Source organism: Pelobates fuscus, chromosome 1 (genome assembly GCF_036172605.1).
Source record: "Pelobates fuscus isolate aPelFus1 chromosome 1, aPelFus1.pri, whole genome shotgun sequence".
NCBI classification, from domain to species: Eukaryota; Metazoa; Chordata; class Amphibia; order Anura; family Pelobatidae; genus Pelobates; species Pelobates fuscus.
In genome coordinates this window covers 113033305-113321662 of record NC_086317.1, presented here as the reverse complement: position 1 = coordinate 113321662, position 288358 = coordinate 113033305, and the positions used below count along the sequence as shown (strand labels likewise).

The window sequence follows — 288358 nt, the reverse complement described above, 5'->3', positions numbered from 1 at the left end:
CCAGGACTTCCCTTAATGTTTCAGGTGAAGTATCCCGATAACTCCCCGAAGACTTCCTCTTGTCTTCAATAGATATATGCACATAGATAGGGGAAAATCTGCTAAATATAAATACAATAAAGAAACATAGCGTTTAACTGTGTGGGGACTGGCACTGATTTATAGTTACAATTGGTCACTCACAGATTTGCAGAATTAAAAAAGCCTTGAGTGGTATCTTTCAGTGTCCAGTATGTTGTCCCTCCTCACAGGTTCCTCACAGAGCAGAATGTATGTATCTCAAAAGAAAAATATATATACACAAATGTAGTACACTTCCAGAGTTGGATAAAAAAGTATTTAATGACTTACATATCAGTATAAAACAAACGGCTTGTCACCATGCACGTCCTACGCGTTTCTTCCTGAATATGGACTTCCTCAGGGACTTGGTGCAGTAAAGTGCAAAAACGAAATAGCAGCATAAAACATATCCCCCCTCCCAGTCCTTATATACATCCCCATTTAGTCCGAAATGTTCGTCAGCTGGTTTTCAATTTTCGCGGCATGGAACCTGGTGACGTCATCGCGTGTGCCGCGGTGTTTTTCCTAGTGACGTCATCACGTTCGGCGTGTGCGTTCCATCTTGCGTTTCACAGACCCGGAAGTGGGTCGCGGCCATTACAAATCTCTTGTTCTATCGTATTGACTCAGAACGTTTATATGTAAATAAAGGAGACCGGGGTGGGGAAAGAAAAGAACAGTTAAGAGAACTCTGGATGGTACTACTCTAAATAAAAAAAGCAAAGATATATATTCCTGCTGTAGTTAATATTCGTCATACAAACTGTAATTACAAAGTTTGTGAATACATCCCGCTATATAAAATAGAATATAATAAAAAATATAATAAAAGAAAATAAAGATTCATGTACAAACATGAATTGACTGTTCTGCATGTGTATATATACAATTCTTAGGTTTCCATACTATTTGAAAGTCTTATATAATACAAATATTACTATTCTTTAATGTACATTGGTTATACAGTACAATACATTGGTCATACAGTGTTTATTACCTATACATATTGTTGTAATTAGTGAGACCCATTTATATCACACTTCTGTCTACCTATACATATTGTTGTAATTAGTGAGTCCTATACATATTGTTGTAATTAGTGAGACCTATACATATTGTTGTAATTAGTGAGACCTATACATATTGTTGTAATTAGTGAGACCTATACATATTGTTGTAATTAGTGAGACCTATACATATTGTTGTAATTAGTGAGACCTATACATATTGTTGTAATTAGTGAGTCCTATACATATTGTTGTAATTAGTGAGACCTATACATATTGTTGTAATTAGTGAGTCCTATACATATTGTTGTAATTAGTGAGACCTATACATATTGTTGTAATTAGTGAGACCTATACATATTGTTGTAATTAGTGAGACCTATACATATTGTTGTAATTAGTGAGACCTATACATATTGTTGTAATTAGTGAGTCCTATACATATTGTTGTAATTAGTGAGACCTATACATATTGTTGTAATTAGTGAGACCTATACATATTGTTGTAATTAGTGAGACCTATACATATTGTTGTAATTAGTGAGGCCTATACATATTGTTGTAATTAGTGAGTCCTATACATATTGTTGTAATTAGTGAGACCTATACATATTGTTGTAATTAGTGAGGCCTATACATATTGTTGTAATTAGTGAGACCTATACATATTGTTGTAATTAGTGAGACCTATACATATTGTTGTAATTAGTGAGACCTATACATATTGTTGTAATTAGTGAGACCTATACATATTGTTGTAATTAGTAATTTATATTTATACCATATATATTTCATATATATATTTTTCATTTTTATTTTATTTTATTTTACTTTATTTTATTTTACTTTATTTTATTTTATTCTATTTTTATATTCATTTTTATTTTTATTTTTATATTTATTTTTATTTTTATTTTCATTTTCATTTTTATTTTTATTTATTTTTATTTTATTTTTATTTTATTTTCATGTTCATATTCATTTTTTATTTTTATTTATTTGTATTTTTATTTGTATTTTTATTTTAATTTTAATTTTAATTTTAATTTTTATTTATTTTTTCACATTTATTTACATTATTTACATCTTTTATATCCATCAACATGTTCATATTCATTAGTATGTTTGATTACGTACCAAAATTTTTTTTCCCATATAGATATATCTTTGGGGTTCATTTTTTCATATCCAGGATTTCATTTAATTTAAAGACAAAATGAACTCCATTCACCTTTAAGTAGAAGGAGACAGAAGTGTGATATAAATGGGTCTCACTAATTACAACAATATGTATAGGTAATAAACACTGTATGACCAATGTATTGTACTGTATAACCAATGTACATTAAAGAATAGTAATATTTGTATTATATAAGACTTTCAAATAGTATGGAAACCTAAGAATTGTATATATACACATGCAGAACAGTCAATTCATGTTTGTACATGAATCTTTATTTTATTTTATTATATTTTTTATTATATTCTATTTTATATAGCGAGATGTATTCACAAACTTTGTAATTACAGTTTGTATGACGAATATTAACTACAGCAGGAATATATATATTTGCTTTTTTTATTTAGAGTAGTACCATCCAGAGTTCTCTTAACTGTTCTTTTCTTTCCCCACCCCGGTCTCCTTTATTTACATATAAACGTTCTGAGTCAATACGATAGAACAAGAGATTTGTAATTGCCGCGACCCACTTCCGGGTCTGTGAAACGCAAGATGGAACGCACACGCCGAACGTGATGACGTCACTAGGAAAAACACCACGGCACACGCGATGACGTCACCAGGTTCCATGCCGCGAAAATTGAAAACCAGCTGACGAACATTTCGGACTAAATGGGGATGTATATAAGGACTGGGAGGGGGGATATGTTTTATGCTGCTATTTCGTTTTTGCACTTTACTGCACCAAGTCCCTGAGGAAGTCCATATTCAGGACGAAACGCGTAGGACGTGCATGGTGACAAGCCGTTTGTTTTATACTGATATGTAAGTCATTAAATACTTTTTTATCCAACTCTGGAAGTGTACTACATTTGTGTATATATCTTTTTCTTTTGAAATACATACATTCTGCTCTGTGAGGAACCTGTGAGGAGGGACAACATACTGGACACTGAAAGATACCACTCAAGGCTTTTTTAATTCTGCAAATCTGTGAGTGACCAATTGTAACTATAAATCAGTGCCAGTCCCCACACAGTTAAACGCTATGTTTCTTTATTGTATTTATATTTAGCAGATTTTCCCCTATCTATGTGCATGTTTAGAGTGTAGCTTGCACGTTATCAACTGTGTATTTATATCAGCAGCTCCACCACTAGTTATAAATCAAGTGTGAGTCGCCCCATGAGATGAGACTAGTGAATAACATAATACATGAACGGTTAAGGTAAAGGCATGTAAGGAACTACGACAATAAACTCTTTAGGAGGTGAAATAATGACATGTTTAAACGCTTGCTACTTTACAATTAGTTAATGTGCAGAGAGCAGTTCATGTGATCAAAGGCATGGTGTGGAGGATCGGCTATAGTGGGACATGCTTGGCAGGCTGCCGTTTACTGCTTGTGCTCATCCGATCCCTTCTGGGCACCAGGTGCAGACCCTGGGAGTCCCTGATACCTGGAACAACAAAGGCAAGTCTCTGGCTGAGTGCCGGGTTCGCGGCTTGAGGTGGTGGAAGCTTGTTTTGTCGGGTGGTCGGATCTGTCCCAGTGGTGCTTCACGTCCGGTGCGGGATTGTGGTGGCTTAAGGTGGAGGCAAGTGCTTGACGTGGGGCAGGCTCAGCATTTCTGTTTGTGCCTCCTGTCCCGTCTTTGACACCTTTTGCGTTGGTGGATTTTAATGGGGACTGCTTCGCTTAGCTGTGGTGGAGCTTGTTGGGGCTGTGGTGGAGCTTGTTGGGGCTTCCTGCTTGTTATTTGCTTCCAAAATTGATTAAAGAGTCTGTCCAGCTTAGACTCAATATCCTGCCATGCTTTGCTGGTACCAGGAGGACACGTGGCTGCCGCCATATTGGGAGAGTCGCAGATGAGTATGTCAGCCTGGGTGGCTGTGCTCTGTGCGTCCATTAGCTCCAGACAGCCTCTCAGGGGTGGACCGGGATAACCCCCACCGGTCCGAGGGGGGGTAACGGAGCTCCTGCCAGGAAGTAGCTGCTCCTGGGCATCCCAGGATCGGGAGATCGGCCGCATCTCCCGCCCGGTGAGCACCGGGCCACACTTGCCACGTGGAGGTAAGTAAGACTCTGTCGAGTTGCTGGCCGCTATTAAGCATGTCGGGTCGGTCAGGTAGGAGCAACATTGCTGGGTCATCCCCTTCTGGGGTGAAATTCGCTTGTTGATAGCAGCTTAAAGTGAGATATTGAGGGAGCTCACGCGAAGTGTGTCTTTCCTCCATGACAGCTAGGCCCCGTCCCCCGGAAGCTGCATTTTTAGTGAGAGGAGGGACAGTGTAGCTGCTGCAGATTTAGTAGGGAAATCGATAACTAGGCTAGTGTATTCAGTGTCAACTACAGTCCTGAAGGACTCATCTGATCTCTGCTGTAAGGACAGCACCCCAAAAAGCCCTTTTTAGGGCTAGAACATCAGTCTGCTTTTTTTTTTTTTCCTGTGTAATCTAATTGCAGTTGCCTGCCTGCCAGTGTGTGTGTCAGGCTCACAGCGTATACTGTGCCCACTTGCCCAGTGCCACCACTCATATCTGGTGTCACAATAGCTTGCATTTAAAAAAAACAAAACTTTTTTGACTGTAATATAATAGCAGTCCGTTTCCTTCACACGTGTGCGTTTCAGGGCCTGCCAGGGCACAGTGTCACACCAGTGCAACTCATATCTGGTGTAACAGTAGTGTACATTAAAAAAAACCTAGAAATTTAACTGTGAAATAATAGCAGTCAGTTTCCTTCACACGTGTGCGTTTCAGGGCCTGCCAGGGCACAGTGTCACACCAGTGCAACTCATATCTGGTGTAACAGTAATGTACATTTAAAAAAACAAATACAGGGGGCTTGTTGTCACCTTTCGGGGACCCTTGGTGTTGTACGTGGCCAGGTGGAGGAAGAGACCTTCAATGACATCAGTGAGGACAAGGAACGGGACATGGCTAGCTTGGTATCCAACCTTGTGCAAATGGGGAGTTTGCGGTTGTGCAAATGGACTGTTTGCGGTTGTTTGCGGTGCGTTAAACGGGCAGTTTGGTCTGTCACTGTGAAGCGGGCGTAACCCTTACACTACCTGATCGATACAGCATCATACCTGATGTTTTAAAGCACGTTATTCCAAACAATTTAGGAATGTCAGGTGATTTATGCCCTTTATGGATTAAAACCAGACTCTGCATCAACTATGTAATTTTCCATTGGAGTTTTGCCATGGATCCCCCTCCGGCATGCCACAGTCCAGGTGTTAGTCCCCTTGAAACAACTTTTCCATTACTATTGTGGCCAGAAAGAGTCCCTGTGGGTTTTAAAATTTGAACACGGACGTCATTTGAGGGGCGGACCTGGAAGTGATCACGTGACCGGACTGCGATCAGGAAGTGTTTTACAGTGTACAATATCTGTTCGTGCTTTTATGTGGGTGACTCTGTGAGTCTATACCCACCACATCCCAAGTAAGGGTTTTAATATTTTCTATATAATAAAACTGATCTGTGATATTATTTAATTGGAGGTCCTGCCCTTCTTTTTATACACAGCATAACAGAATCATCAGTGGACATATCTTCTGGAATATCTCTCAGTGTGGGGATATCCCCTCTCCAAAGGAGCCTTGCAAACCCAGAGCCAGGGGTGATAGGGCTCTGGTAAATGTGATTTTTTTTCCCTCAGATTTTTCTTAATTCTATATTATTATATACTGAGATTGTCTGCACTATTTTTTGTTTTTTATATATTTACAGATTAATTTAGTACGCTTTTTTTGGTAACTATTGTCTTTAAAATTTGCCTGCCTATTGAAGTCTATGGTGGTTCGCCCGGTTCGCCCGTTCGCGAACATTTGCGGAAGTTCGCGTTCGCCATTCGCGAACGGAAAATTTTATGTTTGCGACATCACTATTCATGTACAGTATATAATGGAACTCCAAGCACCATATTCACCACTATGACATATTGTGGTGGTTACAATGCTAAGAAAACTGTTCCAGAAAACATGGGGGTGGGGCCTGACAGCCAACTTGACTAGTTGCATATGGCTGGAGCTCCATCAAGAAGAACCTTTTGTTGGGCTAAATAATCATCTCACAAAGTGTAATCTTGGCACCTGGTGTAATGGTAGCACTATACCTAAGCCCCGTTCTCCCCCATCTGGACCGGTGGGGAATATCCCGGTCCCCACTGGCATGCTCTGTAGACCTATTTCGCAAAAAACTGAAGTAATAACCAACTCTGAGGTTTGAGGCCTTCCTACCAAGATGGCAACTGTGCTTCAGCCTGCAGCTTCTGATGCCTTCTTGCAGCATTTATTCCTTGGGGACCTGATTCTGTGGGAGCTTGACTGCCCGTGTGCCTGGCTTTTGGAGCTGTTGTGCAGGCGCACATTCCCTCAAGTCTCCAATGACTGGGCCAAAGCTTCAAAGACCCCGAATGCTAATTGATTCCTTAGGCCAAGAACTCCCCAGGGCATTCTTTGCATGGTATTACGGCAAAGGAGACACAAATGGAAACAGCTACCAAGGCTGGGGCCTCAAGAGCCTAACCCCCTTGATGGCTTTCACTTACTAGGATGGCGAGATGAATGGGGAAAACCCCCTAATACAACATCCAGGGGGCCATCGATACCAGTAACAGGAGAGCTGCAAGTTGCAGCACTGGTAGCCAGTCACATTCAGTCCTCAGAGAGCATGTTACCAAAATGTGTAGTGGCTGAGGTCTGATAGGGCATCCCGATCATCATGTGTAGACTCAAGTTCTATAGGGGCTATACCCGCCCCCCCCCCCCCCCCCCCCCCGAAGGAATCGACTAATTTGGCCCCAGATCATTTATATAGCATTGCTTATTTTATTATTTGATTGTGCTTATGTTTTTAGTTAACCTATTACACTCCTCATATATCTTATGTGCTGTAATCTATTATCATATCCAAATGGATTGCCTGCAATACTAAAACCTGGCCACCCAGTGGTACTTATCTCTTGCAAATATCTACAGTTCTATCTTTCTATATCTCATATTCTTTCTCTGTTTAGTCTGAGGGAATTTATGTCTATCATTTACTACTAAAAATATGCAGTCTCTAGGAATGCCGGGCAACTGTTTTTGCAATCAGCTCATTAATGTATATGTTACCGCTGTTGTGGGTGTTTATTGCTTAATTGTTATTTTTATGCACAGCAAAAAAAAAGAGAAAAACTGTCCCAGAAAACTTAGATGTTAGTTCTCATGCGATTTGGTTATTTTGTAATATATTTATATATACATATTTTATAAATTAAATATTTTAATATTTAAAAAATTATCATTTAACAAGCTTGTCCAAAAATATTACATCATTTGAAAAGCTTATCCACAAATATGAAATCAGGGCCCAAGTTGGATAATACTAGTACAATGGTATAATGTAAAATGTTATTAACCTATTAGTTGTAGTATATCTTTTAAGTAAATATGCTTTTTGAAAGTATTTGTTCATGTTTACAAGTCTAAACTGCTTAGTAATAATTACAACAATGTTCTCTACCACACGGCTATTCACCTACTGTCATTGAAAAGTAAATATATGAATTTATTTTTATTGCTTATGACACTGATGGGAATCATGTAATTCAAAAAAGGATCATGTAACTTCCCGGAGGGCACAAAGGTTATACCCTGTAATTATGCCGCTTGGATTTTATGGAATGTAGTTAAAAACATTTTGTGCTGACATGATATGTTTGTTTCTGGAAGCCCAAAAAATATTGAATGTAATGTAGGCGAATCCAAAACAGACACGCATACTTTTGCCAATTTCCTGCTTCATGACAATCTGAAATGTGTGGAGATAAAAAAATCAATCATGAATAATTTTTTAGGCAAGCATATTTGTTGATTCATTTAACAAGAACAAAAAATGTTCTGCATAGAACTCCTTTTGTTTAAGTGTTAAACGGATCGATTCATTTCTAAATAAATATAATAATTTATTAGATTTAGTAGATTTTAATAGAGTATCTAAATAAATATAATAAAAATTAATTGAAAGGGGTTCTATGCTGGACGAAATCAGACAAGTGAATCAACAAATACACATGCCTAATGTTTTTAATATCCACTGATGTGGATGGATGTGTTGTAATGGGACTTTTCTCACCAGTCCAGACAAATAAAAACAATCCCCATAAAGTACATTCTTGTATTCAATCATCAAAGTGATGGACTTGACAAGTCTTCAACCCACTTGGGGCCTGACAAAGCAATCCAGGTCCATCATTTTCACAGTTCCATACACAATACTTAAAACCAAGGAAAATGTCAACACATTTCGCTTAGTAAAACATTTTCTAAATAAATAAACAATATATTCAGAGCCATTTTTAAATCTTAGGTCAGAATATCCAGATTTATAAAACTCCCCAATTCAGTAATCATTTCTGTTCAGCAACTTTGGCAGTTCCTGGCCAAATCCTAGTGTAAAATATAGCCCTGATTGACTCACATATTTTAGTTTTTTTTGTCTATATCTGTGAAGTGTATACACACATATGAAGTGGTTGACATAGAAAATGTATTCCAAAATTGTTTATGCTAGCTGGCATATGTCTATCAGTTACATAAAAAATATCAATAGCATAATTCCTCATGGGAGCATAGAAACTGTGATGCCAGTTTGAATTTACTAGACAAGGGGTAGGCAACCTTTAAGTAGTATTGTGTTAAATCAAGATTTTAAAGTTCCTTGGTCTGCCAGTACTATATTTTGTAAAGTGAGATGTTGCCGTATTCTGCTTGTGTTATTTATGGGTGATGCAGTTGTTTTGTAGCATTGTATTTGTGCCCATGTAGGCTGTTATAATGTATATGTTAAAGGATCACTATAGTGTCAGGAAAACAATGCAGTCACTAGACAGCCACTAGAGGCTGGATTAATCCCAAATGTAAACATAGCAGTTTCTCTGAAACTGCTATGTTTACATCTGAAGGGTTAAAACCTGAGGGACCTGGCACCAAGACCACTTCATTGAGCTGAAGTGGTCTGGGTGACTATAGTGTCGCTTTAATTAGTAATTTGTGGTTATGTGTATGATACTTGTGAATATGGGCTGTGTATTGGGCATTGTGTGGATGATACATTCTGTGTTTGGTGGTTTGTGTATGTGAAGGGATGCTTGTTGGGTTGTGTGCATGTATGTGGATTGTCAGGGGTGTTTTGTTTGTGGGAACTGTGTTTGGGGCTGTTAGTATTATTTGTAAATCAAGCAATGTGGGTTGCTTCCCTGGTGTCTAGTAGGGACTGGGATGGCCAGGTATAGGTCAAGGTCAGGAACTGTGTTAGCTGCTGCAGGCTTCTCTACTAAGTGTGGATTGCTTTTCACAAGTGCTGGGTGGAAACTATCTGAGATCACTTCCTCTATGTGCTGCAATTTGTATGATTGTCCCTCACCACCTGCAATCACCGCTTGGTTTGCACTAGCAGATATCTGAAGTTCCACTGAGACTCCTGATAATCCAGTGCTCTGGCAGCATTGAGTGCTATACATATGCTCCTTGAGTGCCATGCATGACACATATGCCATTGGTTGCTGACCCCTGTACTTGACATACTGAGGGTCATACATAATAAATACCTATTTGTTTATACCTTATACCTCCTTAGACCAGATGTAGAGCATGCAAAATCACAGAATTACCAGAAGTTAAGATATTTTCTAGGCCATACATTTCTAAATATAAAGACATGCAACAAAATATTTAATCCAGTCTATAAAAGAAGAGATAAATGCAAATGTGCACAATTGTATGCCTAGCAAAAATCCCCCATAACAATACAGGAATGTGCATGTCCTGATCTGTACATCCAGGGCCACCAACAGAGCATGAAAACTGTAACGGTTGGGCCGTCCATACTCTGGCAGTCCAAACCCCACATTTATATTTATATATTTATATATCGATTCTCGGTCTATATACAGTTGCAAGAAAAAGTATGTGAACCCTTTGGAATGATATGGATTTCTGCACAAATTGGTCATAAAATGTGATCTGATCATCATCTAAGTCACAGTCTGCTTAAACTATTAACACACAAATAATGAAATGTTGCCATGTTTTTATTGAACACACCATGTAAACATTCACAGTGCAGGTGAAAAAAGTATGTGAACCCCTAGACTAATGACATCTCCAAGAGCTAATTGGAGAGACATGTCAGCCAACTGGAGTCCAATCAATGAGATGAGATTGGAGGTGTTGGTTACAGCTGCCCTGCCCTATAAAAAACACACACCAGTTCTGGGTTTGCTTTTCACAAGAAGCATTGCCTGATGTGAATGATGCCTCGCACAAAAGAGCTCTCAGAAGACCTACGATTAAGTCAATTGTTGACTTGCATAAAGCTGGAAAGGGTTATAAAAGTATCTCTAAAAGCCTTGCTGTTCATTAGTCCACGGTAAGACCAATTGTCTATAAATGGAGAAAGTTCAGCACTGCTGCTACTCTCCCTAGGAGTGGCCATCCTGTAAAGATGACTGCAAGAGTACAGCGCAGACTGCTCAATGAGGTGAAGAAGAATCCTAGAGTGTCAGCTAAAGACTTACAAAAGTCACTGGCAAATGCTAACATCCCTGTCAGCGAATCTACAATACGTAAAACACTAAACAAGAATGGATTCCATGGGAGGATACCACAGAGGAAGCCACTGCTGTCCAAACAAAACATTGCTGCACATTTACAGTTTGCACAAGAGCACCTGGATGTTCCACAGCAGTACTGGCAAAATATTATGTGGACAGATGAAACCAAAGTTGAGTTGTTTGGAAGAAACACACAACACTATGTGTGGCGAAAAAGAGGCACAGCACACCAACATCAAAACCTCATCCCAACTGTGAAGTATGGTGGTGGGGGCATCATGGTTTGGGGCTGCTTTGCTGCGTCAGGGCCTGGACGGATTGCTATCATTGAAGGAAAAATGAATTCCCAAGTTTATCAAGACATTTTGCAGGAGAACTTAAGGCCATCTGTCTACCAGCTGAAGCCCAACAGAAGATGGGTGTTGCAACAGGACAATGATCCAAAGCATAGAAGTAAATCAACAACAGAATGGCTTAAACAGAAGAAAATATGGCTTCTGAAGTGGCCCAGTCAGAGTCCTGACCTCAACCCGATTGAGATGCTGTGGCATGACCTCAAGAAAGCGATTCACACCAGACATCCCAAGAATATTGCTGAACTGAAACAGTTCCGTAAAGAGGAATGGTCAAGAATTACTCCTGACCGTTGTGCACGTCTGATCTGAAAATCCAAGGGTTCACATACTTTTTCCACCTGCACTGTGAATGTTTACATGGTGTGTTCAATAAAAACATGGCAACATTTAATTCTTTGTGTGTTATTAGTTTAAGCAGACTGTGATTGTCTATTGTTGTGACTTAGATGATGATCAGATCACATTTTATGACCAATTTGTGCAGAAATCCATATCATTCCAAAGGGTTCACATACTTTTTCTTGCAACTGTATGTGCACTGCCGGCCCCCTGCTACCTGTACATTGGGGTGGGGGGGGGAGCTCTCTGTAGATGCTCTCTGTCTAACTTTCCTGAGCCCTGCAGCTGTTAGAGCGTTGCCACGGGTTACCATGGCAATGCTCCGCACAGCACACAGGCTGGTCTCGCAAGAGTTAGTCAGAGAGGAGCTGGAAAAGGAAGACAGAGTGCTACTGGGCCCCCCTTCTGCAATCAACATCGGCTGGCTCCCCCACAATGCGATCTCCCTCCTCCCTGGCAAGGTAAGAAGCAGGGAGGGGGGCATAAAATTAAAATATACACAAATAAATGTAAAAAAAAATGCTTCCCCCCCTATTTTATACACACACTGCATCCTTACAAGCACACACACTATATTCACTAAACACACTTTGCACTCACTACAAACATACTGCATTCACTATCCACACTTTGCACTCACTACAAACACACTATACACACTTGACATTCACTACAATTACACTACATTTACTATACACACTCTGCATTCACTACAATCACACTATATTCACTATACACACTTTGCTTTCACCACAAACACCCTACGTTCACTATACACACTTTGCACTCACTACACACACTACATTCACTATACACACTCTGCATTCACTACAAACACACTACATTCACTAAACACACTCTGCATTCACTACACACACACTACACTATAGACACTCAGCATTCACTACAAACACACTACATTCACTATACACACTCTGAATTCATTACAAACACACTATGTTCACTATACACACTCTGCACTTACTACACACACACACACACAAACACACACACACACACACACTACATTCCCTATGCACACTGTGCATGCACTACAAACACACTACATTCACTATACCCACTCTGCAGTCACTATATACACACTACATCCACTACAAAAACACACACTCTGCAGTCATTATACAAACACACACTTTGCATTAACTATGCACACACACAACATCCACTACCCAAAAACTCACTCTGCATTCACCTACATTCACCACACGCACACTCTGCATCTAATACATACAAACATTACATACATTACACAAAACATACAATCTGTATCCATGAAACACATACTGCATCCACTACGCCCATTCTACATCCACTATACACACCACATTCAGTACACACACACACTTCATCCTTGTGGGCGGATTTGGGGCAGGCCCTGTGGGTGGACTCGGGGTCAGGCACCCAAGGGTCTAGACCTTGAGGTGAGTCAGTGGTCCCAAAATATCTGATGGCAGACCTGTGTACATCATCATAGGAAACAACAATCAAAACCCCCCATCACCGACACCCTTAAAACACCACCATGACAAACATCATTTAATAGTCTACCATGCTTCCTTTTGATATTATTTGATGTCATGAGAAGACAATCTCATATATTCTGGATGCAAACAGTGCTTCTGCAAGGAAGGCAGCTGTCAGTGCTGCTGTTTTGTTAACCATCATCAGGGCTTGGGGACTCTCAAATTTGCTTGGAGTTCTTAGCAACTTTGTTTATTAGAATCCAGGGATAATGTATTAACCAGTAGATCAATTGTTCCATTTTATATCAAATAATGTATTAGAGTGATTTTGGACAGTTACATAAATCCACATCTGATATAACGCAGATAACATATCAATCTAGAACAGGAGTCAGTAACCTATGGCACGTGTGCCATGCATGGCATTTAAACATACAACTTTTACAGCCTGTAAAAAACAACTAAAATAACCTTGTCCATTTCACACAGATCACAATTTTAGTAAGATTTTATTTTAGAGAGGAAATGGTGATGACAGGAAAAGGTAGAACTAAAATAAAGCCCAATCTAATTGGGGTAACATAAGAAACTCTGTTGTTATTATAGGTTAACATGCATTTTTGCAAAATGCATTCAGAATGTTCATATTACCTATACATGTCAACACATGGCAGTTACAAATTCTTCCATATACATCCAGTCATGTATGACAGTCAAATAAAGCCAAAAAAACAGACAGGACTACTATATATGTAAAGCACATGTTCCTCATCAACTGTCAACTTTTACATTCTTGTTTTTGTATGAAATACAAAAAAATGTATAGGCGTGTAATTTTTAACAACACGCAACCAAACATTAAAATGCATGAAATGTCAGCAATGTATAATGTGGATAAATTATGTTACATGTTTTTTTGGAAGTTTCTAATTTGCAATGGATTGAACAGCAGCTGTGATAAAGCAATCATCTGCAAACTGAGTTATCTAAAATAATAGTTAAAACTTGATATCAAACAAAACCATATCTAGACAATCACATATTTTTATCAGCATGACAGAAACATTGTTTTATTTTATGGTGTCTAAAAATTGATATTTTTTAGCATGGATGTTTTTTTTAGAAGCATATGTTTTTAATAAATCTAAAGTAGTATGGGCACCCTTGACATAGAGTGTATATTTGTTTTATTTCGTAAAAAATAGTTTACATGCAGAGCTCTACCAGGGCTATATCTAAAGCATGGATAGTCAGAAACTGACCAAGAAATCCAAGATTTTAGGCCAAAATAGCATAGTTGGAAAATGTACAAATCTCGGATCAATTTTCTTAAAATTCATGGTAAAATGAATAACCCTGAATACATTAGATGGAGTTACCCAGTTTGATACTAATCACATGTGATAGTGGTGAAGCTGGGGATACAAACCCTCCATTGGGATATCACAAAACTATTTTTATTCAGAGACCACTGGTTGAGAACCTGGGGACTTGAATATATTGAAATTGAAGCACAGTAGATAATAATTTCTATAGCATCAAAGAGAGATAGTTTTACTATTTGTGTCCAAGTAAAATTATTATTTTTTTAAATAAATTTGGTGTTTTGATTTCTGAGAGATATATTTTACATCTCTAAAATGTTTCATCTTATGTGAAAAATATAATCATGTACCAATAGTTTCTGCTGGATACCTTAACAGATATTTACAGAATAATGATGTAATCAGTTGTGAATGTGTGATTGACAGCCGAGCTCGATGAAGCTGATACTTTTCACAGCCTCTTTGATTTTGCTAGCGGGGAAGCTAATCTGCAAGCTTCAGTGAGCCGAAGAGTTTGTGGCTGTGAGGGGATTAATTGTCTGTAATTTATGACTCAAGAAAAGATAACTCTGAGATTATTGCGTCTGCAACCACTGATTATTGGAATTAATGTGTATTATTTCATAACTCTGAACAAATGTTGGTCTGTGTTTAAGGACTATTATAGAAATGTTTCATAGAACGTCACTTTGGTGAATCACTGTGATTATAGGAACATTACAAAAGCTCAGCTTAGAAAGTTACCGAAGCAGTTCTGAGTTGTGGTGGATTGAAAACTGACTTGGAAAATTACATGATTTTGCTATTTCATGACGAAAAGTCATGATTTTATGAAAGACACAGAGGCGAGTATTGCTTAATCATTTCTTTACTGTCCACCAATAGCAGCAAAGAATACAAACAGTAAGAAAAAATGGTAACCATCATGATAGGCCACTCCCATACCAAGTCCCAGTATAATAGTCAGCACCTCCTCACATATTTCCTCTTTCTTTGGAGATGTGACACATTAACAACCAAACAGGAACCGATGAATCGGTCCAAGCACAGCAGAACAATCGTCCCGAAATCCAGCCAGACTCCGTTCAGGAACCCTAAACGAATCGGGACCAATCCATCAATGAATAGAAACGCCAACAGTGAGGAGCCCATCAGAAAACAAGCCGCCTTGTGGGAAGTAGCGAAGACCCCCAAAAGGCACAGAATCAACCTGTGAAAACATAAAAGACAGGAGACGAACTGTTAAATCGGTACTTGAATCAAAGTGCGCATGCCAAGACATAACGTATTGATAAACTGAAGCAACAAAGTGCCCATATCGTAAGATAAACCCACCAGATGAAACATACAACATAATCAGGTCATATGAGCATAAAATGTAATATACACACAAGTGCATCACAAATACCTACCTCCCCTGGAAACATATATGAGAGAGAAAATCAACAGGGAGGGATTAACAAGTGAAAGAAACGTAGAAGGGTGGGACAATACTCGCTTCCATGTCTTTCATAAAATCATGACTTTTTGCATGAAATATTAAAATCATGTAATTTTTTGTCAAGACACGGAGGTTCATATTGCAAGTTTAAAGCTGATCAATAATAGAAGAAAAAGTGTGAGGAGTAGGTCTGAAGTAAAATTCGTGAAAATAATTACTTGCGGTTGTTACATCACTGCAGATTTTGTGATTTCTGTGGGAAAAGCAAGTCTTATGGCTTGACTGGTGTGCAGATCTTTATTTAACATTGTATTAACTATCCACAGACTTCAGGTGGAAGGGGTTTTCAATCACAATTTTACCCCACATAACCTATTTGGATTTTATAAATATATATCAAAAATATTGAGTTTATCTCTCATGCATTTTTTTTTGATAACTTTATTAAATGTTAAGTTTTAGATATTTTTTTTATTTTTTGGTGGATTTACATCCTATATGTTCAAATGTAGGTTAATTCAGGGCATATCTCCTTTTTTCCTTTTTATGTTTTTGTCTTCGTTGCATGTCCCCATATATTTTCATTTACAACTAATAAGTGCTCCAGTGTATTTCGTATTGGTTTATTTCACTTCATTTGACCCTTTTTTTTTACACAATTTTTCTTTGTGTGGTTAAAGGACCACTAGCTTAATGAAATGGTCTGGGTGCCAAGTCCATCTAGGATTAACCCTTTCTGCTGTAAACATAGCAGTTTCAGAGAAACTGCTATGTTTACCTATGGGTTAATCCAGCCTCTAGTGGCTCATTGACAGCCGCTAGAGGCGCTTCCGCGCTTCTCACTGTGATTTTCACAGTGAGAAGATGCCAGCGTCCATAGGAAAGCATTGAGAATGCTTTCCTATGGACTGGCTGAATGCGCGGGCAGGCTCTTGCCACGCATGCGCATTCAGTCGATGACAGCGAAAAGGAGGAGGAGAGTTCCCCACGCCGAGGGAGCCTGGCGGGGGAAAACAGGTAAGATTAACCCCTTTCACCCCCTAGAGCCTGGCGGGAGGGGGACCCTAAGGGTGGGGGGGACCTAGAGACCCTATAGGGCCAGGAAAACGAGTATGTTTTCCTGGCACTATAGTGGTCCTTTAACCCCTTAAGGACCAAACTTCTGGAATAAAATGGAATCATGACATGTCACACACGTCATGTGTCCTTAAGGGGTTAAAGATGATTTGGAGATTTTCTTTCCAAATCAACATGTTTTGACTACATCCTGCCAACAGATTTAATTTGCTGAAAATCAGAGTTTAGTAAATAACCATGTGCTTGTTTTGTGAAAGTATATTGTGAGATGCACGTGCAAATAATAAGATATGACCTAAGAATAAGAACTTCCTCACATGTCCTGATGATCTTTTAAAAGTATAAACAGGTATTTTTCTTGTGATTTGGTTGGAGAATAATGTACCTTAAATGTTGCTATTAAACCTGATAACATTTAGACATTAGACTCTTCTATTTACCTCCACCATTACTGAGCGTACCTTCTGATAGGATAGGATATAAAGAAGTTCCCTATTCACTGCATACTCTTGTGAATGTATGTTTCTCAAAACAGGCCGCGTTATCTGGTTCTCCCAAAAAATTACTGTCCCCATCTAGAAACACGGAGAGGAATGGATGACGTTTAGTACCTCTGTGATAAACTGCATTTGATGGCCATGTGGATCTTATATGATTACCATAACATTTCACAATTAGGAAGCTTCCTTCTATGTCAGCTTTTTCCCCCACAAAGGAGAACACTACTTACCTGCTTATTAAAATGGAAACCCCATTTTCTTCTTACCGCAGCATACATGTTGGTCAATAGGAAACCTTGGAGAGTTACTTTTGGGACTGTGACCCCTCTGAAATGAGTCTCCTAGAAGAATGCAATATGAGCTTGTACTTTGTCTGCCTCTTTGAGGGTTATGCTCCTTTTATGCTGTAAATTTAGGCTTGTGACATTGAGTGAGAGGACTGTCAAAACCATTGTGATTGAGGTAAAATTAGTGCTGCAGTTTGCAGATCAAGAAACAGGTTATATCCTGATTCTAAACAGCTCTATAAACTGGCACTTTCTTTCTCCCTCAAGATACTTTAGCCCTGTATAGACTACGCAGTAGTTTTAGAATAAACCTAGATGGTATGATGAAATTGATCATTGAAACCCTGCCAGAGTTCCTGCTGGTTATGGGATTCTCCATGGTGAAAAATAAAAATAGAAAATAAAATAAAAGGGACAACATTACCAAAAAAAAGGGAAAAACTGAAACCGATAGCACATTTGGGTCAGGAAGAAACAATTTACAGTGGATCTAGAGGACATGGACATGACATTTAGAGGGCAGGAATATGGACATAGGCGTGCGCAGCCTATTGCATTAGGGTGTGCACCCTAAAGCACAAACACACGCCACATGTATATGTATATATATATATATATATCTATATATATATATATATATACACACACACATATATACATACACTGCTGTGTGTGTGTGTGTGTGTGTGTGTGTGTGTGTGTGTGTGCGAGGGTGGTGTGTGTAAGGGTGCTGATGTGTGTGTGTATGTGTGAGGGTGCTGGTAGTGTGCTATGTGTGTGAGGGTGTTTGTGCGTGTGTGTGTGTGAGGGTGCTGTTTGTGTGTGAGGGTGTTTGTGTGTGTGTGTTAGGGTCCTGTTAGTGTGCTGTGTGAGGGTGCTGTGTGTGTGAGGGTGCTGTTTGTGTGATGTGTGTGTGATGGTGCTGTGTGTGTGAGGGTGCTGTTTGTGTGATGTGTGTGGGTGTCGTGTATTTCTGAGGGTGCTGTTTGTGTGTGTGTGTTTGCGAGGGTGTTGTTAGTGTGCTGTGTGTGAGGGTGTTGTGTGTTTGTAAAGGTGCTGTGTGTGTTTGTGAGGGTGCGGTTAGTGTACTGTGTGTGTGAGGGTGCTGTATGTGTACTGTATGTGTGTGGGTGCTGTTTGGGTGCTGTGTGTGTGAGGGTGCTGTGTGTGTGCTGTTTGTGTAAGAGTGCTGTATGTCTGTAGGTGCTTTTTGTGTGTGGGTGCTGTATGTGTGTGTGTGTGTGCTGTATGTTTGGACAGATTGTGGAGGTGGTGGCAGATTAGTAAATATCCCCCCTCCCTTCTTACCTTATGTAGGGAGGGGGAATCCTTGCTGCCATGTGCCATCCCTGGTGGTCCAGTGGAGAGTGAACTCTAGCCTGCGGGGCTAGAGTTAACTCTCGTGTGATCTGAGCGTTGCCGCGGCAACGCTCAGATCTCGCCAGAGGAACCTGGCGGAGCTGCTGTCTAGAGCTCCCCGGGTCCTCTCCTGCCTCCCTTCATGCTGCTGTGGGCCAGTGAGGTAGATCTTTGATCTCCCCGCCGGCCCATGGAGGCTTAGAGCAGAGCCGACACTCAGCGCCGGTTCTGCGTGAGCCGACAGGGGAGAATAAAGTGCTGGGGAATAAAGTGTGGGAACCAAGATTCCCACCCCCCAAAAAAAAGAATATACACTCCAGTGTGTGTATGTATATGTGTGTGTGTGTATATATATATATATATATATATATATATATATATATATATATATATACACACACACTGACACGCATACTCAAACACACACACATACACTCACAGACACACACACACTCATACATTCATAGACACACATTCACAGACACACTCATACATTCACAGACACACATATTCACATACACTGACACACATACACATTCACAGACACACATTCACAGATACACATACACACATTCACAGACACACACACACACATTCACAGACACATACATATTCACATACACACACACATTCACACACACATTCACAGACACACACACACACATTCACACACACACACACACATTCACATACACACACAGACACACACACATACACAGTCAAAGACACACACACACACACAAACAGACACACACACACACACACAAACAGACACACACACAGACACACACACACAAACACAGTCACAGACACACACACACAGTCACAGACACACACACACACACACATTCACACACACACAAATGATTATTTTTTTAATTAAATAATGTCCACCCAGCCTCCCTACCTGGAGTGCTGGCGTGGACTTGTCCCTGGGGTCCAGTGGGTCGGGCGGCTCTCTCAATATCAGCCGCGGCGAGGGAGCTGTGAGCTCTCTGCTCCCTCTCGCCGCGTGGGCTGTCTGCTGTAGCTGGGAGCCGGAATATGACGTCATATTCCGGCTCCCAGCATCAGCAAGCAGCGCGCGGCGAGAGGGAGCAGAAAGCTCACAGCTCCCTCGCCGCGGCTGATATTGAGAGAGCCGACCGGGACGGGGGGGTCCTCCCATCCATGACAGGGGGGACATGGGGGGAGGAAGGGGGCGCTGAGTGCCTGCAGGAACGGTGTTCCTGCACAAAAAAAGTGCAGGAACTCTGTTCCTGCAGGACTCAATCCATAGGCGTGCCGCAGGGGATTAGGGTGTGCCCAGGCACACCCGGCACACCCGTGCGCACGCCTATGAATATGGACCTGTTAATCCATGTGACAACCGGTGTGGTTGTCTCAGGCTTTAGTGCCAACATAAATTATAACCTGATAACTTTTCCCTAGAACTAGTGTATACTGCCAGTTTGAACCGTAGAACAATTAAGGAACAGTATGTGTCAAAAGAAAATTAGGTGATAGGAAACCCGCTATATGTAGATGGTGAACCAGCAATTCAAAAGGGGCAGTTGTAATGAACAATGGAAGTATCCATGGTGATGGTGGTTTGTTTGTTTTTTTGTTGTTGTTGCTTACAGCCTTCCCTTATTATCTTTTCTCTACTCCTCTTGTGAAAAGAAAGAAAAAGATGATAAAAAGGACTCTATTTAAATCTGGCCTGTTTTGTGAGAGGTACTATACAACCAGTTGAGATTATTTTCCAACAGGACAAGAAATGACTTGGTTATCTTGTTACAGCCTGATGAGTATTAGATGAGAAAAAAAAAACATCATGGCACAGCTCCTCAACAAGTCTAATAGCTCAAAGCCAGCTTGTCCCAGCCACTGTGTGCATTTTTCAAGCCAGTGATCAGACCCAGGCACTGGATAAGTGCACTGCAAATAGACTTATGCACAGAGAAGAAATGTGGTTTGCTTAAAGGACCACTATAGAGCCAGGAAAACAAACTTGTTTTCCTGGCACTATAGTGTTAATAGCCCTCCCCCCCCCCCCCCCCCCCCCCACACCACCCTCATGGCCCCCTCCCGCCGAGCTCTAGGGGTAGGAATGGGTTAAATACTTACCTTTCTCCAGCGCCGGGCTCCCTCAGCGTTGGGGACACTCCTCCTCTTTCCGACATCATCGACTGAATGCGCACGCCTATAGTGGTCCTTTAAATAATTTGCTCTAAATCTTCCTTCAGTTTTTGGTTTATTAAGAATCCATTAAGGGCCTGTTTGATTTGTCCAAATTTTGGTATGCTTACTTCTGACATTGATTAACTCTACAAATGTTCTCTTCTCATATTCTGTCATGACCTTAGTGGTAACATCTGTGTGTATAAACACTTTACCAACTGCACCCATCCGATAGGCCATAGAGAACAATAGTGGGTATTCCAAAGATCCCCCTGTGTCCTTCACCTATGAATCAGAGGTCAAATGTCAGGTGTGCAGCCTAATTTGGTTTGGGGTAAATGGAGTGGTAACAAAAAGGTTTATCTCAGGCTAAAAGATTGTCTGATTTTTGCCAAGTCAATAGAATATATTTTACATTAAATTCAATTACTACAACTCTAGCAAGTTGAATTAAATGTCTATAATACACAGCCTTTAAATAGCTAAATAGCTAAGCACGGGTAATATGAAAGCATAAACTGGTAACTAACTACACTCTATCATATCTAGGTGCTGTGCTAATAAATCAAATAAACTTTTACATACGTAAGTCTCATGTCTAACAAACAAACTGCAGACTCTTATTATTTTAACGGTAAAACCGGGGAATAGAGAGTTTGGTAAAAGTCTAAACTAATATTATATTCTTTTAAGCTGTAGTGAATTGTAAATTTTCTAAATATATCTGCTGCCATCTAGTGTCTTCCACAGTGCAAACCACAAGACATTATACTTTAGACATATGTCTGGATAGCTATATACCAACAGTTGAGAACAAAAAGCTCACAAGGAGCATCGCTTGGAAAAGAGCTGCCTTTCTATGTGCCCAATATAAAGCATCAGATACTAGACTTATTGGACACTATTTATAGTACTAGTATTTGCAAATATTATTACGTTTTACAAACAAAATCAGCAAGCACTGAAAAAGGTAGTGCCTTAATTCTACAGAAATGTCTGGCTAGGAAGAAGATTCCATTCGGTCTTCTGTACAAAGTAGCTGATGGTTGTTGAAACAGTATTTCCTCTGTTATTCAGTAGGAATGCATCTATTTGAGCTGTTGTTGAAATCATTTTTCACAGAGGAGGTCTGTGCAAATTCAGAAATGGCCATGGTGACGAGAGTGCCAATGTACCAGTATACCAATGTTTTGATGTGTATAGATACGTTTTGGAAAGCACTGCTGTCACAGATGCGCCACTACAATATGCTGTGCATTGACCAGAGACTGTCAAAACATTTACCACTTTCAGTTAATTTAGTGTCTATCAAAGGTAAGAGGCACGGTGTTGCAAGGGAAATGATGAATTCCATAGTTTTCCTGTGTTTCACAATAATGATAACAACGTATTTCACATCTAAGTTATCTGTGCCTCTCATACATTGCACTCTAATCTGTCTCAAAATGTGTGTTGGAAGGAGGTGGCCATTTTGCTGCCCTCACTCGGGTGCACTGACCCTCCAGTGCAAATTCCTGTGGCAGGTTCTAGATATGAAGAGGAGGCTCACTGCACTCGTTTCCTCTGATTAAACGTGCACTAGTGTTGTCAGATACATGTGCTGCTTGGTTTATTGCCCAAATGAAATGATAACTTTTTTTTTTTAATTCTTTATTTTTGCAGTGCACGTTCATATAACAGTCACATATGAAGGTACCCCAACGGCATTCCTTCAATGCATTTCAGTCGATTGTAACATGTAGGTACGTGATGACCCATGCACAGTTTTATATTTATGTATACTGGAACAGATTATTTCTCCAAAAAAAGAGAGAGAGTGTCCTATCTTTAAAATATTACTTTTAATAGTTGAGTTTAAAAATTGTTAAATCAACGAGGATAAAATATCCGATTCTCACATATGTGTAAATAAGTATCTGATGAGTTGTGGGCGAAACGCGCGTCAGGGGCACTCAGGGACAGAAATTTACAGAACATTTATCATTTAAAAATTCTAGAACTATACCTAGCTTGTTATATTTTTAAAACCGTTATTGCCATTAAAACGATGAGGGCTTCATTCTCTTTTGATATATCTAGTTATTTTGCTAGCCTCGTTTACTTATCAAAATAGGAAGCATTTTTTCGTTCCCACAGCAATAACGCTTTTTCTCTCCTAGGTGGCATTATTGGAAATTTCTGTGCTTGGAAATTGCTTTTGATATAGCCCTATTTGTAACAGCACATAGGAATGTCATTTTTCACTCAGTAATTTCAGAATGGATACATTGTATCAGCTTTGCCAACGGGCAATGTATTAACGTTGTTAACCATTCTTGCAGGATACATTTAGCTATCATACTCATTCTGACCACCTTGGATTGCAAAACTTTTGTTTTGCATATGTATTAGGGGAAAGGTTCTGAAAACTTTAGAACAGAACCTCCCTGTATATTTTATCTTCTCAGTTTTTTGGATTGGATGTAAATATATTCACTGTCCAAACTGCTTTGGTAAAGGATTCTGAATAATCCGTTGAATTAACCTACAAAACAGTAAATTTTTGTACATTAGTGCACATATTTGGTAATATATAAATTGTACCGGTCAAAGGGATTAGAAAAGGTTTTTTGAATATTAGGATTTGAATTTTTTCAATTTCAGCATTAATATCTTTAGGATTCCGTATATATATAGAATCTGACAATAGAGATATCCTAGTTGCATATTCATTTACCTTTCGTTAAAACTGATTCAAAAGGATTTAGAACAGAATTCTGGGACTCATTTGTTAAATATCTTATCCCAACATACGATTTGAGGTTATTTAAAGGGAAACTCCAGTGCCAGGAAAACAATCCATTTTCCTGGCACTGGAGGGTCCCTCTCCCTCCCACCCCCCAATCCCCGGTTACTGAAGGGGTGAAAACCCCTTCAGTGACTTACCTGAGGCAGCGGCGATGTCCCTCGTCGCTGTCTCTGCCTCCGCTCCGCTCCTCCTCTTCATTGCGTCGGCCAGTGGGCGAGACTGATCTGCATGCCGCGCATGCGCATTACGTATCCCCATAGGAATGCATTGAAAAATCATTTCAATGCTTTCCTATGGGGTTTTGAGCGACGCTGGGGGTCCTCACACAGCGTGAGGACGTCCAGCGACGCTCTAGCACAGGAAAACTGTGCTAGAAACTAGGAAGTGACCTCTAGTGGTTGTCTAATAGACAGCCACTAGAGGTGGAGTTAACCCTGTAAGGTAATTATTGCAGTTTATAAAAAACTGCAGGGGGGGCGGGGCCTGACAGCCAAGATGGCCGGACGTGTTCCCTAAGAGCTGGTGCATCAGTGGGCATAAAAACGAGAACCCTACAGAAACTACCCATGCCAATAACCCATGGTGCCCAAAAACGGATACTAGACCACATCAGGACCAAAACGGTACCAAAAGTGTACCGACAAGCCACACGAGCGTTCGAATCGGCCACGCGGCCTAAACTGAAGTGGGACCTGCAGCCTGGGGGAGGTGGCCGATCGCCCGGCACAGGACCCGCTTGCACGCGAGAAATTAACTCAGCCCTGCAACCCCCCCCTCTGGACCGGCGGGGGATATCCCGGTCCTCGTGGGGGACGAACACCCCCAAAGCGTGATAAGGCCAAACGAAAACACTAACCAGACACCGAGGCAGTAGGGGCCCAAGCAAGATGGCGCCACAAGCACGACCCACGACTAAAAGCCTACCTGTTAGACCACCCGACTGCACGCTGGAATTCTACGAGCGGCTGTGCACCGGTCTGTGGACCAAATTCTGCACCAGGAGATGGCTCTACAGGCAGGCGACAAAAGCAATGGCGGCGTGGATTCGCCCTGCCACCCGGCGCCAAATGAGCAGTGACCCGCCCCGAGCCCCCAGAGGGGCCCGCAGACGAAGGCTAGGTGCGAGATCGGGGAAGCAGGTACTTACATACATGGCGGACGCCAACACCAGCCCTCGTACATGCCAACACGGGACTCTAAAGTACGCCCGACCCGCTAACCGCTCGGCGGCACCCAAAGCCCTCAACCAGCGAAGCACATCACAGCCTCCACAGACTCCCGAAGACAGCACGGTCAATCGGCACATCGAGCGGGTCTGTACAGAGGACAGGACCATGTGGAGACCCTCCCTGGGAGACAGACGCCAATCCAACCACGCACCCTACCACCGTCCCGAGCCCACATGCCAAATTCCCCAAGTCGGCATCGGCTGACTGAAGAGGACCGACCCAGACAGAGACTGTGCCCCTGCAGGACCAAAGGCAGAGACACTGCAAAATTCCTTCGCACAGTCTGTGTCACAGTGCGGCTGTTCGCAGAACCGGGGACTGCAGCTATAGAGACTCTCTGTACCGCAACTAAGCTCGGTTCCTACATAATGGATACCGGTACTTAAGTTTTGCATGCCCTGATTTGTTGTTCCACGGAGCCCTGGTATGCCTAACCACTGTCCCATTGCAGCAGTCTTATGCAGGCGCTGCCAGGCCATTAGAGAGGGGAATACACTTTAGCAATACTACTCTTGCATCAATCTAGCTGGTATATGGCATACACAGGGTCACCCAAATCTATTATATAGTAGAAGTTACTAACCCTGGTTTATGGCATTTTCTTTTTTTTGTTATATAAAGAGGTGTGCAATTGTAAATTCAGTTAATTGCCTATGATGCAGCCTACCCTAGCGTAGATAGACCACCATGCTCAGATAGGCGCAGCGACCACACTTCGTATCTGCAACAGGGTCCAACGTGGCAATTAACATGGGGTTTAGCATGTGTGGAGAGCTAACGTGAAAATCTGCCTCAAACTGTCTAGCGTATCATGCAGTAGTTTCCTGTTACCCATATAGATGACACTAACTTAGCACTGTTAAACGATGTTAAACGATGTCTAGCTTACTTTACTCTAGAACTCTCACTATTTAGCCACGCTAATTACAATCATATCTTATTACTATAATCTAAAGTTTCCTCGACCTAACATGTATATGCTCAGCAAGTAACGTCATGATTGTCGATCTCTGTAGCGTGTACCTTGCCTGCCATTTAGGGACCTCACCTAAAAATGTTAGTTAACTGCTCAGTCTAACCCATAATGCCTTTCTGTTTAAATGCTATGCTTACATGCCTGCATTCTTCGTGTTATAAAAAAAAAAAATGTGCTGCCTACACTGTAAAATGATATCAAGAGTGTGCAGAAGCTGTCGTGGCTCTGCATGCCGGTTGTAAACCTGTGCACATACAAAAATAAAGAATTTAAAAAAAAAAAAAAAAACTGCAATAATTACACTTGCAGGGTTAAGAGTAGTGGGAGTTGGCACCCAGACCACTCCAATGAGCAGAAGTGGTTTGGGTGCCTAGAGTGTCCCTTTAACCCTTATATTCAGAATCTCTTTTTCTTTTTTTTCTTTTTTTCCTTTTTTTTCCTTTTCCTTTTCAAGTACAGCAAAAGGCACTTCCAGGATCTCATACACCATATCTAACTATAGAGTGACCCTGGGTGCATATTCATTTATTTTATTTTATATTTTTTGAGCTGATTTGAAAAGGATTTAGAATAATTTTTGGGACTTCTCTACTAAACAGTTAACTTCAGTACATTGGTATTTAATACTTATTTACACATATGTGAGAATCGGATATGTTATCCTCGTTGATTTAACAATTTTTAAACTCAACTATTAAAAGTTATATTTTAAAGATAGGACACTCTCTCTCTTTTTTTCGTTTGTTCTATGGGTTAACCCCTTTATCGAGTGTTCCATTAGCTTCCTCATTTTCTTCCCCTTTTTTCAGTTCAGATTATTTCTCAAGAACCGCTGAATAACAACTAGGTATATTGATAACAGATTAAAGCTATTACGGTTATTGCTGTGGAAGGTGTATAGGTTTGAGCTAAAAGTTTAATTAGAATACGTTTAGGACAGGCATACCCTTATGTGTTAAAGAAGCTGGGGTTCAAGATGGCTATGCGTGTTCTAACACATTGAGCCTACAGGTTGTGTGGTCAGTATTGGCTATTTCTGTGTAAGCTTCAATATTATACTTGCTTGTGAGTCGCGTGTATATATATAAATATTTACTAGGCTGGCGTGCGTAGCCCCGTTGGGTGAGTAAGTGATTCTGGTTTGATAATCCGATTAATAAATCCTGCAACAGGCTTGGCACAACAAGTTAAACAGTGTGATAATGCACAGTTCTGCACAGTTGATGCAGTACAGTTTATACATGTTAAGAGTTAACCAGGCTTATACGAGTCGCCATACTTTTTATTTATTAAGGTAACAATGCAGGTTAAACTACTAGTCATCCATAATGCGTTAGCCAGTTGTAGGGGGTTTACAGGCCATTTATGCAACACTCTAACTGTGTCTAAACTATGTGCTATGATTCTCTAAGTAAAGTAACGAGAGGATTCCACAGTTTTATAATGAGTAAACACATCACACAGGCTGAACTTAATCGTAGAGTGCTATATTGAGATATTACTCGGACTGCTCTTGTCCTAAAGCTAGTATGAGGAAAAACCAAGTGATAGGTGAAGTGTGTAGTGAGTTAGGGCGGTTGGACCCTCTGTCAGGCTGCATAAGTGTTCAGTAGGTAATGTCCTGGAGCAGGTAGTTAGTCACTTATAATCTGTCTCATCTCTTCACTATCTATCCCTTCTATTATCAACAAGATAAACAAACTTCACTAGCTACATACTGATGTAGGTAAAGGTCCAAATAAAGTTTTATTTTTTTTCCCGCCTGCTGCATAGTTGCTGAGGGATGAGTATAACATTGGCAATTTCAAATGTTGTTAGTTTTTTCGGCACCAGGCAAGTACGGTCCCTTCCCTGTTGGCTGTGTGTAGATGATGGCCGTCACAGGAAAAACGTAAGGTAAGTGTCCATATGATGGTACCGGTACCTCCTCCCCGTACTCGGGCGCTGTTACACTTCCCATGCCCCGGGTCTGCTCTGAAGCCTGCAATGTGTTGCCTCTAACACTGCCTCTACTTGGGTCTAGGTTTAGATTGCAGGGGTCTCTGCCGTGCTTTTTGTTGGTGTGGACCCTTCTGCGTGTGTGGTCGGCGCTTGTGGGGGTTACCCCTGATGGCCCCAGTCCCAGGAAGGCGTTTAGTGGTATGGCATGCAGGTCGTGCGGTCGGGTTGCCTTTGGGGAGTTTTTCAGGTTTTGCCTTGTCGGGTTTCCGCTTTCTCACCTACGGTTCTGTTGTCTGGGGCGCCTGCTTCATGCGTTCTCTCAGGTTAGTCCAGAAGGTGTTAAAGGCTGCCTCCAGACGCGCCTCAAAGTTTTTGAGCGGGTCGGGCATATCGCCTCTGCGCTGCACTGTGTCTTGTGTTGTATGCTCGTCCGCCATCTTGCGTGCCTTTGCTTTATGCTCCGTGCATCGTGAGGGTAGCTCACAGCCTGCCGCGGGGCTCCCGCCGTGTGACCCAGCGGGGACCGGGATAACCCCCACCGGCCCAGAGGGGGGGAAAGCAAGACCCACGCTGTCTGCTGTTCGAGTAATGGACGGAAGATCGGCCGCATCTCCCGCCTGGTAACAGTTTGCAGGCCTCAGGGCTCCCTTGTCTCCATGAGTATGGTTTGCCATCGGATTTTCGCTTCAAGAGGTTGCCTACGTGTCTCCAGCTTGAAGTATGCCCGTTTTAGGCAGAATTATGAGGCAAAATGTCTCTTTTTGGGCAAAAAATTATGTTTAGATTGAGGAGCTCCCTCTCCCTGCATCCTGCTCAGTCAGTTGCCAGGCCCCGCCCCCCAAATGAAATTATTTAAACTGCAAAACGTTATTCCTACAAGGTCACCTGTTAAGTACATCTGATAAGTGTGCAGCTCAAAGATGCATGACACGATCAAAGCACCTCATTCTAGAGCAGGAGTATGCAATCTTTGGTACTCTAGATGTTGTGGACTACATCTCCCATAATGTTTTTACAGCCACAATGCAGGCAAAGCATTACTAGTTTACACAGCAAAAAACTAAACTTTCCAGATTTGTCTCAAGTTATACCTTTATGTACCAATTCTATATATTTATGTTGTCAGTATTATCATTACATCAAATTATGGTATAAAACATTTGCGTTTTGACACAACTTTGCCCATCTCCACATAACCGTCACCATGCTGCAGTAGAAATATATAGGTCCTCGTGTTTGAACATTTTTGGCCTGGTTTCAGCTTTTTCTTCATCTGGTAATGAACATAGTAAACTAGCCATTTCTGCTATACAGGCCAGTTTTCCATTCTCTGTTGTGTGGGATCAGACGCATTGAGGGCTTATAAACTCATTCCCTCACACTACAGCCCTTTCCCTCACATTTTTAATGAGAAAGTGTATTGAGAATGCAGTGGGAAAATTTGACAAAAAGTTTTGAACAAACTATATCGGGTGTTTTTAAAGGGTGATATATTCTTCATATTAAGGCATACATTTGAGGCATGTATCAGGCTCAAGCCTTTAAAGCATTGAGTCCCAGGACAGGCACTGGTTAAAGGACCACTCTAGGCACCCAGACCACTTCAGCTTAATGAAGTGGTCTGGGTGCCAGGTCCCTCTAGGATTAACCCTTTTATTTTATAAACATAGCAGTTTAAACATAGCAGTTTCAGAGAAACTGCTATGTTTATACTGAGGGTTAATCCAGCCTCCAAAAACTCTAGTGGCTGTCTCATTGACAGCCGCTAGAGGCGCTTGCGTGCTTCTCACTGTGAAAATCACAGTGAGAGCACGCAAGCGTCCATAGGAAAGCATTGTAAATGCTTTCCTATGCGACCGGCTGAATGCGAGCGCGGCTCCTGCCGCGCATGCGCATTCAGTCGATGACGTCGCAAGGAAGAAGGAGAGGAGGAGTAGAGCTCCCCGCCCGGCACTGGAGAAAGAGGTAAGTTTAACCCCTTCCTCCCCCCAGAGCCCGGCGGGAGTGGGTCCCTGAGGGTGGGGGCACCCTCAGGGCACTCTAGTGCCAGGAAAACGAGTATGTTTTCCTGGCACTAGAGTGGTCCTTTAAGGCTTCAGACTAGTGATCAGACATTACTAGGTAGTATTTGAGAACATATTTCTTGGTGATTATTGATTGTGTTTATGCTTTTCATTAATATTCCTAAAGTCTGAGCTATCTCTGCATGGTGGACTTAATACTGTTTGATTGATATGGCTCCAGGGCCGGACTGGCCCACCGGGATACCGGGAAATTTCCCGGTGGGCCGTCGGCACCTGGGGCCGGGCAGACACCTGGGTCTGATGGCGGTCGCTGGGGGACTTGCACTGGCGGCCGCTGGGGGACTTGCACTGGCTCTGCTCTCCCAGCGTGCAGCTGAATGATACCGGTGCCGGAATATGACGTCATATTCCGGCACCGGTCTCATTCAGCAGCGCGCGAGGGCGGGAGAGCAGAGCCAGAGCAGCTTCCCCAGCGGCCGCCAGTGCAAGTCCCCCAGTTGTCGCCAACAGACCTGCCCCAGCGGCCGCCAGCAGACCTGCCCCAACGGCCGTTAGCAGACCTGCCCCAGCAGCCTCCTGCACTGCACGACCCCCTGGCAGGTAGGAGTAATGTGTGTGTGTGTCTGTCTGTGTTATGGTGTCTGTCTGTGTCATGGTGTCTGTCTGTATGGTGTGTGTGTGTGTGTGTGTGTCTGTCTGTCTGTGTTATGGTGTCTGTCTGTGTCATGGTGTCTGTCTGTATGGTGTGTGTGTGTGTGTGTCTGTGTCATGGTGTGTGTGTCTGTATGGTGTGTGTGTGTGTGTCTGTGTCATGGTGTGTGTGTGTCTGTATGGTGTGTGTCTGTGTCATGGTGTGTGTGTGTCTGTGTCATGGTGTGTGTGTGTCTGTCTGTGTTATGGTGTCTGTCTGTGTCATGGTGTGTGTGTGTGTGTGTGTCTGTCCGTCATGGTGTGTGTGTCTGTCCGTCATGGGGTGTGTGTCTGTCTGTGTCATGGTGTCTGTCTGTATGGTGTGTGTCTGTCTGTCATGGTGTGTGTGTCTGTCTGTATGGTGTGTGTCTGTATGGTGTGTGTCTGTGTCATGGTGTGTGTCTGTATGGTGTGTGTGTGTCTGTCTGTGTTATGGTGTCTGTCTGTATGGTGTGTGTGTGTATGTCTGTGTGTGTCTGTCCATCATGGGGTGTGTGTCATGGTATATGTGTGTGTGTCTGTCTGTGTCATGGTGTCTGTCTGTATGGTGTGTGTGTGTGTCTGTCTGTCATGGTGTGTGTGTATGTCTGTGTCATGGTGAGTCTGTCCGTCATGGTGTGTGTGTTTGTCTGTGTCATGGTGTGTCTGTCCATCATGGTGTGTGTGTCCGTCATGGTGTGTGTGTCTGTGTCATGGTATGTGTGTCTGTCTGTGTCATGGTGTCTGTCTGTATGGTGTGTGTGTGTGTCTCTGTCATGGGGTGTGTGTCTGTCTGTGTCATGGTATATGTGTGTTTCTGTGTCTGTCATGGTGTATATGTGTGTTTAAAAATAGTGTTTTTGCTCACCTTTTTTTTTTCCTACGCAGCGAGCTGGTCTCCCCTCGACTGGCCCTGCCTCTATGACTGAGATCATCAAGCTTGATGATCTCAGCCAATCCAATGCTTTGCCATTGGATTGGCTGCAAAACGTTACACCAATCAGCCTCTCCTCATAGAGATGCATTGAATCAATGTATCTCTATGGGGAACGTTCAGCCCCTACAGAGTGTGGAGGCCCTGAATGTACATGCACTGACACAGGAAGCACCTCTAGTGACCGTCTGAGTGACTGTCACTAGCGGTGTCACTTTGAAGCAATGTAAACACTGCCTTTTCTCTGAAAAGTCAGTGTTTACGTTGAAAAGCCTGTAGCGACATGCATATATATATATTACTCCATCATCTGTCATGGCAAGACATAGCCTTACATGTTACACACGACAATATATGGCGCAGTGACTTATGGGGCTGGCATACATTTTTTATCCAGGGCTGCTTTGTATCCCCAGTCCGGCCCTGTATGGCTCTGCTTGATATTACTGAGAGAATCACATATCCCCAATGGTGATAAATGAAAAACAGTTCATACATCACTAGTGTTATCACTTTTAATGTAAACATTTCAGATCATGAACCATGCTACTTTAACATAACTTTGCCAAGTGTCATCACACTAATGGATCACTTTTAACAGTCTGGACAGTCTCCATTGGGGCACTTACATCTCCCAATGAAAATGATTCTATAAATTCCAGGAAGATTTATCAACATAAAATTCAGACAAATGTAGTAAAATATGGTCCTTTATGCGAATCTTCATCTCTGTGTTCCCCTGTTTGTTAACTAACAAAATGTTTCTCTCCATTCTGAAAATGTTGGCCATTGTATTGTATTGTATGGCCAATTTCCCTATACTAAAATTTGAGCACTGGCCCAGTAAAACTATTACATACACATCTCAGATACATAGGTGTATTTTGGGACAATCCCCCACCAAATAAAGAAATATAAATAATATATAGATATATTGTCAGAAGGCGGTTTCAACTGTTAACATTTATTTATTTATGATAAGGTTTCATTTGTACAATTCCATTAAGGGGCTCAGTCACCGCAAACCTGCTTTTTTCCTATTCTATTCCTCTTTCAGAATCTGTTCTTCTTTTCTTCATTTCTGATATATTTCTTTTTAAAACAGTGGACAAAGTATGGACTACTTTGTCTAATGTATTTTTACTATGCCTCGGCTGCACAAGAAAGTAGACTATGTTAGCTAAGACTGCATGCCTTAGATATTATGGGATACTTTAAAATAATTGAATTTGTGCAGTGATTTAAAAATCCACTGAAGAGCAGACAGCATGTAACATGTTATGCGTCTTTGCCAGACAGTGAAATAGTAATGTATCACTAATTATTCAAAATGTCAATACTTACATTTAATAAAGTGGTTGTCAATAAGTCATTAAGTATCTCTAACCTTACCTATTAAATGTAATCAAGGAATGAGCTTTAATGATCAAACTGTTGACGATAAAAAATATTTGGGACATAATCCTTAAATAGAGTTTTTTTTGTTATTCGCATCTAATTCGTTTCAGGGGTAGACAATGCACCACTGCTCAATTTGAGACTAGAAGCACATTTTTTCTGTTTTGTATTATTTTTTTTTGTCATTTTTATTTTAGATTGTACAAACTTCTACTCATATTGGACTCATTTCTTCTAGGTTCTTGCAGATTTGTTTAGTTTCTAGGAAAACTCTCTCATCCGTCTCTAGTTACTAACCTGTAAATCTAAATTACTTCCTTTCTGTTAAATCTCCTCTTGAAATGTAAGTTACAATGATAGGTATGAAATGCTCTAGCTAAACAGGAAACATATTTATCACCAGAGTGGCAATGTGCTCGTACAATGACTGTGGTCATTCCAACCTCAGAGGGCATGGAGTGTTAGCAGAGGGGTTTGAAAGTGTCAGATCTTTGGGAATAAACATAGGAGTTGCTGCACATAACTGCCTGCTATTCTCAAGCTGAAATTATTAAGAACGTGTTCATGAAGTCTGCATGTATACCATTTTTTTTCATGGATGTCAAAATGGCTAGAGAACATTAACAACATCCAGATGTTTTCCCTTTTCATAACAGATATACGTGTGTATTATTTCCCTAACTTCCCTGTTACACAACATTATCTTATGGTCTGCTTGACCTCCTGTTAAAGCACCCAGAGGACTCTATACTTCCCTCCACAACTGCTCCCGTAGGTACCCATATTATGGATATCCTCCCTTTCTAAGCACCAGCTGGGTGGTTGGTCCATTACACATCACTAATTAGCTGTCACTTTTTGGTTCTATCTTGTGTCAATAACGGTGTCATGCTGTACTCTGAAACAATAAGAGTTTATGTATCAGTTACCAACTGTTCTTCTGAATTAAAATAATGATTATAATGGCTGTTTTTGCCTTCTGTATATACATTTCAGTTTATCATATTCTGCAGTTTGCCTCTATCTAGTACAACATGGCAGACTATTATATAAAATATACAAAAATTTTCATTACACTTCATTACAGAATTGTTTAAAAGAAATATGGAAACATTTATTTGAAACCTGGGCTGTATAGCTAGTTCATTGATAAATAAAAAAAAATTAATATATATATATATATATATATATATATATATATATATATATATAAAAGACAAAAATAATCTTGCACTCCTCCTATTGGAGACCTATGTGCCTGGTGCTTGTCAGCCAAAAATATAGAAAAAATATTCAAGATAGCACTCCAAGGGCTTAGTAAAAATTAACTTTTATTTACCTTTAATCTAAAACAGCGAAAATCTGTATATATACACACACACACAAAGATAAAGCACCGCACTTACAGGAGCAGTAGCTTAGTATCCAACAGCTCAAAATACAAAGTAAAAACAATGAGAACGTTACCTTCGCTCTGGCCTAAATCCCTATGTACATATATATATATATATATATATATATATATATATATAAACAAATAAGTACAGTTAACTGGAGAAATCAATAAGCAAAAAGAATCCTGATCTGAATGGATATTAACCCCTTAAGGATGGCGGGCATTCTATGTTGTCCTTTTTTAGGCAGTCCTAAACACCGGCGGGCGGCATAGAACATCCTCGACGTCCTTTGTACTTACTGGGTTCCCGCCATTGCCCCGACGGCGGTAGTGATCCTGGGGTCTGCCTGGGAGTTTAGGCAGACCCCTCTGCCCGATCTGGCCCCCCACCCCCGGCCATGTGATCGCGGGGTCCTCGTGATCACATGGCCGGAATAACCGGCTTGTGCTGTGTTTGCAGGGGGCCTGTCTGAGCCTTCAGGCTGTCCCCTTAATGCCTGCAAAAAAGTTTATAAAAGTTATTAAACAGTTTTTAAATTAAATAAAAAGTGCTTAGATCATATATATGGTCTAAGTACTTTTATATACACAAACATACATCATTAATAAAAGTGTATTTGAATATTAATATTATAAATATATATTAGTATTAAAATACAGTTAGAATGACATTATTTTATATATATATATATATATATAATTATATATATTAAATAAAAATAATCAATAAATACATTTTAAAAAATAAAATAAATAATTAAAATAAAACTATGTTATACCAGTTTTACTTTGTTCTAACTGTATTTTGATATTAATATACATATATATTAAATTCAAAATACATTTAGAATGGCATTATAAATACATTTATGTATTTATATATACATATATATATAATATAGCTATATATAAATAATAATAATAATAATAAAACAAATATATATATACATATATATATATATATATAGAGAGAGAGATATTTATATATATATATCTATATATATATATATATATATAGATACATATCACATATATATAGATATATATATATATATATATATATATATATATATATATATACATATTACATATATATACACATATACACACACACACACACACATATATATTTAAATTCTACAAATATATTTATATAATATTTTTATATAATGAAGTCATTTTATTAATTACAATCTGAGGGACCTGCCCGACAACCCAGGCAGAAAATCCAGAGACTTTGTCTTGCAAGCCCTATATTTAATCCTGTAACGTTCCAGGACACCATAAAACCTGTACATGGGGGGTACTGTTTTACTTAGGAAACTTTGCTGAAATATATACAAATATTAGGGTGTAAAAACAGTAAAAAAACATATCACTACGATATTGTCAGTAAAAATGCAAACGGTACACAAACGGTACTTTCACTGACGATACATTTTACTTTTTTTTTTTTTTTTTTTAATTCTTTATTTTTGTCGTGCAGGTGAGTACATTACAAGATTAAACGCCACAACAGCGTACACGTTTTATACAAGTCAAACAGTGGTAAGGGTAAATGCACGTTTTTATATTAGGATACATAAAACAAGATTAACTGAACAGTTTTTAGAGTAGATGAGTTTCCAGAGTAGAGTTAGAGTGTTCGATGTTCGTGTGGGGGGAGTGTGGTGTAGGTGAGTTGTGTCGTAGTGCAGGCTATGTGCAAGGTGAGGGTAAGTGTCCTGTTTAGCCGTCTTCCTGGCTTAGGCAAGTGTAGGTTATGTGGACCCCATGTTGGATGCACATATTATCAGGCTGAGCTAGGCATCAATTCAGACTAAGGCAGGATGAGTGCAATTTAGGGTGCTGAAACAAGCTTTTACAGCTGTCTTAGAGCACGTAGTGAGTTTGCCTAGGAGGCACAATAGTCATGACTGGGTATCAGAGTAGGCTGCTTGACCATTAGTTTATCACAGTGTTTACCAAGGTTTTCTAGCGTCTGTAGTGAGAGCGAACATATGACTAAAATGCACACAACATAGCATTAAACCGGCTAACCGTAAGCATTTCTCATGCATTATACATATACTCCTAGGGGGGAGGGTTTTCATGCACTCTCCAAGTATGGCTATTGCTGACTAAGGCATTACAGCACGTATTAGGGATTAGACTAGTGGTAATTCTGGCGCGTGTGTTACATTATGGGTCAGTACGTTTTACTATTTTGAAACACTAATATTTGTGTTTGGTGAAGTCTCCTGGGTATAGATCCCCCCATGTACAGATTTTATGGTGTTTTCAAAAGTTACTGAGTCAAATATAAGGCTTGAATTTCCTTTTTTTCACATTGAAATTTGCCTGACTGGTTAGGTTGCCTTTGAGACCGTATGGTAGCCCAGGAATGAGAATTACCCCCATGTTTGCATACCATTTGCAAAAGTAGACGACCCAAGGTATTGCAAATGGGGTATGTCCAGTCTTTTTTAGTAGCTACTTAGTCACAAACACTGGCCAAAATTAGCATTCAATTTAGTTTTTTGCATTTTTCACACACAAACAAATATGAACGCTAACTTTGGCCAGTGTTTGTGACTAAGTGGCTACTATAAAAGACTGGACATACCTCATTTGTAATACCTTGGGTTGTCTACTTTTGAAAATAGTATGCCATCATGTGGGTAATTTTAATTCCTGGGCTACCATACGGTCTAAAAGGCAACATAACCAGTCTGGCAAATTTCAATGTGTATAAACTGAAAAATGTAATGTGCTATATTTGACCCTGTAACTTTCCAAAACAACATACAACCTGTACATTGGGGGTACTGTTTTACTTGTGAGACATCGCTAAATACAAATATGTGTACTTTATTGCAGTAACAGCTAACAGTGTTGTGACATTCACAGTTAAAATGCCACGCAGACCAAAAAAAAACAACATTTCTTAATTTCTAATTTTTTAAAAAATTTGATTCATATTAAATTATGTTTAATATACAAATATTTGATGTGCCATGAAAGCACTGAACAAAATTATACATGATAAGTGTGGGTGCATGTACGGTAATATGAAAGAGGTGAATTACGCCTGAACAGATATATAGCGCAAATTCAAGGTTTTGTTTTGTTTTGATTACAACTTGTACAATTGGCTCAGTCGTTAACCCCTTAAGGACGAGTGACGGACGAGGTCCGTCACTCAGGGGAAACCCTTAACGACGAGTGACGGACTTAAATTAATTAATAAAATAAATTTAACCCCTGAGGGTTAAAAAAAGAAAAAAGCATTAGCCCTCAGGGGTTACATTTATTTTATTAATTAATTTAAGTATTTTAAAATTATATATTTAGCTAGCTGGGGAGGGTGGAAGTTAGTGGGGAATTGGGGCATTTGGTGTTATGCTAACTGGGGGTTAACGTTAAAAAAAAGTTTTAAAATAAGCTTTACAAAGTTAAAAATTAAGTTAAAAAAAGTTTTAATAACGTTTAAGTAAAAAAAAAAAAAAACACCCCCATTTACCCAGTCCAAATAAAAATTAACCCCTTCCCTGACAGTCGATCACTGCCTACAGTGATCAAAATACAGATCACAGTATTATACTGTGATCTAATTTTTTTAACCCCTTAAATAGTTACATAGTTACATAGCTGAAAAGAGACTTGCGTCCATCAAGTTCAGCCTTCCTCACATATGCTTTTGCTGTTGATCCAAAAGAATGCAAAAAAAACCCAGTCTGAAGCGCTTCCAATTTTGCAACAAACTAGGAAAAGAATCCTTCTTGACCCTAAAATAGCAGTCAGATGTCTCCTTGGATCAAGCAGCTATTACCCCACTAATTAGAAATTATATCCCTGTATGTTATGTTTTTGCAAGTATTTATCCAATTGCAGTTTAAACATCTGTATAGACTCTGACAAAACCACCTCTTCAGGCAAAGAATTCCATATCCTTATTGCTCTTACTGTAAAAAAACATTTTCTTTGCCTTAGATTAAATCTCCTTTCTTCAAGCCTAAATGTGTGACCTAGTGTCCTATGTATAGCCCTGTTTATGAATAGATTTCCAGATAATGGTTTGTACTGGCCCCGAATATATTTGTATAATGTTATCATATCCCCTCTCAGGCGCCGTTTTTCCAAACTAAAGAGATTTAAATTTTTTAACCTTTCTTCATAACTAAAATGCTCCATTCCTTTTATCAATTTTGTAGCTCGTCTCTGCACTTTTTCTAGTGCCATGATATCCTTCTTTAGAACAGGTGCCCAAAATTGCACAGCATATTCAGGGTGTGGTCTTACCAGCGATTTATAAAGAGGCAAAATTATATTTTCATCTCGAGAATTTATGCCCCTATTTATACATGACAAAACCTTACTGGCCTTAGCAACGGCAGATTGACATTGCATATTGCTACCTAATTTATTGTCTATAACAATTCCCAAATCTTTCTCATGTGTGGTTATCCCTAGTTCACTACCATTTAGGGTGTAAATTGCTTGTGCATTCTTAACCCCGAAGTGCATAACTTTGCATTTTTCTACGTTAAATTTCATCTGCCATTTTAGTGCCCAGCCCCCAATGTATCCAAATCCCTCGGCAGCAAGGCAATATCCTGCTCACATTTTATTACTTTACAAAGTTTTGTGTCATCTTCAAACACTGATACGTGGCTTTCAATGCCCATTTCAAGATCATTTATAAATATGTTAAATAGAAGCGGTCCCAAAAGAGAACCCTGAGGGACACCACTTACCACTTTTGTCCAGCTTGAAAATTTACCATTTATGACAATCCTTTACTCTATCCTTAAGCCAATGTTCTACCCAAGAACAAGAATATTCATCTAGACCAATTTCTTTTAGTTTGAAGACTAACCTATTGTGAGGAACCGTATCAAATGCCTTGGCAAAATCCAAGTAGATCACATCCACTGCAACACCCTGATCTATATTTTTACTTACGTCTTCGTAGAAGGCAATTAGGTTAGTTTGACATGACCTATGTTTCATAAAACCATGCTGATTATTGCTAATAACACAGTTCTTCCCAATGAATTCCTGAATATTTTTCCTTAATAGCCGTTCAAATAATTTCCCAGTCACAGAAGTTAAGCTCACAGGTCTATAATTTCAAGGCAAGGATTTTGAACCCTTTTTAAATATAGGAACAACATCTGCCTTCCTCCAATCCTCCAGTACAATACCTGAAACAAAAGGATCTTGAAAAATTAAATACAGGGGTTCACTTATTTCCCCACTTAGCTCCTTAAGTACTCGTGGGTGGATACCATTAGGCCCCGGAGCTTTATTTACATTAATTTTCTTTAATAGCTGTAGCACCTTGTCTTGAGTTATCCAATCACAAGTTATCTGCAAGTTTGTTGCAGCAATCATTTGCATATCTCTTGCCATAGGTTCCTCATTAATAAATACTGAAGAAAAAAAGTTATTTAAAATTTCTGCCTTTTCCTGGTCTTCATTGACTAACAGACCCATCTCTGTTTTCAGTGTACCATTTTTTGTTTTTTTAGAATTAATGTACTTGAAAACATTTTTGGGGTTGGTTTTGCATTCTTTGGCTATCAATTTCTCATTTTCTAGTTTAGCCACTTTAATTGCCTTTCTGCAAGTATTATTGGCTTCCTTATATCTTATATAGGATGTCTCTGATTTGTCCGATTTAAATGCTTTAAAAGCCCTTTTCTTATTTTTAATCTCTTGTTTTACTTCTCTACTAAGCCACATTGGTTTTAATTTGTTTCTTTTATATTTATTACCCAATGGTACATACTGTGAAATGTACCTTTCTAATATTTGTTTGAATAGTTTCCATTTATCCTAAGTGTTTTTATCACTAAGGAGAGTATGCCAGTCAATATGTTGTAGAGCTGCTCTAATCTTATTAAAATTGGCTTTTTTTAATTATACATTTTAATATACCCCAGGTGCTTTTGCTTTTTTGAGTTTATTTCAAAAGTGACCATATTGTGATCACTATTTCCCAAATGCTCCCCTACTTGAATGTTGGTTAAAAGATTAACATTGTTTGTTATAACGAGATCCAGACAAGCATCCTTTCTGGTTGGTGCTTGTACCAGTTGTGACATAAAGGTGTCATTTAACACATTCAAAAACCAGATTCCCTTTGCTGAAGTACTAGTCCCTCTATCCCAATTTATGTCCGGGTAATTAAAATCTCCAATAATTAACGTGTTACCCCGATTTGCAGCTTTACCAATTTGCTCTAAAAGCAGTTCTTCCTCATTAATATTTACATTTGGTGGTTTATAACATATCCCAACCAATAACGTATTTCCCTTTGTAGTGATGTACCGACCTGTCCGCCGGCGAACAGTTCCCGGCGAACTTAGCGTGTTCGCGTTCGCCGCGGCGGGCGGACACATGCGCAGTTCGATCCGCCCCCTATTCGTCATCATTGGGCAAACTTTGACCCTGTGCCTCTCGGCAGCAGACACACTCCAGCCAATCAGCAGCACTCTCTCCCTTCCAAACCCTCCAACCTCCCTCCCAGCATCCATTTTCGATTCATTCTGAAGCTGCATGCTTAGTGAGAGGAGGGAAAGTTTAGCTGCTGCTGATTAGATAGGGAAATTGATAGCTAGGCTAGGGTATTCAGTGTCCACTACAATCCTGAAGGACTCATCTGATCTCTGCTGTAAGGAAAGCACCCCAAAAAGCCCTTTTTAGGGCTAGAACATCAGGCTGCTTTTTTTTTTTTCTGTGTAATGTAATTGCAGGTGCCTGCCTGCCAGCTTCTGTGTGAGGTTCACATTGGATACTGTGCCCACTTGCCCAGTGCCACCACTCATATCTGTGTTTACAATAGCTTAAGCTTTAGATTAAACAAAATATTTTTTTTTCACTGTAATAGAAGAGCAGTTGCCTGCCTGCCAGCTTCTGTGTGAGATTCACATTGGATACTGTGCCCACTTGCCCAGTACCACCACTCATATCTGTTTTTACAATAGCTTAAGCTTTAGATTAAAAAAAATATATTTTTTTCACTGTAATAGAAGAGCAGTTGCCTGCCTGCCAGCTTTTGTGTGAGGTTCACATTGGAAACTGTGCCCACTTGCCCAGTGCCACCACTCATATCTGTTTTTACAATAGCTTAAGCTTTAGATTAAAAAAAATTTTTTTTCACTGTAATAGAAGAGCAGTTGCCTGCCTGCCAGCTTCTGTGTGAGGTTCACATTGGATACTGTGCCCACTTGCCCAGTGCCACCACTCATATCTGTTTTTACAATAGCTTAAGCTTTAGATTAAAAAAAAAATTTTTTTTCACTGTAATAGAAGAGCAGTTGCCTGCCTGCCAGCTTCTGTGTGAGGTTCACAGTGGATACTGTGCCCTCTTGCCCAGTGCCACCACTCATATCTGTTTTTACAATAGCTTAACCCCTTAAGGACACATGACGTGTGTGACATGTCATGATTCCCTTTTATTCCAGAAGTTTGGTCCTTAAGGGGTTAAAGGACCACTCTAGTGCCAGGAAAGCATACTCGTTTTCCTGGCACTAGAGTGCCCTGAGGGTGCCCCCACCCTCAGGGACCCCCTCCCGCCCGGATCTGGAAAGGGGAAAGGGGTTAAATCTTACCTTTTTCCAGCGCTGGGCGGAGAGCTCTCCTCCTGCTCTCCTCCTCCGATCCGCCTCTTCTCCTCCCCGTCGGCTGAATGCGCACGCGCGGCAAGAGCTGCGCGCGCATTCAGCCGGTCACATAGGAAAGCATTCATAATGCTTTCCTATGGACGCTTGCGTGCTCTCACTGTGATTTTCACAGTGAGAATCACGCAAGCGCCTCTAGTGGCTGTCAGTGAGACAGCCACTAGAGGAAAAAGGGGAAGGCTTAACTAATTGATAAACATAGCAGTTTCTCTGAAACTGCTATGTTTATAAAACAATTAGTTAACCCTAGCTGGACCTGGCACCCAGACCACTTCATTAAGCTGAAGTGGTCTGGGTGCCTAGAGTGGTCCTTTAAGCTTTAGATTTAAAATAAATATTTTTTTTTCACTGTAATAGAAGAGCAGTTAGTTGTCTGCAAGCGTCTGGGTGTCAGGCCTCCTTCAGCGTGTGCTCTGCAGAACTGTTCAAGTGCACCTTGCCAATCATATCTGGTGTCTCTATAGTGTGCTTTTAAAACCAAAATTTTGTTTCCACTGTAATAGAAGAGCAGTTGCCTGCCTGCCAGCTTCTGTGTGAGGTTCACAGTGGATACTGTGCCCTCTTGCCCAGTGCCACCACTCATATCTGTTTTTACAATAGCTTAAGCTTTAGATTTAAAATAAATAATTTTTTTTCACTGTAATAGAAGAGCAGTTAGTTGTCTGCAAGCGTCTGGGTGTCAGGCCTCCTTCAGCGTGTGCTCTGCAGACCTGTGCCAGCGTGCTTTGACAGTTGCCAATCATATCTGGTGTCTCTTTAGCGTGCTTTTACAAAGAAAAAAGGTTTCCAGTGTAAGCTAATAGCAGCCAGTCAGTGTCCTTCAAGCGGCTCTGTCAGGCCTACAGTGTGTGCTCTCCAGAACTGTTCAAGTGCACATTGCCAATCATATCTGGTGTCTCTATAGCGTGCTTTTAAAACCAAAATTTTGTTTCCACTGTAATAGAAGAGCAGTTGCCTGCCTGCCAGCTTCTGTGTGAGGTTCACAGTGGATACTGTGCCCTCTTGCCTAGTGCCACCACTCATATCTGTTTTTACAATAGCTTAAGCTTTAGATTTAAAATAAATAAAAAAATTTCACTGTAATAGAAGAGCAGTTAGTTGTCTGCAAGCGTCTGTGTGTCAGGCCTCCTTCAGCGTGTGCTCTGCAGACCTGTGCCAGCGTGCTTTGACAGTTGCCAATCATATCTGGTGTCTCTTTAGCGTGCTTTTACAAAGAAAAAAGGTTTCCAGTGTAAGCTAATAGCAGCCAGTCAGTGTCCTTCAAGCGGCTCTGTCAGGCCTACAGTGTGTGCTCTCCAGAACTGTTCAAGTGCACATTGCCAATCATATCTGGTGTCTCTATAGCGTGCTTTTAAAACCAAAATTAGTTTTTCACTGTTATAGATTGAATAGCAGTTACTTGTCTTCAAGCGGGTGTGTCAGGCCTACAGTGTGTGCTCTGCAGAACTGTTACAGTTCACATTGCCAATCATATCTGGTCTCACAGTAGCTTGCACGCATAGTACCACTAATCCAAAAAAAATGACAGGCAGAGGCAGGCCACCCCACAGGGGCCGTCGAGGTCGTGGTGCTGTGATTCCCTTAATGCCCAGTTTTCAGAAGCCACATACCCTGAACTTGAAAAGTTCTGAGGACATAGTTGACTGGCTAACACAGGACACCCAATCTTGTACAGCCTCCGCTCGGAACCTTGACGCACCATCTTAGCTTCAGGCACCTCTCAAGATACCACTCACCTGCCTGCCGCCACCACCAAAACTAGCACCACAGCCGCTTTACTTGGTATGTCAGAGGAGTTATTCACACACCCGTTTGAAGAAGTGAGTGATGCGCAACCATTATTGCTAGAGGATGTAGATAACAGGGATATGTCTCAGGCAGGCAGCATTAAACACATGGAGGTACGGTGTGATGATGATGATGTTGTACCCGCTGCTGCTTCCTTTTCTGAGTTGTCAGATACAAGCGAAGCGGTTGATGCGTCCATGGATGTCACATGGGTGCCCGCTCGTCAAGAAGAAGAACAGGGCGAAAGTTCAGATGGGGAGACAGAGAGGAGGAGGAGGAGACGAGTTGGAAGCAGGGGGGGGGGTCATCGCAAGGAGCTAGTGGCACAGTCAGACAGCATGCATCGGCACCAGGGGTCAGCCCGACAGCACGCCAATCAACGCATGCTGTGTCCACCACCAGAATGCCGTCATTGCAGAGCTCAGCAGTGTGGCATTTTTTTGTGTGTCTGCCTCTGACAACAGCGATGCCATTTGCAACCTGTGCCAAAGGAAACTGAGTCGTGGGAGGTCCAACACCCACCTAGGTACAACTGCTTTGCGTAGGCACATGATCTCACATCACAAACGCCTATGGGATCAACACATGATTACAAGCAGCACGCCTACTCTAAGCCGCCATCCTCCTCCTGGTCCAGCATCTTCAGCCACGTCAACCACTGCTGTCCTCCTTGCCCCCTCTCAACCATCCGCCACTCCGTCTCCCGCCTTGAGCAGTTCCCGCTCATCTGCCCACAGTCATGTGTCTGTCAAGGACATGTTTGAGCGTAAGAAGCCAATGTCACCAAGTCACCCCCTTGCCCAGCGTCTGACAGCTGGCTTGTCCGAATTATTAGCCCGCCAGCTTTTACCATACAATCTGGTTGAGTCTGAGGCGTTCAAAAAATTTGTAGCTATTGGGACACCGCAGTGGAAGGTACCCGGCCGGAATTTCTTTTCACAAAAGGCAATCCCCAACCTGTACTCGATTGTGCAAAAGGAAGTCATGGCATGTCTGGCACACAGTGTTGGGGCAAGGGTCCATCTGACCACTGATACCTGGTCTGCAAAGCATGGTCAGGGCAGGTATATCATCTACACTGCGCATTGGGTAAACCTGCTGATGGCTGACAAGCAAGGAATGCGTGGCATTGCAGAGGAGTTGGTGACACCGCCACGACTTGCAGGCAGTCCTGCTGCCACCTCCTCTACTCCTCCTACTCCATCCTCTTCCATAACCTCCTCGGCTGAGTCCTCTTGTGCTGCTGCGTCTTGCTCCACATCAACGGCACCGCCCCAGCTCCCCAGGTACTATTCCACATCCCGGATACGGCAGTGTCACGCCGTCTTGGGTTTGACTTGCTTGAAAGCAGAGAGTCACACCGGACAAGCACTCCTGTCCGCCCTGAACGCACAGGTGGAAAAGTGGCTGACTCCGCAGCAACTGGATATCGGCAAAGTGGTGTGTGACAACGGAAAAAATTTGATAGCGGCATTGAAGTTGGGCAAGTTGACACATGTGCCGTGCATGGCACATGTGTGTAATCTGATCGTACAACGCTTTGTGCATAAGTACACAGGCTTACAGGACGTCCTGAAGCAGGCCAGGAAGGTGTGTGGCCATTTCAGGCGTTCCTACATGGCCATGGCTCACTTTGCCGATATCCAGCGGCGAAACAACATGCTAGTGAGGCGCTTGATTTGCGACAACCCTACACGTTAGAATTCAACACTCCTAATGTTCGACCGCCTGCTCCAACAAGAAAAAGCTGTTAATGAATATTTGTATGACCGGGGTGCTAGGACAGCCTCTGGGGAGCTGGGAATTTTTTTGCCACGTTACTGGACGCTCATGCACAATGCCTGTAGGCTCATGCGTCCTTTTGAGGAGGTGACAAACCTAGTCAGTCGCAACGAAAGCACCATCAGCGACATCATACCATTTGTTTTCTTCCTGGAGCGTGCCCTGCGAAGAGTGCTGGATCAGGCCGTAGATGAGCGTGAAGAGGAAGAGGAAGAGTTGTGGTCACCATCACCACCAGAAACAGCCTTATCAGCAACGCTGGAAGAGGATTGTGAGGAAGAGGAGTCAGAGGAGGAATGTAGCTTTGAGGAGGAGGAGGAGGAGCAAGACCAAACACAACAGGCATCCCAGGGTGCTCGTTGTCACCTATCTGGTACCCGTGGTGTTGTACGTGGCTGGGGGGAAGAACATACCTTCAATGACATCAGTGAGGAGGAGGAACGGGAAATGAGTAGCTCGGCATCCAACCTTGTGCAAATGGGGTCTTTCATGCTGTCCTGCCTGTTGAGGGACCCTCGTATAAAAAGGCTGAAGGAGAACGACCTGTACTGGGTGTCCACGCTACTAGACCCCCGGTATAAGCAGAAAGTGGCGGAAATGTTACCGAATTACAACAAGTCGGAAAGGATGCAGCATTTGCAAAATAAATTAAAAAGTATGCTTTACACAGCGTATAAGGGTGATGTCACAGCACAACGGGAGTCTAACAGGGGGAGAGGTGGAAGTCATCCTCCTCCTCCCACGACCACGCCGGCAAGGACAGGACGCTTTAAAGACGTGTTGTTGATGGAGGACATGCGGACCTTTTTAAGTCCTACGCATCGCCACAGCCCTTCGGGATCCACCCTCAGAGAGCGACTCGACCGACAGGTAGCAGACTACCTCGCCTTAACTGCAGATATCGACACTCTGAGGAGCGATGAACCCCTTGACTACTGGGTGTGCAGGCTTGACCTGTGGCCTGAGCTATCCCAATTTGCGATAGAACTTCTGGCCTGCCCCGCTTCAAGTGTCCTGTCAGAAAGGACCTTCAGTGCAGCAGGAGGTATTGTCACTGACAGGGCCGCCATCAGGGCATGACAACCATAACAGTTGTCATGGGCCCGGCCCACACACTTAAGGCCACCCGATGAGCCCCCTCCTTCAGGGGCCCGGTCAGCGCTGTGGCCGTTGTATAGCGCGACCGAGCCCCTTTAAAAAAAAAAAAAAAAAAAAAAAAAAGCAGACGCAAGTGCTGCTGGGAGGAAGTGCTCACTTCCTCCCAGCTCACTCCGCGCGGGAGGAGCGCGCCTGCCCGCCCAGCCGTAAAGAGGGAGAGCCCGGCAATGAAGAGGGAGCAGCGATGACTCTCATCATCCCCAGCCACCCTCCTGCAAAGAAAAGGTAAGAGACAGGAGGGTGGCTGGAAAATGAGCTGTGTGTGTGCATGTATGTATGTCTGTCTGTGTCTGTCTGTGTCTGTCTGTATGCATGTATGTGTATGTCTGTATGTCTGTGTGTCTGTATGCATGTATGTGTATGTCTGTGTTTCTGTATGCATGTCTATGTATGTATGTCTGTATGCATGTATGTGTATGTATGTATGTGTGTGTGTCTGTCTGTATGTATGTCTGTATGCATGTATGTGTATGTGTGTCTGTCTGTATGTATGTCTGTGTCTGTATGCGTGTATGTCTGTCTGTATGTATGTATGTGTGTGTGTCTGTATGCATATGTATGTATGTCTGTCTGTATGTATGTATGCATGTATGTCTGTCTGTCTGTATGTGTATGTCTGTATGCATGTATGTCTATGTATGTCTGTCTGTCTGGATGCATGCATGTCTGTCTGTATGCGTGTATGTCTGTGTGTCTGGATGCATGTATGTGTATGTATGTCTGTCTGTGTATGTATGTCTGTCTGTGTATGTATGTCTGTCTGCATGCATGTATGACTGTCCGTATGTCTATGTGTGTATGTCTGTGTGTATGTCTATGTATGTATGTCTGTATGTGTGTATATGTCTGTTTGTATGTATGTATGTATGTCTGTGTGTATGTCTATGTCTGTCTGACTGCATGCATGTATGTCTACGTATGTATGTCTGTCTATGTATGTTTGTGTATGTCTGTATGCATACATGTATGTCTGTATGCATGTATGTCTGTATGTATGTCTATGTATGTATATATGTATGTCAGTATGAATGTATGTCTGCATATTATTATGAACGTAGGTCTGTGTGTATGGATGTCTGTATGCATGTATGTCTGTCAGTATGTCTGTATATATGCATGTATGTCAGTCTGTATGTCTGTATGCCATTATGAATGTATATGTGTATGGATGTCCGTGTCTGTATGTATGTATGAATGTGTGTGTGTGTGTATGTATGTATGTATGTCAGTGTCTGTATGTATGTGTGTCTGTATGTATGTTATTATGTGTCTGTCTGTCACTATGTATGCCTGTGTGTATGTCTCAGTATGTGTGTGTTAGTATGTATGCCTGTATGCGTGTATGTCTGTTTCAGTATGTGTGTCTGTTAGTATGTATCTGTGTCCTTTTGTATCAGTGTGTGCGTTTGTGTCTGTGTGTGGACCCAGTGGGCGGTATTTGGAGGCGGGCCCGAGGGGGCCCAGACCCTGAGCTGAGTTAGGGGCCCCAAAATTTCTGGTGGCGGCCCTGGTCACTGAGAAGAGAAGTCGCCTAGGTCAAAAAAGTCTAGATTACCTCACCTTTATTAAGATGAATGAGGGATGGATCCCGAAGGGACTGACACTGGGCGATACATTCGATTAAAAAAGGCCTGATGAGATGAGCTGCCTTGGGCTAAAAATGGTCCACACGCTGCTGTATTTTTTTTTTTTTTTTAATTCTTTATTTTTGCGGTGCTTTGCATGACAGTAAAACAGTACATTGCAAGTCAGAATTTCCAGTATATAGCATCAACATATTTATCTTGCATCTTGTGAGACTGCACCAATTATATAATTTTATAAAATACAAGCAATAACTTGGATCCGGGTCATTAACCGCTTAACCTGTGTTATTTGTGTGTTTGAGTCGTATATTCGGTGCTGGTATCCGCGTTCCGTGTGTGAAGTAGTTATGGAGTATGTGGTGCCTCCATGGTTATGACACTTAGGTGTGCCTGTATGTGTCGGTATGGTGTCCCGTGGGCATATTGATGGGTGTGTACTAGTGAGTGACTTCTGAAGCGTGTGGGCTGTCCAGTGCTGCCTCCTGCCGTGAGTGTGGTCTCTGCCTCACGTGATCGAAACTCCTAACCTAGGGAGTCGCGGGGGGGTCGGGGGGGTGGGGGTGGTCGTGGTAAGAGTGTAGCAGTCACTCCATTAAGCGTTTGTGGTATGTCCCCGTCTTAGGTGTACCAGTCGTGCGAGAGTGGGTCCCGTTGAGCCTGTGGTGTCATTTAAGTACGGTCCATGTCAGGGTTAGGCCTGTCGATTGTTGTACGTGTGTCAGTCTTCTAGTAGGGATCGCAACAACATAAACAATAAACCGTTTAAACGTCCTTTTGTAACTCAGGTATGGTGTGAAGTTAGATAGGTTTCTCCTGACCTATGCTTTTGTATGCAATTCTTGACTCGTTTTAGACTTCACAAACCCTCGAGCTTAAAGCTCTACACCCACTAAGAGTGCAGGACAAACCCTAATCTTTGCAGAATAATGTACGTTGACATATGGACACTTTGACGGTAGGTAATGGGTCGTATACAACCTGTACCTTTACTATGCTGCCCTCTTAAAGGCCGGCTACTGTTCAGTATTCTAGATTAGTCATCTATATAAGGTCAGCATTTAATGGGCTTTAGCAATATATACATTTTGTCAGACCATTTAATCTTGTTTTTGTAGCTTGAAAGTAGTGAGGTGTGTTTATTAAATTGTAGTGCCCCTATTCAGCCTTAGGAGGGTAATGTCCCCTAGTCATGGGACACTGAGCTTGGCTTTAACCTCTATCAGATGTTTGGAGACCTTACAAACTGACAGCCACCGGCTCAAAAACAGGGTTCAGGAGAAAGAACAAGGTAATAAACAATTGTGATTTTCGCATTGAGTGTACGAACTGTAGGAATTATGGTAACGTTTCCAAAACGGCACTTGGTTACCAAAATTTGGCTCACAAAAAAAAAATATATATAAATATATTGTTGCCCCCAAGAACAATGGGGTACTATAAGAAATGTTAAACGTTCAATGAAAATAACTTTGCAGTCTTTAGACCTGAGGTAAAGGTGAGCGCTGGGAAGGTGTCCCTACTGTGCCTCATTGTCAGCCAGTCCCTTGAGGCTGTCTTGGGTCCGAGGACCGAGGGCTTCTGTTCCGCAGTACAAACGTTGCGGTGCACTCTGGGTCCCAATTGGTAGTAGAGGGTCTTGAGGGTGAGTTGGCGGTCGGTGGGTCCAGTCCCAAGGCCTGTATTATTGTGGGTGTCTCTTCCATGGAGGCAAGTGTGAGTTGGGATCCGTTCTGTGGTATCACCAGGGATCCGTGTGCCCCCCATCGATAGGTGATGTCTGCTGCCCTCAGTCTGTTGGTGAGGGAGCTGAAGGTTTTGCGCCACATGAGGGTAGACTTTGTAAGATCCTGGAAAAAGGTTAGGTAGTGTGAGGGGTTTTGAGGACAGGTGTCAATCCTTATCTGCCAAGTGACCCTATGTAGGGGGAACAGTCCCTATTCTGCTCTGTGTGAGGAGGAGGAACGGGAAATTAGTAGCTCGGCATCCAACCTTGTGCAAATGGGGTCTTTCATGCTGTCGTGCCTGTTGAGGGACCCTCGTATAAAAAGGCTGAAGGAGAACGACCTGTGCTGGGTGTCCACGCTACTAGACCCCCGGTCTCTATTCTGCTCTGTGTTAGTGTGTATCAGGGGTTTTGAGGACAGGTGTCAATCCATACCTGCCAAGTAACCCTATGTAGGGGGAACAGTCTCTATTCTGCTCTGTGTCAGTGTGTATCATGGGCTTTGAGGACAGGTGTCAATCCATACCTGCCAAGTGACCCTATGTAGGGGGAACAGTCTCTATTCTGCTCTGTGTCAGTGTGTATCATGGTCTCTGTGGACGGGGAACAGTCTCTATTCTGCGCTGTGTCAGTGTGTATCATGGTCTCTGTGGACAGGGAACAGTCTCTATTCTGCTCTGTGTGAGTGTGCATCAGGGGTTTTGAGGACAGGTGTCAATCCATATCTGCCAAGTGACCCTATGTAGGGGGAACAGTCCCTATTCTGCTCTGTGTGAGGAGGAGGAACGGGAAATGAGTAGCTCGGCATCCAACCTTGTGCAAATGGGGTCTTTCATGCTGTCGTGCCTGTTGAGGGACCCTCGTATAAAAAGGCTGAAGGAGAACGACCTGTGCTGGGTGTCCACGCTACTAGACCCCCGGTCTCTATTCTGCTCTGTGTCAGTGTGTATCAGGGGTTTTGAGGACAGGTGTCAATCCATACCTGCCAAGTAACCCTATGTAGAGGGAACAGTCTCTATTCTGCTCTGTGTCAGTGTGTATCATAGGCTTTGAGGACAGGTGTCAATCCATACCTGCCAAGTGACCCTATGTAGGGGGAACAGTCTCTATTCTGCTCTGTGTCAGTGTGTATCATGGTCTCTGTGGACGGGGAACAGTCTCTATTCTGCGCTGTGTCAGTGTGTATCATGGTCTCTGTGGACAGGGAACAGTCTCTATTCTGCTCTGTGTGAGTTTGTATCAGGGGTTTTGAGGACAGGTGTCAATCCATATCTGCCAAGTGACCCTATGTAGGGGGAACAGTCCCTATTCTGCTCTGTGTGAGGAGGAGGAACGGGAAATGAGTAGCTCGGCATCCAACCTTGTGCAAATGGGGTCTTTCATGCTGTCGTGCCTGTTGAGGGACCCTCGTATAAAAAGGCTGAAGGAGAACGACCTGTGCTGGGTGTCCACGCTACTAGACCCCCGGTCTCTATTCTGCTCTGTGTCAGTGTGTATCAGGGGTTTTGAGGACAGAAGTCAATCCATACCTGCCAAGTGACCCTATGTAGGGGGAACAGTCTCTATTCTGCTCTGTGTCAGTGTGTATCATGGTCTCTGTGGACGGGGAACAGTCTCTATTCTGCTCTGTGTCAGTGTGTATCATGGTCTCTGTGGACAGGTAACAGTCTCTATTCTGCTCTGTGTCAGTGTGTATCAGGGGCTTTGAGGACAGGTGTCAATCCATACCTGCCAAGTGACCCTATGTAGGGGGAACAGTCTCTATTCTGCTCTGTGTCAGTGTGTATCATGGTCTCTGTGGACGGGGAACAGTCTCTATTCTGCTCTGTGTCAGTGTGTATCATGGTCTCTGTGGACAGGGAACAGTCTCTATTCTGCTCTGTGTCAGTGTGTATCAGGGGCTTTGAGGACAGGTGTCAATCCATACCTGCCAAGTGACCCTATGTAGGGGGAACAGTCTCTATTCTGCTCTGTGTCAGTGTGTATCATGGTCTCTGTGGACGGGGAACAGTCTCTATTCTGCTCTGTGTCAGTGTGTATCATGGTCTCTGTGGACAGGGAATAGTCTCTATTCTGCTCTGTGTCATTGTGTATCAGGGGCTTTTTTTTAAGCCAGGTGTCAATGTTAGGTGATTTCTGCCTTTTATGGATTAAAAGCAGACTCTGCATCAACTGTGTAATTTTCCATGGGAGTTTTGCCATGGATCCCCCTCCGGCATGCCACAGTCCAGGTGTTAGTCCCCTTGAAACAACTTTTCCATCACTTTTGTGGCCAGAAAGAGTCCCTGTTGGTTTTAAAATTCGCCTGCCCATTGAAGTCATTTCGGGTTCGCGACAACACTATCCCTTTGTTAGCCCCAAGCAGATATCTACCCATAAAGCTTCCACATTTTCCTCGTCACACTCCACATGCCTAAGATTTGACTTTAACTCATGGTTGACATACAAACCCCACCAATCTTCTTGTTTTTCCTATCCTTCCTAAATAACGTGTACGTGTAGTTAACTGCTCTGTCATGTGTCTCATCCCACCATGTTTCTGTTATGACTTTTATATCGTATTGTTTAGTGTATGCTATTGCCTCTAGTTCCCCCATTTTGTTATATAGGCTCCTTGCATTAGTAAGCATACATTTAATATTACCATGAGTCATTTGTACTTTTTGTGAATTATCAATATTACATACCTCCTCTGTTCTGAGCTTCCCCCATCTCCACCCAATGTTCAATTTATTTAATTAACTAATTTAAATATTGTATAATTAAATATTTTTTTCTACCTGGGGTGGGTGGGAGTTATAGGAAAATGGGGAATTTACTGTTAGTGCTGCTTACTGCTAGTTAAGGGTTAACGGTAAAAAAAAGCTTAGAAAAATGTTAAATCTGTATAAAAAGTTTTAAGAAAGTTTAGGAAAGTTTAAAAAAATTAATAAGCAAAACAAAAGTTTAAAAAATAGTTTTAAAAAGTAAAAAAATGTTAAAAAAAGTAAAAAAAAATACATTTAAAAACACTCATTACCACTACACCTAGAACAAACTAGAGAAAAAATGATCCCACGCTAAGGTTCTAAATATGCCTTTTGAATTACCCCAGGGTGTTTTCTTTAATAAAAGGTATGTGTTTGTGGGGAAGTTTCAATAACCAACTTTCTAAACTACTCCAAATGGGAACATGGACACAGCATAAAACTTCAAAGTTAGAAAACAAACTGAATGGCTGCGTCTCAAATGTGCCCCTTCAACATCCACATATACCTGGCAAAGGTACATACGGGGGTATTGCTGTACTCAGACCACATAGCTGAGCAACATATGAAGTATTATACAGTCATAGCACACATAAGGTTTGCAAAATATACTGTGCAAACTCACTTTGTGTGTCAAAAAGGCAGAAAAAACACTTATTACCACTACACCTGGTACAAGCTAGCGGAAAAATTATCCAACGCTAAGGTTCAAAATATGCCTTTTGAAATACCCTCGGATGTCTTCTTTAAGAAATGGTATGGCTTTATGGGGTATTTGGATTATATAGCCTGGTAAAATACTCTAAAATGGGACATGGGCACAGTGTAAAAATTTAGTTTGAAAAAAACTGGAATGGCTGTCCCCCAAATGTGCCCCTCCGATGTCCACATATACCTGGCAAAGGTACATACGGGGGTATTTATGTACTCAGCCGACATAGCTGAGCAACATATGAAGTATTATAGAGTGGTGGTACACATAAGGTTTGCAAAATATACTGTGCAAACTCACTTTGTGTGTCAAAAAGGCAGAAAAAAACGCTTATTACCACTACACTTGGTACAAGCTAGCGGAAAAATTATCCCACGCTAAGGTTCAAAATATGCCTTTTGAAATACCCTGGGGTGTCTTCTTTAATAAATGGTAGGCCTTTGTGGGGTAGTTTGAATTTAAAACCTGCAAAGATGCTTGGAAATTGCACATAGACATACAATGGGGGTGTCCTTTTACTCAGAAGACTTAGCTGAGCATAATTTGGGGGGTTTGAACTTAGTGGCACATATGAAATATACAAAATGCCCAGCAAAAATGCAATCCTTATGTAAAAAATGCACAAAATTATTTTTTACCACATACTTTGGCATATATTGGTGAAAAAATGGGGGCATGTTAAGGCACAATATGCACCTTATGAGATACCCTGGAGTGTCTTATTTTACAAATGGTAGGCCATTGTGTTTGGTTTTTTTTGAACTGTCAAACTACTATAATACCCCAAATGGAAGCATAGGCTCATCAAATCCGTCTCTCAAAATTCTACTGTGAATACTGAAAAGGACAGGTCTCCTATATGGCACTGTAGCTTCACGAAATAGTGCCAAAGACATACAATGGGGGTGCCATTTTACTCAGAAGACTAAGCTGAGCATAATTTGGGGGGTTTGAACTTAGTGGCACATATGAAATATACAAAATGCCCAGCAAAAATGCAATCCGTATGTAAAAAATGCACAAAATTATTTTTTACCACATACTTTGGCATATATTCGTGTAAAAATAGGGGAATGTTAAGGCACAATATGCACCTTATGAGATACCCTGGAGTGTCTACTTTTACAAATGGTAGGCGTTTGTGTTTTTTTTTTTTTTGAACAGTCAAACTACTATAATACCCCAAATGGAAGCAGAGGCTCATTAAATCAATCTCTCAAAATTCTACAGTTAAACAGAGATGGCCATAATAATCGTATAACAAAGTCAAGGAACAGAGAGGGGGGTAACCCGATGTAGAAATATACTAAAAAAGAAAGGAGGGAGAATACAAGAGAGGGGAGAAGGGTCTGTTCCTAAATTGGAATTAACAATTTGTTAAAAGTCCTTTATTGAATAGCAGATGGGACATCAAAACAAAAGCTATCCCAGAAATGACTTGCTGACAAAAGAAGAAAGTCAGTATAGGTAGTCAAGACCGAGAATCAAATATAACAACTAAAGAAAAACCGGAAGACACCCGACCGCCATCTTGGAATTCCGGATGAAAGAACATGCCCAAAAACTCGAGGAGATTTGGGGGTCTTCCGAGTAAATTTACATTAATGACATGAATGTCCATGCAGTATATGATGTATAACTAGGTATATAACGGTATATTAGAGTTTTTCAAAATTTGACCTTCCCAATATGGCGGAGGCAAGTCGGAAGGACCATATATGGTCCTACAATTAACATGTGTTTACAATTGTTTAATTAATTTTATGTATAAATTAGAATCAAATGTAGTTTATGGATTACGCACCTGAGGAAGACCTGCTACGGTCGAAACGCGTTGTGCTTTTGTTTTTTATTACTTTTTATTAAGTAAAACTTTTCTACTTTAATTTATTCCGCTGTGGTTTTTGATGGTGTGAAAAAGTGCCTTATTACCAGGAACCGGTGGAGATAGCTTGAATAAGCTTATTATTCACATGCTTTTACAGCTAGAGCCTGCTTCCCAAGGCTCTGCAGATCGTGAGTGACCCATTACCTCCGATTTTACTTTGCTTTCAAGTGTTACAGTATTATGCTATGCATTTCTTTTTAATCTTAGGTTGAAATCAAGATTCACCTAATATAAGTATAAATTTGCTTATTATCTATCTTTTATTGCACCTCCCTAAATCTACTTTGTTGTTCCTAAAGAAAAATAATAATAATCAAAAAATAGGGATTATGCAAACATAAAAAACAACAGCATTTGACCGGGTAGGTAAAGCGTCATAATAGCGATATGACTAAACGATCGTAATACCGGGGAGTAAACAAATAGGTAATACTCCCAGGAGGCTAGTCTAAAGAAGTGAAATTCTAAAGCCAAAATCGACAAATATAGAGTTAATGTCGAATAACCGTGTATGTACACATATGATTAGAACACAATGTTCCCCTAAGTGAAGGAATCACCAACTCTACAAAAATATACCATGCGTTGCTAACAGTATGCTGTAGTACGATACAGTGTTAAGTATTCAGATGAAATTATCGTGTAGAGTGACTGAACACCCAGAGGAGGAAAGATGGTGCCAAAAAATACAATAGCGATATGCCTAGACACTCGTAATCCCTGGGAAAGTAAACACGTAGGTAATACTCCCAGGAGGCTTGTCTAAAGGAGTGAAATTTTAAAGCCAAAATCGGCAAATATGGAGTTAATGTCGATTAACCGTGTATGTACACAGATGATTAGAACACAGTGTTCCCCTAAGTGAAGGAATCACCAACTCTACAGGAATATACCATGCATTGCTAACAGTATGCTGTAGTGCGATACAGTGTTAAATATTCAGATTAAATTATCATGTAGAGTGACTGAACCCCCAGAAGAGGCAAAATGTTGCCCAAAAAATTATACAACGTAGCTTAGACACCACAGAGTCTGTAAAAATGTACCAGAAACTGTAGTAGAATAAACAGGTATCAAATAGTTGCAATAAAGCTGGTTACCTAAGGAAATCCTGTAGACAAAGTCAAGTTTCCTGTACACATAAACGAAAGAGTAAGAAAGATGCCTTCAAGGGCATCTGGTACAGGAAAGGGGAATAAGAATGGTAAAGATACAAAAAGACAAGTCCTCCTGATAAAGAGGATATGATAATAAACCAACCCTATAGTCTGGTGATTATCTAGTGGAACCCTATCGAACCCTGATCGGTATAGAGATATATATAGGAGTGTGCCCCTGTTAGCCCTCAAAATCCCAGAACTGACTGTATACCCTGATCGTGGTATATATTGGTCAGTATGTTTATAGTAGTGAGGGGATCAGTAAGGCAAAATCTAAAGTGCTAGCGGTTGCGATTGCCAATGAGTTGGGGTGGTACTCGCCAAGGCGGCTAACTGCCGTCTAAGGATGAAGATAAAATGTTAGTATGGCAAACGCTAGCAGATTCTAATCAGGAGCACAGAGGAGAATGTTGCGCCCCTTCTGATCAGGAGCACAGAGGAAATTGTCGCGCCCCTTTCTCAAAATTCTGTGAATACTGAAAAGGAAAGGTCTCCTATATGGCACTGTAGCTTCACGAAATAGTGCCAAAGACATAAAATGGGGGTGTCTGTTATGTTTACTCCCAGGCTACCTGGAAGCTGGACCGCTTGGAAGGTCTGGATCCCAGTGTAGAGAGAGAGAGAAGCCGCTTTGTCTTGATATCCATAAGGATCCTGTAAATGTAGAACAATCCCACTAGCTATTTTACAGCTAGGATACTCTTTCCCCACAAAACGAGTCGAGGCTGCGATTTGAAGGTCAAACAAGAACTGATTTTAGTGGCACACAGGGATCGGTATTTATGCAAACTCTCAGGTCCAGGGACAGCTCCCTCTGGACCTGATGGGATAAAGGGATAACACAAGGCATCAACCAATGAGAATACAATGTATCATTTGAATTTGATACCGCCCAGCTTGGAGATAATGAATCTAACGGTTACAGTAATACAATTATCTCAAAGCGCCCAAAAACCCACGTTTATTTTCCACACAGAGAACACATTAAAAATACATAACTCTAACAGTTTCATAGATATTTTGGCACTTTCACCACTAATTTTATAGCTCTGGTCCGAAGTCGAAGTCTGGCACGAAGTCTGTTCGTGTATTTGGGTTGCAGGCTGAAAATGGTGGCCATGTTTTTAGGTGCAACAATAGGCAGCGGGACCTCGGCATCAACTTGTGGAACTAATACCGGCCAGAGTTGTGCCCGAATCCCCGCTCTCTGCCTGGATGTGATCGCTGTTCGGTATCCGAAATTAGCCCTCCGTGAAGGGCCACTTAGCCTGCGGTTAACCGCAACGTTCTATGTTCTAATTGCTGCCACACGCCAGATTGAAGGTGGTCCCCGTTCGTGCCTCTTTCGGTAGTTTAACCATTGGTAGATAAGGCACAAACGGATGTATACTGGGGCTGTCAATTAGCCTGCGGTTAACCGCAAACCGCAACTCCCTGGGTGATAAATTGATGGCACACGCTCTCAGCCGGGTGGTCGACCGTTAGGTAGTTGGAGAGGTGACCGGGGTTAAGTGGCGGCACACGCCAGGAGCTAGGTGGTCGGTTGTTCGTTTGACGAACCGGGGTATTTGTAGTCCATTCAGGAAAAAGATGCAGCATTCACGTACCGAAGCCAAAGTATTATAAAATAGTCAATATAATCCAGGTTAAATAACAGTTTTGTAACAGTGTAATTTTACTCATAAGACTTAGCTGAGCATAATTTGGGGAGTTTGAACTTGGTGGCACATATGAAATGTACAAAATGCCCAGCAGAAATGCAATCCGTATGTAAAAAAATGCACAAAATTATTGTTTACCACTTACTTTGGCATATATTGGTGAAAAATGGGGGCATGTTAAGGCACAATATGCACCTTATGAGATACACTGGAGTGTCTACTTTTACAAATGGTAGGCCTTTGTGTTTTTTGTTTTTTTTTGAACATTCAAACTACTATAATACCCCAAATGGAAGCATAGGCTCATTAAATCCGTCTCTCAAAATTCGACTGTGAATACTGAAAAGGACAGGTCTCCTATATGGCACTGTAGCTTCACAAAATAATGCCAAGGACATACAATGGGGGTGTCATTTTACTCAGCAGATGTAACTGAACATGAAATAAAACTGTGTACAGGAATAGCACACACCAACTTTACAAAATACACATGAGAAGTTCTTTGTTATAAGTTTGTGTGCCAAAACCCCCTAAAAACACAATTTTACTCCAATATTTAGCAGAGGTTGACGGTGAAATGGCGGTGAAATTATATATTCTGCAAATCAGAACAACTAAATGAATTTATTTTTAATTACTTTGCTTAACCTCCACTAATTGTGCACACATTATTATTGCAAAAACTGTAAAATAAACACATTTTTAAATTTTTTTTGCATTTTTCTGTATTTTTTTATAATAAATAAGCATGTGTATATATATATATATATATATATATATATATATATGTGTGTGTTACATCAAATTAAAGCCCTTTCTGTCCTTTAAAAAAAATGGTATATAATATGCGTCGGTGCAATAAATTAGTAAAATGCAAATTGCAGTTGAACGCAAACAGCAAAAAATGCAAAAAATGCTGTTGTCGTTAAGTGAAATACAAGCTTCTGAAGCTCTGTCCTTAAGGGGTTAAGGGATTAATATCCAGTTGTTCAATGCAGTTAGCATTAAAGTACTGTTAAGTAATGGTAGTCTGCCTGCCAATCTGCTAGAATGCAGCCAATATATTTTAATGTATAAAGACTCATGGGCAGTGAAGAAAGTGGAAGTCATATTTCTAGTTCATTTGCAAAATGTCCCAGTGGAAGCATTTGTTTAATAGGAGAGCTGATGGAAGCTCCTAAGCTGTAGAGAGGAGGCAGGGAGAAGTGCCCAAGCAGACCCCAGGTAATGGTCAAACCATTCTAAAACAGCTTGACTACATACAATGGGCTCCTTGACTGTACCCACTACAGCATACTGTAATGATTATGGTGCTCAGAGTGTTCTTTTAAGTATTTTATCACAGAAGAAAAGCATTGGTAATCAATTTTCAGTTGAGTTATAATGCAAATTATGTGTACAAGGAATCATGGGAAACTTAATTAACATTTGTTTACAATCAACATATGCCTTAGCAGGACAATGTTTACATATAACTATCTACAAATATAACTTAATTGGAAAATAATTAAAATAACTAATAATTTTTTATTTATTTTTTTTAATTCTTTATTTGTAGTGTGCAGAAATGTACATACACATATGGTTGGCCACGATAGCCGAGAAAACATTTAACAGGTGTATAGAGGATACAGCATCACAGCATGTAAAACAAGAGTATACAAAATTCTGCACAGTTTTCAATGAAAATAAACATGTTGAACTAGTCATTCGTCAATTTTAAGTTAAGAGCACGCTGGTGTTAGGTGTGGTAACCATACAGATGAAATACGTTCTATATAAGTATATAATTATACCCGCACGCATATAACTGGTAGGGGCTGTCTAAGTCCTGAAAGCCTACTTATAGACATGAGAAAATATACACTCTACGTATATAACAATCTAAACTTATCCTGAAACGGTCTATGACCGTAAATAAAACAGAAACTAAACATGGGCCCTCAAACTTAGTGTCGGGCATCTCATTCGTCATCTTAAAAAATATGAGTAGGTGTGGAGGTGGAATCATCAGTGGTCTGCATCTCGCCCTGCCTTGCATCATATGTACCCTAGTTGAGAAAGTGTAAGATAATATGCCTGTTACAAGCTGACTCTGGTTGTCTGTGTGACTTAGACCCTCCGGCCCAAGGTCGGTCAGGTCGTTGGTCGTCTATAGTACGTTAGTATAGGTGCAACCATAGGCCTCAGTGGTCTGCGTCTTATCACATCATGCAGCGTGTGCGCTCTATTACAGGGGACAAGCATACCTAACATAAACAATCTATGACTGCCGTTACAATCTAGGCGTTCATTCCTAGGGTCAAGCCAGACATTAACTGTCTAAACACTCAAGTAGAAAGGAGAAAGCTGAATTATACGTAATTTGGGCAGTTTACGGCTGTCGGTAAAATTGAGGCACTCAGACTCAGGGCTACACATTGCACTTGCTGCCCAGAATATACAGGTAAAGGTTAGTATACATACGCTCCATTGGGTTACTTCTTATCCTGTCACATATTGCCTGCACGTTATTCCAGAGAGTTAGAGGTACTTAGCGTGAGCAGTCTATGGCTGTGGGTAAGGCTTAGGTATTGAGACTTAAGGTCCGATATTGCGCTTGCAATAGTATAGTATATAGTTTAGTATATTACGAGTATATGCATTCTATTCAAGAGAGTTATATGTACTTATTTTAAGCAGTCTACTGTTGTTGGTAGACCTGAGGCCTTCAGACTTAAGGTCAGACCGTTCGCTTGCCGTCCAATACAGGTGTAGGTGACAATACATTCCACAGTTGTTCGCATCCTATCTTGTCATATATTATGTGCACTCTAAGAGGGTTAGATGTGCGTATCTTACGCAGTCTATGGTTGTTAGTAAAAATCAAGGGATGTGGACATAGGGTCAGATATATTGTTTGTTGTCTAGACTATACAGGTACACATGGAAATACCTTCTACAGTGGATTGCCTCTCATTTTGTTATATGGCATGTGCATGTTATTTAAGGGGGTTAGATATGTCTGATGTAAGCAGTTTACGGTTAGTAAAAAAGAGAAAACTTAGGCAATTGGATTTAAGGTCAACACTTCGCTTGCTATCTAGAACATATAGGTATAGGCGAATATACAGTCCACCTTGGTGTGCATTTTGTCCAGTCCTGTATCACATACAAACAGTTGAAGGGAGCAGGATTCACTTATCGGGGGTGGACTGTTGCTGTAAATATATCACGGGTCTGCAGTCCCAGGGTCTGTCCGCCCACCTGCAACTCTGTGCCTCTGTTGACTCAGGTTCCGTCAGATTCTGAGGTGTGGGGATCTGGGTCCACCGTTCGGCGGTGAGTACGCAGGCTACAGTCCTTGACCCTTTCAGGATCCTGAGGGATTCTGCGGGTGCCGTGTTCCCTTTTGTGCACTGTCCCTGTACTATCTTCTCTGGTCTTAGTGTCTCGCAAGCCTTCCGTGGGAGCCTGTTGTTGTAGCTGTAGGGCCTGAAGGAATCTCGCCGGGTCCTCATCCGCAGACAGTGTCAAGATGGAGTCTGTTAGTGGGACCACCAGAGTACCCGCCACTCCCCATCGGGCCGGATACCTCCGTCCCTCAATTGCCTGGTGATCGGCATGAGTTTCCTCTGTTCCATTAGGGTTAAAAATGGGAGGTCGGCAAACACTTTCACAGGATGGTTGTCCACTGTGATGATGGGAGTCTTCCTGGAGCAACTCATTAGTGTAGCCTTAACTGCAGCATCTCGAGTGATGGCTATTATGTCCCTTGGTGCATCTGCAGGTGCGGTCGGGGCTTTTCGGATTCGGAATGCTGCCGTTATCGGCAGGATGTCACCATGTTTTTTCGCCCCCATTATTGTTGCCAAATTGTTCACATAAGGCAGCAGGGCCTCCAAGCCTATTTCTTCAGGGGCTCCGCGGATGCGGATATTTCGTTTGCGGTGGCGTGTCTCCAGCGCCGTTACTGACTGGGTGAGTCTCTGAAGTTGAAGCGTTAATGTGTCTATGCGTGTTTTGGCTTCAGTCATTAAGGCATCTCTTTCACCCCCTCGTGTTTCCACGATGTCCAACCGCTCCTTTACGCTGGTTACCTCTGTTCGTACTCCAGCCAGGTCTGATTTCCACATCGCCCTTAGGTCCATGAGAAGCTTCTTAATGTCGCCTTTTGTGGAGGGCAAATCATCAGGGTCCGAGGTTTCAGACCCGGATATTTCTGCGTCTGGAGTTACGACCTGGGGAATCTCCCTTTCCACGGATGATTCAGAGTCACTGGCACTTTGGGGCCTACCCGGCGCCATTTTAGGCTGTGGAGGCAGTTGCGGTCTTTCGAAGGATCGCCTGATATCAGGCTGATATGGGCTCTCCATGCGGGCGTTTTTTTTATTTTTCCGTCCCATCTTGCTGTTGGGGGGTTCAGTGACGGTTGTAGGTTAGTTTCCAGGTAATTGCACCTCTCTTTGTGGCTATTAAAGTCTATTTTTTATCGGTGAAGCAGGAGCTCCGGGTAAACACGTCTGCTGTGCAGCTCGGCTAGCCACGCCCCCCAAAATAACTAATAATTTTAATGATTTACACACAAGAAAACTATGCTCAAATGTCAAATCATGTCACAATTACCTTACAATATACATAAAAGTACAATCACATTGAATTATTGAACTTGTTACAATGTTTACTATATATACTATTTAAACTCTTCAGGACATCTAAGCAATTCAGTAAGACCAACTATGTTCCTAACTTTGGCCATGTCCTCTGTGTTAAATATTGAAGCTTTTTTGGCTCATAGATGTAATCTTTTATATTTGCAGAAAATATAGAATATAATGATTTATATGTTTTTTCTCGGTGTCAGCCATTGTAGAGCTCCTGTTTTGGTAAAATGAGTAATAGTGGTTCCTTGACATAACCAAAGCAATTTCTCAGGGGATTCTCAAATATGTGTAATTACTTTATTAAATAAATGTACTATGATCCAGGCAAGTAATATATAGCTGGTGAACTGACAAACCCAGATAAAAGGCTGCACGAAGGTGCATCACAGTAAGCACCGAAACGCGCGTCGGGCTCCTTTTTCCTTTCTATATTCTTTTCACTAGGGCTATCTATCACTATGTGCAGGTAACCAACATCCTAAGTATGGTTCTGCACATAGAATCACTTTAATTTCTCACTATTTATTCACCTCTTTACTGGTTACTACATTGATGTGAAAGTTTGTAATTTCAGACTGGGAGAAAGTAGCTCTGCTACAGAAATTATTGAATCCATTATAGTGTGACAGTTAGCTGCACTAAACTGAAGGGAATATCATTTATCCCTATCAGGTGCCTGTACTGTTCACTTTATAACGAGACAGGAACGATATTCATCATTAGTCTGCTATACACAGAATAGTTGAATATTGTGTTTTGATGATGCCTATACTTATGCTTATAGTTTTATAAACTTCACTTATAGCCACTCAACACTATATCAACTCTTCAGGTTCAGTCTAGTGACCAGATTCATAGTTACTTATTTATATGAGTGCTCTATACTATTTCTTTATTCTCAGAAAGTCTAGACTTGACTCTACTTATTAACAATAAAAAAGTCTTTAGTCTGTCGCTATTCAAGCGTTATACTAGTGAGCATTCATATACTAGGATATTTAGAGGTGTGCCATCTCTGGCTTGATTGCACCCTATTTGGGTTTTCTACTTTGACCACCACCACTTCATAGCTGAGCTATATCACTATTTCCCTACTTATCATTAAGTTTATTTTCAATATTTAGTTAATATTCCAGTTTATACTCTTTACGTCTGGATGGTATCCAGACAATTCGAGTATTTAGCTTTCTTCTTCAAATAGGGGTTATGCCCCAGGACACCTCTGGAGTGTCCAGTTAGGTGTATTTCCACCAGTGTGTAAGATCCAATCTTTTGGACCCATTCACACAGGTGGACTTTTCTATAAAGCCTGGGCTATGGCTGTGTCACTTAAAGGGATACTGTTGGCACTAAAACAACTTTAGCTTAATTAAGTTTTTGTGTATAGATCAGGCCTCTGCAGTCTCACTGCTCAATTCTCTGCCTTTAGGGAGTTAAATCACTTTTGTTCTTCTTTATGCCACCCTACCCATTTCTCCTTTATCTCATAAATGCCAGAGAATTAAGCAGTGAGACTGCAGGTGCACAATCTATACACTAAAACCACTCCATTAAGCTAAAGTTGTTTTGGCACTTATACTGTTCCTTTTCGGGCATTCATAGAATGTTCCCTAAGCCACTCTAAAAGTTCCTAAGCTGTGTGCTTATTATAATTTTCCTTTAAGAAGATGAACCTTTTGCCCAGTCTGAGGTCCTGAGTATTCTGGACCAAATTTTCATTAAGAATATCTCTATATTTTGTGGCATTTTCCTCAAACCTAACTAGTCTCCCAGTCCCTGCCACTGAAAAACACAAATGCATTATGTGACAACCACCATGTTTCACTGTTGGAATGAGTGGTGGTTGGTTTCCTCCAGATGGGATAGTTTGAATTGAGGTCAAACAGTTCAATATTCACATAATCACACCAGAGAATATTGTTTCTCACAGAGCCCTTTATGTGTGTTTTATTTGCAAATTCCAAGCATGCTTTTATATGTCTTGAAGTGAAGAGTGAGTTCCTTTTGCCCAGTATGCCATAAAATCCAGATTGATGGAGTGTTGTAGTGATGGTTGTCCTTCTGCAATCTTACTGCCCCCCCACCCTCTCATCTCCAAACATAATATCTGGAAGAAGAGTGACAATCTGGTTCTTGGTCACCTCTCTCACCTCTCTCATCAAGGTCATTCACCCCCTGATTGCTCACTTGGCCAGATGACCACCTCTTGGAAGACATCTGGTTGGTCCAAACTTATTCCATTTAAGAGTTATTGAGGGCACTGTGCTCCTTCGTACCTTAAATGTAGCCAAACTGTTTTGTAGCCTACCCCAGATCTGTGACTTAACACAGTTCTGTTTCTGAGCTCTGCATGCCGTTCCGTTGACCTCATGACTTGGTTTATGCTCTAATATGCATTTATAGCTGTGAGACCTTATATAGACAGGTGTATGCCTATCCAAATAATGTCCAATTATTTGCATTTGTGACAGGTGGACTCCAATCAAAATGTATAAACATTTCAAAGATAATCCAGAGAACTAAGATGCATCTGGGCTACATTTCAAGTGTTATAGCAAAAGGTCTAAATACTTATGTCAATGAGACATTGCAGTTTATTTGCCTTTTTAATAAATGTGCAAAGTTTCAAAAAAAATAAGGCAGAGAAATGAGTTCCTGCAAAGACAAATGCAGTAACGAAGGGAATCAGAAGCAATAGGAATACTCCTAACTGACTCCAGCCCCCATACCAACTTCATCCCATTGTAGTCTTTATGGTGGCTGGAGTCACTATGCACCATCTTACCTTTGAGGGTTTAATCATTTTTTAATAATTTAACTCCAAAGTTGTTTCCCTGGGCGCCAGTCATCTCTGCGTAAGCCTGTTCCCAGCATCCAAGACAAAACCTACCTGACTATAGTGACTTGAAGAGGATTGAGGGGGCAGTGCCGATGGGCACTGGGTGCAACTTTTGGCTTAAACTGTTCAAAAAGGTTAATCCCTGAAAGTAAGATGGCACCCAAGAACTGCTGCATCCATACTGACTTCAGAAAACAAGTTGTTTGGGGTAAGAGTATTCTTTATAGTTTACACTGGAATACTGCAAAGAACAAAACCCAACCTAAATATACACATATTAGTTGAGAAGGGGTTAATGTTAAAAAATATATATATATATTTTTTTATATTATAGTATATATATATATATATATATATATATATATATATATATATATATATACATACATACATATATACACACACACACACACACACACACAACAATTGATATTTGAACTGGTCAGCCTAAAAAAGCAAAAACATGCAACAACCATCTCTAAATGATTGTGACGTTATTAAGGGTTTTTTCAGGGTTATGTTTTTTTAATACGCTACAGACTGCATTGTAATAATTTGATTATTGCATCATAACAGGAAACTCTGAATTATTCTCTCATGAATTTATATTTTTAAAATAATATAAAAAAGTACCTGAAATTATAAACACGTGTGAGACGTTCAGGAAATTAAAAAAGACAGCTCCATTTGTTGATAGATTTTATTGTTTTAACTATTTCATTGAAATGTTAGCTGATATTTTTTTTAGTGTTGCACAAAAGAAAGACTTACATGTTTGTTTATATTTCATAATGCACTGAAATATGTGAAACAAACTATAAAACAGGCCTTATCAAAAGAACAATACAAATATATTGTATTTATAATATTTGTAATATTAACTTCTTTATTGATTTAAAAGTTTAAAAACTATGTAAGATATGAGTAATTTGTGTTATCTGATAAAGTATAGTTTAAAAAAAATATATCTATTATTTAAAATGGATAAGATGCATTCTGTAATGGTTATCGTCAGTGGCGGAATCAGGGCCGGACTGGGGATACAAAGCAGCCCTGGATAAAAAATTTATGCCAGCCCCATAAGTCACTGCGCCATATATTGTCGCGTGTAACATGTAAGGCTATGTCTTGCCATGACAGATGATTGAGTAATATATATATGCATGTCCCTACAGGCTTTTCAACGTAAACACTGACTTTTCAGAGAAAAGGCAGTGTTTACATTGCTTCAAAGTGACACCGCTAGTGACAGTCACTCAGACGGTCACTAGAGGTGCTTCCTGTGTCAGTGCACGTACATTCAGGGCCTCCACACTCTGCAGGTGCTGAACATTCCCCATAGAGATACATTGATTCAATGAATCTCTATGAGGAGAGGCTGATTGGTGTAACGTTTTGCAGCCAATCCAATGGCAAAGCATTGGATTGGCTGAGATCATCAAGCTTGATGATCTCAGCCATAGAGGCAGGGCCAGTCGAGGTGAGACCAGCTCGCTGCGTGGGAAAAAAAAGGTGAGCAAAAACACTATTTTTAAACACACATATACACCATGACAGACACAGAAACACACATATACCATGACACACACCATGACACAGACACCATGGCACAGACAGACACACACACACACCATACAGACAGACACCATGACACAGACAGACACACATACCATGACACAGACAGACACACACACCATACAGCCAGACACACACACACCATGACACAGACAGAGACACATATACCATGACACACACACCATGACACAGCCAGACACACACACCATACAGCCAGACACACACACACCATGACACAGACAGACACACACACATATACCATGACACACACACCATGACACAGACAGACACACACACCATGACGGACAGACACACACACACACCATGACACAGACAGACACACACACACACACACACCATACAGACAGACACCATAACACAGACAGACAGCAAAAGCATATGTGAGGAAGGCTGAACTTGATGGACGCTTTTCAGCTATGTAACTATACAGACACACACCATGACACAGACAGACACACACACACCATACAGACACACACCATGACACAGACACACACACACACCATACAGACAGACACACACACACCATACAGACACACACCATACAGACACACACCATACAGACAGACACCATGACACAGACACACACACACACCATACAGACACCATGACACAGACAGACACACACCCCATGACACAGACACACACACCATACAGACAGACACCATAACACAGACAGACAGACACACACACACACTACAGACACACACCATACAGACATACACCATGACACAGACAGACACACACACACCATACAGACAGACACCATAACACAGACAGACACACACACACCATACAGACAGACACCATGACACAGACACACACACCATACAGACACACACCATGACACAGACAGACACACACACACACACACCATACAGACAGACAACATGACACAGACACACACACCATACAGACACACACCATGACACAGACAGACACACACACACACACACACCATACGGACAGACAACATGACACAGACACACACACCATACAGACAGACACCATAACACAGACAGACACACACACACCATACAGACAGACACCATGACACAGACACACACACCATACAGACACACACCATGACACAGACAGACACACACACACACACACACACACCATACAGACAGACACCATAACACAGACAGACAGAAACACACACACACACATTACTCCTACCTGCCAGGGGGTCGTGCAGTGCAGGAGGCCGCTGGGACAGGTCTGCTGGCGGCCGCTGGGGCAGGTCTGCTGGCGGCCGCTGGGGGACTTGTACTGGCGGCCGCTGGGGCAGGTCTGCTGGGGGAGGTCTGCTGCTGGCAGCCGCTGGGGGACTTGTACTGGCGGCCGCTGGGGGAGCTGCTCTGGCTCTGCTCTCCTGCCCTCGCGCGCTGCTGAATGAGACCGGTGCCGGAATATGACGTCATATTCCGGCACCGGTCTCATTCAGCTGCACGCTGGGAGAGCAGAGCCAGCGCAGGCGCGCAGCTCCCCCAGCGGCCGCCAGTAAAAGTCCCCCAGCAGCAGACCTCCCCCAGCAGACCTGCCCCAGCGGCCGCCAGCAGACCTGCCCCAGCGGCCGCCAGCAGACCCAGGTGTCTGCCCGGCCCCAGGTGCCGACGGCCCACCGAGAAATTTCCCGGTATCCCGGTGGGCCAGTCCGGCCCTGGGCGGAACTACCAATCCAGGGGGCCCGGCCGCCCTGCTGACCCCTGCAACTGTGAACCGCTGAAGGTGGGGGCACCAAGAGGAGCCCTCTCAGAGGGGTCCTGGGAGGTGGCCACATGGCCACCTGGCCACCTTAGGACACCCCCAAATTTGCTCCTATGCAGTGAGGCAGAGTAAGCACCTGCTTACCTGGATGGCAGGCCCCTGCTCTGCTGATATATACTGCAATGGAGGGGGGGAGCAGGGCTGGCACGTCCATAAGGTGGCACAGGCGGCCGCCTAAGGGCACACCGGCCTGGGGGTTGATAGATTAGAGTGACCGGCAGGAAGGAAGAGCACAGCACTACCTCCAGCCAGTCACTCAGTGTAGCATGGCCAAGCAGAGTGGACCGCAGTACAGGAGCTTCTGATTCCTGTACCCGGCCGGACTGACAGGAAGTGCTCACTGAGAGAGCACTTACTGTCAGTCCGGCTGGGTACAGGAATCAGAAGCTCCTGTACCGCGGTCCGCTCCACTCTGCTCGGCCATGCTACAAGAGAGGTATTGAGGCATACCAGGGAGGGAAGGGAGCAGACCACTAAAGGGGGAGAGAGAGGAAAACTATGGGACACGGGAGGGAAGAGAGTAGGAGCACTAAGGGACAACGGACCACTAAATGAGAGGGAAGGAAGGGGAGAGGAACACTAAAGGGGGGTTGGGAGGGCACTTAGACAGGTAAGGGGGGGAGAACACTAAGGGACAGGGGAGGGAAGGGAAAAGAAACACTAAGGGACAGATGGAGGGGAGGGGAACTAAAACTTAAACTTTTCTTACTTTTTGAAACTTTTAAAATGTTTATAATTTTTTTTTCCGTTAACCCCTAACTAGCAGTAAGCAGCACTAACAGTAAATTCCCCAATTTCCCATAACTCCCACCCACCTCAACTAGCAAAATATATAGTTTTAAAATATTTAAATTAATTAATGAAATAAATTGAACTCTTGAGGGTTAAAAAAATAAATAAAAGTTAATCCTCAGGGGTTAAAAAAAATCAGATCACAGTAGAATACTGTGATCTGTATTTGATCACTGTAGGCAGTGATCAACTGGCAGGGAAGAGGGTTAATTTTTATTAGGACTGGGTAAAGGGTAACATTTTACCTTTTTTTAAAATGTTATTAAAACATTTTTAAAAACTTTTTTTAATGTTAACCCCTAGCTAGCCTAACATCAAATTTCCCAATTCCCCACTAACGTCCCCCACTCCAGCTAGCTAAATATATAATTTAACATTTTTTAAATTAATTAATTAATAAAATAAATTTAACCCTCAGGGGTTAAAAAACTAAATCAGGTGACCATAAATGTAGTCCCTGCCAAATGATCACTGTCAGTCAGTGATCAATTGGCATGGAAGGGGTTAATTTTATTAAAGCAGGGGAAAGAGGGGGATTTAACTTTAAACTTAATTTTTTGTTGTTGCAGGGAGAAGATCACTGCTGACCCGTCTCCCTGCACTTCACAGTGACTCCAAAAGCACAGGAAAACTGATCAGAACAGGGTGATCGGGTGCTCTCGGTCTGCCTCGAATACCAAGGCAGACCGGAGGAGAGTTAACCCCGCGATCGTTACGATTGCGGCGATCTGGGGTTAACTTTACGAAATGGCGGACATTTTCAGCTAAGGGTCCTTAACTCAAGGACAAGCTTGACGGAAAATTTCCATCTTTGATTGGGAAGGGGTTAAACTGAGGCACTGACAGTTCCATTGTGGAAGCATGCAAATAGCCATTGTCCACAATTAGCTTGAAATGGGTGGATGTAATTATCTCACTAGAAGTGCTTTCAACATGTAAACCTCAGAAATTACCTGTAGAGTAGGACTTGTGTAAAATGCAGTAGCCTCACAGTAACCCATCTGTTGGTTTGCTTATGTGGGCATCAGGGCCGCCATCAGGGGGTGACAACCATGATGATTGTCACGGGCCCGGCGGTCCTGGGGGCCCGGACTCCTCTGGCAGTCCCGGGCCCCACTTTCTTTCTCTGCACACATAGATAGCTAATATCGCTATCTATGTGTGCAGCCATGGGCCCCCCGGCTCCCTGTTACCGCAGAGGGGGCCCAGGCAGCACACTGCTTCTCCTCTCTTCTCTCTTCTAATAACTCTTGCGAGACCCGGTTACCATGACAACGCTCCGCGGGTCTCGCGAGAGTTATTAGAAGAGAGGAGAAGCTGTGTGCTGCCTGGGCCCCCTCTGTGGTAACAGGGAGCCGGGGGCCCCCATGCCACTGGACCACCAGGGACTGGAATCTCCCCCTCCCTGGACACAGGTAAGCAGGGAGGGGGGAGAAACATTTAATTTAATATAACATTTATGGGAAAATGCCCCTTCCTCCCCCCCCTGATTACACATTTACACACACACTCTGCATACACTAACACAACACACACACTGCATACACTAACACAACACACATTAACACAACACAGTCACACTACATACAGTAACAGTTATTAGAAGAGAGGAGAAGCTGTGTGCTGCCTGGGCCCCCTCTGTGGTAACAGGGAGCCGGGGGCCCCCATGCCACTGGACCACCAGGGACTGGAATCTCCCCCCTCCCTGGACACAGGTAAGCAGGGAGGGGGGAGAAACATTTAATTTAATATAAAATTAATGGGAAAATGCCCCTTCCTCCCCCCCCAGATTGCACATTTACACACACACTCTGCATACACTAACACAACACACACACTGCATACACTAACACAACACACACACTGCATACACTAACACAACACACACTGCATACACTAACACAACACACATTAACACAACAGTCACACTACATACAGTAACACAACACACACTCTGCATACACTAACACAACACACACTGCATACACTAACACAACACGCACTCTGCATACACTAACACAACACACACACTGCATACACTAACACAACACACACTGCATACACTAACACACACACTGCATACACTAACACAACACAGACACACTACATACACTAACACAACACACTACATATACTAACACAACACACACTCTGCATACACTAACACAACACACACTGCATACACTAACACAACACACACTGCATACACTAAAACACACACTGCATACACTAAAACACACACTGCATACACTAAAACACACACTGCATACACTAACACAACACACACTCTGCATCCACTACACATTACACTAACACACACTCTGCATCCGCTACACATGTACACACACTCTGCATTCACTGCACTAACACACACACACTGCATACACTAACACAACACACACTAACACAACACAGTCACACTACATACAGTAACAAAACACACACTCTGCATACACTAACACAACACAGACACTCTGCATACACTAACACACACTGCATACACTAACACAACACACACCAACACAACACAGACACACTACATACACTAACACAACACACACTCTGCATACACTAACACAACACACACTACATACACTAACACAACACACACACACTGCATACACTAATACAACACACACACACTGCATACACTAAAACACACACACTGCATACACTAAAACACACACACTGCATACACTAACACACACACTGCATACACTAACACACACACTGCATACACTAACACAACACACACTCTGCATCCACTACACATTACACTAACAAACACTCTGCATTCACTACACATTTACACACACTCTGCATTCACTGCACTAACACACACTACATTAATTACACTGACACACTAACACACACTCTGCATTAACTGTACACACAGCATTCACTACACAAACATCCTGTATTCACAGTACACACTACATCCACCACACATTGAAACACTCTGCATTCACTATACAGACACTGCGTCTAATACACACACTGCATCCACTAAACACATTTCATCTAGTATATACACACACTACATCCACTACACAAACACACACTACATTCACTACTCAAACACACTCTGCATTCACTATACACACTGCATCCGCTACACAAACACACACTCTGCATTCACTGCACAAACGGTATCTAATACACACAAACACTACATCCATTACACACATTCTAATTCACTTCCACTATACACACCACATTCAGTCCTGCATCATTGTCAGCGGACCAGGTAGGGCGTGGGCGGGAGGCCCAGACCTTGTGCTTTGTCAGGGGCCCCAAAATTTCTGATGGCGGCCCTGGTGGGCATACAATTCCCGCTATTGCTGAGCCTTCAATTTCTAGGGAAAAGGTGATTTAGAAACTTTACATTTTCATTGTTTAAGGTAAAAAGTAATAATAATAATGGAAATTCCTTTTGATGGTTGGATATTATTATGATTATTTTATTATTTAAAGTGTTGTACAATGGGTGGACTAACAGACACATAATTGTAACCAGAAAAATGGACGCACAGGAACAGAGGGGTTGAGGGCCATAAGCTACCTTGCATAAGGCACTGGTCCAGCTGTACTTGTTCTGAGAACTGTTCTGGTTTCCAACAGGGAACTTTTTAACTCAGACTTGCATAAGGCCCTTATCCAGCTGTACTTGATCTATGTACATATTAATGGGGCCTGACGGCAGTGGACAGTAAGAATAAGAACCAGCACCTCCCAGGATGTTGGCCTCACAGACAAACATATTCAGTCTATACCCAAAGTCCTTCTCATACGGTAAAATAGCAATAACTAATGTTTCAAAGGTCAGTTGAAAAGGAGGATATTGGCCTGGTGATTAAAGAGTTTAAACCTCTGTGGGGATTATAGAATCAAAAATACTTGTTAAATATTTAGAAGAATTGAGTTAAACAGCTATAAGAGACAGAATCCAGTGTATACTTCTAAACCACTGAATTTCACAGAAAATTTCACAGAGATCCCTTGAGATCACTCGAATCAAACGGGAAAAAAAACAGCTGACTGGGATTCATTCAGTGTATTAGTGTCGTTGTAAAGAATGAATGAAATACGTTTAACCATTTGAATGTGATGCAGTGGGGAAAAAAAATCAAGAACTCAAAGTGTTAAAAGAAGACTTGAACGACAGAAAGCACTCAAATCGCTCTTTTTTCCCCTTCATTTTTAAAAAAAGTGCAGTTTTGAAAAGAAATAAACACATTTATAAATCAACCTTTTTACAGTTCAGTGACTGTCAATCAGTTCCCTCATGGTAGTGTAGGTATGTGGAACTAAACTCAAGAGGCAGGCAACTGCACAGAGCACCTACCCTGCAAAGACTTCTCAATAAACTGTAATACAAAGCTCATTGAGAAGCATGTGACTTAAAAGCCACAGAAAAACTCTACTTTGGAAGAAGGGGAGGGCTTGTAGCAGCTGCAGATACTATAACTGTAGTATTTGCTAGCTAATGTTTTATACAACCCCAAGGAGACCATGCAAAACAAATCACATGCTTATTTTCTTTGAGGGCATACATACATACTATGGAATCTGTTGGCGCTATATAAATGGCAATAATAATAATAATGTCTGAACTTGTTCTTCTTTTCTTAAATTGAGTATTCCTGTCTTTTTTTTTTTTTTTTAAAGTATGTATACATTTACACTTTAAATAAAATCGGCAAACAAAAGTTAAAATTGACAATATCCAGTAACATATGGCATGTTGCAATTTTCGTATTTTTGTTTTCCATACATTACGTCTGTATTGAATGAACAATCTCCAGGTTTAATAGGTACCTTTTACACACACATGTACAACATATCATCATGGGAAAAGCATTCAAGGAAATTGGGCTATTTCTGTGCCATCAACACAATTTTTTTTTTTCAGGATATGAATACATTGAAGAAAATTTGAGATGGCTTGTTTCAAAGGAAGCTATTAACTTGTCAAAAGTGTCTATTCTAATGAGACGTTATTGTCATTAAAGCAGACAGTAGAGTATCATGAGAAAAGAAAAACAATGATTTGAAGACAATTCCTAAATCAAGAGTTAAGTATCAGACAAATGGCAACATGCTGTGAAAAACATTTACCGAAAAAAAACGCATATGTATGCAGATCATAACAAAAAAACATGCAGAAGTATTTATTACAAACATTCTACTTTGATACATGCATCATCTAACCATTTCCACCAAATCTAGGACCCTTGGCTCAAAGACACATACCTCAATATAACATTGTTGGAATAGCTTTTCAAATACTTTAATATTTTTGGATAAACTTTTAAAATGTTTTATTTCAAAAATAAAATATCAAAAACTACATAATATATATAATTTCAAAAACATCAAACTACCGTATATACTCGAGTATAAGCCGACCCGAATATAAGCCGAGGCCCCTAATTTTACCCCAAAAAACTGGGAAATCTTATTGACTCGAGTATAAGACTAGGGTGGGAAATGCAGCAGCTACTGGTAAATTTCTAAATAAAATTAGATCCTAAAAAAATATATTAATTGAATATTTATTTACAGTGTGTGTATAATGAATGCAGTGTGTGTGTATAATGAATGCAGTGTGTGTATGAATGCAGTGTGTGCGTATGAGTGCAGCGTGTGCGTATGAGTGCAGTGTGTGTAGTAGTGCAGTGTGTGTGTGTATGAATGCAGTGTGTGTGTATGAGTGCAGCGTGTGCGTATGAGTGCAGTGTGTGTAGTAGTGCAGTGTGTGTAGTAGTGCAGTGTGTGTAGTAGTGCAGTGTGTATGTGTGTGTAGTAGTGCAGTGTGTATGAGTGCAGTGTGTATGAATGCAGTGTGTGTGTGTGTATGAATGCACTGTGTGTATGAATGCACTGTGTGTATGAATGCAGCGTGTGTAGTAGTGCAGTGTGTGTATGAATGCAGTGTGTATGAGTGCAGTGTGTATGAGTGCAGTGTGTATGAGTGCAGTGTGTATGAGTGCAGTGTGTGTGTGTGTGTGTGTGTTGAAGAGCCTTGGTGGGGGGTGGGCAATTTTATTATTTTTTTAAAAAAAAATATTTTCATTTTTTTTATTTATTATTTCTTATTATTTAATTTAACTTTTTTATTTTATTATTATTATTTATTATTCTTTTTTTTTTTTTCGTCCCCCCTCCCTGCTTGATTCATGGCAGGGAGGGGGCTCCTTCCCTGGTGGTCCAGCATTGGCAGTTCAGTGGGGGGAGAAGGGGGCTGTCAGAGCTGTACTTACCTTTCCTGCAGCTCCTGTCAGCTCTCTTCTCCTCCTCTGCGCCGTCCGTGCAGCTCTTCTGTCAGCTCCCAGTGTAAATCTCGCGAGAGCCGCGGCTCTCGCGAGATTTACACTGGGAGCTGACCGAGGTGCTGAACGGACGGCGCAGAGGAGAAGGGAGCTGACAGGAGCTGCAGGAAAGGTAAGTACAGCTCTGACAGCCCCAGTCTGTATTGTGGCAATGCAAATTGCCATAATACAGACTATTGACTCGAGTATAAGCAGAGTTGGGGTTTTTCAGCACAAAAAATACTCGAGTATATACGGTATTACAAAAGCAAACAATTTTTTAATAGATATTAAATCATTTTAAAAGATTATCAAAAATTATAAGAAAAGCTTATCCAAGAATATTAAAGGGAATCTCCAGTGCCTGGAAAACAATCCGTTTTCCTGGCACTGGAGGGTCCCTCTCCCTCCCACCCACCAATCCCCGGTTACTGAAGGGGTGAAAACCCCTTCAGTCACTTACCTGAGGCAGCGGCGATGTCCCTTGTTGCTGTCTCCTCCTCCGTGCCGCTACTCCTCTGCATTGCGTCGGCCGGTGGGCGAGGCTGATCCCGCCCACCGGCCGAGGAGACCTAATGCGCATGCACGGCAATGCCGCGCATGCGCATTAGCGCTCCCCATAGGAAAGCATTGAAAAATAATTTCAATGCTTTCCTATGGGGAAATGAGCGACGCTGGAGGTCCTCACACAGCGTGAGGACATCCAGCGACGCTCTAGCACAGGTTTCCTGTGCAATGAAGGAGAAAGTGACCTCTAGTGGCTGTCTAGTAGACAGCCACTAGAGGTGGAGTTAACCCTGCAAGTGTAATTATTGCAGTTTATAAAAAAAACTGCAATAATTACACTTGCAGGGTTAGAAGTAGTGGAAGTTGGCACCCAGACCACTCCAATGGGCAGAAGTGGTCTGAGTGCCTGGAGTGTCCCTTTAAATTGCAGCCACAGTTTTTTTGTTTAACAATCACATTCAAAAGGGACACTGTAGTCACCAGAACAACTTCATATGCCCTGCAAGCTCTTGAAAGCATGGATTCCTAGCATCTTTATCATAAGATACAGCACAGCTTTTTGCAGAGTATGCACAATAGCCCCCCAATGCCTTCCTATGGATTTAAATTTGCTTGAGATTATCAAAATTATTGATGTCAGCCAAAGACGCGGAGCGTGGGCATGGCCAGCTGGGAGGAGACCCTTGCAGAGCTTGAAAAGGGTAAGTAAAACACCTTTTTTACGGTGGCCACTCTCCTTACCTAGACAGTAACTTCCATCCCTAGGCCTTTTTGTAAATAAATTATATGTTCCTTTAATTTTTTTTTGTAAATCTTTTTATTTAGTGTTTTTACTTCTTATTTAAAACCTCTATGATATTAGATCATTTTGAGATAAAAGATAGATTCGCCCCATCGAATACTTTGAGTATACCCTACCTAACTTTTCCTCTTTGGTTTACAAAATAATACTTAACTAAAGATTGTAAAAAAGAAGCGCTTGGGAGTTTCTCCATTCAGTGGTTTTATTAGCGTCAATTGCCGGGCGTATTGGGTGGTGAGGCGCGTCGGGCGTATATCTTAGCATTGTACAAGATACAAGATGTGGAGTAATGTACCAATTTGACTGCAGTCTCTCCAGCATTTATTTTCGCTAAGGTGCATATTAAAACATTTGGAAGGGGTTAGGTACCATCTATAAATTAATCTGTAATGTGATTCCAAATGGTTTGCACATTGAGTGATACCTTTTAACGATAATAAAAATTAATTCCACTCCTCTGTGTATATCCCACCCAGCTCACTCTCCCACCTCAACATGTAATTTGTTTTATCACACGTCACCTGCAGAAATATTGTAACACAAGGAGATGCTTTGTTTCTGACTAGGATCGAATAAATAGATTTTTTCTAATTTTGTCATATTCAATTTTAACACTATCGGATCCTGATCAGAAAAAGCAAAATGTTCTCTAATTGTTGTCACAAGTCTCATGTGTTGGGGCATCAAGTAAAGTTAAATCAAATTTATCTTTCATGTAGTAGAAACCAGAAGAAAGGCAGAAAAGCCAAAGGCAGTTCACCTATATGAGTGGAGCATGCAGTGATATTATTGGACACCTACCTTATAAAAAGGGTCGTCTAGTCCTGGTATTGTAATGGTATCACTTTAAATTCAGCATATACATATATGAGGATTAAAAACACATGAAAGAGGGTGATAGTGTAAATCTGTATAGTAGTTTGTCATTGTACAGTAGTCAAGCAAAATGCCAACTCACATGGTAGAGAGCCTCGGGTGGAATAGGCTCAAATCACTTGCGCTTTAGTACAGTCTGATGGTACTTGTCCCCTTTAAGAATGTTGGTGGATTCCCTCAGAGAAAGGAGATATAAGGATGGTACAATGGAAAATAATATAGTGTAGTACTTATAAAATGAGGGTGAGTGTACTATGACTTTAAATAAGTGGTCACCTTATTCAGAGCCCAGGTACCCGGCTCTGAGTTTGTTAGCGTGGGTGTCAATAAAGGGGACACCTTCCCTCCTTGGAGCAGGTTGATGAGGACCAAAATGGACTTATGTAAAAATAAAATTTATTTTGCCAACAGGCAATCAAAATACAAACAAATAGTATAAAAGTAACAAATAAAGTAAAAAATGTCCCGCAGATGTCCTTCAGTTCCGAGACACGTTTCACCCTACTGGAGGGCTTTCTTAATCGGTATTCACTGCTCCTCTGTTCTGTCTGTTCAAATATGGCAGTCTGGTTCCCCATTGGTGGATTCTGTTGATTGTTAGCCAATCCAATACTCCGTTTAGGGGGAGTGTGTTGTGGCTTGTTAGGTTCCGTTTCTCTCATTATGTCCGTGACCGGAAGTGACGTCAGGCACGTTGCCGCGTCACTTCTGGTAATGCAATCGCCATTTTCCTTATGGGCAACGGATAGGGAGAATGGCAAAGCACCATATGTTCGTGCCTGTCACTCCCATTGTGCCAGTCAGTGTATATTAATTGGGCGATTTCGTTTTGGCTAATATACATAATACAAACACATATCTTATATCTTGGTGGAAGTGATCCTCGTGATCCTCGTTTGCATAGAATAGGCAGGAGAAATGTGGGGGATAAAAAAAAACGGGAATACATGTCAATGCACAATAAAAAGTACGTAATTTTAGCCAAAGTAAACAAATAACATTTATAGCATATATACAAATCCATTGTTCTAGTTTATATTTTATTATCTAGGAGAAACTCAAATCATTCCAAGAGAGTGGCTATATACATAAGGTGAATTATAAGGTGGTATATAATCTTTACCTAATCCTAATTGTTTTTAAATCCTGGTTCTGTTTAGGAGTCACCTGTAGTTAAAGTATCACCTTAATGTCTATGAGATTGACATTGCTGTAGATAGGTGTAATAAACACATTATGGGGAAAAAAGAAAATTTCGAATGAATGATAAAATGGAAAGTTGATGCATGCTTATTAAAAAAGTGTCTAATTATTATAGAAAATGGCGCATTTCAAAGTCGTAATTGAGGACGGTGGGGATCATGGTGTTGAGATTAAATATCCATCTCGTGCTGTCCCATGTTCCTTATTGGGTCTTCACCCCTCCAGTTCATATTTACAATTTGAATGCCCATAAATGACAGTTGTGTTGGATCGCAGTTGTGACTATGTTTATCGAATCCCTTCCTAATATTGTGGATATGCTCCTGTACTCTTATATGGAGGGCTCTATTTATCTTTCAATTGACTGAAAGGCAGAAGGCCATTGGAAGAAAATAGATCATTAATATGGACAATCGAATAGTAGGCCGAGTAATCTACATCCAATTCATGTAAAACATAACATACTGCTGATAATAGTGTAGCTCTGGACCATGTGGCAGAAGGTTGATTTTTTTTGAATAGCCTCCACATTTTAAGGGTTCATTTAGTAGACCATAATAAATATTTAATAGAACAATTTAAAATCTTATTTGCCTCCACCCAAAGCCATTAGGGACTGGCGTTATCTAAATTAAATTTAAGTGCCATTGCTGCATTAGTAGCATAGTAGTAATGAATACAATCTGGCAAACTTCCCCCATTTCTGGGTTTTGTAAAATTGATAATTTAATCCAACTAGGTTTTTTGTTCCAAATAAATGAAACAAGGGAAAAGTGGACTTTTCTAAAAAAAAAAAAAAAGGATAAAGATATAGAGAGAGGAATTGTTCTAAGTACGGTATATATACAATTTTTGGAAGGAGAGTTATTTTGATTGAATTAATCCTGCCTAACCAAGAGATTTCAAGACCATACCATCTCTCAATGTCTTCCCTAAGTTTGGACCAGGCCTTTTCTAAATTACATCTATGCATCTTGGACAAATTCTTGCACAGATTAATGCCCAGATAATAAATATAAGAGTCCCTCCAATCGAAATCATAAATTCTCTTCATGGAATCCAAATCGACCCATGGAATAAAAAACTGAAGAGCTTGAGTTTTTGTCATATTTAATTTGTGATAGGAGATATTGCCAAATTCTTGCAGAATAGTCATCAACGGAGATAATGAAGTCAACTGTTTTTTTTAAAGAAAGTATGTCATCTGCAAATAAACCAATTTTATGTTCTTTATCCCCGACAGAAATTCACTTAATGTTAACGGATTGGCGTATCATTTCTGCCAGAGGTTCCATTGCCAACACAAATAAAAGTGGCGACAATGGACATCCTTGTCTCATGCCATTAGACCATTCAAATGCTTCAGACATGAATCCAGCCACCGTAACTCTAGCCATAGGCCTACAATATAATGCAAACACAGCCCTGATGAAAGGATCAGGCATATTGAAACGTGAAAGTACCTCCCTAAGGTATTCCCAATTAATTCTAATGCATTGAAAGAAAGAAGCAGAGAAGGCGTGCGAACCACTCGGATTTGGTGTATCAAATGTATGAATCAGCATGTGCTGTCCAGTGTCTGACTGTTCATAATAAATCCCACTTGATCTTTGCTAACCAATGACGGCAAAATTTCAGATAATCTATTTGCTAAAATATTTGAGAATATTTTTGTGTCATTGTTTATCAATGATATGGGATGAAAGTTTGAGCATGTAATGGATGCTTTACCATTCTTAGGTAATGTAATTATTTGAGCATTCAAATTCTCTTCTGGCATTTCACCCATCTTCCAATAGAGGTTAAATAATTTAGTTAAATATGGAATTAAAACATCAGAAAAAGATCTATAATAAGACATGGTATATCCGTCAGGACCCGGGACCTTGCCTATAGGAATCATACTAAGAACATCTATGATTTCCCATGGGGATATAGGAGAATTTAATGATTCTAATTTATCTTTAGAAATTTGTCACAGAGGAACCTAAATGTACATTTTTTTTTCAAATGTGGGTTGTATAATATTGGGATCAGAAACCAAATTATAGAGATTTTATAATATTTGCAAACAGGTTACTAATTGTTCTAGGATGAATAATTTTTAAATCCTCATCATTTACATCCCACAATTTTAATGACTACATCACGGAATTCTACACATATGGCTTTGCACAGCAACCTAGGATTGTACAACATGCGGTATGTGAGAGAAAGTCTTTAACCCCTTAAGGACACATGACATGTGAGACATGTCATGATTCCCTTTTATTCCCGAAGTTTGGTCCTTAAGGGGTTAATGGGGGAAAAAAATGGCATTGATGAAGTAACTATCTTAAAATAAATTAAAATTGAATATTTAAAATGTTTTTTTTTTCCTTTATGAAAATTACAAGTAAAATTTAGGTTATTAGAAGTTTACATTTCATAGTGCTAACAATACACAAAATGATAAATGCTTGTAAAGTAAAGCTTACAGCCTAAGTTGGATTTGTCTTTAAGACCCGCTTAATGATCTCAAAGTGTTTGACAGGCTTTAATAAGCCAAGAGTCTTTTAATAAAAAAACAAAATAACATAACACTCCCGATAACTTGGTTGTTTGGTTAATCTTTTATACACAATAAATAAATTCCAGTAAAAAAAAAAAAAAAAAATCCTTGTAATGTAATTAAAACATTTCAGAAGCATATAATAAAAATACGATTTTGTTTTTGCACATTGAGAGCAGATTTAGAATTTCATTATTTAGCTAAATGATCAAGAGAGATCAGGATAAAAGTACACACGTCAATGATAACTGAATACCCTGAATCTATGTTAAGACACGTACAGGTCTGTGAGCAGACGTTCAGTGGCAATGGTACCTGATTTTAAATGTCACAGGACTATAGTGAAATTACATGCACTCTCCAAATTTCACACAGTTATTTTTCAGTGTGTTGTGGCTATAACAGTTGGTTGGCAAGCATGGGTTATATTTCTGTGGATCTGCACCTGCTACACACTGACACACACCACTCTCGGACACAGCAGAACTGGAAATATACAGCAACAGCTTGAGACAGACACGATGGCAATTGCTGATGCGGTGACTATTCTTTATTTAGCTAGCAAAGCCCTAAATGCAATCTAGGGTGCTAACGAGGCACAACAATTGTCATCTAATTTTACATATGGAGGAAATAATATATTTCAACAAGAAAAAATAAAAAATAAACACATTATTATCCCTCTGTCCCATCCCTAACAAAGTCTTAAAGAACAACATTATTTCAAAAATAAAACTCAGACTTTGTAAAGTACAAACATTTATATCTTTGCATGTGCTTAGGATTGAATAGTTTCTTTTATATACATATGAAATAAGCGGTCTCCTAAAACAGAACGTAAAAAGGTACTGTGTTTAAACTAAAATTGTACATTAAAAAATAAGTTCCTGGACGTGAAAAACATATGCACTGTTAAGCCCCAACCTCAGGACTGTTATTACAGCAATCCAAAACTATGTTTAAATAAAAACAAAAAACAAATACAAAAATAATATTAAAAAAAAAAAAAAACCACAGAGGCAGCACTAAGTTTGTAGAGCTCTCTGTTTGTCGAATGCCCAATGTGCATTGGTATAATTTGGAACAGACTGACAAATATATAATGAAAAATAAAAAAAAAACAAGAAAAGTTGAGGAAAGGTGTTCTCCATAAAATTGAGATAAAAGAAAAACTAAAACAAACCTCAAATAAGTTAAGAAGGTATGTGCAGCTGGCTCTGAACCATGATGTCCAGATTTAACAAATATATCGCAAGATCTTTCCCATTGGGACTCTGGTTGTTGACGAGAAATATCTAATTTCATTCTCAACCAGCATGGATTGTTTATGCTGCATTCTGCACCTAAACTGCTACTGTATATATTTTCTATGGTTACGCTTCACTTGGAACATATACACCTTCTTTCACTGTGAAGCATGATCAAGAGTAGGCACAGATTCCTTTACATTGTGCTGTTTCAGATATATTAAAATGAACATGGAAACTGAGCTAAATTAGATGTAGGTCCGAGGCAGACTTTTACAAATAGATGCATTCACAAATACATTCTCTCTTTGTACACCGCAAGCATAGATAGAGCATTGTAAAAACCAGTCACTAAGAATAAAAAAAAAATTAGAATTGTTGCCATTATGCTCGTTTTCCGGAACAAGTCTATGGTCCAAGAGGGTCATACGTTGTGCATTTTTTTTTCTCCAGTGAAACCTCACCGTTTGTTTAGGTCTAAGTTAGGAAAGATGAAATGATACCATGAATACTCGGCTGCTTAAATCGTGTGGATACTACAGTACTATGGACCCTGTTGTACTGGAATGCCCTGGATTAGAAATCAAGTACAAGTGCATATTCAAAATGGAGTACATCCTCCAATGTTATGTAATGTCCATGGCTCTTCTTTGTTTTGATCATAAATGCATTTTTTAACGGATGAATCTTCCCTTTGCATCTTGTGACCTTCAATCTTCAGTCTTGAGCATTTTTACTTCTATTTTCAAACAGTCTATAAAAGCACGTTTCCATTTTCTAGGAGGACAAAGAAAGACATTTGATGGACTAATGCTTTTCAGGTTATTTCAGTCTTTTCATTACTTTTCTTTGGACAATATTGATCTTTTGCAGATTACCAGTGAAAAAAAAATGTATATTATTTAGCTGTTTGGAAGACGGTTTCTTTAATTAAATAAAATATTATAATGAATAAATTCTACACGGAAAGCAGTTCTAATATAACCTAATGAATAATAAATTAAAAACACACTAAGCAATAGATGCATTTTAAACATTAGATCTCTACAGGAAATATATAGGGAGGCTTTGGAAGTCACAGGCAGGGAGGTGTGTCTAGGGCTGCATAAACAAATCGATTTGACTTCTAAATTGGAGATAATTGAACAGTGGGACTGCAGGGGCATGATCTATGCACCAAAACCACTTCATTCAGCTTAAGTGCCCCTTTATGCATGTGGGGAGAGACAATAAGATGTTGAAACCTCTCTTACCAATTTTAGAAATTTTTAAACATTTCCAAATCCTTTGGAGATACCGGCTGTGCTTTATTCCAGTCATCTTCAGGATAGGCTTCAAAATTGGATGTATCCCCTTCATGAGCAACTTTTGGTATAATTGGAGGCTAAATCGGAATAAGAGATAAACATATTTACAGTAAATGGACGACTATTTAAAAAAAATAAAAATAGAAAATGTTTGAGCTACAGAAAACGTTTATTTTCAATGGATTGATAAATAACCTTAGCATGTGCTTTCCATTTCAAAGCCATAGGAGTTGATTATAATGGCAGTTTTTAACAATATTTAATCACGAAGCCATGCAAAATCATTACAATTGTTTTATGTGTGTGGTCTAGAGAATTCATTACATTTAATAGAAAGAATACAAAATGTTACAAAATTCTCCTAAACAAGCTTTTGTGCAAATAGATGAATATGTTAAATGTAAAATATGACAACAGCTGTAGCTAGTTTGATGCCCATCGTGTATAGCAAAATAATGAATAGGATTATCCCATGTAAATAATTATTTTATACTTCATCAACTTTGTCATTAAGAAGAGAAAGAAAGGAAAAACAATATGCTTTCAATTTAAAGGCTTGCAATCAATATCTATATTTCAGCTTTTACTTTCAAACATACTCTTTACCTCCAGGGATAACATTCTTTTAGTGAAATGAAAAACAAAACAATTTTGTAGTGATGGTTAACATTTGGCATGGCAGCTCATGCATATCCAGGGGGAGATTAATCATGCGAAATGTAGTGCCAACCAGGAGTGACCCATTACCATTATATAGAAAAGTGACATTTACTGTCCATGTAATAATGCTGACATCTATTAGAGAAAGTAAGCCTTTATACGCAGATAATTGGGGCATTCCGGCAAATTAATTTTCAAGAGTTGGTAGCCTGCGACTAACACTCATTGTCAATAAACAAAGTGCTATGTTACAGTTTTAATTAACTCTGTAAATGGACTTTTATATCCTCACATTGCTACAGGTATACAAAAATTACTTTGGAATGCTCTGTTCACTTATATATTATAACATATATTGGGGATGTAACTGAAAAGCATTACATATCAAGAGGATGTAATATTGCTCTCAGAGTACTGTATCCTGACAGCTTTAGGACTTTACTAATGCATGAATAATTACTATTACATAGCTACCTGCTAATCATGGCAATGTTAAGGTGTGGCTGAAAGGATACCACAATGACTTTAGCTTAATAAAAGGGTTTTGGTGTATAGATCAAGCCCCTGCAGTCTCATTGCTCAGGTTTTCTGCTGTTTAGGAGTTTTTACAGCACAATGTGCTTACTTTAGAAGATCTTATCTTCTGCTCTATTAACTGAATTTTCATCACACACATTGGAAGCTGTTGCAATCACACCAAGTAGGAGATAATGATTTGTTTAAAAATGTAAGCTTTTTTCCAGGAAGTGTGTAGGGAGTGTAGCGGACTGGACCCTGCACCAGAGTCTGCCCCAGTTTCCTGGAGGGGACTGCTTGCTCGCCTCCTGCCCAGTGATTATGGTCCCGGGAAGATGGGACCCTTTAAATAACTGCATTTGGACATATTGTACTTTCATGTACTGTGCTGGCCTTTTAACAAAAGTGAAGTGTCGTCTCATTCTTGGGGGAGGATTTATTGCATGCTGTTTCAGTTTGACTGCTAGGAGTGCAAACCTATTCGTATGGTTCCTATTCAACTGTCTACAGCATTCAGAGGCTTGAGAGGATTTATATGCTTCTCAGATTCGGTGATTGTGGTGTCTGCCAGAGTGCTTGGAGTCCTCAGGAAACGCTAGGAGCATCCTTTAACGGAGGTACCCATTCGGGGTGCCAGGCGATCCATTACATGGGAGGCTGAGTCTTAACTAGGGTATGTGACCCAGGGCATGGGCGGCTAAGGCTTCATTCATAAAAAAATAAACTGAGGGAATGCAGGGGCATTTAGCAGCACCAGTAGCCCATGCACTTAGGGATGACCAATGAGTATTAATGAACAGGGGCCATTTTCTATAATATCGGCGATGCTGGGAATAAAGGACAGCTTATCACTTTCTCTCAGCACTGCACAGCAGGCAGAGAGGCACAGACTTTGGAAGGCTTTGGAAGGCCTAGGGCAGCACAAAACCAGGATACACCACTGTGTATGTATCTATGTGTGCATCTTGTGTCAAGATTGCATCTGTGTGTCAAGATGTGCTGATGTGTCAGTGTGTGCATCTGTGGGCCAAGGTGTGTATTTGTGAGTGTGGATCTGTGTCTGTCAGAGTGTGTATGTGTCAATGTACATATGTGTGTCAAGGCGTGTGTATGTGTCAGGGTGTGTATCTGTATGTCAATGTTTGTATGTGTCAGGGTGTGTATCTGTATGTCAATGTTTGTATGTGTCAGGGTGTGTATCCGTATGTCAAGGTGTGTATGTCAAAAGAAAAGAGAAGAGAGGTTAAATATTGCTTTAAGTTCTAATAAAAGTCTGCTCACGTTACCCATTCTGAGTGCACGCAATTTTTCTTTTGAAACAGCCCAGCTGGACTTAAACTGGTTTATACTTTTATGTGTGCATACCCCTTTTTGGATTAGACACAGGGTGTGTGAATGTGTGTATTTATTTGTGTAAGTATGTGACACAACATGAAAACACACCCTGCAATCAAACTCCAAAATGATATACAAACACAACCCTTCAAAACACCAGTACTACACACAAATGTACAACCACATTTAAAAGTCAACACTACATACAAGCACACGATTGCAAACCCAATCATTCCATACAAACACACCCCTGTATCAAAACACCAAAATGACATACAAACATCCATTTATTTACACACAAAAGCACCCTTGCATTCAAATGCAAACACTCCACACAAATTCAACACTGCATTCGAACAGTGGCAACAGTACAAAAAAAAACAAAAAAATGTACTTACCGTAAATTTCTTTTTGCAGAAGATTAGAGGCAGTGCTTTACGACTGGGTATATCACCTGGAGGGAAAATACAGGTAGGCAATCTCCAAAACTTTTCAAGAACCTCCCCCAATTAACCTTTGGCCTTATAAATTGCTTCCTACCCAAGACATCCCCAGAAAGTACAAAAGCTGAATAACCGTACCACTCAGACTTTGAACAAATTAGGGGGGGGAGGAGGGGGGGGGGGGGAAGTAAGCACTGCCTCTAATGTTCAGGAAAAATAAATTTACAGTAAGTAAAGATTTTTGTTTTTCCCTTCAGATTAGAGGCAGTGCTTTACAACTGGGATTTCCAAAAGCAATCCCTTAGGGCGGGACTCAAGTCTCACTGCAACAAATCTGCAACCAAAGTTGTATCTGCCGATATCAACAGACCAAAGTGAGAGAAGAGATCACCTCGTGGCTGTTATGAAATCGAGAGAATGTATAGCAGAAGCCCTCAGGCAACCGATCTGAACATAACTGATCGAAGGAGCTTCAATGGAGATAGGTGTTAGGTGAGAAAAACTCTAACGAATGCAGACCTTTAAGGTAACGTAGACGAGAACTAAACGCCCAGGCAGTGGAATTAGAATTCCAAGACCCTAGTACTCTGTTGGGAAAAGTTAGAAAAATAATGTTAGATGGAAGATTGAGAAGAATTAAAGAATCCAACTTAACTCCACTTTCTCCAGTTGAAAACAGAAACTTGAAGTCCTTTCCAAAAATATTTTGGGCGACTACCCCCAAAGACCTAGACTGAAGACTCAGATCAACAGAGTAAAAAAATAAAAAAAAACAAAAAAAAAAACCCAAAAGAAGATCCCCTGCGGAAAAGATTCCCTGAAGATAGGAACTAACCACGAAAGAGACTAGCAGATACTGGTGATTTGGAGACAAACCTCTGAAAATCAACTGACAACCGAAATTTGACCTTGAGGATCTCTGGCTTTAAACCATCCACAAAGCCCATCCGAAGAAAAAAAAAAAAAGAAGAGGTTAAAACTTTGAAGCAGATGCCTGTTTTTATAAGAACCAATATCTTAAAAAACACCTTCCATACTTGGAATAAATCTTGGAACAAGATCCATTTATAGTAAAAGAAATTGTCAATAATTTCCTGAGACAAAACATTATCCTTCAGTATCTGGTATACATAAACCAGGTCGTCAACTTGAATTAATGACAAATTAGAGAACCGGTACCCTTGAGAATTCCAGGATGCCTATTTACAGTTAAGGTCTCCAAAAGATTCCTCCGGAAATTTTTTGATGAACGGTGAAACAGCTACTTGCCACCAAGGGAGGAAGACTATCAATCTCACCTTTCCCATCCTATAGGATCTTGGGGAATAGGGAACAAGGAGGAATCTATAGGTTAGACTGGAATTCCCAAGAAAGAAAAGTAAACCAAAGCTTATGGCTCTGTCCAAGTTTGTCCAATGAAACACTTCATGCTGTTTGATCTAGAAGTCCCAGTTCCATAACTGGAAAAATCAAACTCTTACTATCGTTTGGTTGAAGATAAAGGAGTATGAACCAATCTGCTTTGTATTAAATGTTGACTACTCAATGCTACAGCTAAACAGAGGAATATTAAGTTCTATGCATAAGAGAAAAGACCTAAGAAAAACTAACCCAAGCAAATCCTGGAACAAGATTTTTTAAACAAGACCTTGTTTGTACATAATTGCTACCGATGTAGAACTATCTGACCAGATCTGGATAAGATAAAACTTTATCTGAAAGGCAAAGAGCTATCCAGATAGCCTTCGGTCCTATGTAGTTGGATAAGTTTTTTCAAAATATCTCAGCTAATTTCCCTTCATCCCTATGAGAACCTAGCTGAGACCTGAAGCATCAGTCGTAAAATTCTGAATGATCGATTTGAGAACTAGAACAAAAAGTAAGAACCGTCTGGCATCCTTTATTTCTGCCTGGTTCAGAAAGGAATGACCGAAGTATAGGATTTTACTGCAAAATCTTATTAGCAACAGTATCTGGCCACTGAAGGACCTGTAAACAGTGCTATACTTAAAGAAGCTGAAGAGACCAAGCAGGTTATTACAAGACGGAAACCAATATTATTTTCAAAGTATCTTGTCTACTGAAGTAGAAGAGAGATTTCAGGTGATAATGACAGAGAATCACAAATTTTTCTTCAGGGAATTACCATTCTCTGAGAGTCAAAAACCCTTGTCAAAATATTTACACCTAAACTGTTCCTTGACAAACACCAGAACTGCACACTCCCTGTAAAGGGAATTCTTTACCAGAAGATTGATTAGCATCCACCTGTATGCTGTAGAAACACCCTAACCTTTAGGGGCTGGTGTACAAAATATAATTATAGAGATTCAACAAATTTATGGATGGCAATATTTTGCAAAGTGAGAGAATCTCAAGCGGCAATTGCCATAAGCATTTTCTTAAAAGAAAACTGCAGACAAACCTAGGCAGTAAACCATCCCAGACATATCGTATCTATTCGCAGGGAACAAACTGAACCTGGTGGAACTACACCATGATCAATAGGCTTGCAGCTGTACTAGAATTTGCTTCAAGCCCGGTAACATGAGGAAGAAATTATTTTCCATGAAGACTAGTTCATACAGGTTAACATCTTTATTGGCAGAAGCGAGACTGAATACATAGATATACAGTCAGCATAAGACAATACCCATGATCCAGGCCTTCCTTAGCCGTAATAGGGAAGCAGAGGCTAGAGCAGAAAGAATATCTGCAAACTGCATTTCAAAAACCTGTTTGATGCAGACTCTGCAGGAATCAATAGCAGAAGTAATTCTTAAAATTGCAATTCCAACTAACAGCCTTACCTGATAGAGGCTTTCCTTAGCCGTATTTGGGAAACAGAGGCTAGAGCAGACAGAATAGCTGCAACTGCATTTAAAACCTGTTTGATGCAAACTCTGCAGGATCCAAATTTAGGAAGCATTATCTTGAATTATCCATTCCAACAGTCAGTTAGCTCAAACCTGACAACATAGGACTTGGAATTTAAGATAAAACATAAAATGTGCAACCATGGAGTGAAGCACAGGAAAAGTTCTGCCCCAGCTGAAAAACAGAGTGCCTTTTTAGAAACTGATATCAGGTGAAACTAGTTGAGGTGGCGAGAATGCTAATTGCAACAGAGCTGTGTCTACAGCAATTGCTAAAAGCCTACTGCATGTTTAATAAAATAAACACTGCAGCTAGGATCCTGGCATTTAAATAATCTGCTACAACAGTATATTAACTTAACCAAAACCAGATTTTAAATATCAGCGTCATAAGCATAACATACCGAGGATAATCCTCCAATAGTCATACGGGTCATACTCTTGTGAATATATTCCACCAAACACTTCACTTTAATTGCTGACCCTGTTGCAGCAATTAGTGATTATTGAAACCCATATTAACTAATCACCGAGTAGCAGCTAATTTGAGCCAGAAGGGAAACTTTAAGTTTCCCAATAGAATTATGTAAAAGTATATGCTAATACCCTTATTGGCTTTACTCAAAGAATAATCTATTTTGGACCCGATCTACTAAGTGCTTACCCCTTCAAAGCACTATATGTTTTAAGACTTTAGTAATAATCCTTAACCCCTTAAGGACACATGACATGTATGACATGTCATGATTCCCTTTTATTCCAGAAGTTTGGTCCTTAAGTAAAGAGAAGTTAAAAACTCTCCTACTTAGAAACATTTGTTATCTACCTTTAACATATTCAGGCTAGAGTCATTTAAGATAAATCAAAAAGGCTTACCTTAAATGTGTTGGAGGTTGGTGAGAACACACTTGCAACAGATTCTGAGTGCACCTGACAGATAGTTAGTTGCTGCTGGGTGAAAAGCCTCTCTAAGTCCTGCAAACCAATATCTTGACCCCGGAGAGAAAAAACAAAGATATTGGCGCCTGAATTTAAAATCACATTACGCATGTCCTGCATTTCGCGATTTCACGATGGAAATAAACATAACCTGTACAAGTGTTCCACCGCCAGGACTTCCCAGCTAGTGCCCAAATGCGCACTATTGTCTGCCCGGAACCTGGCTCGTATAGACGGTATTAATACAACCCGGGGAGATACAGCCGTCTGGAGTGTTAACCCTGGCTGATCTCTGAAAAAAGATTTTAAAAGAAGTAGAGCCTCCAGAGCCTCAGCCCTCTCACCATACATCTAGGGAGAAAACCTGACCTGACACCCTCCTCTGCCGGAGGCAGGCAAAGAACTGGGGGTGTCTTGGGTAGGAAGCAATTTATAAGGCCAAAGGTTAATTGGGGGAGGTTCTTGAAAAGTTTTGGAGATTGCCTGCCTGTATTTTCCCTCCAGGTGATATCCCCAGTCGTAAAGCACTGCCTCTAATCTGAAGGGAAAAATACACCTTTAAATGCACACATATAAGCTATACATAAACATGATTTCTTTTGAGTGCACAAACACTGCTCACAAATACAACCCTGTAAGGATGGGAAAATAGTATATCCCCAGGTAGCATTGCATCTTGGGTGCTGTAAGGCAGATGGGGATCTACCTTTTGGCCACCCTTGCGCTTGAGGGGGTCCAAATGAAATTTCTTGCACCAAAGCTCTGCCGCTGTAGATATAAAACCACTTCATTAAGCCAAAGTTGTTTTAATGCTTAGAGCAGGGGTTCTCAACCCAGTCCTCAGGACCCCCTACCAGTCCAGGATTTGGGGATTACCTGGGTGTGTCTAAGGTGTTTAGAAAAAGGGGGGGAAAAAACACCTTAGACTCTAAGGTGTTTTTTTTTTTTTCTTCTAAACACCTTAGACACACCCAGGTAATCCCTAAACCCTGGACTGGTAGGGGGTCCTTGAGGACAAGGTTGAGAACCCCTGGCTTAGAGTGTCCCTTTCACCATGATGATTTCTTCAGTGTGTCAGGAAAGGTGTATCTCAATACATCCAAGCCAGTATCCAATCGTCAATCTATATCCATTGGGAGGGCCGGATAGAAAGATGAGAAAGGCTATTGTTGACGTTAGTGGTTATACAACATTCAGGACAGAAGGAGCTTAGAAAATAATGCCTGGTTTGGGAGAGGGGAGACAGCCAAAATATGAAATGTGCTAAAAGTGTAAGCAAGTTAATGTAGTTCATATCATTACTGTTCTATTTAATTAGTGATCTCATGCTAACAGTGTCAATGTGGGCTTACTAAATCACACTACTGGTGTGTAAGGAACCCCCTAAATAAAAACTAAAGTGGTAGGAACACAAACCTGTCAGTGCAGCGGAAGCACCTCTAGTGCTGTCAGTATGACAGCCACTTGATGAATGTTTAACCCTTTCAGCTAGACATTGCCATTTCTGTAAAACAGCAATACTTTACCTGAAAGGGTTAAACATACAGGACCACTGCACCCAGACTACTTCATAGAGATGTAATGGTCCGGGTGACGTTCGTGTCCTTTTAAGAATTGCTGAATACCAAAACTTAGGACATCTAGGAAGAAAAGTCCCTTGTCACATTGCCCTTGAGATGATGCGTCAGGAGTCTACGATGATGATCTGCTACACCACAACAGTGTACTCCACTAATTTTCTATTTTGTATATTTTCTATTTTGTATATTGCAGTAAACAGTTACCAGCTCAGGGCAGTGGATGCCCCTTAGCTACATGATGTACACAGAAACGGTTAGAAATCCTCTCTTATCATATTAATAATGATTTTTTTTTTTATTTCTTCAGACCTTAACATGTGTACATTTTTCAAGGTTCTTTCCAATGTTTCTCTCTTTTTATTTTCTCTCTTTAAGCGATTTATAATGATTACCTTTAGTTTCCTTTGAGGCACTGCTTCCCAGTCTATTGACCTGAACCATCTATGCCGTTTAACATCTTCAGACCCATTCTAGACACAAAATAAAACAAACCACAATTTGGTTAGTGTTTAAGTAGAATAGGTGCTCATCTATGCACAATTTAAAAGAGACACCATATAAACCTAATATTTAACCTACCTTCATGTTTCCTAACCTCCTGGTTCGGTCAACAACAAGAAGCTTTTTAATGAGGTCTCTGAAATAGAAGAAATAAAACACCATAAGTAAAAAATAGTAAGCCAGTTAAGTTACCCAAAAATAGTAGCAGCATGTGAAGATGTGGAACACAACCACAAAGAACCATAGATTCAGCTAGCAATGATCAGCACAGCTCCTCAGCTGTTTTCACTCCAACGATGCATGATATTACAACTTGGCATTCTGTATCCCTACATCAATAGCCGTTTAGTTGAGAACGTATAAAAAAAAGATAAGTAAAAGGTGACCTTGAAGGGATGACCGTGAATTCGGTGTTAGAGGTGGAATAGAGACATGGGAAGGCTAGTGAGTTTGCAAGTGCCACAGGAAATATCAAGAGGAATAAATGCAAATAATAAAAACAAGAAAAACAAACATAATTCACATTAGCCATTAGACAGGACAGTGTTTTTGTTAAAGGATTCTGTTTGAAAGACGAATTGTCCATTAAAATTTAGATTTTATTATCATAAAAATTATATTAAATGAATGGGCAAGTCTTTTAACCATAATCTACCAAATTACTCATTCATACCTTGGTTATTTTTCTCACCATGTACCTCGACAAATCATGTAAAACCTTCCATTATGTTAACCCTCAATTTGCATTATTGTATGGGATGTTTGCTTACACAGCTTTAACCCCTTAAAGACACATGACGATTCCCTTTTATTCCAGAAGTGGTGTCCTTAAGGGGTTAAAAACATTATACACACATATACATGTGTATGTACGTATATGCATATAAATACACACACACACACACACACACACACACACTCTGTTAAAAGGATCACTCTGAGCAACATAAGCACTATAGCCCACTGTAGTTATTGTGCTAGGAGTGCCTTGGTGCCCTCCAAGGGTAAATAGTCAAACCATTTAAAAGTCTTTTGACTACTTACCATCAAGAAACATCTGTCCGCTTCATATAAGCTCAACGCACTCAGCCAATGAGCTATAATCTCAGTGCAGAGAGCTTCCAGGCTTTAGAGAAGGAAGTAACCGGTGAACCCCAGGTAAGTTTTGAAACCATACTTAAATGGTTTGACTACTTAAACTGGGAGAGTGCCAGGGGACTACTGGCACCATAGCCACTACAGTGGGCTGTAAATGTCATAGTATTTGGAGTGTTCCTTTGAGGAAATGACTTCTCCTAAAGATGTATTAAACCAAAGTAATGTGTGGGGTGAGAACTGAAACCAAATTTTAGGGTACAAAGGAAAAAATAAATTGTTGCAGTGCTGGGTCTTTCAGAATTTGATATTACCATTCTGTAATTAAACTAGTTTATAATATCTGTATTAATTGATGGAATATTGTGCAATAAAATGTAGTCACGACTATTTAGTAGAGACCTCTGTTGCACCAACTTTTGACAGCGATGTCAGATCAAGCAAACTTAATGGAGTGAAGGATGACAGGGAGGACATTTAGCAGTTCCAGTAAGCTAGATTGTGGTATGCACAAGTGGCACAGTAAAGCACCAAAGCCACTACAGTTTAATGTAGTATTGTTGGTGCCTAGACCCTCCAACAAATGTTACATTGCCATTTGTTCAAAACGGCAATGATCACATTTGCCAATCTCAATATTTCAAAGTCTTTACCTTCAGTACTTCGCTATGAGGAGCATTGAATGGACTTGATATCATCCATTGTTTATCTCAAAAGAGAGAGTGGCTGTAGTGGTTAGTTCGGGACAGAGAGGGATAAAAGGCAAATTTATCAAATTTTTTTCCATCTTTAACCCCTTAAGGACCAAGCTTCTGGAATAAAAGGGAATCATGACATGTCACACATGTCATGTGTCCTTAAGGGGTTAACGGTAAGCATAATTATCATTAATACCACACACATATTAAAAAAACTAATTCCAAAACACCAGGTTTGATGTGTCTCTCAAAATATTTAAGAAAACCTGCACTGAATGTAAGTGTATTTAGAATAGGTAACTTCGTTTTAGACTGTGTAACTTACTTTACATACAAGTCCAAATGCCTTGGAAAGTCTATCTTTCCAGCTAGGATTTTCTGGTAAATTCCAAAAGGATTGTCATCAAAGAATGGGGGGAACCTGAAAATGAAGAGAAGGAACAATCAATGTTGATGTAAAATAGTACCAGCATTAGACAGCTATTATTAACAGCAATAAAAACAACCCAAACAGGAAGAATTGTGTTATCAACAGCAGAGGTGTTTGCAACAGTGAGGGGACAAAATAGAGCATAACTGGGCCATATGAATAATGGAGTTGCAGCCAACTCCTGAATTCCAGGACACATAACAGATTCCCAGTGATTACATCTGCTCACGAAGACTAGTAGAAGAAGAAGATGATATTTTGTACTAGAATAGATCTATTTTTATAGTTACTTAAGGAGCCCCCTCAGCACCATTAGTAACCCCAGTGACTGAGGATCTTTGGAAACATTATCATGGGGTGTCCTGCATGTAAACAAAAACAAAAAAGTTATCTCTGATCATACTTTAAATTAAAAGCCACATAAACTAGATCATGGATATGCAACCTTCAGGACTACAGATGATGTGGTCTACATCTCTTACAATCATAATGCAGTCAAAGCAGCAGGGTAGATGTAAACCACGACACCTGGACACCACACAAAACTAGATCCTTGATCTTAAGACACCATATATAGAATTTACAAAAGGCAAAACAATTCAGTGCTGAAAATGCAATGTTTTGTGCTTTTAGCCAGACCTATAACCCTTGATACAAAGCAGGGGCAGAGTCTGGTTGTCAAAAAGAGCCAACAACCACTCACACAAGGGGTTTTAAGCATCAGTTGTCACGAAGGAAGAAAAAGGCTTGAGGTGGCAAGAAGTACTAGAAAAGATGACATACTAAAGAATATCATATATTAATTCCGTAAATCATATTTCATGAATAATTATTAAATATACAGTTATCACTGGAAGACTTGAAAAATATAAGCAGACATGCATCCATGAAAACAATGGCTAAGGGTGTTTCCTGAGGTCCAAAAGAAATGAAGGAAAAATAGAGAATGGTAGCAGACCATCTGATCTGCCCTATGCCCTAACCAGATTTTGTTTGGCAATTCTGACACCTACTTGTCACCTCATCTGTTCCAATATAATACAGAAAAATTAAGAGAGAAGAGGCACACAATGCGTGCTCGAAGACGGTGCTCATAGGGAATGTCAATTAGAACTAGCAAAAAGCCAGTTTTTAAACCCTCCAGGTCAGATGTGGATTGGCTAGTTATGGTCTTGTGACCAGATGTGTGCATGTAGGCTTGTACAATAGAAAATTGTATACTCAATGACGTTGGTCGTTCATTAAGCCCCGTATACAGGTTATAACAATCGTTCACAACTACACTCAAAGGTCGAACAAACAATGCTATGTAGAGAACATGAGTGTGGTACAGAAAGGATATTGTCCAATAATGTTCCGGGAGGACAGCTTTCATATCCTCTCTGTTTAACCTTTGGGGCAATGTGGAGTCATGCAACCACTGTGCACTTCCAAGAAAGTAAAAAAAAAAAAAAAAAAAAATAATTAAAATGAACATCAATCACAATGACTGCCTGTTTGGTGGGAGTGAGTAAGAAAGTGTGGAACTTAAGTATCCAAAGCTACTTTCAGTAATGTTGTGATCTTTCTAAGATTAGGATCCTCAGTCTGCACAGAGGTGATCTATGTCAGAGGTGGGCAATCTTTTGCAAGCGCTGTGCCAAAGTAAAACCTTGAAGTCTCTTGGAGTACTGGCCCTATATTTTAGGTCAATGTTTAGATATGCTGGAGAATTCTGTGTTAAGCTGCATTGAGTGGTCTTATCTGTGTACATTATGACTGTATATATTGTAGGTGTATGTTATTTATGTGTTCAGGAGGTCTGTAGTGTTATGCGAGTGTATAAAGTCGTACTGTGTTTGTGGAGGGATTTGCGGCATTGCATGCATGTGTAGGATGCTTGTGGTATTGCGTGTGTAGTTATGGGCTGCCTGTTATGCATGTGTGTGCACTGCCTGTGGTATGTATGTAGCTTGGTGGTGTTATGTTTACGTTGTGTGTTAGAGCAGTATTGATCAGCATGCATATGTGGGTTGATAGCACCGATTGTGTGTATGTGGTGGAGGCTGTCTGGTGTGTGCATGATAACTGTTTTAGCGTTGTTTGAGCTAATGTGTGGTGCCTGTTGTGTTATGTATGTGGGCTGCTTATGAAGCTAAAAGTGTGCAAGTAGTGGTTTATTGATCTTGTGTGGTGTGGACTGTCTGTAGTGTTGTTTGGAGGGCTGTTTGTAAGGTTGTGTATGTGTGGTTGTATTTAGTGGTGAGAGATGCGTGCAAGAGAGTTTTAATGTGTTCATGCAATAAATATTAACACTCTGGGCAGTTTCATCGGAATTAAGTTGTTGAGGTACCAGGAGAACCTTAGAGTTAGCTTGCTTTCAGAGATTAAACCCACAACGGACGGTTTCACCCTCAAGTCTTCATTCTGGTGTTGGTCAGCTCTGCCCTTGAACTTCCACTGCATCAAAGGCTTCAATCAGGAAGCCTCTGACAGTGGTGCCGCTGATAAGCTAATAGCATCCCCATTCACAAATTGCAGTTAGAAACATACACATTCTCCCCCACTCTATTTGTAAATGAGAAGCTTACTGATTGAAGCTTTGGGATGTAATGTATGTTCAAAACTTTGGAAGTTAAAAAGTCTTAACAGTTTAACCCCAATTTAACCCCTAAAAGAAAGCTGGTGCCAGAGACTTCCTGGCACCATAACAACTTAATTGCAATGAACTTGTTATGGTGCCTGAAATGTCCCAATAATGAAAGATATAATTTCATGAAAATGTAAAAAAAAAAAAATCATGCCCCCTTCCCTCTTGTTTTTGCCTGAAAGAGGGTCATGAATCTTCATTAATCCCCGGTGGTACGGTCATTGCAACTTCTTGTCTGTACCTTCTGAGGGTTCTGAACACTCGTCCCTCTTATTTTTCGGATAGACAGTGTTGCCATAGTAATGTGCAGCAATGTTTTGAATTACTGAGAAGCACCAAATAGCAAGGCTGAGCTCCTTGTGGTTTCTGCACCCACTGGATGTGAAGACCACAGGATCGGGCTTGTTCCAGTCACTGGAGCACTCTAGGCTGTTTGGGGAGACCAATTTGGGTCCGGCAACCTTGCATACCATAAGTTACCAACCTCTGACCTAGGTGGTAAATCATTTTACTGCGTATTATGGTAAAATGTCATTGACAGGTTCTGGAGATATCATAATCTTTGAGATCATTAGTTTATTTAAAGAGGTTAGTCAATATCAGAGATACTGATGCTGCTTAGACGTATCATGTGTGTCCTGGCACTGTTCAAAATTAGGACTTCCCAAACTACAATAAGATCGATGCATTATTACCAGTTCACTACAATTAAAGGGACACTATAGTCACCTGAGCAACTACAGCTTATTGAATTTGTTCTGGTGAGTAGAATAATTACCTTCGGGCTTTTTGCTGTAAACACTGTCTTTTCACAGAAAAAGCAGTGTTTACATTACAGCCTTGTGATAACTTCACTGGCCACTCCTTAGATGGCTGTTAGAGATCCTTCCTGGGTCATGGCTGCCTAAAATGCATCCAAACATTCAGTATCTCCTCCATCTGCATGCAGACACTGCACTTTCCTCATAGAGATTCATTCATTCAATTCATCCCTATGAGGAGATGCTGATTGGCCAGGGCTGTGTTTGAATTATGCTGGTTCTGCCCCTGATCTGCCTCTTTGACAGTCTCAGCCAACCCTATGGGGAAGCATTGTGATTGGATCAGGCCACCACTTCTGATGATGTCAGCAGACAGCTTGTTTTTCTGAGGCAAACAGCATGCAGATCTACCGCTTCAGGCTTGAATACAATAAGATTTTGCTATATTTAGGGATGCATGAGGGGCCCAGTGGGGCTAGATGGTGGTTTTAACCCTATAGGGTCAGGAATACATGTTTGTGTTCCTGACCCTATAGTGATCCTTTAATGACCTCTCGGTCTGTGTCTCCCTTTTAAAATCAATCTCTCTCTATAAATCAAAATTTGTACTAGCCATCAACGAGTGTAAATTTAGCAACGTTGAGTATAATGGTGTGTGTGTGTGTGTGTGTGTGTGTGTTAATTTTACATAAATATCTGTGCATATATAATATATATCAAAATAAGATAATGCCATTGCTAGGAAGCCCTGAATTCAATTTTCTGAATATTGTGATTGCAGAAAAAAACCTTCACAATGACTACTGGTCTGAAGCTTGCTGACATTTTGGAGCCCCAAGGGGAGTTTTGACATCAAATAAGTAGTTATTAGTATTTTGTTTGCAGAAAGTGTATGAAGAGCAGAGGAGATAGAGCTTTTATGTAACAATTTTTTTCTTCTTAATTTTTATTTATTTATTTCAATATAAACACTGAGTAACCTGGAGATAAGGAAGCGTTTGTCAAGACTGTAAATGGATACTAGGTAAACAATTGCTTTAATTAACAAATAGATGAATCCATGATATCCAAGGGTATAATCATCACTTTTTACCACTTGTTCTGCAATATAATATAAGATGTTATTCTGAAGTGCACTGTGACTTCAAATCAAAATCTCACCTTGAAACCTGGATTTGTCATAAACTGTTATTATTGGGGCTGGTAAATTGTCACAATTTAAAGCGGGTCTGTCACTTTTCAGAATTTTATAACGATTTATTATTCAACTTTTGTCCAATCCTAGCAGCTGTAACAAATGACAGCTGTGGGATGCACACTCTGTCTGTGGAGGATCCTGCATAGGCCTCAGTTTTGCACTTTTGCATATGCACAAGAGCACAGCACTGATGTGGCTTCTGACTATTGTGTATATTCATTTTATTTATTGTTTTTGCTAAAGCTGCTCTTGTATTATGTTTTTGCAGTGAACATGTTGGATATTATACCTTTGGACAAATCTCTTGCGCTTTTTATTTTTGATTACTTCCCTACTCAGTAGCTCATCATGCAACCTATAAAATGGAGGGGTGTAGTAAACAATGAGGTGAATAAAAGAATGCATGTAGATACATAAAAGAACCTAAATATGAAATAGAACATGTATAGCACAGTGTTTCGCTTTCAGTGTATACATAAAATATAAATGCACATTTTATATACATGCACAACACTCTGCTGCCACCTAGTGACAACATTTAAGATAAAAGAGTATACCAACTGAAAACCACAAGGAACTATAAATACAGTTGCATCCTGGACCTTTTGAATAAAAGTTAATATCTCACTCTTCATTTGCTTTAAAAATAAACATTAGATGAATATTATACAAGTGCTTTATCCTCCTCAAATTAAAACTACAAAAGCTAACAATTCATTTAGATTACATACTGCACAGTGCCCTTATTCCAGTACTTAGAGGAACACTCTAGTGTCAGGAACACAAACATGTATTTCTGATTTAACAGTGCTAAAATAACTACTTAGGTCCTCTCTCTTTACAGAAAAAAAAATAAAAAAAAAAATAAAAAGGTGTTTTTACTCCCCTTTTCTCCCATGTTGCACCGGCCTTGCTCCGCCTCCATGGCTACAGGGAAGTGCTTTAGACACTAGAACAAGTACATTTAGCTGCATAAGGATACTCACATCTCACAATTCACACAGTTCAAACCAGAATGCTATTCTCGTTATTCTTGTTCAAACATTCCATCCTTGGACTGGCCTGAGAGAATTATGGGTTACTGTAGTGCATACACCTAGATCAAAGCTGTTTAACAGGTGGCCCTCTATTTGCCTATTTGACACCCACAATCAAAATATACATGTTTCAACTTATTCATGAACGTTCCTTTTTATTTCTTTTATCAGTGCCGCCTGAGTGTCTGTTTAGATTAAGCAACACTTAGGAACAATGGGAGCCTTTAGTATTTTTACTGCTGAGATCTGCACTCTTAAACTTCACTTCCTGCATTTCTCAATGCTCTTTTATTATGTTTTTGCAGTGATCATGTTGTATATTATAACTTTGGACAAATCTCTTGCGCTTTTTATTTTTGATTACTTCCCTACTCAGTAGCTCATCATGCAACCTATAAAATGGAGGTGTGTAGTAAACAATGAGGCATTTCTCAATGCTTTCCACTAGACGCTCTGCGCGATGAAGACAAAATGTGCCTCCAGCGTCGCAGATGCGCCTCTAGTGGCTGTCCAGAAGACCTCCACTAGAGGCTGGATTAACCCCAAATGTAAACATAGCAGTTTCTCTGATACTGCTATGTTTGCATCTGAAGGGTTAAAACCTGAGGGACCTGGCACCCAGGCAACTTCACTGAGCTGAAGTGGTCTGGGTGACTATAGTGTCTCTTTAACCAAGCCTACTCAAAACTAATCACCACTGTCTAGGTTAGACACAACTCACACTGACAATGCTAAAGAATTCACTATGCATCCCATACTTCAAATGGGAGGGGTGGGGGGGGGGGGGGAGGGAGAAGAGGGTGGTACCCGGGCACTACTAAGTTGTTTGGCATTAAACTGATAGAAGACGGACAACTATGCAACATAAGCTCTAGGCATGGGTAGGCAACCTTCAGCACTCCAGATATTGTATACTATATCCCCCCCTGATGCTTTTCCAGCATTATGGCTGTAAGAACATTATGTGAGATTTAGTGCACCAGATATGAAGTGCCAAAGGTTGGCAATCCCTACACTAGAGCAAGCTGCAGTTCTGTTACTTTAAAGGACCACTATAGTGCCAGGAAAACAAACTCGTTTTCCTGGCACTATAGTGTTAATAGGTCCCCCCCACCCTCATGGCCCCCCCTCAAGCTGGGCTCTAGGGGGAGGAAGGGGTTAAAGGCGCTGGGGACTCTCCTCCTTCTTCCAACGTCATCGGCTGAATGCGCATGCGTGGCAAGAGCTGTGCGCGCAGTCAGTCTATAGGAAAGCATTCTCAATGCTTTCCTATAGACGCTGGCGTCTTCTCACTGTGAAAATCACAGTGAGAAGCGCGGAAGCTCCTCTAGCGGCTGTCAATGAGACAGCCGCTAGAGGCTGTATTAACCCATATGTAAACATAGCTGCTTTTCTGAAACTGCTATGTTTACAGCAGGCAGGGTTAACCCTAGATGGACCTGGCACCCAGACCACTTCATTAAGCTGAAGTGGTCTGGGTGCCTATAGTGGTCCTTTAACCCCTTAAGGACCAAACTTCTGGAATAAAAGGGAATCATCATGTCATATGCCCTTAAGGGGTAAGGATAATTTCAGTTGCCTTGGTGACTCTAAGTCAACCAGACAATTAACTATTTGCACTCATAGACTGGTTACGGCTTCTTCCTTCCTACATGTACTGAAAAATGGCCAGTATAAGAGTGGCTAGGCATAAGACTATACCGGACAGAAAGAACAAGAGTGGCGATTGAACGAAATGGAGAGATGATAGCAGTATGGAGATCCAATATGTTATATCAGGTACAGTGTAAAGAGGGAAACAATAATGAACGTTGGCTGGAGTGGTGTTTAAATGAAAACAATTTACTATGCTGTAGCTGACACATTAAGGAAGAGGCTGAACAAATCCAGTCTGGTGGCGGTCTCCCAAACATAAAAATCAGAGTAGCATCGAGATAGTGTTAGTGTGACATAACACGCATGCACCCTCAATTCCTGACAGTTTTAAAACCATAGCCTTACAGTATGCTGGACCAGCAAAAGGAGTCTTTACTGAAGAATTAGGAAAAAAAAAAAAAAAAAACTAACTTTGATCAAAGAGAATATTCAATAAAACAGCAACGCTATGCTTGCTGTTAAAGAGGTAAACTTCCACGATGAAATATTTGCAATACAGATGTCTTTTAAATAGACTCCACAACCAACATTTTAGCCTCTTCACAAGTGGACAAATTCACATCATGGTCACAAAGATCCTGCTTTGTTTATAGGAGGATATTTTGACCCTCTGTGGCTGTGTTAACCACTAATTCACCAGGACTGAATTTACACTCATCATGGCTAAATTTTCACTCGCCAATGGCTGGTGGAAATTTTGAGTCTTGCTCTGAAGACTTAATGGAGAGAAAATTAAAGCATGCCTGACAAGACCAATGTGGCTTGATATCGCTGTATGGAAAATAAAATGTGCTACCCAAATTGGAAGCAAATATAAAAATACAACTTTTGTCACTATATTTTTGACATACAATTGTAGAGGTTAATAGGAGCTACATGCTCTTTCTTGTACATTCAAGTGGCACAATCGCATTGTACAACTATTAGCAAGTAACTGCATGTTAGGAATTGGGAGATACATGTAAAAATTTTAGCATTGGGCCAACTGGTCCATCCTTTTCTAGACAACATGATGGGTGAAATAAGTGATCATCTGCCAACACACAGTATATTTAAGATCTATACCTACCTGAAAGTGAACTTGTCTTTCAAACTATTTGTGGTTGACAGATTCACTTAATGCAAAATTAAAAAGGAGAGACTGACTGTTTTCACATTTTTTCTTCCAATCAGGATTGACAACCAGGATGGACAAGTTCTACTCACTTCAATTAATACTTCCAAAATAACCTCTACTACTACATTGAATCACTTCATCAGTCAAAATTAGACCTATTCAAAAACAAATAGATCATATCAATGATAATGAAGACATACCCAGATAGCATTTCAAATATTAGAATCCCTAGAGCCCACCAATCCACTGCTCTTCCGTGACCTTTGCTCTGTATGACTTCTGGTGCGAGGTACTCTGGTGTTCCACAAAGTGTCCATGTTCTAAAATGACAAAATAAACCAATAAACAATGTAACATAACAATGACCAGTTTTTAATGCAGAAAAACTATGCATGCCACGTTTAATTTAACCCGTTTAATTTAAAAAGCAGATTAATTACAAGTTTACAGGAACTGTACCACCAGAATGATGATATTTAAATGGCCAATTCACAAAGCACCCACTCTTAAATCTGATAAATGTTGGAAGAACACACAAAACCTTCGATATATGTTGTTCATGGAGATTCTTCCTCAAATTTAGTTTCTACTGATTGCTATGGGCCTTTTCCTCAAGAACTGAGAATTCCTAACACTATGGTGCCTTGTGGTCAACCCCTACCTCGCGGCCACCTCTCTGGTAGACAAAGGGTTAAAAAATATATATATATTTTTTCACTTACCTGATTCCAGTGCCGATTTCTCAACACTGGGTTGGTGCGCTCTCCATCCTCTGACGTCATCAGATGGGGGACTTAATTTGCACGCATAGCTACTCAATGCTCTCCTGTGGGGATTTACCGAATGCTGGATGTCCTCATGCAGAGCGTAAGGACATCCAGTATCGTTTAGAAGACAGAGTTCAGTAAGATCCCAGAAGCACCTGTAGTGGCTGTCTGGTAGGCAGCCACTAGAGGCTGTATTAGTCCTGCAATGTAAATGTAAATGCAATGTTTACATTGCAGTACTAAGTGTGACAGGGACACTGCACCCAGACCACTTCAATGAGCTCAAGTGGTCTGGGTGCCTGTAGAGGTCTATTAAAATACTGAAAATCTTGTAAGATTTAACTTGCTAAAAACAGATATGTGTATAATAAATTCACTACCAGCACCATCACTTAAAACGTAACTCTTCCTTTATTTGCTTCTTGGGACATTCAAAAAAGTGCCATCGGGGCATCAACTGTGTATCTGCAAACAATAATCAATATAAGCAGAAAACAAAAAAACATTTACATGCTTTGTAAATCTCACAAGACACCGCCTGTACTACTGACAACATAACCCAGAATTGAGAGACCAGGGAGGAGGACAATGCATATAGGGCACATGTAAAATATGGTGCACAATTTTTTTTATAATGTATTAACTTATTCATACAGGTGAATTCTAGCCTTACTTAAAATCAAAAGATAAACACACATATATAGTTACCATATATACTCGAGTATAAGCCGACCCGAATATAAGCCGAGGCCCCTCATTTTACCCCAAAAAACTGGGAAAACTTATTGACTAGAGTATAAGACTAGGGTGGGAAATACAGCAGCTACTGGTAAATTTCTAAATAAAATTAGATCCTAAAAAAAAATATATTAATTGAATATTTATTTGCAGCGTGTGCGTATGAGTGCAGCGTGTGTAGGAGTGCAGTGTGTGTGTGTGTGTGTGTGTGTGTTGCAGAGCTATGGTGGGTATAATTATTTTTTTATTATTTTAATATTAATTTTTTATTATTATTTCTTATTATTATTTTTTATTTAATTTAATTATTTTTTTATTTTATTATTATTATATATTTTTTTTCGCCCCCCCCCCCCCCCCTCCCTGCTTGATATATGGCTCTCCTTCCCTGGTGGTCCAGTGGCATTGGCAGTTCAGTGGGGGGGGGGGGGGTCTGTCAGCTCTCTCCTCCTCTGCGCCGTCCATTCAGCTCTTCTGTCAGCTCACACTGTAACTGGGAGCTGACCGAGGTGCTGAACGGACGGCGCGGAGGAGGAGAGAGCTGACAGGAGCTGCAGGAAAGGTAAGTAAATGCTCTCTGCAGCCCCCACAGCCCCCTGTCTGAATTATGGCAATGTAAATTGCCATAATACAGACTATTGACTCGAGTATAAGCCGAGTTGGGTTTTTTCAGCACAAAAAATGTGCTGAAAAACTCTGCTTATACTCGAGTATATACGGTATACATATATTACATGTAGTAAATTGAATATCCCCTTCAATACTGTACCCCACATGGTTTAAGGAAACCTATAGTCATTTTTCTGGATGACTATTACAGTGACCCCTGTTCACTCCCCTTTTTCTAAAAAAATAAAAAAATAAAAAAATAAATTACAAATGCAACATGTTTTTACTTACCTTGTTTCCAACGCCAAGGCAGAGTCATTGCATTTGCCCAATCCGCCTCCTGCAACATCGCTCCAACTACTCTCCCTCTTCTCGTCCAATCCAGTGCTTCCCATAGAGGCACATGAAATTAAAATTGCATGCACAATCAAGTCTAATTAAATGCTTCTAATAAGAAAGCATTGAATTCAATGCTTCTCTGTGATCATTTGACACTGAAACATAACCAAGTTGATATTGGTCCTTGCGGTATTAGCACCCTCTAGTGGTTAGAAGTGTGTTTAAAATGCAATGAAAACACTGAAGTAAATCTAAAAACAACACTTTATATTAAAGGACTAAAGTGCAGAGTTACTGCACCCAGACCACCTTATCGATGATGTGGTCTGGGTGACTGTAGTGGTCCTTAAAGACTCAAAAAATGAAAGTGGATATGTGCCAAATTAGACTTAAGTGCCCTGGGGTTGGGAGGGCGTCAGAGCCTAGAGAGCCTTGTTCTGGATGCTGAACACTGCTTACAGTTTTGTCAAGAACAGATCCAAATGGTCGGTGTAGAATACAAGCTTATATGGAAGCCATCCACAAATAAAAAGTGAACAGGGCACTCTGGGGTACAATTTTAAGAACATATTTAATTTGAATTTAAGTATGGCAAGGATTTTTCCTCATATTGCGACCTACCTGTTTTATGACGGCTTGCACTTACCACCCCGCGAGAGAGCTGGTCGTAAGTGCGAGCTGTTGTGGGAATTAGAGGGATTCCCTGCTCTGGTGCGTTCGTCTATGTTCGGGGAAATTTCCCGAACATATACAAACGTACCAGAGCAGGGAATCCCGTAGCTCTTCACTTACCGACCAATTCGTCCTATGACCGGGTAGTAGGAACAAAACTCTTTCGGTAAGTACCTGTATGCATCAATGTATTATATTATATTTTTTTGCACACTGCATTTTACATGTGATTTGTTTGATTTATTTTTTGAGCTTATCACTTGTATGTTAACCACATATGGTAGCTGCGCGCTCTCTCTCTCATATATCTAATAAAAAAATAAAAAAAAAGGAATACATATTTATTCTGTAATGAATACATTAAGCTTCTAGCTAATTTTAGAACAACTCCTGGCATGTCCTTGCTCCATGGGAGCAGTCATATTTAGCCCGCTTTGATCAGAAGCACCACTTATTAGACCATGCCCAATTTTAATCTCTCAAAGCATCCCAGAGTGCATTTCTGAGTGCTTGCACATAGCAACAATACGTGTTAATGTATATTAGCTCTTGATTACCTTGAGCAGTTTTAGATAGGATAAGTGATGCTTCTGACCAAAGAGGACTTAAAGATGTCCATCCCCATAGAACAAGGGTTATTTACTTGTTTATATCCATTACAGTATAGCAAACACAAAGGCTATAATACAAACAAACATTCTCTTTTTTTTTTTTAAACAATTTATTTTAAAGTTGTGTGGATGACAGTCCACATTCGGATAGATTATATTCAAACTACACAATGTATTTGCATAATTACCTGAAGATATTTATCTAAACCTGTGGATGTTTTTCACAAAAGTATTCAACTGATCACACAAATTATTTGCATCGAGACAGTTTGTCAGTGTGTGCAAAGAAAATAGGTACATTAAAGTGGTTTTCTCTTATCACAATATAGCAAACCAAAGTAGAAGTGAAGAGAGAGAAAAAAGAAAAGATCATATGCTCTATCTGCCACTAGGTGGCAACAAAAGCAAACATAGCTAATGTAGCAATGCTCTGGCTATTTTATTTTCCAAAACACTGGTTTATTTTATCTTTAAAACGGCACTGTCATGCCGAACTTACCTTTCCTCAATCTCTTCCTCTTCTCCCCCTCTCTCAGGATCTGTTATTCTTTTCTTCCTGTCTTCTTTAGTTTTCTTTAAAATCATAAGACAAAGTAGGGACTCTTTGCCTTATGGAGGATTCCTCCGCTTGACCAGCTCTGACCAGCGGAGGAGCAAAGTAAGCTTAATTTCCGCTGGTCAGAGCAATTTTCCCATAATCCTTACCTTTCCTCTGTGTTCCCACGATGCTTCCTGTCATTTTAGACGAAACTGCCGAATTGCGTTCTAACTGAATGAGAACAGTATGTTCGTTTCTTTTAGAACGCAATTCGGGACTTTGTTCGGATCGCAATTTCATTCGAATGCATCTTGCAGCCGCTTAGTAGATAGCTTCCTGATACCGTGGGAATTAGGGAGTTATCTACTAAAAGGCTGAAAGACCTAAATTGGTCTTTCAGCCAAATTTACTAATACTAAGTAAAGATTACTTAGTATTAGTAAATAATATGCCCCTACTCGCTATACCATGAGTAGGGGCATGTCTAGTAAGCAGTGTTTAAAAAAATAAACCTAAAATCTTCATTTTTCAGCCCCAAAAAGGCCAAATAAAAAGCCATCATACCCGAACTTAAAATAAAATAAAAAACCCGAGCGCAAAAAAAAAACAAAAAACGACGAAAGAAAAAACCAGAGCGCAAAAAAATAATCCATCTTCACCCATGGAGGGCTCCGCGCAGACTGAGCTACGCAGTGCGGGGGAAGGCTTATAAAGCCTTGCCCCACCCTGCAATTAGGCTAAGAACACTCTGATTGTTTTTTTTTGCGCTCTGGTCTTTTTATTTTAGTTAAGTTCCATGAGCTTTATGGATTTTACTTTGGCCTTTTTTTTGGGGGGGGGGGGGGTAGGGATTATTTTATATTTTGGGTGGGGTGTGACTAAGGGGTTGGGGACCCCTAGTCACCTGGGCAGGGGGGGTATTTTTTCATTTAGCCCCCACCATGGGCCAGTGATCTTTTAGAGGCCCCACCCGCCGCTCATGGGTGGAGGCCAAGAGGGACCCTGTGTCCCGTATTTAGTTGAATAGCCCGCACTCGCGGGGTAGGGGCGTCACTATGTCACCCCTGCTAGTTAAGGAGGGGGGGGGGCTTTTAAAAAAAAAAGAGCAGCCACAGGAGGTAGTGGCATTTGGGAAATCTCAATCTCCCATATGTAAATAAGGGGGTCATATTGACCCCCATAAAGTCAGGGAGGACATGGGGGGGGCTTAGGAAATTGCACGGAGCACTGCTTCCTGCCGCTTCTATTTTTACATATTGCAAGGAGGTAGCTCCCTCCTTGTAATAAATTGAACGAACACTAATATTCGGTGTTTGTTTGTCCGAAATTTCTATTCATTCATTCGTCTTTCTGACGAATGAATAGACGAAAATCCTGTCCAAATTTCGGACAATAGCGAATGCCCAAGTGTTTAACTGGGCATGCGCACAAGTTTTTTTAGCACTATCTAGTGTGGGCAGATGACGTATCCCACAGGGACTTCATCTGACCACACAAAGATAGCAGTGTCCAGAACCTAGGTCAGGGCATAAAAACAGTCATTTTACTTAACGTAAATTCCTTCGTATAATGGCAGTAATGTACAAGTGGGATGTAACTCCTGCTGTGGACAATAAGCTCCCTCACAAATTTGAATATTTAAGAGAGAGATCCCGCCTGCTGTCCATATAAACCCATTACTGCAAAGGCAACAAAAGTTATAAAAAGAACCAAACTGAGACCGTAGACTGCATAATTAATTTAATCCATACAAAAAGAGGAGGGAACGGCAGTACTGCCGCTATACTAAGGAAAAAGTAATTTATGGTAAGTAAAATTACTGTTTTTCCACTCGTATAGTGGCAGTACTGTACAAGTGGGATATAACAAGATCTCTGCAACAAAAAAGGTGAGAAATTAGAAGGCCACTGCCTGGAGCACCTTCCGCCCAAAAGCAGCTTCAGAGGATGAAAATATGTCCAGCCTATAATGATTTATAAAGGTGTGGAATGAAGACCAAGTAGCCGCCTTACAGATATCTTCTGGAGAAGCTGCAGATCTTTCTGACCAGGAAGTTACCATCGCTCTCGTGGAATGGGCCTTCAATGGAAATCTGATGGGAACACCTCGGGTTTCATAAGCCAGTTTAATGGCTTCCGTTAGCCACCTGGCGATAGTAGGTCTGGACGCTCCTCTACCTCTACAAGAGCCTTGAAAAGTGACAAAGAGATGATCTAAGATCCTAAAGCCAACGTGCTTCTAACATCTAGGAGATGCCACTTTCTTTCAAGCTCCAAAGATTATTTCTTTGAAATAACCTTAGGTAAAAAAGGAAGGTCTGGGATGGAAGACCACTTTGTCTTGGTGGAAGAAGGTAAACTCAGAAGCTGAAGAAAGAGCCTGTAGTTTTCCAATCCTCCTTGCGGAGGTGATTGCCACCAAGAAGATAGTCTTGATTGTAAGCAGCTTTAGGGAAACATCCTGCAAAGGTTCAAATGGAGGTTCACATAGAGCTTGAAGGACTAAAGACAAATCCCAGGTAGGAAAAGGCGAAAGCTTAGGAGGTTGTTTTAATAAGATTGACTTTAAATATCTGCGGATAAGAATGTAAGAAGCTATATCAAACACAAGGAAGAGACATAATGCTGAAATTTGGATCTTGAGTGTTGAAACACCTAGACCAACTAGAAACCCATCATGCAAAAAAGACAAAATATCAGGGATAGATGGATTATCTGGATTGCAGCCTTTCCGAGCACACAGTTCCGGAACTTTATCCAAATCCTGAGATATATCTTAGAAGTAGATGAACGGACCGATGGCAGAATAATGTCACTCAAACTGCCTGAAAGCCCTTGCTCACGGAGGATCATCCTTGCAGCAGCCATGCAGTCAGGTGGAACATTTCCAGGGTCTCTACTGGAAGATTCACATGCTCTATGAAGTTGCCTGAAATTGAGAGAACCCAGCATGAAATCGTCATAAGTTCTATTTCAGAAAACCAGCTCCTGTTTGGCCAGAAGGGCACAATGGCTAAATCCCTTGCTTTGTCCTATCTGATTTTTTGAATAATCCTTGGTATCAAGGATATTAGAGGGAAAACATTTCCCATGTTGAAGTTCCAGGTGAGGGACAGGCCGTTTTTCTTGTGGCCATAAGATCGATGTCTGGTAAGCCGAATCAGATTAGTAATTCTGAGAACATCTGGGGTTTTAGAGACCAATCTGTTTGAGACTAATGTTGTCTGCTGAGGTCGTCTGCAATGACGTTCAGAGAGTGAGTTTACTTTTGACTGTGCCCAAGACATGATATGGTAGCACAGATCCTGTAGAGATTTTACTTTTGTGCCTCCTTGACGGTTTAAGTAAGCCCCTGTGGTGGTGTTGTCCGACTGAATTCTTACAACTTGATCGGAGATAACAGGACTGAAAGCTTTCAGAGCATTCATTCCTGCCTTCATCTCTCTGAAGTTGGAGTATTCTTTTGCTTCTTTCAAAGTCGATTTCACCTGAATGAATCGTGAACCTAGATGGGCACCCCAACCAGTTTGGGGGGCATCTGTTATGGTAATTCATCTTTTCTGTTCAAATGAAAGTCCTCTGGAAAGAGGGTTTTTGTTTTTCCACCAATTTAGGTGTTTTCTTACTTTGATAGGCGAAATACAGAATCCAAATCTTCCTTTTTTCTTGACCATTGCACAAGATTGTAAGGGTCTTATTTCTGCTTTTGCCCAACAAACAGTTGGGATTGCGGAGGTGAGAAGCCCCAGGACATTTATGGCCTGTCTGATGGAGCAAACATTCTTTTGTAATTTTGAAAAGGCCCTGCAGATTCTTATTTGTTTTGACATAGGAAGAGAAAGGGAGAGAGACCTTGAATCCACCAGTAGATCTAGGAATTCCACCCTTCTGGTGATCTTGATGTTTAACCTTGGAAGATGTTCTGATTCTGCTTTTAAGAACCAATCACCCAGGTAAGGAGCTCTTGTTACACCTCTTAATCGTAAGGTTGCTACAATAGGAGCCAGGATCTTTGTAAAGATACGAGGGGCTGATGATAGACCGAACGGAAGGGCTTTGAACTGAAAATGAAGAATCTTTCTTTTCCCTGCTAGCATTGCAAACCTTAGAAACTTCTGAGAAAATACAGACATTGGAACATGGAGGTAGGCATCCTTAAAATCTAACTTTGCCATGAATGATCCCTTTTGCAGGATTCTCCATACGGAACCTCTGATAAGGGATAAGTGCGTTGACATCCTTGAGGTCTAGGATAGGACGGAAGGATTTGTCTGGTTTCAGAACTAAAAACAGGCGAGAGTAAACCTGGTGTTTGGGTACTTTCTCTATCAAGTCCTTGCATTAACCCCTTAAGGACCAAACTTTTGGAATAAAAGGGAATCATGACATGTCACACATGCCATGTGTCCTTAAGGGGTTAAAGGAGTAGGGTTTCTACAAGGAGGGCCTCTGATTTATTTCATGATGGGTTCTTAGAAAGAAGAAAAGATGGCTTTGGCATCGTAGTAAAGTGGATTCTGTATCCCTCTGAAATGGTCTTTAGAATCCAGTAGTTTAATGTAGTCTCTTTCCATATTTGAGAAAAGAACCAAAGACGACCTCCCACTCTTTTGGTGTCAATACCTTTTCTTTTTGTCATGTTCATTGAGATCTCTGAATCTGGCTGCTTTGATTTGCTCGTGGCCTTTTTAGGGATATGAACTGACATCTTATCTTTTTCAGCTTTATCCGGTGAATTAGGACTTGACATGTTCTGTTCAAGGGAGATTTAAATTAAATTCTCAAATCAAAAACCTCACCACCGTGTAGGAGGGCTGGTGACACAGCGAACCTCTACTGGCACCCACTCTTGGGGTCAGACAAGTCCTGCACAGCATTTATAGTTAAAAACATTTTGAATTTAGCGCCAAATTAAGAAACTTCTGTTTCACGCATGTGCAGTAGCGTGATCGAAAGTTCAGTGGAACGCAACACCTCCCGGCCGTGCGTTCCACGGCTGTGCGCATGCATAAGTGCTGTAAGGTGCATGGTCCGCACAGGACCTCTCAGGATGGGGCCACATAAACTGGCTTTTAGTCGCGTTCCGGAACGCACTGGAACGGAAGTCTCTGACGCTCAGCTCCCACCTGGAGAGCAATTGGGCACTCACCTCCCCGGTCAGCAGCCTGTGCTGACCGCACCGATCTCTGCCTCGTATTATAGAGCTTGGAGGAGCCCTGTCCATCCCGTTGCTGGGACAAGAAGAACTGGCGTTTCCTTGGAGGTACAGGATTTATATGGGCAACAGGCGGGGGTCTCAAAATATTCAAATTTGAGGGGGAGCTTCTTGTCCACAGCAGGAGTTACATCCTACTTGTACAGTAGTGCCACTATACGAGAGGAAAATAAAGCTGAATAAATAGGTAATATTGGGGGGGGGGGGGGGACTAGGAGCATTTGGTGGTAATTAGACGGGCAATTAGATGTAGTGGAGTCGGGGGGGGGGTTAAATAAAACCCCCCCCCAAAAAACTGATGCGGCCATGACAGTGCCGCTTTAAGCTGTAGAGGCAAACAAGGGAGTTTCATAAGTTGCTGCTTAATTGTTGGCTTATTTTCATTGCTTTATTCCTACAATGCATTAAATATATGGAAGCAAAATCCATTCTGCTGCATCCTTTTAGTAATCTAGTGTTACCAAAACCACAGCTGGAAAATAATGCAATAAATAAATACTATTTACATACACAAATGTGACAGCTCTCAATGTATGCCCAGTGTAATTTAATATTCCAAGATATAAACAAGACAAACTATTTAAAGGGGGGTGATAATAGGTAATCTGCAGCGCCATTGTAAAGTACACGTGACTGTCCAGTACAAAGCAAGATTCTACCTTGTTAGATCAGAAAATTAGATTTGTATCACCTGTGTGCATCAACTTACTAAGCAACAAATGTAACGCTACTGTGAGGAAGCAGGGAGAGCTATAAATATGAGAGCATGGATGTGAAGTCTCAGGAAAATGCACAGAGAAGTGAAACCTAAGACTACCATAGTAACTAGATCAAGAGATTAAGAGTCTACTGCAGAGAAACTAATTCTACTTTAAATAACCCATCAAGTTCACAAGCAAATGAGCAGAGAATATTTTAACTAGTATTTAAAAAAAAAAAAATAAATAAAGCTCATTGACTTCTGCTGCTCTAATTAAGCTTATGCCAGTCACTGCTAGCACCAGACAACACTTTAGTTAATGCAATGCTCAACCATGCACAGTGTCACTGTTGAAGCTATACTTCTAGGGATTATTATACTATCACCAGTGATCTGCAGCCTTGGACAGTAGTTTCGTGAGGTGTCATAGAGATAAGGTGAGAGGAGGTGTGAAACTGTTAAAAGTTCACATTTCCACCTGAAATATTAAGCCATCAGAAACCAGGATCCATTTCAGGGAAATTTAAGGAGTCCTAGGAAAGAGGTTCTATATAGGGCTCACAGCACCCCTACTGTCGGAAGAGTGTGGCTGACAGTGCTCCTATTATTGGGGAATGTTCACAGTGTCCCTTAATGCTTTGAGGCCCACATGTGACTTGGCATTCAAACCACGTACTCAAAGGCGTAACTAGAAACCACGGGGCCCTGGTGTGAAAATTACCCAGCGGGTCCCCTAGAGTGATGGGCCCGGTCACAGCTTCGACCATGGTAGTTCCATGCACGTACTAAATATGTTCTAAACTAATCTTTGTCGCTCTTGAAAGTACTATAAATCTACACAGTGTTATTCACTACAGTGATAATTGCAAGGAATTAAAAGGGATTTTCAAAATCTAAGCCAAAATACCCAAATTACAAAAATCCTCCAAGTCATTTCTGTTTTCAGTTTGGCTATTTTGACCCTAAATTTGAAATTCCCTGCAATTCTTACTTTAGTGTATTACCGTGAAAGATTCCAAGTGCACCGCTAGTGACACACTAAGTCCAATTAGACATGCACCGCCCTCAGCCATCACCTGCTGCAACACACTCACAGTGCTTTCAACAAAATTGAAAAAAGAAAGTCACAGTCATTCATGCATTTCAAAATTGTTACTATAGTCTAATAGAGAAATAGAAAAAAAAATCCTTGGAGATTCAAATCAATTTGTTTATTTTTATTAAGAACAGCATTAGGGGTGGGCTTCTCATCCCCTCATTAAAGAACATTAAGAACGTTTTGCCATGGTGAGGTGGTTTGGGTTACTGCATCAATTTGCACCAAGTATGAGGAAATGTGTGTACAAATAAGTATTAAACATGTGCAGGCATTAAAATGTATACAATACATTTAAATTAATTTTCCTCTGTGTCTATGTTTGGTTACAATTCCAACAATGCAGTCTTGCAAAGATGCTATCTAGCAGCCACTGTTGTGGTGCTGAATGTTCTGAATGATGATTGGTATGAGTTGGTATACATTGTTTGAGTGGTACATGACATCTTACAATGTGCATATTAGAAGGGTCGTATGTTTCTTTTCTACTCCCTTCAAGACAGCAAATCCATGAATAATAATAAAATAATAATAATAGCAATTCATGTATGATAAAGGGATTAAAGAGATACTTCCAACATAGAAAAAGATAACCTTTAACTTCTGGGCTCTGATTCGCTTCCACTGGTGATAATGTCATCCGAGAAGCAGCAGATATATCTTAGCTAATCCTGGTCCTTTCATAGGATTGTGCCCAGTTTGTAATTTGTCATTTAGGCAAATTAAAGTTAAAACATTGAGCTATACAAGCAAGTGAAAGGAAAACTGTTTCCATTCCTATGAAATGTATAAATATGCTCTGTTACACGTTAGTGTGTCGTACACATATGGATGATAATATAAAATTATTTAAAATGACGGCGTAAACTAGGTAGTTGCATTATTATTATTTTAACATGAACCCATGCAAGTGGCTCAATTAGATAGGTTGCATTTGCATGACACGTTAAGAGAAGCATTCTTGCCGCTTTGGTGCCTGGAACATCCACTTAATTTTAATGTTCTGCAGCTACAATATGTTTACTGCATTGTCTAGGACTGCTTCACCTTCAGGCATATGTGTTAGCACAAAACTAGAAGAAAACAGTTGCTCCATCCAGAGCCCTGTGGCTATACAGCTATTTAAAATGAGAAAACAAAAAAAGAGCTAATCAAGAGAAGTAGTTACAAAGAGTGGATCTTTAACATTCTCTTCTGTATTAGACGCAAAGGTTAAATAATAATGTGCACTTGAGTAAATTGTCATGTATTTGTTTAGATAAAACCTATATTATCAAGTGCAGATAAATGGGCATGTACTTTTAAGACAATCTATATCATCAAGCAGGGCCGGACTGGGAACTAAAAGCAGCCCTGAAAAAAAAATTCTTTACCAGCCCAATAATGCGTCCCGCCAGCATAGTGTGCTGATACAGAGTTAGAACAGATAACTTAAAATTAAAAATTATTACTGCAACGTGAAAAAAGCACTCATAGTCTTCAAAATAAACAAAAGTGCAGATTTATTTTAAGAAGACGTGCCTTTGCATGTAATCAATGTTTCAGTCCAACTACCTTGACATAATAAAGGACCACTACAGGCACCCAGACCACTTCAGCTCAATTAAATAGTCTGGGTGCCAGGTCCCTTTAGTGTTAACCCTGCAGTTGAAAACATAGCAGTATCAGAGAAACTGCAATATTCCACTGAGGGTTAATCCAGCCTCTAGTGGCTGTCTCACTGACAGCCGCTAGAGGTGCTTCTCACTGTGAAAATCACAGTGAGAACACGCTGGATGTCCATAGAATTTCCTATGGGTGGATTGAATGCATGCACGGCTCTTGCCGCGCATGCGGCGCTGACATCGGCAGAGGGAGGAGAGTTCCCCAGCACCGAGGGAGCCCGGCGCAGGAGAAAGGCAAGTGGCTGAAGGGGTTTTAACCCCTTCAGCCCAGCAGGAGTGGGACCTAAAGACCATATAGTGCCAGGAAAACAAGTTTGTTTTCCTGGCACTTTAGTGGTCCTTTAAGGAAAGTTTGGTAGTGGGACTGAAATGGCGAATGTATGTAGTGTACAACTGTAGAAAATGACGTTATCTTGTTTATTATGAAGTCCTATGGGTGCGCTCTTCACTTTAAATATGTTATTGTGCTGGAGTATGCACCTTGCAATAAGACTGGGCCAATATCTGCTCATTACATATGTTACATATTAATGACATTTGTCTGTATTTTATGCATACATAAATGTACATTAATAGATGTGTAAATATTATAGGCATAATCATATAACTAATACACACATTAATATACAAGTCATTATATATATATATATATATATATAATGACTTGTATATTAATGTGTGTATTAGTTTATTTATATAATATATATATATATATATATACACACATATACACACACACACACGTTATACGGCCACATCATACTGTGCTGGGAATTATGGGAACCGCGCGAGGGAGCATGAAAGAGACATGCTCTCTCCTTCAGTCCTGAGTGTGCAGCCGGACCGGCTAGGCGGCCACCCGTTGGCACCTACATGCACAGCCCTCATGTGCTGCGGCCCACTGGGAAATTTCCCGGTATCCCGGTGGGCCAGTCCGGCCTTGCCATTAAGTGCAGTAACTTTTATGTATGATACACACAGACTTCTCATGTGCAAGTGACTACAGACTGTGTCCCACAGTAAGAGACCATAACATGTTGTGATAGACACTGTGCAATGTGGGGGGCCCAATTCAAAGGGCAGAACCAATACATACTGTTTACGTATGCTATTTGAAATTAACTACTATTTGATGTTAAATAATCAATCACTTCAGTTCCTGGCACTCTGTGTTTGTAGTCAAATCATTTAAGAATGGTTAAACTTGCTAACAGGGGTCTGCCGAGCGCTATTCCCCACCAGCACTACATCTGCTAAAGATCAAGAAGCTCCTCCTTTGATGCTTTTGTCAGCTCTCCCGAGCTAAGCCATGTAGTGTTAGATCATTGGCACAGAATGTCAGCTGATCAGTCACAGACAATGAGCAAAGCATGCTGTAGTAGTTAAGGTGTTCAAACTGTCTCTTTAAGCAACAGTCCAAGTTGCCAATTTAAATATTTTAATATCAAAGACAGATAATGCCAAAGGAAAAGGGAAAAATAATGCCATGCAAAGTCTGTAGTGTCCTACCTGTCAGAAAGCTTCTTGGCAAATCCAAAATCTGTAAGCTTGATGTGTCCTTCCTTGTCTAATAAAATATTTTCAGGTTTCAAGTCTCTGTAAACTATTTCTTTGGAGTGCAAGTATTCTATTGCACAAATGATTTCAGTTGAGTAAAAGAGTCCTGTGCTGTTATTAAAACGTCCCATATTCCGTAAATAACTAAAAAGTTCTCCTCCAGGTACATACTCCATCAGCATATACAGAAATCGATCATCGTGTGAGGTCCAAAACCTAGAAGAGTCCAGAAGTCATGTGTTACGAACATTAAAATAACACTTTTAAGCATATCACTCACATTAAATATTTTAAGAGGGGAGTAAATAGCAAAGACAAAAAAATGTCATTTAATACACATACAGCTGCACCATTTCAGTAAAAAGGTACTTTGATTTCATAAGTCAAAAACTAAAACTTGAAATATCTCATCTATTTATAAAGAAAGCCTCATACACTAGTCTACCGAGTCCGATCATTAGCCATTTTCTGCTGGCATCTCAGTACACCAGGGATATTTGCACATTTTTATATTCATTGGTTTAATTTTCACATGACGCAACGATTCCCCTTTTAAACTTCGCAAGTAGTGAATACATTTATGAATTTTTGAGTGGTGTGTAAATAGGACAATATTTCATATGAAGAAAAAACAGATATGTTTATACAACTTTAAGACATTACTGCAAAAATTATATTTAAGGGTTTACATATTTATTAGAGAGAGTTTTTTTTGGTCCCCAGTCTGTCTGAAAGCGTAAAGCAAGACTGTTACAATGTTATTCATTTAAATAAAATATTGCATGTAGAAATTCCCTTTTTTCAGAGCATCTCTTGGCATACCCAGTGTCTATGGAGGCATACATCTTTAACATCGAAGGACCAAGATTCTTTTGAGATGTGACACGTTTATGACTAAGGCCATTTTTGTCACTTTCGCCACGTGTTCAATCTACCACAATTTCAACTTTTTTTATTTATATTGATTTAACATGTATGAGTGAACTTAAAGGAGATATATCGCTTTCTTTTGATACAATATTAATACTGGAAGAAAAAACCAAACCAAACAAAACATTTTTTTCTCCTTTCTACATTTCATAATGTCTACACACCAAGTGCAACTAAGGAAAACTAACTCAAAATAAATTAGTTATTCTTTGTTAAAATGAACAATATGTTTAGGATTTCAATACAAAACATAAAAGTTCTAAAACAAATAATATGATAAAGGAGTGAATTACACTTTGACTTTTTCGTTTACCCATTTTATCACAAACCTAGGTACAAATATTTTATCTTTTGTGTTTTATTTTTGGGATATTCTCAGACCACGTATCCCACTACTGTATAAATTATTTTTTTCCGATTACAATGACACCTTACATGTATACCTTTTCTCCAGTGCCAGGAAAACAATCCGCTTTCCTGGCACTGCAGGTCCCCTCTCCCTCCCACCACCCATCCCCAGTTGCTGAAGGGGTGAAAACCCCTTCAGTGACTTACCTGAGACCCCCGCCGATGTCCCTCGGTCGGGGTTTCGGGTAGCCGCTGCTCCTCCCCTTCATCACGTCACGCCGGTGGGGAAGACTGATCCTGCCCACCGGCTGAGGAGACCTAATGCGCATGCGCGGCATAGGAAATGCTTTTCAATGCTTTCCTATGGGGAATTGAGCGACGCTGGAGGTCCTCACACAGCGTGAGGACGCCCAGCGACGCTCTAGCACAAACCTGTGCTATGAAGCAGGAAGTGCCCTCTAGTGGCTATCTAGAGGTGGAGTAAACCCTGCAAGGTAATTATTGCAGTTTATGAAAACTGCAATATTTACAGTTGCAGGATTAAGGGTAGTGGGAGTTGGCACCCAGACCACTCCAATGGGCAGAAGTGGTCTGGGTCCCTGGAGTGTCCCTTTAAGAGCTTGGAAAGCTAGAAATGAATGGCAAAAGTATATTACGCAATATTTTAAAGACCGATGATTAATTTAAAATTTGTAAAGTACTGCAAATATAGTAATGAGAAGTTGCTTGTTTTACAGCAGTGCTTTTCAACCAGTGCGCTGTGACATAATGGTTTAACTCAAGCCACCTCAAAATGTGCAACAAACACACTGACCTCATGACTTGAATGGGTTTTTGAAAAATGTATCGGCATTAAGACATGAACAAGTTAATGTGACATGAATAACCTGCTGATCAATAATGTAAAAAAATAAATAAAAAGTGTGTCTTGGAAATGTTTCCCAATAAGTGTGCCATGGTCCAAAAAAAAAAAAAAAACAGGTGAGGAGCACAGGAGACAGGTAGCTCTGATACCGAGGCACAGCCTTGGACAGTGTGTGATACAGCTTCACTCTGGCACTGGGTGGTGTGAGCATGTTATAGATTTCTGCATTAACAAAGTGTGTGTGTCTATATATAGTATATCATGAGAGACTGAAAAGACTTTACATATGTCTAAGGGATTTGCATCAAAACAAGTAAGCTACAACCAAAGGCAATAATCTGAAGTTGGATGGAAAGGTTGTTTCTTTTGTCTTTTTTGGAACTTAGCTAGGCAAGGTTTATTGTTTGAGTGTACTAGCTTAAGATCTTTTAAAGAATAAATACATTGATTCCATAAGAAATGTACCACTTTCTTTTTATCTGGCATCAAACCTATGTTTCTCTGTGGTGCTGTGGTTAATAAATATAATATTTAATGAGAGACTATAGTCACCAGAACAACTACAACATATTGTATTGGTTCTGTTGAGTAGAATTATTCCCATCAGATGGCTACTAGAGGTGCTTCACATAGATTTAATTCATCTCTACGAGGAGATGCTGATTGGCCAGGGCCGTGTTTGGCTCTGCCCCTAATCTGCCTCCTTGACATTCTCAGCCAATCCTATGTGAAAGCATTGCGACTGGCTCAGAGAATCAGGGGCAGAGCCAGCAGCTGCAGACTTGAACAAAAATAAGATTTTACTATATTTACATGGGTAAGGGTGGCTATATGGTGGTTTCAACACTATGGGGTACATGTTTGTGTTCCTGACCCTATAGTGTTCCTTTAAGTATCCTGGAGTAAAACTCTTATGAATAAGTCAAGGGCTTCCCTTCGCTCTAGTCCACCCAATTTAGACTCAATCTCATTTTATTTGATGGGTTAAAGGGCACTGTCATGCTGAACTTGCCTTTCTCCTATGGTTTCCTCCTCCTCTCTCAGAATCTGTTTTTCTTTTCTTTATTTCTGATATACCGTAATTTTTTTTTTTAAAAAGACAAAAGAGGGACTATTCAAAATGACCATTGTCATGTTTTTACCCAGCATAGCCAGCTTCCATTTACAAGCTTCTAATAGAGAAGATTATGACAGGACCGATTTTCAAACATAGAACACAAAGGAGAGGGGGGAGTGGGAAATGAGCAGGAAGGTGGAAGGATAATTTCCGATTCCGTTAAACGAGTGAAGCGGGAGGGAGGGGAGAGCAAGCTACCCCTTGTGCACTGCTGGTACATGTAAAATATGCACAGAATTTAGTTGGGTAGTCTGGGACAGAATTCTGGCAACTAGCCCCAGCACACAATTAAAAATAACTCAGTATATGCAGTGTTTCAAATGGAAACACTGCACATACAGACTCCTACCTCCATAACCACTTCAAATCACTGACATGGTTGGAGTAAGTCTTTAATGATGTTTATGAGGGTGCACTACTGATCTCCCTCATTTCCCTTCTTTGTGAGCTGCCACATTCCACCTGCTCAGTGCGAAGATGTCTCCCAGTGTAAATTAGCAAGAAAATAGAGTACCCTGGTACTTACAGCTTGACTAGGAAAGGGTGGTTAACCTCTTTCAGGACAGATTTTTCATTGTGCACGTGCTGCTCTTGTTTTAGACGGATGACATCAGGAATGCTCATAACTTTTAGGGCAAAGTAATGCTTCGCTGTCTTCTCCTTCACCAGATGAACCCTCCCAAAAGTACCAGTTCCTACAAGTAAAGAGAAACCCATTAACTGGCAGCTATAGGCAAGTGAACTTTAAAAAGCACAGATTTCTTTTAGCATGTTTGAAGATAAAGGATTCATAGCAATCAGTATTACAATTGCAAAACTGGCTGTGATTCAGTTATGTTGAGTTGAGTTTTATTTTCCATTTCACAGTCTTCCTTGAAAGGGACAGCTAGGTCAGACTAACCTGAAGCACTCCCTACAGGGAAACACATTTTATGTGACACTGGAGTATAAATAGAAAAAAATATTTATATTTACACATGCTGTCACAAAGCCTTAGTCAAAAGTAAACACAAAATGTCACCGTTTCTTCAAGCAGTTTTTTTTTTTTTAACTCATTCAGAACCAATGCATGGCCTATGCTGTCATCACAAACACAATACTAAAAGATTATACATAAGGCAGTGGAGATTCTGCTTATTTAGGTTATCCAAAAAATGTGTGAATGCCTAGGTTTCCGACACCATTTGGGATCTGAAAAGTATTGACAAGAGAATTAAAAAGGTTATACCACAATATCCATGCTGGTTAAAGGGACACTACAGTCACCAGAACAACTACAGCTGAATGTAGTTGTTCTGGTGAGTATAGTCAGTCCCTGCAGGCTTTCTGTTGTAAACATTTTGTTTCAGAGAAAAGGCAGTGTTTACATTACACTCTAGGGATACCTTCAGTGGCCACTACTCAGTCAGAGGGGCTTGTTCCGCACCCCCCCCATAAAAGTTAATAAAACTCACATTATTTCCAGTACCGTGCGGGTCCACCAGCGCTGGCCCCGCCCATTGGTGACCATCAGAATTGGCAATTTTTAGCCAATCCAATGCTTTCCCATGGGGAAAGCATTGCATTGGCTAAAATGGCAAGGCGGCGTGGCCAAACGCCATTTTGGCCAATCAGCACCTCCCCATAGAGATGCATTGAATCAATGCATCTCTATGAGGGAAAATTCAGCATACCCATGCTTAACGGCACTGCTGCCTACTGTGCAGCACTGAGCCAGGAAGCACTTCTAGTGGCCATCTCAGGAGTGGCTACTTGGAGGTGTCCCTTGGGGCATTGTAAACACTGTCTTTTCTCTGAAAAAGCAGTGTTTGCATAAAAAAGGCCTGCATATAATGATTATATTCACCAGAACAACTACATTAAGCTGTAGTTGTTCTGGTGACTATAGTGTCCCTTTAACAAATAGCAAGTTTGCATATATTACTCTTACACATATAGAAAATCCTCTGTGACATCCTACACTGCAGAATATTGGGAAGAAATGTGGTAGCCATGTCAGTAGTTATTTTTTGCCCCAGCAAAAAAAAAAAAAAATTAAATTACAACTAAACCTATACATTTGCTGGTTTTATGACCAAAAACATCCACAATTATATCCCTAGTCACTATCCTTAATGATTACATATAAGATTTTTCACTGAAACACATGGCATTCTGGTAAAGGGCTCATAAAAAGAGAAGTACAAAAAGGCTTTAACAGGTTTCATAAATTAAACCTTTATTTAGTTTCTACACAAAACACCGACCCAAAATAGATAAATTACAGTTCTATAAATATTTGACCTTTTTTTTTTCCATGGTTAGGATAAATGATGTATGGTATTAAGAGGGACTCCATGCAACACTAAAACAAAAACAAACAAACCGAAACCGAAACTTCACCTTAACCCATTGTCACGGGTAGTAAATCATAACTGCAGCACTTTGCAAACATACTTCCCTTAGAGGCCCTGAACCACCCTCATGTCCATGATACCGGAGAAACTGACGGAAGCCAAGCACAGAGAGATGGACACAGGTTTCTTCAGGAAGGAAGAGATTCTTTATTGGATCACCGATCGGGACTCAGAGGGACTAATGTCACCAAAATACAGCAAGTTCTGAGCCCCGGACAATAGTGCAGGCTCCTTATATAGGCACATAACTCCTCCCATATTAAGCTCCACCCACACATTCTCTTGACCAATCAATACAAATAAGAATTAACTTCCTGCTTGACCGCATGGCCTGTCCAGCACAATGGAGGAGGGGAATACTATATCCTGTATTCTTGCACATGCTCCGTACACTACTGATCGTATCTTGCCTCGTGCAACCAACTGATCGATACGTCAGCATATGCACGTACACATGCCACGTGGTAATCTCGGCCTACTAAAATTATTTTTACCGAGATTCTACCACAGCTGTTATTCAGCCAAATGAATGATCTGGCAATATTTCAACCTAGAAAGATCTTCATGCCTCTGGTAAGAAAAAAACAAACCCAGAGCTGTGGAATCAGAATACAAAACTTCAAAATGCTCATTCTTCTAAGTCTCCACCTCCGACTTCTTCATAAAAGCTCAATATGTATCAATAATGGTAAACTTATGGATATTGTAAATGGTGCCATAAAACTTTTCTTTGCCACTGTCTGAATAATGAGACTACTTCTTATATTCATAACCATTAAGGACCACATCCATACAATAACAACCAGAGAGCACAAATTCCTAGTTCTCATATTTCCATGTGATAGTCTAACACTCTCGGATAGCTTAATTAATAATTTAGCAGGTTAAATTATCAAAAAGCTGTAATTGTGCTTAAATGTGCTCAGCTAATTGAGTGGTTCCCAATCCAGTCCTCGAGGCATGCCATGAGTACCATATATAAACTTTTACAAACACTGTCCATTTTTGAATACAGACAAAACGTGCCTCGAGGACTGGGTTGAGAACCACTGTGCTCTGAGTACCAAGTTTACATTATTGTAAAGGTTATGGTGCATACAGTAACCTGTTCCCATCTCTCCTTCAAGACTGGCTTATAACTGCAGCTGTGAGAAGGAAATCAAGGTCACAATGCTATTCACAGAAGAGCCATAACGATAAAGAGTATTTGTTGTAATCTTGCAACTTCATCCTGACATACATTCACCTTCACTCCTCCTAAATCCATTTTCCAGACAGACCAGTTTAATTAGAAAATTCACTAGTGAAACCTTACTCTCAGGGCTGCCACCAGAAATTTTGGGGCCCCTGACAAAGCACAAGGTCTGGGCACCCCCCCCCCCCCCCCCCCCCCCCCCCCCCCACCCCCCCCCGTATGGTAGCCCAGGAATGAGCGTATGGTAGCCCAGGAATGAGAATTACCCACATGATGGCATACCATTTGCAAAAGAAGACAACCCAAGGTATTGCAAATGGGGTATGTCCAGTCTTTTTTAGTAACCACTTAGTCACAAACACTGGCCAAAATTAGCGTTCAATTTAGTTTTTAACTTTTTTCACACACAAACAAATATGAACGCTAACTTTGGCCAGTGTTCGCGACTAAGTGGCTACTAAAAAAGTCTGGACATACCCCATATTGAATACCCTGGGTTGTCTACTTTAAAAAAAATATGTACATGTGGGGTGTTATTCAGCGATTTATGACAGATAATAGTGTTACAATGTCACTATTGATACATTTTAAAAATGTATGTTTTGAAACCGCAATATCCTACTTGTACTTATAGCCCTATAACATGCAAAAAAGTAGCAAAAAGCATGTAAACACTGGGTATTTTTAAACTCAGGACAGAATTTTTGAATCTATTTAGCAGTTTTTTTCATTCGCTTTTGTAGATGAGTAAAAGATTTTTCACATAAAAGTCAAAAAACATGTATTTTTTTCAATTTTTCATCATATTTTCTCATTTTTTTTTAAAATTAAATTACATGAGATTATATAAATAATGGTATGTAAAGAAAGCCCCTTTTGTCCTGAAAAAAACAATATATACCGTATTTTTCGCTCCATAAGACGCACTTTTTTTCCCCTCAAAAGTGAGGGGAAATGTCTGTGCGTCTTATGGAGCGAATATGAAGGTTTACTTACCTGTCTTGCAGCGTTGGCCGGCAGCACAGGGCGCACCGCGGTAGTGGAACTTGAATTTCATGTTCCGGTTTCCGGCGGGACTGAAAGGAAGTGTGCACACTTCCTTTCAGTCCCGCCGGAAACCGGAACATGAAATTCAAGTTCCACTACTGCGGTGCGCCCTGTGCTGCCGGCCAACGCTACAAGACAGGTAAGTAATTATGGGACAAGGGGAGGGGGACAGTATGGGAGAGAAGAATATGGGGAGGGGGATAAAGTCTATGGGGGGGGATGAAGTCTATGGGGAGGGGGGGAGATGAAGTCTGTGGGGAGGGGGGGGGAGATGAAGTCTGTGGGGAGGGGGGGGGAGATGAAGTCTGTGGGGAGGGGGGGGGGAGATGAAGTCTGTGGGGAGGGGGGGGGAGATGAAGTCTGTGGGGAGGGGGGGGGGAGATGAAGTCTGTGGGGAGGGGGGGACACTATGGGACAGGGGAGAAAAAAAATATTCTGTACAAACTGTCCCATAGTAAGAAACACTATGGGACAGTTTGTTCAGAATATTTTTTTTTCCTGGGTTTCTTCCTCTAAAAACTAGGTGCGTCTTATGGTGAGGTGCGTCTTATGGAGCGAAAAATACGGTAATTTGTATGGGAACAGTAAATGAGAGAGCGGAAAATTACAGCTAAACATAAACACCACAAAAGTGTAAAAAGATGCCTGGTCGCAAATGTACAACATCGCAAAAACAGTCCGGTCCTTAAGGGGTTAAAGGGACACTATAGTCACAGAGAATTAAGCGGTGAGACTGCAGGGGCATGGTTTGTACACCAAAATTGCTTCATTAAAAGGGATACTATAGTGTCAGAAATACAAGCTTTATTTATGGCACTATAGCTCCCTCTGCGCCTCCCACCTGTTTTTTTTTTTTTTTTTTTTTTATTGAAATGCCTATATCTCAGTAACATTACTCACCTATATGAAAAGCTTTTGACTGAAGATTTCTTCATCTCTTGCAATGCATTTAAAGGACCACTACAGTGCCAGGAAAACATACTCGTTTTCCTGGCACTATAGTGCCCTGAGGGTGCCCCCACCCTCAACCTCAACGGCATAAGGAGCCGTGTCAAGCACCTACAGCTGAAGCACTCTATACATTGTACTAGAGCGAATACGGAACAACATAACTAAATCAGGACAGGACCCTGAAAGCGGGACAGGACCATGAAAAAGTAAAAAGGGGGTTATATGTAGTAAATATGTCTTATTTTATAAGACCAAAAGCTCTCCACTGCTCTCTCGTTCTCTCTCTCTCTCATATCCCAATCCAAGAATCCTCTCTCCTCAGAACTCTTACTCACTTCTCTCCGTCCATTCTTACTATTCGGCAGAATTCTGATATACATTTTGGTACAGAATAGGTTTTCCCACCTAAATCGATGGGTTATTCTATTGTTATGTGCCTAGAGCATTAGCTCCATTAGTCCCTATTTAATCCAGCCCTCTTTATCCTACAGGCTTTGCTCCCCATTTTGCATTGATCAACCATGATTTCTTTCTAATTGCACACGGAGCTTTATTTAGAAATAATTACCATTTATATTTTACTGTTTCTTCCACCCAGTAATCGCTTTGCTGTACTGGCCCTGTTACAAAGGTTTATGCTCAACCAGAAGGTTTCTTAGATTTAAGTGTGTAAGTGTCTGGCAACATTAATGAAAGCTGACAGTAAGCTTCATGATACCCTGTAATAGTTATCCCTTGGCTCAGATTATCCTTCAAGATAGAATAGATCCTCACACCTACTTTTGTTAGAATCATGCTGTATAAGTCATTTAACTAAGATTAGGCAGGAGTCCAACAAGTCGGGTCACAGTGAAGGTATAGTCTATTTGAGCATTACACAAAGTGTATTACAGTTTATCAATCCAATATCTAAAAAAAGCTAAACTAGAATAAAAATAAACTCACACACAACTTAATCTATTGGAATATAAAAACACTTGCTAAACTGCATTTACTAATTAAAGGATCACTATAGTGTCAGGAAAACAAAGTGGTTTTCCTGACACTATAGTGCCCTGAGGGTGCCCCCACCCTCAGGGTCCCCCTCCCGCGGCGCTGAAGTGGTTAAAACCCCTTCAGCAGCTTACCTTATTCCAGCGCCGAGCTTTCTTGGCACTGGTGACCTCTCTTCCCCCGCCGACGTCAGCAGAGCCGAATGCGCATGTGCAGCAAGTGCCACGCGTGCATTCAAGCTGTCAATAGGAAAGCATTTCTCAATGCTTTCCTATGGACGCTCTGCGTGATGGAGGCATAATATGCCTCCAGCGTCGCAGATGCGCTTCTAGTGGCTGTCCGGAAGACAGCCACTAGAGGCTTGCTTACCCTTACAGTTTCTCTGAAACTTCTATGTGTGCATCTGCAGGGTTAAAACCTGAGGGACCTGGCACCCAGACCACTTCATTGAGCTGAAGTTGTCTGGGTAACTATAGTGTCCCTTTAAGTTCTTTAAATGCGCAGAAACAACAGAAACTAAGAGGGTACATTATGTAAATGCTGCAAAGCTCTATGGTAAGATTTACTTCTGCTGTACTATCATAATACCAATAACGTATAGTGAATTGTATTGCTGTGGGAACTTTTATTTGTGGATTGTCAGTTATGTGAGCTTGTGGTACATTCATACTGTCAGAATAATAAAGGAGGTTTCGGATTTCTAACTTTGGTAATCCTGTAGTAGCTGACATCAAAAATCAAGAATAAAGAATAAATCAAGAATATAAAAAAAAAAATTTCCTGCTAGATGTCATTCTTCTGAGAAGAACAATCCTTTAGCCACAAGATCCACCTCCTCTTAAAGTGGATCTGTCATATTTCGCAAAGACCTCTGAAACTGACAAATCTGATTCGGGTTCCATGGCTGCAGGGTGTAGCGGAGGCAAGTTTTACTTACCTCAAGTCTGCCTTCGCGGCGGCCGCCATCTTTGTCTTGCTGTTCTTCGTGGTTACTGGTGCTTCAAATGCCAGGAGCCATGTGAGATCTATGGAGAATTTCACAGCTGTCTTGAACCTCACAGCTGCAGAGATTTGACAAAAGGTGATGGCAGAGCTCCACCTTTTCTCAACCTCAGACTTTACCAAAAGAAAAAGTAATCCCTACTTTGTTTTACGATATCTTTGGATTGTATTAGAATTACAAGGTGGAACTGTCACTTCCTATGATTTTTAATATTATGCTTACTTATCCCAATCATTAACAAATGTGAATATTAGTGAGGTGTGTAAAATAAAGATAATGTACAAATCCACACCTATGTATTCTGTAAATGGGAGCCTACATATTAACTCCCTGTCAATCATTGTTACAGCTTTGTCCTTCGCACCTGGCAGTCAGCATAGCGAAAGCATATAGAGAGGAGGAGAAATTAAACCATGTTTTGATTTCTCCTCCTCATTTGCAATGCTTGCCTTGGCTTTGCTTGTCTAAACTGGACTATGATGTCATTTACTAAACCTGTAATATAAATTTAAGACAAAGCATTTTGTGGAATCTTAACATGCATTACAGGGTGATTTTCAATGTTATATCTAATGTTGTAAATGAAAGAAAAGTCACGGTTCCCCTAAAAGGAAAACTATATAGGCATATACACATGTATTCGTGACATGCAAAGCATGGAGAGACACTGAACTTCAGTGCTGCACATTGTGACCCAGGAAGCACCTCTGAGTGACAGCCAGCAATGTAAGCACTGTTTTTTCTCTGAAAAGGCAGAGTTTACATTACAATGCCTGCAGTACGGGGGCAGAGCTTGAACATCAACCTGAACAAACGCCATTCTTGCATGTTTCTCTGCAAAACCTACTATCCAAGGAATATCTAACTACCCCAAGCCAATCCAGCTCCATAAAGCTGCCAGCAAGACTCCTTAACTCCTCGTAAGGCAATAGATCCCATTCTTCGCAGGTTCCACTCAGCTGAAGTGGAAAATTGGGGCCTACCCCACGCTAACATTTCCAGGCCAAGAGGCAATAATTAGCGGTAACACAGCGAGAAAAACATGGGAAGGTGCCTTCCCAACGAGGTCAGATCAGCCTGCCCATATGCCCCTCACTGCGACCACAACCTGTGGCAGACAGCAGAGATATCGAGCCATGCTCCAACGGCCTACACAGCCTAAAACCGCTCCTGTGGAAACCAAGCGCCCCGTAAGCCACACTCCCCATACAGAGCAAACTGAGCTTGAGACCTAGCTGGACACTCAATTAGAGAGAGTCATTCACAGCCTGAAACTCCAACCACCAGGCCTGACCTGAAAATATTGCTGTCAGACTTCCACAAAATCTTGGCAGCGGTATTGCTCCCATCAAGAAGGATGTGAAAGCCATCGCAGACAGAGTGCAAGCATCCGAATAAAACCATCACGGACCTGCAGTCTCGCCTAGCTGAGCTCCAAGGCTGAGTGCAGGAAATCTGGGCACAACAACTGACAGTCATGGAAGAATGTCAATGACGTACAAACATAAAAACAAGGGGCATCCCGGCAGAAATCACACCAGACGAACTGCCGCACTACACCAGATGCCTACTGGCCACAATCTTACCTCACACTACAGCAAAGAAACTGGCCACCAAAAAGATATACCGCCTACCCACATAAGCAAAGGCGCCTTTAAACGTGATCCGAGACGTGATACTCAGGTGCCTAACGGTCCATGATAAGATACAGATCATGTCAGCTCTAAAAAGGTAAAACACCTCTGGCCTTTGAGGGCCACCTGACGAAGGCCACCCTCATGTGGCATAAAACTTTCAACTCTCTCATCAGCGGCCTAAGATCCTCAGGCATCACTTACAGATGGGGACAAACGGATTCCTGGTGGTACACCGTAACGGAACCGAACACACGTTCGCCTCGATGGAGGAGGCACCCACATTCTTAGAGACACTAGGACTGGAGATCCTAACTGCTAATTCTCCCCCAAAACCCACTAGTCTTAATTGGGACCCGGAACACGTTGCACTATTTTTCCCGCGGGCCAGGAGCTCCCAGGCCACGGAACCAAGACAGCCTCAGGGGACTGGCTAACCGCAAGGCACAAGAACCCACGGAAGGAAGCCTATCCCAGATCCAGGCATGCCCTTAGCAAGTCTAAAGACTGCAACTGTTTTAGCTCAACTTTTCTGCCGATTCGGCTTATATGATGTTTTTTTGCTCTGATTTTCCTTATTTGAATTTATTATTAGTATTATTTTTTTTAAATCTACGACACTATGTGCCCATCCATTAAAGTCACAGCATGGCAATAGCCACACAGATGTACAAACTAACCCTGGACCAGGTAGCCCACCAAACGAAAAGGACAACATGCACACGCTTCCTACATCATCGGCTCCCCCCCACCCTGCAACTCTCTTGGTTAGGAAATCTCTCACTCAAGGCATAACCACCAGCACAACCACCAGCTTGCGTAGCCACACTAAGGAGAAGCTACACCCAATCACCCTCAGCACCTCTAATAAGGCACTACTGTGTCCTCTCACCTCTATGCACGCATAGCACCCTCACTAAAAATCCCTCTAAGCACCCATATGCCGCACGCACAGACATAAGACGTGTCCTACCCCCTACAGAAGGACCTAGGCCCACGTTCACAGCATGTATAAAATTAAAAAACTTGTACAGTTACTCAATGTTTTCTACCCATACTACGTTATGCATTGGAACCTCTACACCGCAAAGTACTGTTCAATGTATGGTTTATGCAATGCACTGCAAAAATGAATATTTTTTTTTTTTTTAAATGCCTGCATGGACAGGCTATAGACACCATAATTACATTAAGCTGCAGTTGCTCTGGTAACTATAATGTCACTTTAAAGAATGGTGTTATACCCCACAACATTTTTCTGAAAACAAAAAGGTGCCTTACTCATTATTAGGTCAACTAAAGTAACATATTTAGGGAATTCCATATACACTCCCAGGGCTAGAAACTTACACACAAAAAGGCCATAAAAGTAAGAGAATCTAGCGGAAAAGGTTAACTTTCTGGTGCAACAAGGAAATGATGAACTGTGGATTAGTAAAAGTTACATTTTTGACTAGTAAAAGTTTCAGGATGATAAAACCCTGTATTATTCTAGCCTGACAGTATACAAAGTACAAAGAAATTTGGCTTTTGGCCATGCTTTATTTACCAAGCCAGATTAAACTACATTATAATAAACACATCATGCATTTGTGTTAAATTTATAATCTCAGCAAAATTATAGTATGTTATGAACTTTGCAAGCCAAGTTAGTTGCATGCATGTGGAGTACCTTTGTGAATGGATTTTCCCAAGAGATAACAGTAAGCCTGCTCCTCTTGAGACACAAGAGGTAGAACAGTGGGCCTGTTAATGTATAGCTTAACACACACTCATGCAGGATATGTTGGCCAACATGCACACACTTGTGCACCTGGTAGAAATCAGATAAGATTATATACAGATTTTTCATGCAGTCCCCTTTAAACTGAATTCTAAAAAAACTATAGCTGGAAGACATCCTACTATACCTGGATACACATTTAAGAAACTGTATGGTGCTTTATGTTTGAAAAGACATATAAATGTTAAGAGGTGTACGATTAGAAACATCTGCACCAAAATATCTATATAAAATGTATGGACAATTTTAACAACAACTTTCTGTAGTATTGGGGGGGGGGGGGGGGGAAGGATAATTGCAATCAAAGCACTTCTCTGCTTGGCTTCTTTGATATTGTATTTAAAAGTAGTTCGATCCCAGGAGAAATTAGACATGTGACAAACTCCCCAAGCACAGAAGCCTAACATGACTAAACCTGTAAACAACATTGTTTTTGCTGTACTTCAAAACTGAACGTTGCACTGCTACCCATTAAACTTTTATTAACTCACCACTCTATTATGTATCTTTTTTATAAATATGTAATTCTGATGTGCATGCTCATCTTAGTTTATTATTGACAAACGTAATGTCTATCTGTAATGGTCTTGTGTATAAAACCTGACCTTAAAATGTTAACATATTATTTAAAATGAATACATACTAGAAAAATTATTTGCAACAGACACATATACACAAAGACCGTACTGAAGGGCCACTTTACTAGGCCAACCTAAAATACCATTGAGAACATATCACCATTGCCAATATTGCTAATATTGAATTGTAGGAAATAAAAAAAATAAAAAAAAACCTTTATGCTTAGATCAATTCTCCACTCCTGCCAATATCTGCAATGTCTTCTGTACATTTCTCTTACCTCTTAAGTTGAGCAATATTTAAAAAAAATAAAAAATAAAGCACAAAAACCCACCAAGGACTTTTTGCAGCAGCAAAAAGCAAGCAAATGTAGTGTATCCAAGATAATCGCTTCCTACATTCTACAAGATTACATGTTTTCACGGTTTCCATCTACTATGCTAGACTATAGTGATGCAGAAACAATATTATGAATGAGCTTTGTGCTCACTTCCATTCACACTGATGTAGCCTAGGAGTGCTGCAAATTTTAAAGGAAGAAAAATCCAAGTATTTCTTGGACATTGTAAGTAAAAATCTCTAGGTCTAGAAATCTAAATTACATATATTTTACTTCACTCATAAATAACTTCCTTGCAAAACTACACATCAACAGAGTTTTTAAAAGTACATGAACATTATAAGGAAATTACTTTGAGAACTAAATTGGCTGCTAGCTAGTGCCCTCTACGTTTCAGAAAGGTAGGCATAGGCGCCCAGACTATACGCTCTTGGAAGTAAAAGGTTCCTAATGTAGGCCAGAAAGACATATCCCACAATATAATATCATCACAACCCTGAACAATTAAAGGGACAGTTTAGGCACCGTAGTAACTTAATCTAAATTAAGTTATGGTTCCAGGAGCCCCCTGGGTACACTCTCACCTCAAGGTGTTAGTTGGCTCTCACCCAATTAGTGACTCCCCATTCAGAAAACTTGCTTGGAAAAAGTAAGTTTCTTTCCAGGCCAGTTTTATGAAAGAGGAGTAACTGATTTCAGAAACCTGGATCTTGCCTTGGGGGGGGGGGATTGAGATTGGCACTGGAGGCTCAGTTTGACCGTGCGTTCGGGTGCCTACTGACACCGTAACAACGTCATCTAGATGAAGCTGTTATGTTATCTAAAGTGCTCCTTGAACACAAGACACAAATATTACCATGTTAGCCCAAATTCTAACTCTCCCATATACATGCCCTATTAGTGACCAGTGTTTGGCAGACAAGGTGATATTTTGTTCACTGTTCAATTCGCCAGTTTTGGCAAGTCAGAAATGACCATCACTCCTTAAACCAGACAGCTGTGTGTCTCTGAGGTTTTGCGGTTAAAATGAGTTAATACAGCAGAAGCATTTCCAACACCCGATGATTCTGTTTCACAGTTTGTTGGGACAATTTAATATGCAGTGGGTAACGGCTAAAGAACTTTACATGCCAAAATTCAAAACAGAACAGCTAGACAATAACGTGACACAGCTGTGATACGAAGACATCAATATAATAGGGAGAAAAGTGGGATGCCAGACTCTCAGTAGCATGCCACACCTGTTAATATTTATAGTGAAGGCTTATAATAGGACATCTGCTCAGTAGAGGAATTAATACATTTGTCTAAAATGACTTGGATAAATCCATCCCACCCAGCTGGAGTTTACAAAGTGACATGTAATGAGTTTAAAATTGATAATCCCTAGACCATTCTCCAATAGACAAACGATAATTTTCACATAAACAAAACATGAAAATACATTTGCACGCAATTTAAAACTAGTAGGCGAAACAGAACAGATACCAATATAGTGTAGTATATTCCATGTCACAGATGTGGAGAATATTGTATATAAACATACACTCACATTTTATCGAGCCTAGAGATGGCTCCCAATACATAGCATGAATTGGTTTAATATCCACTCTTTGATATGTTGGTGGTTGTAGTCCTCACTATAAATCACACGTGAATAAAAGCAAAATAAAATATGGTGCACACTGTAAATTAAGTATGGAGGGGGGAAAAAAAAACAGGATTTGTTATATCCTCAAAGCGTAGGTGGTATATTATCCACCAATGTCCATGTGGCAAAAACAAAGCACGATGGTACAGGGATATAAGAAATTCACTGGTTTTATAAAAAGTATCTTTAAAAGTACATAAAATGTAAAATCCAACACTAAATATTTCACTACATTAATTGGGCTTTATTCAAATGCCCACACTTGGATAAAGCCCAGTTAATATAGTGATATGTGCTGGTGCCATTTTATAGTGTTTTATGTACTTTGTAATATACTTATAATAAAACTAGTCAACTTTTTATATTCCTGACACCTGAACATCATATTCAGTTGTGGGCAATCTCTCTATATATTTCAATCAATACTAAACGTATCAATCAATCAATATATATATATATATATATATATATATATATATATATATATATATATACACACACACACACACACACACACACACACACACACACACACACTATACACTATATAGGACAAGAAGTCACATTTAGACTGGAAGAAAGGCTAAGGAAAGGTTTTTTTATAGTAAGAACAATAAGGATGTGGAATTCTCTGCCTAAAGAGGTGGTTTTATCAGAGTCAATACAGATGTTTAAACAGCAATTAGATGAATAACTGCAAAAACATAATATACAGGAATATATATTTTAAATTAGTGAGGTAATAGCTTCTTGATCCAAGAAGATATCTGACTGCCATTCTGGGATCAAGAAGGATTTTTTTACTAGTCTGTTGCACAATTGGAAGAGCTTCAGACTGGACATTTTGCCTTCTTTTGGATCAACAGCAAAAATCAAATGTGAGAAAGGCTAAACTAGATGTACGGATCTCGCTTCCTCTTTAAATATGCTTTTAAAATAGATTTATTATTTTAAGTACAAACACATTTTTGGGTTTTTCCACATATTTCTATGTTAATTGTGGTGCTCGCATGTTCAGTAATCGACACAGCCTTGAAGAAGTGTATTTTTAGAAAGGAGATAATTTCAACAGGTTCGGAAAATGCTTAATGTGGCATGGTAAGAGAAGTGATCCCCTAGAGAGGGGATAACGGACTGCATATAATTAGTGGCACACCTCATAGTTTTTTTAAACGCTATTTTACTTTGTTGAACTGTTCAATAAGCCAAGCTGTGTTTAAAACACTGATGTAATTTGCTAATGTAATTCACGTGCTTCAATGTTTCAGTGGGTATGCTAAACTTACACATATTAGTCAGTAATTGTGGTGTAACCTTGGTGCTGGAGGAGAAGTTAAAATTTCAACGAAGACAAGGAATTAAAGTAACATCCCAAGCACAATGTCAGCTTCTTAAGCCTGCTGCAGTAGTCCCATGATGCCCTCCCAGGGTAAGCAGTAAAACTGTTTTAGAACAGTTTGACAACTTACCTGGGGGTTCCTGGGCACCTCCTGTTAACCAGGAAGCTGCAGCACTGAGGCAGATCCGGAGGCACAGGGCTAATCTCATCTGATGTTTACACTCAATGAACCAGTGCTGCATGGAAAGGCTTTGCATAGTGGAGCCAACAGAAACTCCTTACAATTGGTTTGACCTATTATAGCAGAACGCCATGGCTCTCCTGGCACCATAATCACTATTGTGGGATACAGTGGTTATGGTGCTTAAGTGTTCCTTTAAACAGAACATTACAATAAGCTGAATTGGTTGTAGAGCTTAGAATGTCCCTTTAGCCTAGTCTAGATGTGGACGTTCCTTTGCAATGCAGCTCCTGAGTGTAGATGTCCATTTCCTGGTCTGGTTTGATTGCTTTTGGAGAGCACATCTGCTTTTCAATTTTATTGATTTAAACTTTTATTGCTAGCGCACATGATTCAAAAGCAATACAATTATAAGATCAGGCTACAGCTTCAAGTAATAAAAGTATAAAAAGTCAGGAGCCTATAAACGTTTAGTCATAAATCTTCTGTGTAAAATGGATATTGAAATGTAAACTCAAACTCCGATAAATGCCCTCCATAAGAAATCAAATTCATTCTCATACATATACACTTCTTGATCAAGACCGTCGGGTCAAAACATTGATCTGATTGGCAACATTTAATACACTTATTTTCACTGGAAATCCACTGAGTGCTTATATATATATATATATATATATATATATATATATATATATATATATATATATATATATATATATACACACACATATACATATACATAGAAAAAAAGAAAAAAAACTCATACTTTTCTAGTTTTATTTTATTTGTAAATTATATTATATGGACACATGAACATTACACCAACAGGGACTTTTATGACATTGCATTAGAAATACATAGACATATGTATAGAAAGTTTTCATTCTTCTGGGAAGGCTTTTCACAAGACTTTCGAGTGTTTCTGTAGGAATTATTTCCCACTCCATTAGAGCATTTGTGAGGTCAGACACTAATGTTGGATGAGAAGACTTAACTCGCATTCTCAGTTCCATATCATCCCAAAGTGTTAGATGGTGTTGAGGTCAAGGCTCTGTGCGGGCCAATCAAGTTCTCGAACACCAAACTCATCCAACCGTGTCTTTATGAACTTTGCTTTGTGCACTGGGGCACAGTCATGCTGAAATAGAAAAGGATCTCCCTCAAACTGTTCCCACAACATCTGAAGCATAGCATTGCCCATAATGTCTTGGTGTGCCAAAGCATTAAGATTTCCCTTTACTGGAACCCTAAAAAACAGCCCCATAACATTATTCCTCCTCCACTAAACTTTATAGTAGGCACAACTGACAAGCAAGCAAAAAAATGAGATCTGTTTTCTATCCATTCTTCTTCTCTGAGTAAACCATGAAATCTAAAGATAAGCATCACTCTAAAGAACCCGATTTCACTGCTAGAGTCCAGTGTCTGGCATATTGCCAAGGTGGCATTCTTTCACAGTGTGGCGGGACCGCTGCCTAACTGTGAATGTTCCCTCCTAGAATGTATGAATTCCCTTTTTAATCTTTCCCTTTCTGTAATTTTGACATTAAACCCTGCAAAATACCCTTTGACCACCCAGGGGCACTCTGGTTAGAACGTTTACTTAGAATTTTCACACCTCGCTAACGAGGGGTGAAAACCGCAGACCGCAAGGGAACGAGCGGCATGTGCTTCCACTGGGTGGCCACCGGTTCATATCAGCGAACGTCCACCAGGGAGAGCATTCGACTTCTGAACCGGCCTGCGTACACTGTCTTTAACCCTGCTACAGGGATCATCCTACCTGCTCCTAACGGAGCTATAATTACCTGTCACCCTCAAACCTGGAAGCTACGAGGCTAGGCTCGTGGCTGCCCAAGCTAACCCACCCTCCGGCAGATACCGAAGTGTGGGACAGCATGGAAGTCCGTGCTGACCAATGGGAGAAGGAGCGCCCATTCAAACTGGTTTGCGCCAGTCTCCTGGTTGGTCTGCAGTGAATGAGCGCTGATTAGTCGCTGCAGGACACCGGCGACCAATCAGAGCGGGAGCACCCGTTGGAATGGGGTTTCGCGTTCTCTCTTCTGATTCGGCGGCTAAACCCCTCTCATCCCCGAGCCCTGATCGGTACAGCTGAGTTTAGCGCCCTTTCTTCAGATTGTGCGTCGAAACTCCTTCCTCCACTGAACGCTGATTGGCGTGATTTGGTTCGCGCCCTTTCAGCTGATTGGTTTAGGTGCGAAGTTTGAATTCGCCGAATTAAACCAAGCAACACCATGGAACTATTTTAGGGGATGTACAGAGCCTCAAGCCCCAGACTTTCAATGCTATCTCGGGATCTGTACAACTGATCGCCACATTTTTTTGCAGGGATCCTAGGTGGGACCCGGGCCTATTCAGCACTATATGTTTTAATCCTGTACCTCTTTCCCATCCCGGGGCGCCGAGCCCCAAAGTTCACCCCCCTGTATGTAATGTGTATTCATGTGTGTCCCTGTGTCCTGTTAGCACCTCCCAGAGCGGGAGATGGTTATCGGTCACCCTGCCTCCTCCTGCTTGGTTTTGTGTTGTGTGGATGGAGACCCACTGATGGGGTCTGTACATAAAAAGCTGTGTGTCCTAATAAAGATTGTCAAAGTTGTACCCTGGAACTGTGTCCCATCCAGTTACTGGGGAAATGGGTCTGTCCTATCATTACCATATGGGATAACCAGCTGGGTTACCCAGGGCCCGCTACACACAGTAACACACTTGAATTTACTGAGTTTTTCAGAACAGCCCAAATGTTTGTAAATATATGGCTATGTGCTTGATTTTATACACCAGTGGCAGTGGATCTGATTGTAACACCTGAATTCAATAAGAGGTGTTTCCCAATACTGGAGTATATATAGTGTATAAGTGTTTATAGTGTTACCAAGCAGATTTTTAGGCACACATGTATAAAAGATGACCATGTTTGTTATGCGAGTTAATCAAATTAAAATGTTACAAAATAATCCTAAACAAAATAAATCTTAGGGAAAGAAATGTTATTTTGCTAACTTTTTTTATTCTGTTACATGATTCCTTTATATGGAAGAAAAAAAGTTTGTACTTAAGTAACTCTACAGTGTCAGGAATACAAACTTGTATTTCAAATTCTAGTGTTAAACTAGATGTTTAGGTCCTCAGCCCCTCTCAGAGTGGAGATAAAGCAATATTTTACTTATCTTTTCTCCCTTGTTGTGCTGGTCTTCACACCTCCAGGGCTGAGATAACAAATCTTGATGATCTCAGCCAATCCATTACGTTCCCACATTGAATTAACGCATCTCTATGGGGAGCAGTGGTGTATCCTGGTTTTGTGCTGCCCTAGGCATGACAAAACTCAGCCCCCCTCCACCACCCACCCTTCCCCACCTTTTAAATACACACACACACACACACACACACACACTCTCACTAACAGACACACACATAGTAACACTCCCTAATAGACACACATACTTTTTTTTATTCAACCCCCCAGCCTCCTTACCTTTGGCAATGCTGGGAGGGGGGGGGGGTGTTCTCCCTTACCCTGGGGTCCAGTGGGGCTGCTGGGCGGGCGGCGCTGGCGAGGGAGCAATGATTAGTGAGTTCTCTGCTCAGCTCCCTCGCGTGCCGCAAAGTGATACCGAGAGCCGGAATATGACGTCATATTCTGGCTCCCGGCATCACTCTGCGGCAAGCGAGAGAGTTAAGCAGAGACAGCTCACTAATCAGTGCTCCCTCGCCAGTGCCGCCCGCCCGAACAAACAACCAGGTTTTAGACATTTGCCTGGGTATTGGGGGTGGCTTTTTTTGCCACCCCCTGGAAAATGCCGCCCAAGGCAAATGCCTTGTTTGCCTCACAGCTAATACGTTCCTGATGGGGAGTGTTCAACATATCCATGCAAAGCTTAGTGTAGGTGCTACACTAAGATAGTAAGCACCTCTAGTGACCAACTGAACGACTGCTGCTAGAGGTGGCTCAATGCAGCAATGTAAACACTGTTAACTGAATTCACTATTCAAAAAGGTTACTGACATGACCATTTGTGACATCTTATCCCAAGTATGACATATTGATTACATCACAATGGCCATCTTGTCAGTGCAGGGTATTTACCAATCAGCTTGTTTTCTATCCAGTCTTCTTCTCTGAGTAAACCATGAAATACTAGTGTTTCCAACAAGTTTCAAGATTGCAGTATATGGACATTAGTATTCTTTACAATTCACATTAGAAGAGCTGCAATATCTCCAAACACTCCATAGGTACGTTAGAAAGGAAGGAAAAGAGGAGAAGAAATGATTATCAAGGATTTCTATGTAGTTTATCTTGCATATTAGAATTTACAATATGTGAGTGGGGCTTTCCTCTGTATTGTAACATTCTTACTAATGGGAGACATCAGTGAGCAAAGGTCTTTCTCTGTATTGTATCCTAATATGAAAGCTCTGAACGCAAACATCTTTCTCTGCAAATCCAGTGAGCATTAATCTTTTTATATCCAACTGAACATGACATGAACTGTAAAGAACATATGATGTACAAATGTCCATCTGCTTCAAACGTTCCATTGCAAAGTAAAATAAGGAATGAAAGGAGATGAAGATTCTCAAAAATATTTGTTTATGTACTTTATCTTTCATATTTCATCTCAATTAAGTTGTCTGGATGCAGTGTTTGTCCCTTTAATCATGCAACGTACAGAGATTTTTGAGAAACCACAATGTTTACATTGCAGTGTTAACTCCTCCTCTAAAACATGGTCACTTAACAGGGAAGCCCCATAGGAAAGCTTTGACTCAATATTTTCCTATGGGGAATCTTGAACCCACACATGTGCATTCAGGTCCCCAATGCTCCTCTATGAAGAGCACTGGATTAGTTTGTTACATCACCTGGGGAGGAGAGGTGAGTAGGTAAGTAAAAAAAAAAAAAAAAAAAAAAAAAAGATTATTTAATCCATTTAATGCTGAATAGGGGGAGGGACTTAATACTACTGGGAACAGGGACACTACAGGAATAGACTTGTATTCCTAACTTTATAGTGTTCCCTTTTCATGAAAACCCATGAGCAAATGTCTTTCTAGATTGTACCATATTCAGATAAATTTTAAAGATTTGTGAACAAACTTCTCTGTATTGCACCTGTATTGCAGCATACTAGAATGGAAAATATGTGAGCAGGAACCTCATTCTATGAATTGTATTGTGTTTATAAGTGTAACATATTCAACAATAAACGGTTAAACACATCAGGGGACTAGTCCAGGGTATTAAACAGATCCTCATTAATTCATTAATGGGGTCAGGAAGGCTGGTCATCAGCTGTCAAAAACAAATATTTAGCATAATCCATTTATTATGATTAATTTACAGTTAGCTTTCCACTAATTAGTGAATATAATCATGTAATACAATGCAAACTACAAAGTAAAGATTATTGTACTAGCAATGCTTTAAAGGAACATTTAGTGAAACATATAAAAGGAACAATCCAGGCAGCAACCCAACTTAAATGCATTTAGTTTTGGCCTCATATTCAGGGTGCAATTCTATTTTCTCCCTGTTCACAAGTCTCATGTTTTGTAGAAAAATAAATTATGGGGGGGTGGTGGTGAAGGGGAAGTGTGGCTGACTGGAATCAACACAGCGTAATCCTCAGCCTATGGCATAATAAAGTGATCGTGGTTGGCTGTGGTGTGGAATAATGCAGGAACACAGCTCATACTGATCACTCATTGGCAAAGCGGAGCACATACTCCACGTTTTTATAAATGGCTTATAAAAACAGAATAAAAAAAAATGACAAAATTAAAAACGTGGAGGGAAATAATTCGGCATAAATTTGAGGCTAAAATCTATCGAAGGCACTTTTGTGGTTTCTGAGCTCAGAACAAGCCTAGAGTGTCCTTTTAAAGCTGCTTTGTCACTTTGGTTGTTATAACTCATTTAGACTTCCCACTAGATCTCCATTTTGTTCCTGGAACTAATTTTTGCTATTCATTCAAGTAGGGGCTACTGTTTCTAAGAGGTACCGTGATATTTGGCAAACTGACAAGTTTACCGTTGGAGGTCATTTTACTACAATCTGTCACTCACTCTACTCGGTGTGATTTCATGTTTCATGTCGTATCCTGTGTCTCAAAAGGCACAGTGCAGAGGGTTGTCAGCCATTCACAAGCAATAACTAAGCACACCAAAAGAAAAGCAAGGGAAATCCAGGCATTTGACATAATGGACCGACATCATAAGACATCATTCCAGCAACAGAAAATTTAATTTTGTGCTAATAATATAAGGATATAAAAGTAAAAATAAAAGATCAGCATTAAAGAGTATGCACAAAACAAAATGACACAGTTTCTTGTTAAAGAGAAAATGTGTTCACTATATTTTATTGATAGATCATAGAGAGCGGATTCTTGCCTGTGGATCACCAGGAGACGTTTAAAAGTTTACAAAGATATAACTGTTAAAAATCTAAAATGAAAAGCATATTTAATTTGAAAGCATTATACAATGCATTAAAATAGGATGACTGCTAGAATTGCGTATTCCTTTAAATAGTCACCCCCACCCATATTGCTAAAAACATCATGATGGGGTTAAATAAAATAGGTGTATTTCTAGTTACCAAAGTTATTCATAGAAGACAATATGCATTATATATTATTTATAATTTTGAGGCAGCACTAATTAAATACATATTTTATCACAGGTTCCTCCTAGCTAAATAAAGCAGGGAACTCCCTTTGCTAGGAGATTCCTCATTCAAAATGTATTACACATACAGACGCATCAAAAATTAATTTTGGGATAGGCTCAGCTCAGTGTGTATTATACCCTTTTTTCAACAAAGCTGCCTTCTATGATTGGCAGGTGCAATGTTTGACCTAAAGCCATCCAGTTCCTCTAATTGTTTTCTACTACAAGAATACCCTTGTTAATAATAAGTGCTAGGGGTTACTTTTGGTGATTTTTCGGAGCTCAGCCCATCAGTGTATTTTTTTATTTAAATATGGATAAAATTAAAAGGTACCTACAATAGTGTCTACAAAACTGATATGTTTTACATTGCAAAAATGATAGGACCACTGAATCTAAACCACTTCATTGAGATGAAGTGGTCCGGTTGATTTTAGTGGTCCTTTAACCCCTTAAGGACACATGACATGTGTGACATGTCATGATTCCCTTTTATTCCAGAAGTTTGGTCCTTAAGGGGTTAATATTGCTTACACTGAAGAAGAAATTCCACATTAACAATAAAATAAGTGCCACAAAGACCCCTGGGTTTGGGCAACTGCACATTAAAAAAAAAAAAAAAAAAAAAAGTATACATTTTTCTCACTCCGTTTTATACTCGTTTTTGTGAATTGGGAGCTGCTGATAGGATGACAGTGTCAGATGATGTGCTCAATCTATCAACAACTGTGCCCCTGTCCAAGGCTTCCCGATAAAAAGCCTCAGACTGCAATGGAAGTTCAGGGGCAGAGTGGCTGAATTAGTTATGGTATCTAGAGTGTCCATTTAAGGACTTTTAGTTCTGACCAAAACAAGGCTTGAAAAGGTCATGTGATGCCTACGTGGCTTTTTTTTTCTCCTAGGAAACGGAGATCTAAGCTGAAAGGTGAGCTGCAAAAATACAATTGCAAAATAATTTAATTGTGTAAAAAAAAAAAAAATGCAATCATTCAGTTAATGTATTTGGTATATAAACAGATTGTTCATTATGACTTGACAAAGGTAATTTTGGACGAAACGTTGTCAACTTTTGTGCTTAAGATTCCTAATAGGGGGCGGAGCCTGGCAGCCATGGCGAGCAGTCGCACACTACATGGGCCCCGTGGCAAAAACTTTAAAGAAACTGAAATAAGCACAGAAAAAGCCCTCAAATACGCTTGTACAACAACCCCAGCTTAAGGGGCTCGCTAAAGCGGCAACACAAGCCAGAAATCCCAACTGCCAGCGACAGTCTCTTACCGGGAATAGACCCGAAATCAACGGCGGGCCTGAGCAGGCAATGCAAGGAAGGAAGCCGATCCCTCCACAGCAGCATTCTCGGATCCAGGTCTCCCCGGAGTACTCTACCTCCCCCCACCACACCGGCGGGGGATATCCCGGCAAACACAAGCGTCGACCCAGCACCAGGGAGCCGACCAGGCCCTAACCACACAATGGAACGAACAGAGAAAAACATTGCGGACACCACGTGCAACCTAGCGCCCAGCACCAAACTGCCCCCACTAGCGGAGAGGATTGACCATCTACTGCAGGATTTCTGGGCCAAAATCACCCTCCGCCGGACCACCTCCGAGAAGAAGCCGCCTACAGAGCTCACACAAATAACGGCACGACAAACAGTCACCACCGTACAGGGCCATGAAGCAGCCCAAATCATGGGGAGAAGTAAGCAGGTGATCCAGCGGAGGCCTAAACCTCGCCGCCATTTTCCTAACTCAACAAAATGCCGCCATGCCCGCAAACACCGACCTACCCAAAAGGTACCACCTCCGAGCACCCAGACCAGCCCAACGGTCACTAAGCTACCCAAAAGACTATGCCACGCAGGGGGACCCCAGGAGCACGCAACACTTCGCAGCCGCGCTACAACACCCGGCCCACGGAGGTCCAGCGCGAGAGGGGGCTGGCAGAGAGTCACCGACGACGACCTGCACAAAGGCCACCATGCCGGCAATGCCCTCTACCCATCGGGCGTCGGATGAACAACCGGGACTTGCCTCCAGTAATCGTGAGCGCCATGTTGCGTAGTATATGGAATCACGAGTTGTAATGCCTCACACATGCAATATTTGTTAACTCTTAATGTCTGAGACCATAGTGCAATTAACCTCTCGACACCAACCTAATCCAAGTATGGACCGGGGGCAACCCTGCGAGGCCATAAGCCAGCAGAACCTTAGTGGGCACACCATAGGCAGGCAATGACCACTGTGATTAATGTGTTATTTTTTGGTAATGGTACGCTGAACCACAAATGGCGAACAAGAAATGGCGGTATTAACCCCCTCACCCCTACTCGGCTACTTAGGCATGCATACTTTGACTCACGGCCACACTCAAAATGGGGGTTTACACAAATATCTTAAAGATCTAGCATCTTAAAGATCTAGCATGTAACCAACCAAATATTAGTCTAACAATACCAACCGTATTACACTTACCGTACACCTGAACAGCAAATACATAAGTAATAACAGTCAAGTGTTGTCTATTGTTACTCCACATTTAACTACTATATAAGCAAGCCTATTCATGTGTTGCCCATCCCTAGTAATCACAGTTGGGTACTATCTAGCATGTTACTCAACACTTTGTTAATAATACTCTTTAAATGTAAAAAATGTGCACATGTCATTCTGTATCCCAATGTTTCATTTGTTAATGGCAAAAGTGAGTGGACTGCCTTTGGGGCACCACAAACCCGATTGTTAAGCCTATATGCACGAAAAATAAAGAATTATTATTAAAAAAAAAAAAAGAAAAAAAAAAAAAGATTCCTAATAAAGTCTGCAAGTACTGAGAAGTTTTAAATGCCCAGAGCTTCTATTTGTTATTCCCTGAAAGAAAAATAAAAAAAAATGTGCGGCAATTGCCAAAAACACATAATACACACAAGCATCCAGCATCAGAATATGGATGTCAGAATGGTTCAATAATTGAATAATTTCCAGTTCAGAGCCCTTAGCACAAGGGTGACCAAAAGGTAGACCCCCAGACGTTTTCAAACTACAGTTTCTGTGATGCTCTGTCATTATAAGGGCATGCAAAGTATCATTGGAGTTGTAGTTCTACAACTTCTGGGGGATCTACTTTTCGTGCACACCTGCCCTAGTGGCTCTCTGTCTGACAGCCCCTAGTAGGCATGGAAATTGCAAAATGTAAATAGTGCACTCTCTCAGAAACAGCATGGCCTGCAGCACTAGAGTGATTTTCATACTTAGATTGTCCCTTTAACAACTGCCTGAATTATCTATTTCATGGCTATGTTTGTTAAAAATGTGTATCAAGAGAACAAGTTTATACATTGTATTGCTAAACATATTTTACATGTTTCCAAATTAATATGATGGGTTGTTACATGGAACTCACCCCTTCAATGCTGAATTCAGGCAGTGTCCAGTAATTTATTTTAACCAAGTCAACTGCAGATGAAAATTATATATATATCTCCTCTTAAAAAAAACAAAAAAAAAAAACAACAACTCAGCGTTACAGTGTTAAAGAATCTAGATAAAAAGGGAAAATAAAATATGTAAATGTATACATTTATTAAATAGTAAATAGTACATACATTTAATAATAAAAAATAAAAAAATCATTTCTGCCATGCAGTATATAATGAAATGTAATCTTAATTACTTAAGTGCATGAAGAGTAGAAAGTAGGAAATTAAAATGTGACTATAGGAGGCGAATATTTGTGTATACAACATACCTTAATTTAAACTGTAATACTATGCAAGGTACCCTAGAGGATAATGAGCATAGCCTGCTTTAGAGGATAATGAGTGTAGCAGAAAGCAATTCATAAAACGTTGGGTGTGGCAGTCCTGTGGAGTCATATTAATCCTCAGACATCCAGCTCAGAGACAAAGTGTCCTTATCAGAAACGAAACTCTGAGAAGTTGTAACTGAGACCAGAAACACAATATTTGCAGGCACCATTAGTGCAATTAACACTGTTTGGCTGAGTGAATGGAGAGCATGTTATCCACCAAACAATAGCGGATTTTTATTTGCTTGTGATTATTATGCTCGTTCGTAATGAACTGAGAGCAAGTGTAGTCAATAGATTTAAAAAATAAATACATTAAAAAAATACCAAACTAACTTTCTAAATTAAAAGTGTTAATATTTGTTTTGTCATATATATTTAAAAAAAAAAAAAAAAAAAAAAAAAACAACAAGCCCAAACAAAAGATTTGCTTTCATTTTCTTGGCTGCACTGCACCATATAACATATGCAGGCTTTAAACTTGTAATCCTACGGTATACTTGCCAGGTCCTACAAGTTACTCACCACTGCATACCATAGAATACCCTCTAGAGGTGATTTTCAACTCACCAGGGCTAAATTTTCACTCACAAATGACTAAAGGAAATTTTGAGTACAAACATATACAAACCTACTATATACAGTACACAGTATGTTTCATTACACAATAATGCATATTAGATACATTTCTCTACAAACACATGAAACTTCATACTGAAACCTTTTAAGATAGAATGTTCTGCTGTATTAGGACAACTTTGAATATAGTGCAACATCCATTATTTCACTTCCTATTATATACAGTATTACAAAACCTACCCGCCATAGTAACCCATTAAAGGGAAACTATAGTGCCAGAAAAAAAAAAAAAAAGTTTTCCTGGCACTATAGCTCCCTGTAGTGCCCAATTCTGGGACACCCCAACCCCCACCGTGCAGAAGGGGTTTCAAAATACAAAACCAAAAAAAACAGTAACTTACCTGAGTCCAGTACGATGTCCTTAGTTAATAAATGTCAGAATTTGGACAAAACGGATATAGCTAAAGCAAAACAGGACTTCCACTTTAGTGATATTTTAATGGATTGCACAATTTGCCTAGGCAAGTTTAAAAAACGTTGACTATCACGTGATGAGACCAGGGGATTTCTACCACTATAACCACTACAGAGCATTACAGTGATTATAATATTTAGAATGCCCCATTAATTTACCATTCTCCTGTTCTATATTAAATACCCTTTTCTATAGTATATACTTTGTAATTCTGGAATGACCTTGTAAAATAACCCAACATGTACAATTGATCTCAGTGCACGTAAAATTAAAAAAAATAACCCACACATTTCTGATTTTCTTAGCATAATTTAACATTAGGTATTTTGAAAAATATAGAGTAGTAATTTTATTAATGGGGCACATGTAGATTCCAGATGGATTATTTTTGAATGCAGGAGCATCAACTAAACTATAGAAAAGAATAAAAGAAAAAAGAAAGAAATGCACAACTCATAGCAACTACCGGCATCAAGAATTTTATGTTTTTATTTTAACCCCTTAAGGACACATGACATGTGTGGCATGTCATGATTCCCTTTTATTCCAGAAGTTTGGTCCTTAAGGGGTTAAAGCCGCAAAGGGGAATTATGTGGACAGGTAGGTGGCATGCTCATCCACAGGATGATAGGCATGTTTATCTATACATACGTAAGGGACATTAAGATGTATAACCTGTTACCACTGGATGACAGGATGTGGCCTGAAAATTAGATGTTGTGATACCTTTCAAAGCATGATGGCTTACATTCTTATCAGAAAAAATACTTAATAATTTAACAAGGTGCTGAAAATGTGACAATTTTAATATAATAAATCACACTATGACGTACATTGGAACGTTAGTGACGACAAAGTAAATAGGAGGGATCACAACCATGCCATAAAAAATGGTGTTACTCCTGTTATCTGATAGCAGAACTCAAACTAGACAAGGGGAATATTTATATGTCATAATAAAAATCAACTGAGCAAAATACACACCATTTGTTAGCTTTTCAGACTTAGAGGTTATTAAAAGGTATGGTTCTTTAATATAGTATATAACGATTTCATGAAGAAAAAAAAAAAACAAAAAAAAAACACTTATCTTGAAAGTTTGAGTACAATGTTTTACTATGGTGACTACACTCCCTAATACAGTTCTTACCATATAATAAGATCAATGGAACACGCTAGCATTATGTATACAAACCTGTGCTGCTTTCCCTAGTAATATCCAGGACTCCTACCCCTATCTGATGCCCAGCATCAGGCAGGTACCATATTTTTAAAAGGGACACTGTAGTATCCAGTTTACTGAAGTGGTTATGGTATTTATGGGGCACTTTGCAACTTATACTTAACAAATTTGTCACACATAAATAAAGCTTTAAAGAATTGCGATTTACGGGCCCTGCGCTGAGGGGGGAGGGATTTACGGGCCCTGCGCTGAGGGGGGAGGGATTTACGGGCCCTGCGCTGAGGGGGGAGGGATTTACGGGCCCTGCGCTGAGGGGGGAGGGATTTACAGGCTCTGCGCTGAGGAACATGTAATCACAGGCGGAAAATAAACCTGTCTGTGATGATTGCAGAAGAGAACCCACCGGAAGAAAATAGGACAAGTTCAGGTAACCCCACAGCAATGTCGAAGCCAGGGGTCTTTGCAAATTCTGCAAAGTTTCCCGACAGTGCAGCTTTAAGATGTTGTGCTAGAAAAATCTGCAGAGAATATACAGGTTACACAGATAATTCTGCCCGAGTGAAGATGGCTGCCAAACGATATAGTTACACTACAAGGCTGTCGTTTTTACATCTCATATCCATTTTCACAGATTTAGCAATACTTCCACTGACCGAGGAAATAAAATATTTAGCTTACAGATAATACCAGGGAATGTTAATAAAGCCTGCCACAACCATTACTAGCTTTTAAAAGTTAAGTGTCTATCAAATCCTACAGAGTTGCCGTGAACTATTACAATTAGCATTTATATAGCATCTACATATACCACAGTGCCGTACAATGTTAACATGTGAATAGACACAAGAGCACATAAAAGTATTATGGATGTTAACAGAGGTTCCTGAGGACACTGCTCAAATAAGCTTATGATCAAGAAGTCAAAGACATAGCCAGTGACAAGTCATCACATCTTCTGCACAGCAGAAGGTGGAGAAGGTGACATTAACTGCCGTGTATCTGTGTCTGACTGTATATAGGTGTGCTCTGGGGGGTAGATGTTTGGTGTGTGGGATAGCACGTGAAAGCATCCATGTTCATAATTTTATATCCAATTTTTTTTATTTTTTTTTAGATTGACTGTATAATTGACATATACAAGTGCTTGTTATTATTTATATAGCGCCAGTAAATTCTGTAGCGCTGTACAATGGGTGGACTAACCAACACGTAATTGTAACCAGACAAATAGACGCACAGGAACAGAGGATTGAGCCCTGCTCAATGAGCTTACATGCTAGATGGAGTGGGGTACAGTGACAAAGTGGTAATGAAATAGGTTGCTAGAAAAGTATTCACTGAGAACTTAGGTTATTTTTGGCAGTTGCAGGAGAGGAGTCATGGGGGGTGGGGGGAACTGAAAACAATATACTTTCCTGAAGAAGTGTGTTTTCAAAGTTTTTTTGATGGAGTGCAGACTCGGTGAAATTCTAATGGAAAAGGGAAGCAAGTTTCACAGAAAAGTCTAGGAGGCGAGCATCAGATGTGGGAATAAGGACAGAGGATAGACGTAGGTCTTCGGCAGAGCGCAGGGGCCTCAACGGGACATACTTGTGTATTAGGGAGGATAAGTAGGTTGGAGCAGCATTATGTAGGGACTTGTAAGCAAGCACCAGAATCTTAAATTAAGCCCTATATCTAACTGGAAGCCAATGTAGGGACTGACAGAGGAGGGAAGAAATAGGAGGTGTGGGCAGACAGGAAAATGAGCCTTGCCACCGCATTCATTATAGATTGCAGCGGTGCAATCTGGGAACACATAAGACCACTGAAAAGGCTATGTTTTCGAGATGGAAGCAGCAGGATTTGGCGATCAACTGGACATGAGGGGTGAAGGATAGGTCAGAGTCAAAGAGAACACCAGCGAGCCTGCGAGGTAGAGGTGATGGTGGTGCCGTTGACTTGGAGGGAGACAGACAAGGGAGTAGCAACACTTGAGGGAGGAAAGACCAGAAGTTCCGGTTGCTAGTTATAGTATATTGCAGGGCTTGACAAATTTGCTTTTAATCTAGCCAGACAAAAAAGTTAGGAGCCTGTTTTTTTCAACGACAAAAATACAATTCTTAAAAGGACACTAGTCACCAGAACCACTGTAGCTGAATGTAGTGGCTCTGGGGTCTATAGCGTGTTCCTGCAGGCTTTGCAATGTAAATCCTGCCTTTTTAGAGAAAAGGCACGGTTTACACTACGGCCTAGTAACACCTCTAGTGGCAGTCACTCAAACAGCCACTAAAAAAAATTGTCCTACCTCAGTGCTGCACAATGTGCAGCAACATTATTCAGCATCTCCACGCTCTGCATGGAGGCGATAAACGTTCCCTATAGAGATGCATTGATTTAATACATCTCTATCAGAAGATGCTGATTGGTGCAGCATTTTGCCTATAAGAAAGCATTTTATTGGCTGAGATCATCAAGATTGATATTCTCAGCTATAGAGGCATGCCAGTCGCGGCTAGAGGCGTACACTGTTGGGGAAAAAAAGTAAAAACACCATTCCCCACGATGAACCAGCGCAGGGGAATGAGCAGGCAGGCGGCTCAGCAGAACGGGCGTGCACACGGGTAGGCGGACGGCTCTCCGGAATAGGCGTGCAGCAAGCAGACACAAATGGTGCCTGGCCAGCTTGTTATTTCCCCTGTCTGACCTCAGCGACAGGAGTAAGTAGTCACAGTTCACTTCCTCCCAGCTCTCAAAAATTGAGAGACAGGAGGAGGCTGACAAATCCCAGGCACCAGAGCAAAATTCTTAGTCGCCATGCTGACCTGGCGCCTGGGATTGTCCAGCCTTGGTAAATTGTGTGTACTAGAGTGTGTGTAATAGGAAAGAAAATGCAGGATAAACGCTAAAGACAGAAAATAAATAAAATGGAAACAGAATGCACTAGATAAGGACTGGGTAGTTCTGTTCTGATCTGGAACACTTTTATAGTGTTTAAAATACTCACTCTTGTTGCCAGGAAAGCATAAAAACCGCTAGGAAACAAAAATATATGTAGAGGTAAAAAAATACATAAGATACTGGACGTATTGGATTGGAACAATTGAGAGGTAAACACTAGAGTCCCGTAAACTATTATATTCACATAAAAACCTGGCAGCTAAATCCACAATTTTGGAAATTACTGCCAGCATCTAAAGAGAGAGTTACACAATTTAAGCATTTCCTATCAGAGAACAACTGGTATATAGATTGTAAGCTCACTTGGGCAGGGCCAGCTTTGCCTACTGTTTCCATATCTCATACATGTTTTGTTAGAATTAAAAATGTGTCTTCTTTAACTAATGTATGTCGCTGTAGACTATATTGGCACTATATAAATAAGTAATCGTATATGCATTATTTGTGCTATAGAATAAAGCAATTGGAGGGGGGGGGGGAGGGGTCAGGCACCCAAGATGGCTGGACATGCTTCATAGGAGCTCCTGCTAACTCAAATTTACATCGAGCACAATCTGCTGTACTCCTACCACAGAACACTGAGCAATATCGGCAAACAATTCTTGCTGCCATCAGCAACATATCCTGACAGATTTAGAGAGCCCGAGGGCATTGGAAACTTATCATATCCAACTTCTGAAGCCTCCTGAGCTTGTCGGCCCGGTAGCTGGTAGGAGCGGATGATCTCCCCGCACTGGGCTTGCTTCTCATCAAAAGCCACTCACAGCCCTGTTCCCTCCACCTTTGGACCGGTGGGGGATATCCCAGTCCCTACTTGGTGTAAATAGCCTGGTGTGGGGGCATAGCAGTACCCCCAAAAAAAACCTGCAGGGCTGCATGCTTGCAACAAAGATGGCCACCACATGGGGACCTGATATCTGGGCTTGCCATGACGATCACAACAACAAAGCCTTTGAACACTTCTGGTCGCAATTCTGGGCAAAGCTTAAGGAATGGGCGCAGAGACAAGCAGCTCTATAAGTCTCTCAACAGCCTACCACAGCTATCAAACCGACACCTGCGCTGAACTGCAAACCTAAGATACTGACCATGAAGAAGCAAAGCGGGAGGAAGCAGAGGGCGCCCTGGCTCAGGAGACGCCGCCCTGCAATTCGCAGTAGCTGATCAGTGCTGCAGTCCACATGGACAAACTCTCCCAAGCACAGCTTACATCCTCTGATAGCGTGTTCGCCGCAAGGAAGCCAGCAGTCTGCGAGAAGCTCCCGAGGTCCTGTCCGGACCATTAAACGGAAACATGAAGACCAAGTACTGAACTGTGCCAGGGCCTTGGGATGGCATGGTAGAGATGCAGAGGAACAGCCTCTAAATATACCGTGAGGAAGGCTGCACTGGTTAGTGGCTATAGGCTGACCACCCTCATTGGGAGTGGGCCAGGGTCCCTTCCTTCTTTGGGCCTCAAGGTTCATACTGGGCTGAGCAATGTACCCCTGAAACCCAATTACCCACCTCACTCTTAGTATTCAGTCATACTCTTATTTAGCTTGCACTCGTTCATCCTGTATAAAGGGCACCAATGGTATAATAACCTATGATAGTTATGTAACTACCTTTCTTTTCTATTATCAAAAATTGTGCTGTTTCGTGGCATGCCACACTGTCTTATACTACCCGTCATATTATGCTTAGTGTTGCTGTTGTGGCAAGAGAGGCTGGTTTGTGATCTGTGCACAACCAAAATGAAGAATTAAAACAAATAAAAGAATAAAGCAATTTGTAAGCAGGTGATAAAGAAACAGCAGCCCAAGAGTACAAATATGACAGTGTAGTCTCTTCATCATTAAAGTTTATTTCTGTGATTCTGTATGCACTTTGCCTAATGGACTGCACAAAAAAAAAATCAAATTTGCTCACAGCTAATTACTTTGCAAGTTAATAACATAATAATAGAAAGCAATGCAAATTGCTCAGGTTTTGGGCTGTTAAAATTCAACTAGCTTAGAGAAAAATAAGTCTGACAAGGAGCACACTGCATAAAATACTCCTGTACATTATGTCATCAAAATAATTGCAATCTTCATGTAATCCCTTAGGGACCTTAGCCTAAAAATGGAACACCCAGCCTACTGTTCTGTATCTAGGGTCTATTAGTTTCATCATTTGCTAATTGCCATTAGGAAAGTCTCACAAGTGTCTATTGCTCCTTGATATGTGGTAAGAGGCATACGATGTAGAGAACAGTAAAAGCAAGCTTCTATTTTATAGTTTTATGTTCAGGAACGCTATCAAACCGTCAAATAGATTTGGTTTAACAGTGTAATGTTTAACAAAGGTTATTCAACAAAGTGTGAAGTTATAGTAACTGCATTCATTAGAAACAACTCTTCTTTGCAATATTGTTTCTATCAAGTGGAAATTCAATAAAAATTAAAATAAAAAAAACAAAAAAAAAAAACACGAAAACAAAATAAAAAAAACACTTTAGTCAGTAGCGTGAACTTAAACGCCAAGTTAATTTTTAAACGCCAACACCTCATATACATTTCATTTTAAAGCAGGGGTGCCCAAAGGGTAGATTCCCCAGATGTTTTAGAACTACAACTCCCATGATGCTTTGCATTCCTTTACAATGATAAAGCATCATGGAAGCTTTACCCGTTAATTCCTGACCTGCTACCAGACTGGCCTTGCTTGGAAAGTACTGGGATGCTTCCCAAGGCAGCATGCATCTGCCCCATCACATCAACACACACACAGGCTTCACTGCCAACATACAGGCAAATAAGGTGACCAACATCTGTCACTCAGTTCTTATATTCTTCTGACAAAACACAAGATGCCCAAATGAATACTCAAAGCAACTACAGCACATGAGCTGTAGTTGCTGTGAAGGCACAGTGGTTATGGTGCCAGGAGTGCTTTGGTGCATAGGGAGAAACTGTCAAACTTTAACAAGAGGTTTTGCACCAACATATCATTCAGGCTGCTTCCAACCTGGGCTGGTATGGTAAAGCCTCTGTATTATTACACCATTATTCACTGGGTGAGAGCATTAGCTTATATATTTATCTAGCTATCAGAATACAGCACAATAGTGGTAGTGTAGTTTGTTTCTTTCACTGTTGCTTGCTTAGGAGAGAAAAGGGTGTTCTGTGAGGATTAAATAGAGCTGGAAAAGCAGTACAATCATAGCTCAGCTGTTTCTTCTGACTTGGGAGCCAGGTGGCAACCATAGTGTCATTTTAAGTGTTATTCCCCAGAGCATTTAAAGTGTGAAGTGTTGAATGTCAGCAAAGTCCACATGGCACCGAGATAGAGACTGGCGTCAATACATACAGTAGCTCATGTTATTGTAACACACAAAGAAATACAAATCATATTTTAAAAACATACATTACACACATACAAAGCAAGTTATATTTACAAACACAATAAATCTTGCTGAAATGTGCATCTTCAGCACATTACCCAAAGATCCATTTAACCATCTATGCAATGTCTTCACGAAATAGATCATCAGTAGCACTGTCCTTAAACCAGTATTTAATTTCCCACAATGCTTTACCAATATTAAGTGGTAAAGACCAAGTCATTAAATAAAACAAAAATAATCTCTGTGTGTTGCCTTACTAGCACAACATTGAGGTTAAATAAATATTCTATTAGTAACACCAAATATATTCATGACATGTGCAATTTAAAATGTACCCTTTAGACACTATCACCCACAACATTAAAACCACCTGCCTAATGTCATGTAGGTCCCTTCATGCAGCCAAAACAGCTCTGATGCATCAAGGCAAAGAGTCCACAAGACCTCTGATCATGTCCTGAGATATCTGGCAGCAAGACATTAGCAGCAGATTATTAAAGGGACACTATAGTCACCCAGACCACTTCCGCTCAATGAAGTGGTCTGGGTGCCAGGTCTCTCAGGTTTTAACCCTTCACATGTAAACATAACAATTTTTAGAGAAACTGCTAAGTTTACATTTGGGGTTAATCCAGCCTCTAGTGGATGTCTTCCGGCCAGCCACTAGAGGTGCATCTGCGACGCTGGAGGCGAATTTCGCCTCCATCTCGCAGAGCGTCCATAGGAAAGCATTGAGAAATGCTTTCCTATAGACACTTTGAATGCGCGTGCGGCACTTGCGCCATGGGAGCGGGACAGCTTTGTTTTCCTGACACTATAGTGATCCTTTAAAGTCCTGGAAGTTGTGATGTGGCGCCTCCATGCATTCGATTTCTTGTTCCAACACCTTCCACAGATGCTTGAGCAGATTGAGATCTGGAGAATGTGGAGCCAAAGTAACACCTTGAAATCTTTGTCATGTTCCTCAAACCATTTTTTAAAATGTTTGCAGTGTGTCAGGGTTCGTTATCCTTCTTAAAGAGGCCACTGCTATCAGGGAACACCATTTCCATAAAAGGGTGGACATGGTCTGCAATAATCTCTAGGTACGTGTCAAAGTAACATCCACATGAATGGTAGGACCGAAGGTTTCCCAGAGCACAATACTGCATCCGCTGGACTGCCTTCTTTCCATAGTTTATCCTGCTACCATCTCTCCCCCAAGTAAATGACACACACGTACCCAGCCATCCACTTTATCTAAAAGAAACAGATTCATCAAACCAGGCAACTTTCTTCCATTGCTCCATGATCTGATTTTAACATGACAGGTGTTATCATAAGCACTCTAACCGGTATTTGGCTACGCAGTCCCATATGCAGAGAACTGTGATGCCCTGTGTGTTCTGACACCTATCATTTCTGCCATTCAGTTTTTTAGCAATTTGAGTTACAGTAGCTCTTCTGTATGATTGGACCAGACAGACTAGCCTTTGCTCCCCCCATGCATCAAATTAGACGTGGGCACCAGTGGTCATGAGTACCCAAAGTTCCTTGAGAACGATGTATATGTCCACCAGTTGTCCTTCTGTGCACCACTTTAGGACAGTACTAACCACTGTATACCAGGAACATACCTCAAGACTTGCAGTTTTGGAGATACTGGAGATACTCTGACCCAGTCATCTACCCATCCCTATTTGGCCCTGGTCAAAATCACTTCGATTTTTGTGCTTGCCCATTTTTCCTGCTTCCACATGAAGGACTTGAATGTTCACTTGCTGCCTAATATATCCCACCCCTTGACATTTTGCCATTGTAAATATATAATCAATGTTATTCACTTCATCTGTCAGTGGTTTTAATGTTGTGGCTGATCAGTGTATAGTTTAACTCATTATCCATGCCATAATAGAAGTGCAAAAACAAGGCAAACTGAATACATTGAAGGGACACTATATTCACCATAACAAATATCGCTTAATGTAGTTGTTCTGGTGAGTAGAGTCAGTCCCTGTAAGCTTTTTGCTGTAAACACAGCCTTTTTAGAGAAAATTATGTGTTTATATTGCTGCCCAAGGACACCTCCAGTGGCAGTCACTCAGACGACCACTAGAGGCGTTTCCTGGGTCAATGCTACACTGCATGCAGGACATTCAGCGTTTCCACAGTCTGCATGGAGGTGCTGAACTTTCCCCATATAGATGCATCGGCGTTCAGCTCTGCCTCACCTCTTTGGCTGAAATCATAAGCATTCACAATCTCAGCCAATCCAATGCTTTCCCATGGGAAAGCATTGGATTGACTATGACAGTCAATCCTGACATTCTCAGCCAAGAAGGCAGATTTGTTCTGAGGCCAGCGTGGCACTGAAATAAAGGTGTGTTTTTATCCTATTTGAGTGGCAAGGGGGGGGGGGGGGGTCACCTAAACAGTGTTTTTAACAGAATAGGGTCAGGAATACAAGTTTGTATTCCTGTCCCTATAATGTTCCTTTAAGTTACATTGCACAGCATAGGCCACCAACATCAAAAACATGCACCAATGTAAAAACCACATCATCTGCGCCCGGGGACATGACACAAAGTCTGCGCCCCTTCTCGGACCGACAGAGTCTGGGGGCCCCTAAGAAAATTTAGAAGTTTTACGGTTTATATGGTTCATTTTCGAAGCATCTGGTATTTTAATGAAATAGAATACTGACTAATAATTCTCTATACGATTGTAAACAATTTATTTGAAGAAAAAAAAAAATATATATATATATACTCTACTAATTATACATGACTGGAATAGACAAAGTCTACAACAAATTGATCCTCCTTGATTTGACTGTCGCAAACTCGTCAATCACGTTGTCAAAATTAATATTCAAGTGTTTCTCTTTTGATGCTAAGGAGTGCAAGATCACTCAGACGATCTTGTCCCATTGAAGCACGTAAATAAGACAAAATAAGCTTCAGTTTGCTGAAGGACCGCTCACAGCTTGCAATTGAAACAGCAATTGTTAGAAGTATTTGCAGTGAGATGCGCAGATTCGGAAATAAGTCATCTCCATATGAAACAATAAAACCAAGAAGATCCAAAGGAGTTTCCGGTAGAACTTCAGTCCGGTACTGAGCAGCATTTTGCAGTCTCCGATTTCTGTGTACAATTTGTGACCATTGATGTCAGTGTCGTAGAAATTTCCAAAATCTAAGCAATTTTGACGAAGTGTATCGACATTTGTCTCAGCGAGAAGAGTTTTGACGTCTAGTAAAAATCCAAATTTGTTGTTTAGCTTGTTGAGACGTAAAAACCGTATTGATATCTCCTGGGAATCTATCAATTACGCTGTTCATAACACGTGCAATTTCTTCTTCTGCAGAAAGTCCTGCATCTCTTGCCAATTCTCCAGGCATCCTCCGATGTCGTCTAATCCTTCTGTCAACCTCGATTCCCCAAGTTGTGCATCTTGTTTTTCCATTGTCTACCGCAACCTGGCTCAAATTATCACGAATGTTGACAAGTTCTTGCTCCAGCGATTCAAGATCAGATGCTGCTTCCTTGAAATTCATAGTAGGATCCTGCAACCGTTTCTGGACACGATCAATTTTCCCAAGTATGATGTTCCAGAAATGTAACAAAACTAGGAAGTTAAGTTTAATATACCTGCCAGCAAAGTTCCTGCATCACTTCTGGTGTCAGGCGTCATAGTTGCATCTTCTGATAATTTTTCCAACAGCCCTATTAGTTCATCTGGTCCTTCATAAATAGCTTTGACAGCTTCTGATCGTGCACTCCAGAGTGTTTCAGACTCCCTCTTCACTGTGATTGGCACAACTCTTTAATTCTTCCCAACGAGTTGTTGAACGAGAGAAAAACAAATATATACTTTCAATTGTTCCAAAAAATGTGATAACAACTGGATCCTGTTTAGCTGAGTGTACTCCTGCCAAGTTTAAGCTGTGGTTGTCACAGTTGACGAACAATGCTCTGTGATTTCTGGCACATATTCGCTGTTGAAGGCCGGATATATGCCCAGTCATTACAGCAGCATTGTCATAACATTGTGACCGACAGTCGGCTAGAGGTATGTTATCAGATTCCAGTTTCTCTACGATAACTCTTTCAAGGCTTGCTGCGTCTTTGGAATGTATCTGAACAAAACCTAAAAATGATTCTTTGATGGTTACTTTTTTAGTTTGAAAATCCACATCCACAAATCTGATGACTTGAGAAAGCTGTTCCCGGTGTCCTAGATCGGGTGTTGAGTCAAGTAAGATACCGTACTACTTGTTTTTTCTGATTTCACTCAACAGCTGATTCCTTACAGTCGATGCAAGTAGGTGGATAAATTCATTTTGGATTTCCGGTGATAAATAAGATACTGAACCTGGATTTTCTCGGGCATGTTGTAGGTGTTTTTCAAACAGTGGATCATACTGAGCAACGAGTTTGATCACAGAGAGAAAGTTTCCAACATTTTTATTCTCGTCCTTATGCAGATGTTCCTCATGGCCACGCAGTGCCAAATTTTGTGAAACTAGAAACTTAATACAGGTAAGTATTCTTTTCGAAATATCGCGCCAACGTTGTTTTTCCAATTGAATTTGTGCTTGGACCTGGACATCAATTCCAGTTTTATCAAGTATCCTCCGCTCAACTTCCTTCCATGTAGTAAAAGCTCTGCGGTGGCAGAGACTGTTTTCATGAGACTGTAATTTTTCTGGCTTTCTCCATTTGTTGAAACCATTGGTTAACTCAAATGAAGATCGTGAGTTTGAACTTGATGATGTAAATAGACAGCAGAAACAGTAAGCAGCTTTATTAATTGGTGAATATAATAGCCACGAGCGATTTACTTCCTCTCCATTTGCTAGTCAGCGTTTAAACCATGACACAGTAATCGAACGTTCACCTGCTACTGACGATAGACTGCCTCTATGCCTCTAAAGGGTATAGATCCGAGAGTTTTCAATTCATCATGAAGAGGCTGTGGTATTATCGATAGCTTTGTCGTTTGATCAAATTCTAAGTAGCCAACATCATGAAATCTTAGGACAGCAGGAACAAAAACAACACCATCTTTAGCTTCTTCATCAAAAGAAAATTCTTCAATCTCATGGTCACTGTCACTGTCAGAAAGTTCATCGTCTTGTTGAACCTGTTCAACAACGACGTCTTCTGGTGTTTTCCTCAGCATAAACAGTAGCATCTGTCGTAATCATATCTTCTTGTATGTTGTAATCCTGGCGGTATGGTTCAACCTTCTCGCTTTCGTGTTCTAAGACTGGCGTTGCAGGCGGTTGATAACTGCCGTCATCTGATTCTGAAGATACGGAGTTTGCGGCTTCAGCTTCTTCTGTCATCTTGGCTCTTTTTAAAAACCTTGCCAGTAATTTAATAGACTTTTTTGATGCATTTTCTAACTCTTTCTTTTACGACCCTCTGCTCCACTTCGTTTTTTCCCCCGGCATAACTGAAAAGAAATCTGTATTGTTAAATTTTATAGACAAAAACAACATGGTATTACTACATAATTAGGTATATTTATTTAATCTTTGGCCACACTACAGGCGTAAGCCCAATTACAGTATGGCACAAATTTACAAAAGTTTACAAAACTATTAGGTACAACGGTAATCTTTAATTACATAATTAACAATGAACATAATTATGAAGATAATTATTGACAATTTTCTCATAGACATTATGAGAACAGTTAAATATATCAGGCGAGTTTTCAATTTTATTTAGTGCATTTAAGTTTAAAGATATCCTATTTATAGGTGAATTGTACGCCGAGTTCGTTTTATTAAAAGGTAAGGATAGAAAATCACTCTCTAATAAAGTAGGATGGAACTCTTATATTGAATTGTTTTAATTGATCAGAGCAATAGATTTTGTTATTAAATAATTTCCAGGCAAAATTTGTCAAGAAAAATCCAAATTATATACAATTACAAATTGAACAATATTAGCGAAATTGCATATAGTTGACATATTACTCAAGTTTAAAAATTATCAATTTATTTATCATACAAATATCATAACAAACCTTTTCTTTTCTTGTTGTTGTTCAACTAAAAAATATTTCAGAATTGGTACCTTGGACACTGGACTGTCAGTTTTGGTATTCCCCACACTTGTAGCATCAATACACGTGCTCTGCATTCTGTCTGTTAGACGACACTCACTAAAGCAACCTCATACCGAGATTTTACGCATGCGTTAAATTTGAAGGTAATGCAGTCGCTTTTGCGGTAAAAAAAATTAACTAGTACGTAAATAAAATACATTATTTATTGAACTTCAAATATATTAAATAAAAAACTGTCCCCTGTCTTTGTTTCACTAACATCGAATATAGCGTCTGAGAAAAGGATGGGAGATACTGTTTTATACTGGTGGAAGTGAGAAAAAGCTACAGATTATATTCAACGAGACGAATACTTGTTATCTATCTCTTTTCAACTTATGTGAAGTATTATTCTATCTTCTTTGCACTCACGTAAAATCCTATATTCGACTCGAAATTATCCAACCTGTATAATTGTTAAAACCAGATGCCAGTGCCACTTTCAGTATATGAAGAATAATATTTGAACCCGAACTGATCTTTGTTTTAAAAAAAAAAAAAAAAACGCCATCGGCAATCCTACATTGTGGATGTCTGTGTCATTTGTTTATGAGTAGAATGGCGCCCCTTAATGCTCAATGGGGGCGCCAAAATCATGCTTGCCAACTGGTTTGTAATGAAGATATTTGTGGAGCTCCAAAATTCTAACGTATTTGGGATACATTAGTTTACATCAAAATAAAATAATTAGTTTTAATACTCATTTTGGCGCCCCCTAACGTGGCGCCCGGGGACATATGTCCCCCCCCCCCCCCCCGCCCCTCCCTAGCTACGTCACAGAGCATATGCTCCACATTAGGGGTTATTTACAAAGAATAATTTAGGGAACAAAGTTCTAAAAAAAGACACAGTCACTATACAAACCAAAGTAAAGTAACAGTGCATTACTTAGCTGTCAGAAATGTGCCTCAGTTACTCCTAAACAGACCCCTAGTGAATATTTGGACGATTCTAATGCAATGTGAGTTTTTTTAAGAAGATATAGTCACCCTAATGGTCTTTCCCATTCTCAAACATTACGTGCAAGATTTATTGGTTAACAAAATTTACTTCAATTAACAGAAAACCATACTGCAAAATACAGGCAAAATGTGCCAATTTATCTATAGCCATCATTTGCAATTTGATTTTCAATCCAGTACTGGTATTTTGTGAATAAATCTCAACAGGATTGATGCATTATTGCATTTTTTTATGTGACAGATGATTATTTTGTTTTATATTTGTATACTATTAAAGGGCAGCTGCTGACCTTTTCAAAATTGACAAAGTATCATCCTCCCACCAATACTTAACACGTTCTACTTTATTGTGGAAGCCAAGCCTATTAGACCTCTGATTTTTCACAGATCATAATATGAGGAGGCGGACATTTATTCGGAAATACTTAGTCAGAGAAGTAAGCAAAGAATTTTAGAAAAGCTCCATATGTTCTGCCTGTGACATAACAGTGTTTAAACTTGTGCTGCTTCAATTAATCTCTCTTGAAGAAAAAAAAACAAAAACACAATTCACTCTGATTAAATAAAATGGATATGATTAAACAAGATTGAATACATGATATTGTTTCAGGTCAGGTCCACCCTGTTCTCTTCTCAAAGCATTTACACCGTACAAGGTACAAAACAGCTATACAATTACGTAAGGTTTTATAAACAATACTATTCACATAACTACAAATATAACAATGCCATTAGATGTAGTCTAGTCAGATGTTTTGACATATCACCAACAATCTCAGAGGCATTTATTCTCTAAACACCGAGTTGTAGTGTCTTGAAATTGTAACTGAAAGATTCGGGCAATAGCCAATTTGGAAAAGATATTAATTAAAAGCTGTATTTCAATTCACTACAATTCTGTGTATGGTGAATAAACTCCAGAATGTCATATAGAGGCATGCAAAGAGGAACAGAGCTAGCTTCAAAACAAAATAATAGTCAGAAAGAACCTGAGATTTCCAAAGTGGAGCTGCAAGCTCCAAATGTATCTGAGAAATCATGCCTGATGACAGATTTTAATAAAAGATTAACTTAGAGGCTGTTTATGGTGCAACAGTGCGTCGATTTGTGGCATTCTGTAATCAGCCAATATATTTATCTGGGGGGAAAAATGCACAACTTTGTTGGAACCTCTGACATTACTTGCAAAATGCTAAATTCTTCAAAAAGCAGTCTATGCACCCCCACTGCATGCCAGTGTAGTGGTTGTAATTTTATTAGGCTTTGGGCACCATGTGCAGGTTAATGGTCAAACAGTTTGGGCGGTTTGATAAATACCAGTGGTCCAGAAGGTACTAGATGCCACAACTTCACATGCCATAATCGCTTACTGAAGATCCACTTTAATAACTGCAATGTCAATTTCATCCATATGAGGGTGGCATTAATTGGATGAGCATGTAAGCGGTCCACTCAGCTAATGAATGGTGTTACAAAATGGATAAAACTGATATTGCTAAGCAGAGGTGGAACTTCTGCATGATCATCAATTCTGACAAGCTTCAAGAGAGTTTGACCAAGAACTAGAGAACAATGCTTATACCGTAATGGAATATTAATACTATATTAATTTGACTTTTGAATTTCTCCTCAAATAATTAATTTCACGCTCTCTAGTTTAATGTTGCTGTTCTATTTTACTGCAGTAATAGTTGATGCCAAGCTGATAAGACCCACACGTTTGAAACTGCAGCCCATGACTCCTTTCTGGTCACTGATTCTTTTTGACCTTCGCCCATACATTGCCATTAAAGAAATAAATAAAAAGCTGTGTTTGAAGCAGTGTCCATTTCCAGGGTTACATGCGGAAATGCAGTGCCAGACTGCCTGTGATAGTTTGCATGTCAATCTGGGAAGTCTGGTATACTTGTTGAGACATGATTTCCTAAATTACTGTGCCCAAGAAGTCCAAATCAAGGTATGCAGGTGGTGTATAACAGTAGTTGTAGTTAGTGACATTTTAAAATTTTAATTAGATGCCCTCTACCTCTGAAAGGGACTCCATTTCCCATCTTTGCTAACCCCAAACCCCGATATATTTAGACTATGACCCTGATTCATTGAGATCTCATGTTATATATAACATCAGACTAAAAAGAGAGAAAATCACTTCAAAATTAAGTCATTAAGATTTTTCAGACTCTAGCTCAATTAAAATATATGGATTACTATTTCCCCCTGTTTCTTTCTCTGACAGACTACTAATTCTAGCCTATTCTGCAGTCTGAAGCAGTTGAGGCATGGAGGATTGTGCCAGACCAACTTCATCATATTAGCCTTCCATCCCAAGTACAAAGAACTCTGTAAAAAGACATGGAGGGGACGGCTAATGGAGACGGACGTCTGAGCGATCAGCTCCGTGCGAGAGTCCGCACAATACAGCTAATAGCAGAGAGATACTCACCGAAAACCACTTACCCACGCTGGGGAGTCTACCCGTTATGATGGCACAACGAGGCACTAAAAAGAATAAACCGAAGATAACCCCTATGCAAATCGCGACTATGCAGTCGCCACCACGCCGCTCACAAGATGGCGCCGGAAGGCCTCTATCATCAACTTCCAGCTCCGACAGGAGTGATATTACTTCGATATCCACCAAAGCTGTACCAGCAACAGATGCCTCCATTCAGAAAATGCTCAAAGACCTACAAGCAGCATTAACTGCAGATTTTGCAAAAATAGCAAAGGAAATTCGGACGGACCTACAAGCACTGGGTGAACGCACAGATTACCTAGAAGTTAAAACTGAGGAGATCATCACTGCACATAACACCATGTCCGCGGCTTATGAAGCCATGGATGCGAAGGTAAACTCGATCATCACTAAATTAGCAGATCATGAAGACAGAGATCGTCGGAACAACATTCGAATTAGGGGTATTCCGGATAATATTGGTCCTAAAGATCGGAGTACATATACTAAAGAGTTGTTCCAACTACTAGTACCAGGCATCCCAGACGAAGAAACACTCCTAGACAGAATCCACAGGCTGCCTAGGCCTAAACATCTTCCGACCTCTATACCACGTGACACGATTGCCAGACTGCATTACTACACCACCAAGGAGAAGATAATGCAAGCCTCCAGACAACAACCACAACTACCAGACACCTACAATAAAATCCAAATATTTACGGATCTCTCAGCCACCACCTTGGCAGCCAGGAGATCATTTGAAGGAATTACTAAAGCCTTAAGAGCCGCTGAAGTGCCATATAAATGGGGATTTCCAGCTAGAATCATCGTCCGACACAACGGAGCTGAACACCACTTGCTTACCCCAGAGGCCGGAGAGAAAATCCTAGCTTCTTGGAATATCCGAGTGGAAGAAAAAGCACCCAGGGATGATGCCTCAAAAAAAGCTCAGACATCGCCGAAGACGATCACCAATGAATGGCAATCAGCGACCACAGCTAAGTGAACCCCAGATACGGGCCCTGCAAGGGCTTTATAGTACCCAGGTCACTTAATGGACTAAAAATGTTGTTAATTCTACCTTAATGATGATTTATTTCATATTTGACATTTGATATTATGTTTTGATGTTTTGATGTATAGGGCCAGGGGACGAATGTTAGCATACCCCTGATCCTCATATAGGGCTTCATCTTCTATGCAGTCATAGGATTTAGCACACTAAATACGCTAGAACTGCCTGCATACCGTGCCTCCTAATATTTTTTCTTAAGTGTGATTGGGGCTCCGGTACCGACCTTCCCCAGTATAAGACTTGCCCAACGTTAAGCGACACACCTACAATACCGGGCACAGATAGATCTTTTACTAAACATGTGTAAAATGAGAATCTTATACTCTATATATCTGATACACCGCGCTTCCCCTTTGGTTGAGAGGCTCTGTGTTATTGTTTTGTTTGTTATGTACGTTATATAAGTTATATCCACGATAACCGCTTTACACTGCATATAAAGCTCCCTAAGGGGCTGCACACTTGAAATTAGAACATGGGATATAAGCCGTACCCCCATCCATTGCACGGAATACATGGAGTCGTCACTCCTCTGTCCTCCTTAACGCTTGTGCAGGGGAGGATACAGCCAGATTGACACTGGTAACCTGTGCATTATACCCGGTCATTGATATAACCGGACCGCTACCCTCCAGCTGACCAAGGTGTCTAACCTTTAGTTACTATATTTAGAGTATAATAAACAGACAATCACAATAATATGCTCTGGTGCTCTGTGATGATGTACGGCGAACGACACACCTTGTGCACCACGAGTTAAAATAAAAAAAAAAATAAAAAAAAAATAATATAACAAAAAAAAATATAAAAAAAATATATAAATAAATAAAAAAAATAAAAATAAAAAATAAATAACTAAATAAAAAAATAAAAAACACAATAAAATATGAGTAAAAATCACTGAATTTGCATCCTACGATACGGAACTCAGTGAGAACCGAAGAATTAAATATACCCTACACAAAAACACTGAGTCACCCTTGAGGGTCCCACAAAGGACTCTTCCCCCACACACGAGCTTCACTGCTCACTTGTCTATATGACAACTCAGTCTCAAATTGGAGACTATACCATTGTATATAGTTATTCCCCAGTTTCCTATTCCCCCTCCTTCCTAGTTTGTTGTCCCGACGTACCACCATGTATGCAACAAATCATGATCCTATCCTCCTACTTAGATTCTAAAGATCAGACTAAGGACGCCCTCTTCAATGCTATCACACGAAGCACATATATCACAACTGCCAGTCCTCGGATTAAACATCGGGCCGTCACAGTAGACACTCATATACATCACTATTATGACGCTTAATATTTTTTCTTTAAACACCAAAGGCCTCAACTCCCCCACTAAAAGACGTCTAGCACTCAAAGAGGCTAAACTACATAAAGCACACGTGGCTTTCCTCCAAGAGACCCATTTCCAAAAAAGACATGGAGGAAATTGCCTGTCTTTTCCATCCAAACAACTTCCAAATCACTCAGATCGTAAATCAGAACACTTTATGTTTATTAATAACAACATCCCCCTATTTGCAGTATTTCACTCAATTTCATTTTGATATCCGACTTTATAATCCATTCCATGTAAAGCACAAACAGATATACTGGCAAAATGATCCAATATGCTCCCTAGCATTCTCTTTTTCACAGTACCCAGTGCCCATATCTTCCATTTATCACAAGGCTACATAACAAAGCAGCCAGACTGTAGGAGAAAGGCTCCAGATATATCTTTCTGAGATTTTCAAGCTACAAATGTCCCAGTAGGACTGAAAGGACATCATTATCGGGTTTACACATAAAAAGCATTGCGTTCACTTTTTACATGTTTTGGGGTTTTATTTATCCCTTTAATTGCACCAAAATATTGTTTGCTAAATCTCTTTCTTCATTTTATTTTCGGTTCACAAATTTGTTGCATTCAAATTTTAAACAAGAGGCACAAGAGCATATCTTTTCTAACAATTTTTTTTTTTTTTGCAACTCTTAGAGCTGCATGTTTTCTGAGCTAGATAAGCAGCTTTCGCCATTTCTTTTTTTGTTGTTGTTTAATGGATAAAAAAAAAATTCCCCTACTAATAGGACTTGCTAATTTATTTAATGATGAATTCAGATGAAAAAAAAAATATATAAAGATAAGAAGTGATAGAATGCACTTTTTCTAGTTCCATAATATCCTTCCTTCCCCTAGTCTTTTCTGTAGTGCACCAAACTAATGCAGCAGAGGCGGGCTACAAAATTAATAAAAGGAATGGAACATTTTAGCTATGAAGAAAGATTAACAAATTTAAACCTCTTTAGTTTAGAAAAAAAATCGCTTCAGAGGAGATATGATAACATTATACAAATATATTCGGGGCTAATACAACCCATTGTGTGAAAATCTATTCACAAACAGTATACATAGGACACGAGGTCACGCATTTAGACTGAAAGAAATTAGATTTAGTCTAAGGCAAAGAAAAGTTTTTTTTTTTAATCATAAGAACAATAAGGATGTGGAATTATCTGCCTGAAGAAGTAGTTTTATCAGAGTCTGTACAGATGTTTAAACAGCAACTGAATGCATACTTGAAAAAACATAATATTCAATTATATACATTTTCAACTGTAGGGTAAAAGCTTCTTGATCCAAGGATGATAAAGCAATGCCATTCTGGGGTCAAGAGGGAATTCTTTTTTTTCTTAGTTTGTTGCAAAATTGGAAGTGCTACAAAATGGGGGGGGAGGGAGGGAGGGGGAAGGTTGCCTTCTTTTGGATCAACCCCAAAAAAACTAAATGTGAGGAAGGCTGAACTTGATGGTGTCTTAGAACTTGAGACATGTCTCTTTTCAGCTTAACATATAAAGGATGTAGTACCTGCTATAGACATGTAAAAAAATAAATAAAAAAATACACAAATACTACACTTTACATCTGCCCTAGGACAAAACTGAGCATGTCAGAAACGCATAGTCAGACTGAGAGGTTTGCATAGGTGAACATACACCTCTAGTCAGATATTGAGAGGAAATTTGAGGATTTGACGATGCCCCGCATTTCCCACAAAGTCTATCACATACCTCCCAACTTCAGCATCCTGTGAAGTGGAACATCTGTGGGAGGGGTAAAAGATAGCGGATCAGTGAAATGATTTGTGTTAAAGGTCTGCCCGTAGAATTCACAGATTAGCCTGGCATGAATACATGCAAGGCTGCCTGCCAATTAAGTAGGCTGGCCCACAAATCAAAGCAGACAATGCAAGGAGCATCGGTATCCTGGTGGACTTTATACTGTATTTCTGCAGGTATCATTAGCAATAGAAAACATTTTAAACTCCGGGGTTTTTTAAAACAAAGTTTGTTTCCTCAACAGTAGAAAGCTATGACCCAAAAGGATCAGCTACCAGAAAGCAGCCATGGATTACAGTTTAAAGATTGTGGGTCTCATTAACATGACAATGGTTCTGGTCTGGAAGCTGAAGTCTCTATGAAGGCATATACCGGTAGCTAGGTACCAAAAAGATTGTGGTGAGACCAAACATGATAAAACAATACATATATGGAATACAAGGGAAATTGTAACATGGTAATTGCAATTTAATTATGCACTACTCCATGTTACATAAGGTAGTTGTGTTTTCTTTTTCTGGTTATTTTGCTATAACGTTTGATAGAATAGAGATAATTCTTTAAATTTTTTGCAATATACTTTGAATCATCTTGATATATAATTTTATAGTATTAAAAAAATTAAAATAAATAGTCATCTAACCTCAGAAATATAACTTTTCCCAAAGGAGCCAAAGATACGATAAATTAAGGATTTGGAGTTGCAAGCTCTAACATGGACACTACATTTGCTCTTTTTTCAACCAGATGACGACAATCTTTGCCTCATTATACATAATATATTTTTAAATATAATATATCATTTTATGGTTCAAAAATTTGTGTTCCGAGATCAAATACATATTCAAAACCATATAGCATTGAAAGAAATAAAACACAAAAGGTGTGTTTTAAGCAGAAATGTATTCCTGCTTAAATAAATAGAGGGGGGACTTTGGTTAAACAGTTTGTGAACTTCATTCCCATGAAGTGGTTATGGTACACAAAGTCTGGTATCCAACACTCCAAGCCAATCAGTAACTCGACATTCACAAAATGGCTTGAGAAATTAAAATAAAAAAATAAAAAACACAACAACAACAAAACAAAAAAAAAAACTTTATATCAAGCCATTTTGTGAATTTGGGCTACCGATTGGCTAAAAGCTGACACTTTCCGCCAATCAGCGGCACACCTGTCCAAGGCTTCCTCTTGCAAGAATGCAGTGGAAGGATAGGGGGCAGAGTAATCTGTCGTCGTATATTGGATTGTGGGGTTAAACGGTTCATGAACCGTTTAACACCTAAAAGTAAGTTGGCTCCAGGGACCTTGGGACACCATAACAACTTCATACCCATGTAAATAAAAGATCATTAACCCTTATTATGAGGCAAGTTCAGTCAGTTTCTTAACCAACAAACAAACAAAACAATTGCACTGAAATAGAAATATTGTATGAGTTAATCTCTACCAACCCTGGAGTTCAATCTCCCCTCCCAGAAAACCTGGGGTAAAAAAAATAAGACCTAAGACACACCAACAATATTAATTTTCACTCCCTGCCCTTAGGTAGCCCTCAGCCATGTGAGTAAACTCAAACATAACACATAGTTGGGCAGATGTTTTGTTTCATACATTGCCTTTCGGTGTCACAGCAATTTTATCCACTGGTCATATAGGAATTTCTCAGAACAACTTACCAATTGTTTTTTAATTTTATTTACAAAGCACCGCAGGTTACCACACTACTAGTTGACATTTTAGAAAACATCTATAAATAATGCAAATGATCATAGTGGTGACATCAAAGTGTTTAAGAGACTGTTAAGGACCTAGTCACATTATTAAACAACAAGATGGGAAAATCACCAAAACACATTCTTTGCATGCCTTTGCTGCTACTTATAGTAAGTGGCATGTTTTTTTTGTGGGTTTTTATTTTTTTACTGAGACAAGTGGACAGTCTATGACTGCCCAGCAATATAATCCAGATAATTTTAAGTATTAGTCATTAAACAAAATGACAGCTCTATCACAGGGTTTCAAATTGAGATCAACAGATTTATAAGTAGGTAGACCAGAACAGACTAAAGAAACCACAGATAATATCACACCATTTATATAAACCTCATTGTATCCCGATTCCCTGAAATTAATCTTGTACAATCACAGTAATAAAACATGTATCAATGTCGAGGCACTTGCTCAATAAAAGCAGACCTTTGATTGCTATTCTTTGTAACTCGTCACTTATTATATACAGATTTCCTGTAATATCACCAACATAAAAATACATAAATAAAAATTTATTTTATTGACACATGTAGACGTAACGATGCTAGGAGTAACCTAGCAGAACGCTGTACATGCAGACTCCAAGCACCATGATCACTTCAAAACACTGAAGTGGCCAAAGTGCTTGTAGTAACATTAAGCTCATATAGGCAGCTATGAGAGAAGGATTGCGCATGCACTCTTATCCTCAATGGTAACAGTTTAACAATAAGGTTGCGTCAACAGCTTCCTTCCTCTCTCTGCTGCATTATGAGAAAAATTTAGCTGGGTTGCTGCTGATGAGAGTAGTTCTCATCCCATTTATAAAAATAATACCATCCTGCCCCCATTACAACTTAAAGGAACACTACAGGGTCAGGAATACAAACTCTAATCAGGACTCTAGAATTTTAAAAACACAATTTCGGTGGCCGGACTACCATTAGCCTTGCCATTATACAGCGCTACGAAATTTGCTGGCGCAATATAAATAAAATAAGTTGTAAAACACATCTTTATTCCAGTGCTTTGCGAGTCTGCCCTACATTAAACTACATTAAGCTGTAGCACTGGTGACTATAGTGTCCCTTTAAACAACCAAGCAGCCATGACAAATTAGGCTACAGGAAAAGTAAACAAGTATAGTTACAATCAGATGTTTGATTATCTGGCACTGAAACAGTTTCAGAAAGTTATAGGAGTTGTAGCTAAACTTAACATGGTGGGATGATATACCATCTACCATCATACTACAGCCACTTTGAGATGAATTTTAAATCATCAGTTATGAGACTTACATAGACTCATTTAGGATAGCAGTTAAACTCATAAGAGGATTAGCAGTTGATTACATCCTTCCTGCCACAGTATGTGTCACAAAAATAATAGGAATAATTAATTAATTCAAAACACTTACACATAAAATGTATAAGAATACACGTGGCACATATCTGTATAGACTGAATACATGGAAAAAAAATTAAAGTAAAAAGTATTAATAGAATATGTAAGAAATTACATAGTAAGCCAGTCAATGTAACTTTCTAGCAAGACAAATCATTACTGCAGCCTGAACTGCAAAATGTTAAATCAGGTTGTCATGAAAGTGATAAAATGCAGTCTTATAGCAGCTAGATATTTATGTTAAGGAAAAAAATAGAGAATCTGAGAAGGGGCAAAAGCTTAGAGAAACTCTGTAGCCCTTCTGTTGCCCGCTCAGGTCTCAAAAAATGTTTTGCTCACTTGTGCCATTACAAACAGCTACCCATTTGCATATCAGACTGATCCCATCCATAAGGGCAGACCTAGAACAGAGATGCCAGCAAGTTATCTCTGCATGAGAGTTACAGCAAGCTTGAACAATCGTTTTGGCCTTCTTTGAGCCTTGTCAGTGAGGGGTAGCTGATACCACTCTGGGCACAGTGAGCACAGGGTCTGTGTCTGGATTACCCTTTTAGCTTAGGGAAACCTCAAGCACATGCATTGCAACAAAAGCAGATAATATGAGAACTCTGAGAATAGGGAAAAAGCTTAGTAAAACTCCGGGCCCCGTGCTCACTAGGTCAGCTACTCAAGGTTGACAATGTCCTTGCTTTAGCTCTCATGCAGAGAGCTTAATTGCATTTGGTTCTGGACAGCCATTATGAGTGTGATCAGACTGATATGTAAATGGTATAGGTTCTCTTTGTAATAAACATTTTTGGAGTGCAAGCTACGGAGTTTCTCTAAGCTTTTGCCCATTCTCATCCCCAGAGTTCCCATACTCTATTTATATTAATCACCAAGAGGGAAAAAAGTTTCCGTTACAAATGAACCATAACAGTCTAAGGTAGAACAACACTTTGCTTAGAAATAAAGCTAGAACAAGAGGTTAGATCAATAATAAAAGACAACGTTTTACATACAAGTATTTGTGTTTGATTGTTGTTTACATAGGTTTATGACCGTGTGAGGAGGATTAATTTAACAGCAAATTACTGACTTTACAGAGTTTTTCCTTTGTAGACGCTTACCCTGTCATTAACGGAACTTAAGTGTCCCATCTTATACGGTCACCTTAATCACTACACATGGCATTATACGTGCAAAGGGACATAGACTGGAAACTTCTGAAAATTTGACAAGGGGATTGCTGATTTTAGGTCAAAAAAGCAGAACTGGTGGCTAAATCAGATCTTGAGATAACCTGGAAAATGAAGTATAAAGACAAGTGTTTTCTGTAACATATTTAAATAAGATCGGTTGTCATGAAGCATTCCTGTGACCTCAACCAAAAATAGATTGAACAAAATGCACACACCATGGTAGGCAACTAACCATTCATGCAACTACCATGTCTAATGTGTTCTCGGCTTGCGAAGACAGCATAGTAACACGATAACAAAACAGTAAGCATTAGTGACAAGCAAGTAAGTACATTGGGAAAGTGCTTTAAAATAAAAATAAAACACTATGCAACCATAATTGTATACTACTGCAGCAAGCATAAAAGTGTGTTGATAAATATAGTCTGTGTTGCAAAGAACGTGTTTCACAACTGTTACGCATACCACAACAGTAAGGAAGTGAAGAAACTGTACTGACAAGATCAGATTAAAGAAAAACTTGAGCTCAAGTCGATTTACCACTTCCGGACCCATTATAATGAAGGTTAAAAATACATTTTAAGAGGTTTATTCACTAAACTGTATTTAACATTTTTAGGCCAAAATGGTTGAATTGCAAATTTGCCAACTGTTTTTTTTTCAGCCAAGGTCATTATTTCCTAAACGTATTAATATACCAATGCCTGTTTAGTGAGTAAACGTTTTTTATATTTTGCCAGCACAGGCATACTACTATACTATACTACTTTCTGGGCTGAATTCTGGTTATTTTAATACACTTACCAAATACATTAGTAGATTAATAAGAGAGAACTTTACTTAAATAGATCTATCAAGTTCACTCTTTCAATATGAAATCGGGAAACAACAGATTTAATTATAATTGGTATGTTGTGTTTTTGCAAAACATGTTAAGACACCACCTGTGTTTTATGGCATAAATTAATCTTAAAATTGCCTCTTGACTATAGATAGCCGTGGAATGTGCAATCATACAAAATGCTAAAGGTAACTCCCAAGCTTTAAAGTGAACTCCTAATTCAAACTGCGTGGGCTGTTGGCGAGGCACAGAAATAATAAAAACATTTTTTAATAATAATAATAATAATAATAATAATAATAATACTACACACAACGCTACAGGTTTTATTTTTGTGTCTGTTTTTTTAACCCCTTAAGACCGGAGGGCGTACAATTACGCCCTATTTTGAGCGTCTCTAAACGCCACCGGGCGTAATTGTACGCCCTCCGTTTTTTTTCTTACTTAGCCGGTCGCCGGCGATCGCGGTTGGGGGGACTCCCAGGGAGCCCCCCGCGGCACATCCAACGTCCTGAAGCCCCCCCAGCCATGTGAGAGTGAGGTCCTTGCGAGGACCTCACAATCACATGGCCGGGTTAGCTGGCTCAGGCATTGCCAGCAGGGGGACTAACTGTAATGACAGGTAGTCCCCCTGATGGCTGGAAATAAAATAAAAATAATTAAAATAAGTGTGTAAAAAAATTAATTAAAAAAATTATATACTTAGATCATATATATATATATATATATATATATATATACACACACACACACACACACACACTTATATCAAAATACACGTAGAACGAAATAATATATATAACTATATACATATATACACCCAAATATATATATATATATATATATATATATATATATATTTATATTAATTCTACACATATTTATGTAATATTTTTACATAATTAGGTATCCTAATTAATTACAATTAGCGGGACCTGCCTGACAACCCATGACGAAAGTAAAGGGAATTTAATTTGCCAACACTATATTTAACCCTATAACTTTCCAAGACACCATAAAACCTGTACATGGGGGGTACTGTTTTACTCAGGAGACGTCGCTGAACACAAATATTAGTGTTTCAAAGCAGTAAAATGTATTACAATGATGATATCGCCAGTAAAAGTGACTTTTTTTGCATTTTTCACGCATAAACAGCACTTACACGGACAATATTATTGCTGCAATACTTTTTACTGTTTTGAAACACAAATATTTGTGTTCAGCGAAGTCTCCCGAGTACAACAGTACTTGTACATGTTCAGGTTTTATGGTGTTTTCAAAAGTTACAGCGTCAAAGGCTTGTGTTTCATTTTCTTCACATTAAAATTCGCCAGATTGCTTACGTTGCCTTTGTGACCCTATGGTAGCCCAAGAATGAAAATTACCCCTATGATGGAATACCATTTGCAACCCACGGTATTGCAAATGGGGTATGTCCAGTCTTTTTTAGTAGCCACTTAGTCACAAACACTGGCCAAAATTGGCGTTTTTTGCATTTTTCACACAAATACTAACGCTAACTTTGGCCAGTGTTTGTGACCAAATGGCTACTAAAAAAGACTGGACATACCCCATTTGCAATACCTTGGGTTGTCTACTATTGCAAATGGTATGCCATTATGGGTGTAAATTTATTTCCTGGGCTACTATACAGTCTCAAAGGCAACGTAACCAATCTGGCGAATTTCAATTTCAAATGTAACACGCTATATTTGACCCTGTAACTTCCCAAAACTCCATAAAACCTGTACATAGGGGGCACTGTTTTACACGTGAGACTTTGCTTAATACAAATATGTGTATTTCATTGCAGTAAAAGCAAACAGTATTATGACATTGACAGTTAAAATGTCATGTAGAACTAAAAAAATAAAAATAAATCTTATTTTCTCCCATTTTTTTTCATATTAAATTATGTTTCATAGCTAAATATTTGATATTAAATGAAAGCCCTGTTTCCCCTGAATAAAATGATATACAATAAGGGGGGGTGCATTTAATATGAAAGAGGTGAATTACGGTTGGACAGACATATAGCGCAAATGCCCGGTTTTGTTTACGTTTTGTTCTGTTCACAACGTGTACATTTGGCTCAATCCTTAAGTGGTTAAATGAGTTTTCACAGATGCTTAAAGGACAATTGCTGTTTATCTTCATAATCATTTCATAAAGCAGAATGTGCTTACTTTTTGGACGAAATTACCTTTGTCTTGGGTTTTGTTTGTTTTTCTTAGAATTATTACAAATGAATAGTTTTTGCCTTCCCCCAACAATAATGTGGTCTTGCAAAAGTCAGTACCATTCTTCACCCTCATTTAAACATTAGGGAAGCAATTTTTAACATGAGTGGCTTAGTTGGTTGTGAACCTACATTGTCAATTTGTGAGTGAATGAATATGTGCGCCTGTGCTTGTCAGACAGCGTGAGTGCATGTGTAAGTGTGAGTCTGCCAGTGAGAGTGTCTGTTTAGGTACCTGCCCTCCTCCTCCTTCAAACTGTGCCATTTCCGCCGTAGTTGGTCCAGCCTCCATGGCTGAGAACATCAATCTTTATGATCTCAGCTAAGCTACTGTTTTACCATAGGAAAGCACAGAGAGGATATTGCGCATAAGCATTTAATCAATGCATCTCTGTGGGGAACATTCAGCACCTTCATGCAGAGCGTGGAAACAATGTTCAGCACTAGACTAGGAATTATCTCTAGTGGCCTTCTCAGTAACTGTCACTAGAGATGTTACCAGGCAGCAATGTAAACACACTGACTCTGAAAAGACAGTGTTTACATTAAAAAGTATGCACCAGAACATTTAGCAGTAGTGATTCTGATGACAATAGTGACCCTTTAAGAATTGCATTTTTCTCATTGAAATTGAAACTTTCCTAACTTTTTTAGCTGGCTCATAGATTCCAAACAAATTTGTCAAGCACTGATATAAAGTTCTAATTTATGTGCTAAATGCTTTCATATCCTACTCGTATATGAAATCACACTTTTGAACATAAATTGTCAAAGCTAATTTGACTAGAGCTGGCTTTAACAAATATATTCTAGATGTAGGAGCCAAATCCTGTTCCGGAGATAACTATTACAGTAAGTGTATTACCTACCTCAGGGCACCATTGTTCACAAAAAACAGTCACCCGTCTGACATACCAATGGCACCTACATCATCCATCACAACCATGACACACCAGTCACCTTCATGGCATCGAAATAACATTTTGTACCGATCAGTCACCCTTGCCCTTAAGGCAACTAAATTTAAAACTAAAAAAAATCACCATTACCCACAAGTACTAGGTTCTCATATGATCTATTAGTGAACTCCTGCTGCCATGGGTTAATGGTTCCTAGCACAATATATAGTGCATACATACAGCACAATCCTCCGACATAGGATTTATTGCAAATAGGACTGCATCTCCTCTTCCACTTTGATTTCTACTACTAGGTAACTTCAACCACTGCAACTACTTGAAAGAGATGGAACATGGAGAGAACAATGTTAAGCACAAGGCATAAGATGGCTCAAGAATGTAGCTAGCTGTATCATGTGGATTTTATTTGGAGGAGGGGCTGGGGGGAGGAGGGGAATCTGCAGAAGACATGAAGTTATTCATGTCTTCTGCCATCTTGATCCAATACATCCTCTTTAGCATCCGGCGCTTCATCTTTCACATGAGCAAGAGTACAACACCAATGTCTATGGAGGATCCCGCGAGACAGAGTTGCTTTAAAAAAGCTTTGCTATTTTGCTTTAAATTTTATTAACTTCATATTCCCAGCAATTCTCACTTGAAAACATTGCGAGATATAATGGTATTAATGCTTAGTGTCCCTTTAAAACGCCATATGTGCTTTTACATAACAGTCTTTCTTTGTAATATTTTGCTCCTGTAAACCGATTTGGTAGGCCATTATCTGTTCTCACCTGGGACCTATTCAAAAACATCAAACTAAACATTACATAAAAGGCCTAATCTGTACATAAAATACTTCCAGATAATGTATGTCCTTGTTTGACTTCTGCACAAAGAAAACCAGGTTAAGCGAGTATTACAATCTTTTAAGAAATCAAAGGTTAAGGATGATCTACATCTGGCAAATGTTTACCTGAATGTTTACCTGCCAGCTCAGCTTTAATATATAACCTATATTAAAACCATTTGTACAGAAGGTTAAGACAAGTATAAGCCTGGTAACTCTTGTTGTTGTAGTAGTCTTCTTTCTGTATGAATATGCAACATATACCGTAGTTGAAGAGGAATGTAGAGGCTCCAAACACAGTACAAAATCAGTTTCAGTCAATTCAGAATTAAAATGCGTTACTAGTTATTTGGAATACAGTTAAAAAAAAAATCTAATTAATATCCATCACCTACCATTTTATGCAACACTGTATGTTATATGACAAATCTGGCATATTTGCCAAGACTTTTGCAATAGGGCATATAAAATCATTGATATGCTTTGTTTTTCTTATCAGTTTCACTTCTCTCTCTGGATCCTACCTCCGTATACCATTTGCATAGTGCTGGAGGTTTCTTGTTTTTAAATTATTTGCATTTTACAAAGTAGTATTTTCTCGCATATGTGTATGTGGACATCATTTTTACTCTAGCACTCTAAACTCTTAAAAGGGACACTGCAAACTAAAATGATCACTCATCAAACCACATATATGTATGCAGCACTGTCTAGCTTCTCCCATAATCAGTACCTTAAGATCACAGCAGGGTTTCTAGGAATTGCCAACACGGCAATTGCGTGTGTGTGGGTGGGGGGGGGTGCGTGTGTGGGGGGGTGCGTGTTCTGTGTGTGTGGGGGGGTGCTCTGTGTGTGTGGGGGGGGTGCTCTGTGTGTGTGGGGGGGTGCTCTGTGTGTGTGGGGGGGGTGCTCTGTGTGTGTGGGGGGGTGCTCTGTGTGTGTGGGGGGGGTGCTCTGTGTGTGTGGGGGGGGTGCTCTGTGTGTGGGGGGGGGTGCTCTGTGTGTGGGGGGGGGTGCTCTGTGTGTGGGGGGGGGGTGCTCTGTGTGGGGGGGGGGTGCTCTGTGTGGGGGGGGGGTGCTCTGTGTGTGGGGGGGGTGCGCTCTGTGTGTGGGGGGGGTGCGCTCTGTGTGTGGGGGGGGTGCGCTCTGTGTGTGGGGGGGGTGCGCTCTGTGTGTGGGGGGTGCGCTCTGTGTGTGGGGGGGTGCGCTCTGTGTGTGGGGGGGTGCGCTCTGTGTGTGGGGGGGTGCGCTCTGTGTGTGGGGGGGTGCGCTCTGTGTGTGGGGGGGTGCGCTCTGTGTGTGGGGGGGTGCTCTGTGTGTGTGGGGGGGGTGCTCTGTGTGTGTGGGGGGGGTGCTCTGTGTGTGTGGGGGGGTGCTCTGTGTGTGTGGGGGGGTGCTCTGTGTGTGTGGGGGGGTGCTCTGTGTGTGTGGGGGGGGGTGCTCTGTGTGTGTGGGGGGGGTGCTCTGTGTGTGTGGGGGGGGTGCTCTGTGTGTGTGGGGGGGGTGCTCTGTGTGGGGGGTGCGCTCTGTGTGTGGGGGGGGTGCTCTGTGTGTGTGGGGGGGGTGCTCTGTGTGTGTGGGGGGGGTGCTCTGTGTGTGTGGGGGGGGTGCTCTGTGTGTGTGGGGGGGTGCTCTGTGTGTGTGGGGGGGGTGCTCTGTGTGTGTGGGGGGGGTGCTGTGTGTGTGGGGGGGGTGCTCTGTGTGTGTGGGGGGGTGCTCTGTGTGTGTGGGGGGGGTGCTCTGTGTGTGGGGGGGTGCTCTGTGTGTGGGGGGGTGCTCTGTGTGTGGGGGGGGTGCTCTGTGTGTGGGGGGGGGTGCTCTGTGTGTGGGGGGGGGGTGCTCTGTGTGTGTGGGGGGGTGCTCTGTGTGTGGGGGGGGGTGCACTGTGTGTGGGGGGGTGCTCTGTGTGTGGGGGGGGGTGCACTGTGTGTGGGGGGGTGCTCTGTGTGTGGGGGGGTGCTCTGTGTGTGTGGGACGGGTGCTGTGCTGTGCTGTGTGTGGGGTAGGGGTGCTGTGTGTGTGAGAGGGGTGCTGTATGTGTGTGAGAGGGGTGCTGTATGTGTGTGAGAGGGGTGCTGTATGTGTGTGAGAGGGGTGCTGTGCTGTGGGGGTAAGGGGTACTGTGTGGGGGGTAGGGATACTGTGTGGGGGGGTAGGGGTACTGTGTGTGGGGGGGTAGGGGTACTGTGTGTGGGGGGGTAGGGGTACTGTGTGTGGGGGGGTAGGGGTACTGTGTGTGGGGGGGTAGGGGTACTGTGTGTGGGGGGGTAGGGGTACTGTGTGTGGGGGGGTAGGGGTACTGTGTGTGGGGGGGTAGGGGTACTGTGTGTGGGTGGGTAGGGGTACTGTGTGTGGGTGGGTAGGGGTACTGTGTGTGGGTGGGTAGGGGTACTGTGTGTGGGGGGTAGGGGTACTGTGTGTGGGGGAGTAGGGGTACTGCTGGGCGGTAGGGGGTTTTCTGGGGGGTAGGGGTACTTCTGGGGGGGTAGGGGTACTTCTGGGGGGGTAGGGGTACTTCTGGGGGGGTAGGGGTGCTTCTGGGGGGTAGGGGTGGTGCTGGGGGGGGTAGGGGAGGTGCTGGGGGGGGTAGGGGTGGTGCTGGGGGGGGTAGGGGTGGTGCTGGGGGGGTAGGGGTGGTGCTGGGGGGGGTAGGGGTGGTGCTGGGGGGGGTAGGGGTGGTGCTGGGGGGGGTAGGGGTGCTGCTGGGGGGGTAGGGGTGCTGCTGGGGGGGTAGGGGTGGTGCTGTGGTGGGCAGGGGTGCTGCTGGGGGGGTAGGGGTGGTGCTGTGGTGGGCAGGGGTGGTGCTGTGGTGGGCAGGGGTGGTGCTGTGGGGGGCAGGGGTGGTGCTGTGGGGGGCAGGGGTGGTGCTGTGGGGGGCAGGGGTGGTGCTGTGGGGGGCAGGGGTGGTGCTGTGGGGGGCAGGGGTGGTGCTGTGGGGGGCAGGGGTGGTGCTGTGGGGGGCAGGGGTGGTGCTGTGGGGGGCAGGGGTGGTGCTGTGGGGGGCAGGGGTGGTGCTGTGGGGGGCAGGGGTGGTGCTGTGGGGGGCAGGGGTGGTGCTGTGGGGGGCAGGGGTGGTGCTGTGGGGGGCAGGGGTGGTGCTGTGGGGGGCAGGGGTGGTGCTGTGGGGGGCAGGGGTGGTGCTGTGGGGGGCAGGGGTGGTGCTGTGGGGGGCAGGGGTGGTGCTGTGGGGGGCAGGGGTGGTGCTGTGGGGGGCAGGGGTGGTGCTGTGGGGGGCAGGGGTGGTGCTGTGGGGGGCAGGGGTGGTGCTGTGGGGGGCAGGGGTGGTGCTGTGGGGGGCAGGGGTGGTGCTGTGGGGGGCAGGGGTGGTGCTGTGGGGGGCAGGGGTGGTGCTGTGGGGGGCAGGGGTGGTGCTGTGGGGGGCAGGGGTGGTGCTGTGGGGGGCAGGGGTGGTGCTGTGGGGGGCAGGGGTGGTGCTGTGGGGGGCAGGGGTGGTGCTGTGGGGGGCAGGGGTGGTGCTGTGGGGGGCAGGGGTGGTGCTGTGGGGGGCAGGGGTGGTGCTGTGGGGGGCAGGGGTGGTGCTGTGGGGGGCAGGGGTGGTGCTGTGGGGGGCAGGGGTGGTGCTGTGGGGGGCAGGGGTGGTGCTGTGGGGGGCAGGGGTGGTGCTGTGGGGGGCAGGGGTGGTGCTGTGGGGGGCAGGGGTGGTGCTGTGGGGGGCAGGGGTGGTGCTGTGGGGGGCAGGGGTGGTGCTGTGGGGGGCAGGGGTGGTGCTGTGGGGGGCAGGGGTGGTGCTGTGGGGGGCAGGGGTGGTGCTGTGGGGGGCAGGGGTGGTGCTGTGGGGGGCAGGGGTGGTGCTGTGGGGGGCAGGGGTGGTGCTGTGGGGGGCAGGGGTGGTGCTGTGGGGGGCAGGGGTGGTGCTGTGGGGGGCAGGGGTGGTGCTGTGGGGGGCAGGGGTGGTGCTGTGGGGGGCAGGGGTGGTGCTGTGGGGGGCAGGGGTGGTGCTGTGGGGGGCAGGGGTGGTGCTGTGGGGGGCAGGGGTGGTGCTGTGGGGGGCAGGGGTGGTGCTGTGGGGGGCAGGGGTGGTGCTGTGGGGGGCAGGGGTGGTGCTGTGGGGGGCAGGGGTGGTGCTGTGGGGGGCAGGGGTGGTGCTGTGGGGGGCAGGGGTGGTGCTGTGGGGGGCAGGGGTGGTGCTGTGGGGGGCAGGGGTGGTGCTGTGGGGGGCAGGGGTGGTGCTGTGGGGGGCAGGGGTGGTGCTGTGGGGGGCAGGGGTGGTGCTGTGGGGGGCAGGGGTGGTGCTGTGGGGGGCAGGGGTGGTGCTGTGGGGGGCAGGGGTGGTGCTGTGGGGGGCAGGGGTGGTGCTGTGGGGGGCAGGGGTGGTGCTGTGGGGGGCAGGGGTGGTGCTGTGGGGGGCAGGGGTGGTGCTGTGGGGGGCAGGGGTGGTGCTGTGGGGGGCAGGGGTGGTGCTGTGGGGGGCAGGGGTGGTGCTGTGGGGGGCAGGGGTGGTGCTGTGGGGGGCAGGGGTGGTGCTGTGGGGGGCAGGGGTGGTGCTGTGGGGGGCAGGGGTGGTGCTGTGGGGGGCAGGGGTGGTGCTGTGGGGGGCAGGGGTGGTGCTGTGGGGGGCAGGGGTGGTGCTGTGGGGGGCAGGGGTGGTGCTGTGGGGGGCAGGGGTGGTGCTGTGGGGGGCAGGGGTGGTGCTGTGGGGGGCAGGGGTGGTGCTGTGGGGGGCAGGGGTGGTGCTGTGGGGGGCAGGGGTGGTGCTGTGGGGGGCAGGGGTGGTGCTGTGGGGGGCAGGGGTGGTGCTGTGGGGGGCAGGGGTGGTGCTGTGGGGGGCAGGGGTGGTGCTGTGGGGGGCAGGGGTGGTGCTGTGGGGGGCAGGGGTGGTGCTGTGGGGGGCAGGGGTGGTGCTGTGGGGGGCAGGGGTGGTGCTGTGGGGGGCAGGGGTGGTGCTGTGGGGGGCAGGGGTGGTGCTGTGGGGGGCAGGGGTGGTGCTGTGGGGGGCAGGGGTGGTGCTGTGGGGGGCAGGGGTGGTGCTGTGGGGGGCAGGGGTGGTGCTGTGGGGGGCAGGGGTGGTGCTGTGGGGGGCAGGGGTGGTGCTGTGGGGGGCAGGGGTGGTGCTGTGGGGGGCAGGGGTGGTGCTGTGGGGGGCAGGGGTGGTGCTGTGGGGGGCAGGGGTGGTGCTGTGGGGGGCAGGGGTGGTGCTGTGGGGGGCAGGGGTGGTGCTGTGGGGGGCAGGGGTGGTGCTGTGGGGGGCAGGGGTGGTGCTGTGGGGGGCAGGGGTGGTGCTGTGGGGGGCAGGGGTGGTGCTGTGGGGGGCAGGGGTGGTGCTGTGGGGGGCAGGGGTGGTGCTGTGGGGGGCAGGGGTGGTGCTGTGGGGGGCAGGGGTGGTGCTGTGGGGGGCAGGGGTGGTGCTGTGGGGGGCAGGGGTGGTGCTGTGGGGGGCAGGGGTGGTGCTGTGGGGGGCAGGGGTGGTGCTGTGGGGGGCAGGGGTGGTGCTGTGGGGGGCAGGGGTGGTGCTGTGGGGGGCAGGGGTGGTGCTGTGGGGGGCAGGGGTGGTGCTGTGGGGGGCAGGGGTGGTGCTGTGGGGGGCAGGGGTGGTGCTGTGGGGGGCAGGGGTGGTGCTGTGGGGGGCAGGGGTGGTGCTGTGGGGGGCAGGGGTGGTGCTGTGGGGGGCAGGGGTGGTGCTGTGGGGGGCAGGGGTGGTGCTGTGGGGGGCAGGGGTGGTGCTGTGGGGGGCAGGGGTGGTGCTGTGGGGGGCAGGGGTGGTGCTGTGGGGGGCAGGGGTGGTGCTGTGGGGGGCAGGGGTGGTGCTGTGGGGGGCAGGGGTGGTGCTGTGGGGGGCAGGGGTGGTGCTGTGGGGGGCAGGGGTGGTGCTGTGGGGGGTAGGGGTGGTGCTGTGGGGGGTAGGGGTGGTGCTGTGGGGGGTAGGGGTGGTGCTGTGGGGGGCAGGGGTGGTGCTGTGGGGGGCAGGGGTGGTGCTGTGGGGGGCAGGGGTGGTGCTGTGGGGGGCAGGGGTGGTGCTGTGGGGGGTAGGGGTGGTGCTGTGGGGGGTAGGGGTGGTGCTGTGGGGGGTAGGGGTGGTGCTGTGGGGGGTAGGGGTGGTGCTGTGGGGGGTAGGGGTGGTGCTGTGGGGGGTTGGGGTGGTGCTGTGGGGGGTTGGGGTGGTGCTGTGGGGGGTTGGGGTGGTGCTGTGGTGGGTTGGGGTGGTGCTGTGGTGGGTTGGGGTGGTGCTGTGGTGGGTTGGGGTGGGTTGGGGTGGTGCTGGGGGGGTAAGGGTGGTGCTGGGGGGTGGGGTGCTGCTGGGGGGGGCAGGGGTGGTGTGTTAGTATCCCACCCCCCTCCTTCTTACCTTCAATGAAGTGTGTGGGGGGGGGGGGGGGGACACAGCCATCCCTGGTGGTCCGGTGGTGGTAAGTACTGCAGGGGGAGGGATCTGTGTAGCAGCTCCCCCTGTCCTCCAGCGCGATGCTGTGTGGAGCGTTGCCATGGTAACGCTCCACACAGCATCGCGCGGGAGGACAGGGGGAGCTGCTACACAGATCCCTCCCCCTGCCTCCCGACCCGGAAGCAGAATAGGCGCCTGCCATTTCGGGCAGGCAGGCGCCTATTCTGCAGTGATGGCGGACCTGTGGCCGCGTGCCCACAGAGAGGGCTCGGCGTGCCACCTGTGGCATGCGTGCCATAGGTTCGCCATCACTGCTCTAGTGGATGTCTTCTTGACAGAATGTCCATAGGAAAGCATTGAGAAATGCTTTCCTATGGACCGTTTGAATGCGCGCGCGGCTCTTGCCGCCCATGCGCATTCCGCTCCACTCGGGGGCTGACGGCGGGGGAGGAGAGGTCACCAGCACTGAGGGAGCCCGGCGCTGGATAAAGGTAAGTAGTTGTAGGTGTTTTAACCCCTTTAGCACCAAGGGAGGGGGACCCTGACGGTGGGCGGGTCCTAAGGATGCTTTTCCTGACACTATAGTGATTCTTTAAAACACTGGGATAGAAATGGTTGTCTTATGAAACAAAATGAAGAACTGGTTTAAAAATAAATAAATAAAACAGGTGTATAAGTTCTACGTAACCTACACATAGAAACTAATGTGGAGGTGCCTACCCTTTTAAATGTAATGTAAAATATTCTATTAAACACCCAACAGCGAGGGGACGTGACTGACCAGACTGAACGGACGCGTTCCTGAGGAGCTCCGCACTAGAAACGAGAAAACAAAGGTTTCACCCAGGCAATACCCCACAGGAGAACACCTACTTTACAGCCCCATCAGATGACAATATGGGCCTCCCCGATATTAGACTCTCCTTCAGGAGGCCTGCTACGAGAGAAAATTCCAAGATGGCGCCTGCAGCGCAAACAGGAGGACTCTGAGGAGTCACAAGAGGAGGTGGAATCTCCAGCTATTCACGACCACAGTGAAGCTGATCAGTAATCAGAATCGGATGACGCAACACCCTCAACGAAGGGGGATATCAATAGGCAGCTCCTGGATCTCCGCAAATTATGGAAGGTGGATCTCCATGAGAGCCAAAGATAACTGGGCATTGTGACCCAGAAGGTTTTAAAGGGGTGGAGGAGAGAGAGAGCGCGAGCGAGCAAGGGACGACAGAATACAAGCCACAGAGACCCACATGGAGAAACTTACACAGCATTTACAGAGAATGCACAGAGCTATGGCTTCCATGGAGTCTCGACACCCTCTTCTTCAGCCCCTGTCCCCCCTTCCTCAGCCCCCCTCAATCAGCCCCTGCATCCGAGCGTATGATTATTTTTTTTTGGGGGGGGGGGGGGTGGAGTGGATCTTGGGTGAGTTCCCACACTTTTTTTTACCCAGGACTTGACCCCTGCCCACGTAAATATGAGAAATAAGTATTATGAGACCAACAGCCAAAACCTTTATTTACTGGAAGCCTTTCCGGCTGTATTGTAGGCAAATAAGAAGTCGCCTTTCATTTCAAAAGGCAAATGATACATATGTACTGTAAGAAGCATTCATCTTTATGATCACAGTAGCCTATCTGAAAAAAAATTCTGTGTCAGAGATAAAGAAATATAGGTAAGGAAAAAAAATCACTACTTTTACATATGTACTAGTATGCAATAAAACTTTATTACATGATTGTCTCGATGTACTTACAAACGAATTCAGAACATGAGATGTCTTTAGAATGGAGGTTTTTTTTATACATTGTAACAGCCAAATAATATAAAGTCTGTATACAGTTTAGATAGGGTGCATCCAGATTAACAATTAAAACAAAAAAAATACAATCACTGGATCAGATTTAATTTTGGTTAATCTTTTGCTCTCTTTTTTGGCTTAAAATAGAGAACAAAACTTTTCTTGCAATGTAGAACTTGTCACTTCTAAATAGGTAATCTTTAAGGTACCATATCTGATTAAATAAAATATATTGTCAAAATTGTAAACAGATCTGCACAATTTGTCAGCAGAATAAGATTTCAATTAAACTTTTTTTTTTTAAACCACAATGTAAACCAATAAGGAAGTATTTTACAAATGTCTGTAGTGATATGGCCACAAAGAACTCTGGATGATAACAAGGTAATCAGAAGCCCTCAAACTATTCCATTTCACTTGGCTCACAAGGAATTTTTCCATACTAGGAAATAAATGCAAATTTGGACTACATGAATTAAAATTCATGTATGCACATTAGTAATATCAATATTCCATTAAAGGAACACTATAGTCACCTAAATTACTTTAGCTAAATAAAGCAGTTTTAGTGTATAGATCATTCCCCTGCAATTTCACTGCTCAATTCACTGTCATTTAGGAGTTAAATCACTTTGTTTCTGTTTATGCAGCCCTAGCCACACCTCCCCTTGCTATGATTGACAGAGCCTGCATGAAAAAAAAAAACTGGTTTCACTTTCAAACAGATATAATTTACCTTAAATAATTGTATCTCAATCTCTAAATTGAACTTTAAATCACATACAGGAGGCTCTTGCAGGGTCTAGCAAGCTATTAACATAGCAGGGGATAAGATAATCTTAATTAAACAGAACTTGCAATAAAGAAAGGAAGTGTTTATGGAAGGCTGTGCGCAAGTCACATGCAGGGAGGTGTGACTAGGGTTCATAAACAAAGGGATTTAACTCCTAAATGGCAGAGGATTGAGCAGTGAGGCTGCAAGGGCATGTTCTATACACCAAAACTGCTTCATTAAGCTAAAGTTGTTCAGGTGACTATAGTGTCCCTTTAAAGGCAAAAAAAAAAAAAAGACGCGCAAATTTGCCACCAAAAGGAAATAAACTGATCCCAATGACCTGTTCATTCCTCACAACTCAACATGTACAAGTTCCAAACTAGGTGAATAGACATTTTACCTCTCAACATGCACACACAACAAACAAAAATGACTAGGCCTCACATATTTAATATATAAAAAACTTGAATTAATTACTTATTAACTGTATTACTAAATTTAAAAAAAAAAAAGCATAATCCCATAGTCATGAATTCAATGTTCAATTTGTAAACCTAAGCAGGCAGTGATTTCATACATCTACTATAAAACAAGCTTGGATTTTTATGACTAGTAATGGGAGGAGCTAAGATTGCATAATTGCTATGAGGTTTATTTACAAAGCAGTGATCTATTAACTGAAGCAAAATGTAACATTTTAGGGGGGGTGGGAATCTTTAGTTAGGATATTTTGACAAGCTGGATATTTTTATCAAGGCAAGGCAAAAAGCAGCAAATGGTTTTAAGATACTTAAAATAAATACTACAATGGCCATTTCATTCAGCCACTTAAACTAAAAGTCAACATTTTGAAAGTTTTGAAGACCACAGACTGCCCATTTAATAAAGTTACAACTGTTTGATTAAAGCAGTGTTTAGTTACCAAAAAAAAAAAACATTTAACTAATTTGCTTCTAGATATCTGTGTTTGAGGTGTGACGATGTGCTCAAGTTTTCATACAATTCATAAGGGAAAGCAGGTCAAGTTAACAAAAACTATCACCTCAAAACTATTTGATGTCAGGACCATCAGCCATATACATACACCTTGAACCTAGTTAGTCTCTATGATCTCCCCCTGCTTCACTCCATGAACAGAAGCAGGTAAGAATATAGAAACAAACCATTGGTTTTCAAACACTGCATGTACATGGCTGAAGGATCCTGTCATGTATTAAAGCAAACTCCACTGCCCAAATGAGAGGAAAAAAAAAAAAAAAAGTATAAGTCACAGTCCCCAGTGAATACATGTAATGCATTATTGGGGTATATTAAAAAAAGCGCTTAAGAAAGTTCTAAATTTCTAACAAGAGACAGGGACGCTAGAGTGTTCAGAATACAGCTTTGTATTCCCAGTGTTCCTTTAAGGGATTAAAATATTTTAGACCACAATAGTCAAAATTTAAATAAATGTTGAGTTGGATGATGTTTCAAATTCAACTATTAAGGTATAAACTTTGCAATCCATAGAAAACAGATTATTTGACAGTAATTTGTCAGGAGATAAAACAGTATTCTACTGCAGTAAACTTTTGATTGAAAAAAAAAAAAGAAAAAAAAATCTTAAATAAGGGACATCATTACCTACACTATGTGGCAAGTACATGGATATAGCTCACCAATACTGAAACATAAAAAAAAAGACATACGATTAACTATATGAAGCATATGCTAATGAATTTGGTCCATTTCCATATAATTGAAGAGGAATCAAATATGACAGCCTAATTACAGTGTGCTAAATTAGGAAACACGGAAGTTGTTGTTGTTATAGTATCTTAAACTTTTGCTGACAGTAAACAAAACATTCTAGATTTTATGTATGGCATTTAGTAACTCCTGTAGCCGTAGGTGCTGCTCTTAATTACTAAATGAGGAACTTTGCTTAGGCATTTTCTACAGAACATTTACAACTTCCTCATCCTTACAACTTCCTCATGAGTTCTAATCCTAAATTGCCCTGAATTTAATCAAATGCAAATTACTACAAAAGCTACATTTGGAACAATGTGCACATTTAAAATATATAGATAATAGTGCATTACTATGGCAATGAAGAAGAGTCGGAGACCAAAACAGGTCTTATCGTGATTACCACCCGCGGAGACATCTTAAAAGGGACAGTATAGTCACCTGAACAACTTTAGCTTATTGAGGTTGTTCAGGTGAGAAAATACAGTGTTTACATTGAAAGCTAGGAACACCTCCAGTTGCAGTCACTTAGAGTGTACCAGAGGGACTTCAAAGTTGATGGAGGCATATGCCTCCATCCACTCAGATCTGCTGTCAGCAGAGCACAGGGCAGCACTGTGCACAGCATCCTGTGATTCAGTATCTCCTCCCTCTGCATGCAGACACTGAACTTTCCTCATAGAGATTCATTGATTCAATTCATCTCTATGATGAGATGCTCAATGGCCAGGGCGGTGTTTGAATTGTGCTGGCTCTGCCCCTGATCTGCCTCTTTGTCAATCTCCGCCAATCCTATGGGGAATCACTGTGATTGGATCAGGCTACCACATGTCAGCAGACTGCTTGTTTTTCTGAGTCTAACAGCATGCAGATTTACAGCTTCAGGCTTGAATACAGTAAGATTTTTACTATATTTATGGAGGCATGAGAGGTCCAGGGGGGCTAGATAGTGGTTTTAACACTATAGGGTCAGGAATACATGTTTGTGTTCCTGACCCTATAGTGATCCTTTAAATATCAAAACAGTTACTAGCAGAATAACCACGATTGTCAAAAACTGCACTAGTTATGTTTGCAAGGCTGCCAAAAATCACTTCATTAAGTAAAGGCGATTTTGGTGCTTAGACTGTCCTATTAAAAGGAGCACTATAGGGCCAGGAACACAAACATGTGAGGAAAGTTCAGTGTCTGCATGCAGAGGGAGGAGATACTGAATGTTTGGATGCATTTTAGGCAGCCATGGCCCAGGAAGGATCTCTAACAGCCACTAAGGAGTGGCCAGTGAACTTATCACTAGGCTGTAATGTAAACACTGCATTTTCTCTGAAAAGACAGTGTTTACAGCAAAAAGCCTGAAGGTAATAATTCTACTCACCAGAACAAATGCAATAAGCTGTAGTTGTTCTGGTGACTATAGTGTCCCTTTAAATATTGTTCAATAGAAATGAGTATTACTTGTGACAAGAACAATATTTAATGGGACAATGTAAGCACCAAAATCGCCTTTAATTAAGTGATTTTTGGCAGCTTTATAAACATAAATAGTGCAATTTGAGAAACGGCACAGATTAAATTTTGCAATATCTCCATCTCTTTTGACTGCCATTCAGATGGTGGTTACGGGATAACTGAATCTATTTGATATCCAGAGTAAGCATGCAATGTATGCTGACAATGTTAGTGTATTTAATGATTCTCACAAATGTATTTGATTCAATACAATACTTCTTATACTGAAGCACTTGATTAGCAGATTGTGGTGGTAGCCATGAATACACCACATGCCTACAATGCATATGTTGACGATTAAAAAAAAAAAAAAATTAATTAAAAAAAAAAAAACGCATTTGATTGGACGTCTCATTTGAGAAATTCAGTGGTGGGGAGATCGCCTGGCTGAAGAAGTCTGTCTTTGTGCTTTGAACTTTGTCACAGAAACTGACAATTTCCTTAAGTCAAGGAAAAGCTGCTGAACTTGCTTCTGAGTTAGTAGCAAGTTTCCGCAAAATTCAGCTGAAAAGCCAATTCAACTGTCAGAATTTGAGTTCATAGTTGAATGGGGGTTGGAGAGTTGTACAATAAAATAAATCAATATGGTCTATCCAGATATCAGCCACAAATGTATTAAAATCCTGGAACTTAGAAAATATATAAAATACAGTGAATTAACTAAGAGAGAAAAAAATATAATGTTCAGATGCCCCAATAATATCATTCTTATACTTGTGGAATAAAAAATGTCCACTCCACTCAATATGAAACTTTATTAGTGCAGCCCAGAGAGGACAGGGGATCTCTACAAACAACTACTCAAGCAGTTTATGCAGAGGTTTTGGGTCCCACATTATCATATTGGGGAAAAGTTTAAATGCATGTGTGTCAGACATGGTTAGAATATTCCCCCAAGAACAGCATCTACATAATATGTAGATGCTTAAAACTCCAAACTGTTGAACTGGCTACTTTTTTGTTGTTGCTACTGTATTATACTTCATTTTGGATGCTAGTCTTCCTCACTTTATAACTTTGTATATTTTAAAAGGTCTTATGCAAAAGTATAGAACAGACACCAGACAAACTGCACAGCTACAAGGCAGCTTTGTAAAACCATAAAGTACCAATAAAACCACACTTTCCACCAGTGCCAAGGGAGAAACATACTAAAGTAGTTAAAAGTGTGCCATCATATTATAGAGATGTTAATATTTAAGACCTATACAAAACATATCATGTTTGCACTTCCAGTTTGAGCTAATAGTTTTTTTTTCCCTTCGTAAATGATTAAAATAATTAGACCTGAATGGATTACTTCACTACCCAAAATGTTTTTATACACAACTAAAAATCACCATACAGTCATGCTCCATAAATATAATTTTAGAGCAAGATGCATGCTAAAGGCGTGTTCACGCATGATTCAATTGGATATGACAATATTTGTGTTTGTCCTCAAGTGCTATTCAAACAAAACAAAACAATTGGGTCATGTTAGCAGAAGCACTCATCCACTGCCCCTTATGCCATTGTAAAGCTGAACATTAACTGGGCAATTCATGGAGTAAAAATAAACTACTCTATATAAAATGCAGGAATATAGAGCCAAAAGGCAAAAAAAAAAGAAAATATCACACTAGTGGAAAATGACTCTCTTAAACAGCCACAAAACCCATACAACCCTACACAGACAGGACAGAGGCGAGCACTGAAATGAAGTACACTGCTGAGACAAAGGTTTAAGGGAATGTCTTTGTGTTGGATAAAGCAGCTGTCACCAGAGATGCCTAACCTTTGGCACCTCAACTGCTGTGGACTTAATTTCCCACAATGCTCAGCCAACCAAAGAGCCATCACTTCCATGTGAACAAACCTCTCAGAAAGCATTTTAGTTCTGGAGCTATAATGAATAGCATTGGTGTATAATTGAAGGAACGGGTGAACGTGCTTTGTCTTACCATCTAGATCTTTACCATGAGAAAGCCGTCCATCACACAAAAGAAACCTCTAATGCATTAGTGATGGCTCGCCCTGGCAACTCGAATCTTTATGAACTGCATGTCTAACTATGCTCAGCCAGCCTTCTGTTTAGTTTATGGACACATGAGGTGGCAATATTAATTTTGATTATTCTGAGATCCCTATTAACCCTGAAATGCCCGAGCTCAAATTAATAAATTGGTACAGCTATGCTCATATAAGCCTTGGAGAGTAGAGCATGCTACATCATATGTCACTGACCACACTGGTAGATTTACAAGGAGCTGGAACTTAAGTCATTGTCGGCTACATGTCTAACCATGCTCAGGTTGTGGATCATATCCTTATTTGATGCTTGTAGTTCACAAACCTTTGTACAATACAGCTGTATCTGACTAAGGTTCTCTTGATGTTACAGATGTTAAAGACTACATGTCACAGGATGCTCAGCAAGCTGGACAGCCAAGCCTATCCAGAATTCTAAGAAAATAATTAATAAACCAGAATATGGAATGCAATGACCATCATGCTCATCCACTTGGATTTGCCCAAACTTTTTTTGTTTGTTTTTTTTAATAATAAGTGACAGTGTGTAGTATGATTGGGAAGCCAGATCAGGACTCACCCACAGTAGCTACAGTATCAAAGTCCTCCAACTTGTACTCAGACTGCGGTTCCAGGCAGGTGGGCGAGTTGTGGCCACATACTGGTAGCCCAAGGCAACCCGAGCTGGGGCTGGCGACTCCTCCATCGCAGCTCCCTTTGCCAGCACTCCTGGAGCCAGAGGTGGCTTTGCCCGAGCCGGCTGCGGACGCCTCCATGGGGGACCAACTTGCGATCAGGGCAAGGAGTGAATCGAGCTGCTGTGGGAGTGCCTGTTACACATAGGACGGGGACTGCGGGAACTCTGCGCCGTGTGAGGGGGAGCTGGCTGAAGAACATGCATTTAGTCCCGGTGAAACTTTCCTCGCCGCTGCCCGCTCCCTCTCATGCTCCCCATAGCGCTTCCATACAGAAACGCTATGGAACTGCTAGTCCCCGCCCACTCGTCGACGTCACGGCCCTTGCCTTTCCTCCCAGGGCTTGGCACGCCTAAGGGGCCGGTGACGGGTGTTCGCTGGGCTCAATCCGTGAGCGCGTTCTGATTCTCTTTCTTCCTTTCTTTCTATCCCCGAGCCGCGGGTGACGAAGAGCACGCGCTCTCCGACGTCATCACCCAGCGCGATCCGGCTTTTAAATTGCGCGAGATTCAAAAAAGAAAAGAGTGTTACGGCCTCTCCACGTTATTCGGGGGCCAGGGGATACAGGTTACAGGCACATAGCAGGGAGTTTTACATTTAAAGTCAAATAGCCAAACAGGAAAAAATATCTTAGTGAACTAAGTTTTAGCTGTGACCAATCTGGCCTTAAAGGGATTCTATAATGTAAAGCATACACCGCTGGGTTGGCAGCAGGGACGCGTCTTCCGCGAGGCAAACAAGGCACCTGCCTTGGGCGGCACTTTGGCGGGGGCGGCATGAAAAGCCGCCACCAAGCGCCCAGGCAGATCTCTTGTGTTTGCTGGGTGGCTCAAGAGCTAGCTGGCTGGCCGGCCACTTTTAGGCTCCCCCTAGGCGGGCAGCGAGGGAGCATACTCACCTGAGCTCTTCCTGCTCAGCTCCCTCCGCGCTGCTTAATGAAGCCAGGTAAATGGACTATGACGTCATTCCGGCTCCCGGCATCACTAAGTGGCGAGCTAGGGAGCTGAGCAGGAAAATCAGAGCTCCCTCGCCGCCTACTCAGCCTGCCTGCCCAGCGGCCCCATTGGACCGCAGGTAAGGAATCCACTCCAGCTCTCCCAGGGAAGCTGGGTGGATTTAAAATACATTTTTAAAAATAATAATTTGTGAGTGTTGGGAGAAATGTGTATGTGTGTGTCGGTCAGTGAGTGCGTGCGTCTGTCAGTGTGTGTCCAAGTAATAGTGTGTATGTCATTGTTTTTCAGTGTATATGAGAGTGTGTGTCTGTCAATGAATGTATGCATCTGTCAGTGAGTAATCGTCTGTCAGTCAAAGTGTGGCCTGACAGGAAGGGGTGGGGAAAATTTAAATTGGGGCGGGGAGGGGGGGGCAGTTCTTTGAATGATACCCCACGAGTATAGCTTTTCCTCTAATCTAACCCCTTTTCCTACTCCTAATCCTATTTATAATCGAATGCTTATCTGACCCTTATCTAACCTATATTCCTATTTATAATCTCAGTCCTAATCCCACTTTTCAAGGAATCCCTCTGCTGATGTCAGTACTGGGAGAACTCTGTACTGTATGATTTCAGCATGTACAGAGAGAGCTCTCACTCATTCTGCAGCACACACATAGGGTGGCCCATAAGTCCCTACCCATCCATATATCTTATGTAGCCAATGTATCTGTGTGCTGGATGGGTAGGGACTTACTGGCCACCCTGTAGATCGGTGGTGGGCAGCTGGCAGAGCCCTCCACAAACTGTGGCCTCTGCTGACAGAGGGGACCCCAGATATTGAAAAATACCTGGAGGGTCTTGGAACTAGCAGGAATTCAACTCCTGCTGGTAGCTTTACTGCATGACAGTCTATGCCAAAAATAATCTGTATATGCTATTACTTAGAAGGGAGCAAAAATTGGCATCACATATATATATGCAAAGCACGGGTCCATCAAATCCATCCGTGTCATAACTTCCCAATAGTGTGGTAGATTACATGTAATTTATAGGTACCTCCTTCTCTTACTCCTACATGTGACATAATCAATAGGCAAAGTGTATCAACAACATAAGTTCAGAGACAAACATATGGCAATAACCATTACATAGTCTAGTGGAACCATCTGATAGTTGTGTATGTATGGCTATATATCTATATAGTCCCACAGTCAAATTATTGTGGTAAGAAGAAAAGATTCTAAAAAATAAAAAATCCAGCACACAAAAATCAACAAAAATATAAAGTCCATTCAAAAATAAAATAAATGGTTAGATCTCACAATAGATGTCCTGCTGTTGGCAAAGAGCGGTCAGAACTGGTTTAAGAAAGGTATGTTTCTTTTCAAGTAAGTTTTGTGAATGGGTAGTCACTGATTGGCAGATGACCACTGAAATTTCAGAAACCAAATGCCACCTGGAGGTAAAAGTTGAGGTAAGAGTACGTCCAGAGACCTCCTGGCATCATAACAACTTCATTTAAATGAAGTTGTTATGGTGCCTAAACTGTCCCTTTAACCTTCTGATCATACCAGTGCACTCCTGACACCACAGCCAATTTACTGCACTACCCCATTATTGGTTATACGTACTACACTATGTTTTTATGTTTGTATTATCCGGGATTTATTTATGATTTTATATTGAAAAGGTAAATATAATAATAGTGTGCACTGTCATCCTTTAAAGGGACACTATAGTCACCTTAGTCACACCTCCCTGCATGTGACTTGCACAGCCTTCCATAAACACTTCCTGTAAAGAGAGCCCTATTTAGGCTTTCTTTATTGCAAGTTCTGTTTAATTAAGATTTTTTTTTATCCCCTGCTATGTTAATAGCTTGCTAGACCCTGCAAGAGCCTCCTGTATGTGATTAAAGTTCAATTTAGAGATTGAGATAGAATTATTTAAGGTAAATTACATTTGTTTGAAAGTGAAACCAGTTTTTTTTTTTCATGCAGGCTCTGTCAATCATAGCCAGGGGAGGTGTGGCTAGGGCTGCATAAACAGAAACAAAGTGATTTAACTCCTAAATGGCAGTGAATTGAGCAGTGAAATTGCAGGGGAATGATATATACACTAAAACTGCTTTATTTAGCTAAAGTAATTTAGGTGACTATAGTGTTCCTTTAATGTTTGGATTTTTATATTTTTATTTAAGTGTATAGAGTGACTATACACTTGGATGGTTTTTAGCTGCACTGGGTAAAAAACCCAGCAGAGCTCCCTGTACCCTGACCGGGTAATTTCCAATCAGAGTTAACAATCACACGTGGGAGATATCTATACCTCCCACTGTGATTGAGGCACTGTGCCTTTAACGCCGGGTCAGGTGGCTGACCCCGGCGTTTACAAAACTGGGCGGTCTCCCAGCGTGCAGCGTCATGCATGCTGCCGCTGGGGGACGAAGAGGAAGACGCGGGCGGCATCCGAGGCTGGGAGGATGCCGCTCGCCGAGCGCACGAGGAGAAGGGAACTGCGGACGGCTGGAGGGTGAGTGCCGCGAGCGGACTGCAGCCTCCCCTCGCAGCCGCCCGCGCGATCCTGACAGGGACTAGCTCTATTCCCTCCAAAATATACAGTAACTCCACAAATAATACATCCCCAAATAGCCCTGATCTGGGCGCCCAAGTTCTCAAAATATCGCTCAGATCCATGCAGTGTAGGGGAAACGCCACTGTGTTAAAGTTCTGACCAGCTGCACACATGGTCCTATGCCCAAAATAGTTCCAGAGCGTTTGGTGCTTTTGACGGTCAACTACAAGGAGCTCCTGCGTCCGAAATACGGGGTGCTCCGCCTAGCTCTCAGGTAGCATTTGTTCCCACTTGTCTCAGGCACCTTCTCTCCAAAAAGTGCTCTACTGGCAGCTTGTAAAGTGGTTCAAAATCCCAGACCAAGTTGTCCAGGAACTGCACGGTCACCTCATGACTAAAACGGTTTCATAACATTTGCGTCTTAGTCCTGCCGAGGTGACCGGGGATCCACTAAGTCCTCATTGTGGAATTAGTTCTATAGCGGTCGCGGCTAAGTACCGCTGAGGACCATTTGTGGTCACCAGGGACCACCAGGGAGCTAGTGTCCGGTTCCATTCGTGAGAAGGAAAAGTGCTGAACAAGGGGCACCCAGGGAAGTGTGCTAATGAAGGCTGGGCAGGGTAACTCCCAAACGGTGTCTCAGACCTTAACCATAGTCGGTGGGCAGGAGGCCGGTTTCGACACTCCTCCAGGAGTCCATGGCAAAAGTACAGACCATATGTCACAAATCTTCCCCCACCCGGGGAGACTAACCAGACCGCAGACCTCCAATCGGTTTGGATCTGTATTTGGTGACCTTTCCCAAACGGTTCAGTTATCCAGAGGGCCTCCTGCCACAAGCTCCCGTTTGTAAATCCAGGGTCCTGCTGGGATGGAAAACTGCACTCCACTCCTTGTGGACCAAGTTGCCGCTGGGGCGGACGACGCAGTTCTCCTCTCTAGGGGATAACTCCTGCCGCTGGGAAGTGAGACTGACTGTCTCCCCTCCCTGGAACACAATCTGCCACTGTGGGAGGTGAGACCGATTGTCCCCACTCCCAGTAACTTGCACTACTGCTGGGAGAGAGACCGGTTGTCCCCTCTCCCTGTAATAAGCACTGCAGCTGGGGAGTGAGACTGACTGTCTCCCCTCCCTGGAACACATTCTGCTGCTGGGGAGTGAGACCGGCTGTCTCTATTCCCAATAACTCGCACTACCACTGGGGATGAAGGATGATACGCCTGTCCCCCTGGAATATACTCTGCCGCTAGGGAGTGAGACCAGCTGTCTCCACTCCCTGTAACTCACTCGGCCGCTGGGGGGTGAGACCGACCGTCTCCCCTCCCATTCTGCTGCTGTTGATGGAGGACGATACTCTACTTTCCCTGGAATGCACACTGCTGCTGGGGAGTGAGACCAGTGGTGTATCCTGGTTTTGTGCTTCCCTAGGCAAGACAAAACTCAGGCACCCCCCTCCACCCCACCCCCCCCCCCCCCTCCCGGGGCCACCCACACCCAACCCTTCCCTCCGCCCCGCATTCAAAATACACACACACACATTCACTGACAGAAACACACAAACACACTCACTAACAGACATACTCACAATCACTAACAGACAGCAGAAACTAGCAGAAACAAACTAGCAGACACACACACTCACAGGCAAACTCACACACACACATTAACAGACACACACACAGTCAGACACACACACTAACAGACACACAGTCAGACACACACTCACTAGCAGACACACACACACACTCACTAACAGACACACTCACTCACAGACAAACACACTCACACATGCACATTAACAGACACACACACACTAACAGAAACACACTAACAGACAGACACACACACTAACAGACATACTAACACACACACACACTAACAGACATACACACTCACTAACAGACAGACACACACTAACAGACAGACACACACTAACAGACACACACACACACTAACAGACAGACACTAACAGACATACACACACACTAACAGACACGCACACACTAACAGACATACACACACACACACTAACAGGCATACACACACACATACACACTCACTAACAGACAGACGCACACACACACACTAACAGACATACACTCACACACACACACACACACTAACAGGCATACATACACACTCACTAACAGACAGGCGCACACACACACTAACAGACAGACACACACACTAACAGACATACACACACACACACTCATACTAACTTTTTTTTAACACCCCCCCAGCCGCCTTACCTTTGGGAATGCTGGGGGGGGGGTCTCTTTCTCCCTGGTGGTCCAGTGGCTGCTGGTCGGGCGGCGCTGGCAGGCGGCTGACGAGGGAGCACTTCCTCTGAGCGGTCTGCTCAGCTCCCTCGCACGCCGCAGAGTGAGGCTGGGAGCCGGAATATGATGTCATATTCCGGCTCCCAGCCTCACTCTGTGGCGCGCGAGGGAGCTGAGCAGACAGCTCAGAGCAAGTGCTCCCTCGCCAGCCGCCCGCCAGCCCAGCATGTCTGTTAGCCGCAAGGCTAACAAGGCATTTGCCCTGGGCATTGGGGGGCGGCGTTTTTTGCCGCCCCCTGGAAAATGCCGCCCAAGGCAAATGCCTTGTTTGCCTCGTGGCTAAAACGTCCCTGAGTGAGACCAGCTGTCTCCACTCCCTGTAACTTACTCTGCCGCTAGGGAGTGAGACCAGCTGTCTCCACTCCCTGTAACTCACTCTGCCGCTGGGGAGTGAGACAGACTGTCTCCACATCCAATAACTCGCACTGTCACTGGGGATGGAGGACGACATGCTCCTCTCCCTCGGACACACACTGCCGCTGGGGAGTGAGACCAACTGTCTCTCCTCCCTGGAATTCACACTGCTGCTGGGCATGGAGGACGATACTCTCCTCTCCCTGGGTTGCCAAGTTCATGAGCTCCATCACTTCTGAGACCTAGCGGCGTTATCTGGCGAAACAGGCGTACGTAGTCCTGTTAAAGCTCCCACTCCCGGATAGCCAGAAAAGTCAGATCCGCCTGCATTTCTGCTGTCTCCATATGGCCCAAGCTGTCTTTCCTCACATTGTGGATGTACCAGAAGCGGGAACTGTCTGGGTCTCCAAATGCCATACCATGCTCGAAAGCCTCTCACAAAAGACCAGGGCCATCAACGTCCTCTCCCTCGATGCATTAGCACAAGCACAAGCACACGCCGCGTATATATATGTATGTATGTATGTATATATATATATATATATATATATATATATGTGTGTATATATACATATACACATATATACACACACACACATACATTGCTGTGTGTGTGTGTGTGCTGTTAGTGTGATGTGTGTGTGAGGGTGCTGGTAGTGTACTATGTGGGTGAGGGTGTTTGTGTGTGCGCGCTTGTGAGGGTGCTGTTAATGTACTGTGTGTGAGGGTGCTGTTTGTGTGTGTGTGTGCACTTGTGAGGGTGCTGTTAATGTACTGTGTGAGGGTACTGGTAGTGTGCTGTGTGTTTGTTAGGGTACTGTTTGTGTGCTGTGTGTTAGGGTGCTGTTTGTGTAATGTGTGTAAGGGTGCTGTGTGTTTTTGTGAGGGTGCTGTATGTGTATAGGTGCTGTGTATGTCTGTGGGTGCTGTATGTGTGTTGGTGCTGTGTATGTGTGTGGTTGCTGTGTATATGTGTGGGTGCTGTATGTGTGTAGGTGCTGTGTATGTCTGTGGGTGCTGTATGTGTGTTGGTGCTGTGTATGTGTGTGGGTGTTGTGTATGTCTGTGGGTGCTTTATGTGTGTAGGTGCTGTGTATGTCTGTGGGTGCTGTATGTGTGTGGGTGCTGTGTATGTGTGTGGGTGCTGTATGTCTGTGGGTGCTGTATGTTTGTGGGTGCTGTGTATGTCTGTGGGTGCTGTATGTCTGTAGGTGCTGTGTGTGGGTTCTGTGTATGTCTGTGGGTGCTGCATGTGTGTAGGTGCTGTGTATGTATGTGGGTGCTGTGTGTGGGTGCTGTGTATGTCTGTGGGCGCTGTGTTTGTCTGTGGGTGCTGTATGTCTGTGGGTGCTGTATGTCTGTAGGTGCTGTATGTGTGTGGGTGCTGTATGTGTGTGGGTGATTGTGGGGGGTGGAGGTGGGGGTACATTACTCAATATCCCCCCTCCCTTCTTACTTTATGTGGGGAGGGGGGATTCTTGTTCCTTGCTACATTCCCTGGTGGTCCAGTGGAGGTGGGGGCAGATCAGTTAATATCCCCCTCCCTTGTTACCTTATGCCTGGGAGGGGGATCCTTGTTCTGCCATCCTTCCCTGGTGGTCCAGTGGTGAGTGAACTCTAGCCTGCAGGGCTAGAGTTCACTCTCGCGAGATCTAAGCGTTGCCGCGGCAACGCTCAGATCTCGCGAGAGGAACCCGGCGGAGCTGCTGGCAAGAGCTCCGCCGGTCCTCTCCTGCCTCCCTCACTGCCTGTGGGTCTGTGGGGAGGGAGGCTGAGAGCAGAGCCGGCGTTTGGATAGCGCCGGCTCTGCATGAGCCGACAGGGGGGATCCCCTGCCGGTCTCAATACATAGGCGTGTTGCGGGGATTATGGTGTGCCCAGGCACACCCGGCACACCCCTTGCGCACGCCTATGCTTGCCACATGCAACTGCAAGGCCTGTAATGAGTCATCCAGCCACAATTCCGTCATGACCAGCGTCTCCAGTTCTATAACACAGTCCTCTAATGACTGTTCTCCCAGGAACAGTATCCTCAACTACATTTGTTCCCATCGGCGCTGGTTTGTGGTCGGGAGGTCCTCGCTCCGGAAGGGTCAAATTTTGTCAAAGTCCTCCTTCCAGAGATCGGTTTGGGGCGCCACCCTCCATATCCCCACTTCCCGTAGGTGGGTGCTGGTTTCCCCATGGCTAGGAAGCTATTATACCGTTTCCACACCATTTATTACTTAAAGATTATTTTAATTCCAGGAAGCACCTACTAATCTGAGAACTGAAAATCTTTACAATTGTACTTAAGAGGCATAAAAGGACAGTTCGTGAAAGGGATATTACAGGCATCAAAACAACTTTAGCTTAATGGAGCGATTTTAGTGTATAGATCATGCCCTTTCTCACTGCTCCATTCTCTGCTATTTTGGAGTTAAGTCACTTTTGTTTCTGTCCATGAAGCCCTAGACACACCTCCCACAGTGGTGTCACTAGGGATGGTACAGAGGGGGCCATGCCCCCCCCTACATCATGCAATGCCCCCCAAATTGAAATTGAAGTCGGGAGTACTGCATCTCCCTACACAAGCTGCAGCAACACTGTCACTATGGAACTGTGTTCCACCCTTTTCCCACAAGCAGCCAGAGGGGGAACTGTGCTGGGAGGACTTCGTCCTGGGTCATTGAGAGCAGCGCAGGGGATAGACAGGGAGTAGAAGCTCAGCTCTGCACAGAGGCATCCAGGCAGCTGCTGGTAAGTGTGAGTCATTGTGTGTGGTTCAGCCTCTGTGTGTGTATGGGGGGAAGAGGGGTGTTGAGAGGGTCAGTATGTGTATGGGTCAGTCTGTGTGTGGGGGTTCAGTCTGTGTATGGGTCAGTCTGTGTGGGGGGTGGATCAGTCTGTGTGTGGGGGGTCAGTTTGTGTGTAAGGGTTCGTCTGTGTGTATATGGGTCAGTCTGGGTGTGTGTATGGGTGTGTGGGGGTAGGGAGGTTCAGTCTGTGTGCGGGTCAGTTAGTGTGTATGGGTCAGTCTGTGCGGGGTGGGTCAGTATGGGTGTGGGGGGTCAGTCTGGATGTGTGGGTGTCACGATTACTGTGTGACCCAACACGCAGAACTATATTAACACAAACAACCTATACCAGACCTTAGAATGGCCGGACTGTCTGTCATAGGCACTTTTCAAGTTTGCAGTATAATCTATTTTTAAGTAGTGTTTGTAAAACTTGTTTTACATGCCTGTGGTGAGTGGAGAGATCAGAACAATATATTAGTATATTGTCGAGATACACCAATACAGACGAATAAATGAATTCTCTAAGTACATTGTTTATAAGATCCTGAAATACGGCTGGGGCATTACATAAGCCAAAAGGCATTACTAATACTCCTAATGCCCATTTCTAGTACTGAAAGCCATTTTTTTCCTCATGTCCCTCCTTTATCCTCACCAAATTATATGCACTCCTAAGGTCAAGTTTGGTAAAAACTTTGGCACCTTGGAGTCTGTCAAATAATTCAGAAATGAGCAGTAGAGGATAGGCATTTTTCACAGTGATCTTATTTAATGCCCGATAATCGATACAGGGACATAGATCTCCTTTTTTCGATACAAAGAAGAAACCAGCACCAGCTGGAGAAGAAGATCTACATATGTGACCTTTAGACAAGGACTCGTTTATGTATTCCTTCATGATTTTGCTTTCTTGAGGAGATAAGGTACAACATCCTTAGGGGTAATAGTACCAGGAAGCAAATCCATAGAGCAATCGTAAGACCTGTGTGGAGGTAAAATATCAGTGTGTACTTTGTTAAACACTTCTTTAACCTCCAAATAGGGGACAGGAACCTCAGTAGAAAGAGGAGCAGTAGTAGGTACATTAACCATGCCCAAGTTCTTAGAAAGGGGTTGAATACACTTAAGTCTACATTCACCACTCCATTCTAGAATCTTACCCTTAACCCAATTAATACGCGGATTGTGCTAGAAAAAACATGGAAAATCGAGTATTATGGGACAAGAAGCAAATGAAATAACTTGGAAGGTGATAAGTTCCTTGTGTGAAGCCACTACCGTTAAGGTAAGAGGTAAGGTGTCCTGTGTGATCAAAGGTTGGGACAGCGGTCTATCATCTATGGCCTCAACGGCCAAAGGTGTGGTTCTTTCTTTGAGCACCACTACATGATTGGAAACAAACAATTGGTCTATAAAGTTTTCAGCTGCACCAGAATCAACCAAAGTATAACATGAGAAATATACATTATTGCTTTGGGCAAAAACAGAAAGCATAAACCTATTATGATGCATACCAGGGGACATATACATAACACCTAAGGCCGATCCCCGGATGGTTCTTAGGTGCGCACGTTTTCCGGCCGAATAGGACAAACTATTCTCAAATTACTCTTTTTTTCCACAATATAAACAGAGTCCTTAGTTTCTCCTATATAGTTTTTCAGCCTCGGAAAATCTGATCACCCCTAATTACATGGGTTCAGGTTCAGGAGGGGGAGATGGAGCAGATAAAATAGGAGTGGAGAAACGGGGGGCAATAGACAAGTTGGAACGTCTAGTTCTATTTCTGGTTCTGTCTCTACCTCTTAGACGGTTATCAATATGCATCATGTAAGTGATGTACTCATTAAGTTTTTCTGGTAATACTTTAGCAGCAGTCTCTTCAATAACTGCATCAGACAGACCTTCGGAAAAGACAGTGATTAAACCGCTGTTAGTCCAGTCGACCTCTGAAGCAAGGGTACGAAATTCAATGGTGTACTCTGCAACAGACCTATTGCCTTCTTTTATACACATTAATGCTTTTAATGGCAGCGGTTTTCTCTTTACCCAATGGCTCAAATATCAGTTTAAACTCTGCAAGGAATTCTTTATAATCATAAGTTATAATTTTATTGCTCTCTCATAGAGGATTGGCCCATGTTAGGGCCTTACCTGTCAATTGGTTCATTAGATAACCTATTTTGGATCTATCAGAAGGGAATGATCCAGGAGACGCCTCAAAATGATATGCTGTTTAAATAAGAAATCCGCAACACTCCTGAGCATTGCCTCCAAAATGAGGAGGAGGTGATAAGGATATCGAAGGAGCCTTATACACATTTGGAATTCTCACAACTGACAGGAACTGATGGTGGATCTGCCACATCCTGCTCTGTTCTGTGGAGATGTCTGGACTTGGCTTCTGGTATCCAGTACTCTTTCTACTATTCTTGTTTAGTTTTTCTTGGTTTTTTGGTTTTCTATTCCATGTCTGGTTTTCTTCATGCTGGGTTTCTGGGTTCATTCATATTCTGTCCCTGGATTTCCCAGTCTCTTGGATTCATTTAAATGTTTGTTTTATTTGCCACACCCGTTTGTTTTCCATCATTCCTTTTTGTTTCAGTGTCCTGCAGGCAGCTGCTGAAGGCTTCTGCCCTTTCTTGCAGGTAAGTGCTATATATGTCTTCTTTGGTTGTTTTAGCATACATTAGGCAGAGTAGGACCTGCCAGATATAGGGTACATTGGCGTTGTTGGCAGGCTTATGCAATGTATGATCATATAATGTGACTAAATCCCCATGATTTCCATATGTAGTACTTCGTTATTTATCCTCTTGTTTTGCCTATCCTATCTTGTCTTGTTTAAGTTTGTATACCCAGTCCATGTACAGTCCTGTCCAGTCTTGCCCATGTTATGTTCAAGTTTCCCTCATGTTTTGTGTGCATGTTCTGGGCTTAGCTTACTATCCTTCTCTGGTTCTGGGTTCTATTAGTTCTGTCTTGTTTTCATGTTTTGTGCCTATCTCTAGTCTTGCCTTGATTCTGTACTGGATACAAACCTGCTGCAGAGCCTCCCTATTCAGCTCCTGGGAGGTCTGCTTAATTCTAGCTCCTAGTTCCTGGTACCCACTGAAGCTGATTCAGGGTCTTGGTATGTGGCTGCACAAATGCTGGTGCTCAACACCAGGGGGCGTGCGGTTACCCTGCACCAGACCCTGCTAATCCACCTCCACACTGTGACTCCTACTCTGAACATCAGGCATACTGGGTTCCGGTCCTCGCTCCGCCGCCCGGACAGTGTCTGGGTCCCGGGCACCGGACCGCCACCCTGACAGAATCATCGGGCTGAAGATGAGCCATACGGGCTAGAAGCGTTTGGAAGGCCTGGGCAAATTGATCCATGTGATGATCATTTTCCTCCAGTCTCCTCTCGCAAACCAACATGTGTTGACACAATTCTGCAGGGTCCATGTCCCTGTCATAATGTCACAATTACTGTGTGACCCAACACGCAGAACTATATTAACACAAACAACGTATACCGACTTTCGAATGGCCGGACTCTCTGACAACCAACAAGTGGAAACCATGACAGGGCACTGTGAAAAGGCATTACAGGGTTTAACTACGTCTCTCAGCAGTATGTGTGTGTGTGTGTTCTGTATACAGTATCTCACAAAAGTGAGTACACTCTGCTACAATGTAAAGTAGTAAGTGTACAGTCTGTATAACAGTGTAAATTTGCTGTCCCCTCAAAATAACTCAACACACAGCAATTAATGTTTAAACCGTTGGCAATAAAAGTGAGTACTTTGTGTGCGTCTTTTGCGTGACGTCAACCGCACGTCGAAGTCGTCTTTACCATGGACAGACGTGGAGCTATATAATTGCGTGGGTCCGCAGCGGCCAGCATGCTGCTCAAGCCAGGCATCATGGCAGAAGACCTCTGAGCGGCACTCCACTCGATCTTCAGAAGGTAATTATCTCAGTTTTTGCCACATGGATATGAAGGATTCTTGACAACAACAAACTGTGCAACAATGTGCAATGTCAATCAGCAATGGCTAAGGCCAGTAAGGTATTTTCATGCATGAAAAAGGGCATTAGTTCTAAGGATGATAAAATCATTTTGCCTCTTTACAAATCACTGGTAAGACCACATCTTGAATATGCTGTGCAATTTTGGGCGCCTGTTCTAAAAAAGAATATTATCAAAATAGAAAAAGTGCAGAGGCGGGCTACAAGATTAATAAAAGGAATGGAACATTTTAGCTATAAAGAAAGATTAACAAATTTAAATCTCTTTAGTTTGGAAAAACGGCGCCTCAGAGGGGAAATTATAAAATTATACAAATATATCTGGGGCCAATACAAAACTCCTCCAATACAAACCATTGTATGGAAATCTATTCACAGAGAGGACTATACAAAGGACACAAGGTCATGCGTTTAGACTGGAAGAAAGAAGGCTTAGTCTATGGCAAAGGAAAGGTTTTTTTAATGTAAGAACAATAAGGATGTGGAATTCTCTGCCCAGAGAAGTGGTTTTATCAGAGTGTATACAGATGTTTAAACAGCAACTAGATGCATACTTACAAAAATAGAATATTCAATGATATAATCTTTCAACTGTAGGGTAAAAGCTTCTTGATCCAAGGTTAAATCTGACTGCCATTCTGGGGTCAAGAGGGATTTTTTTTCCTAGTTTCTTGCAGCAAAAAACAAATGTGAACTTGATGGACACATGTCTTTTTTCAGCCTATGTAATGTAACTATGTACGTTTCTATTAGAGGCTGTACAGATATGTAAAGAACGACTACATACAGTCTTGCAAAAACATAATATTCAGCGATATAATATGTAATGTATGGAGTAACAGCTTCTTTATCCAAAGAGGGATCTGTCTTCCATTCTGAGGTCGAAAAATAATTGCTTCATAGTAGGTGTTCTGCCTTCTTTTTGTTCAATAGCAGAAACAGATTTGAGAATGCCTTCCTTTAGGCTTCCACTTCATGCAACCAAGTTTTTTTTGGTCAGTGCAGCGGAAGTGCCTCTAGTGGCTGTCAAGAATGTACATATTGCAGTGTCTAAAAAAAATTGCAAAGTTTTACATTACAGGGTTAATACAAAAAGAGATTGCACAGTAGATTGCTCCTAAGAGATACACATTAATGCTTTATTGAACAAAACAGGTTATAACAAATACAAATCAAATAATCACATGGAAGTGACAACTTCCAAAAGTTTGAAGTGACAACAATAAGGCAAATAAAATAAACAGTGGTTCTAACCACAACTTACACAAGCCTATTCTGGCAGAAACACACGCCCCTAACACCCCCAATGTTTCAGCACCTCCTGGCTGCCTTTCTCAAGGGTGTACATACTGATAGCCACTAGAGGTGGACTTAACCCTGCAATGTAAATATTGCAGTAAATATTGAAGTGGTTTGGGTGAATATAGTGTACCTTTAACACACCCCAATATGTTTTTCACATTAATTCTGAACATTAAAATACCAATATAATGTAATAACTTCATTACCTTTGGAAAAAAAAAGTGAGACTAAAAATAAAAGTATTCATTTTTCTCTAACTTTTGATGTATAATTTCACCTATAATTACTGTATACCCTCTAAATATGTTGATTAGTGATTGAGATAACTATTAGAGTCAACTTTGTTAACTAATACATATTTAGGATTTTCTGTCCTTAAATGTGTTCTCTTAATTTTAGATGTAAATGCACAACTCCAGGAGGACTACAACTTGACACCTGTTCTGTGAGTCATTACATCCTTCCCTATCTTCAGCAAATCAACACATCCAATATCCTTCAGTCCTCATGTTCTCATGATTCGCAGACTGCAAGACAGTGGGTGTTTGTTCTGCTTTGCCATTTACTGGTATTTACGAAAGAAACTCTTAATTGCTGTGGTGGGCGAAGACCTGCATGTTAAGCAGTTGTTTAATAGCTGGTTCTCAATTTAAGTCATCTGCAGTATATGACTGCTGTAATTAAAGGAATGTGTACCATAAAATAATCTTCAGATGGTATCATTATTTAATCTCTCTGTAATGAGTGGAATATATATCACAGGAATATATATCAAGACATTTATCTATACACTTGTTGAAAGGGTTACATGCACCACAAGTAACGTGTTAGAAGCCAATAATTAATAAACATTCAGTATTAATACACAGCACTTTCATATCACAGATAAATGATCCAGTTGTTCCCTTAGTCCACATACTTCTGTGGTGCAAGGCTCTGCAAAACAGAACACGGGTTAAATAAATGCACGCACTATATATTAACACACAACAAAAAACAATATTTTTCATTATTGCACAGATATAAATTAAAAGCTGCAGGTGAACATAATTTTTAATATTTTGTTTTGCAAATACATAAATAGAAATATTTAAATTATCTCTTAATCGAATAGAATAATATACTTTCAAAAGTCTGTGTGTTAGTAGTCGCTAAACAACCTTAAAGGAACACTATAAGGTAGGAAACACAAACATGTATTTCTGAGCCTATAGTGTTGTAATCACTATCTGGCCTCTCTAAATATAGTAAAAACTTACCTTTATTCTAGTCTGCTTTTGCTGGCTCTGCCCCTGATATGCCTCCTTGGCTGAAATCATCAGAAGTGATGGTCTCAGCCAATTAGAATGCTTTCCCTTAGGAGAGCATTGGATTGTCTGAGATTTCAAATTCTGATTATCTCAGCCAAGGAAGTGGGCCAGAGGGCGGAGCCAAACACCACCCTGGCCAATGAGCATCTCTTCATAGAGATGCATTGAATCAAAGCACCTCTATGAGGAACGTTTAGTGTCTTCATGCAGAGGGTGGAGACACTGAATAATAGTGTGCAGCACTGTCCCAGGAAGCACCTCTAGTAGCCATCTGAGGAGTGGCCAATGGAGGTGTCCCTTGGCTGTTATGTAAACACTGCATTTTCTCTGAAAAGACAGTGTTTACTACAAAAAGCCTGCAGGACTGACTATACTCACAAGAACAACTACAATAAGCTATAGATGTTCAAGTGACTATAGTATCCCTTTAAGTAGGAATTTTCTTCCAGGTCAATCTACATTCTCCCATATCACCTGACCTAGTTTACAGTACCTAGTAAAGTTTGATGATATCCTTTCTTAGAAGTGTAATGCACACCTTGGCTTTGTTACATCAACTAGTGTTAAGTGCACAAGAGTTTAAGGGTTCATAATTTATAGATGCATAGCAATACGTTGATCGTCATATTTAAAGTGTCACCATGTTATAAAAATACATTGTACTTCTAATTGAAGCAAAGGCTATATTTATAACACAACAAAAGCAGATTTTTAAACTCGTTTGAGCAGGGCCTTTTCAGCTTTTTTTTCTGTCAACATTATTTTGTATATTAATACTTATTCATCTATATCCCCTCTGTACAACTGCAGGATATGTTGATACTATATAAATTATAATAATCTTAATGATAGTAAAGTGAATAAAAACATAATATATTTAAACAATTCAAACCATTTACCCACTGTCCAGAGCATGTATGTGATCCAGTTAGAAAATATCATTCACTTTTCTTGTAGTGAGAGATGGAAAAGATTAAAGGCACACTATAGGCACCCGGACCATTTAATCTCAATGAATTGGTCTGGGTGCCCTGTCCACCCTCTCCCTCCTGTTTTATTTCTGCAGCTGAAAACAGAACAGCAATGTTTTTTTTTTTTTGCAGTACATAAGTTCCTGTAGTGGCTGTCACTCGGGCAACGTCACAAGGCACTTCCGAGGATATAGCAGAGTAAAACAAAACTAAGTAAGACCATCTGATTGGCTCATTTGCAGCGTTTTGCTGAGCATGCTCACTAGCCTCTTAGCCCTAGTTTCTTAGCAAAAGTGTTGGATTGGCTGAGATCATCGATCAGTAAGGGTGAGATAATCTCACTCTCTAATAGTTTGCAAACTATCACAGGGACACACTTTTCTTTTCTTTTTCTACATAAAATCGCTTATTTATTGTGAAAAAAAATGAAGAAATGCCTCTAATTTTAGACAGCTGGTACAGCTAAAGAAAACTGTAATTTTACTTACTATAAATTTCCACCTCCGAAGATTGAGACTGGCAGAAAGAAGGCAAAACAATAGGCTTGGCCATAGATTTCCTTGAAATAACTTTAAGTAAAAAGGAAGGCCTGGGATGCAAGACCACTTTGTCTTGGTGGAAAATGGTAAACTCAGAAGCTGAAGAAAGAGCATTTAGTTCTCTCTATCCTCTTTGCAGAAGTGATAGCCACTAAGAAGACCGTCTTGAGTGAAAGCATCTTCAAGACAGGGCCAGTTTAAGAGCCCATTGGGCCTGGTGCTGACAATTATGATGGGGCCTTATTAAAGAATCTTATCGACCAAAAACACTAAAACAGTCATACCTCTCAAGCGTCATGTATCTGATGGAGTTGGTGTTGGAGGGAAACTCAAAGGATGCAGCTATAAGAAAACACATACTCTATGCTAATCTCTTTTTCTAATTTATGCTTTCATCTTTCAAGTAAATCCATACCCCCTAAAAGCAGTGTTCAGTGAAGCAGGAAGTCAATGGGCGGGGTAAAAGGGTGGGCCACTGATGCGAATCACGTGACCAGAACTGCCAAAAGGGGCGAACATGCCCAAAAAGGGGGCATGTCTGTCCAAAGAATTAGAAGGCCAGCCTGGCATCAGTGTCCCTATGCATCACAGTGTCAGTGTCGAGATGTCGCCCAGTCTCCTAGTCTCCCAGTGTCCCCATGTCTCAGTGTGTCCCGTGTCACTAGGATACTAGGGGACACTGAGAGACATGGGGACACTGGGAGACATGGGGGCACTGAGACACATGGGGACACTGAGACACATGGGGACACTCGGAGACATGGGGGCACTTGTGGATACAGACATGGAGACACTGGGAAACATGGGTACACTGAGACATTTGGGTACACTGGGAGAAATGGGGTCACAGACACTAGGGACACAGACACTGGGAGACATAGGGACACAGAAATTTGGGGAAACTAAGACACTAGGGACACTGAGAAACATGGGAACACAGACACTAGGAGACTTGGGGACACTGGGAGACATAGGGAAACAGACACTAGGGACACTAGCTGGGTGGCATGGGGACACAGACACTGGAAGACATTCTGAGACATGGGGACACTGAGACACATGTGGACACTGGGAGACATGGGGACACAGACATTTTAGGACATCCGGAGACATGGGGACACTGGGAGACATGGGGACACAGACACTGGGAGACTAGGGGAGCCATGGGGACACTGGGACACTAGGGACACTGGCTGGGAGACATGGGAAAACTGGGAGACATGGAGACACTGTGTCTCTAGTATCTCCATGTCCCAATGTGTCTTCCTATGTCTCTCAGCTCCCCATGTGTCTCAGCGTCCCCATGTCTCAGTGCCCCCTAGTGTCTCATGTCCCCATGTTTCCCAGTGTCCCAACATCTCCCAGTGTCCCCAAGTGTCTCAGTGTCCCCACGTCTCCCAGTGTCCCCTAGTGTCTCAGTGTCCCTATGTCTCCCTGCTGCCTTTCCCCCAATCCCTGACATACCTGAGCTGTAGGCTGTCTCTACAGGCTGGAAGCTGCTGTCTGGACTCTCTATGTTGTGTAGCTGCTCCCCCACGGATCAGTGAGTAGAGAGAGGCAGGGAGATACTGTAACTTCCTATCCCTGCCAATCTCCATACACAGTGACCCCTACTGGCCAGTGCTGAGTAATCTCTGTTTATACTGAGAACAATATTTGCATTTTTATTGCCGGTATTACCGTCACGGCCAGGCAGGTTTAAATACCGGCTGTGCCTAAAATACCAGTCAGGTGGCAAACCTAAGAGTAGTATGTAAAAAAAAAAAGTTTTTATTTTTTATTTTTTAATGGGCCTATTCCATGGGCCTGGGCCTGCAGCTCCATCAGCCCCTATGTTAATCCGGCCCTGCTTCAAGGAAACATCCTCTAATGGTTCAAATGGAGGTTGACAAAAGAGCCTGAAGGACTAATGACAAATCCCAGGTAGGGAAAGTTAAAAGCTTAGGAGGTCATTTCAGCAAGATTGACTTAAAATATCTGCGGATAAGAAGGTTGGAAGCTAGATCACGCACAAGGAAGTGACTCAATGCTGAAATCTGGACTTTAATTGTTGATACACCTAGATCAGCTAGAAACCCATCCTGCAGGTAAGACAGAATATCAGGAAAAGAGGGATCATCTGGACAGCAGCCTTTCAGAACACACCAGTTCAGGAACTTTATCCAAATCCTAAGATAAATTTCAGACGTTGATGAACGCACAGATGCCAGAATAACCTCATGCAAATTGTCTGAAAGCCCATGCTCATGGAGGATCATCCTTGCAGCAACCATGCCATCAGTTTGAACATTTCCAGGGAAGATCCACATTCTCTATGAAGTTAAATTGTCATACGCTCAATTTCAGAAAACCAACTTTGGTTTGGCCAGATGGGAACAATGACTAGAGCCCTTGCTTTGTCCCATCTGATCTTTTGAATTATTCTGGTATCAAGGCTACCAGAGGGAAAACATATTCCATGTTGAAGTTCCAGGTTAAGGACAAGCCGTCTAGGAAGTCTGGAAAATCCAGTACCTGGATAGAAGCAAAGCGTGGGACTTTTCTGTTTTTTCTTGTGTTTAGATCGATGTCTGGTAAGCCGAATCGGATTACCAGTCTCGAGAACATCTGGGGTGCTCCAACAAGTTTGGGAGGAGTCTGTTGTGATGGTAATCCATCTTTTCTGTTTGAATGAAAGGCCTCTGGAAAGGTTGTTTGCATTTTTCCACCAATTTAGTTGTTTTCTTACTGTGCTTGACAGGCAGATAACTGCATCAAAATCTTCCTTTTTTTCTTGACCATTCCGCAACAATATTTCATTGTAAAGGTCTGATTTCTGCTTTTGCCCATCCTACCGCTGGGATCGCAGAGGTGAGAAGTCCCAGGACACTCATGGCCTGTCTGATGGTGCAAACTTTTTTCTTTTGCAAGCTTGAAACTGCCTTTATAATTCTTTTTTGCTTTGACATAGGAAGAAAAAGAGGTAGGAACCTTGGATCCACCAGAAGTCCCAGAAATTCCATCCTTGTTGAAGGAATCATCTAAGATTTTTGAAGGTTTAAAAGCCAACTGTGATCTCTTAAAAAAATTCTGGTGATCTTGAGGTCTAACCGCAGAAGATGTTCTGATTCTGCTTTTCAGAACCAGTCGTCCAGGTAATGAACAATTTTCACACCTCTTATAGGTAAGGTTGCTGCTAGAGGAGCCAGGGAGGACAGGATCTTTTTAAAGATACGAGGGGCTGATGATAGGCCGAACAGTAGGGCCTTGAACTAAGAGTGAAGAATCTTTCCTTTTCCTGCTAGTAAACCTTAGGAACTTCTGAGAAAATACAGACATTGGAATATGGAGGTAGGCATCCTTCAAGTCTAACTTTGCATTGAATTCCCCCTTCTGCAGGATGTGTGTGTCTGACAAAATATTTTCCATATGGAACCTCTGATAAGGGATGCATGTGTTGAAATTTTTGAGGTCTAGGATAGGACGGTAGGAATTGTCTGGATTCTGAACTAAAAACAGGCGAGAGTAAATCCCCTGGAACTCTTGGCATCTGGGTACTTTTTCTATAACGCCCTTGCGTAAAAAAAGCAGGGCTTCTGCTAGGAGGGCATCTAATTTCTTTTGTGATGGATACTTTGAAAGAAGAAAAAATGGGGTTGGCACCGTTGAAAAACGTATCCTGTATCCCTCTGATATGGTCTTTATTATCCAATTGTTTGATGTTGTCTCCTTCCATTTCTAAGAAAAGAACCGAAGATGACCTCCCACTCTTCTGGCGTCTTTTCTTTTTGTCTTGTTTATTGAGATCCCTGAATCTAGTGTCTCTATTCTGTTTGCAAAATCTCTGACATTTTTCTTGGTAGCGAAAGGAACACTGTCCAGTGAACTGAGATCTTTTAGTGGCTTGAGATCCTGAATATCTGGAATCCTGAGGCGATGCCTTTTTGGTTTCAGAAATCTGTTTAATTATTTCTTCCACAGGAGTGCCAAATAATTTGTTCCTCTCGAAAGGTAGTTCACATAAAGCAGATTTTGAAGCTGAATCCACAGTCCATGTTCTGAGCCATAAGGCTCTTCTGGCCACCGAGGATAAACCCATTAAACCCATGATGTTTCGGCCCGCTTGTCCGTGGGATTGTTTAACCCCTTAAGGACACATGACATGTGTGACATGTCATGATTCCCTTTTATTCCAGAAGTTTGGTCCTTAAGGGGTTAAAGAAAAAACCTCACCAATTTGGATCGGAGTTTTCTTTGATAATTGCGCCACCTGGATATCAACTTTTGGAAGTTCTTCCCACTTTTCCTCAGTCTCTAGTTTAAAAAGTTGCTTAGAAATGAAAGCACGTCTTTTTGGGTTTTTGCACACTCTCTGCATAACCCTTGGGTGCATAGGAAAACCTTTTACCTTACCCCTGGTAGGTTAATTTTCCTGTACAACCGCTGATACTTCCATGATAAATTTCTTCAATTCCTCTGATGGAAATCCCTCATCCACACTTGAGGCCAGACCGGAAACTTCCGAAAGGGAAGAAGATGAACATTCACCTGATGAGAGCTCAGACAGGGATGGCCTCAAGTGTCAAGTCTCCTTCGTTTCTTTCCCTGTCTGTCTTGAATATTAAAGGATCACTATAGTAACATGTATTCCTGACTCTATAGTGTTAAAACCACCATCCAGCCCCCCTGGGCCCCTCATGCCTCCATAAATATAGCAACATCTTACTGTATTCAAGCCAGAAGCTGTAGATCTGCATGCTGTTTGGCTCAAGAAAAACAAAGCAGTCTGCTGACATCATCAGAAGTGGTAGCCTGATCCAATTACAGTGCTTCCCCATAGGATTGGCTGAGACCAGTGGCGTACATACCGGGGTCACCACCAGGGGGCCCGGCCGCCCCTGCGACCCAGTTTGTACCCACTGGGCCAGCCTCTTCTCCTGGGGGGGCCCAGGAGCCAGCCACCCCAGGGCCCCCCGAGGCTGGCCCTGCTGACCCCCGGCAGGCAGGTGGGCGCGCGCGCGAAGGAGCACTCTCCCCTGAGTGCTTCCTCTTCAGCTCCCTCGCGCACTGCACTGATACCGGAACCGGATGATGATGTCATCTTCCGGCGCCGGCATCCCTATGCGGCGCGCGAGGGAGCTGCTTCCTCGTGCCCGGGCCCGCCCACAGGACCGGCCACCCAGGAGCCCAGCAGCATCACTGGACCCCAGGGAATCCCCTCAGCTCTCCAAAAGGTAAGGAGGCTGGGGGGATTAAAGTTAAAAAAACGTGTGTGTGTGTTAGAGTGTTAGTGTGTGTGTTAGTGTGAGTGTTAGAGTGTGAGTGTTAGTTAGTGTGTGTGTTAGAGTGTGTGTGTGTGTTAGTGTGTGTGTTAGTGTGTGTGTGTTATTGTGTGTGTGTGTGTTAGTGTTAGTGTGTGTGTCTGTTATTGAGTGTGTGTCTGCTAGTGAGTGTCAGTGAGTGTGTTACTGTGTGTGTCTGTTACTGAGAGTGTTTGATGTCTGTTAGTGAGTGTGTGTTTGTCAGTGAGAGTGTATGTTTTTTAAGTGAGTGTGTCTGTCGCTGAGTGTGTCTCTGTCAGTAAATGTTAGTGTCTGTTAGCTAGTGTGTATGCGTCTGTTCGTGAGAGTGTGTGTGTGTGTGTGTCTTCAGCATTTACCTTTCTCCAGCGCCGGACTCCCTTGGCGCTGGGGATCCCTCCGCCTCTCAGCTCCAAATGCACATGCGCTGCAAGAGGCGCGCGCGCATTCAAACCGCCCATAGGAAAGCATTACTCAATGCTTTCCTATAGACGTTCAGTGTCTTCTCACTGGGATTTTCACAGTGAGAATTGCGGAACCTCCTCTAGCGGCTGTCAATTAGACAGCCACTAGAGGCTGGATTAACCCTCAGTGAAACATAACCGTTTCTCTGAAACTGCTATGTTTTCAGCTGCAGGGTTAAAACTAGAGGGACCTGGCACCCAGACCACTTCATTTAGCTGATGTGATCTGGGTGTCTGTAGTGGTCCTTTAAGTTTGTGTGCATACCGCGGTCGCAGGGGTCGCAGCCCTGCAACCCCTGCGACCCCTGCGACCAGGTGCCTGCCGCCATGTGTTGCGGCCCCGACCCGCACCGAGTAAGCACCTGGGGGGGGGCCACGGATCAATTTTCGCACCAGGGCCCCATGGGTCATGTGTACGCCACTAGCTGAGACTGACAAAGAGGCAGATCAGGGGCAGAGCAAACTTTATTCAAGCACAGCCCTGGCCAATCAGCATCTCCTCATAGAGATTAATTGAATCAATGAATCTCTATGAGGAAAGTTCAGTGTCTGCATGCAGAGAGAGGAGATACTGAATGTTTGGATGCATTTTAGGCAACCATGACCCAGGAAGGATCTCTAACAGCTATCTGAGGAGTGACCAGTGAAGTTATCACTAGGCTGTAATGTAAACACTGCATTTTCTCTGAAAAGACAGTGTTTACAGCAAAAAGTCGGAAGGTAATAATTCTACTCACCAGAACAAATTCAATAAGCTGTAGTTGTTCTGGTGACTATAGTGTCCCTTTAACAGACTGCTGTCTTCTTTAATTGTTTCTTTAACCCCTTAAGGACACATGCCATGTGTGACATGTCATGATTCCCTTTTATTCCAGAAGTTTGGTCCTTAAGGGGTTAAATGACTCGAAGGTCTAGGATAAATTATCCCGAAACCAGCACAGGAATCCAACCAGCTTGGATTTTTCCAGCAATTCTGTTGAGCAATTCCGTTGAGGTCTTTTTCCTACAACCGTCAGGTAGAGGGACCGCACATTCTGAACAACACAAGTGTTTCGTTTTGCACGTGGCCTTTATAGGGATAGGAGCTGACATCTTATCTTTCTCAGCTTTATCCGGTGAAGCAGGACTGGACATATTCTGTAAACAAATTAAAAGAAAAACACACATTTTTTAAAATTAGGAGGCATGCAATAAAGGTTAAGTTTTCAAGGGAGATTTAAAGTAAATTCCCACCTCAAAAACCTCACCACCATGTAGGAGTGCTGGTGACACAGAGTATCTGTTCTGGCAATCACCCCTGCACAGCTTTTAAGCCAAAATAATTCAAATTTTGAGTCAAATTTACAAACTTCCATTCTGCGCATGTGCAGTAGCGTGATCGGAATTTCAGTGGAACGCAACGTAATGTTGCTAATTCACAAACAGTTCAAGTGACTCGTGATATTAAATGTATGCTAACTAATGCAAGGAGCCTAAATAACAAAATGGGGGAACAAAAGGCAATAACATACACTAAACAATATGACATAATAGGCATAACTGAAAGATGGTGGGATGAGACACATGACTGGGCAGTTTACTTAAATGGATACACACTATTTAGGAAGGACAGAAAAAACAGGAAAGGTGGTGGAGTATGTTTGCATGTCAACCATGAGTTAAAGCCAAATCTTAAGCAAGTGGAATGTAAGGAAAATGTGGAAGCTTTATGGGTAAATATCTGCTTGGGGCAAAAGAAGGGAAATCAACTATTGGTTGGGATATGTTAATATTGATAAGGAACAACAGCTGTTTGAGCAAATTGAGAGAGCTGCAAATCGGGGTAACACTTGAATTATTGGAGATTTTAATTATCCGGAAATAAATTGGGACAGAGGGACTAGTAGCTCAGCAAAGGGAATTAGGTTTTTGAACTTGTTAAATGACACCTTCATGCAGTGGCGGATCCAGGGGGGGGGGGGGCAACGGGGCAATTGCCCCCCCCGAGATTCTCCCCTGCCGGCTAGTGCAGGGCTGGCATTGCCCAAGCGCCAGCCCTGCAATGTGCCTGCGGACCAGTGATCAGTGACCAGTGACCAGTGATCAGAGATCAGTGATCTCCCTCCCCGGTCCGCAGGCACATTACTGACAGCCGACCGGAAGGGGAGGGTGAGAGGACCCGGGAGCTGTTACCAGCAGCTCCTCCGGGTCCTCCTCTCGCGAGATTTGGAGCGTTGCCGCGGTTACCACGGCAACGCTCCAAATCTCGCGAGAGTGAACTCTAGCCCTGGAGCGCGGGCTAGAGTTCACTGGAACCACTGGACCACCAGGGATTCCCCACTGGGACCACCAGGGATCCAGAAATGTCCCCCCTCCTCCTCAATAAAGGTAAGAAGGGAGGGGGGACATAATATATTTTATTAAATACATTTTTTTTTTTTAATTAAAAAGCCTCCCTTCCCTCCTCCCCTCCTCCCCTCCCCCCATACACACTGTCCCCATATACACTGCCCCACATACACTGCCCCCATACACACTGCCCCACATACACTGCCCCCATACACACTGCCCAACATACACTGCCCCCATACACACACTGACCCCATACACACACTACACACACTGACCCCATACACACACTGACCCCATACACACACTACACACACTGCCCCCATACACACACTGCCCCCATACACACACTGTCCCCATATACACACTGTCCCCATATACACACTGTCCCCATACACACACTGTCCCCATACACACACTGCCCCACACACACACTGCCCCACAAACACTGCCCCATACACACACTTCCCCCTTACACACACTGACCCCATACACACACTGACCCACAAACACTGCCCCACATACAAACACTACACACACTGACCCCATACACACACTGCCCCCACAAACACTGCCTCCATACACACACTGCCCCACAAACACTGTCCCCATACAACACTGTCCCACAAACACTGTCCCCATACAACACTGTCCCACAAACACTGTCCCCATACAACACTGTCCCACAAACACTGTCCCCATACACACTGCCCCACAAACACTGCCCCATACACATACTGCCCCGCACACACTGCACACCTATACACACACAGTGCCCTACACACCCTGCTGCCCCCCCATACACACATTGCCCCAAACACACACACACGACCCCCCCATACACACAGTGCCCCCCATACACACACTGCCCCACACATACATACAGTGCCCCCCATACACACACTGCCCCACACAGACATACAGTGCCCCCATACACACACTGCCCCCTAACACACACACTGCCACCCTTACGCACTCACACTCACTTCACCGCTCACACACACACTGCACCTTTCACACACACTTCACCCCTAACACACACCACTTCTCCTATGCCCTATATCCCAGCAGACCCCAGGTAAGTTGTCAAACTGTTCTTAAACGGTATGACTACTTACTCCGGGGTGGGATCCTGGCACTACTGGCACCATAACTACTACACTGAGCTGTAGTGGTTATTGTGCTAGGATTATTTTTTTTAAATAATCTACAAGTGCCCCTCCCGAGATCAGGCTCTGGATCCGCCACTGCCTTCATGTCACAATTTGTACAAGCACCAACAAGAAAGGACGCTTGTCTGGACCTGGTTCTAACCAACAACGTTGATCTTTTGACCAACATTGAAGTAGGTGAGCAGACTGTGTCTGTGTATATGTGTGTGTGTCTGTCTGTATGTATGTGTACCTGTCTGTTTGTATGTATATATATGTCTTTGTATGTATGTATGTGTGTTTTGTGTGTGTGTGTGTGTGTCTGTCTATATGTATGTGTCTGTCTGTATGTATGTATGTGTGCCTATCTGTTTGTATGTATATGTCTTTGTGTGTACATGTGTGTGTGTATCTGTCTGTGTGTATGTGTGTGGGTCTGTCTGTGTGTATGACGGTCTGTATGTATGTGTCTGTGTGTTTGTGTCTGTCTGTATGTGTGTCTTGTGTGTGTGTGTGTGTCTGTCTGTGTGTATGTATGTGTGTATGTGTCTGTCTGTATGTGTCTAGGTGTGTGTGTCTCTGTATGTATGTGTCTGTATGTAAAGGATGTGCTTCTGATGTTTTGATGCTAGATGCCACATGACGCATTCACAGGTCTTGTGGAGTCCATGCCTTGACACATCAGGGCTGTTCTGGCAGCAGGAGAGGGGGCTATTAGTTATTAAACAGGTAGTTTTATTGTTGTGACTGGTCAGTGTATATATTTATAACATTAGCATATTCATTCAGGTTATTGTTCCTTTACAAAGTAATAACATAAAGTTAAACTCACCTTCCATTCAGTCAATGGTCCAGGTCTCACAGTTCTCATAGAGAAGAATTATAATGCTTCTCTATGGATCAATTTAACGAGTCCGGCATAGTCATGGTGCCAAAGGTAAAGGCTTTACATTATCTTAACTGGTAAGTGTCTTTAGTGGCTGCCTGATTGATAGCCATTTTAAGTGCACTGACTGAGAAATATGAACATCGCCATTTCTTGAAAATGGCAATGCTAATATTTATCAGTAAATGCAAGAATGGGGGTCAAGGGCTGCGCTTGAACAAAAGAAGTAAAAAGTGTATAAAAATATATATAGATAAAATAAGCAATAATAATAAAATCAAGTAAAGTTCATCCGGATGTATAGAAAAATAAATATAAATGAAATTGAAACAGTCTCACTGGTGTGTAATGATACGGTAATAATCCTCAAGTGTTGCTCCGTCCGTATGGTAGGTAGTCCATATATGTGAAAATAAAAGAGAAAAGAAAAAGCTGCCAATGGTGAAATATTGTATGTCCAGATGTGGTATATATTCAAAGGAAATGTATTTCACTCACATTTGTTGGAGCTTTAGCCAGCTCTAGGAGAAAAGACACTTAGTGGTTTGATCCCCACTATCGGATGTACTTAGATGGTTGGTCCGTCTATCCGGCTTGGGATTCCTGTAGTGTAGGCTAGGACCTACTCAGATATGCGTTGTTCTTTAATGCTGGGGAGATAGGTCCGCCTTTCCGGTATTGGATGGTAGATGTCCACGGAATATATATAAAACAGCAAATAGTGCTGAACAATACCCCTGTAAACCAAGGGGCGAGAGTATATGCAAGCCAAGAGAGACATAGAGGTGTGAAATGAGAATAGACCAGACAAGAAAAGAAGAGAAAAGTCTAAAGGAGGGGGAGGAAATGAGAGAAAGAGAAGAAGTAGGTTGAGAGAATGAGGGGGGTGGCACGGGGGGGGGGGGGGGGGGGAGTAACGATGCTGTCAGAGTCCCGGTCGCCACTGGGTCCCTGCAGTGTTGGTCTCCAATTTTTCCTCTTACAGATCCCTTCAGTCACCACTGGAGCCCACCAAACTATTGTCCCATGGTTCCCAAGTCCTTTGAAAAGATACGATCGTCCCCTTTAATCTCGTGGTCAGGTCATCCATGACTCTGCCTTCCCGTATCCTGGATATGACCCCTCAAATCTCCGGTCCCTCAGGCGAGACCCATGCCGTTGCTATTGCTCTGCGCGCGCTTAAGGTTATAACGTGCACTAGTTTCTGTTCCCTTTTTGTCCATCCCTCGATAGATCTGTTGAGCAGGTAGATCCATGACCAAAGGTTTGCCGAATGTCTGTTTCAATAGGTCCTCTACCGATTTCCAAAAGCCGTGTATTTTCGGGCATTCCCACCACATGTGGATGTACGTGCCTCGTAATCCGCATCCCCTCCAACAATCGTCTACCTTACGCATTTTGTGTAATGTCACTGGAGTAGAATACCACCTGAGCATGGTTTTCCATGCCTGCTCCTGTAACGTGACACATATGGAAACGTTCTTGGTCGCTTCCCATATCTCCTGCCACTCAATTCCTTCCAATTCCTCCCCCAGGTCAGCCTCCCATCTATCAGTGTATTTCAATCTACCCCATTCTTTAGTTTCAGTGCTAAGGTGGGCATATAGAAGCGTGATCATGCCCTTGGGGGCGGTTCCCTCCATACATAATCTCTCGTAAAAAGACAGCTTTCCCTGGGCTGCTGCTTTAATGTGGGGTCTCCTAGCAAAGTCCCGAATCTGAACATATCGAAAAAAATCTGCAGGGGTCAAATGATGTCCTTGTTGAAGTTCTTCGAATTGTATGATTTCCCAGTTTTTATAAAGTTGATGGATTCGTTGCAGCCCAGTTTTTTCTATGTTTCGGAAGTTTCTAGGGGCCATTCCAGGTGGAAACTCTCTGTTTCTGAGTATCGGAGCCATAGGGGAGGGGGAGGTAGTAAGCCCATATTTGACACTGTTAACATCCCATAATCGAAGTGAATTGAGAATGGCCGGGCATGTCACTCTTATCATAGGTCTATGGTCCTTTGGGACCCATAACGTGAACTGGGGGACGTCGAGTCAAACCATCATGGATTCTATTTCCACCCACATGGCCACCTGAGTTAGTTGGGCCGCTAGGTAGTAGTAATACAGGTTCGGTAGTCCCAAACCCCCTCTATCTTTTCTCCTATACAGGACTTGTCTGGCTATTCTATGTCTCTTATTTTGCCAAACAAAATCACCTATCGCCCTTTGCAACGGTACCAGTTGAGATTTTGTGACTCGGACAGGTAGAGCCTGAAATAAAAATAGGATACAGGGGAGGATGTTCATTTTTACAGAGTTAATTCTCCCTATCCAAGAGATAGGTTTATCCGTCCACTTGTCCAGATCACCTATCAGCGCCCGTAGCATGGGGTCATAGTTATCAGAGTATAATCGTCCCGGGTCTGAAGTTAGATGGACGCCCAAATATTTTAAGGATTTCGGTTCCATCCGAATTTGATACGTTTCCCTTATCAGGACCGCATCGGCCGCCGTTAATCCGATTGACATAGCACTGGATTTCTGGATATTTGCTTTGTATCCGGAAAGTTCCCCGTACTCTCGTATTACTTCCTGTAACGCCGACATCGACTCAATCGGGTTCGTGACGGTCAGGAGGATGTCGTCAGCATAGGCGGAAACTGTGAATTCCTTATCACCTACTCTAACCCCTCTAATGCATGGATGCCTACGGATTGCCTGTAGTAAGGGTTCTAAAGCCAGCACGAAGAGGAGGGGAGAGAGAGGGCACCCCTGTCTGGTTCCATTGTACAGTCAAAATGGTTTCAGTGGGGCCCCTGTTATCTGTATCTGTGCCCGCACGTCGTGGTACATTGCTCTGGTGACTCGCATGTATTCTTCCGGGAAGCCGAGATGTTTCAATACCGAGAACAAGAATTGCCACCTAACCCTATCAAAAGCCTTCTCTGCGTCGATGGAGAGCACTAGAGAAGGTGTTCCAGTGGTCACTTGTTTCCAGATGAGGTCGACGTTCCGTCTGGTGTTTTCGAATAATTGCCTACCTGGTATGAATCCGACTTGATCCGCGTGAATAAGTGAATTCAGAAGCGGGTTCAGTCTGTCCACTTGTATTTTCGCCAAGATCTTCAAGTCGTGGTTAATCAACGATATGGGCCTGTAGTTTTCAGGATGAAGCGGGTCCTTCTCAGGTTTGGGCAGTAAAACTATCGTGGCCAGTGCCATCTCAGGGCCCAGGTGTTCCCCTTGCCTCAAGTGATTGAATAGCGTCATCAGTTGGGGCGCAAGCTCTTCACTGAAGGTCTTATAGTACGTCCCATCGAATCCATCCGGTCCCAGGGCTTTGTTACCCTTCAGACTCGATATAGCTCTGTCGACCTCGTCTTCACTGATTTCCGCCGCTAGATTATTCACTGCCTCCCCTGTCAGTTTGGTCAGACCTAAGCCTTCCAAATAATGTAAGATGTCGTCCTTCTCTTGACCCTCACGGGAATTCCCGTCTGGTGTGTGATTGTACAGTTGTTCGTAAAATTTCTCAAAAACCTGTGGTTTAGTTTTTGTCGTGCCATCCGGATGTCTAATGGCCGTAATGTGGGAGGTTCAATTTTTTTAATGAGAGAGTTGTTTGTGTGATTCTGAAAGATGTGGACAGTGACTATGCATACCCATACACATTTCTGTCACTTTCTCTGTCACTACATTTAACTCCAATCCACATTCTTATTTTGTGAGTGAGGAGGACACAAAATTATTAACATTTTGGACACCTAATTATACAATAATCAATTAATTTATTATTTATTTTTTAAAGGAAAGGGTCACTTAGGGGTAGAGAGGATTATTGGGGCATGGGCAGACGTTGAACAGAGAAGGTAGAGCCTTTCTCAACAGTGATCTTGTTTTGGAAGATACATTGCTCTCACTTTGGGTCTTGCAGCTACCAGTATGAATGTTTTTAAACCAATGCATATCTACAAACCATGGCAAGCCAGAAAAGTGGCTTGTCTTCTAGGAACTGGTTTCGTGGGTGCAAATGTGATACATGTGCTGAGATTGAAAATATGGGTGCTTAGATTGGATGCTATGGAGAATGTAAGTACACTGTGGTAAGACCCCTCTGGCACAAAGGAGTGGAACCACCGTTTAGTTAAACTTCCCTTTTTGCAATAATGCAAGCTCCATTAGTATCTACTCCAACCGTACGAACTGCAACCAGGGGAATGCACCAATCTCCCGACCGGGACCCGTACGGATGCCCCAAACTCCCGAACAATAAATCCAGGAATCGCGGCTAACAGCCGAGCAAATATATCCTCCAAGCGGCTTACGTTTCCAGCAATCAGTCGCTAACTGTGTGTAGTAAATCCCCCCTCCAATAACGAGACCAAGCTCCGCATTGAGGGTAAAACAAGAACTGGCTTTACTGTGGGCTACCCGCCCGTATTTATGCAGGTCTCCCACTTGGTGGACACTCCCCTAGGGGACCAAATGGAAGACTGTAATGACAGACAGACATATGGCACTTTCAGACATACAGGCATAACATATTCCCATAATGCATCCCGGTTTCCTCCCCTCTGCCCTGGAGATAATTGAGAAGTAATTCAATTATCTCCCGGACAGAGGCAAATCGCCATTTTAAATCAAACACAAAAACCACATAAAAATAAATAATTATACAACTACCGAACGCATTACATTCGTGCCACGTATCCCCAGATAGCCTGGATCTGAGTGCATATTCTTAGCGAATAGCGCTCAGATCCCATACGCACAGTTCCATCGCCATGGAGTCAAAGTCTTTTACAGTCTTTCGGTATGCGATTGACTCCACGGGATGGCTATCTGGGTTAAGTCCATTCGTGTAATCCAAACTCCCGAACGGCCGGTGGTCGCATGCCTTGTCGACTGAGAAGGGTGGTCTGTGGTTTCAGCGGTGTTCAGCAGAAAAAGTGTCAGTTTTTAGTTCCATAGGATCTGCGCCGAACACCGCTGGTCTTTCGCATGGTTTAAAATGGCCGCAGCCTCGTGGTCGGCATACGAACGACGACCACCCTGAATACGGTTAGAATGGAGAGGTGTCTGCGGTTAACCACAACGTTCTAATTGGGATCAAGATGGGTGGCCATCCGTTCGGCAGTTCATTCGGTAAAAAGAATACGAATAGGGGTATACGAACAGGCAATTCCATGAAAGGATGGCAAACTAGACGAACCAGCAATAATAGTTATACAGATGGGTCTGTCACACGGCTCCCTCCTTGTGGGACACTCCGGCAGACCCGGCTTGACCCTTTGGCGGGTCAACTTGGGGATGACCAGACTAGGAGGTGGTAGGGATGTCAGTTTGCCGGGACAATCCATCTGCATTCCCATTCTGCTTACCGGGTCTGTAGCTGATGGTGAAGTTATAAGGTTGGAGGGCTAAACTCCACCGCAGCAGTCTACCATTGTCTCCTGAGACCCGGTTGAGCCAGACAAGGGGATTGTGGTCCGTCACAAGGGAAAATTCCTGTCCGTATAAATAGGGGCTTAACTTCTTTAATTCCCAGACCAGGGCCAAACATTCTTTCTCCACTGCCGCATAACTCACTTCCCGGGGTAGTAACTTTCTGCTGAGATATGCGACACGGTGCTTTCCTCCATCTTTCCCGACTTGGCTTAGCACAGCCCTCAGTCCATACATGGACGAGAAAGCGTTTGTTAGGGACTGGGGCAGCCAAGACAGGGGCATTCACAAGAGCCTGCTTCGGTGCCTGAAATGCGGCTTCACAAGCTGGAGACCACAGGACCTGCTTGTACAGGGTCGGCCTTGTGTAATATGCCCCAAAATTCCTCTTGCTCGATACAGTGAGCAGCAGGTTGGGGTGGACGCTGATTTCCGCCGGCCGGTCTTCTCCACGACTGTGCCTGGTTGGCGTTGTTCATTGGGCACTCTGGTCTCTTGTGCCCCAACTGTTTACACCCAAAACACCTAATAGGCTGAGAGTAATCCCGAGCGTTGAACCGGGATGGCTGGATATAATTGGTAGCTGGTGGTAGTGTTGGGGTGCGTGGCGCTGGGGGTTGGTAAACGGTAGTGGTTAGAGGTGCTGCTGGTCTGTACTCCACTCTGGTAGGGACTTTAGTTACTGCATTGTCCAATTTACGTGCGTCTGTATATTCATCTGCCAGACGGGCAGCTTCGGGCAGGGGTAGAGGGTTTTCGGTCCCTGACCCACTCTCTGACTCCTGTAGGTAATCGGTCAAAGCAGTGCTCCAGCAAAAACACTTGTAGCACCTCTTCCCCAGTTACAGCTTGGCACCCCGCCATCCAGTGGGCTGCTGTGCGGTGTGCTCTGCATGCCCACTCCATGTAGGAGTCGCCAGCTTGTTTGTTGGATTCCCGGAATCGCCGCCGGTACGCCTCTGGGGTCACTGCATACCTGGCCAAGAGGGCATCTTTCACTGCCCGGTAGCTGGTGATTTCTTCCTCTGGGATGGCCCGAAACGCTTTGCTGGCCCGGCCGGATAACTTCCCAGAGAGAATAGTAACCCATTCGTCTGCGGGTACCTGGTGTAGGGCACACTGACTTTCAAAGTCAGCCAGGAACCCATAAATCTCTCCCTCTACTTCAATAAAATTTTTAAATGCAGCAAAGGGTACCTTTTTTCTTCCAATATTATTATTGGGTACCTCTGCTGCTGCAGCTCCTCTTTCTTGGAGCGCTTGGTGTGCCATCACTGCTGCTTGCACACGTTCCTCAATGTCTGCTGTAGGGTTGGGGCCAAAGTGTGCCAGCCTTATCTGGACTGCCCGGTTGAATTGTATTTCCTCGGGTGTTAGATCCTGAATGCTGGACACATTAGCTCTCTCCATTCCTTGTGCTGCATCTGGGATGTGTAGCTGACCTTCTGGGCGGTGGGACTCCGCCCCTCACTTGCCACCAATTGTTAAGACCCCTCTGGCACAAAGAAGTGAAACCGCCATTTAGTTAAACTTCCCTTTTCGCAATAATGCAAGCTCCATTCGTATCTACTCCAACCGTACGAACTGCAACCAGGGGAATGCACCAATCTCCCAACCGGGACCCGTACGGATGCCCCAAACTCCCGAACAATAAATCCACGAATAGCGGCTACAGCCGAGCAAATATATCCTCCAAGCAGCTTACGTTTCCAGCAATCAGTCGCTAACCGCGTGTAGTAAATCCCCCCTCCAATAACGAGACCAAGCTCTGCATTGAGGGTAAAACAAGAACTGGCTTTACTGTGGGCTACCCGCCCGTATTTATGCAGGTCTCCCACTTGGTGGACACTCCCCTAGGGGACCAAATGGGAGACTGTAATGACAGACAGACATGTGGCACTCAGACATACAGGCATAAAATATTCCCATAATGCATCCCGGTTTCCTCCCCTCTGCCCTGGAGATAATTGAGAAGTAATTCAATTATCTCCCGGACAGAGGCAAATCGCCATTTTAAATCAAACACAAAAACACATAAAAATCACATAAAAATAAATAATTATACAACTACCGAACGCATTACATTCGTGCCACGTATCCCCAGATAGCCTGGATCTGAGTGCATATTCTTAGCGAATAGCGCTCAGATCCCATATGGCCAGTTCAATTGCCATTGAGTCAAAGTCTTTTACAGTCTTTCGGTATGCGACTCCATGGGATGGCTATCTGGGTTAAGTCCATTCGTGTAATCCAAACTCCCGAATGGCCGGTGGTCGCATGCCTTGTCGACTGAGAAGGGTGGTCTGTGGTTTCAGCGGTGTTCAGCAGAAAATGTGTCAGTTTTTAGTTCCATAGGATCAGCGCCGAACACCGCTGGTCTTTCGCATGGTTTAAAATGGCCGCCGCCTCGTGTCGGCATACGAACAATGGCCACCCTGAATACAGTTAGAATGGAGAGGTGTCTGCGGTTAACCACAATATTCTAATTGGGATCAAGAGGTTAACCAGCAGCACACTTCTCTTCTGGCTGGCCGTCCGTTCGGCAGTTCATTCGGTAAAAAGTCAAACATACGAATAGGGGTATACGAACAGGCAATTCCATGAAAGGAAGGCCAACTAGACGAACCAGCAATAATAGTTATACAGATGGGTCTGTCACACACTGCTGCAAGGGAGTGCTTAAATGAGATATACAGGTGCCACGACTGGAAAGATGCAGCTGATGAGATGGGTTGTAGGTTTGAGTTTAGGTGGGTGCTGAGGTACAGGTTTGGGCTCAGATATGGGTGCCGGCATGAGGCATGTACATTTTAAATGAGAGGTGTGGTTACTGAAGTGCAGGGCCGTCTTTAATATCGACTGGATCCTGGGCAAGCATTTTTTTATCCTAAGAGAAATTATTTCTGGCAGAGGGCAAATAGGGCAGCTGTTTTGGGCCCCCCAGGTTTCACTGGGCCCAGGGCCGCTGCCCCGTTGTCCCACGTTAAAGACGCCCCTGCTGAAGTGAGAGAGAATACAAATGTGTGGGCTTAGATAAAGGAAGAAATGATGAGTAGAGGTTGTGCAGAGATGGTTAAGAGGCATGCTGAGATTTTAATATAATGAAGAGGTGCTAACGTAGAAATTGCAAGGGTTGCCAAGAGACATGCTATGAAAGTGGGTAGGTGCAAAGCATGCTGGAATGGGGATGCACTAAAAAAAATATAGAAGGTGAGATAGGAGGAGATGAGAAACTAAGATGGAGCAAAGGGATTGATTGAGAGATTGATTTACATTTAAATACATAAAGGGAATCAACACAGTAAAGGAGGAGACTATATTTAAAAGAAGAAAAACTACCACAACAAGAGGACCATTTGGGGATTATTACATACGTTCATGGAGAATCGTGGTCTTAAAGGCTTACTCAATTTCCAGTCTTATTTTTATTTTATTGTTTTCACTTATACATTTTTTAATGTATTATGCATATAATTTATTAAAATGTAATGGGTCAACGCTAACGGGTGGAATCATTGTAATGCTATTACAATCCCAATCATATTAAAAAAAGTAAAATTATTTGTAAAGGTTATAAGGTAACAAAATTTAATTGACCTGTGTGAATTTAGACACAGACCTCCCTAGAAATGAAAAAAAGAAAGAAACTGTTCAGTTTTTATTTTTTATTGCTTTGTGATTGGCACTTGATATTAAATATTGCATTGATATGAGAGGAAATCTGAAGGAGATAAATCAATTTGTTTATTAATGCATGAACTTATGTATTCTTCAATTCAGCTATTAGAACCTTAAATTGTCTACTAGTGACCAGAAATTAAATCTAGTTTAGTGTGCTTGTCAGAAAGTTGGCAAGACTACAAGAGTAGAAGCATAGCTACTGTAAGCTTAATGTATTATGAAGCAGATCAATTTGCTTTTGAGTGCATCTGTCCTAGTACTAGATACTTGAATTTCTCTTCATTGTATTACTGGATAATTTATTTTATTAAGAATTCATTTGATAAAGATAACTATATTGCTGACAATTTTATCAGTTAATGAGATATAATTTAGAGGCATAGATATGCCATAAATGCAACTGCAAAAAAATAATTTATGTGCATACAGTATTTTAAAGGAATGCTCCAAGCACCATAACCACTATAGCCTGCTCCTCCATGGTACTGCTTAGCACTGTAGTGCTACCTTCTCCTGCAAGAGAAGATTGGAAGTTGTGACACACTATCTGTTGGCTTGCTTGCAGAGGAACTCAGTTGCAGTGGATGGCAAAAACAACCTTCCCAGGTGCCTGGGAGCTATACGGGAGCATAGAACATCTATGAAGCCATAGGTGTGTTCATTTACAGAGGAAGCAATGAAGCCAGGAAGGAACAGACTGTAAGCAGTATGGTGGTCCAATGGTCAGGGGCTAGAAGCAAAGCGGAGTCAACAGTCAAACTGAAGGTCAGAAACCAGGAAATCCATGAATTTGGAGCAGAATGCCAGAGGTCAAGGGTCGGAGACAAGAAGCATGGTCAGGGTCAAAGCCAAAGGTCAGAAGCTGAGAAATTTCCCCGTAATCAGGAACAAAAATCAGAAACCAGGATCGGGAACCAGAAGCAAGGATCAGGAACCAGAAAGCTATGAGACTGGGACACCAGAATAATCAAGCATTGACCAAGTGCAGTGCTTGGAAATTTATAGTGTAAGCTAGTCACGTGACCAGCCCCCACCTCCTTGTAAATGGAGCCCCCGTTATCTGTAAAGGAGGAGCCGGGATCTGGCACCATCTTGGTTGCACCAAAGCTCCAACCACCTGCTCTCACTGCACCCCCACCCTATCCAGGTACACCCACCATGTAGACATCCACGTGGCAGCCGCCATATTGCTGCAGCACACCATTACGGAACCCAGCACCGACGGAGGACACCGGATCCACAGCCGTGTCATTAAAAGAACAGTAGACAAGGAACATGGGTTACTACTACGCTTCGGTTGTTCCCCTGACTTTCTGGACAAAGATGTATACTCTCAATCAAAGATCTCTCTATCTCTGTAACATCAGTTAAAAGCACACTGTCACCAAAACAACTTTATCTTACTGAAGCAATTTTTGTGTATAGATAATACCTGAAGTCTCACTGGTCAATTCTCTGCCATTTAGGAGTTAAATCACTTTTGTTTCAGTTCATGCACAAATATGTATTGCTGACACTATAGTTTTAAAACGTTATGGTTCTAAAGAGGTGATTTACTCACCTTTTACCTGCGCCGCACGGTGCTCATCATGTTTTCATCAGAATTGATGATCCTACCCAATCACAATGCTTTCTCAAAGATAAGCACTGGATTGATTGAGATAGTAGTACATTCTGATGATCTCAGAGGTTGGGGGAGGAGCCAAATGCCACCCTGGCCAATCAGCACCTCCTTATAGATATGAACTGGATAAATGCATTTCTATATCTAGAGTTAAGTGTCTCCATGCAGAGTGTGGAGACGCTGAACGTCTGTGGTGCATACTGCATACTGTGCAGCACTGCTCCAGGAAGCACCTCTAGTAGCCATCTGAGGAGTGGCCAATTGAGGTGTCCCTAGGCAGTAATGTAAATACTGCCTTTTCTATGAAAAAGCAGTGTTTACAGCAAAAGGCCTGCAGGTACTGACAATAGACAACAGATTAACTACATTAAGCTGTAGTTGTTCATGTGACTATAGTGTCCCTTTAACACTTTGTTTTCCCATGTTTAAGAACACGTAATGAAAAAAGCATATTGGGAAAATACTGCTTTATAGTTTGTAGAATCACCACCACAGGAGCAGGTGGTTGCCAGAAACTACACTTGTTTAGTTTTATATGGAGTGTACAGCAAACAACAGTGAGGTATTTCACTCACTTGAATCTTTGACATTAGTTTTGGGGTTTCTTCTAAACAAAAGAGAAACAGCAAATATATTTATGTGGAATATTATATGAGATCATCAAGCCGTTTCTGCAATCATTACTAAAGCATCAGGTTCTGTGGATTTTATTAGATGATTGTCTTTTTTTATTTTGTGGTCAAGATTAATTTTGGTGTTGTATAGCTGGAAGCAATAAGCACCAACAGTTACTGTGAATTGTTATTGTGTCTCAATTCCACTTAAATTGTTTTTGCACAAAAGCACCTAAAATATATAACCTCAGTGGCGTACTAAGAGGGGGGGGGGCAGTCCACCCTGGGTGCCATCAGGCAGGGGGGTGCCACCAAGGCTGGCCAGGCTTGGGAGTCTGTGAGCTGTGTGGCTGCACCGGGCACCATAGCAGCAGGGGCACAGGGCAGCCGACACAGCTCACACACAGGGGCTGGGAGCCAGAGCAGGAAACCTGGCTCAGTTGCCTGCACGGAGAGTTGGGGGTGGAGCTAGAACGGCCGTGGGGGCAGAGCCAAGCCGTATGTGGGGGCAGGGCTAAATGCAGCCTCTCTCTGATCACACAGAGGGGAAGCAGGAAGGAGACCCTGCTTCCCCAATTCCAACACAGCAGGGGCTGAATCCATTCCTCCTCCTCCAGCCCAAGCTTATTGTAAGTGAGACAGTGTGTGCTGTGTGTAACTGTGATTGTGACTGTCTTTGACTGTGTGTGTGAGTGTGTGACTATCTGTGACTGTGTGCGTGACTGTCTGCCTGTGATTGTCTGTGTGACTCTGTGTGTGTGTGTGTGACTGTCTGTGTGTGTGTGTATGTGTGACTGTCTGTGACTGTGTGTGTGTGTGTGTGTGTGTGTGACTGTCTGTGTGTGTGACTGTTTGTGACTCTGTGTGTGTCTGTGTGACTGTCTGTGACTGTGTGTGTGTGTGTGACTGTCTTTCTGTGACTGTGTGTGTGTGTATGTGTGACTGTCTGCCTGTAATTGTGTGTGTGTAACTGTCTGCCTGTGATTGTGTATATGTGTGACTGTGTGACTGCCTGCCTATGATTGTGTTTGTGTATATCTGTCATTATGTGAGTGATTGTGTGTATCTCTGTGTATGTGTTTAGTAGATAGCTCCCTTATTTGCTGACTGTCTGTGACTGTGTGTGTGTGTGTGTGTGTGTGTGTGTGTGTGTGTGCGTGCGAGACCGTCTGCCTGTGATGGTGTGTGTGTGTGAGACTGTCTGCCTGTGATTGTGTGTGACTGTCTGTGACTGTGTGTATATGTGTGACTGTCTGCCTGTAATTGTGTGTGTGTAAGTGTCTGCCTGTGATTGTGTATATGTGTGACTGTGTGACTGCCTGCCTATGATTGTGTTTGTGTTTGTGTATATCTGTCATTATGTGAGTGATTGTGTGTATCTCTGTGTATGTGTTTAGTAGATAGCTCCCTTATTTGCTGACTGTCTGTGACTGTGTGTGTGTGTGTGTGCGAGACCGTCTGCCTGTGATGGTGTGTGTGTGTGAGACTGTCTGCCTGTGATTGTGTGTGACTGTCTGTGACTGTGTGTATATGTGTGACTGTCTGCCTGTGATTGTGTGTGTGTGTGTGTGTGTGACTGTCTGCCTGGGATTGTGTGTGTGTGTGTGTGTGTGTGTGTGACTGCCTGCCTGGGATTGTTTGTGTGTGTGTGTGTGTGTGTGACTGTCTGTGACTGTGTGTATGTGTGACTGTTTGCCTGTGTGACTATCTGCCTGTGATTGCGTGCGTGCGTGTGACTGTCTGTGACTGTGTGTGTGTATGTGTGCACAGAGATCCCAGCTGCAACCACTGACCACCAGGGACTGAGGATCCACTACAGCCCTTCTAGAGCAAGGTAAGGAGGCTGGGTGGACCTCTTATTTATTAAATGTGTGTATGTATGTAATGTTTGTGTGGGTATGTGATTGTGTGTCTGTGATTGTATGTGTGTGGGTCTGTGATTGTGTTTGTGTATATCTGTGATTATGTGTGTGATTGTGTGTATCTCTGTGTATGTGTTTAGTAGATAGCTCCCTTATTTGGTGTCCTTAAATATTGCAATCTAATATAAGGATAACAAATAAGGGATTTATCTACTAAACAACTGAAATAAGAAAAGGCCTTTTTTAATTTTGATCCTTTAGCTGTTCAGTAGATAATTCTCTGAATTGGTGCCTGTATGCGGGATTTCCCTATTTAAAAATATCAAATGAGGGTGCTGTTTAGCAGATAGTTCCCTTATTTGGTGTCCTTAAATATTGCAAGCCCAAATAAGGATAGCAAATAGGGGAATTATCTGCTAAACAAAGATCGAAGTTAAGCGGTGTCAGCCAGCCCACAACAAGACATCTGGGTGGCTAATGTGAATTATATGCAAATGTATGTCAGAGGCCAGCATGCAAAGCACAGTGTTTCTGCGTGTGTGTATATGTATCTGCATGTGTGTATGTCCGTGTATGTGTATATGTGCAGATGTCTCAAAATCTCGCCAACACTACACACAAACACACTCATGCATTTCAACGTCAACACTACATACAAACCCCACCATTATATATAACCACATCACTGCATTCAAATACCACACAACACACAAATGCATGCTTGCATTCAAACACCAACACTACATACAAACACATCCCTACATTCACTCACACATACTCCATACAAAAACATGAAAGAAGCATACATTCACACACAAACACTGCTCAGTGCTAAATACATAAAACACATTTTTTGGTTTTTTTTTACATTTAAAGTTGAGGGGTGGGGAGTGCCAAAAATAGGACCTGCCCCGGGTGCCAAATGCTATAGGTCCGCCCCTGCATAACCTTTAGCCTTGTTCTGATACTCCCAGTACTCTTTGGAGGCTGCCCTTACTATAGTATATGTATAAACAAATGTATCAAATCAAATGAATTTATAAACAAATTAAATAAAAAAAAATTGCACTATCTCAAATCTTGATGTACACAAACATTTTTTATACCATTCTAACAGGGGTATTCACACACACACACACACACAGGGTTGTTCACTAAAGTGAAAATTCAAAGTGGCTTCAAAGTAAGTTTCAAATATTTGGCCAAAGTAGCTTAACAAATAGCATAGCTGACTTAGAGAATGTTTCCGGTTTGACTATTGTTACCTTGATTTTGAAATTTGATTTGAATTTACTTTGAATTCTCCCTACGGCTAGACAGGTACCCACATGTAGTACCTAAATTGTATTTTCCTTTTGCCCCGTGTATCTGGCAACAGAGAATTGCTGTTAGAGAATTTTAGAGTGGGTATGGAGGATGTGTTGGTCAGTGGTGAATGTCTGGATGTTTTATTAAATAGATGTAATATTGATGGTGGCTGAGGGTTCTCCCTTGAGAAGAGAAATATTCACACATTTTCTATCTTGCACTGTGAGGCAGCAGTGCTGCTGTTTCTGAGCATTAAGACCTATTAACGCACAACTGGTAGGGATATATGATTTCATTGTAATAACTTCATGTAACTGTCTGTTAATATTTCTGGGTGCACATCCATATTCACATCAATTATCACCTAGAGAATAAAAAGATGCCCCACTCGCCTTCCTAATTCATACTTCAAACCAATGGCCCCAATTTAATAAGCTTTCCAAAAGATTCAATACGGTTAGAAAAATTTCCAAATTATCTTCAAAAATCCATAGACTTCAACAGTGTCTTCTGTAGATAAATGACTTGGAAACTCTTCTAACATTATTTAAACGCTCGGAAAGCTTATTAAATCAAGGCAATTGTGAGGTATAGAATCAGACTGTGTGGGTGGTCCTTTAAAGGGGGCATCCCCAATGATGTAACTTGCGTCTCTAGCAGCACCCAGCTGCGTGTCTACTGACAGAAAACCTTCAGGCTGACCCCACAATATTGGGACTGTCTGCCAATTGGGTGCACTGCTATTTCTGTATTTTTTCCACCACCAGACTATGCTGATTTGTAATGAGCAATACTTTGAAGAAGCCAAAACATAGATGAATGAATTGTCATAGTAACCACATTTCAACTGAGGTACTACTTTTCTAAATGTCACTAGAGCGTCTGGAGATCATCTCTAAGTACAAAAAACAAACAAACAAAGCTAGCACAGGTTTGTAGTTCATATGTAGAAAAGAACATAACCTTAGGTGCCAACTGGAATTTTCTAGGTGCACTAGGCTCTCATGAGTTAGATTTATGGTTGACTGAGAAGTTGCTAATAAGACAGTGATATGCAAAACAATGACAAACAAGTCAATATTTTAGAATGACCACAGATTCAAATGTATCGAAGAAGAAATTAAAATAAAGATACAGGGTTATGCATTAAAGTCTGAATGGCCAGTACCAAATAGGCAAAACCATCCGACTGAGTATGGGGCTATTTGGACTGCAAAATCAAGGCATTGTTCACAATATTTAAACAATTCCAGATTTTTCAGAGCAGGCTCTAAACAAGCCTGAATTTGTTATGGATTTCAGCTGGACTGAATGCTGAACTTTGAAAATCCAGATTTACAAGTACAGGCTGCTCACTATTTAGTAGATATGCTCCCACACATAATGGCAGGTGAGTTCATAGGGAAGGTAATATTGACCACAATAAGCTTTTTGAAAGCCAATTATTTAGAATTCTCAGCTAGGCAAGTCTTACCCCTCACGAGACTTGGATTTTTGTTTTCTTACCTGTATTTTTGCTATTTGGTCCTTTTTATTTTCATTAGTAGAGATGGGATATAATTTTTTTTTGCCTTTTTATGGTAATGGGAAAAAGAAGACTTTAGATGAAAGTAGACATCTGACGGTATAAATATATTCATGTTCTTAGATTTATTTCCCACTACCTTACTATTATGAGGGTGATGTGTGTAGGCAGGATTTTTATTGGGAGATGGATATGGGCTTGGGAATCCTTAGCCACCCTGGGAGGTTTGGGGGTTGATCAATGGCATGGCAGGAGACAAATGATAACAAAAAAAATAAAATCATGTTACACAAACAGTGAAATTTTAAATGCTATTATACCACTGGGTGTTAAGTAAATGAAGAGAAACTGAACACAGATTGTCAATCTGGGGTCATCCGACACCACAAACAGGCCAATATTGAGAGGTAGTCTCAATGCCGGGCCATATCATAAAGTCCGACTTCACCACCTCTCCACATTCCAAGACAGTGCAGATTTCATAGTATATTCTGATGCTGACAGTGTATGTGTCTATGATGCTAAACCTCCGCTCGTCTTCGAGCCAAGGCCTTACTGGGAGCCCTTGCCTTAAGTCCATTGATCCCCCCATCAGGATCGTAGGCCAATGGGTTCTCCAGGATCTGGCATCCCTCTAGGTGGATGCATGGTGGTTGGGGTTACCTCCAATTGTGCACTGCCCCATTTTTAAAAATTAATAGCACCACCCGCTAGCCAAAGGTGGTAGACATATAATTATTTAACCATTATTTTAAATGTGTTAATCAGCCTCTCCTCATTTAGATGCATTGAATCAATACATCTCTATAAGAAATGTTCAGCGGCTCCATGCAGTGCATTGAGATGCTGAATGTCAGTGCTGCACACTGTGCAACATTGAACAAGGAAACACATCTAGTGGCCATATGAGTGAAAAGGCAGTGTTTACATTAAAATGCCTGCAGGGACAGGCTATAGACACCAGAACAACTACCTTAATATGTAGTGGTTCTGGTGACTATAGTGTCCCTTTAACCCCTTAAGGGCACATGACATGTGTGACATGTCATGATTCCCTTTTATTCCAAAAGTTTGGTCCTTAAGGGGTTAATGAAGCAGATTTGGTGCAGGGATAATGTCCACTGCAGTTTCATTGCTCAGTTCTCATTGAGAAATTAAATAACTTTTGTTTCTGCTTATGCAGACCTAGCCACATTTCCCATGCCTGTTTCTTATATAGCCTGTGTCACGGCAAGGGTGCATAATTTATTATTGCAATATGGAATATTGTGCAGTGCATCAATAATTGGACCCCTGGATAGAGTATAAATGGCAGAGACAAATTGCTTTTTCAAGGTGTGAAACTGATTGCCCTTTTTGATTTATCAAATGTCCTGCAAGCCGCCTGTATGACTAGTTTCAATGTAAACTAACTTACTTTGACCATATGGCCGGAAACTCTCAATTGATTGTTAAATCCATTGATATGGTAATGGTATTAGTTTCATGAAGACCCTTGTGTTCCAGTATGATATCCAAGAGAAACATTAATACTTACCCACAGCTTAATAATTAAGCCTCATTTTTATTATATTTGGAATGGGACAAGCCCAATCTTTTATTTAAGCCTAAACATGAGTTGCACAACTTAAACCGTGTGGCAGGAACTGTGATGTCCGTCCTATTGGATCGCGGGTGGGCGTGCGACATATGTATGGAATGGGAAAATAATAAATTCATAGAGGTAATTATTATTTCTGTGGCAGATACATAAGAGAAGATAGAGCCAAATGTTTTCATTTGGATTGACGTTGGTCTGGAACAAAGGAGGTGGTTACTTATTATTTCTGTAGGTACCCCTTAACTCCACTCCTGGGCAAGAATTAATAAACCACAGGGCATATATCCAATGTTTTGGAGGGGTGTTGGTGTACTTGCTTGGGGTCAAGATCTAATTTTGAGTGAGTCATCATCATTCTTCCTTGCCAGAGACCCCCTGGGCAGAAGTTGTACTTTGAAAACCTAAGTGAGTAATTAGGTCTTCTGTATTTTATCCTTTCAGTTTTTATCTGTTGTTGGTCTAAATAATTTGTTTATCATATATTTTTATATGCACTGTGACTATTTTTTGCTCATAATAAATATTAATTTATTAAGTTCTGCCTTTGTCTGGTTAAGAATCACATTACCTGAAGAGACTAATTAGTATTTTTGCAAGTAATATTGGTGGGTTTTATTATTGATTTACCTGGGGGACCATTTATAAATTGTCTTGGTGGTGGCAGCATTAAAATAGTAATAGTTACATTATTTTGTTTAAGTGTGGGTGGTGTTAAAAGGGGGGACTTGTCATTATTTCCGGTCTAGTGCAGACAAATAGTGAACTTTTACCCTTTCACCACCACAACTACGTCACGCACACTCTTGGAGTAGGGGGTGTTCATGACAGCCTGCATGAAAAAAAGTTTCACTCTCTATTAGATCTTACAGCACAGTGTGTTTACTCTAGAACAGGGGTACTAACACTGCTCCAGCCATGTCCTGCGGTCACTTCCAGCCCACTTCACTCTTCAATTTGGCCTGTGAACAGCATTTCAGATGAAGACCTTTCATAAGCTTCCAAATGATCCAATATGGTTCAAAAACTTTCCAAATATTTTTTTTTAATCAATATTCCATAGATTTTAATTGTGATTTCAGTAAATTAATAATCTTTAAGTCTTTCTAACTGTTTTGAATCATTGAGAAAACCTAGTAAATCATAGCTTAAATTAGAACTCTTTAAGGTTCATCTTAAGACCAGAACCAATTTACAATGAGTGTTGAAATTGTATTACACAGAATACAGTCCTCAATATGTGGCTGCAATAGCTCAGCTCCAGGGATGATTTCCAAAAGAGATTCAAAACTTTTTGTAAGGACTCTGCATGTGGTATCTAACCCTTTCTCTGTGGATTCAATGGGGACTCCATGGGACCTCAAATGGAATGCATTGCCATCAGGGCTGTCTTTAATGTGGGGCAAACGGGGCAGCTGCCCCGGGCCCAGGTACTCCTGGGGGTCCAAGGCAGTTGCCCCGTGGGCCCTGCTGCCCTTAACTATTCCCCCCCTTGTTTGGGCCCACGGCACACTAAGGAGGCCCACCGGGTGGCCCATTCACTAAGGGCCACCCGGTGGCCATTTGTAAGCAGGGGCCCGGTCGCACACTCTGGCGCGACCGGGCATCCTGCTTTCCTGTTGCCGGCTGGCCGGCGTGCGGCTCTCTGTTCTCTATGGGAGCAAGTGACTTGCAGCTGTCACTTCCTCCCACAGAGAGCCGAGTGGGAGACAGCAAGGAGGCAGAGAGGAGCGAGGATGAGCCAGGCAATGTAGGAAACATGTACAAAAGTGTACATTTTGTGTGTGTCAGTATGTCTGTCAGTGTATGTGTCTGTGTGTGTGTCAGTATGTCTGCCAGTGTATGTGTCTGTGTGTGTATGTCTGTCTGTCAGTGTCTGTCAGTATGTCTGTTAGTGTGTGTGTCAGCATGTCTGTGTGTGTGTCAGTATGTCTGTCTGTGTGTGTCAGCATGTCTGTCTGTCAGCGTCTGTGTGTGTGTCAGTATGTCTGTCAGTGTATGTCTGTGTGTGTCTATGTCTGTATGTGTTTGTGTGTTAATATGTCTGAATGTGTGGCAATATGTCAGTCAGTATATATTTGTGTGTCAGTGTATGTCTGTGTGTGTCAGTATGTATCTGTGAATGTCTCAGTATGACCCAAAGCATAGAAGTAAATCAACAACAGAATAGCTTAAACAAAAGAAAATACGCCTTCTGAAGTGGCCCAGTCAGAGTCCTGACCTCAACCCAATTGAGATACTGTGGCCTCAAGAAAGCGATTCACACCAGACATCCCAAGAATATTGCCGAACTGAAACAGTTCTGTAAAGAGGAATGGTCAAGAATTACTCCTGACTGTTGTGCACGTCTGATCTGCAACTACAGGAAACGTTTGGTTGAAGTTATTGCTGCCAAAGGAGGTTCAACCAGTTATTAAATCCAAGGGTTCACATACTTTTTCCACCTGCACTGTGAATGTTTAAATGGTGTGTTCAATAAAAACATGGCAACATTTCATTCTTTGTGTGTTATTAGTTTAAGCAGACTGTGATTGTCTATTGTTGTGACTTAGATGATGATCAGATCACATTTTATGACCAATTTGTGCAGAAATCCATATCATTCCAAAGGGTTCACATACTTTTTCTTGCAACTGTATAACACAAAGCTCTATAGGTATTTATAAATGTGTCAGTCTCTTTCTATTTATTTATAATAAACATATGACACTATATGATATCGAATGAGGTGAGGAAATGTCTGTGTGTGTGTGGTTTGTAAGTTCTAGTGTCTGAAAGCTGAGGACTCTAAGGAGGCCTGGGCAGGCAATGTGGGCATGTGTTGAGCTGAGTGAAGCTCAGTCACTCCCAGTAAGGTGTCATTACTGATTCTCATAGAGAATCATGGGTGCATTGCCATTGGTGGACAGATGACGGAAATATAGGAAGCAGGAAGAGATGACATGAAATCAGAATGGCAATCAGGGCCGTCTATATATTAACAGGACCCTGGGCAAAGCATTTTCTTGGGCCCCCTGTATCTTGCTCCCTCCCCCCCACAAACACACACACACACAATCACACCTTTCACCCCAACACAATGGAACGATTCAAGAAATACTTAGACAGACAAACTGAGACATACTGACACATACACACACACACAGTCAGACATTCTAACGTACATATATTCACTGACAGACATACTGAGACATTCACAGATACATACTGACACAGACAGACATACACTGACACACACATATATACTGACTGACATATTGCCACACATTCAGACATACTAACACACAAACACATACATACATAGACACACACAGACATACACTGACAGACATACTGACACACACACACAGACACTGACAGACAGACATGCTGACACACACAGACAGACATGCTGACACACACAGACAGACATACTGACACACACACAGACATGCTGACACACTAACAGACATACTGACAGACAGACATACACACACAGACACATACAATGACAGACATACTGACACACACAAAATGTACACTTTTGTACATGTTTCCTACATTGCCTGGCTCATACCCGCTCCTCTCTGCCTCGTTGCTGTCTCCCACTCGGCTTAGTGAATGGGCCACCCGGTGGGCCTCCTTAGTGTGCCGTGGGCCCAAGCGGGGGGAGGGAATAGTTAAGGGCAGCAGGGGTGTACCTGGGCCCGGGGCAGCTGCCCCGTTTGCCCCGCATTAAAGACAGCCCTGGTTACACTGCTAAAAACAGCAAAACATTTTACAGCACTGCAGGAAAACTACACAGAGTTGAACGAAGAGAAACTAACAAGTAGAATGATCCCAAGAGGATAAACCCCAGCGGTCATAAGTTTAGGGAGTCCCGTGGAGTATCATATATATGTGTACTTAAAACTTAACTTTTATTGATCATTCTTATAATAGACTTATAATACCTATATAGATGACAGTGAAGCTTGTGAAGTGAAAAAAAGAGAAGAAAGAGGACAGGTAACTAAACAAATGTATATGAAAGTCCTATATCAAATGGGTGCCTAATGGTACAAATATAACATAATTAGAGGTGTACCATAAAGACATACCCGTGCCGAGAGTCCATAGCCTTAATAGAGGAAGGTAAGAGCCAAGTATTCTATTAGCCAGACACTATGAACACTTACCATTAAGAAAAAGTGTCGGCTGGTTGAACACCCTTCTGCTCCTATATAATGTAAGCCTAAGTATCGTGATAAATATTGCTTTAATGCTTAGAAAGTGGTGAGAGAGAGCCCTTGCAGTATACAGCTGCCTAACACATAAATTGCTTGAAATAAAAGCTGTCCAGGCTTAAGCTGTAACTGTCTACAGTTGGAAACTGATACTCCTAGTGGCTAATTATTATGTACACTGTAGCAAAACTTATCCTCCTCATAAATACAATGTTCCCAGGTCCTATGTTGCAGTGAATGTGGCACAGAGGTGTAACCTAGAGAGAAGCAAAGCCCTGCATAAATTGGCTATAATATGTGGCTAAAAAGCACAATCTATGCTGACCCTGGAAAAAACAGATTACAACAAAGGGTAGCCTCTGCAGTGAGCCGCTCTCAGGGTGATTTAGCCACTAGTTACTGCAACTGTGGGGGCCCGAACTGTACCTATGACCGATACGGAGCACACACAGACCTCCTATACATCTGGAGACATGGTGCCCATATATCGATTACAGTATGCGTGGTACAGAGGTATAGGTATGAGCAACAGAGCCCTGTATCTGAACTGTATATTCAAAATGCCCTCGACCTAGTAACCCAATGTCCCCCTAGAACGTTAAGGCTGCTAAACGGCTACTAAACTCAAAGGATCATATAAGCCTGTCCTGAAGCCTAGCCTGACGCGTGCTTCGTTGCTTCTACAGCGCCTTCGTCTGAGGCATAACCCAGGCACACCCGTGCTAGCTCCCTTTTGGGAATACTAGCCTTTCTAAAGAAGAGAAACTAACCACAGGCATTTTGAGTTTATCTATAATTTTAGCTTTTAACTCGTTTACCTGCCTGGAGGGTCCCTTGAAGTGTCTCTCCCAAAAGAAAAAATTGTGAATTTAAGAATATATGCTGCAAGATTCTTTTCCCTCTTTGGAAGCACTTATTTATGTAAACATGTTTTCTAGAAGTAAGCACCCCAAGTCAAAAATGATGACTGATTGTCATCTGGAGCACTGCCTGTGATTAGCTAACAAATAAATTGTTCCAAACATTGAATTATTAGTAAAAACAAAATAAGCAGAGTCTGTGTGCTTATTAACTATGTAAGCTCATTGAGAAGGGCCCTCCACCTCTCTGTTTCTGTACGCCCAGTTGTCTGGTTACAATTACATGTCTGTTAGTCCACCCATTGTACAGCCCTACGGAATCTGGTTGTGCTATATAAATAATACAATAATAATCTTAACTAAATCTTTAATTTCTTTCATTGCTATTGTATTGTATATAAGAGTTGTCTATTGTGTGGCCCACAAGTGTACCAAATGTTCAAAGTATCCCTTATCTCCAAAAGGCTGGGCACCCCTGCATTAGAAGTTCCTATCTCCTGCTCTGTTAATTTTACTTACCCGTGAGGCAGTTACAGGCTATGTAGCAGGTTATTAATCTCAGCTAGGGGATATGTGGCTATGCCTGTATAAACAAAGTGATATAAATCATAAATAGCAACAACACAAAAATGTGCAAGGGGGCTGAAGGGCCATGATCTGTGTTTTAAAACCACTCCATTGATCTAACACTATTTTGATGCTATAAGGGAAGCTCAAATCTTCAGACTTCTTTTTTAGGCTGTGTGAGTCATAGGTACTGGATGTGTGGCTATGACTCCTTAAACAAAGCGATTTAACTCCTAAATTTCAGATCATTGAGCAGTGATACTGCAAAAGCACAATCTACACACCAAAACTGCTACATTTAGCTACAGTTGTATAGGTGCTTTGAAAGTGTAGCAGTACTTACCCTCTCCAGGGGCCGGCCGGGGTCCTCTCTTCTCGCCGCGCGCGGTCCTGCTCCTGCACGGCTCGTCTGACGACGTGATCAGGAAGGCGGGCAGTGACCGCGAGAAGCGGTCACGTGTCCCGCCTGACACTAAGAGCGCGCCGCGTGTCTCGGGCGCGCTCTTAAAGGGACAGTGGGAGACAAAATTAGAATCAGAATCTCCCATTGGCCCCTGTCATGCCACATTCCCCATACACTCACGTTTTGGGGGCGTGGATATGACAGGGGCCAATCAAAGTGAACACTAGGGTATTTATACTCACCTGTTTCCTTTGTACCTTGCCCTATCGTGGTTTCTGTTCAGTTCCCTTTAGTGCTTGTATCGTTCAGTTGGTTTTTTGGCGCTTGACCTTGGCTTTGTTCCTGACTCCGTTCTCTCTTTATCCTTGCTTGTATCTCCGCCGGTTTACTCTCCTGTGTGTTCTACTTGTTCTACTTGTTCTTGTTCTACTTTACGCTGTCTCTCCGTTCCCTTGACCTCGGCTTCTTCTGGACTCTGTCTTTTCTTGTACTCGTCTAAGTCCGGCCATTCTAAGGTCTGGTAAGACGAATCCTGTTTTCTTGTCTCTTGACTATCTGAACTATTCCTGCGTGTTGGGGTATATTACCGTGACAGAAAGTCCCTTTTAGGTGCACCACCACTCAGTGAGTGGGCAGTTTTTAAACTCTCATTAGAATGCTATCTAGATGTATAATGAGGGAGTAAGTTTGACAAAAAAAAAAATACATATACATTAAAGGAGCACTATAGGGTACATGTATTCCTGACCATCTAGGGTTAAAACCACTATCTAGCCACCCTGACCACCACATGTCTCCCTAAATATAGTAAAATCTGGAGCTGCTTGCCTTGTCACTGTTTCCTTTGACCTGCCAAATGCCTGCTGACATCATCAGAAGTGGTGGTCTGATCAAATCACAATGCTTCCCCATAGGATTGGCTGAGACTGACAAAGAAGCAGATATGGGGCCGAGCCAGCACAATTCAAACACAGCTCTGGCCCATCAGCATCTCCTCATAGAGATGAATTGAATCAATGAATCTCTATGAGGAAAGTTCAGTGTCTGCATGCAGAGGGAGGAGATACTGAATGTTTGGATGCATTTTAGGCAGCCATGACCCAGGAAGGATCTCTAACAGCCATCTGAGGAATGGCCACTGAAGTTATCCCTAGGCTGTAATGTAAACACTGCATTTTCTCTAAAAAGACAGTGTTTACAGCAAAAAGCATGAAAATAAAAATTCTACTCACCAGAACAAATTCAATAAGCTGTAGTTGTTCTGGTGACTATAGTGTCCCTTCAATCTTACTAGATGGTTACTCCAAACACCATGAGCACTTCAGTGATTTGCAGTGGTCATAGTGCTTTGAGTCTGTACATGCAGCGCTTTGCTCTGAAATGCTGTACACATGCATAGTTTAGGCATCATTAACCAACCCGGAGTTCTAATGTGCGTATTTCTATGCACAGCATTTCATTCATTGGCTGAGACTGCCTAGATGACGCTCACAGCCAATGAATGGCCAATTAAATTGGCATTCGGATTCTGCAGCTCTGCAGTAGACAGATACATATCACCTACCTTAAAGAGGACCCTTGGTGCCTCTAAAAGGGCAATCCATTCATTGCAAAACGGTTTACCCAATTACCGGGGAACAGTGCAAATACTCCTAGCATCATAACCACCACTGCACTGTACCACTTACTGACAGTAATCCTTTAAATTATAACTTAAAGTGTCACCTTAAGCTTACCTTTCTTGTATTGTTACTACTTCTCTTCCTCTTTCAGAACCTGTTCTTTTCTTCATTTCTGACTCATTTTACCTTTGTGGGACAGGTGGTTCTTTTCTGCAATCATCTTTTAAATTTCTGATGTACATAGATATGTAGAGTTGTACAACAATATTGTCCTCATTGCAAATGCAAGTATATAAATCTGTATCAAACTGCATGGAATTATTCTCAGGCACTCCAGCACAGTTCAGATCTTGCACAAGTTGAAATGTTTTCTTGCGGTTGTACATGGTACAATGCATTACTTGAGCAGATGACTTCTGGAATGACAGTATTTTGTTAACGACCACAATGTGTATTTAGCTGATTTACTACTCAAATTAATTAAAAGATGTTAATAAATTAAAATGCTTACATATCCAGTAATCCAAATATTACGAAGGATGATGTAGCAAGAATGTACATTGAAAGACTAAAAAAGTAATGGCTCAAAAATAAATAACTAAATATTGATAAAAAAAAAGACATGGCCATACAACTTTTGGGGCAGATGGCACAAAGGGATTAAGTAATTTATTAGACAGTTTGAATCCATTCCTACATGACTCAGATGTTTATCTTTCCGGTCCATGCCCTTAGTGGTGGCTGCCTCATTTTTTATTTCTAATGTACATCTGTGATAAGATTTGGCTACATTTGCAGTTTTTCATAGAATTATATAACACTCTGATATTTATAGGACAGGCATCATGACCGCTTTTTCACTGTGTTCAAATTCTTAGCCAAAAAATGAGAACATAATTTAACTTGGCAATCTTGTCACTCTTTAGACAGACATAAAAAAATTGTTACGGAGAGCAGAAAATTCATGGGAAAAAATGTCTATTGTACAGGAATGAAAATAATATTTTGGAGAAGGTACCTGAACACGCTATAGTTCGTACTGGAGATCAGATTTTTCACTGATCAGCAAGTCTGTCCATCAGCTGCAAATGTACTTTTTAAATTCTGTTTTATGCAAAAGATTATTTGTGAATCTGAGCATGGGAAATATTGCCGGGTCTACGACCTCTTTAGCTTAAAACACTGCATATACAAAGTTAATTTTAATTGTGTGTCAGGGGCTGAGTGCCAGGGGAACCCCAAGCAACACTGTCCCAAACTATGTTAATTCTTTGGATATTTTGCATCTGTCGTCGGCATGCTTCTGACAGATGTAAAAGTCTTCCCCTTGCTGGCAGAGCAGCCTGCCACCTGCCTACTTCCCACCTGCCTACCACCAGTCAACAAAAAGGGGGGTTCTTTTAAATCCCTCCCTCTTCCTTCCCTCTTCCACCTTCCTCCCCATGCTAGCCTTAGCGTGCATGCTTCCTCTGAGCCTGCAAATCAGTCCAATCACACACTTCTCTATGAGAAACCTATGATTGGACATGACGCGACTCCTGTGACGTCTTGAAGAGGCATGGAGAGCGGTGCTGTAAACTTTGCCTGGCATTGGATTAACTAATAACTTCATTTTAAAATTATTTTTTATTTAGGGATAGAGAACCTAATGTATAGTGTCCAAAATTGCAGTATAAGTTAAAAAACACAAAAAGGTTGTGTGTAAATATACATACATACATCAATGGTGAAGCATGTATTTTGGAAACATAATCTGATTGAGGTGTTCTGGAAAAAACAAACTATTATAGGAGTTATATTGTTGTGCTACAACTATAAGACAAATTAAACTAGTTAATTTGCCCGACTCCTCTCAATTTCTGAAAGTACATGTAAGTCAACCACTTGAGACAACATGTACCTACATTTTCAGCTTTCCCTAAGTGTAGTAACTAGTCAGCCAAAAAAGCTTTGATAGATACCCAAGGTTGACCCAAAACTCAGAGTAGGATTTAACAGATAAATAACTAATTTGTTAGTAGTTCAATATTTTTTTGCAGGTACCTATTATAACTGACTCTTGAGCGATTCATCATGGGTAATTCAACGAAGGAACAGTGAGTAAAAATAGTGGAAATTTTATGGTGGTGTTTTGACAGTTACTGATGTGAGATATCGGGATATGGCTGAAAATGTTTTACATCCTGTAGTGGAAATCGTCCTGAAATGTGGTAGGGGCTGCTGCCCATAAAGCCAGGGTCACAATGAACCTACAGTTCTGTGAGCAGATAATTTCAAGAAATTAATTGGAAGTAACGTTCATCTGACCTTTCAGTTCCTGACTACTTCCTGTGGGGAAATCTGAAGGAGCGGGTGTATGTGTAAAAACTACATACACTTGAGCAGCTCAAGAAAAATATCTGTGCAGAGATTCAAGCGCTAGAGCCTCAAACACTAGCTAATGTTATGAACAATGCAATAAAAAAGCCAGAATTTGTGAGGCAGCAAATGGAGCTCATTTAAAAGATGTCATCTTCTGTACTTAGTGAAATAAATCTCCATACGTTAATTCATTGTATGTAGTATCGTTGAAATTGTTTCAATAATAAAAAAGTTATTGCCTTCTCAAATCCTACTCTTAATTTTGGTCCACTCTGTATTACTAGCTAGTTGGAAGTCAAAGGGTCACTTGAAAATAATTATTTTAAGCTAGCAAGCAAACACTTTTAAACAAATGTACAAACAAAGCAAAAAAACTTAATTAAAATTAAAATTACATAATAAACATTTAAAACCTTACTGTAAACGTTCTCAATTTCCTTTGTTGACATGCCTTTCAGCTAGGGGAGTTTCTTCAGCTTCCCCCACCACTTCTTACCCACATCTCATCAACTAGTCCACCCATTTCAGTTTCATGTAAACTAGCACCAGCCATGCAGGATAAACTATGTGCATGCTCATGACTTTTGCAAACAAATAACAAAGGATGCTGAGAGTCAGGGATGCAATAATGACAAACTGATTCTCCACATACAGGTAAGAAAGAAGAAGTGTACATATTAATTGTATGTACACCTGTGTGTGTGTTTATATATATATGTACACACAAACTTTCACACATATATTATGTTAATAATATATAGAGGGTTCACTGTGCAGACACACACTGCTCTGCACAGTGAATCACACTATGACACACTATGAGTATGTAGAGGGATTGATTGTGCACGGCAGTGTGTGCCACGCAGTACACAGCTACTCACTGTGCAGAGCAGTGTGTGTCACTCAATAAACAGAGGGACTGATTTTTCAGGGATGTGTGTGTCACTCAGTATTCTGAGAGATCCACTGTGCAGTGCAGTTTGTGTCAGAATGATCCGCACAGTATATCCCTCTATATAAGGAGTGATAGTGTAATGCACAGTGCATATATATACGCCAGAGCGCATTTCCAGGATATGGATACCCTCCATTTTAAAGTGAAGATAAACAACAAATGCATTAAGGCTGTGAAGGTTGATCAATGAAAAAAGTTACTCGTTTTCTTCTTCACCAAGAAAATATTGCTCAGGAAGCAAAGAGGGCCGACGTTCGTTTGATTGCACCCTTGTCATTGAGATTGACCAGCTACGTGTGTATCAAAGCCACCGTGTCCCGGTCCATCTGGAGAAGTGGGGATGAAAAAGATTGCACCAATCTTGACAGGAACTCAATTCGCAATCCAGAGACCGATTGTGGGAATCATGAATCTTGGGAGAGCACAGCCCAATAAGGGAAAAGTGAGACAATCTGCCCGCAACAGGAATATGTGATAAATGGTAAATTGGCCTTACCTGAGGTAGACCTGTCCAAAATAGAGGAGTAACCACATCCATGGCCGGAGTCCCGGGGGAACAAGGAGCAGTGCTGGTAGCAGGTGGCAGATGGAGTATATGATTTGGATAGACAGGACTGGTGCCGGAGAAAACTGTTCTGCTGGAGGCATGACCCCCCTGCTGACCAGCCCTTGAGAAAAAACGATCCACGGAGTGAAACACTCTCCTCAGACAGAGCTGAAATCTTATTAAGAGATGTGTATATGGACTTGTGGCTGTTAAGTTCTTTCAAGGCTGTTAAGTTCTTTCTGATAAGTTGGCCCAATTCACTTGTGGCCAGATCCACAAGTTTGGCCTCCATTTCTTACAATGTTATGAAGAAATGTAGGCAATAGCTGCACTCTTTACTCGGGTGGATGGGGGGAGGATCAATTGCCCTGTTGCTCCCCCCTGGATCCGCCACTGGGCCTTATCCGCCATCAGGAATATATGATTCAGTGGCCCGCTGACAACAGCTTGTTATAGGTAGACTGGGGCCCTTGTTCCAAACCCATATGAGGGTATTTGCCTAACTTATATATGAAGATCGGATCAGACTTGGGCATAAGGGCCACCTTATCCAGTACTATAGCCAACAGCGTAGGACTTCAGTGATTTGGTTGGGCAGGGCCTATTCTGAAGATCAGGGATGCTTGATGAAGTGAGGATCGAACAGCAGTGGACCACTGAGATCCTGCAAAATATGGCCCAGAACCAACAGGTCGGTTGGAGTGGGAGTCACTCACCAACTTGTCTCTCACATAGTAGGAATCAATATGTTCCGAAGACTCCTTGAAACTCTGGGATACTGCATCTGAACAACCGCCATAGTATTTGTCTAAATCATAGTCTGGGTTGGCTGAGGTAGCGCCAGTGTCACCGGGAAGCAGAGGTCCACTGGTGACTTTTGAGGAACTAAACTTTGCCATCTTGGAAAGAGACTTTCCTTTGCCAGCCAAGACACTAAGACACTTCCAGGGGCAATTACGGCAGGTGAACGCCTCAGGTGGGATGGGAATCCTCTGAGTCTGAACCTAAATGCCTGGAAGTGAGGGGGATCAACCTTCAAGAGAACATAGGGCTGGGAAGCACTATGGAGAGCAGTCAGAGCCTTGGGAAGTGAATCGGACAGATCATAGCATAGCCTTGGTTTTAGATTCTCAGACACCACCAAGTCCTCTTCTTTAGACATTATGCCTTGCCCGCAAACTGCAACTGAAACACACCAGAAACTGGATTTCAGGCTAGGAACTATGGAAGAGAAAACTGGGGCTCATCCGGAAGGCACATATAGGAGTCACCCACCCAAGATGGCCACGAGCCAGTACGACATTGGCCCAAGACAGCAGCAGAGGGTCACCCTTAATGACAGGATCTTCAGAATAGACCCTGCCCAACCAAATCACTGAAGTCCTACGCTGTTGGCTCATGTGCTCTTTGGATTAGAAGGACATAATAAACTATGCGTCAAATACCCCAGGCCTACAGTACTGGATAAGGTGGCCCTTATGCCCAAGTCTGATCCAATCTTGATATACAGAATTCAGTTTAGTTGCTTGGTAATGGGAATTTAACTTATCTGATGCACCTTTAAAACTGTTAATATGAGTGCTCCCCATATTTAGTACACTCCAACATCTGGAAAAAAAAAAATAATTAAACAATATATTAGTGTGTAATTTTAATGTAGCTCAGAAGCAGTCTGCTGATAATTATATTAATGTGCATTAACCTTCCACTTTTTAATATCAATTTAACACACTGATAGATTGAAGAATGTGGTTTTGTAACTACAATTCACAGATTTTACTATTTACATGACGTAAAGTCATGATTTTATTAATGACACGGAGGTGAGTATTATGCTGCCCTTTTTCTTTATTTCCTTCAGCATAAAAAATAAATAAAATTAAAACAGTATAAAAGAAACCAGTAAATAACATGAGATGTATATCTTCCTAGCAACAGGAACAGCCAATCAGCATCCTCTTCATAGCATAATAGGCAGTATCTAGTATACTGCTTCCTCTTTATTGCGATCCCCAACAAGGACAACAAATCCAAATGAAAAGTGGGGCTCCAATAAGAGGGAATGCGAGCCTTAACCTGGACCTCGAAGTCAAGCTGGAAGAGAAAGGAGAATATGGTAATATCCAAGTATAAAACTGGATTTATGCATAAAATTCCATTACATAGAATATTGGAATATCAGATATATATACATAACATGAAATTCAGTTTAGTCAAACCCTAACCTCTTGTAGCAAGGCGACCATAGGTTTCATGAGCTTAGTGAAGCACCATGGAGCCGAAGACAGTCCGAATGGGAGGCACCTGAACCTCCATTTCCTGTCCAACCATGTGAACTGCAATCAGTTCTTGATCTTGTTGGAATCTTGATGTTGGACTGCGATTGGCACTGTGAGATATGCATCCTGCAGATCCAATTTGGCCATCCAATCTGCTGGTTGGAGAAGATCGCATAAGCAACCTTCCATCTTGGAAGTGCGGATATGCCTCATAACCATTAAGCTGTCTCAAATTTATCACTGGACGGATATCTTCACCTTTTTTGGGAACCAAGAAAAGGTTGCACACGTAACCCAGGGTATGGGCCGGAATCTCTACGATGGTTTGTTTGCACATCAGTTATTTTATTTTCACGGAGAAAAGGTCTGCGTCTCGTTGGGAAAAAACTATTTCCATTGATGGGGAACATTGAACAGGTAGAGAAAGGAAGTTTATGCAATACCCTTTCACAGTGTGAAGAACCTAAGCATCTGATGAAATGAGGGGACATACATGGGAAAAAAGTGTGAGCCTGCCCCCCAATATCAGTAGAGAAGAATGGAGATTGTGAAGACTTACCATAAGGTCTTCATCCTGAAGGACCACCTCTTGGGGCACTTACAACCCAGGATCCACTACGTTGTGGGAAGAAGGTTGGTATAGTGCATTGTTCAAAGAAATCGGCTTGGCAAATATAAGATCCTTGGTTCTGTCTAAAAGAACTTCTGTTTATTCATCCGAACAAAGGAGCCCAATTCTTTTACAAAGTTGTCCCCAAAGAGAAAACCTTTTGCCTGTGTTATCTGGCTCGTTTAGAGCCATAGTGACACATTTGGGCTCAATATTGAGCAAGATCGATTTACGGCGTTCTTTGACAACCGCATTTTTGGCGTTGCCAACTTAAATCACTCTCTGGATCTAACCACTTAAGATGGCGCAATCTAATTCTAGATCATCCTCTACTGCTTCAAAGATCTTGGCTGCTGGGCCCAAGATGTCCAGGATTTTATCCCATCTTACTCAGGAATTGAATGATCTTAGGATCGACTGATAGAGTTTTACATGAGTCATCAGGGGCTGTTCGGCGTGGGCATTCAGCCTGCAATCTATTTCACTTTGCCTTCTCAAAAGGCTTGCGTACTCTGGATGCAATATACTTGGCTATTTGGTCTGAGGAGACCACTGGGTGACATAGGTCATCGGGTTAAAAATGGGGTGCACCTTGAGTGTCCAAGATCCTATCGGTGTCCCCTGAGTCCACATGATCTACCTCAATCTTGGTAGGTTTAATAGGACGTATATCCTGCGCAGGACTAACATCCTCTTCATTAGTTTTTTAATAATCAGGATCAGAAAGATCCTCTGAATCCTCCATATAGGACTCAGGGAACTCCTCCTCAATATTACTGAGATCAGATTGAAAGTTCAGTTAGACTTTTGCCCTTTTCGAAAGTCTAGTCGATTTTGCTCGACTAGTGGCTCTTTTGCACAGTGGTAAATTAATTGCGCCATCCGTGGCAGGGATGGTACTGTCCACCTCTATTGTTTTGGAGGAGTCTTTAGCCTTATATGAGGCCTTAACTAAAAAAAGGAGAAAATAGCCCCAATACAGGGATAGATTCAGTGTGTCCAGATCATATCATAATAGGGGATAACCCTTGTACTGTATGCAAAAAAGAAGAAAAATAGTGTGAACCTAGGACAGAATGTCCAGGAAACACTAGTGAGATATAGATCTCAGTTGTCTGTTAAAATTAGATATTGTTTAATTGGTATACAAAATCATGTACAGAATCAAGATAATGAACAAAAAATATATAAATAACCAAAATAACCCACTTAAAAAGGGAAAGAGGAGATAACAAGAGGATACATAAGTGAGGGAGATAGATATCTCTCAATAGAGGGCGGACAGAAACTATAATAATAGCTAGTACTTGACAAGACAATAAACCCCTGATGAAGGCTGTATTAGGGGATATAAGTGAATAACACTGACTAATACATGCAGATTGATCCTCAGTACTAAATTGCCAATATATAATAAGGAGACATAGGAAGCCCCAATAATGGCTTTACTATAGGTTACTGCTTAGATCAGTGTTGCAAAATGGCACATACTGACAATACACGTGAATCCTCAATAGAACAGCCTCTCAATGAGTGGCGGACCAAAGTCATAATTTCAGCTGGTACTGACGAGACATTTAAGCACTAGTAACAGGTAATAGTAGAGGATACTAGTAACAGACACTGACTAAAATATGCAGAGAAAAACCCTCAGTGTAAAAGTTGCCAATTGAATAGTAAGGAGACATAAAAGCCCCAATGGTGGCCACACTGAAGCATCCTTCAGTGTGGCCACCATTGGGGCTTTTATGTCTCCTTACTATTCAATTTTGGTTATTTATATATTTTTTGTTCATTATCTTGTTTCTGTTCATGATTTTGTATACCAATTAAACAATATCTAATTTTAACAGACAACTGAGATCTATATCTCACCAGTGTTTCCTGGACATTCTGTCCTAGGTTCACACTATTTTTCTTCTTTTTTATATGAGGCCTTGCGGCCAGGCTGAAGCAGAGCTGGTGTGAGTACAGATACTCCTTCATATAGGACTCAGGAAACTCCTCCTCAATATCACTGAGCTCAGATTCAGAGTTCAGTTGGGCTTTTGCACTTTTGCAAAGTCTAGTCGATTTTGCCCGACTAGTGGCTCTTTTGTTTGGTGGTAAATTAATCGCGCCATCCATGACAGGTATGGTACTGTCCATCTCTATTGTTTTGGAGGAGTGTTTAGCCTTATATGAGGCCCTACGGCCAAGCTGAAGCAGAGCTGGTGTGAGTACAGGTACTGCCGCCTGTATAGTCCGCTGAGCCGATCTCTGTGCCTGTAACAGGGTATGGGCAAATATCTGTGAAAGTGAATCCGACATAATCCCTATCACTGACACCAGGGCCTTCGTCATTGCGCTTTCCATGGAAGTGTGAATTAAAGCCTGCATGTCAGCAGGATCAGTAAAATCAGCAGAAACATCAGCCTCATCTCCAGAGATACATGGAGAGGCTCTAAAGTAATCTGCATGTTTGCTGTAGTCCCAGAAGGTACAGAAAGATCCGGTCAGACTGCATCATAAATATACAGACAAACCTAAAGGAATACATAAAGGAAAATAATACCAGAAGGAAAGGGTCAAGTAACAAATAAATAAATAACTAAACAGGATAAAGAAATGATAGTACTCACAATAGTGAAAAAATAGCAATAGTAATAGGAAAATGCAGGAGCTGTCCGACCGCCACTACAACTAAACCCCAACTTCTGGGAGTTTGGGATCAGAGCAGCAGGCAGACAGATGAATGAAGGGGAAAAACAGCGTGATAGCACTGTGCAGGTGATAAAGATCCTTAAAGACATCCCTGAGCCCGAATTGATGGTAATCTTGGGGCCAGGGAGGTCAGGGTGGAAAGACTTTATCAAAGGATATACAATAAAGCATATAACTGAATTAAATGAATTAAATAAATCAAATTAAGTTAAAATGAAGTAACAAAATATATTTATAAATATGAAAATATTATAATTAAAATGTAATAACTATAATAATTAACTATATTAACCACAGTAATGGTATGAATAAAGAAAAATATCCCACAGTTAAGAACCATGGGACCCAGTGTCACTTAACAAGGGAGCAGCAAAAAAAGAGGAAATAATATGCTGGACACCGCCCATTATGCTATGAAGAGGATGCTGATTGGCTGTTACTGTTGCTAAGAAGGTATACCTCTCATGTTATTTATTGGTTTCTTTTTTTTTTATTCTTTATTTTGGTCACTCAGCATGTCAAGAAAGCAATACATTACAATATATGGGCTAACGCCGTTAAAATTCACATGTAGTGATACATGCATAGTCGGTAGTTGGGTCATGGTCCCATGCTGAGTGGGTTTTTTGTTTTTTTTTTAACACAGGATAGACAGTTTTAGAACACAACAGAATAATATCTCCCTGGACCCTAAAGACAGAGCATAAACATTAGAGGTCTCGTAGTCTTAAGTGGACCTGGGAAATGAGGGCCTCCTCCCGGGGTATATTGCAGTAGGTTATTTTCTACTAAGGTGTAAGAAGTAGTAGGGGGAGGGGAAGGGTCTGAGCTTGTGCTATAGCGAACTCCTCTAATCTGGGTCCGCGTCGTAAATGGGTATGGTCACTATGGCTGCGTGGTACCCAGTAAATTTTAATTACAGTGGAGCATCAGTCCATTCTGGCATGCTTGGATGTGCAATGTAATAGGGGTTATGAAGCTGCGAGCAACATGCCAGATTGATAACCTTAAAGAAAAAAGGAAAAAGAACAAAACACAAAACACAAGTGTAACTTGGTGAATACAGTCACAGGTTTCAGTGGCGGAATCTGTGGCATCCTGGAGGATGTAGAGGTGGTCTGTCGTCGTGGGTTGTTCAGGTTGCGTCACCTGCTGGTGTAGTGCATCTAGACAGCCTAGACAGGTATGAATTATTTCGTGGCTGTGGGGTCAAGCCTGGACAATGTGGTCGAGGACCCTGTCAGTGGGACCGTCAGGCCTAGTTGGCTTAGGTGAGTGTCCAGATCTTGTGGGCTTTTCGCCCGGTAGGTGTTCCCTTGGAATGTAAAGGTAAGGAGCCTTGTTGTTCCCCAGCGGTACTGTATGTTGTGGGATCGCAGGTGTTGTAGGCTGGGTTGTAGCGATTTGCGCCAGCTTAAAATACTTCTCGTTAGGTCGAGAAACAATAATAATTGAGAGTCCTTGAATGATAGAGGGGTTTTCCCTCGGGTCGCTGTTAGTACTGCGGTTTTATCTTGGTGAGAGACGAACCTCACAATAATGTCAGCTGTGGCGGTTGGGGGTGCTTTTGTCCATTTGGGCAGGCGGAACAGACCATCTATCTTGATCAGTTTTGCCTGTTTGGGTTGCAGTAATGTTGCTATTAGGCGCCTCACATAATGTGGAAGGTCTGTTAGCCCTATAGTATCCGGTACCCCTTTATGTTGTTCCTCCTTCTGTGATCCTCCATGGCCTCCATCTTCTCTGCCGTGTTTATTTGAAGTTTGTGGAGGTCAGACATTCTTTGTTCCAGCGTGTTAAGCCGTGAGTCTTGGGAGTTTGTTTTGGCTTCCAAGTCGGTAAGCCTCGTGGTGGCCCCCTCTATGCCCTCTTTGAAGTGTGCTCGGGCTGCTGCCAAGTCTTGTCTGAGTTCCATGAACATTTTTGTCAGCAGGGCTGCTGTGACCGGTTCTCCCGCCGGAGATGCATTGGTCTTTTGCCCTGTAGGCTGGCTGACTGCTGCGCATTCTCCTGGGTCTGGGTAAAAATCTCCAGAGGAGTCGGAATATCCGTCTTCTCCAAGCGCCATTTTCTCCCATGCGGCCTTCTGTGAGTTCCGCAGGAGTTCTCCGATATCATGGCTTAGTTCTGTCCGATCTTGGCTTTTTATTTTTCTTGCCCATGATGTGTACCTTGACCCGTGGTGTAGGTTTGGGGAAGGTAGGTGGCCAGATTCCGCCGTTAAAACGGGTTATTTGTTCAGCTTGGTACGGAGCCGTTCACCATGCGTCCGTGCTGGTCTGCGGCTAGCTCCGCCCCCCTACTGGTTTCTTTTATACTGATCTAATGTTATTTTCTTTGCTGCTGATGGAAATAAAGAAAGAATGCAGCATAATAGGAGCCTCTGTGTCTTAATAAAATTTACAATTTAGAGCTAACTCTTAATGCGGATGTTATTCCTATACGGCTAGGTCCTACAGGGATTATGTGATCACCAGTTAATATGATAATAGCAGGTTAGTGTCTCAGTGTTAGGGCTGTGTGATCACCTGTTGTTAAAACAATTGCATTTTTGAGTAGTTCAAGGTCAGTGCTGGAAGAGCTCTAGTAGCAAAAGCAATAGGCAAAGCCGTTTGACTTAAGGTCAGATTAGGCTGATCAGTGCAGTTTAAATTAGTGGTTTCAGAAGTCAGAGTCAGGTGTTATTTAGAAATGGGATGTATCATTGACTATTAACTGACTTTTAACTGAGTCAGACATCAGAGTCAGAATTCTAAGTCATAGATCAGAGAGAAAAAAGATGAGATAATGACTTTGATGTTGACTTTTAACTGACTCAGGCGTCAGAGATCTGAGTGAAAAATAATGCGACAGACTCTGACACAGACAGTTGATGTTCTAAAAAACATACACTGTGCATAGCTCTGACAAGCATGCTCCACTGTATGTATTCTCTCTATGACATCAGTTTTTTCTTTTTATAATGTAACATTATATTTGTCATATTATTCAGAATAAGAGTTATTCATGCATCAAGGTAGCAGCATATTTAATTTGATATTTCAATTGGAATATGAAGATTTAGTTATTTGAATACTATTTAAAGGGATCCAGATTAAATTGCTTAATCACCTAATCTCTCTGTTGTGGTAACGAAACAGCAAGTGACATCTACATGAGCAAGGTATGTTGAAACCTATTTGCAGTAGTGCTTGTTTTGGACACACAGCTAATTGCACAGACGTTTAGTGGTCTGCCCCAAGTAATAATCACTAACGTAAGCTCAAAATGTTAAGTGCTAAGCTACTAGTCATGTCTAAAATGTACGCGCCACCTCAAAACACATTTTCATTTTGGCTTTGAAACATGGCACTGTTGGTGTGTCTGTACATATGTGGATGTATGTGTTTAGTGTAATTGTTTTTCTGTTGTGTGAGTGCACTGTATGTGAATACAAAAAGGTGTATTTGCATGAATTGTCTGTATGTGAATGTGGGGATATATTTGTGTGGAATATCTGAGGAGTGTGAATGCTGGAGTGTATTTGTCTAGAGTTGTGTGAATGCAGGGGTGTGTTTGTGTGAGTTGTGTGAAGTGTCTTTGAGTGGAGTGTCTACACATCCAGGCTCCTATTTGCCCCTTTCTACACCCATTCATGCTCCCTTATATGCCATTTTCTCTTCTCATCCAGGTGCCCTCTGCAACAAAATTACATAACTACATTGTAATCTTTGTTGAAGAAAAAAGACTCAAGTCAATTGAATTCAACCTTTAAACACATCTTTTTATACTATTGATGCAAAATAAAGCAAAAAATAATAATTTCAAGCGATGCCCATTTGTGTCACTGAAGGGAAAATATCGTTCTTGACTCCAATAGATGTCCAGATGTCTCCATGGATCAACAATATGTTCCCAAGCATTTTAATGATATCATTGAATATTTGATTTGATTTAGGCTTTTTTTTTTTTTTTTTTTTTAACTGTAAAGAACCATTTAGAAAGTCCCAATGGATGACCGCTGGTCTGTTGTATATTCCTGCTAATGAGCAAGTTCCTAGATAACAATTTGTACTTACAGTAACAACCAGTATTAATGTGCAAGGCGCTTAAGCGGTGTTAAGCATCAGCGGCAAACACTTCACACTGTGCAAAATGTAAAAAACATAAACCCATATTAAGTAACCTTATATGAGTGAATCAAAACCAAAGTGCAACAATATCATTCATTTAAAGTGCCATTTGTGCATAAAAATATTTTCCTAAAAAAAAATAAAAAAAAACATTTTTTGTTGGTCTCATTCATACTGAGCTTACAAGCTTCATGTAAGCATTTGATTTAAGCTTAAAATGCTGTATGTGAGCTCCAATTATATAAGAAATAAGAAAATAAAAAATATAATAAAAGTACACCTGTTGGAGTAAAATCAACTTTATATAAACAGCTCAAGGAAACAGCTTCCCCCAATAAACATATATCTATTAGAAGCTGATATACCTCGAAGATCAAGCAACATATGTCACAATCCTACAATGTATCAAAAACCTCATGTGATTATAACCACAAGATGAATTACATAAACATCCCAAAAAGGAACTTGCTACACTATCTAATAAAATGAAGCAGCATGTAGCAGCCTAAAATGAAAGATTTATTTTAAAAAAAAGGGGGCTATACTTCTAAATGCTGTAGTAGCAAACACAATCTGCAAACACCACCCTAGCAAGTATGGGTAGAAACACAAATATGTGAGGTCTAACTGTGATAATTATGATAAAATGTGGTTATAAAGTGCTGGCAGATACCAAGAAAGGGTTACAAAAAAAAGGCTGATACACTGTCCTCGAGAGTAGAGTACCGGGTCCAGGTGGAATTATGGGTCTGGAGGCTATCTGTGAAATGGCGAGAACAAACCTTAGTGACTAGAAAATGTATGGTCACGCCGATGTATGTATGTGTGGCCAGGTTAGAGGAAACACATGAGGTTGTGTAGAGCAAATACTGCGGCCGTAGCTTAAACAAAGTTCATCTTTTGATACTGTCTGTAACAAGTTCCTTTTTGGGATGTTTATGTAATACATCTTGTGGTTATAATCACGTGAGGTTTTTGATACATTGTATGATTGTGACATATGTTTCATGATCTTCAGAGGTATATCAGCTTCCAGATTTATGTGTATTGGGGAAACTGTTTCTTGAGCTGTTTATATAAAGTTAATTTTACTATAACAGGTGTACTTTTATTATATTTTTAATTTTATTATATACTTTGAGCACACATACAGCATTTTAGGTTTTGAATTTCAGATTACAAGTGTCTCTGTACATGTATGTTGCTGCCCACCTTATATAGAAGTTCAGTCACCTTCTTATATATATATTTGATATTAGTTTTCTTTGTTTTAAATAAACAGTGTAACACTGTTGCAGAAAGATAAGTCCTGCGCTCACTCCCATCACTCGGGGCGGCAGCAATGACTACAGTACACATCAGCCCCATTATATAGTAAAAACCAAAGAAAATCAAGTTACTTGCGCTCTCTCCTTAATCCCAATGTATATTTAAACAAATCGAGGTCATTTAGTTACTCCACTGTTGCCTTTCCATTTTGTCCTTTTATTTTAATTGAATCTCTTTTGCCACTTGCCTGTTCAGTCCTCCAATTTTCGAAATGTATATAAGGCCTTCTGTAGAGAAATAATATCATGCTTCGACAATATAACCTTATCTGTTTTTTTTTTTTACTATCTGCGAACCATGATACATGACTTTCAATACCCACATCAAAAGACAAAAGCCCAGGATAGAACCTTGAATGACCCCAATTACCACTCCAAGTACAATTTGTAATTTTTTTCCATTTACAACTGCTCTGCAGTGTATCTTTAGCCATTAATGTTCAGTCCAACATAAGATTTTTCATCTAAACAGATTGCTTGATGTAGTAAATGTAGTTCACATCAACTGCAATACCCTGATCTGTATATTTTTTATTTCCTGTCCCTTCTCTCCCCATTATTTCCTCTCCTACAAGGTGCTCACCTGCTTGCATACTGCAGATGCTTTATCCCTGGTATTAAGAGGCAGTTGTAGGCTCACTCTGTAGTGGCTCACTCTGTAGTGATGTCACACATTTCTACAATATGTGTTTAGATCTAGACCAAGTACAGTGCTACATGGCTAAGATCTACTTAATGATGCTGGAGGTGGCTCTGGAGCCTGTGCCTCTGTCAGAATCAGTACATCTGTCAACAAGCAATATGCAGCCATTTTACCTGCCTTCCATCCTTTTCCGAGGGGACATTTTGAGTTCTGATGAGTTATGCATGATAGAGAGGTCTGTTCATTCAACAGCGTGCTACTGTGAGCTGCTAACTGACTTGCAAAGATAAGAGATAAGAGATCACATGAAATGGAAAAATACCACTAATGAATTGGATTTTCTCAACATTTTTACCTAACATTTTCAAGTCTGTTCTCAGCAAACCACAACTCACTGTTTAGTGAATATGCCCCAGAGTGCATTTAACTCAATATTTAATGCATTAGATCTGACACCTTATTTTCATAATGTAGATACTTATTATAATGTTAATTATTTTGCATTATTACCCTGCACATAGACTTTAGTCTATGCAAATATTCAGATATGAAACATGATTAAAGGGTTCCTATAGGCAGGGGTCAAGTCCTGGGGGGAAAAGTTTGGGAACTCACCCGGGATCCCCCCCCCAAAGATACACTTGTATGGATAGACGCGCGCACGCACACACACATACTGATGACATTCATGCGCACACACTCTGACAGGCTCACACACAAATACACTCACAGACAAATACACACACACACTCACAGACTCACAGACACACAGACAAACACACTCACAGAAAAACACTCACAGACAAACACACACTCACAGACAAAGATACATACACTCACAGACAACAACACATACACACACTCACAGACACACACACACACAGACACTTCCAGACACTCAGACAAACACACTTCCAGACACACACAGACAAACACACTTCCAGACACACACACTCACAGACAAACACACTAACAGACACACACACACATAAGCTCACACTCACAGACACACACACTCCCAGAGAAAGATACATACACTCACAGACAAAGACACATACACACACTCACACTTCCAGACACTCACAGACAAACACACACACTTCTAGACACACACACTCACAGACAAACACACTCACAGACAAACACACTAACAGCCACACACACACACACTCCCAGATACACACTCCCAGACACACACTCCCAGACACACACTCCCAGACACACACTCCCAGACACACACTCCCAGACACACACTCACAAAGATACATACACTCACAGACAAAGACACATACACACACACACAAACACACTCACAGACACACACACAAACACACACTTCCAGACACACACACACTCACAGAAAAACAACACACACTAACAGACTCACACACATAAACTCACACTCCCAGACAAACACACACAAACACTCACATCCATTTTTACAAAATGCTTAAATGTCCACCCAGCCTCCCTACCTGGAGAGCTGGCGTGGACTTGTCCCTGGGGTCCAGTGGGGCTAAAGCCTGGCGGACAGCTGTGGTGCCTGATACACGCGGCGAGGGAGCTGCTGGTCTGTCTCCTCTGCTCCCTCGCGGGCTGTCTATTAATGCCGGGAGCCGGAATATGACGTAATATTCCAGCTTCCATAGACAGCGTGCGAGGGAGCAGAGGAGACAGACCAGCAGCTCCCTCGCCGCGTGTATCAGGCACCACAGCCGCCCACCGGGCTTTAGCCCCACTGGACCCCAGGGACAAGGGGAACACGGGGGTTCCTGCAGGAGCAACGGGAACTGTGTTCCCGCTGTAAAAAAAAGTGCAGGAACGCCGTTCCCACGCGTTCCTGCAGGACTCGAGGGATCCTATAGTGTAGGGTTATTAGGTCCCCCACTCCCTCGGGGCACCCCTCCCGCACCCCTTCCTTTAGCCACTTATCTGAATCAAGCGCCGATGACATTGGTGGGGAAGACCTAATGCGCATGCGCGCCAATGGCCGTGCATGCATTAGACCTCCCCATAGTAAAGTTATATTCAATGCTTTCCTATGGAGAAAATCTGACGTTGGTGGTCCATGAGGATGTCCAGCATCAGATAATGGACTAAAAGTCAGTTTAGATTTCGGAACCCCTACAGTGGCTGTCTGTGGAACTGCAATGTTTTACATTGCAGCACTAAGTGCAAAAGGGTCACAGCACCCAAACTACTTCAATTAGCTAAAGTGTTCTGGGTGCCTACAGTGTCCCTTTAATGAATGAGTTTCTGATATTTAAGCAAGTATTATTGAGATAAAATGACATCACAATGAAAGAATGATGTTATATTTGTACTGTTTATACACTGTATTGAGCTTATTTATTCACTTTATTGAGCTGGTAAGGCTTTGATTTTATGGTTCACTAGAGTCTTTATCCGTGTATTTATTTAATCCCTTGAGTTGTGCTAGACAGTAAATTGCTGATGGTCAGAATGTGCATAACCGAAAAATGACACAGGACAATTTTCTTTTGTTTTGTGCTTCAGGCAAAGTGCTACTGACAGCAAATGGAGATCAATGCAGTGTAATGAACCATCAGCTACATGCGTCAAAACGCTGTCCTCTCCACCCTTAACTGTCTTTCAAAAATAATGGCTGAATTCGACACCAAGCATGCTTGTTTCCTTCTTTGGATTTATAACTAGTCACAGCCATTTGTTGTTTTTTGTTTTGTTTGTAATTTGTTTTGCTTCTTTTACGTAGCATGCTCAGGCATTTTAAGACCATTTAGTAGAGTGTCCTCTTGTAATATAACTCTTAATGGTAAAATTATAACAGACATATTAAAGGCAATATTATAAAATGATTCATTGTTATTTGTAATTCCCATATTTCATTGTGCTATATTTAGTACATATAAACATAAAATATGGATATATGTAAAGAGAAAATATTTTCCAGAAAAGTCAAAATAGAAAAAGCTATTGCCCTAGCATAGTAATACACTAATTAAACAATAAATATATATATATTAAATGGGAATGTTACTTAAAGGAACACTGCAAGCACCATAATCACTACTGTTCCCTGGTGCTTCCTCAATTTAATTAGAATGATTTGACTTCTTACCAGGCATCTGCTGGGTGCCGTTGCCCACCCCTCTGCATCCACCAGCAGTGCAGGGCTCTATGGCTCTGATCAACCAGATGACACTCTCAGTCAATGTGCTGGCTCTCCACTGCAGGGCTTAGCTCAATAGAGCTAATGGAAGCTCATAGCAGGAGCTTACAGCTCTCCTACAAACTGCAGAGAGGCATGGAACAGCACCTGTGGACCCACGGTAAAAAATAAATAAAACTATTCAAAAATGCTTTGCTACTGACATTTGGGGCTCAACTGGGCGCTCTTAGTCTCATAGCCACTACAGCAGAATGAGATGCATGTAGGGGCTGGAAGGGGAATGAGACACATGGAGGGCCTGGGGGTTGTGAGTGAGACACATAGAGTAGCTGGGGGGAGACACATGGAGAGCATGGGGAGAGAGAATGAGACACATGGACGGGCTGGGGGTGGAGGGAATGATACACATGGAGGGGCTAGTGAGAGATAATAGGACACATTGAGGGCCTGAGGGGAGGGAATGAGAAACATGAAGGGGCTAGGGAGTGGTCATGTTAATGAGATACATAGAGGTTCTGGGGGGGAAGAATGAGATACTCGGGGAGGCAATTTTCTCACCGGGCCCTGTAACTTCACAAAATAATGTCTAGCTCATACATTGGGCATATTGTCCCAAGTAAAATAAAGTATTCAGGTGTAAGTTCCATTTGGAATGGTGTCCTGTGTGGATTTTTAGGGATTACAGCCACAGAGTTGCATGTTCTCTCTAACCCTGGGATAAATCAAGAGAGCTAGGCCTGAAATCACATCACAGACAGAGGTGGACACCCGCCTAGAAGAAGGGCTACAGTGGAATAGGCAGAGGAGACAATACCTTCCTGGAAGAAGAACTGTGGTGGAATAGACAGAAGGGATGATATCTACCTGAAAGAAGAGCTGCAGCGGAATAGGCCGAGGGGACGATACCTGCCTGGAAGGAGAGCTACAGCCGGGTCGGGTGGAATAGCTCCAGAAGGACCCCATTCTAAATTCCCTATTTCTCCCACAATAGTGCCTCTATTCCCCAATACTACCCCTATCTCCCCCGCTAAAGCCCCTGTCCCACCCAGTACTACCCCTATCCTCCCCACTAAAGCCATATTGTGAAGTGCTACACAATTTGCTGGCTCTATATATATTATAATAATAAAGTCTGTATCCCACACAATTCTGTCCCTATTCTTCACACTAAAGCACAGTGACACAGGAAGGGGCTGGTGGGCAAGTAAGGGACACGGGGTGGTGTATGACACACTAAAGGGAGGATATAATACACTAAAGGGGGTTTAACACAATCACAAAGGGGTAAGACATTCAAGAGGAGTTATTTAAAACTAAAAGGGCTAAGACATTTTAAAGGGAGATTACGAGGCACACAGGTGAAGACACATTTTTTTTGTGTGTGTGGGGGGGGGGGGGGGGTTACAAAATGCATCTTTGCTTGTGTAGCCCAAATTCCTTGCCACGTACTTGTTTAGATGACATTGTTTTGGTGCCCGGAGTCTCCCTTTAACTTTCAGTTCACTACGCTAGTTTAGTAAAGAAACTCATTGGTAAATACTACTTCAATAACAAACTTATGTATTGAATTTAAACGTAATTCTCTTTAACATTGTGTGGCATAAAACACAGTGTGGCAAAATAATTTAAGATATAATTTTGAAATATGTTGGCTTCACCTGGTTTTATTATGTTTGAATATGTGTAGCTGTTGGAATGTCATCAAGCACCGTCATAGGTATAATAGCATTGGGATTTAAATTCCTGCTACCAGAACACATTAGCAAAAATGCAGAGTCTGTAAGTATATTTTCTTCTTTTGAACTATTCCATATTATTACACAATGGGTGGACAAACAAACAAGACATTACAACAGAACAATTTGGATATACTGGCGCTAAAGGTGCTGAGATTTAAATGTGTCAATGTGCATAGCAAGGAAAAAGGGATTTGGGGTACAGCCAAAATATGCATTGATTGTGCCGTGAAGACAAAAATATAAACAAAAAACATATTAACGAAAAGAACACACACACAAAAATACAGTTTTTACAAGGCTACATAAAGTCACGTTTCTCAGCAAACAAATACGGGGATTCATTTATACCATATGGTCATATTGTGATGAGCCGAGCAGTATGTCACGGTCACATGTGTACAGCAGGGAAAATATAATTATCGTGATTAACAATATAACAGAAATAATCCCTCTATTTAAAGTACTTTGAGGTCAGGGGATCTTTGAAAATATCACTACATTTAGAAAAAAATAGTATATATATATATATTTGCATAAATTTCATTAGGATATTGTAGCGATAATCAGTATTTATTCACTAAAGTGAGAATTAAAGGTGAATTTCAAATCAGCCAAACTGGAAGCATAGCAGACATAGAGAATGTTTTCAGTTCGGACATTTTAACCTTGAATTTCAAATTCACTTTGAATTCTCCATTTAGTAAATAACCCTGTATATATTTGAACCACAAATATTTTGTTTAAGTAAATGTAATTGACAATTACTAAAGTCACCTTTACCCTTTATCTATATTCCTTTCATAATAAGGAAGTATTTCCATGAACAGGTCTGTCAACTTGCCCAAGATATTATGCGCTAAGTGATGCGTGCTTTGCTGACCTTGTGTATATTTATGTATGTAGTTACTTAGTACCTTAGGTACACAGTTTAATATTTACATACTACATGGAACACAGGTACAAATGCAGAAGTAGCAACATTTTACAATCTAAAAATAATACATAAGAAGGGACACTATATTCACCAGAACCACTACAGCTTAAAGTAGTGGTTCTAGTGTCTATAGTCTGCAGAGTATATAGTCTTATCATTGGATAAAAGTTTGTGTTTACATTGCTGGCTTGTAGCACTTCTAGTAGCCGTCACTCAGATGGCCACTAGAGGTGCTTCCTATTCCAGTGCTGGACAGTGTGCAACTCTAGTGTTCAGCATCTCCAAGCCCTGCATAGAGATGCTGAACGTTCTCTACTAGTGTTGTCGCGAACCCGGAATTTTCGGTTCGCAAACGGCGAACGCGAACTTCCGCAAATGTTCGCGAACCGGCGAACCGCGCGAACCGCCATTAACTTCAATGGGCAGGCGAATTTTAAAAACAACAGGGACTCTTTCTGGCCACAATAGTGATGGAAAAGTTGTTTCAAGGGGACTAACACTTGGACTGTGGCATGCCAGAGGGGGATCCATGGCAAAACTCCCATGGAGAATTGCACAGTTGATGCAGAGTCTGCTTTTAATCCATAAAGGGCAGAAATCACCTAACATTGACACCTGTCCTCAAAGCCCAGCCCTGATACACACTGACACAGAGCAGAATAGAGACTGTTCCCCCTACATAGGGTCACTTGGCAGATATGGATTGACACCTGTCCTCAAAACCCCTGATACACACTGACACAGAGCAGAATAGGGACTGTTCCCCCTACATAGGGTCACTTGGCAGATATGGATTGACACCTGTCCTCAAAACCCCTGATACACACTGACACAGAGCAGAATAGAGACTGTTCCCCCTACATAGGGTCACTTGGCAGATATGGATTGACACCTGTCCTCAAAACCCCTGATACACACTGACACAGAGCAGAATAGGGACTGTTCCCCCTACATAGGGTCACTTGGCAGATATGGATTGACACCTATCCTAATGAGCCCTGATACACACTGACACAGAACAGAATAGGGACTGTTCCTCCTACATAGGGTCACTTGGCAGATATGGATTGACACCTATCCTAATGATCCCTGATACACAGTGACACAGAGCAGAATAGGGACTGTTCCTCCTACATAGGGTCACTTGGCAGATATGGATTGACACCTATCCTAATGATCCCTGATACACACTGACACAGAGCAGAATAGAGACTGTTCCCCCTACATAGGGTCACTTGGCAGATATGGATTGACACCTATCCTAATGATCCCTGATACACAGTGACACAGAGCAGAATAGGGACTGTTCCTCCTACATAGGGTCACTTGGCAGATATGGATTGACACCTATTCTTATGATCCCTGATACACAGTGACACAGAGCAGAATAGGGACTGTTCCTCCTACATAGGGTCACTTGGCAGATATGGATTGACACCTATCCTAATGATCCCTGATACACACTGACACAGAGCAGAATAGAGACTGTTCCCCCTACATAGGGTCACTTGGCAGATATGGATTGACAAATCCCTGACAAACAGCTACCACATGCAAGGAAGGCAGCAGGGGCGCAAATGACCCACTCCCGACGCGGGAAGGTAGTGACGACAAATAACAATACAGGACTCTTTAGAGGCCCTGTAATTGTAATCAGTCCACTTGAAATCCTTTAACTTTGATCAATTGGAGGGAAGTCTGGTGCAGAGCCACTGACCCATGCGCAGGGCCAGCCTTAGGCCTTTGGGCGCCCTGTGCAAGAAATCTTCACCCTGTCACACCCATGTGCAAGAAATCTTCACCCTGTCACACACACACACACACACAGGCAGACAGCCATACACACGCACACACACAACTGCGACTGGCTAGGTTTGTCACCTCCTCAAAAGGACTCATGAGCCTACAGGCATTGCGCCTGAGCGTCCAGTAACGTGGCAAAAAAATTCCCAGCTCCCCAGAGGCTGTCCTAGCACCCCGGTCATACAAATATTCATTATCATTAACAGCTTTTTCTTGTTGGAGCAGGCGGTCGAACATTAGGAGTGTTGAATTCCAACGTGTAGGGCTGTCGCAAATCAAGCGCCTCACTGGCATGTTGTTTCGCCGCTGGATATCGGCAAAGTGAGCCATGGCCGTGTAGGAACGCCTGAAATGGCCACACACCTTCCTGGCCTGCTTCAGGACGTCCTGTAAGCCTGTGTACTTATGCACAAAGCGTTGTATGATCAGATTACACACATGTGCCATGCACGGCACATGTGTCAACTTGCCCAACTTCAATGCCGCTATCAAATTTTTTCCGTTGTCACACACCACTTTGCCGATATCCAGTTGCTGCGGAGTCAACCACTTTTCCACCTGTGCGTTCAGGGCGGACAGGAGTGCTTGTCCGGTGTGACTCTCTGCTTTCAAGCAAGTCAAACCCAAGACGGCGTGACACTGCCGTATCCGGGATGTGGAATAGTACCTGGGGAGCTGGGGGGGTGCCGTTGATGTGGAGCAAGAAGCAGCGGCACAAGAGGACTCAGCCGAGGAGGTTATGGAAGAGGATGGAGTAGGAGGAGTAGAGGAGGTGGCAGCAGGACTGCCTGCAATTCGTGGCGGTGTTACCAACTCCTCTGCAATGCCACGCATTCCTTGCTTGTCAGCCGTCAGCAGGTTTACCCAATGCGCAGTGTAGGTGATATACCTGCCCTGACCATGCTTTGCAGACCAGGTATCACTGGTCAGATGGACCCTTGCCCTAACACTGTGTGCCAGACATGCCATGACTTCCTTTTGCACAATCGAGTACAAGTTGGGGATTGTCTTTTGTGAAAAGAAATTCCGGCCGGGTACCTTCCACTGCGGTGTCCCAATAGCTAAAAATTTTTTGAACGCCTCAGACTCAACCAGATTGTATGGTAAAAGCTGGCGGGCTAATAGTTCGGACAAGCCAGCTGTCAGACGCTGGGCAAGGGGGTGACTTGGTGACATTGGCTTCTTACGCTCAAACATGTCCTTGACAGAAACACATGACTGTGGGCAGATGAGCGGGAACTGCTCAAGGCGGGAGACGGAGTGGCGGATGGTTGAGAGGGGGCAAGAAGGAAAGCAGTGGTTGACGTGGCTGAAGATGCTGGACCAGGAGGAGGATGGCGGCTTAGAGTAGGCGTGCTGCTTGTACTCATGTGTTGATCCCATAGGCGTTTGTGATGTGAGATCATGTGCCTACGCAAGGCAGTTGTACCTAGGTGGGTGTTGGACCTCCCACGACTCAGTTTCCTTTGGCACAGGTTGCAAATGGCATCGCTGTTGTCAGAGGCAGACACACAAAAAAAATGCCACACTGCTGAGCTCTGCAATGACGGCATTCTGGTGGTGGACACAGCATGCGTCGATTGGCGTGCTGTCGGGCTGACCCCGGGTGCCGATGCATACTGTCTGACTGTGCCACTAGCTCCTTGCGACGACCCCCCCCTGCTTCCAACTGGTCTCCTCCTCCTCCTCCTCTCTGTCTCCCCATCTGTACTTTCGCCCTGTTCTTCTTCTCTTCTAGCGGGCACCCACGTGACATCCATGGACGCATCGTCATCATCAACCGCTTCGCTTGTATCTGACAACTCAGAAAAGGAAGCAGCAGCGGGTACAACATCATCATCATCACACCGTACCTCCATGTGTTTAATGCTGCCTGCCTGAGACATATCCCTGTTATCTACATCCTCTAGCAATAATGGTTGCGCATCACTCATTTCTTCAAACGGGTGTGTGAATAACTCCTCTGACATACCAAGTAAAGCGGCTGTGGTGCTAGTTTTGGTGGTGGCGGCAGGCGGGTGAGTGGTATCTTGAGAGGTGCCTGAAGCTAAGCTGGAGGAGGATGGTGCGTCAAGGTTCCGAGCGGAGGCTGTACAAGATTGGGTGTCCTGTGTTAGCCAGTCAACTAAGTCCTCAGAACTTTTCAAGTTCAGGGTACGTGGCTTCTGAAAACTGGGCATTATTCTAGGGCAAAAGGGAATCACAGCACCACGACCACGACGGCCCCTGCGGGGTGGCCTGCCTCTGCCTGTCATTTTTTTGGGGATTTGTGGTACTATGCGTGCAAGCTACTGTGAGACCAGATATGATTGGCAATGTGCACTGGAACAGTTCTGCAGAGCACACACTGTAGGCCTGAGACACCCGCTTGAAGACAAGTAACTGCTATTCAATCTATAACAGTGAAAAACTAATTTTGTTTTTAAAAGCACGCTATAGAGACACCAGATATGATTGGCAATGTGCACTGGAACAGTGCTGCAGAGCACACACTGTAGGCCTGAGACACCCGCTTGAAGACAAGTAACTGCTATTCAATCTATAACAGTGAAAAACTAATTTTGGTTGTAAAAGCACGCTATAGAGACACAAGATATGAGTGGCAACTGTCAAAGCACGCTGGCACAGGTCTGCAGAGCACACGCTGAAGTAGGCCTGACACAGAGATGCTTGCAGACAACTAACTGATCTTCTATTACAGTGAAAAAAAAGTATTTCTTTTAAATCTAAAGCTTAACCAATTGTTAAAACAGATATGAGTGGTGGCACTGGGCAAATAGGCACAGTATCCAATGTGAACCTCACACAGAAGCTGGCAGGCAGGCAACTGCTCTTCTATTAAAGTGGAAACTACATTTTGGTTGTAAAAGCACGCTATAGAGACACCAGATATGATTGGCAACTGTCAAAGCACGCTGGCACAGGTCTGCAGAGCACACGCTGAAGTAGGCCTGAAACACAGACGCTTGCAGACAACTAACTGCTCTTCTATTACAGTGAAAAAAAATTATTTCTTTTAAATCGAAAGCTTAACCAATTGTTAAAACAGATATGAGTGGTGGCACTGGGCAAATAGGCACAGTATCCAGTGTGAACCTCACACAGAAGCTGGCAGGCAGGCAACTGCTCTTCTATTACAGTGGAAACAACATTTTGTTTGTAAAAGCACGCTAAAGAGACACCAGATATGATTGGCAACTGTCAAAGCACGCTGGCGCAGGTCTGCAGAGCACACGCTGAAGTAGGCCTGAAACACAGACGCTTGCAGACAACTAACTGCTCTTCTATTACAGTGAAAAAAATTTATTTCTTTTAAATCTAAAGCTTAACCAATTGTTAAAACAGATATGAGTGGTGGCACTGGGCAAATAGGCACAGTATCCAATGTGAACCTCACACAGAAGCTGGCAGGCAGGCAACTGCTCTTCTATTACAGTGGAAACAAAATTTTGGTTGTAAAAGCACGCTAAAGAGACACCAGATATGATTGGCAACTGTCAAAGCACGCTGGCACAGGTCTGCAGAGCACACGCTGAAGTAGGCCTGAAACACAGACGCTTGCAGACAACTAACTGCTCTTCTATTACAGTGAAAAAAAATTATTTCTTTTAAATCGAAAGCTTAACCAATTGTTAAAACAGATATGAGTGGTGGCACTGGGCAAATAGGCACAGTATCCAATGTGAACCTCACACAGAAGCTGGCAGGCAGGCAACTGCTCTTCTATTACAGTGGAAACAAAATTTTGGTTGTAAAAGCACGCTATAGAGACACCAGATATGATTGGCAACTGTCAAAGCACGCTGGCACAGGTCTGCAGAGCACACGCTGAAGTAGGCCTGAAACACAGACGCTTGCAGACAACTAACTGCTCTTCTATTACAGTGAAAAAAAAATATTTATTTTAAATGTAAAGCTTAACCTATTGTTAAAACAGATATGAGTGGTGGCACTGGGCAAATAGGCACAGTATCCAATGTGAACCTCACACAGAAGCTGGCAGGCAGGCAACTGCTCTTCTATTACAGTGAAAAAAAATATTTATTTTAAATGTAAAGCTTAACCTATTGTTAAAACAGATATGAGTGGTGGCACTGGGCAAATAGGCACAGTATCCAATGTGAACCTCACACAGAAGCTGGCAGGCAGGCAACTGCTCTTCTATTACAGTGAAAAAAAAATATTTATTTTAAATGTAAAGCTCAACCTATTGTTAAAACAGATATGAGTGGTGGCACTGGGCAAATAGGCACAGTATCCAATGTGAACCTCACACAGAAGCTGGCAGGCAGGCAACTGCTCTTCTATTACAGTGGAAACAAAATTTTGGTTGTAAAAGCACGCTAAAGAGACACCAGATATGATTGGCAACTGTCAAAGCACGCTGGCACAGGTCTGCAGAGCACACGCTGAAGTAGGCCTGAAACACAGACGCTTGCAGACAACTAACTGCTCTTCTATTACAGTGAAAAAAAAAATATTTATTTTAAATGTAAAGCTTAACCTATTGTTAAAACAGATATGAGTGGTGGCACTGGGCAAATAGGCACAGTATCCAATGTGAACCTCACACAGAAGCTGGCAGGCAGGCAACTGCTCTTCTATTACAGTGAAAAAAAATATTTATTTTAAATGTAAAGCTTAACCTATTGTTAAAACAGATATGAGTGGTGGCACTGGGAAAATAGGCACAGTATCCAATGTGAACCTCACACAGAAGCTGGCAGGCAGGCAACTGCTCTTCTATTACAGTGAAAAAAAATATTTATTTTAAATGTAAAGCTTAACCTATTGTTAAAACAGATATGAGTGGTGGCACTGGGCAAATAGGCACAGTATCCAATGTGAACCTCACACAGAAGCTGGCAGGCAGGCACCTGCAATTACATTACACAGGAAAAAAAAAAAAAAAGCAGCCTGATGTTATAGCCCTAAAAAGGGCTTTTTGGGGTGCTGTCCTTACAGCAGAGATCAGATGAGTCCTTCAGGATTGTAGTGGACACTGAATACCCTAGCCTAGCTATCAATTTCCCTATGTAATCAGCAGCAGCTAAACTTTCCCTCCTCTCACTAAGCATGCATCTTCCGAATGAATCGAAAATGGATGCTGGGAGGGAGGTTGGAGGGTGTGGAAGGGAGGGAGTGCTGCTGATTGGCTGTAATGTGTCTGCTGACCGAGAGGCACAGGGTCAAAGTTTGCCCAATGATGACGAATAGGGGGCGGATCGAACTGCGCATGTGTCCGCCCGCCGCGGCGAACGCGAACACGCTAATTTCGCCGGGAACTGTTCGCCGGCGGACAGTTCGGTACATCACTATTCTCTACACATTGATTCAATGCATCTCTATGAGGTGATACTGATTGTATCACCACTTGCATTTCAGGAAAGCATTGGATTGGCTGAGATCATCAAGAATGATGATCTTACCCATGGAGGCACGGCCAGCCACGGCGAGACAATCAGTGGCTGAGAAAAGTTACGTAAACTACTTTTAACCTCCACACAGAGGGGGCCTGGGATCTAATATGGTATCCCAACACTATAGTGTCACAAATACAGGTTTTTATTCCTGACTCTACAGTGTTCCTTTAATCAGAGAGCTGACATTGATATATATTTTAATTGTTATACTTTATTAAATGCTAACATATTCTGTAACACTGTACATTGATATACAGAGTAAATGACAGCTAAAGTACACACAGAATGGATTCAAAGCATGGTTGCCTGGAACACCATGTGGCCACACACATCATATACTTGTAAGTCCTGTTCTGTTTATAGAGAGGTGGGCCACAAGAAGCAAAAAAGGAATAAATAGATACAAGAAGTTACTGAAACTATTAATACAATTACACAAAAATAATGTATGTTAAAAAGGCATTGTATTGCCTGCAACTAACTTTATTGTTTCTGGATTCTGCAAATGTGCATCTGTTTTGCTTATTCTCATAAGCCTTATACCAACTGAATTCTATTCTAAACCCTGCCCATCCTATTTTAGCCATTGTTTTTTGCCACATTTGATAAAATACATTATTTTGTACTTGAATCTTAAAGTATTGAATTTGTTCTAGGGGCTGCATTACAAAGTCTAACGAAATAAAGTGCCCACTGATATATATCCACCGGTATATACAACATGAAAAAAAGAAGAATCCAGATAAAAAGATTGAGTAAATAATTAAAAAGCATCCAAAAGGCCAATTATAATAATGACCACTCACATTATTCCAAGTTGCATAGAGATCAATCAGACATTCAATGAGTAAACCCCTCTTTCACGCTGCTGAAGTGACCAGGGTTTGTATTTACAAGTCTCCATTGTATTGCTCATACTAATAGACTTCATATTTACCTGTTAATAAATTATAACATTTTAATTATTTACAATGATTACAACATAGTACAAATATTAAAAAAAGTAAATAACTATTTAAGCATGAAGTAAGAACATCCACTCAATAACTGGTCAATAATACAAACTGTTATTTGCAGGAAGGAAAGATCAATAAAATCTGCTCTGTTATTGGTGCCATATCTCTATTTGTATAAGCAAAAAAATAGTCACAAGAAATTAGCTTATCACTGGTACCTGATAACATCTTGTTCGGCTGCTAATCAAACTCCACCCACTACTGTTTAATAAACTGGAAAATCTGTTCAGAAAATAGATATGTGATAGTACAATTGGACAGAAATGTAGGTAATAGGACTGTTTTAGATTCATGCCACTACTAGACCAATAGTTAGCGTTCATATTTGTTTGTGTGTGAAAAATGTAAAAAAAAATATTTTAACGCCAATTTTGGCCAGTGTTTGTGACTAAGTGGCTACTAAAAAAGACTGGACATACCCCATTTGCAATACCTTGGGTTGCCTACTTTTGTAAATGGTATGTCATGGGGGTAATTCTCATTCCTGGGCTACCATATGGTCTCAAAGGCAACATAACCAATCTGGCAAATTTCAATGTAAAAAAACTAAAATTCATTTGACTCTGTAACTTTTGAAAACACCATATAACCTGTACATGGAGAGTATTGTTATACTCGGGAGACTTCGCTGAACAGAAATATTAGCGTTTCAAAGCAGTAAAACATTTCACAACAATGATATCTTCAGTGAAAGTGCTGTTTGTGTGTGAAAACAGTATCCCTCTTGTACAGGTTTTATGGTGTCTTGGAAAGTTACAAGGTTACTTAGATTGGCTGGAAGCGATCATGAACTCAATGTCGAGGCATCCTGCAATAACCCCCCTCACTGGCGGCCGCCGAGTGATCGCTCCCCCAGAGTGATTTCTTCTGAGGTGCCCCCCATAGCGCCCGGCAATGAGGCAGAGCATCGGAAGCCATCAGGCAAGCTTCTGATGCTCTGCCTGTCTGCTGAGTGCCTTGAGGGGTCGAGGCACTCAGTAAAATAAATTTAAAAATATAACTAAACCTCCCTCCCAGGACCACGGACGTACCTATCACGTCTGAGGTAATCCTATGTACTTACCCAATCGCCAGCGCAGATTGGTCTTCTTCTCCACAAGGGGTACTGTCTGACAGCCCAGACAGTCCCCCCTCTGCAAATGAGGCCCCCCGCAGGCCATGTGATCACTCTGAAAGAGCGGTCACATGGCCACAATAGGCGTCCAGGCATCTGTCTGCAGTCCTCCTTTTCGTGAAAAAAGTTTAAAAATAAAAAAAAATAATACATTTTTAAAAATTATATATATGAGAGATATATATACATATATTATATCTATATATATAATATGTATAATATATGTTATATATATAATGTTGTACTAAGTGTATTTTTTTATTAATATACATATTATATATATATATATATATATATATATATATATATATATATATTTACATTCTACGTGCATATTTATGTAATATTTTTACATAATTAAGTAATTTTATTGATTGCAAATTAGGGGACCTGCCTGACAACCCAGGCCAAAGTCCAGAGAATTTCATTTGCTTGCACTATATTTAACCCTGTAACTTACCAAGACACCCTAAAACCTGTACATAGGGGGGTACTGTTTTACTCGGTAGACTTCGCTGAATACAAATATTAGTTTTTCAAAACAGTAAAACATATCACAGCGATGCTATTGTCAGTGAAAGTGAAGTTTTTTTTTAATTTTTCACACACAAATGGCACTTTCACTGATGATATCAGTTATATGTTTTACTGTTTTGAAACACTAATATTTATGTCATCGAAGTCTCCTGAGTATAACAGTACCCCCCATGTACAGCTTTTATAGTGTTTTTGAAAGTTACAAGGTCAAATATAAGGCTCGATTTTCCATTTTTTCACATTTAAATTTGCAGATTGGTTATGTTGCCTTTGAGAGCGTATGGCAGCCCAGGAATGACTATTACCCCCAAGATGGCATACCATTTGCAAATGGGGTATGTTCAGTCTTTTTTAGTAGCCACTTAGTCACAAACACTGGCCAAAGTTAGCGTTCATAATTGTTCTTTGCATTTTTAACACACAAACAAATATAAATGCTAACTTTGGCCAGTGTTTGTGACAAGTGGCTACTAAAAAGACTGGACATACCCCATATTGAATACCCTGGCTTGTCTACTTTAAATAAATATGTACATGTGAGGTGTGATTCAGAGATTTATGACAGATAACAGTGTTACAATGTCACTATTGATACATTTTAAAAATATATTTTGAAACAGCAATTTCCTACTTGTACTTATAGCCCTATAACTTGCAAAAAAAAAAGCTAAGAACATGTTAACATTTTTAAACTCAGTACAAAATTTAGAAACTATTGAGCACGGGTGTTTTTTGGCGGTTGTAGATGCGTAACAGATTTTGGGGGTCAAAGTTAGAAAAGTTGTGTTTTTTTTTTTAAAAATCATCATATTTTAGAATAGTTTTTTAGTAAATTTTATGATATGATGAAAATAATGATATCTTTAGAAAGACCATTTAATGGCGAAAAAAACGGTATATAATGTGGGTACAGTAAATGAGTAAGAGTAAGAGGAAAATTCAGGCTTAACACAAACACGGCAGAAATGTAAAAACAGACCTGGTCCTTATCGGTAAGAAAATGTAAAAACGATCTGGTTAAACAGGAATTAATAAAATTTACCTAATTATGTAAAAATATTACATAAATATTAAGTATGTATATATAGACGTATGTATAATATATATATATGAAATAAGAAAATCAGCACTCCCAGGTAGCTTTCTTAGGAACTTCTTTTACTAAAAAGTGTAACACTCAACGTTTCAGTTCCATTCAGGAACTTTCATCAGGACAAGCCATGGAGCCATCAAATGTTTATACTTCCTTTATGGTAATTTTAGTTTAATTTGAATTTCTTATCTGCTGCTTTGTTGCTAGCTTGCTATAAAGTTCAATTTACAGAGCAGGAGATGCAAACCTTTAAAGTAAATACATCTGATTGAAAGTGAAACCATATTTTGTTCATGAAGGCTGTGTGAGTCCCAACCAGTGAAGGTGTGGCTAGGGCTGTATAAATAGAAACAAAAGTGATTTAACTCCTAAATGGCAGATAATTGAGCACTGAGACTGCAAAAGCATGATCTATACATTATATGTGCTTCATTAAGCTAAAGTTGTTTTGGTGACTATAATAATAGTAACAAAGTATTTAACCAGGAAAGGTACATTCAGATTGCTCTGGTTTTCAAGTAAGTCCTGGGATATAGTGTCCCTTTAAAGAACAAATAAAATGTCCATACATAACCAAGTATGAGAATAATAGAATACCCATCAATATATTGATACCGGAGAAACTGACGGAAGCCAAGCACAGAGAGATGGACACAGGTTTCTTCAGGAAGGAAGAGATTCTTTATTGGATCACCGATCGGGACTCAGAGGGACTAATGTCACCAAAATACAGCAAGTTCTGAGCCCCGGACAATAGTGCAGGCTCCTTATATAGGCACATAACTCCTCCCATATTAAGCTCCACCCGCACATTCTCTTGACCAATCAATACAAATAAGAATTAACTTCCTGCTTGACCGCATGGCCTGTCCAGCACAATGGAGGAGGGGAATACTACATCCTGTATTCTTGCACATGCTCCGTACACTACTGATCGTATCTTGCCACGTGCAACCAACTGATCGATACGTCAGCATATGCACGTACACATGCCACGTGGTAATCTCGGCCTACTAAATTTATTTTTACCGAGATTCCACCACAATATAATATGTATTATATATATACATATGTATGTATGTACGTACATATAAATATAAACTCTTTTGGTCAGGTACTGCTATTTGTGCATGAAATCTAGCTCTGCAAAAATGTTTTTTGATCAGTTAAAAACTAAACAAAAAAACAACAACCCAACAACCAAGAAGAGTAATTTCTCACTGTATATTATTTACCCTTGCATACAGATTACATTATGAAACCTGTGCATTTAAGTGCTGAATAGGTGGTATGCAGTACTTTTCACCTTAACCTGCAACGATTAATCTTGTAGTAAGTACTTTCTATTTTTGAATCAAACAAAAATGGGTATTCAGCTGGAATGCAAGAAATAAAAAAATATAGAAATGTGTAAATATGACGTAAAAAGGCAGATAGTGCACTTTAAAGAACACAATGTGAAGATAAAAGTACATTGAATAAATGTATATAATACTAGAGTTTTCAACCTGTGTTTCTTTAATAATCATTTTCAAATAACTACCCTAGCCTGTCTAACACTCTAGACCAGTGATTCCCAAACTTTTTAGGTTTAAGGCGCCCTAATATATTACAATATTTTTCCAAGGAGCGCCAAGTCAAAACAAACTTCTAGGTTATATATCTGTACAGCGCTGCAGCATATACAGGCGCTATAGGGAAATGTATAGTGCTGGTGTTTGAAGGGGGGCTTGTATGTAATTTTAGTGTTTTAATACAGGGGTGTGTTTGTATGTAATGTTTGTGTTTGATTCTAGGGGTGTGCTTGAATGTAATGTTAACTTTTTTTTTCCATTAATAGTTTATTGGCTTTTTTTTTGGACAGAGATACGTCCAATATGTAATGTTAACTTTTAAATGCAGATTTACATTTGTGTGCAGTATTTGTGTTTGGAGTAAAGGGAAGTGTTTGTATGTAATATTTGTATTAGATTGCATTGTATTAATTGCTTGGATGTATGCACATACACTCAGGGGCGTATTAGCCGCGAGGCAAACAAGGCATTTGCCTTGGGCGGCATTTTCCAGGGGGCGGCAAAAAAAGCCGCCCCCAAACGCCCAGGGCAAATGCCTTGTTAGCCTTGCGGCTAACTGACATGCCGTCTGGGCGGGCGGTCGGTCGGTCTGCTAGGCAGTGCTGGCGGGCGGGCGGGCGGCCGGCGAGGGAGCTCTTCCTCTGAGCTGTCTGCTCAGCTCCCTCGCGCGCCGCACAGTGAGGCTGGGAGCCGGAATATGACGTCATATTCCGGCTCCGCCTCCCAGCCTCACTGTGCGGCGCGCGAGGGAGCTGAGCAGACAGCTCAGAGGAAGAGCTCCCTCGCCGGCCGCCCGCCAGCGCCGCCCAGCAGCCACTGGACCACCAGGGAGAAATAGGACCCCCCCAGCATTCCCAAAGGTAAGGAGGCTGGGGGGGGGGTAAATTAAAAAAATAAAATAAAAAATGTGTTAAATATGTGAGTGAGTGAGTATGTGTGTATGTCTGTTAGTGTGTGTGTGTGTGTGTGTGTGTGTGTGAGAGAATGTCTGTTAGTGTGTGTGTGTGTGAATGTCTGTGTGTGTGTTAGTGTGTGTGTGTTTATGTCTGTTAGTGTGTGTGTGTGTGTCTGTCTGTCTGTTAGTGTGTGTGTGTGTCTGTCTGTTAGTGTGTGTGTGTCTGTCTGTTAGTGTGTGTGTGTGTCTGTCTGTTAGTGTGTGTGTGTGTCTGTCTGTTAGTGCGTGTGTGTCTGTCTGTTAGTGCGTGTGTGTCTGTCTGTTAGTGTGTGTGTCTGTTAGTGTGTGTGTATGTCTGTTAGTGTGTGTGTGTGTGAATGTCTGTTAGTGTGTGTGAGTGAATGTCTGTTAGTGTGTGTGAGTGAATGTCTGTTAGTGTGTCTGTGTATGTCTGTTAGTGTGTGTGTGTGTGTGTGTGAATGTCTGTTAGTGTGTCTGTCTGTTAGTGTGTGTGTGTCTGTCTGTTAGTGTGTGTGTATGTCTGTTAGTGTGTGTGTATGTCTGTTAGTGTGTGTCTGTTAGTGTGTGTGTGTGTGTGTATGTATGTCTGTTAGTGTGTATGTCTGTTAGTGTGTGTGTATGTATGTCTGTTAGTGTGTGTCTGTTAGTGCGTGTGTCTGTTAGTGTGAGTGTGTGTGTATCTGCTAGTGAATGTGTGTCTGTTAGAGAGTGTGAGTGTGTCTGTAAGTGTGTGTGTGTTTCTGTTAGCGAGTGTGTGTTTCTGTTAGCTAGTGTATGCGTATCTGTAAGTGAATGTGTGTGTGTATTTAGAAGGCGGGGGAACGGTGGGGGTGGTGCGGGCGGGGGGAAGGGTTGGATGGGGCTGGCGCGGGTGGGAGGGGGGCGCCTGAGTTTTGTCCTGCCTAGGGCAGCACAAAACCAGGATACACCACTGCATACACTACCACATACATACATACTTGCACAGGTACACATGCACTGTAACACACAGACATATAAATATACTGACACATACACACAAATTCATATAGACACTGACACATACACACACACACACAGATACACACACACCTTAACACATGCATACACCGACATACACACACACAAATGTGCACTCTGACACACAGTTACACATGCCCTGACACACACACAAACATTGACACATGCACACACCGTAGCTGTCACGTCTAAACATTTGTTATGAAGGAACACAACTGCAGATTTCTTACAGTTTGAATATTTATTATAAAAAGTAAAAGGTATTGACTTTAATTCCAATTTACAGGTACTGTAGCTTTAAGTAATAAACGATAACTAAAGTCCACAGTTATAGGCACTGTAGCTTTAAGTCGTAAATGATAACTGAAGTCCACAATTATAGGCACTGTAGCTTTAAGTAGTAAACGATAACTGAAGTCCACAATTATAGGCACTGTAGCTTTAAGGAGTAAACGATAACTGAAGTCCACAATTATATGCACTGTAGCTTTAAGGAGTAAACGATAGTAAATTGCAGATACTGAATCAAATAAAGTCTCTTAGTAGAATTAACGGTTTAGGTGATAAGTAGTTACAATAGCTGTTCCATAACTTTAACAGAAGCAAGACTGATGCAGATAACTGATATGCAGTATGAGTTGAAGTTAGCTGTAACAGGGTTGGTTTTACCGAAGGACTTTGGAGACAGGTAATAACAGCTTTTAGATGCAACGCTTATCACATTGGTTTTACTTAGCTTCCAGCACATAGAACACTGGTTCCCGAGATCTCCTCAGAGACGGATGAAGAGTGTTTAAGCTTTAGTCGTGGATGAGGAGAGGTGAAGGGAACTTTGCAGAGACTTTCAGTCCGGTCTGGTAGCAGAGGCTTTCACAAAGAAGTTGTACCGGTTGGTAGGTACGGGACGTAGTTTAATAATCCAGCGTCGATCAGCTGGTGCGGTCAGATTAAATAGGCAGACCGTGTCATAAAGAGGTGTGGCTAGGCTCCGTGGAACCAGGAAGTAAGGGAATACCGTAATTAAGGCATGACAGTATCCCCTCCTTAATGAGCAACCTCTGGGTGCTATTGACTTGGCTTAGCAGGGTAACGTTTGTGAAATCTGGAAATTAATTTGTCAGCATGAACGTCAGAGGAGTTTTCCCATGTATCTTCATCAATTCCATATCCTTTCCATCTGATGAGGTATTGTAAGGAGCCACGATGGATCCTTGAATCCAGTATACTTTGAATTTCGTATTCTTCTTCACCCTGGACCAATATGGGATCAGGAGAAGTAGTGACATTTCTTTGGAAAGGGTCAGGATGATGAGGCTTCAACAAGGACACATGAAAAACAGGATGTAGCTTTAAAGTTGGGGGAAGTTTCAATTTAACAACATTACGGTTGATAACCGATATTATTGGAAAAGGACCAAGGAAAAGAGAACTTAACTTCTTTGATGGACGATTTGTAGAGATGTTCTTTGAGGAAAGCCAGACAAGATCACCGATTTTATAAGAAGGTGAAGGTTGTCTTTTTGTATCAAAAAACTTCTTTTGATTGGAGGAGGCCAATTCTAGATTCTCATGCAATTTCTTGAATAAAGAGGACATATGAGAAATTTGATTCGAATCAGAGAGATTAGATGAAGAAATTGTCTGAGCAGGAAAAGAGGAAGGATGAAATCCATAATTGGATAAAAATGGAGTCATTTTACTGCTGGTATGAAAAGAGTTATTGTATGCGAATTCTGCCATAGGTAACCAAGTTATCCAATCGTCTTGTAAGTGAGAACAATAACATCATAGATATTGTTCTAAGCATTGGTTGACTCTTTCAGTTTGTCCATCTGTTTGAGGATGATATGCAGATGATAGTTTACGTTGGATATGAAGAGTGGCACATAATGCATTCCAAAATTTGGAGGTAAACTGAGTTCCTCGGTCTGAAATGATTTCGTCTGGCAGTCCGTGAAGTTTAACTATGTTATCAAGAAATATTTTCGAAAGTTCAGAGGATGTGGGTAACTTCTTTAAAGGAATGAAATGAGACATTTTCGTGAAGCGGTCTACCACCACTAAAATGGTGGTATGATGATGAGAAGGAGGTAATTCTACCAGAAAATCCATAGAAATGGATTGCCAAGGTCGTTCAGGAATTGGTAATTTCAATAATTGACCAAATGGTTGATGATGGACATGTTTTGATCTTTGGCATACAGAACAAGATTTGACATAAGATTCAATAGTTTGGTCTTGACGAGGCCACCAATAGTATCTTTTAGACAATTCAAGGGTCTTTTTTATACCTGGATGACCTGCCAGAGGAGAATCATGAATGAATTCGAGTACTTTAATTCTGAAAGAGGGAGGTACGTAAATCCGGTCTTTGAAATAGTAGAGACCGTTTTTCTTGGATAATTTCATTGATTTAGGAAGTTCGAGAGCATCTTCACTGAGATCTTTAATGTCATCAATCAGAGAAGATAAGATTCCAATGATTTTAGGCGAAGGAGGTTCAATTTCAGTGTCCTTATGGATCCTGGAAAGGGCATCAGCCTTTTTGTTTCTGGACCCAGGTCTAAAGACGATTTGGAAGTTGAACCGGGAAAAAAAGAGATTCCATCTTACTTGTCGAGCAGACAGTGTTTTATTGGAGTGAAGATATTCGAGATTTTTATGGTCAGTATAAATGATTAAAGAGTTCCGAGCGCCTTCAAGAAGGTGTCTCCAGGTTTCTAAAGCCACTTTGATACTTAGTAATTCTTTTTCTCCTGTAGGATAATTCTTTTCGGCAGGAGATAATGATCGTGAGAAGAAGGCGACAGGATGAAGAGGTTCTTGAGGAGTTTTATGTTGAGAGAGGACAGCTCCAATTGCAACTTCCGAAGCATCCGTTTCAAGGACATAAAGATATGAAGGATTTGGAAGTTGAAGAATAGGAGCTGTTGTAAACTTTCTCTTTAATTCAGTGAAGGCAGTTTGAGCCTTCTCGTTCCAATTGAAGGGATGTTTTTTACTGTTAAGTTGATTGAGAGGGTGAGCTATCTCAGAGTAGTTTTTAATAAATTTTCTGTAGAAGTTGGCGAACCCTAGAAATCGCTGTAATTCTTTTACTGTAGAGGGAACAGGCCAGTTGATAATACAATCGACTTTTGAATTATCCATACCTATTGAATGAGGGGAGATGACATAACCTAAGAAGGTTATTTCTTTGACGTGAAAAACAAATTTTTCGGGTTTAGCGAATAATTTGTGAGTTCTGAGTCTTGATAACACCCATCTGACATGTTTTCTATGTTCCTCAGGAGTGTTGGAGTATATGAGAATATCATCTAAATAAATGATGACACAGACGTCCAATAGGTCTCTAAAGATATGATTTATGAAATGTTGAAAAGTTGCAGGGGCGTTGCAGAGGCCAAAAGGCATCACCAGATATTCGAAGAGGCCATATCTTGTTCGGAAAGCAGTTTTCCATTCATCATTAGCCTTTATCCTGATGAGATTATATGCCCCGCGAAGGTCAAGCTTGGTGTAGATGGTAGCAGTTTTCAATCGTTCAACCAGTTCATTGATGAGGGGAAGAGGATAACGATTTTTAACTGTTATTTTGTTTAACCCCTTAAGGACACATGACATGTGTGACATGTCATGATTCCCTTTTATTCCAGAAGTTTGGTCCTTAAGGGGTTAAGGCTCTGTAATCAATGATAGGACGTATAGTCTGGTCTTTGTTTCTTACGAAAAACATACTTGAGGCAGCAGGTGAACTAGAGGGTCTAATGAACCCTTTCCGTAGGTTTTCATCTAGATATTCTTTGAGAATTTGTAATTCAGCCTCAGAGAGAGGGTAGATGTGCCCAAAGGGTACTGGGGCACCAGGTATGAGGTCTATAGGACAATCGTAGGAACGATGAGGCGGGAGCGTTTCAGCTTCTTTTTTACTGAAGACATCTGAAAAGTCTGAATAACAAGAAGGTATGGTTGGTTCTTTGGAGATTTGAAGAATAGGAATTTGCTGTAAACATGTTTCTTTACAATAATGTGAGTTAAAGGTGATAGAGAAAGGAGACCATGAAATTTGAGGGTTGTGGTTCCTTAACCAATTGATCCCTATTATAACGGGATAGAGAGGTGATGGAATAACATCAAATACTAGAAATTCAGTATGAATATGATTGGTGGTTACCTTTAGAGGGATGGTTTCATGAAGAATCGGTCCCGAGGAGATAAAGGAGCCGTCAATCACTTTAATAGGAACAGAAATGGCTTTTTGAACACAAGGAATTTTATTCTTTGTTACAAAGGTTGAATCGATGAATACTCCATGTGCACCAGAATCGATGAGAGCTTCAGTCACAATTCTCACCTTATCCCACTGTATTACAAGGGATACAGGTGTGAACGGAGTGGTCGATGTTGAGGGGAGTGCACTGAAGATCGCAGAGGTATAGGCTTGTCTACCGGCCTTTGTCCGTTTTAATAAGGGACAATCAGAGACCAGATGATCTTGAGAGGCACAATACATGCATAGGTTTAATTGACGTCTTCGGTTCTTTTCTGCAGGAGTGAGAGGACTTCTTATTACCCCTATTTCCATAGGTTCACTTGGTAAGGAAGTCTTTTCTGGAGCTTTTGAGGGAGTAAAATGTCTTCGGTCTTTAGAATGAAAAAGGGCTTTTTCTGCCTTTCTTTCTCTTAATCTTCTGTCAATGCTGATTGATAAGTGAATTAGAGCGTTCAAAGTAGTAGGGAGTTCTGTTCTAGACAGTTCATCTTTTACAGCTTCAGACAAACCAATTCGAAATTGGTTGCGCAATGTGATGTCATTCCATTGCGTTTCTACAGCCCATCTTTTAAATTCAGCAATGTAATCTTCAACAGGTCTATTTCTTTGCTGTAGTGTTCTGATTGTTAAATCAGCTGTAGCTTGTTTGTTAGGATCTTCATAGAGAAGAGACATGGCTTCAAAAAATTAATCCAGTGAGTCTAAGATGGGGTCGTCGTTTTCCAGAAAGGAATGGGCCCATGACATAGGTTCACCTCTTAGAAAGGAAATAACCGAACAAACTTTAGTTCTTTCTGTAGGATAAGATCGAGGTTTCAAAGCAATTAATAGTTTGCAGGTGTTGAGGAACTCCCTGTATTTTGAACGATCTCCAGAGAACTTTTCTGGGTTACATACAGCAGGATCACTAGCCGAGGGCAGAACAGTATGAGGAGTATGAGTTTGTAGATCTCTGACATAAGTGAGAATTCTTTCGTTGGTAACTTGCAGGTCTTGCACACCTTGGGCTAGTGTATCAACTCTTAGATTCAGCGTAGTTATAGTAGAATCGAAATCTGCTGGATCCATTACAATGGCTGGATTATTCTGTCACGTCTAAACATTTGTTATGAAGGAACACAACTGCAGATTTCTTATAGTTTGAATATTTATTATAAAAAGTAAAAGGTATTGACTTTAATTCCAATTTACAGGTACTGTAGCTTTAAGTAATAAACGATAACTGAAGTCCACAATTATATGCACTGTAGCTTTAAGGAGTAAACGATAGTAAATTGCAGATACTGAATCAAATAAAGTCTCTTAGTAGAATTAACGGTTTAGGTGATAAGTAGTTACAATAGCCGTTCCATAACTTTAACAGAAGCAAGACTGATGCAGATAACTGATATGCAGTATGAGTTGAAGTTAGCTGTAACAGGGTTGGTTTTACCGAAGGACTTTGGAGACAGGTAATAACAGCTTTTAGATGCAACGCTTATCACATTGGTTTTACTTAGCTTCCAGCACATAGAACACTGGTTCCCGAGATCTCCTCAGAGACGGATGAAGAGTGTTTAAGCTTTAGTCGTGGATGAGGAGAGGTGAAGGGAACTTTGCAGAGACTTTCAGTCCGGTCTGGTAGCAGAGGCTTTCACAACGAAGTTGTACCGGTTGGTAGGTACGGGACGTAGTTTAATAATCCAGCGTCGATCAGCTGGTGCGGTCA

The 288358-nt window shown here is 41.8% G+C and overlaps 1 protein-coding gene across 1 annotated transcript; it reads right to left on the bottom strand.

Moving 5' to 3' along the window:
* Positions 1–82840: 82840 nt before the first annotated feature.
* Positions 82841–194324, bottom strand: PRKX (protein kinase cAMP-dependent X-linked catalytic subunit). Its single transcript, XM_063450164.1, has 9 exons — positions 193882–194324; positions 122629–122797; positions 118795–119058; positions 104538–104657; positions 95835–95930; positions 93795–93852; positions 93608–93685; positions 84813–84943; positions 82841–84336 (listed from the first exon to the last, which is right to left on the bottom strand). Exons 1-8 carry the CDS (start codon positions 194075–194077, stop codon positions 84818–84820), a joined length of 1107 nt encoding a protein of 368 aa, XP_063306234.1. The 5' UTR covers positions 194078–194324; the 3' UTR covers positions 82841–84336; positions 84813–84817.
* Positions 194325–288358: the final 94034 nt, after the last annotated feature.

Coding starts and splice junctions, on each gene's coding strand:
- PRKX (XM_063450164.1), bottom strand. CDS start 194,077: ATGGAGGCGTCCGCAGCCGGCTCGGGCAAAGCCACCTCTGGCTCCAGG. Junction 93,853..95,834: donor CATTTGGACTTGTATGTAAA/GTAAGTTACACA, acceptor CTTCTATTTCAG/AGACCTCATTAAAAAGCTTC. Junction 93,686..93,794: donor GGAGGTTAGGAAACATGAAG/GTAGGTTAAATA, acceptor TTTTGTGTCTAG/AATGGGTCTGAAGATGTTAA.